The 288,358-nt window shown below is 42.0% G+C and overlaps 1 protein-coding gene, 2 long non-coding RNA genes and 1 pseudogene across 5 annotated transcripts; 3 read left to right on the forward strand and 1 right to left on the reverse strand.

Annotated features, from left to right (window-relative positions):
* Positions 1–464: 464 nt before the first annotated feature.
* Positions 465–196,043, reverse strand: DAB1 (DAB adaptor protein 1). Of its 3 annotated transcripts, XM_090146727.1 has the most exons (18): positions 195,550–196,043; positions 194,640–194,711; positions 113,797–113,909; positions 95,925–96,124; positions 54,724–54,863; positions 52,839–52,937; positions 36,628–36,759; positions 35,764–35,883; positions 35,152–35,190; positions 33,804–33,869; positions 29,461–29,520; positions 22,623–22,679; positions 20,078–20,140; positions 18,859–18,967; positions 11,717–12,265; positions 10,775–10,902; positions 9,904–10,002; positions 465–1,629 (listed from the first exon to the last, which is right to left on the reverse strand). In XM_090146727.1, the coding sequence occupies exons 4-17, from the start codon at positions 95,989–95,991 to the stop codon at positions 9,919–9,921; spliced, it is 1,713 nt and encodes a 570-aa protein (XP_090002853.1). In that variant the 5' UTR covers positions 95,992–96,124; positions 113,797–113,909; positions 194,640–194,711; positions 195,550–196,043; the 3' UTR covers positions 465–1,629; positions 9,904–9,918. The 3 variants fall into 3 exon arrangements, with proteins under 3 accessions (XP_090002853.1, XP_090002854.1, XP_090002856.1); XM_090146728.1 differs by lacking the exons at positions 22,623–22,679; positions 113,797–113,909; positions 194,640–194,711; positions 195,550–196,043 and adding an exon at positions 131,231–132,163 and having other exon boundaries at positions 466–1,629; XM_090146730.1 differs by lacking the exons at positions 33,804–33,869; positions 35,152–35,190; positions 113,797–113,909; positions 194,640–194,711; positions 195,550–196,043 and adding an exon at positions 131,231–132,163 and having other exon boundaries at positions 466–1,629.
* Positions 12,308–13,838, forward strand: LOC149916899 (uncharacterized; annotated as a pseudogene).
* LOC149916900 (uncharacterized) lies at positions 138,808–140,920 on the forward strand. Its single transcript, XR_016468981.1, has 3 exons — positions 138,808–138,867; positions 138,971–139,064; positions 139,654–140,920. It is a non-coding gene; the product is annotated as an uncharacterized LOC149916900 (long non-coding RNA).
* LOC149916901 (uncharacterized) lies at positions 182,356–187,504 on the forward strand. The gene is made up of 3 exons (XR_016468982.1): positions 182,356–182,557; positions 184,999–185,272; positions 187,471–187,504. It is a non-coding gene; the product is annotated as an uncharacterized LOC149916901 (long non-coding RNA).
* Positions 196,044–288,358: the final 92,315 nt, after the last annotated feature.

Here is a 288,358-nt window from a genome sequence, read left to right on the forward strand (position 1 = left end):
TAAAAAAAACGGAAGTTTTAAATTCTTTCATTCTGTGTGTAAACAGCTCGATGACTTCTATGCAGAGGTTCTGGAATCATAAAGGAATGCCAATGAAATGTGATTTCTCGTAAGTGGAGTTATGCTTGTGTGAAGAAGCTACACCATAAAATCATGTGTTCCCATTAATTTCACTAGTTGCTGACAAGCTGACTGCCTTCTGCAAATGCACTTGAGCTTCAGCCCATTATCGTAAGCACGTGAGAAAACGTATGTGATGTGAGAACCACAAACTGGGTTTGCCACACCTCCCAAGCACTGCAACTTGCTACCTTCTCTACTGTGTAATGGCATTAGTAAAAGAATTCTCATAACATTTATATTTACATTAAAAAAAAAAAAACAACAAAAAACAAACAAAAAAAAAAACCTGGCAATTTTCATTCAAACTCCTTAAAGCCATTTCCCCTTAAACAATTAAAGAGTTTAACAGTAAGATTTTTTTTTTCAAGTTATAAAATAAAAATCCCATTTGATTTTTTTTCTGATGTACAAAAAGTGATAAAGATGAACAATTTGATCACAGAATCAGTTCGTTATTCCAAAATCCATGCCACCGTTGTCCCATTTTTAAAGTCCGTTTCATCCAACTTCCTAAACCAGAATCATACCAGTATTATTTGGCAAATGATTTTTTTTTTTTTTCATCAAAAATGGCACACAGAGAAGAAAACACTTGTCTGCATAGCATTACAGCAGCAAGATATCGAAGAAATAAAAATATTCCTTTTCTGTACTTTGTTTAGAGTTTCCTAGGAAATACTGAATCTTCCGTCTCTTCCATCGGTGGGATTCCACGTCCTTTCTTTACCCACAACATGAGTATTCAAACAGAAAAGCAGCATTTCTTCCTCATGATGCGCTAGAACTTAAAGGTACATTTGGCAACATTGTCAGTCCGGATGGATAAACAACAGAGTTTTATTCTGTGGTTTCAAGTTAAGAATCGTTTCCGCAGGAGGCGTTTTGTTCTTGGATCTGTCACTCATACAAAACTACAGAATAAGAAATACCAAAAAAAAATGACACTGCCAGTGTTTTTCTGTTGTTGCTGTTTAAATATGCCTACACAAGGAAGAAAAAAAAAAGTCAGGATCAGCCTGATGTAAATGATGATGAAAAACATGACATAAAAAGTGCCGACTTGTGCCCAAAAGGCTGCTGAATGATAATGCCACTGCTACATACAGATTCTGCTTTCTTGCTCAAAAGGAAAGGAATGCTCATTATTTATACGTGGCATACACAAGACAAGAAATGTTGAAAAGAAGAGCGAGGTGTGAGATTTCCTAGTCTGGATACCCATGAGTTGTGGGGACAGGGCTGGACTCTTGGTGCGCCAAGCAGGGAGCTGTCACTTTGTGCTGCCGTAGGGATCTGCCATCGGTTGCCAAAAATTGTCAGGAACGCTCACAGAGCCAGTCCAGGAGGGCAATCATCTATCCTTGCCAGACAAAATCAATCGGAAAAAAGCATGAGAGCCAAAGGCCTGCCAAGTGGTTGGGTTTCATTCGAGTCTCGGAGCACCGCAAGCCCGTACCAATGCTATTTCTTAGGTCTGTTGATCTGGGCGTAGAGAGGTTCTGCTTCCTGGGGATGATAAAAATAAAATAAGCGGAGATGTCTCCAGACATTTTGAGAACATTTTCACAACATCTGCTTGAGGACAGCAATACCTCGTGAGTCAAAACCCAAAGGATGTGTTTGTTTGCTGTGCTGCTTTGAGCGATCGCGGCACCCCAGTTGGGTTGTGAAGGAAATATGACATTGTTTCAGGAAAGGCATGCTTACAATCAATTTCCTCTTCCATATTGGCTGTGCACCGATCCTCAGGAGGTATTGCTGGGCATAGACACATGGAGAAATGAAATGATTTTTGTACAACTGGGTGTTTTGAAGTTTACGGGCCAGAAATGCAGCTGGCACAAAAGGCTGTAACGTCGGGCTGAGCATCCCACCCAACAGCACTGCTATGGTACTCAGCTGTGGATTTCACACAGCTCAGGTAGGAAAACAACTGCAAGCAGAAACTGCTGCTGAAAGCTGAGCTAATGAAGCTGCGGTGGGATTGAAAATAGCAGTATTTTCAGAGAGATGTGGTGTGTGCTGCCTACGAAGAACGAGAAAAGCTGGCTCTGAACAGCTTGATTAGGGATCTGCATAGCCGTTAGTACAGTTGTTAAAGCAGAGAGGAAAGGATGTTGGCTTTTCTTAGGAATCTCTTAGATGTTGGGGAAAGCAGCTGTATTTTCAGTGCTATTTCATAGCTGACACCTGGTGCTTTCATGATGCTACGTTCATCCTGGCTGCAGAGTAAGGCAAACCAGCCATGGACCTGCAATTCATTCTCCTTCATTTCCAGAAACTAATTTATGAAAATAAGAATGACATCTAAGAAAAGAACAAGACAGGCAAAAAGGCTAATTAATGCCATACTGCATTAACTCTCCACAGCTTGCTAAATATTCAAATACCACGCCACAGAGTTGAATTTAACCAAGTTCAAATACAGCAGTACCACCAAAGGTTACTTTAGGCAAAACCCTTTGAAGGCTGGCAAACACTGGGCACTGCAAATCACAGAAACATCTGGCAGGAGGTGGTACTGATTAGTAATCACTACTGTTGAAGATGCTCCATTTCTGCAGCCTGCAGAGACACTTCTCTATTTCTTACCTACAAGAAGCCCTGAGCACACTATAAGCATTAAGAGAGAATGAGCAAAATCCCTCTGAATGATTAAACAAAGGCTGCTGAAATTATCTACAGCAAGAAGCAAATACATCTGATGACCTTGAAAAACCAAAGGTAATCAAAGGAGATGAGTGAGAGTAAATAACTGCATCTCACATCCTGTGTGCTGAACCCACCTATGCCAATTTTTATGTACTGCAGACACGAAGCTGGAAGAATGATCTATCACTGCCAGTTCTGAGAAAATCTGTACTAATTAATGTGGAAAGCTGACACACACCAGGCCACTCTTCAGGCATGTGCTGAACCTGAGGTGACTGCCAAGGGAAGCAACAAGGAAAGAGAAGAAAAGAGGAACAAAGGATTTGGGTTTTTTGAGTTCCTTAGGGAAAATGAAAGCCTTTTGAAACATCAGATGTGTTTGCTAGAGGTGTACATGTGTCCTCTAATGTCTTTAAGGTACACAGACACATGGAAAGAACAGGTGTCTCAAGGGCCACCTGACATCACTGGAAGAGGAGTTCATTGTTGGCTATTGGCATTTTCAACAGTCCATGATGGAAACTCGAATTACGAGCCCCCACCTTTTGTTCATGCCCAATATTTATCTGAACATACACTTCATGTGGCAACAGCCTTCATTTCTCAATGATTCGAGTAACTTTTTTTTTTTTTTTTTGAGTATTTTGAGTGAAAATCATGCTCTCACGTATTTTTTTAGGTCATTTTCCCATTTAGATGTCTGATTTTTCTTCTTAGTGTATGAGACTTGTTTTCTAATATTATTCTGAGGTAATTCATCTGTAATGGCAGTTCTGCCATCCTGTGAAGAACTGACAGTGACCCTCCATAGAACAAAAAGAGCAGTAAAAGCCAGAGGAGAAACAGAGTTGAGACCTGTTGACTTCCCAGTGACAGGCAGAAGGGCTTTCACAAGGATTGTTTGGGAAGGCTTTGGAAGCAGAAATACCCCATTTGCCTTCTTTTTATGCCCTCCACATAAAAGCCACAGTAAATGTAACTAAAAGGCAGGAGAAGCAAAGTGTTAGCAGAGCTGTTTCACTGATATCTCCTGCTTTCTACTTCTATTACTGCATTAGGAACAGATCCAAAGGGAAGTAAACCAGTAAAAAAAAAATAAAAGGGTCTTTTGCAGAGAAAAAAAAAGAAAAAAGATCAGATAAGATGGAAAACAAGGCTTCCAAATGAGTGTTCTCAATACTACATGATTGGCCCCAAAGCACTCCTGATGTGCATTCATCAGCCTGCAGGGATAAAACAAGAAGACAAGTGGCAGCATCTGGTTTTGCCGTTAAATTACATTTGAAGGGTTCCATCAACTTTGGGTTATGCAGTTTCTGGTAGATGTTTAAAAAGCAAATGTTTTCATTTGTGTTTGGAGGCTCCTTTCAGAGCAGCATCCACCTACACCCTCACATACTGACATGGCTCCCGTGCTTAAGAGCAGCATTTAAATTAGGAGATGCTGAATAATGAGGATATGAAATCACAGATCAGATACCTGACTGAAGTGGCAGGTTGGACAGGAGAAGCCCAAGTGCACATTGCCTCAAGTTAAAACACCCCAATATTTAGGTATCTAGAAGTACGCTGTGCAGTGCTGAGTTAAGAACTCTCTTGAATCTCACTGCAAAAACTGTTGAGGAGAAATTTTTCCTTTTGTATCATGCATTCACATATTCCAGAGATACATCATGTTTAAAATCTGCTAGTTGTTCCAATTTTAAGAAACATTTTGCACAACAAACAAGGCTGTAGTAAGCAGTGGGGATTTGTAGGATTTAAAGCCTACACTGCTGCATGAGACAATGAGGTTCCTAATGGTTTTGAATAACATTATGTACTCACTACAAGTGAAGTTGCATCCAATCTAAAGGTATTAACATCTGGCCCTCAGCAGACATGGGAGAAATCTCTGTTGGATTCAGTATCTACTTGGGCTCGTGTCAGTGAGCTGGCTCACAAAATGTAACACGGGACTTGGTTAGGAAGCAGTTCTTTTCACACAAGCAGTCCTTTCATCATTGCAAGGCACCCTGCTATGTGCAAAGCTCCAGGCAAGTTGTACTGAATTGTAGAGGTGAGGCCTGCAGAGATTTCTTTGCCCTTTGCAATAGATTCTCAGCACTGGTTTTACTCCTGGCTGACTGATCAGAAAGGGCAGGCTCAAATGATTGAGTTTCATGAAATAAGAGTGCTGGAACGCCAGCCAAAACGAGAATCTTGTGCTGGGGGATGCAAGTGAAGGGAAGCAGGTGTGCAATGCATCTTCTCAATTGCATGCTGATTTAATAAAGTAGGACATAGTACATTCGGCAAGCAATATTTAAATGTCTTTCGGTGGTAACACCAGGAACTCCTACTCACCCATTAACAGCCCGTGGCTCAATGTTGCCTATTTTTAATATAATTAGCCTCTATTAGTCGCAGAAATATAGCATCCTGCCAGTTAGGGATTGTGGCTGGAAGGTGTCTGTGTTCTTACTACAAACCTGCCCAGGAATATCTCTTAGTCTCAAGTATCTAGCTGTTAAAAAGTCTGTAATTCTAGCATCAAGAAGGATGCTACGCATTCACAAACTGGAAAAAAAAACCCAAAAACAACAAAACAAAAGTTGAGAACTACTAACAAGAGATGAACTCTGCTAAATTCTGGTTATGGAAAAATAATGAACTGTAGTATAAAAACATTCCTATCATTTTGGGGTTCCCTTCCTGAGAAAACAAGAGCCATTGAATTATACTTTCCATCTATTTTTCTATCAATTCTCCTTAATGATTTCTGAATCCAGTAGCCAATCTGAAGCAAACTGTAGTGAAGTCTCAAAGACACTAAATTACCACAAGTGTCCTGAACACCAGTTGCTGTACAGAAGATGGGGAATTTTTAATGACCTCATTACACAGAAAGCTCAGAGAACTTGTTCCCTAATTGAATTGCTGTATTGTCAATAAGCACAAAGGCCACCTAGTATGTTGTCTCTGGTTCAGAGGAAGGAAGTGGAGAAATGGAAGGTACCAGGCTACTTCAAGCGGGCTTGGAGACACTGGAAGAGCTGAGAAAGCAGTGCAAGAACTGGTCATATTAAAATAAACAGGAGGAGGGGGCAAGTGAGAGAATCATAGGAGTGAGAGGAAGGCACGTTTGTAGGATGCCTTTGCTCCTCAGTCTGGATTTCTCTGTTTCTTATCATATTCATGTTCCCTGGGAATGTGATGATGAATAAACAAGCACAAAAAGCAGGGTCTGAAATGATAGTTTCAGGATCTCTCCAGCATGAAGCAGTGCTTCCTAACCTGTGATCCATTCCAAGTGCACAACTTACTAACTTCTCTCTAAGGTTCCTAATTCTGCTTGCTGCTGTGTCTTCTTGCAGAATAACAGCTCTAGAGCCTACGGCGAGAATAGGTCACTTAAAGTCATCATGAATTTCTCTCTGTTCGGTTGCTACTGAGACAGATGAATGATGGCAACAGATCCTCCAAATACAGTCTGTGATGTCTGAGCACACCCAGATTCCCAGCGCAACAGAAAGGGGCTGGAAAGCAGTAGCAGGTTGCAGAAGCAGCTTTGTATGACCTCCTGAGGTTGTCTGAATTCTCAGCTGAAGCCAGCATTTTGTCCTTGAGTTGTTATTTCTGCCAACTGCATAGTCACAGCCTAGATAAAGACTTACAGCAGTCGATTCCGGAGCTGACTGAAATTATTAGGAACATTCATCACAAAGAATGGCACACGGTCCGAGATGGGAGATGGCAGCGGGCCACCCAAGTCCCACCAAAAGCTGATAGACAAATATTCAAATGCACTGTTGCTCTCCTGACAGTGCTGATAGCATCGTGAAGGGTGTGACATACTTTGAGGGCTTACAACTGTCTGCACACATTTCAAAGAACAACCAAACAAGCTTTTGAGGAAGATATGTTCTAGCCACAAATGTTTTGAAGGTTTCCTGAGAATCTCTCGTGAATGACTGCCAGAGTAAGTGTTGGACTGGGAAGCATATCAATAGAGCTGTATTTATTCCAGCATTTGGAGTTACTTTCATTGGGTTAATTTCATTACCAAATATCCCTTTATTCCCTTTCAGAACGTTCACCCTGTTGCTAATTTGCCTTCAGGAATCAGTTTGTATGGTCCATAAGGAGTAAGGCAGCATTTCTGACAACTGATCCCGTTATTCAGGGCATACTGACTCTTTCCACTCTCTCTTTTAACCACAGTTATCCACTACACAGTCTAAAGACAGCAGCAGGGATTAAGTGTACGTCAGCTGAAGATGGCAGTCTTACTATTTACTGTTCACTCTACTCATCCTCCACACAACTCCTGAACAAAAGGAAGACAACTAGATACAAATCTTACTACGAACAGTTCTGCAAATAGTTGATGTACTGAAAATCAGGCCTGGCTGCTCCTCATCTCCAAACATAAAGGGGCAAATATGTAACTGATGCATAAAATGTCACGTTTACCTACAAAGAACACATGGCCATTTGTAGCAGAGCTGTCTGTAAGAATGCCTACTGGTAGGATGAGGATTTTGAGAGTGTTAAGATCACAAAAGGAAGAGGTGAAATACAGAGAAACAAAGATAGTTATTGGAAGATGCTGAACTGCATCTAAATGAGAACATGGGGCATCAGAAGGAACCAAGAAACCAAATTGCTGAGGTATACTGAAAGAGCAGGGCACAAAATACTAGGCATGTGAGTACTCTATTCACATCAAGATGAAGTAAGTGAAGATACTGCATGGGCACAGCTGATTTCACAGAAATGCCAGGAAGCATATTTGAAATTTCTGAACACAGTACTATGTCTTGCTGCTGAGAGTCCATTCACCTGAGTCGTATGCTGCACTGTTCTTGGTGTGAAGAACCATGTTCTGACAGAGGGAACATCTAGCTCCATCTAGCACACAGGCAGACTGTGATCCTTTTGTACTACATGTTTTTCTCCGTTATGTTTCTCCCCAAATGAGGGGCTCAGTACACAATGCAGTAATAAGTCCCGAGCTCATAATTCTCCATGGAGATTAGATTTTCCATCACTGTGATGACAGCAGGCCTCAGAACTAGATGGGCTGGTTTTAACGAGTGGATTTCCTACAGCCTGCTGCTGGATGGCACAGTACTGAGGTACAGTGATGCCAGTGTGACTTCACTGGAGAGATGCGGTCTTCAGCTTCCTGTTCCTGCCTACAGCTTTTAGGAGTTACTGTAATATGATAATTAGTAGCATTAGTTAACAATTCCTGGAATATATTTTGGATAATTATACCTGATTTATGCCAGATTGTACGAGGACTAACAGCAACTATGGAAAAAAGGCGGAGTGACTGACAACATACAAACTTTTACTTTCCAGGTATTGGAAATATTCCAGTATTTCAGTAAGTGTAATAGAGATACACAAAAAAAGGGGTTCCTCATTTGACTTTCCTTACACAGCACTATGCAGCAACAGCCTTCAGCTACTGCTTCCAGCTACTTCCAGAACTGCTGAAAGGTAAATGAGTGTGGTTAGCTCACAAATGATGCTAATTATCTTAGCAGCAGAAAATGAGAAAGAGATTTTATCATTATTCTCCTTGTGATGAATTCCTGAATTATCCTGACGATGATGAACCATAATAAACAAAAGCACGTAGGTCTGCAGAGTGTGGGATTCAGCTAAAAGCCAAATCCTCTTTCTTGATCTAAGAAAGAAGTGCTGAAATGGGCTGAGGCTGGGACAGCTGGCTGCTCCAGGGCTGGTGGAGTCAGACAAAGGCAAATGGTGCTATGTGGCACCATCAATCCGCACAAGCAGCTCTTGTTGGTGTACAATAACCAATGGATGTTCTTGCTAAGCAGCCAGCCCAGCTTGACTCTATCCTTACGCTGTCATTTTTAGAGTCGTGGAGGCACAAGGCTTAACACTGCTTTTGCTTCAGCCCCCAAGAGCTGAGCTTTGTGTTGGTGAAGCAGAAGAAGGGGGAGATGCCTCCTCTCAGCACTACACATTATTAAGAGATAATCTTATTACTCCCAAGTGGATCAAAGCTAAGTTACTGTAAGACATTTTTTCTTAACCACATTTAAGTGTACAAAGTGACTCCTAATGAAACTATTAAGTTTGAGTTGAAACCGATTATGCAGGCTCAGGGCAGATAAGTCACTGGTAAACACAGTGTGATTTCTGTAGAAAAATAAAAAGGGTTCTACCACTGTTATGGATTTGTTCCAGGAGCTCTGTGCTGAAGCACAGAAGCAGCATCAGGTCACGTATTTGGGTAATACAAAACACGAATGGCAGACAGGGAGAAGATAATGAAACATATCCTTCAAATAGTAACACTGGAGAGTATTTGGATGGAATAACAATGCTCAGCACTCATAACACTTTGCAGTTTTACTGTCTCTTTGGTAGAACATATATATTGTATTGAAACAAATCACAGAACATCCACCAGCAGCCACATTTTCCAATGTGTTCTGTAACACAAAAGATGAAAAGATCATCTTTCCCCTCTGTCTAGGCTTCAGTGAATAATGTTTGATGAATAATTTTGAAAACATCGGTCAGCCAATGCTAATATCAGTGATCATAACTTTCAGATGTTTTTAATTTGCAATTGGAGGTAAAAATACACAAACCCATTTCAATAATTTTTACATGCAGATAATACATGTGCTGCTGATTATCACACTGATTTTGAGTGGAGGTGTTCCTGTATCATTACATAATTTTATTTAATGTTTGTTATGTCTATGGGAGAGATGCCTTATCCCATTTGATATGTTACGACTGACTGAAGGCCAGAATGGGTTTAATAAAAAACTGTTCTGCAAAATACATTATTGGTAGTGGCTCAGATTCCCTACTCCCCCTTTGAATTCGAACACAAAGTAAAATAAGTCTACATTTCTTTAAAGCATGCAGGCAGCTGAAACACACACATTCGCATAAGCTGCAACACATAGTGAATGGCAAAAGCCATGCAAACCACCGAGCATGAGGAATACGCTGTGGATAATGGAGAGGAAAAAAAGGAAGAGATGAAAAGGAAAAAGCAAACCATGCATCCATGAAAGCAATGGTAGGCACTGGTGGAAGAATAAGTGAGCACCTCAGGGTGTAGAGAAAAAAAGGACAGATACCTACCCCAACCTGCGCTATCTAGCTACCGACCTGTGGACTTATAGTATCACCAGTTGGCTCACCAAATGGATCACTGTTGGATGAGGCCTGAGACTCATCAGGCTAGAATACAAGAACATAACACCTTTTTTTCTCAACAATAGAAAGTGAAAAGTCAACATGAGGTTATTTTCATGCTGTGGGCATAACAAGTACATCCTATCTCATGAAAACCAGAAAGTGAGACCTCACCATTGATACGTTCTCAAAAGCCATAATGCTTTTCTATAGCTGATGCAGGCAGGAAAGGACCATATGCGTCATTTTGTACCTTTGGGTCCTTTTTTGTACAGACTCCTTCTTGCCTTTGGCTCACTTAGGCTCTTATCTGCCTAAGATACCTTGTGATTCAAAGTTACGTCATTTTGATAATATTTCTTGCTTTGGTTCACTGAGTCTAAGGCAAAGAAATACCAAGGGCCAGAACATTGAGGAATGCAACGAGGGAAGCAACTGGGATGCCAGAATGTGGAAGACAACATCAACCATCATTTTTTAACACACAACCTCTCGCATTTCTTTCTGCATCCTCAGCACTCATGTCATTTTACCTTGGACTCCCTTACCATCAGTATGTGAATGTTGGTACACTGGATACAGTTAATATGTATAGCTCCACATATGAACTCTGAGTTTGGTTCCTTGCATGCAATATTAGGAAACACCAACAGAAATGCCATGCTGATGTTCCCAACTATCAAAATCAAACCTGCAAATGCAGCTCCCCCTTAAATACCACCCCGTTCTACTAGAACAGTGATCTCTGACACTACCAAACAGCATTTTTCTAGCTAAAAAGTGCTTATCAGTATTTAGAAGCCTTATTGCTACTCACAGCCTCCTGCTCCTCACTTTTGCTTGGGCTTTCGAACCCCTCTTCAAAGAGGTCATCTGCAGCAGGATCGCTGGTATGAGATGCTGATGATTTCGATGGAGAACTCTGTCTGGGTGCAGGGGTTGGAGCTAAACAAAGATTAAGGTGACAGCAATAGAATATATATCTCTTCATTTGTTCACAGAGACACAGCAGCACAAAATTTGCTCATGCTCTAGAGCCCTCAACTCACATTACCCCTGAAAACCATTTTCAGCAGAGAGCTGTAAGATGTAAATTTAAACACAGAAGTCATTATCGATTCTCTAGGTCTGATTTCATTCAGTGGCTTCCAAATTAAGTTTGGCTGCATCTGGCTCATGTCTTTAGGAACCAAGGAGACACTGCTACATCACATTAGGAATGCGTGAGTCGCCTGCCCTATGGCAGATAAGCAAAACACAAGGTCTCTGACTGGCCGCTGGTAAACGCCTCCTGAATTCCTTTTCAGCAATCTGCAAAATCCCCCATCTCCATGCTATGGCCATGCTAAGCTCATTTTACAGCTGCTCAATGAATTTCCCCACATGTCCAACACATCAAGCAATTAGAATAAATACCCATCTCCTACTTTGTGCGAAGTATGCCTTGAATGGGATGCAGAAAAATCATTTGTAAGGTTGAATGTTACTGGCATTTTCCAACCAGCTGGCACGTCCCTAGCACAGAGCATATATTACTGTCTTATTAGCAATTAAATTTCAGGCTGCAGCTACTGGGGCTGTTGATTTCAATGGTCTCTGTAACACTTTTCTTTATGGCTGGAACGCATTTAATAAGCCAGACCATGCATGAAGGTTCTCAGTCCACATCTGTGTTGCAATTTACTATATGAAAAGTTAAATGCTTCGAGGAGCAGTCACATTTGAGGAAAGTTATGGCATAAATGATACGAACACTCACGTGAGTTTGTTGATGGTGTCGTGGAAGTCACAGGAGTCAAATTTAACTGAGAGATGTCAAAGTCATCACAATCATCTGCTTCCTGTGCCATCCCAACTTTGTTAAAGTAACTTGAGAAGGCCTCTGAGGTACAACTGAGGGAAGGCTGATCTGGTTTTCTTGATGGCACTGGTGGAGGCTGAGCCATCTGGAAATCTTTAAACATTTCTTTTCCCATTTTCTGTCTGGGCCTGTCTGTCTGCGGACTCGATCTGTTGGAATCGCTTGTGGGTGGAACAGTAGCTATAGGAGCAATGGTACCTTGAAACATGGCTGCTTGTAAAGGCAAAACAGTTTGTGTTGGCATGAAGGCAGTCGGTTGGAACTGACCAGCTACAGATGGCCACGGCTGCTGGGCAGGAGGAAAAATGCCGGGTTGGCCCCACGCTATCGGTTGTCCTCCCTGCATCACCTGAGCAACTGGAGGCTGAGCACCCATGGCCAACTGCTGTTGAACGAGTGGTTGCTGTCCCCAGAATGAGGGCAAAACAGCTCCCATGGCAACATAACCTTCAAAGAACAAAGAAAGCAGAAAAAATAAGAATTCCAATAATGTCAGGAGCATGCAGAAAAGGCCACACAATAAAGCAGAAATATGCGAGCTACGTTAGTGATCCCAGAGCTTCAGCTTTTCTTTGAAAAGAAAATGGAAATACATGTTTCAATTCACATTACAAACACTACTATACAAAAGCATAGGTTGGTGTATGTTGGCCATAATCTCCTCCTTTTCTGAAGAAAATGCTCTTCTCTTCCTTAGTGACTACTCACATGTGTCTGTGAAGACATCTGCATGGACCTCAGTCATGTGCCACAACCAAAATCTAAGTATAGTTTCAATTGGTGGCTGATTTTACATGGACCTTGCAAGGCAAAAAAATCCCAACTTCGTGATGCTAAGCTAATGAGTGATGAAAGAAGGAACAGTAACTCAGATGTGTATGGATGGCTATGACAGATTCTCTAGGCGTCCTCCTATCCCACACCCACTGTCACCTCATCTAAGCAGTGACCTGACGTTATCCCCAGATACTTCACCATCTGCATAACCTTTCTGAGATGTGGTGGTGTATGGGAACTGCTGAGTCACAGCCTGATTGATCACCTGAGGCGAGCAATGAGTCAGCCCTGGGAGCACAGGTGAAAGCAATTCACCTGTGCTGCAGGAAGGGGTGGAGCCTGGCTGCACCTCTCCTAGACCCATTTAAGAGCTGACTACCAGTGGGGAAGGATCTCTCTCTCTTTGGAAGATCCACTCCACTGGTCTTTCCTGAGTGAGCCCATGACAAGGGTAAGCATCCTATTTTTTCTCTTTGTCTTGCTGTGTCTAACTCTCTTGCTTATTTCATTATTATAACATCTTAATATTATTTGATTACATAATATTCCTTTATATAATTCACTGATTATACACTTGGTGAGGCAGGCAAGCTGAATATACTAAAACTTACACTATGTCCTTTCCTTGGAATTTCTGTAAATAGTTCAAGGGGGAGAACACTACCCCCCTAGATAAAATAATTCCAGGGCAGATCCCAGGATTTGCAGGATCCCCTTATTCTGAATTGGCAACTATCACTGAAAAATGGGGTCCCCTACGTGTTGTGGGAAACGTTTCCCCATATTGCCTAGCAGATTACTTTCAGGGTCTAGGCAAAGGTATATTTTTCACAAGAGAAAGACAGTCAGCTGCTTCTACAATGGCATGGCCACTGTTAAATGCTTTAAACAATGCTGAAATAAGGAATAATATTTTAGTGATTGAAAATGAACTTTTAAAAGATTGTATTGAAAAGTTAGGACAGGAACTTGGCATATTAACAGGAAAAAAACCAATTCTACATCTTCCAATAGGTCAAGTTTGTAACATTTCAATAAACAATGACCAGGCTCCTGAATCAATGGACTGTGCTGATCAGGAAAATAAACAATCTAAATCAGATCTTGAATCTCCAGTTTTGACAGATGCACTAGAATCTGTCCTGTTATAACTCAAAAAACAAACAAGGTACAGGACAGACCGGCAGGGATGCTGCCTGATCAGTGGCCCCCTGTTCAAACCCACTTGCACGTAACGGCCTGACTGTACACGGCAACAGAACTGATGGACTTAGTCCAACGATTCAGGCAGAAACCTAGAGAAAGTGTGCCAGCTTGGTTATTAAGACTATGGGATTCTGGGGCAGGAAGTGTTCTGGTGAATGGCCCGGAAATAGCCAAATAGGCCACAATGACCATCCATCCTGCTCTTAGTCAGAGATTATATGCAGGTAATCAATATAATGATGAAAACCATTCTATAATAGAATGGTTAATGGCGGCCTCCCATATGGTATGGCCCAATAAATCTGATATTCCTTTACATACAGGGATGTGGTCCTCCATGGAGGACCTTCAAAATTACATCCATGAGCTAGGTGTAAGGGAAGCGACTTAGGAAGATACCTTTGACCCAGATCTGGTCCAATTCTCAGCAGGGATGAGAGATCTAATTTTACAACAAGCTCCCTCCCATCTATATGGTACTCTGGTCTCTATATTAAATCCCCTAGTGGCCTCAGAAGCAGTTGTCCAGCAGGCTGTGCAGTTAGTGGCCGACCTAGGAGAAACAGAATGCCTGCGGAATAGGCGCAACATTCGGGCACTAGAAGAAGCCGAGGTCTTGCTGGTGACTAAAACCAAAATGCTGGCTACTTGAGCTCCTCAATCGGGACCCGTAAGGGTCTCCTGAAAACAAATGTTTAATGATTTAATTTGGGCTGGGGTCCAATTTGCTAAGATTGACGGCCAGCCCAACTATATCCTTCTCCAACTGTGGAAACAACTAAAGGACAACCAAAAATGTCAGACCTACCCTAAGAAACCAAGGGTAAGGGTTATAGAGAGAATGCCAACAATGACATGGAACTTAGAGGATGTCATTTTTACTAAGAGGGAAAAAAAAAAGCTGCCTCAGGTGTCTTGGGCTACAATGCCTGAGCCACCAGAAGCAAAAGAATTGGACATAGCTCAATTCATGGTGTGACGAGGGATGTTAGTCCCCCTAGGGCCTCCAGATGGGACTGGAGGCCCTATGTAGAATTAACGATTTACTGGTCCCGAAAAAACATTCAAAGAGTTATGGCACTAGTGGACACTGGAGCAGAAACATTAATTATTTACGGAGATCCAACCAAATTTGATGGAGACAGAATGATGATTGGTGGCTTTGGGGGACAGACTATTCCTGTCACCCAAACATGGTTGAAACTGGGGGTTGGGCGTCTCCCACCCCAGGAGTATAAGGTATCTGTTGCCCTGGTCCAGGAGTACATCTTGGGCATAGATATTCTATGAGGTCTGGCTCTCCAGACAACTGTGGGATAGTTCAGACTTTGACAGAGATGTATCAGTATCCGGGCAGTGCAGGCAAATTCCTGGGGGTGGTTTGGTCAGGAAAGACCCAAGTACTACCCAGTGCTGTCATAGATAAGGTTCAGGCGTTCCCAGTCCATACAACATCAAAGCAGCTGCAAGAGTTTCTAGGTATACTGGGTTACTGGCATTCCTTTATACCTCACCTAGTGCAGCTGCTAAGGCCACTGTACAGACTCACAAAAAAGGGGCAGCTATGGGACTGGGGGAAAACACAACAGGATGCTTTCCAACAGGCAAAACTGGCAGTTAAACAAGCCCAGGCATTGGGTATATTTGATCCTACCCTCCCAGCTGAGTTGGATGTTCACGTTACTCAAGATGGCTTTGTTTGGGGCTTGTGGCAATGCCAGAGTTCTGTTCGGACCCCCATTGGATTTTGGTCTCAGGTCTGGCACGGAGCAGAAGAAAGATATAGTATGATTGAAAAACAGTTATTGGCTGCCTACTCAGCATTACAGGCAGTAGAGCCAATAACCCAGGTGGCTGAAGTTATAGTGAAGACCACTCTGCCGATTCAGGGGTGGGTGAAAGATCTGACCCACCTTCCTAAGACAGGGGTGGCCCAAGCACAAACAGTGGCACGATGGGTCGCTTACCTCAGCCAAAGGAGCAGTCTGTCTTCATCACCCTTAAAAGAAGAGCTTCAGAAGGTCCTAGGCCCAGTGACCTATCATTGTGATGCACCAAAAGAAACACTGATCGCTCCACCAGAGAAGAGTCCCATTCAGGAGGGGAAATATCCTATCCCTGAAGATGCCTGGTATACAGATGGGTCCAGCAAGGGCAACCCGAGCAAGTGGAGAGCGATAGCATACCATCCTTTGACTGAGACAATCTGGTTTGATGAGGGGGATGGTCAGAGCAGCCAGTGGGCAGAACTGCGAGCCGTGTGGATGGTTATAACCAAGGAACCCGGTGATGGTATTCTGAATATCTGTACAGACAGTTGGGCTGTGTACTGGGGGCTCACGCTTTGGATTGCACAGTGGGCCACCCAGGAATGGACTATCCACGCCCGACCAATCTGGGGCAAAGACATGTGGTTAGACATATGGAATACGGTCAAACACAGGACTATATGTGTCTACCATGTTTCTGGTCATCAGCCCCTACAGTCACTGGGAAATGATGAAGCTGACATGCTGGCCTGAGTTCGATGGATTGAGAATTCACCATCTGAGAACATCGCCCGCTGGTTACATCAGAAGCTATGGCATGCGGGGCAAAAGACAATGTGGGCAGCTGCTGAAGCATGGGGGCTGCCCATACAACTACCTGACATTGTCCAGGCATGCCAGGATTGCGACGCTTGCTCTAAGATGAGACCGAGATCATTGCTGGAAATGACAGCCCATCTTGCTAGAGGACACAATCCTCTCCAGCGATGGCAGGTCGATTACATTGGGCCCCTTCCTCGGTCTGAGGGGGCGAGATATGCCCTGACCTGCGTTGACACTGCATGTGGGCTACTGCAGGCCTATCCAGTACTAAAAGCAAACCAGGCATATACCATCAAGGCACTGACTAAACTGATGTCTGCCTACGGGACACCTCAAGTCATCAAGAGCGACCAAGGGACTCATTTTACTGGTGCAACCATACAGCGCTGGGCAGAAGAAAACAACATCGAATGGAGATTCCACCTGCCATGTAATCCAACGGGGGCAGGCCTCATTGAACGTTATAATGGTATTCTTAAGGCTGCCCTGAAGACAGACTCCCAGTCCCTGCAGGGGTGGACGAAAAGACTGTATGAAACCTTGCGGGACCTGAATGAAAGACCCCGAGACGGCAGATCCAGTGCCCTGAGAATGCTGCAGACAACATGGGCCACCTTGTTTAGGATCCAAATTACGGGCACTGATTATCAGGTAAGACCCCAGATTGGTAATGAAAATAATCTTCTGCTCCCTGCCCCTGAGAATTTAGAACCAGGCACCCATAGAATAAAATGGCCTTGGAAGGTGCAGGTAGGACCCAAGTGGTGTGGCCTACTTGCACCTTGGGGGAGACTGTTGGAGGTGGGAGGCTCAGTAGTTCCTCCAGTACTAGGTACATGGCCTACTGATATTGTGGTCAACACTCCGATCTTCATTGCTAAAGGGACCCCCATCATGTTCCTGTGGCAGATCAGGACACCTCCTTTGGTGCCTGACATAGTTATGCAGCCACAGATATCTGGCCAGAAGGTGTGATACAGGCGGCCAGGACATGCCCCAGTACAAGTGGAAGTGTTGACCCAGGATAGAAATATGGCCTGTATTTTGCCCTGGAGAGCAGACCTTCCCCTTCTGGTACCCCTGAAACATCTGTATTACTCCCCGTGAGTCTTCAAGCTTTCAGGATCACCAGAAGGAATGAAATGCCATCAAAGCGTTCCAGTGTTACAGTCAGATCATGTGCAACACCCAGTGATGGCCTATATGGGACTGATGGAACATAATGCGGACCTGCACCTGACGACCGCATGCCTCCAGTAACTTCATCGAGCACTGGTCCATACAAGAATATCAACATTCACCAATCGTCAGTTGTCTTGAATTGTACCAACATGCGTCACGATGGAAATTGTATAAGCGTCGTGATATAAGTGGGGTCTCTGTATTAGGAAAAGCTTACCCATTAGTCAACCTGATCATTGGTTCATGCTGTGAAGGGGTGAAGTGTATAGGAACTGCTGAGTCACAGCCTGAACCTCTGATTAATCACCTGAGGTGAGCAATGAGTCAGCCCTGGGAGCACAGGTGAAAGCAATTCACCTGTGCTGCAGGAAGGGGTGGAGCCTGGCTGCACCTCTCCTAGACCCATTTAAGAGCTGACTACCAGGGGGGAAGGATCTCTTTCTCTTTGGAAGATCCACTCCACTGGTCTTTCCTGAGCGAGCCCATGACACGGGTAAGCATCCTATTTTTTCCTCTTTGTCTTACTGTGTCTAACTCTCTTGCTTATTTCATTATTATAACATCTTAATATTATTTGATTACATAATATTCCTTTATATAATTTTCATTGATTATACAGGTGGCTAATCTGATACTGCAACACAACCCATCTGTTAAGGAGTTAACCAATTAGGAAGTCACTGTTGAATGATTCAAGGCACTCCTCCTTCCTAAATGGAGTTGAGAGCTGTCTTGCAGTGCTCTGAGTATCCCAGGGAGAGATCAGCAGTCAAAACCCAATTCCTTGCATGTCTGTGCAGAATGTTACATGACTTTTGAATTTTGAGCACTTTAAGGAACACAGAAAAGTCTATGGGAAACACCAGGGTGTACATAAATAGAGTACTTTGGAAATGTAATCAAATCCTTCATGTCTCATTCTCTGTTTACCAAAGACAGCAGAAGATATTCATTGTAATTGCAATGAAACCAGGGCTAAATCAGCTACTTTTCTCTCTTGCAGCTTAGAAGGTATGTTATACAGGTGGCTTAACTGCTGCTGAACTTCCAGTGACATTTTTGGGTTTTGCTTTTAATCATGTCAATAAATTCACAATCATGTATTTTTGGCTTGTTAAAGAATCGTTTTGCCTTGCCCTGCAGCACTGTCCTCAAAATCCTTCCCACTTCCACTGGACAAAATGAATGCCCTGAGGATTGAAATGCAAGCCAGAGCTGGGAACTGGTGACCAAATTTGAGCCTAACCCATATTTCTGGTAAATTATTTCTGGTAGATTTCTTACCTGAGGGTACGGCAGCAGTGCTGAAAGGTACAGAACCAAACATGTCTGTACTAGCAGGAAGTGACTGGGATGAAGATGGGATAAAGGCATCACCTGGAGTAGCAGGAGTCTGCAATGGGACAGGAATAAAATGAAACGATACATATCAGCTGCAGCATGTACTTGCTGCTGCTCCTCTGAAGCTCACAGTTTTAGAAGGAAGGAAGTGAAAGAAAAAAGAATGGAAAGATGTAGAAGGAGAAAAGCAATAGAAATAAAGAGTATTAGAATGTGCTGGAGACAGGAGAAAAAGAAAATGAGAGAGAATTTGTACCAGAGGAAAATAAAAATGAGCTTGGTCTGGACTATATCACACACAAATATCAATATATAGACTTGTGACTCTAGCCATTAGGTGACAGCCTGTATAAGCTACAGACTTAGGCATTAATGTAGAAAAGCAGTAAAGGTAAATGAAATATCTGCAAGATATAACAGTGCTTCCAATCAACCAACAGGACCAGAGCCGTAGGTCCACATTAAAGGAGAAACACAATCTAACTGAGCAAGCTAAGGGCAGGGAGACAGGACTTTGAGTATCTAGTCACAAACATCTTCCAGAATACCTTGGAGATCTGAGCCTGGTGATTTCAGAGCACCTCCACTTTCTCAGTACATTCATACTCCCCTACAGCTTAACATAAGGTTCAAAAATACAGTAGGAAAATGACTGTGTTTTCATCTTACGATGCAAAAAAAAAACCCTGTTGAGAATGCTTTCATTCCTCTCAAAACACATTCAGCCCTCCCTCTCTTTACTCTTTAGTCTTCCTGTAATAGCAGTTCTGGGCTATGTGCTTGGTGGGATCAAGGAGTTGTGATATATCAGCTGTTACTGGATCTTGCTGCAGCACAGGAGAGAGACAGGGAGCTCAAGACAGAGAGCAGTGAAGCATGCAGCTCTGATAAACACCAGGGAAGGAGATCTGCAGTTCAGATTATATCTTATGTGACACCTAGCCCTATATCAGATAGATAAAAATTGAAGATATTTTTGCACTTCTTCAAGAACCAGTGATTCCACATTCAATTTGCTTCACTTTTATTTTCTTGGAACATAAAAACTACTTTGAAATCCTCCCTACTGCAATGGCCAATGACCTGAATTGTAAACATGCTCCATAAACGTGCTGAAAATAGGATGTAGGAAAAGATTCCATCCAGTTTCCCTGATACTTACTGGGGGAGAGGTTACATCGGGAGGAGTGGACATGTCCCCAAAAAGCTCTAGTTGGGTAACAGCCTGCAAAGATAAAAGAAAAAAACATCTCCATTTACCTTTCAAGGAAAAGAAAGAGCAAGTTAATTCACAACAACTCGTAAAGTTAACTAGTAACAGCCATCAATACAAAACCAAAAGAGCCATGTAGGCTTCAAATGTCCAGATCCATATAGAAGAAACACATGGACTCAAACTATGGGATTTTTATACTGCCCACGGACCTAACTAGATGGCAGCTGATGCTAAAAAATGATACTATGGGGAATTCTCCTCCCTAAAAAACGAATAAAGCATGGAAAAACTACTCTGAATGGGACTGGATGCATTATTGCTCTGCCCTTAACATCACTGAAAACCAAGCACAATTTACCGCCAGCTCTGTTCCCTGGCTCCTTTTCTAAATCCCCAAATCAAGGTCTTAAAACACGGCAGCAGACTGTGGAAGTGACAGAAGGATACAGAAGGGAAGGACTTTGAGAGTGCTGCCTGATTTCGCCTTGCCCGTGGGACAGGTGTGACCTGGATAAGTGGACTTGAAGGAGGATGCACAACTGGGTTATTATGAGTTTGTAACTCTACATAGAAGTCATGTTGGAAGTGTTTTCTAAGGGCATCCTTCAGTTTGATCTCAAAATAGGTCACCCATACAAGTCTCACGTAACTGGACCAGAGGGGAAAAAGCACTTTCATAATAAGGAGCACCTTGACTGGCTGCATAATCAAACCTCTGTCACATGCTTTGGAATAAAATTGCTCACTTCTACCCAATTCTTCACTCTGCCAAATGACTGGCATGAAAGTCCTCATATTTTAACTGGAAATTAGAGTAAGATATTAATTAAGGTTAATACAGCAATCTGAAGGACCCCCATTGGGGTATCACGCTCAGAGAGGCTCCACTTTCAAAGGGTCAGTTTCAGGACAGCCTGATTCCAGCACTCAACCTCTGGCCATTATTCTAAGGAACACTGATGATTAAGGTAATGGGTGTTTTCAGTACGGGGCAGAGCTACAAAACGTGGCCAGTCTTTACAATTAGAAAGAAGCTGCTCACGGCTGAACTATAAGGACAGAAATAACCACAAGGTCTGCGTGTGCTCATGTTGAGACCTCGGTGGAAGGCAGCAGAAGCAGTTGTATATGTAGGGATGTCCCCCCTGGCTGGGTGTTTTCCCCCCGATCAGCTCAGCTGGAGTCCAGGGCCACCAAACCTCAGAGCTCCATGGAAAATCTAAACCCATCTACAGTCCTTAGCAGGATGGATATACAGGAATGCCATGGTGGCAGCTCAAGGAATAATTCTCCACCACCTTTCTTCTGCCTGTGGGCTTTCCTTCTCCTTTGCACTGTACTCAATCATACCCACACATATGGGAATCCAGAATTTTTGGTCTGAATGAGATTTAGTGGCAATATTAACTTGGCTCATCAAATCTCAGCTCTCTGCAACATCCTTTCACATATACTTGATATTAACTTGAGTCTTGACCTGCAAATCTAGCCAACACTGAGCCCTTGCATTAACCACCATGCTAGCTGATCAGTCTTCACAGCTTTAGAGCATAACAAAGGGGAAAAAACACCCAAAGATCTTCTTGCCCCACACTTTTATTATAAATGCTCTTTTAAAAAATAAGACTATCGTTCAATATATAATAGTTTCAAAGGCTTGTACATTTTTGCAGTCCCATCTCTGTTTCCCCTTACAAAAGGGGTGATGCAATCAGTTTCAGCTGGAATCTATATAGCAGCTTGGATAACTTTCAGCTTTATGTCTAAAAACATACCTAGGGATGAATTATTTAATGTTTTCTCACATCATGCCATGTATTAAATAGATCACATTGCTTTAGTGATAAAACAATGCATTTTCTTCATATGAGCCTATATATCACAGTAAGTATCTGCGTGGAAATGGAAGAAGAAATAATGAAGAAAACCATGCTTTCTCCAAAACAACAATTCTGGAGTGCATGGCCAAAATCTTGCTTGCATACTGCAAAAAAAAAAAAAAACAAACAACCCAGAGTGTGGGCACACACACTAGTTACAATGCCCACAGATTGGAATGATGACAAGGGCAGCACTCTTCTGAAGTTGCTCCAAGCCTTGTGTAGGTGCTGCTGATTCAAGAGGCCAGGAGACACTATATCTCAAAAGAGGCCACTTTCTCCCCATCCCTCTAAATGGTGTGTTCAGCATCACCCCTAGATCTGCTTTTTTTTCCCTCCCTGTATCACTGCTGAGCTTTTTGTAGAGCTGTCCCCACAAACACAGTGTTATCTATCTGCAGGCGGTGGGATTCTGGCCACCACCTTTTACTTTTGTGATTTCAGTCTCACTACACAACCAAATGCACCCGTTAGACTTAAATTCTTTACATCTGATATATTAGCTAAGTTCCAGCAAAGTTAATCCCAAGCACAACATTTTCAGATGGCACTATTTCTACAGCTGATTTCATCTATATCTCCTTAAAACATTTTTAGTGTCACAACCTTACCTGAGTGACTGAACCAAGACTTTCATCAATGTCCAGCAATAAGTTTCCATTCTCCAGCTGTAAAGCATGATTTATGAAATGAAATGAATGATTTATGAAAATGACATGAATTTCTGAGCATGAAAATGATAACCTCCGTAATTATTGACTCCACTATTGAAATGAAAACCCATTCCATCTTGCAGTGAATACAGATATGAAATCACACAGTCAAAACGAGCTCAAATGCTGCAAGATGGGGGAAAAACACAATTTATCCATGCTAAATCTTCTGATGGATACAACAACACCAATGCTTGCATCCCTACTATTTCCTTTTTCAGATGTTTCTTAATTCAGCAATTAGCATACGCAATGAAGTCTGGTTCTGATGACATTAATGGAACTTTCCAATGGTTTGGGGAAAGGAAGGGCTTAAGATGCTCAGAGGAAAAAAATACAGTTGTGAATCAAAACTCTAACAGCAAATTTGTGGAAAAGCACACTTTCCTCTTGCCTAGGAGAATAACATCAGTGTAACAGCATTTATGATGCAGGTTTTCTTGCCACAGTTATTTCTTATTAGTTATACAAACCAAGTTGCATTTAAATTCTTTTTGTGTGTCTGTGTGAATGTGTGAGCCAACTGTTTGTGTGCCCACATACTCACACAGGTTCTCTACCCACTGACATATGTAAGGCAAATCACGACCTAAGTGCCTCAGAATGCCAAATCTCAGGCAACACTTATTGAAGCAATAGAGAACTTCCCTAAGAAAGAATCTTAACAATCAAAACATCAAACAGGCAACTGAGAAGCTTCACAGGAATCACCATCCTGTAAACCCATTTCAAAATAAGCTCCGAAAGCCTTAAGAAATAGCTCAGAATGTCCCCCCCCAGCATCTCATCCCAGTCCTTGTTGGCTTTGGGAATGCAGCAGGGAGGCAGAACGCTTGGAAATTCCCACTTGTGCTGCAGTGAGACCCAGCACAATGCAGGCACACCATTACCAAGTGGGGCTGCATCTCGCATCTGCAGGGGTGGGTCTAGGGGGCTTTGGGGTCCCTTCCAACCCAAAGCTGTGATGATATTAAACAACCAGGAGCCTGGTAAGACACTCCAGCCCCCGATCTTGCCTTCTGTGGGTTCCTCTGGACTTTCTCTCCTTCATTACCCAAAAACGTGTCTCCTTAACACAAGCTCAGGCAGCAGAGCAGCGTGCTGCCATCCGCGCAGAGTGAGGCGGAGGAGCGAGCATTAATCCTTGTATCTGGGCGACACGAAACCTGTAATGAAAGCTCCATCTTCCCATACAGGCGTGTGAGACATACTGTAAATCTTCTAAACATGAACTATGTAAATCTGGCTCCTTAAAGCAGCAGCAAGCTTTTTTAAAGCGCTCCAGCTCCAGTAATGAAATTCCTCGTAACACTTTTCACTGTTCAGTAAAGAAAAATACATAATCCAAGAGCTGGGGGGGAAAAAAAACAACAAAAAAAACAACAGCACAGAAGTAAAGAAGCACTAAGAGATAAGTGAACTGCAGCTTTCATAAACCTGAACCAAAAACGATCCACCTCCACTGCAGTATCCTGTCTGACTGCCAAGTGCTCTGAAAAACAGCTTTTTCTAAGCAATGTTTGGAGTTTAAAAGGGAAATCTAAGAGTGGGAAGCATATTTTTTTAGCTTCAGTTCTACAGCTGGAAGAGCCAGAATAGTCAGCCTGGTTTTACCGAAGGAATGGTCCAGCACTGACTTACAGCAGCAGGAAAAGACCTGATTAATATTGCTAAACTTTTGCAGATGAGATGATAAAAGCAGTCTCTTAAAGCATGGCTCTGAAATCCCAGAGAATGAAGCAAACATGATGCTAAAAAAAAATTAAAAAAATAATAAAAAAAAATACCCCCAGTAATTATCTTGCACTCTGATACAGATCTCAGCAAGTTAAAAAGAGTATGTAGGATACTAAATATACTGATTAACCAGCAATTAGCAATTAACCTTTGAGCTGGGTATTAGCTATTCAGATCCTCTCACAGCAGAGGGATTTGCACACATTTCCTGCCCTCCTCTTGGCCCAACAGATAACAGAGGGTTCGCCTGGCCATGCTGCTGCCCTGTGCTTTTGAGCCCCACATGCATTTCACATGGAAGGTTTAATGACGAGTCAATGGTTAATATGGATCCTGAAGATATATATGTTTTTCATTTCAGTTGAGAATGTAAACATTTTGGCTATATCAAGTATTTTTTTCTGGTGGTTCAAACCACTGTTCTAGGTCATCAAGGCTTCAGTTATTTGCACATCTTTATACACAAGGAATGCTGATATTACACGAGAGCTGCAAGCTGCTTGCTAATTAACTACAATTCATTCTAAAAAACACAATTAGAACTCTAACGAAGGAGCACAGCAGAACTGTGACCGTCATGGTTTTATGTTTTTTTGCTTTTCAGTAACCAATAATCAGTGAAACTGCAGCCAGTAGGTTGGGACCTGCTAATATCCAACAGGCACACTGTCATCCCACAGAACTGCTGTGGGATTAATGGAGCAGTGTGATAACTCAACAAAGAAGTGCTCCCGATTACAGACAACGCACTGACGAACTGTCTCACTGCTGCTCAACAGCCTCCTTCAAATTAAGGATCTCTTGATGTGATCAAAACACGCACTTAATCATTTGTTTATTTTCTCTTAACTTCATTCTGAATTCCCCGTGTAGCTCACGTATTTCCTTTTATAGGAAATGGTAGTGAAAACTCTTCAACCTTTCCCTCCATGGAAGGACTCAAGGTCAGGCTGGATGGGGCTGTGAGCAAGATGGTCTAAAAGGAGGTGTCCCTGCTTACTGCAGAGGTGTTGGAACTACATGATCTTAAAGGTTCCTTCCAACTCAAAGCATTCTATGATACTATGATCTTATAAATACAGAAAGGGGACGGACCTTGACTGGCACCTAATGCCAGCTCAACGCATCTCAGTGTATCCAATGCTGTACAAAAATCAGAACAGCCAATGTACGACTACTCCAAAGATACGTATGCATATCCACTGCTCTAAATGCCTCCCCAAATGTCACAGAAATGCAAGACTCAAGACATTACCCTAGCAAACTAATGTATTTTCAAATGTTGCCACAGTTAACTGTGCCTGATAAAAATCCATGCTCAGTGTTAAGCCTTGGACGTGGGATTGGGCTGAATGCAGTTAAGTCAGGCATTTGACTGCAGGAGTCTTTCAGCAAAGGTAAGCAGAAAGGGAAGGCTTTGCAGGCATGGATGGAAGAGGTTGGGTCTGTGCACTCTCTTTCTTCTCCTGTATGAAAATCGGATCTCAAAAGCTGATGGCAGAGGCTGAAGTCAACATCACCAGTTTGCAAAGTAAGGATACTGATGCAAACTTACGGGAAAGGCATGGTTACAAAACTTTTCTCCACACCAACTGCCACTGAAAAAAGTCACTTCTTAGAGGATCAGAGTCATCTGGAAAGCTGCTCTGAGCTGCTCTATTGCCAGACATTTTGAGATGCCATTACTCCAGGGCCAGACCTTCTGTGTGAGCTGCTGGAGATGGCATGCCCATGGCTTCCAGATGATGCCTTCCAGGCACGCTTCTTTTGACATAGGATCTGAAAAATCTGCAAATGTCAATGTGTTCCTAGCCAGAAATAAAACATAGCCCTCCCAAACACAGCTCCCCATTTTGACAGGAGGGCCAGGCAGTCCTTGTGGTCCCAAGACCTGAGTGGGCTCTGGTCCAGCCTAGCTTCATCTGCAACTAGAAGTCACGGCGAGCATCCCTCTGGGTAGGGCTGTTGGTCTTCCCATCCCTTTGCCCTAAGACAGCCAACTACTCCCTGCTCTGTGCTCATTTGGGAGTATTTCCCATGTGGATGGTACAGCTGAATGGATGCCTGCACTGTGAGGTTTCAGCTATAACGCTTTGAATCTTTATACAGCAGTTAAGACGAGTTGTTTGAAAGCCTTCATAAAATGGTAAGCAGAGAGTTTAGACATTTTGATGAGAAGGTTTTATTGTGATGTGACTGACAGTCTCAGTAAAGGGTATTTACAGTCTGGATCTGATTACTAAACACACCATGACAGGTAGAACTTGATGTGTATGTATAAAGGGGGAGACGATGGGAAATTACAACAAAAAGAGCTCATTAAACATTTCACTTTTTTAGAACAGTTAATTTCCCTTACAGAACTACAATTTCTAAGTGGAGCATGTACCACTTAACACAAGCTCTTTGGGGTAAGCTTGCTTTCTTTGTCTGCTTGATGCCTACCCCCATTGAACTGGGAATATAAGAATCTGTCTAAGGAAGGAACAAAGAGGAAATGAGAATGAGCACAAGATACAAGAGTCCTCAATACAGAGGAAGGGAGATACAGATATAGGAAGAAAACTGGGTTCTGGGAGAAACTGAGCTGCATTCTGCCTTTTATGCTCAACATTATAGAACTCATCCCAACTAAGCCTAACTATGTGAAAGTCAGTTCCTTATCATTCCTTCACATCCTTTAAATCTAGCTCCTCCAGAGCCATGAGGGAATGACAGTGAGACATATCTGGACATACTCTCACCTCCACTTGAGAGGGACACCTCACAAGACAGGAGGACATTCCTGGAGGTGCCTATTTCTCTCCTCTTCACAGAGAGCCAAAGGTGGATGGCACCAAGATGACCAGCTCCATGCCCCCACCTTGATGTGCTGAAGCTACAGATAATTTGCCTGAGAACACATCAGAGGAAAACAACCCCAAGATGGAAAATCAATCTCTATCTAGGGAACGTGGGTAATTCAGCCTGAACTTGAGCAAAACTTGCTGCATTTTTATTAAGTGTTGCATTTATTGTCAGGAGAGAGAATTCATGGTGCCTGAAACCTATTAGGAGCTACAAAAAGTTTCTCTCTTCCCTCATCCATTATAAAATTAATGAAAGCAAGACCTCCTAATAAAGGAAGTGTCCTTATAAGTTTAAACCAGGTAGATGAGCTAGATTATTTGCCCTCAGATTGAATTTTAGAGGTTTATATAGTCAGGACAGCTATAAATTGAAAAAAAATATATGGCAAGTGTCTCAATGACAGAGAGTCTCACACACGGAAGGGTGAGCAATAAATCAGATGGGCAGTGGAATATTAAATTGCTAATTTTAAGAGCGATCTCTGCTTTTCTTTCCTCTTTTTTTTTTTTTTTTAATACATATTTCTATAAAAAGGGGGAATAAAATCTCCGCTACGTGTTTCTCCCTCTTCCCTTTTTTCTTTTTTCCTCTTATAAATTAAAGTAGAAACTTGTTTGGAGGAAGAGGTTTAACCAGCTTTAATATAACCATGAAATAACAAAAAATTAAGTCTGCAACATGCTCCATAGAGATGACACATTTAATACATTTGATGATTACAGAGTCGGTTCCATACTCCTTATATCTCACAGCTATGCTCTTTACCAGGACAGACTAATACCAAAGTGTCTGCAGGCATGATTGCAAGTATACAGTACACACAGTTACACTGCAATGACCTAAATTACAGACTATACCCAGAGTAAATCTGAAACATCACTGAAGGAATAATAAAAAAGTCACATGAAACATACAGAGGAAAAACTCTAACACTGAGCTATGTGAGAAATGAGTGAAAAATCTACAGCTATTCCTGGTCCACGAATACCTTTAATTAGCTATGCAATGTGAGTTATCTTCCTACATTTTCCCAGCCAACAAGATGATGGCTCCCTCCTCCTAGTGGATTATCATGAAATATTTATGGCAAGTTTTGTTTGTTTGTGCAAACCTCAGAAGTGTCACAATTCAGACCCCCATCCAGCCCCTCCCCAGCATTTATCTTTTTTATTTGGCATCTCAGTCTCTGTGCTCAGCCCAAGCTGTGCAATTTACCACATCCTTCTGTGAAATGAGCCCCTCTCTTTTCCTCTCCTGAACACAGGCATTTCTGCCATGCTTACAGCAGACTGAAATCCTGACCTTTTCCTCCGTTTTTCACACACACATCCTCAGAAATACGCATTTTCTGTGTAACCAACACAATCTACATTTTATCAAGACATTGTTTCATTTACACAAATGTATACGAAATAACACAACCCACCCTTCAGCAAATGTATGTTTTCTTGCTAAGGCATCTGTCATTCCACTTCTCTTACCAGCTTGTTACCATTCCTTATATGTTCAGAGGATAAATGTTTCACCACTTCTAGATGCTCAGATGCAGAAAGGGAACGGTGCCATTTGGACAGAACAGTGCATTACCCTCCTTTTCGAGCAAAATCAACTGTCCATGCAAGGCACAAAGCTGAAAGAATTCAGTCTACCATCTCTATTGATAATGTTATGCCTGTTAGGTACTTCAAGCATTACAGAAATATAACAGCCGTTTGGGAGGAAACCTTTGGGAGTGCAGGGGGAGAAAACACAGCCACGTCCAGTTGGCACGTGCTATGTGACTGTAGCAGTGAGAAAGGGTGACAAGCCTTCTATAGCTCTGGGCAATGGAATAACTCTCCTGATCCAAGCAGCAAAAAATCATGCATTAACATGCAGAAGGCTCACTGTCAACTCTTAACTAGACATCACTTTTATAAACTTGCATAGGAATCAGCCAGAAAAGACAAAAAGGAGGAGATTCAAGTAATGAATGAGATGGATATAAGTGACATTACCACCCTGGTTACTTTAAAACAACCCAACAACAGCAGATCGCTGATGAAATTCACATCCTAAGGGATGTGGCAAACACTACAAGCAATAATAAAGGTCACAGAAACTAAGAACCATACCTTCTTTCCTGCATATAAATAATGAAGATACTTACACTTACAGGTTGACTTTTTGGCACATCATAAACACCTTCCTTCTTTTGGCTGGTAGGAACCTGCAACAGCAAACAGACACTATGGTCACTCTTCCAGCAGGTTTGGTGAAAAGTCAAAGTCTGCAACTGATATTTAAATACAAGGCAGTTGTTTAAGGATGGTATCCTTGACATTCAAGCAGCGATGTTGATGAAGATGGCACTGAAGAAATAGAACATCTATCTGAATTTTTAAAAGCCTAAAACTCAGTAGTGCTCAGAGATGAGATTTTCATTCTCAGTTTAGTTCAGCTGCATGAAATCCAGGTGCATTTGGATCTCTTTCCTACAAAAGTGGTTGCTTAATCATTTTACTTGGGGGTTAGAAGATGGACATGGGAGTTACGATCAGGCCAGAATGTCATCTTCCTCTGTAAAAGAGATCCAGAGCAGCAGTGCAATCAATGAGATGTTTGGCCTATGGCATTTGATATCTTCCTTCCAATTCTTTTAATAATCTAAGTCAAGTGAAGCCACAACATGTATCCCTGCAGTGATTGGGTCCCATGGGCTGCTCTAAGTGATGGTTGGTCACAAATGTGCAATTCTGTAAAGAATTACGACCTGTCAGGGTGTGAGGCTGCACAGCCACTCGCAGCCAGGGAGCTGGAGTCAACAACCTCTCTTGTGGATAGGGACGATGATGATACAATTAAATAAACTAAGTGAGTCAACAGTCATAATTTACACCGTGGGCATTTACATCCTACTCGTGTGAATTCATTTGCTCTGTAATACTGGGCTTAGCATGCCTAAGGACTGCTGTTTTACATATTTATAATTTGCGACTGTATTTCTTCTCCTTCCTAAAAGCACTAAATGCCTATTGTAAATGACACAAGCTAAAAGAACAGTAAAAAAAAACAGAGGCTCTAAATAGACACACGTGCTCCAAGTAAATCGGCGCTGCTTTTCCACTGAACAAAGGCACTCAACCTAAGGTTACATTTCAAACATTTATGAAACCTCATAGGTTAACAGCAGAAATAATCCTACAGATTTGACAGATCCTTTTGTTTTCTAAGACAATAAATACCTTGGAGCTTTGATACGAGCGTAGGTCTATTTTAGGGAAAGCTGAAGGAACTGTTTATTCACAGAGCTGCATAATTATTTCCTAGTTTCTATATCCAAAGGCCTCTCTACTGTTCTACCACCTGCATGCTCACATTTAAGTGTTGAAACTTTAACACAGTGCACATGGAAGAAGCTTTTCAAGAGCAATCAAGAAGCATAAATACAGAACCAGAATGCAATTTATTATTTCATGCACATTTTTAAGACTTCTTTTCTGTTCCTGTCCCAGGAATGACTTGTTTCCCTCAGTTTTCTGAAGGTACTGGTCTTTTCCTCTAAAGCCACGTGTCATATGAGGTATGCGAGACTGGTGAGAATGGAACAATTCAGTCTAATAGAAAAAGGGTCTCTCTTCACAGACTGGTAGGCGACTGTGCAAAACCATGAATACTGTATTTCATAAGTTACTGGAATGCTTAGTCTTCCTTGAAGAGAGGACAAATGCTGTGAGATTAACTATTCATAAACTATAATCGGTATGGAATTTTTATTTTCTCCCTGGAAAGCTTCCCCTGCAGTCATTTTCTTGTTCCTCCTCTCAGCTCTTCTTCATTTTTTCTTTGCTTGCCCATATCAGCATAGTGCTAGAAGCACCGGTGCTGCTGACAGCTCTGCCTCTAGGACAGTTTGCAAACCAGTTTGATGTACTTGCATCTTACAGGAACATGAACACCACAACTCAAAACCCTGGCCTTAGATTGTCATCTCCTTGCAGCACAGATCTTGCCCCTCCATACAGAGCAGTGCTCAACATAAACAATATGAAAATACACAGCAAAATCCCATCCCCATCTCACTATTATAAAACAGACAGGTAAAGAGATGCCATTAAGAAATCTGACACTAGAGAGAAGATAGGTGGATGCTCAGTGATCAATTCAAGCTCAGTGATTAATTCTTGATGGTTGCCTTGATGACCTTGAAGGTATTTTCCAACTTAAATGATTCTAACTAATACATTATGTAGACAGATGGGATTAAAAGAGCAAACAGATGTAGCTTTTGGGATAATGTATCAAAGAAAGGCGGTAGACAGAGAGAGAAGAAAGGAAGTTGAGACCTCCACTATATTAAACAAAACTAGAGATTATCACATTCAGTATTTATCTTCCATCTTCAGCTACTCATTGGGTAGGAATCTCTTCTACCATGGGAGAGTAGAACTTTTTGAGTACCAGCTCTTGGTTGAAAAAAACAGAGCAGAACCAGATTTTGCCAGACTGAGGTGAGGAGCCATGAGGCAACTGAGGATTGGTACCAACCAAAAAACAAAACGACAAAGAGGACCTTTTCCAATTTCCCTTTTAATATAAACCTGGATGGTTCTACATTCGTCAAGACCTTCTAAGAGAAACAATTTTTCTGGTGATCTCAGTGTAAGATGTGGAATCCCAGATTTATAGCAAGCCATGAAGTATGTGGGAACTTGGGAGCCAGTGGCTCTAGGCAAGTCTATGGCAGCTATACTTCAGCATCTGCCCGTTGTGATAGATCACAGAATAAGACCTGCTGGTATCTAATCTCAGCATTTGCTCTTTTCAAGGTATTGCTTGCAGTAAATAAAGAGCAGGACAATGCTAGACTGCATACACCTAGATTATGGTGTATTATTTATCACAGGTATTTTCAGTGCACTTCTGCGTATCTTCTGTGGGAGAAAACACTTCGCATCCCAAGACTGTCAAATGAAACCTTGAACGAGTCTCTGGTGACTTACAGGCCAGTAACCTTGAGATGAGTAACTCACAATCTGTTTCCCATCTTATATTTCCATTTTACGTGAACATCCAATGAGTGCTTCTGTTCTCTAGCTGAGTTCCTGTTCTCTACCCAGCTCCTCAGGATATACATCCTACTTCTTCCACATCCACCAGTCAGCTTTAGATCTGCAAACCCTTGGACTGACAACCCCATTTGTGCTTGCTTTCACTGATACTTCTTCACAACCTCCCTACAAGCTTTGTTTGTGCTCCGGTGAAGAACTATCCGAATTTTCTGTCTGAATGCTGTTATCAATGGAGTTTTGTTTCTAGCACAAAACTGACAACTAAAGTACTCATTTTATAAGAGTTTTTTTTCTGAGAATAGCCAACCTTTCAGCACTATGTGGTAGAAAATATTCAACCTTAGGCAAGCTCTCACTTTGGGAGCCCTGAATGCTTTGCTCTATGGATGTAATGCATACATTATTTTGCACGGCAGGGATGCCACGAAACCTACAGAAACAGGTTATGCAAACTTCACCTTAATGACCCTGTAATGGTGTCTACAAGATTGCTGTTTTCTAATTTTTCATTCTCATTTCCCTTTCCCAATTTAGTTTCTTTCTGTTCTGTTTTACAGCTATTCTACCTGTTCATTTTATTCTATTATCTTCCTACCTCTTCTCATGACTTAATAAACTCTTTTCCTCATTTTTGTTCTTTCCCTGCTCCTGTCTACCTCAAAAAAGCTTCTCCTATTAACAGATCAACCCCTAGCACAGCCAGATGAAATGTTTCATCACTTCTTGGATCTCCTTCCCCTCCATACCAAAAGATTTCCTCAAATCACAGTTTTCTTACAGCATGGAGAGATTTCTGTCTATTTCCAGACTGGTTCCTAGTATGTGATACAGAATGAATTATGTTACATTTTAATAAACGCTGCACTGATCCCTTGTGGAGAAATTGAACGACTAAAGATTATTTTATATTGATTTCAATGCAATTCTTTTGTGAAGAACACGAGCTCGAGCTCTAACATAATATATACACAATGCAAATATTTTCTCTAGTATGGAGGATATCTATTGATAAGTCTTATGTTTTGCTCAGTTGTTATCCTTGCTTAGCCAAAAAATGAAGAAAATAAAATGCCTAAGAATTAATTAGATGGTCTCGATGAAATTTCACTTCAGTTTCTTAGACCAGCTGTAAAAAGTTTCTAAGAATTAAAAGGAGAAAAGAGAACCTACCAATAATCACCTTATATGGTGTGCTCAAAGTTTAAGACCCTTCATAATTTGGCAAAACTTACAGATAAAGTCAATCAAACCTGCAGAAGCTGAACAGACAAACAAATAAATACACGGAGACTGGCAGATTATTCATGTAAGGTCATAAGAATGAAATGTCAGACACTTTTTGTGATGAATGAAAACTAATAAAAGTGAATTATATATGAAATGTGCGTCACTAAATGCTCGCAATTGTTGCAATGAAAACACAGAAGCAGTGATTTTATACCTGATAAATGTTTTCTTCTGTTTCAGGCTCACGGATTGGCTCATGTCCAGCCTCAAACACAATGTACTATTACACCAGCAGCCAGAGAGGAAAAGTCAAAGATGAAACAGAGGGAAAAAGGCAATTTGGAATTCCACATAAAAACACGGGCAGGCATTAAAGAAACAAGTTCAAAGTAAAGGCTGAATGGAACCAGACAACTGGTTTGTTGGAAAGCACAGAGTAAGGTTGTTTCATATTTCATAAACCAGCAGAGAATAGACCTAAATCTCCTCTAATGATCATTAGAGCAGCTTCCTAATTCTTTCTCACTAGGGATACAGCCTGTGGCCCAATATTAATTTTCTGAAGTCAACGTGAATTTTGTCTCTTTTACATAATAGCAATTATTTCCATAAGTATTTATTATCTATGAATAAAAAAGCTAAATCCAAACTGGGAGAATAGGCTGGAGCTCGTGCAACATACCACATGGTGAAAGGCTGCCACAACACTTTTCATCTTCAGGTTCTTGTTTTATAATGAGGAACATATAAAGTAAAACTCCTGATATTATAAAAGCCGAACCGTAATTTAGGGCATCCTAATTCTTCTCATCTTCCTTGAAACACCTTAGACAGTGCTCAATAGTCACTAATGCTTGAATTGGTTTCTTTCAGTGTGCCTCCAACTGGTATTTTTAAGTGGAAGAACACAAAATCTCCACAAAACACAAATCTCAGCACAAAAACACGAGAATGAAATTACATCTTTTTCTTCTTCACACTCAGCAGGATATTGGACATGAATATATTGACATATTTCTGATAATTATCTTTACTCCCAGGCATTTTGCTTGGATGAAACAAGACTTAAGCTACAGATTTATTATTAAATCATAACCCAAAATGCCAACAAGGGAGAGCATTATAACATTAATTCCTCTGTGTTTCTTTTTAACAAATATTCACTTTCTGAATGAAATTCTGGCTGCATAGAAGCCAACAACAAGATGACAATTTATTGCTATAAAAACAAGGTGTCATCTTCCTTATTTTCGACGGAACTCTCTTTTCTGTTAGATAGTGTGTTAAAAAAATAAGGAAATAATGACAAATCTCAGTTGGAAACTTCAAATCTGGACTCGAAAAGTACATTTTAGGAAAGATTCAATCTAATATTTCTATGCAGAAATGCTGTGCTATTACATCTTAATCCCTAAACGGGCTACTTGCTGTAAAATGTAGTCCCTCATGAGATCTATCTCAATACATTTCAAAACATTATGTGAAAGGCTTCGGCTGTGTTGGAAGATAACATATATCTAGTCATTTCTGAAACTCCCAGGTCGTGCAGCTTCAGAAATTACCTGGTATACAGGGTCTTCTACATCTTCTTCCAAAATTGTCTACAGCAAAGTAAGAGGACAGGCAGTAAAAGCAAAGAACATAAACGGCAGAGATAAAAGAACTGTATTCAGAAACTAAAGGACAGCAAAGAACTAAGCAAAATGTGCAGGTAAGTATATAGTTCTCTTTCTTTAGTATGCAAATAAAGTCAAGTTATTCTACAAAGTAACACTATTCTTGTTTCATGAGAGTTTAGCAACCTGTACCTGATTTGATTTGACTTAAATGCATGCATTCAGAAGTTTAACAAATCACCTCTAAAGTTAAAGATGTTAACAGCACGACTTGCAACACAGTGGCCTTCATTCAAGTTTTCAACTAGAAGAAACTCTTGGAAAATGAGCAGGACATTTCAAGTTGCCAAGCATGTTCATCTCACCCAAGGTGACCCCTTTCATCACTGTTTAATCCTACCTCTGAGCTCACCATAGCTCTTAGATTCACATTTTTCATTCAAACCTACCACTGTCAACAAATGCTGAGGATACCCTGTGCCTCTTTGGAGCAATTCTTGGGGATACTTCAAACTGCATTTCTTTTTTTTTGGTGGTAGTCTAAGCTTATGCATGTACCTGGTACACCGCCTGCTCACACTGCTTGTCCTTTTGCGCCTTTTTTTCCATTTCTTCCCTTTGTTTCAGTTCATAGATGAGCTGAAACAGATCTCGCAAGTCCAGAATCACAGGTTCAGCCTACGGAAATAGAAGCAGTGTGAAAGGTTTCTATAGAGGAAAAAACAAAACAAAACAAAACAAACCATCAAGAATAATTGTAAATAGTGAAATATATTATTATTTTTTCTTTTTTTCCAAAATGGTTTCATTACTTGGCCATTTAAGAATATCTAAACAGACTCCAAACACAGAAAGAATCCGAGATGGGCCTCTTGAATGGCTGGTTATGAACACGGCCTTTCAACTGAGCTCTTGGAACAGGTCCAGAGGAGGACCAGAGGGCTGGAGCACCTCTCCTATGAAGAAAGGTTGAGGGAACTGGGCTTGTTTAGATTGGAGAAGGCTCCAGGGAGACCTCATTGTGATCTTCCAGTACTTGAAGGGAGAGTATAAACAGGATGGGGAAGGATGTTTACGAGGGTAGACAGTGATAGGACAAGGGGGAATGGTTTTAAACTGAGACAGGGGAGGTTTAGGTTAGATATCAGGAAGAAGTTTTGCACTCAGAGGGTGGTGAAGCACTGGAACAGGTTGTCCAAGGAGGCTGTGGATGCCCCATCCCTGGAGGCATCCAAGGCCAGGCTGGACGTGGCTCTGGGCAGCCTGGTCTGCTGGTTGGCGACCTGCACATAGCAGGGGGTTGGAATTGGATGAGCATTGTGGTCCTTTTCAACCCAGGCCATTCTATGATTCTGTGATATGATTAGCTATGAAGCCTTCTATGAACTACGATGAAAAAAAAGACAATTATCTGATACTCACTGCCTGGGCTGTTTTTATTGCCACAAATCGATGATTTCCCTCCTTTCCACACACATATCCAAACGCTCGGTGGTCTGTGATATCCTTTGCGATGTACGATATCTCGTGAACTGCGTGGTGGTGCTGTAGTAGCTATTAAAAAAGAAGGAAACACGCAAGAAATACCCATCAAAATGTTCCATTAAATCTGTATCGTTTCCTTCCATCAGTGCTTCACCTGGATCTCAATGCACCTAAGGAATTAAAAACACGAGCATTCCCTGGTGTCAAAATCAATTAACATCTGAACTATTTATGCCTACTCCTTTTTCAAAATCTGGCCAAACGTGACTTATTTTTAATAATTTGACAAAAAAAGCATCAACTGAATATTTTTCTTTGTATCTTCAGGTGAGATATAATTCAATTAACACATATCGCTACCTAATTAGAAGGTAAACAGCCCTTTGTAGGTACAGAATCCCTGTTGGTAGGAATAGGAAGAGAGCACAGCAGCTTCCCACAGAGCAACTCTGAGGACAGACTGCAGGATGAGGGGTGAGAGATCCAATCTCTGCAAATCGACAGCAGGGTCGCTTTATCTCTATAGCACTAAGCAGCAGGTGAGGTTTCACTTAAAGCAGTAAAAGAACTCCAAAAAAGAACAGTAAGCTTGGTGGTGATGGATCAATGGCTGGACCAGATGATCTTAGTGCACTTTTCCAGCCTTAACGACTCTAAGATCCTATGAAGCGTGTTTTGGCCAGACAGCAACACCAGGTACTAGCATCCTTCACACTCTGATATAATTACCATTACCAAAGTAACGTTGAAGCAGTTCTACTCAAAATAATGTCCTTGAAAAGGTTCTCCAACCCAACCTATTAGTTTGAATTCCCACCCTCTGATGTATCGCCCTGCTCCCCACTAATCCAGGGATATTTCTGAGAGCAGGCAAAGCCGCAGAGAATTCTTTTGAGGTCCAGACTCCTGCTGGTTTGGAGAAAAGCACATTTTGAGAAGCAGCGTGGTATCCAGGCAATCTCTAAACAACCGGTTATTTTTAAGAGCTTAAAGAACAATTTAAAATTCAGAACCAGAGAGGATGCGTGCGTATGGAGGAGAAAGGGCCGTGTGCATGTGAGGTAGTGACAGGTAATGTGGCTCCCACAGAACAGGCACGGGAGTTTCAATGGGAAGGCAGCACGTAAGAGGAAGCTGACTACATATAAAACAGCAGACTGGACATATGTCACTTTCATTCCTCATTAAATGACTCCTAACTTCCTAAGATTCTTGTTCTTAGGGAAATGGAAGTTTGATGCTGGCTTTGGGCTGAACATGGCTAAGCTAAAGGTGTGCTCCAGACTTTCACAACGTGTTAAGTGTTCAAAATTAATGATGGGATCTTCCTTAGGTAATACACTGGTATTGATTTACTAGGTTCCTCTGAAAGCACGCTTGCATTCTATCTCTTGCAATGAAATGAAACGTTCCCGTCTCTCTATTCTGCATATGACAAGGGAATGTTATCTCCGTCTCCTATTAAATCTAAGTTCTTTGACATTGCTTTATTGATTGTGAGACAGCGTTTTGCACTGAAATTAAACTGTGATCAGATTCCTTCCTCGTGGAATTAAATTTGAAGACCATTCTACCATGGCAAAAGATCGCCCACAGTGTAAGACAGCAGATGGAGACGCTCCGATTTATTCGGGAACCCTCATTAACTATTGGAAAATTGTTACGCTTGTAATGGTTACCATACCTCATCTACTGCACAAATTAAGTAAAGGTGACTGCAACATCATCCTGCTTCACTGTATGGAGCAGGCAGAGTTTTCTATTTGTTTGAGGGATACTGGCTTGGAACATACACATAAAACGTAACGTTGCATACACATCTGCACCACAATGAAGGTACAAGCACTCCTTTGAAACTATGCCTTCAGAGCTTGATTCATGGACTGTGTCCTTTTTACATTTTCCAGCACTTTCTTCCAAATATTATTTTACGAGTGTCTGACTCTTTGCTCATCATTAAGCAGGAATGACACCTGCTGCAGTTGGTACAGACTCACCACTGTAAAACACCAGGTCAGGACTGCATCATTTTTGTAAAGCCCCTCCCCTCCCCCCCCAGCTCCTCTGGCTCTTTTGTCTTTAGGGTTTTACCACGACTTAATCCTGTCTCTAGTGGGTCAAGAGCCTATAAAGGAGCATTTCATAGCTCAGGGATGTTTATGACACCCCCATATGCACATGCTGCTGGAGTCCATCACAAACTATTTGATGTTTTTATGGCACCTTTGCCGAGTGCTGCCATGAGCCATTTAGCACGCCTTCAGTGAGGTGTGGGATTGGTGGAGGGCTGCACTATGGCAGAACACATTACAGAGAAGACTTAATTTGTACCACGGTTCAATACAGTCAATTAAATATTGCGCAGATTAGAAAGTAATTTAACAATTAAGCTTCAGTTGTTAAATAAATTCACTGTACACAGCTTCCAAATTATTTTAGGTCTCGTGTGACTTTAGTCACTATTGAAAACACTTACGATCTTAAAATGCAAGCACTGACAAAGCCTCGTGTCAGCTAAGTCATGTGCTGCAACAGTTGTTCTTCCCAGGCTAAACCTGATGTCTATATTACATTTTATTCATATGTTCAGATGCCATTTCTTGCTGTTAAAGAAGGAAGTCTGAAATACTTCCTAGGCACCATCCCTAATGCATCAGCCCCTTGTGCTTGGCCCGGTCCCTGCAGCCCAGGAGTATTTTCTCTCCCCTTTGCCACTCCATCTCCTGCTTCTTCTCCTCTCCCCTCACCCCTCCCTGCACATCACATGGAATTGATTTAGCTACTTCTGAGATCTGTAGCATTTCTAATTTCCCTCAGGCTGCTTGGCACCTATCATAAATTTTTTCACCCCTTATCCTCATCTTGTCCCTTTATTTCCATGCCGTAGCCTCCAGTGCCACTAAATCAATTAAGTCAATCAATTAAGTACTTGGAGGGCCTAGCAATCATGTCAAATATGTGAGTTAGATGGCATGAGAAAGTCACTGCTTTACTATCGCTATTCCTCTTTTAATGAGGTTGTCTATTTAGTGAAGCCTGGGGCACACTGTTAAGAGCCACAACAAAAAAATACCCTGTGAGCTGCAAAGCCTCCTGCACACACTGCCCCACCGAATGCAGGAAGCATGCAGCACATAATGGTGTGCCTAGAAGGACAAGTTTCACAGGGTTCTGAGCTGTAAAGCCTCAACCTTGAAATACTAAATGAGGAGCCTTAGGATTTCCAGGCTACCAATGCAAGAATGTGGACAGCCATGGTGAAGCATCCTCTGCATTTGCCCAAAGAAGCTGTGGATACCCCACCCCTGGAGGTGCTTAAGGCCAGGTTGGATGGGGCCCTGGGCAGCCTGATCTGGTGGGAGGCAACCAGCCCAGGAGCTGGATGGTCTTTAAGGTCTATTCCAACCCAAGGCATTGTGTGATTCTGTGATTCCATTCCCATCTATCCACTGCTCAGCCATCTTAATAAACAGCAGTATATTTTGAGTGTCACACCAAGCTCCCCAAGCACCAGTTACCCACCAAACTGCAAAATTCATAATAAAATAACTTCACAGATCTTAGTTTTGGTTATGCTGCTGTCTACCTCGCCCAAGCTCCAATTCACAAAATGTTTGCTCAGATGTGTTTTAAGAAAACACATCCTATACCTTTAGGAAGACAACTGAACAAACACGAAAACCTGAATCTAACAAGGAAAATTACGGTGATGCCTTAACAAGAAGCTTAGCAAGCTAAAAGTGTAACAGCACATTTACTGCGATATACTGCAACACATTAAGTGAAAACAATGAATTGTAAAACATGCGAGCACTTCTGAGATGAATTTCATCTCATTGCTCCCAGAAATGTTAGATTTGTATCGACATGCAGTATAAAAACATCTCACCAGCGCTGTGAGAGTTGCCAAAGCAACAACACAGAGGCAGAACTTGCAGGTTGTTGCCCTTGGTAGCCAAACCAAAGCAGTTAGGGTCTAGCTTCTCCCTTGTGAATTTGTCCTTAATGCTCATTTCCCAGTAGGCAATAGGCTGCTGTAAATCACAGTGCTGCTGCTGTGGTCTCTTCTATTTCCACTGGGCAGATGTTTTTCAAGGCTGTTATCCTTCTGTATTATTTTGGCCCATTTTCCAAAGATGAATCCCGAAATAATATTTGGGCAAGAACAACAATCTAAAGGGGCATCGCAGCACACGCTGCAGGAAGTTTGGAAGGCTGGAATTTGAGTGTGAACGTGACTGAACTCTTCTGCTGAAAGACCAAACGCATGCAAAGTGCTACACAGACAAACGTGAATGGTCCAGCCCTAAATCCTTTACACAAAGCCACTCATGGAGCTTGGGCTGAACAATAAGTTAGGGATTTTCTGCCTCAAAATACAAGAACAGGAGCTAGAAAGGAAAATGTGAGGTGTGTTCTCTGAGACTGAATGTGGCAATAAATAGAAAGAAGTCTGTCTAATCCCTGTGCTGCTTCTGCACAGATTGATTTTGCAGACAATAACCTAAAGAAAGGCTACTCCAAGGGCCAACTCTTAACAGCCATTTCAGAGCACAAGCTTTACAGTAAAAACACATGGCATGAAAAGCACACTTTCAGAGTATACTCAGTTCAAAGCCTGGTCTGTGTAAAGGTGTGTAAAGTTTAATTTCCTCTTAATAAAAACTCTTAAGAGCCATTATCTTCCTGCAGTCGAGGAGACTGGAGCAAAAACAGATTACGTGCCTTGCTCAAGCTCACACAGCACTGTGCAGTTGAATCAGGAAGGACAAAAGTCAGTGAGCACAACTGTATATGTCTAAAGATGAGCAAGTCTTCAAGTGAAGTACTGGGCAGAGCTCAGCCCATACAAGAGCAAGAACTTGGTGAAGGTAGCCAAGGTAACAGCCTGGTTGGTCAGCCACAGGAGGATGACATAAAAGGGTGCTTTGGTCTCCTGTGAAATCTGAACTAATCCTTAACATTTCCTTTGCCTAACAAAAAGTATCCTGCAATTGCCTGTAGGGAAACTGGGGAGTAGGAGCAGAAAATTCTTAGAGAGAGCAAATGTGGGTGCCCTTGTTTGTGCCTTTTGCAATACGCACGTGCCAGAATGCCCAGAAATTGCCTGAATGTTGTCAGAAATGTTCTCCTCACTCCACATTCACAGCATACACTAGTTAGTCAATTAAGTTAGCAGGACTTAACTTTGCCAGCGCAGCAATCTAATGGTGATGAATGGATCTACAATATTGAGCGAGCTGGATATTCCAAGAGCCTAATTTGTGAAAGAGAACACCACTGAGGTAATAAACTTCTGTCTGGCCCTCATAATTTGTAATAATGTCTGACAAAGACCAGATATGAATTTAGTTATTGTTCATTGTCTTCAAAAGCAAATGCTAAGTTGCTCATGCAGAAGATTCATTTATGAGATATACGAACTTAGGAACAAAAAACTGGAATGCATACATGGCCAAACGTGTATCTTCACATCAAAAGCTTTTCAATTTCTTAGTGTACCAGGAATAAAACTAGGTAGCTAAATCTAAAGCCCTTGTCCAATTACTATTAATCCCCAGCTACATTTAAAGCATGCACTTGCAAATATTGTTTTAGGACAAAGAAAATCCTAAAAGGCAAGAAAACATTTCTGTAGAGCTTTTGAAAAACAACTGTGCTACACTAAACCTGTGCTGTTGGACATCCCATGAGTCTTGTATTATTTTCCACAACAAAGAAGGATTTGCACAGGGATACCAGCAAACCCAATCCCTGATTCCAAAGTCAACATCTCCTTTGGGCTCGTCAGCTCAGTAATGCAGTATGCACCTTAACTGCTTGACACAATCTACAGACTGTAACACACTGCTTTACCTTCCCATTTCACTATTTCAGTGTGGTATCCAAATAACAATGCTTGTTTACAGCAATATTATTTCATTCTTTGGATGGCAGCTGGTTCCATGGCCATGATGTGTTTCCAAGGCTGTAAGACATCTGTCTAATTGCATTCTCCGTTAGCACCCACCTCATTGCCTTATGGAAAAGTTATCAAAATTGCCATAAATACACCAACTTTGCCTCTCTATTTCCAAGCCAAAGCTGGCACACAGCCTAAGCACAGCACCTCTGACCATGCCTTGTGTTCTTTCCTGCTACGCTCTGAAGTTCATAAGGTTGTTACTGATAAAATCTTGAATTTGAGGGAGAACAATATTCAGTAATAAGACAATCAGTTTGCTCCAATACTACTGAACCTCCCAGTATTTTTGCTGCATTCATCTTTACAGCCTGTGAATCCCTTCTGAGAGACCTCTACTTTTACAAAGTTCTTTTGTTCCTTCACACCAACATCCTTCACCTCCTGAAATGCTTTTGACATTTTTTCCATACAACTTCTAGTAGCTTTGGAGATATTTTTTGGCTTTAACTGCCTCAGGTCTAAAGTGATTCAGATTTAGTGAGCATTATGACTCACTCTCTTCTTGAGAGCATGTCACAAGGCCATGATTTGAAAAGCTCACTGCTGAAAACCAGCCTCAGATGTTCAAGATTTGTCACACAAACTCTATAATGGAGAGCTTATAACGATCACAAAAATCCCACTAATACTGGCAGTACTAAAATTCAAGTTGTTTTGGAAAGCCATCAAACAGCAACTTTCTTCAATCCTAAGAAACGTCCCAAACTTCTCTGGAACAGGGTAAAAAGACAAGAGGAATTTACTTTATACTTATCTATCTGCCCATCAGGTACTCATACCAATTTAGTAAGATTTCAAGAAGGATGACAGAAAGCATGTGTATGCAGAAGAATGAGAACAGGACACAAGTCTATGAACTCGTGAACTGCGTATAGTGTCGTGTTCCTGAACCAAGAGAAATGAAAGCAATAAAAGCTGAGAAGATCACAAGGCACAATGTTTTGTGTCTTTCAAACACGAAAGCGATTTCATAATCAGAAAGAAACCAAAGCATACAGACAGGAAATCCCACCCATGGTTTCAAATGGCTCAGTCCAGAACTAGACAAAGTTAACTTGGCTCCACTCTTCATTTCTTGTGACTTAAACTTCTGGTAGCCAATGTGTTTGGTTCTAGAGCTAAGATCTTGGAACTCAGAAACAGTACCATCACTCACCGACCCTGCTCGTAAGAATCATTCAGACACTTCATGCTGTTTTATACTCAATCTTCTTACAGCAAAACAGAGGATACCTTTTTCCAAGAGTTACAACTGCAGGAATAAACCAACTTCATAGAATCCCATAAATGTGCCAATCCTTCATTTTGTTCAGGTCCCCCAACAGGCACTTAACCAAGGATATAAAACATCCACAACATGAATGTGTGTATTACCGGAGCCCTGAAGATAAAAATGAAATAAAATCTAAAAGGCAAACCTCAAAGAGACTCTAAAAAAGAACAAAGAACTTTCAAGTAACTTTTGCTTGATTTGGGGTTATTTTTCCTGCAATATCCAGAAGCAGGAATTTCTGGAGGCGCACTCAGCAGTGCCAAGCCCATCGTGTTACAAGAATTCCAACTTTCAATTCAAGCACTAGAGCATTTCATTAGCCCTGGCACCATCCAAAAGAGAGTCCCAAGCTCCCACTTGCACGTTTCCATGCCCAGAGCTGTTTCTTCCCTTCTTGTTGTCCTGCAAAGAAGCTTTCTCCCAACTGAAATCTTCAAAAGCAAACTTGGATTTAACAGCCTGCACACAGCCTTGGCCCAGCACAGAACATGGCTCCACTCCCCCTGCTTTTCTCTCTATTGCCTTCTTCATTACAACTTCTGTGCACGTCTCCTGCTTCCCTTCTCCTACCCCAAACCAAACCTCCTCATGCCTTCATTCTCTGTCCTGCCCAGCACTAAGCCTTGTGCATGCACAGGTCACATTCTCACATGCTGTACACATCAAAATACTTCCAAACACTTCTCATTTTCTTGAAATTTCATGGTTCTCAACAACATTTCCTTCAAAATCTGCAAGAATGTAGCTGCTTGCTTTGCTGGGAGCATAATGATGCAGAATTAGGATGGTAACCATAATGGGTAAAAAGGAACAAAAAGCCAGGTATGTGTGTTTGGTCATTGCTGATAAATAGCAGCATCCTATATATAAAAAGAAGGAAAGCATTTACCTGTCCCCCCAACTGTCAGACTGAACGAAGCTCTTGCTGCCTTCCCTGTAAACACAATGTGATCCTGAGGGCAGAACATTATCCACTGATTTTATTGCCAATAGCGATCTATTACTATCATCTTGAAAACTCGAGCTAACTTTAAAAGTAAACCTTCCTGTAGCTTCCTATCCCATTACGCTGACAGCTAAGGCCATCTGTCTCCCGTGCATTTGACAGCAGCCCATAGGAGAGGTTAAACAACCTGCAAGTTAGTGCAGAAATTCAGGAGCATCACTGGTAGCACTGCTATTACCGGGACAAACAGAAAATTGCAGAGCAGCCTACCAGATGAAATGCACTGAATGGGAAGAAAAAATCATCAGCACACCTGGGGTATAATGCTTCCCAGCCACCTCGAAGGGGAAGGAACACAGGGTTTCAAAGGGAGATGGAACTTTCTGTTATGGCACCTGCTGGAGGTCCCCCACTGCTCTCCAGGGAAGTTTCAGTGCATCCCAGCAGCCTGCCCTATTATTATGTCAGCATTTCTCTTGCTAAATCCTCCACCGAGCAGTTTGAATTCAGCCATTATAATTCTGTGTGTACTGAAAATGGGCCTGCAATTTTTTTCTGGTGTGTAATGCATTAACCTGGCTTAAAAATACCAGTACTTGCAAGCAATCCTCCCCAAGTAAATGCACTTTGGCTGCTTTTCTACCAAAATTGCAGCTGGAAAAAAGGAATGTGGTTGTATCAGTAAGGATTCCTTGTGGCTTTTATATCTGAATTAAAGAAGGACATTGATATTACATGCAAAAAACCCAATAATATATGCAACTTCATACTTTTGAGTTTTTTGCTATGGAATAATACTTCAGTGGAAGGATGCTATTGAGCTCTACTATGAAATAGGATCCATGAGAACAAAAGGTTTTTTGTTGACTCGAAAGTTTTAGTAAAATTCACCTCAAGTTCTGTTTAAGCATGATAAAACATTAAAAACAGATGATATTGGATGTGTTTAAGTAGTAACTGCTACCACAATAGACAGATATCCACCCCCATATGCAATGCAGGCCAATTGGCTATTGGGATTATACATACAGTGAGGTTCCCCATAGCCCCATAACAGAGCATAAGTTCCATCTCCCTTTGAAACCCTGTGTTCCTTCCCCTTCGAGGTGGCTGGGAAGCATAACAGAGCAAAAGTCTCTCCCTTCCTTTAATCCACTTCTGGACACTTGGCTTAAACAACAGGAGGCCACATATAGCCAAATGAGACCACCACCAAGTCATAAAATCTAATTTTCTGCCTTTTTGAAAGCAATCAAGTGTTTATCTTTTCATAGTGAAAAATACAGCTACAACAAATTCCCACAAATTATTTCAGTTTGGATTAAATGCCTAGAATAGCTTTATTTTATCTTCAGTTAGCGTTAAAACATTACAAGGCAATTCCTATGGACATCCACTACAAGAAGGCTGAACTCAGCTGGAGGTTAGAGCATTGCAACGTTCAAACCTCACAACACTGAGATTTATCAATGTGTGAAGTCACACCAGAGTTTTGTCTTTGGGGTTCTTAATTTCACTGTGATGAAACTGTCTTATATATAAGGATTTCATGGCAAATTGTGTTTGTAGAGAATACATCTCCATGAGCTCATGGCTATTAAAAATCCCTTTGGAGCACTCTAAACTTTCTAAACTGTCCAGGGCACGGTTGGGAAGGCCAATAAGAAATGAATTACAGTAGTCAATAAAAGATGTAATTGTAGAAGTAGGTTCTTCTGACATTTACGTTTTGCTAACTGTCAAACGTTATTTATAAAATATATTATTGTTTCCCTTTTAAAGTATCACAAGACTGTAAATACGTTATAAGAAAAATATGCCAGGTTTTTAAGCTCCCTACTTTGCTATTTCCTAATTAGCTTTATTTATCACATGCAAAACAATAAACGCCACAGCTAACATTCATATTTACACGTAGAAAGGAAACTGTGAGGCAATTGGACAGGACCTCAACTAGCCAGACTTCCAAGCATACATGAAAAATTTGACTTTGGTCAACAGGATAACAGCAGGCTCAGGAGCATGGAGCTGAGTGAGTTTCTAGCACAAGAATGGTTTAAGGAGAGATCTGAAATAAAATCAGGGAGTACAGCGTGGATATCTACAAAGAATTCCCTCAAGTATGATGGGTAGAATGGGAAGAGAGTCAGGGTTGTTTATCTGAGAACTGAATAAATGACCGATGAAAGCTGGCTCTGTAGAGTGGCTCCTTGGAAGGGGATGAGGAGTAAGGAGAGCCATTGAGCCTGGAAACAAACACAGACAGGCTACGGGTTGATAAAACAGAGCAGGCAGATTCAGCCTAGGAATGCAAAGAGAACCATGACACGATCAAAAGAATAAGCTGGGGCAGCAATCTTGGCGGCCACGATGGATTTCAAAAATAAAAGTCAATTGTCAAGGATAGAGAAAAGGATAACAATTGAGACGTAAGATGAAGAGAGGCAGAACTGTGTTTTAACTGAAAGCATGACAGTAAGTGCTGTATTTCCAAGCAGTTATGAGGAATCTGAAAGATCTGGAGTTACCCTGGATGTGGCAATCGAAAACAAGGTTGTGTCAAAAAGGCTGCAGAGCTTACAGGCTGAATAATAGATGGTGCTGATGCTTTCCTCAGAACTCAGAAAGGAGGTCAGTGGGAGACCTTTGGGAATCGGGATTAAAATGCTTGTTTCAGCCCTGCTAAGCTTGAACTGATGGGTAAAAGTAGGAGGAGAGGGCTGGCAGGCAGGTCAACACTCAGCACTGGAATCACTTGGCATCACACAATAACCACATTCCTATTTGCAAAGGAAATAATATTGATTAAAACATAGCAGGAGGGAAAAAAAAATGGATCAGGACAGAGTGCAGGGAATATCAGATGAAAACTGCAGGACACAGAGTGAAATGAGAAGCACAGGATTAGATTCCAAAGACGAGAGACATGGAGGCCAGGAGGAAGGACTTAAAAACGATGCCAATGCGACCAGCCACAAAGAGGCCACAGGGATTTTGGGAAGACCAATTTTAAAGAAATGAAAGGGATGAAAGCTTATCTTCGCATGTTCTGTCCTGGATCCAGAGAGGGCTCCAGGAGGGAACCTTCACAACTTTCTGCACATCACCATGTTCCAGCAAACACAAGATGATGAGCTAATCATTACCATCTCTGCAGCTCACTGCAGAGCAAGTACGAAGCAGATAAAAAAGAATTCCTTCCTTTATTTCTATTTTTAAATATTCGGAGATGCTCAGTGAGAGAGACTTGACAGTTTGACATTTCATCTGCTCCAGCACATGTGTTTCAAGGAGTAATTAGAGATCCATAACCATACCTCGATTTCTGGTCAAAGATGCCAGAACCAACAGATTTCCAGTAAAGTCAAGAAGTACCTTTGGTACATTTTAAATGAGGTACCTTCAGCCAACAGTGAGAATTTTCATCTTGCTAAAATTTTCTTTCAGCCAACTTTAGCTGTCCTGTTAGCAATTTATCAGCATAATTAACACTGTTGTTCTCATCAAATGGAGAAGAGTACCCAATACTGGGGATATCAGACACAAAACTGTCATAGCCCCTGATCAACCTGGAAAATGCTTTACAGAAGCCTCAGCAGCCTCTGCAGCAGAAGGTCGAGAGAGCTTAAAAGGTCAGGAAGATGGGCAAGATGTAGAAATCTAACCCCGTGATTGGGTCATGTCACAGCTGTAACATAAACTCATCAGAAGAGAACTAGCTGATGCCAGCAGGAAGAAGAGTGAGAGTAGATGGCCAACACGATGTACACACACCACTTCCCCTTCTCAGCTTCATACTGAAAGCCTGAAGAAAATGGCTATGGATTAAATTCATAAAACATGAGCACCACGCTGCAATACTTCTTTGCAGCATGTAACAGAGGAATTTTATAACACAGGCTGTGGCCAAGCCCTGTATTTTCATCAAGATATGGGTCGGTGTCACTGAGCAACTAACCTCTCCAAAGTGCCTAAGAAATCATGGAAATGAAACTCACTCTTTGGGTGACAAAATAAGCGGGGTGGGTGAAACGGTTGGCATCTTAATAGACTGGGTTACAATCCATAGTTTATGCTGTTTCAGACAAATGAGGTACTGGTTCAGGTCTACCACGCTTTTTGGATGACAGAAGAATCTGGGTATTTCACCAGTAATAATAGTTTGTATAGAGATAGATATTGTGGTGTATTCAGGTAATCTGTCTATCCCTGAGCTGACACAGAATTTTACTTTAACAGAAATAATTCCTGACTTAAAGCTTAACAGTATATTTTTGCCTTTGTCATATTTCTCTTTCACAGAGTCTGGGCTTTCCATTAACATCAATGGGATTTTGCAGTTAGAGCGTGAATGCAAAAGTATACCTCGTAACATGAATTTAGAAGAAAATGGTTTCCTTACTATTTTATACAATTAAAGTATTGTTTTTAAACACATTTTGGAAACTAACCTACAGTAAACAAAGATTTATTGTAACATTAATAAACAATGAGACAATTACAGCCTCTTTAAGGAGACCATATTAGTCATGCGTGTCTAATGAAGCATTACTAAGCTATCACAGCAAGATAGCCTGATGTGTGTGATTAACAAAATAATACTCATAAATAGCTAATGAACAATGATGGGCCTTTAAAAAATTTGCATATCCTGCTATGTGGAGTTCAGGATTTTGTTGCTTTCGCAGTGCTGAAGATGCATTACACTGCCTCATCTCTACGGTGCAAACTCACAGCAAATCCTCCTTTGTAGCCTTCTTAAATAAAATCTTGCCAAATATTATTCCATTTTCAACCTAGCCTCCTTCATGGATAAATTTACTCAAAGGGCAGTATTCCTGACGGCTGGAAAAATGGTATGATTAAAATCAATATTTTTTGATGAATATTAGGCCTGGAACCTATTAGAGCTATAAAGTGCAGGAGAAGAAAATCATGCTTATGATTTTCAGGAATAGCCCGACTGCAGCCCTTCATCTGTAATGAATTATGGAGCAATTCTCCTAAGTCATCTGTATGAAGTCAGCTATGACATTGCCAATTTTTAAAAATTTGCTAGTTTTGAGCTACAAATTGATTTTTTATTGTGATAAATTAAAATCCAATAGTAGCACACAAGATAGCAAACACAGAGAAGCCTATATTTTTTCAGAATATTTTTCTCTCTTTCATATCTCATCAGACTGCCGTTGTGGAAGACATGACACCAATAGCTAATGATAACAGCTAGGAAAGGGCATCCTAGAGAGGTAGGCAGCCTTTCTAAACAAACAATAAAAGAGCACTGTGACCCAAAACAGCATTCTGGGAATCCCAAAATTGCAGAAAAACACAGGGAAGAAGCCTTGGCAGGGGGCTGGAGGGCAGTGAAAGGAGAAAGCAAATGCAAGATTACCCAGGCTGTTACATATTAAGGGCATATTTTATTCCCTGTTGCACAGATCTGAGCATCGGACTCCAAACTTTACAGACTCTTATGTGGCCATCAGATCTGTGGGTGCAAACTGTGACCTTTTTGCAGTCCCCTTTCCTTTCCTTCCCAGGGGAGCAAACACACACATCCAGTTTCACCTGCTGGAGATTCTCCCTTTCACCTCCACATTGAGAACGAGATTATCACTGCCTAATTGCACTGAACTTATTTTGTCTGAGGATGCAGCTGATGGTACGGTGACTGTGAGGAGCTGGCAATGAAGTCCACGCAAGCCAGCTTTTAAAAGCATGGAAATGAAAAGCACGACGCTCCTGCTTTCAAAAAGTCACGTTAAACCTGCCGGAGAAAGCACCCCACATCCCTTTGTCACAGTCCTATTTCAAAAGTGACAACCCAATAGTCCCGTACATCACTCCGGCAGCTCAGGGGCAGACATCTGGAAGGTGGATTTAAAGCTTTCCGTCTATGGCTCAGTGAGTGAGTGACAGAGCTGCTATGAGGATGATATAGTTATGTCAGATTTAGAGTACAGGGTGTCAGAGTTATGAAATCTTCGAAGGAGACTTGTCATGTCCCCACCTCGCCAGCTGCAGATGTGAGCGAGCAGGAATGCTGCAGGAGAGGCAATCTGGCTGAGCGACAGCTTTATTTCTAAAGGCATCCCTTTTCTCAGTGCTGCTTTTATGAAAATAAATCCAACATTTGTGAAACACTCAGAGATAAGTGCCACAGGACAGCAGGTCTGCCTCCTTCTTCTTTTTTATGTTCCCGAGACTAAAAGGAAAGTAACAGCTGCCTTATTGCCCTTTGCATGGGGTGTGGTGAGGCACCTGTCTGCATACAAGAGAAAAAGAAAACAAAACAGTGATATATCGTTTGTGGAGTGAAAACTTTGCTCCATGCACTGAATGAAGCTGGTATTCTGTGACAAAAGAAAAAAAGAAGCTATGCCATCATGTAGTTAAATACTATTGTAATGTCTACATGCTGGAGGACTCAACCACGACTGCTCTGCCAGCCCCAATTCTGACACTTCCCATCTTCTAGGCACAGGCTGTAATCTCAGCAATGTTCTCTTAAACACTGCTTTTATATGATTACTTTACACATGCAGTACACAGCACATTCCAAACGAGCTCTTCATTACTAACTACTTGTATTATGTATCAGTGAGCTCAATGACATTGATTTTCTAATAATATAAATTAACTGGCAAAGATAATTTCATCTATCATCAGTAGGGTTTTATTTCTGGCATCGTGTTAAATAGTTAATCTTTCAAAAGATTAAATCAAGAGCCTTTTAAAATTCAAGGCAGAGCTTAAACTGCTATAAAAATCTTCTTAATTAGGATTAAAACAGTTTGTGTGTTGTGCCTTTATATCTAAGTAGTATAATGTTTTGCTTAGCTTTCTTCTTTCAAAGCAGTTAAAAATAACCAAACATGTTAATTCTGTGGCAAAAACTGCACCAGACAGTGTAGTCTGCATCTTGCTTGACCCAATGCTGCCAGGAAAGTGGCTGCTTGGCAGCCTCAAAGTGCATCCCCAAAGTAAAATACACCATAGACCTTGGATCCCATACAATATACATATTTTTTCTAATGATCATGTTTAAAATACACCAATTCTCACGTTTACTGCATATCTTACAAAAGACCGATGTTGCTGCTTATCATAGAATCATAGATTTAATAGATCTCTTGCCTGGGTTACTGACACTGAAGCTACAAACAACCGTAATCTAAACTATGGGATAGCTGTAGACTGCAGCAGCAGCGGCTCTTGGATTTCTGTGTATTGTTAGCCAAGGCACAATGGTAACTCACATGGCCTGCTGGACATCAAACAGATGAAGGAAAAGGTCCCTCCAACTCAAATTATTCTGCAAAACCCAACAAGGCGTGTGCAGCTCCTGCTACCCTTCATCTTTTCCATTGGGAGAACAAGCTTCACTCAGCTGGCTTTGCCCACAACTCACCTCAGCTTCCCATGTCACACGTAGCCCAATCCAAGCCAATCTCAATCCTAAACCTTTGCCAAAAGACTCTCAGAAGTCGTTTGCCCTCTGCTGCTGAGCAGCCTAAAGCAGCACCTGGAGGAGTGGTGGGCTGGGCACACGCTGGATGAGGAAGCCCATAAGGGTGACATTACCAGCCTGCAAATGGACTGCTGGTGTTTCCAAGAAGCAATTCTGGGGTCTGGGAGAAGGAAAACAAATCTCTCCTTGCCACTTTCTGGCCTCAACGCTGCAAGTGTTGATGCACATAAGGAGCATTCATGTACTCAAGTAAATTGTTCTGCAGAAGTAGCCAGGACAAAGCTTTACAATAAACCACATCCCCATGCTACACTTTACAACTCAGTCATCTAATGGCTTGTTCTGATATATGATAACCCTTTATCAAGCTTGTCAGAAGTTTTATGTGTGCCTCCACTGGTGAGATATTACTGCCCAGCGAGGAAACGCTTTTAAAGGAACATCCATGAAGAGATTCAATTTTGTGCCACTGTGTGGCTGTTTTACTTACCCCTGTCTTTTCGTCGAAGATTTTGATTCCACCAAAGGAGACTGTTAAGAAGATTTTTTGTTTATGCTCTCCTTTCGAACGAGCCGCAGCAACAATCCCCTATTGAAACAAAAAACACTTGGGCTGGTTTCATTATTCTCCTGGTTTTGTTTTCTGACAGGTGCCCACAGCAAAGCGTATGTTGACAATTCATCACTTTTCCAAGAATACTTAAGGGCTCTCCAGGAACAGTACCCCTTTACTTTTGGTCTTTTCCCTTTTCTAAAGGCACCGCATCCCTTTTATGCTAACCAGAGATCACTGCAAACCGTGCTCCCACTTTCAATCCCTATATTAGCTAATCCTCTGTGAAATTTGTTTTCTTGAAAGTTGAAGGTCATTTCTAGTGCGCTTTTTCCAGCTGTAAGCCATTCTGTTTTCTCTTTTTATTGCTTTTTTTTTTTTTTTTTTTTAAGGTAAGAAATACAACAAAACCCATAATGAACAATCAGTGGGGAAAAAATTCCCATGACTTAAGCTCATTCATGGGTACACACTTATCTGGAGTAAGCAAACTGAGTTTCTTTACAGAAGAAGCAGCAAACTACACCTCTACTGTAAAAAAAACCAAACCTGGTATACAGGGTTAGTTTTGCTCATGATCTCTGGCTTTTCCTTTGTAAGTGAACTTGCTGATACACAACTCATACATTACACTTCCACAGCCTAACCATAAAAGAAACCCCATCTCCACCTTCTCGGGAGCCCTGCTGCCTTAATCAGTAACAGTATGTAAGATGAAACATTAAGCAAATTAAACAGCAAATAAAAATGCTCAGCAGTTCCAAAATGTTTCGAGGCCTACTAGAGGTCAGCGTTTCCCTTGCATAGACACGGATATAAAAGAGATCAACTGACTTGTCAAAAGACATCTCAAAAATGATTCCTGACCTTAGAACTCCTGCTGTTACACACTAGGTTTCTGGTACTCCCAACTTGTAATGCTGCCTTACATACCGACATGAACTTCTAATGCTCCATCATCTCAAAATACTGCTCAGAACCATTTCACCATTACACAAATGAGTCTCTGGCATCTTGGAGGTGTGGAAATAATATTCCATGGAGGAGAGAAATGCAAAGGCTTGCCCAGCAGGACAGTGCCAAATCTCCCTGATTGCTACTAGGAACTATGGAATGCTGTGAAATATCCAGTAAGCCATCAGAAAGACAGAAATACTGTGGCAGCCATGGTTAAGTCTGTAGTGCATCTTTTTGAACCACTCAATTCTTGATTTCTAAATTACTGACCACATCTCTCTTTTCAATTGTTGCAGGATAAGATGCGTGCCACCCTTTGCTGCTTATACATGAACAACCACCTACACTTGTCTGCTCCACAGGACTGGAACCTATTCTCTGTCCTCTCAGGGTCCAACCTCCTTACTTTGTAACTCCTTAACCCCGCTGTTCCATATCTGAACCTTACAGCCCACACCTTTATTCCCCTCTTCCTGCCCGCCCCAGCAGAAGGTAATGGTTAAAGGGAAGGCTGGAGTTCATTAACATTGTCATACACAACAATCTGATGTATTATTATTCCTTATATTCTTTCACCTCTCCTTTTGCATAATAAAACCACTCAATTTGCAGCTGTGTTGTTTGCAATTTGTGGACAAATTGCAGCGGTGTCAATCATGAATAACTACTGAACTTTGAGACAGTGTATTAAAATTAAACTGGGATAAGCAGTACCAGCCAGGAGTTCATGTAAAATTGACTGATTTCAATACATAATTAACCAAGAGCGTGACTCGGTGTCACGAATGGAAAATGAGCAAAAGTTCAAGCTGAAATGCTCTCCCCATGCCTCCCCTAACATTAAACATTGAAGGTTGCACTGCACCTTGAGCTTCATCATGGAGTCCTGGCATAACTTGTCTCCCCGTGCGGCTGAAACCTCATCGATCCCAATCAGCTTTGCTTTGTATCGGACACCGTCACCTTTAAACCTCTTTATTAAAGTGGCTTCACTGCGATCCTGACCTGAAAAGACATAAGGGAAACAGTGACATTTGCAGGCAAATAAATGAATAAAAACTCCCAATTAAGTAGTAAATCAGATCCAGCTCCTACCTCAACGTGCGAACATTTGAATAAAATTAGAAGAAAACGTACAAGTTCAATAAAACCTTTTGACCTTACCGCCTCACACGAATTCACAGTGGAATTGTTGCCATACAAAATCTCCTGCACAAAATTTGCACACAAATTAGGTTTACGGAAATAAGAGATAAGCCCGAATCAGACCTGACAAATCTGAACACTTCTGATCTTCCCGGGTTGTTTTAATCCCGATACACTTGAGAATTCTTCATTTTGCAGACAAAACTCTAACAGAAACGTGCTGCTATTCCCTCGCATTATAACTTATCTAACCGTATCAGCAATACTCAGGCTATTATCATTTCAATAATAAAAAAACAAACGATGTTATTTCCTTAAAGAATACGGCCGCTCTAAAACCCACACAATAAACACCAGCTCCTTGTTCTATTCTTTCTGTTGGCAGACACGATACAAAGGGCCATCACTAGCAGCGCTGGCTCTCACACGCTCAACCTGAGAAGCTAAAAAATGGCATGAGATGTTTCTTAATAAAAAAGCAATCACAGGTTAATAAAGCACAGCGCTGATAGGGTCAGCATACATAAACTACTATGTGCAGACCAGACTGAGTTCACAACCACGGCACTACAGCGACGCATGAAAGGCATTCTGACTGTAGGAATATGAGCACTTATCAAGCTTTGGATCCTCAACCCTAGCAAGTGTTTGCAGAGGGGTTTATTTTGTGTGATCAGTCTTCCTAAAGATGTTTTTGTCTGCTGTCTTTGGATTTTTGTGCTAGAATCTGAAACAAAAAGCAGCAGCGAGCTGTAAATAATTGCAAGCAAGCAAGCAGCTAAAGGCAAATACCCACAGCACAAACAAGCAAACAGAACTGGGACATCCTGAAGAACTGGACATTTTTGGCCCTCAGTGGATTCCAGCAAAATACCTGAATCATAGAATTTTCTGGGTTGAAAAGGACCACAATGATCATTTAGTTTCAACCCCCTGCTTTCTGCAAACACCAGACCAGGCTGCCCAGAGCCACATCCAGCCTGGCCTTGAATGCCTCCAGGGATTGAAGGAGGCCAAATACTTGGTCCAAACACAATGTTGTATAAATTCATACTGCCAGCAGTGAGGAGCTCCAGCCACAGAGCTCACCTTGTACTTCTAGGTATTGTAAAAGAGGAACAAGAAGCTAGAGACAGCTATCCATAGGTAAGTCTAGTTTTAGACAACTGCATTTGAGAATTTGGGCCCCAAACGTTCTTCAAACTTATTCCTAATTGGACAGTCAGATTGAAGCACAGAAAAAATAGTACTCAAAGGAACAACAACAGCAACAAAAAATTAATAAAATCTGCTTTAGCACAAATAGTTTTTGATAAGTAGGACAAAGTTAGGAGGAAAAAGCTCTTTTGTTTTGCATTTATATTAAAAAAATCTTTGCCAGCAGGTCACCTTTGCGAGCTTTACACACGCACCAAAAAGGATGAAGAAACCTGGCACAAAGCTATGGCACTGAAATTTCTACCATCTCACCATGGGAAAGGATAGATAGCATACATGACCAAGAAAGAATACTTCCAAATGAAGAGCTTCATTTGTCTCTCCTTCACCCAGCACACAGCACAGTCCATGCTGTGAACTAAGAAAGGGCGAAATGTTTGTTAAACGTGCTATTTTAAGCATGTTGAGGTCTTTGAGTGTGTTTGAGCACACAAATACCATTTCATTCAATGACAAGGATCTGCCCAGAGCAATGTCTTGATGCCTTATTTGTAATTCCTAAAAATAAGGCAGCTGAGAAGGGATGCTGTGCTAGTTCAGGGGCCACCCGACTGTCTCCTTTGATTTATTCTCACTCCTGCTCCCTCAAAAGGAAATAAACAGCAGGTTGAAACTTCATGCTCTCACATGGCATTTAAAGAATAAATAACTAAATAAAAGAAAGAAACAGAACCCCACAAATGAGGCACGAATGATAAATCTGAAGCTTGAAGTAACGTTAACAGCTCGTCTCGGGGGAACGCCCAGGCAGATGTTGGCACTGCCAGCCAGAATTGATGAAAAAACCCTTTCCTCTTTCAGCCCCCAATGTTGGGCAGGAGGGAGAACATCTGGAGGCACGACAAACTACAACGATCACAGTGGACTTTTCCCGTATGTCTCCTACACTTGCAAAGATATCCTGTTGATTCGCAGTAAATAAAATTCAAATCCACCAGCTTTCTTGCCAATAATTTTCAGCCTTACGTCTTCATTATAGCAGAAGGCAGCTGTTAGCTAATAGTAATATTGCTGGGACTCTGTGCACGTAAGCATTGCAGAGTGTTTCCTGAGTCATGATAACGAGCGTGCATTCACCCAGTTATTTGAACATTTGTACTTATTCCAACCTATGATCTATTTTTCAGAATGAAAGTAAATCTATGACATTAATAGCCCATTCAAACACAACGTATGGCTGTGTTTGCCTACGCACAAGCCTCGTGTTAATTATGACCCAGATTAAGTAGGATAGAGTGGTTTGGGGGATAAATGACTGGAAAAATCATCAACCTGAAAACGATGTCGATATTTTAAACTGTGGTGGAAACTGCAAATTACTAGAGACTACAAATTCAGCCATAAAGACCCTTAAGCATATGTCCCACGTAAAGCATAGAGATGCACATACGTGCTGCCCTCTGTTACAAACCAGCCATCTGCAACTTGTCCCTCTCCTCGCTGTATGGCCACATCTCCTCCATCCACATTCACAATGGCTTTCCAAATCCTGGTGCTGCAGTTTGCACTGGAAAGCTTTCCACCATTCCTTACTAGACAACAGAGCAAAATTAGAACATGTGTTTAATGAGAGATACTTATTTCTATAAACGTGTATTTCCTCAGGTTTCCACTTTAGGGTGCTTTTTATTTTTTTTGAGTATGCAGACCCACACACTTATGGAAGCCACAATGGGTGATAAGTTCATGTGCACCTCAGTTGCCCACCATCCCCTGTACAGGAAGGGATCTTCATCAGATGACCAGTATCATTAACCCATTCTAAAATGGGTTACACTTCATTACCTTCAAGACCAATGGTTATTGTCCAATGAGCTGCTCTCAAACTCCTTCACATATAGCTTTTCATGAACCAAACATCCCAGGCACTTGTTTGCAACCAAACACAAGCATCTTACCATCCAGAAGGAAACCAGAATCGATGCTCAGGCCCTGCACTGAGAAATGAATGCAAAAGCAAAAAGAACACTAACAACAGTGTCACACAAACTCAATTTAGAAAGGTAATGACTTTTAATTAGTAAGCATGCCACTGTTGACATAGGCAAATAAATGTTTTGTTTGCAGCGTATGGATTTGTGATCCTCAGAGGCGCTTTAAATGTAAATGTCTGGGAGATTATTGTATCTACTCCTCTATGTGCCACTGCTCCCCTTGAAGCCACACATATTCCAGCCACAGCCACTCCCTGCTAAGGAGCAAACATGGCCTTTGCTGCAGGGTTGCAGCTTTGCACTTGGATTTGTGCAGTCCTAAGAGCACCACAAATCCCCAGAGTGCTGTGATGCAATGTGGCCCTGTGTTGGCAGCTGGTTTAGGCTTCCCATTGCAGCAGGTTTAGGGAACTTTATAGATCTCAATAAATCTATCGTAAAAGTAATAAATGAGGTTTTAAATATATTCAATCATTTTCATCCAAGGCAATATGCCCTTAAGATGCCTTCACCAAGCTACAGACAGACTCGAACCCCAAACCCAAAGTACTCAACCTAAGTGCCTCAAGAACACTCAACCCCAAGATGTGACTGTAAAGTAGTTCTCAAAGCCCTCTTATGTAGTCCAAGAGGAAAATGAGGCAGAAAGTCCAGCTCTGAGCAGCCTGGGCAGAGTGCCTGAAGATGACTCACCTTCACCTCAATACAAGTCCAGGACCAGGCTGTAACAGCTCTCAGCCCCACAGAGCATTGAGCCAGCAGTGCAGTAATATGCCAACGTGTTGAGCAACCCAGGAGACTTGTAAGTAAGGGTATTTCACAGGCAGAAAAAGAAAATAAAGCAGGGCATCGCAGCCATAAGTGCACTGTTGCTTTTCCTGCACGCTCTTCTAACATACTACGTATTCTTCACAGCATCCAGCAATCTAAACCAATAGCCCTGGAAATGGCTATATCCTTTATTTAAATGTGTGAAGCCCTCAGGGTATAATCTGAATTTCTTGATTTTATGACCGTAAAATATATAATGATATTATCACCAAAGTCAATAACATGCTCCTGGCAATCAATTCGCTGAAGAACGACACACCAGTGTCTGCTATTTTTTTTTTTTTTTTTTCCTTTTCTAACTAATAAACTGTCAAAGTTGTATTCATCACACATTCAAATTATAAACCTGAAATAACACCACCTTAGATCTCACAGGGTTGCAAAACAATCACACCCATGCTTATAAACAGCCTACATCTTCACGGGGACAATTAGCATTTTTATAGCACCGGTGCAGAGGAGAACACAAAACACTGCAGTGCAGAGTGACCTCCAAGACATGGCACGGGCTGGAGAGCCGTGAATTAATTGCTTAGTGAGAGATGTTTCCCATTAGCTGTGCCCCTATTTCCACATCTATATATTTATCCGTACTTCTTTGTATTTGCACATATGCATACGCACACTGCACGCAGCTTCATTTGGTAGCAATTACCTAAGAAAATTCATGGTAATTTTAATCAACTACAGATTTCCCCAGGAAGAGGGGAAAAAAAAAAAAAGCGCATAAGTAGGTGTTAAAGAGAAAATATTCACACATAATTATATGTACCTTTCAGTATAGCAGCCACTGAGAAGCAGTTCACAAAAGAGCCATGAGCAGCTCAGACAGGCCCCTCTCCTTGATGGCACATTATTCTCAATGGTTGCACAGAACCACAGTTCCAATGCACAGCACCCAAAAAGAAACTGGGACTTGATGGTGAGATCGCAGAACCTCGGGAACACAACTGTTTCTTCACAATGGAACAGACAGCAGCAATTCTACATAGGATGTTTAAACTAAACAAATACATGCCCAAATCCTCCTCCCATCTAAAGTACCTCTTTTCTATGTAGAATCCTGTAGAAAACTCTTGGTTGCAATGCAAGCTGAACGTGATGGAGGGAAACTTGTCCTTTCACCATTCTAGAGTGATATTGTTAAAGGTCTGCAGTACCTGGAATGCAGTACTTGTTTTCCAAAAGAGCAGTGATGCACTGCTTCCCATGGTGTGGTCACCATCCCTGGAGGTGTTTCAGAACCATGGGGATGTGGCACTGAGGGAATGTGGTCAATGGGCACAGTGGGATCAGTTGGGCTTGTGGATCTTGAAGGCCTTTTCCAACCTTGAAGATTCTATGATTCTAGTTTTATGTTGCCTAGCTAACACTGAAGGGACAACTTCGGAACCCTCCTGGGAAGTATTTCATTAAGAAAGTGATGTTGCAAGGTATAAGAACATAAAGCCTCATCAAGCTAGCTTTTAAGCTTCCTTCTGTTCAGAATCCCACCTCCTCCTGTGAGCTGCCTTGTCTGGCAGTGCTGGTGGGACCCACAAACCTCCTCATTGGGCAAGGAGGGGGAAACCTCCCTGCTGCTCTGCTGGTGCTTCCACTCAGGAAAAGGTAAAATGCCCAATTTCAACAGCAAAGCAAACATCTGTCTCAAGTGCAAACACAGAGAATATTTTTGGGGAAAATGACAAACCATTTAAAGAGGTGAAATGGAAACCACTCTACAAGCTCAATGAACTCCTATTACGGTTAAATTTAAAAACATTGCCTACAATTTTAAACACAGATAAGGGCTCTCCAGGAAAACTCAATCATCGCTCAGACTATCATCTCAGCAGTATTTCCCAATTGTTCAGCACTGCTATTCACTGTAACCTCCAACTGAGAGACTTTATGGCTCCTGGCACCATTAGCCTGTGAATTACAGTACTCAAAGACACCTACACAGCCCCACTCGCAGAACCAAGTTGACTATATAAATAAATAAGATGTTTCCATAGTATTTGCCGTCTCTGATCAGAGCTTTATGAGCAGAGATGTCATTCACAAGGTGACAGCAACTGTGCCTGCCCAGTTTTTATCTTAACGTGCTGTATCTACACGAGCTAGTACAAAACAAGATGGACATTTTACCGTCTCCAAAGCAAAATGGTTGAGTGGAATAGATTAAATTATTTCTTTATAGTGCAAGGAATTACATGTGAATACGTCAAGAGAAGAATTCAATTATTTACAGAGAAGGCCTCGGAATAAAATAACGTTTGATTAAACTTTTGGACAAATCTCAATGCTAGAAAGGTTGGGGTAAGCACGCTGGAGCTGACAGTGACTGAGCACACACGCTCCATGGGCAGATGACAAAGCACTCGTTTTAGATTTAGCCAGAAGGCTCACTGATCAATTTTATTTTCTCAGATGGTCTTTGAGATGACAGCGTATGGGCACATCGTCAGACACAGAAATGACCAAAAGCTGAATGTAATTAAACTTCCTTTCAGCCTCCATGCTGTGCAAGTCTTCATAAATCTCCAAAAGCCATTTTGTAAGGTGCCTTTCCACAGGCTGCAGAAGCAACTAAAACCCCTGCTATAAACTGAAATACGACACTGCAATAAAACTTCATTTTGAGGTAGTAGCCTTGCTCAGCGAGCTCTAGGGAATGGACAAAAGTGAAGCCAGGAGAAGTTGGTGGTCCATTTTCTGCTTAAGTAATTGAGAATAAAAATTAGGATTGCAGCACAACTACAGGGGATGGGAGAAGAGAGTTTTCTGTGGCTTTTCTTTCTTAAAATGCAGAACACAGCTCACCAACTTTGTTCACAGAGTGTTTCAAGCTCAGGCAAATGTTTAAATCAAGTAGACATCAAAATGTCAAGTAAATGTAGCCCTTGGGAACACAGGGTCATCAACCAGTTCATCCCTTACCCATCTCAGTGTGGAACTGCATCTTTCTGGGACAAACAACTTTGATTAAAGGTGACTGAAAATATTTGCTCCATCTCTGCGTTGCTGTGATCGATTTTACAGTAATTTTTAATTAGTGTTAACAAGCAAACAGTTTTACAGGTGTGTAGTAAAAGCCCAGATGCTTTGAAAAGAAAGGGACACATCATGGCTGCACTTATATGGCCAACCAAAGCAGCCAGCAGACAGAAGCTGCTGCCAAACATTCCCATAAAGGAACTTCAGAGCAGCAAGGAGAGGCCATTTCAAAAGGTGCTGAGAAACCAGGTGTCATTTCCCAACCAAATCTGAACCGGTGGTGGAAGTGTAATGTGCATTGCAATTGCCTCTTCTTCCAAACTTCCCGGTGACAGCTGAAATGTGGCCAAAACCAGTTAAAAAAAAAAAAAAAAATCTTTTAAAATCAGCCTCTAAATGAACATTTTTGTGTGCAAAGAGGCAGCAAGATTTGCAGAGCTTCTGATTTCACCTGATTCTCTTTAATCCTACAGGAACCAAAAAAACCCAAGTCCCTGTTAAGGATCTACCCGTATCTGACTTTAAGAATATGATTTGCAAGAACAATTTTAATTAGACTGTAACTAATCCAGGACACAGACATGCACACTCTTACACCCCAAAGTCACATCGAGACACATAAATTCACAATTTACACTTCAAAGCATACAAATGCATTCTGTTGACAAGTCTATCCAAGAATTTCGTTTTTGTTATGTATGATGAGAGAAAATGGGTGGAGAATCAGTTCGCTTCCTACAAAGGCCAAATACTTGTGCTGCCCTAAGATAAATGTTAATTCTCCAAGACTATAAAAAGAGCAAGCTAAGAAAAGGTTACGCTCTGATTAGCCTTCCCAAATTTCTCATATGTTCAATAAGAGACCAATTTATTCAATTACTTACATTAAAGTCGCCAAAGAAAAGAGCAGGAGCCCCAAACAACTGAAGTCACTGATTTACACTTCAGCCTCTCTTGCCCACAGCGTGGTCTCGGGATGCATGAGCACTACGTGCACCCACAGAAATAGGTCAATGTAGAGGGCTGAATATCTGCAGATTGCTCTGCAGAGCCCATGCTTCTGTCCCCTGACTGACTTGGCCCAGCTTTGCAAACGATGCGTCACCAAAAGCAGAGCACTTGCTTCCCTGAGAACATCAGTCTCAGAGGCAGCACAAGGCTCTCCTCCATGGTCTGCTATGATGCTCAACCCACCCCACAGAATCATAGAATTATTTAGGTTGGAAGAGGCATAAGGTCATCAAGTCCAACCTTAAACTTAGCACTGCCAAATCCACCACTAAAACAAGAAACCACGTCTGTAAGCACCACATCTACATGTCTTTTAAACACCTCCGAGGATGATAACTCAGCTACTTTCCTGGGCAGCCTGTTCCAGTTCTTTACAGCCCTTTCATAAAAAAAACTGTTCCCTAATATCCAATCTAAACCTCCCCTGGCATGACTTGCCCTCTTGTCCTATCACCCGTTGCTTCACAGAAGAAACCAATCCCCACCTCACTATAGGCAACAACAGGTAGTTGCAGAGAATTGTAAAATCTCCCCTGGATTTCCTCTACTCTAGTCTAAAACATCCCTGTTCACTCAGCTGCTCTACCCAAGACTTGTTCTCCGGACCCCTACCAGCATCTCTGTCCTGCTTTGGGTAGGCTACAGCTCCTCAATGACTTCCTTGGAATCAGGGGCCCAAAACTGAACACAGTGTTCAAGGCATGGCCTCCTCAGTGCCAAGAAGAGAAGTCCTTCCCTACTCCTGCTAGCCACTCTGTTTCTGACACAAGCAAGAATATTGTTGACCTTCTAGGCCACCTGAGCATACTGTTGACTGATATTCAATAGTCCATCATCTACTTTCTGTCACCCAAACAACACTTAGGTTCCATCCCACCGAGCAAAGACTCCAGCAGAAAAAACACATCGTGTGCCATACAATCATAGAATCTTTTGAGTAGAAAGGGACCTTTAAATGCCATATAGTCCAACTCCCCTCAATATACAACTCAATATACAACTCAATCAGGTTGCTCAGAGCCTGGTCCAGCCTGTCCCTGAATGTCTCCAAGAATGGGGCTTTCATCACCTCTCTGGGCAACCTGTTCCATGCTGTGACATCAATGTCAACCTACAGGACTATTCTGCACTTTACTTGCTATGGCATAAGTGATACTGATGATTATGTCTGGGTTTATTGGTCATCCCAACGATATGGGTATAAAGTACAGCTCTGCACTGTGCACACCAATAACTCTGGCTGAAAAAGCTGAGTCCGAAGCCATGCCATTAGAGACAGCACATGGCCTCTGGGGGAAATTAGATACCCACATTACAAAGCCTTCTCTAGTGCAGAAAAAGGGAAAGCATAAAAATGACATGTTAAAAATGCACAGTCAGTAGATTTATAGGAAATATTCTATGATGACATTAATTCAGTAAGAAAAGCAGCTGCTATTTATTTTCCATGGGCAAACGGAAATACCAGTATTCACCACATGGCAGTCAACAAGAAAACATAATGCTATTTCCCTCTTGAAATTGTTCACTTTATGCAATCCAACGTTTCAGGGAGAAAATTATTTTCATTTTGGCTTCCCACTGCCTCTGCAACATCAGAGAATGTCTCTCCCTGTTGGAAAAACAATAGGAGGCAAAGAGAAAAGCAGCTTTATTCCTGAGACTTTGGGCTAAAAAACACCATCAATTTCAAAATTACAACAGTGGCAAAGTGCTTCTTTCAATCTGGTCCTTTCATTTTTGCCTCCTGCTGCTGTTCCTATTGTCAAAGTGGCAGCAGGAAGCAGAAATGAAAAGACTACTGTAGGCAATCACCCCATGGCAAAAAGTTAATAAGAAGTGAAACACCCCTGTGCCAGAACAGATTCCAGAGGTAAGGTACTGGGGTTTGTGCTTCTCACATGTATGGTGCCATGGAGGATCAGCACACCAGGAGAGCTCTTGTTTCTGGAGCCACACTGCTCAGGAACCAACCGTCAAGATTTGAGGTTGTTGCTCAGCAAATTAAGAACTAAAGAGTGAATTAAGAATTAAAAGTGATAAAGATGCAACAACTCCCAATAACAACAAAATCCACTTCAAGTAACAGGAAAGGAAATTATTTAACTTGGAAAACCTGCGGTCATTTTTCAAGAGCAGGTTGGGTTGTAAGGGCACAAGGTTCCTGCCAACCTTGGCCATGATGGTTGAATCCAAGAAGTCTTGGTGGGGTGCAAATGGAAACAGGCAAAAAGCCAAATTCAACTGCTTTGTGCTACCAGAATTTCTACAAAGTTACACAGTTTAACAAACGTGCTGCTCTTGAAAATCAGTATCTCAAGTATCTACACAAGGGCAGGAAACCACCATCATTCCAAAGCTGAGCAGTTTTCCTGAAGGTCTTTGCTTTCCTGCTGCCTCCTTAGTGCTCCCAAGGCTCTATCTGCTGACAGGTGACCTAAAGGATGGCCACATCTTATCCTTGCTGAGAGATGTCTGTGTGTCAAAGGCACAGTTTGACCTTTATATAGGAAGTTTAAAGGTGTTGGAATAAGCCAAGCTAGAGAGCAGGATTTGTACCTCAGTTTGTCCCCACTGAAGGCCTAAAAGAGAATATATTTGCCAAAATTATACACGTATTTCTACTACCTTTATAGTAATAAGAGTTCATTACGGGAAAGCAAAGTCATATTCCTCTGAAGGCTGTGGGAAAAGAAGCATGAACAAAGTTGATTTTGTCTACAGAAGCTCCTTCAAAGCAGAGAAAACAACTGAGAAAAGAGAAGAAGAGCTGATGATGTTGATTTTGATTGATTTGATTGATTTCTTCATTGCATGAATTATACAAAAGAGGAGAAGGTTTTCTTCAGAGAAATGGGGCCCAGATAGTTACCTTTCTCCCATTAGAAAGAAAAAGCAATAAATGCACTACCATTTATTGTGCTAGAACTGAACAACAAAAATTTATGGAGCCTGAAAACTATATTCTATGCAAAGTGAACCTAAATGGCTTCATCACCTGCATTGGTATTTTAAAATAAAGGAAGATGATTGAAAAAATAAAAATCCATATAAACTGCAAAGAAGGAGTTTTATATTAACTTAACCTGTGCAAAATTCTTGTCCTATTAACTTTAAGGACACGCAGATAAAATCAGTCTACTGAAATCAACACAAGCATTAAGAACAGCCTCGGGGAGAGAAATAGAATCTATTTATATCATTAAAATATTGCCAGACTTCTAAAACATGAGTGTTATTCATTGTGCAGTTCTGATTATCTTCAGAGGAGCATCTTCTGTCTGCTTGGTGTGAGACTCCAGTTGTTTGATCACTGACACCATAAAGCTGTTCAGGCTATTTCTAACATGGCAGCATTTTGCAAGGCCATGCTAAAAGCACAGATTGATTGATACACGAGTCCTCTTTTGGACTGCAACCCAACGCCTTCTTGAGAACTTGCCTATCAGTTATTCATTTACAAACAAAATTGACCGTGTCTAATCTCCATGAAAAATAAGAAAGTGTCAAATAATTTAATGTCTGTATGAAGCTTAGTGAATTATAAGATAAGGCATTGCTATGCCAGGTTAGTGTGCTATTAGCTAGGGGATTCTCAAGCATCTGTCATGCAAAGTAGGTCAATTTCTAGCCATATAATTCTGATTATGTCAGAATATTTATTCATGAGTTTTCTAATTCAACATACTTCAAATAAGTCATACTTACGTTTAAAAAAAAAAAAGTTACATCTGAATTACGGTTGCTAACAACTGGGTTACCACAGCTTCAAACACTCCAGTGATCCAGATTCGCAGATCATGTTTTTTCTTTGTACCATACTAGGCATTAACAGAACTGTTTCTATTTCCTCGTTTTAGTCTGGTTTCTCAAGGAAACTCTTGTTCCAGTGAGAGATTTGGAATGACACCAACCTGGGATGAAAAGCTGCAGTAACACAGAGATGGAAAAGTCCATTATGGCCATCTGTGACCATTTGGTCATATAAAGACAGGAACAAACAGCAGATCTGAGGCTTCCAGGTCTACTGCAGGAAAAAAGGTCTCTAGGAAGGAATGGCTTTAACTCTCTGCAGTTAAGAACTTGTCCCCAGCCAACTGAGAAAGATATACATGCCCTTTTGATCCTCTTTCACCTTTGAATATTAACAAACCTTCAGGTTGCCTTTAAACAGACAGATCGAAAGATAGAAAGATAGCATGTGAAACAATTATTAGATGATGGAACTCTGCAATTTATCAACCACGCAGCTATTAAATGCATGGTTTTGGCCACTGTGAATCATTAAGAAGCCGTACACTGCCCTTGAAAGTTTACTTCTCTGACACCTTTAGGAGCTATACAAAGACCTGAGCACATTACTTCCCATATTTGCTTGAGGTACCACATACACACACAGCTATGCTTTGTCAAAGACTTTTCTAATCACAGATAAAAGGAAGGCATTCATTCTTGTTAAACGCTTTCAATTACCAATGTCCTAATATTAATTTTCTAAATGTCCTTCTGCAGGGGTAATCAAACCACAATCTGTGATCCCTTTGTGAGGCTGCTTCTCATGCAACAATTTAAATGCCATATTTTGTTTCATCTTAATAGCTTTCCCTTAGACTTTTTTGGTAGTCTGCAGGCATTCAATATAATCTGATCATTGATTCTACCCACACCAATTACCTAACTGCCTATTGGACTGGCTTGAAAGAATCACAACAGTCACTAATAAGACTAATCCCAGAACTACCATTTAAGAAAAATTCTATTAAAATTTAAATGCCAGTACTTTTTTTCAGTCACTCTCCTACACGATACAACAAAAATAAAATCTATTTGACATTAAAAACATCAAAACTGAGCCAGAAATGGCAGATCAGAATAGGAATTCACATGTCGAAAAAATATTTCTACCATACAGATTTTATGGTTAAAAATTACTGATATATAAAAGAAATCCTTCATATTTTAGGAAATCTAACATTAGCATAGCACAAGGAGTTACAGCAGATGGGGTAAGATAAGAAAAACTTGATCCTTAGAACCATTTTTTTTGAGCTTGACTTCGTTTCAAGCGATCAGATTTCATCTTTTCACAAATCTCAAAAACTTGGCAACGGCCACCTGAATGGAATATCCAAGGAGAATCCAACTGCTCCACCCTTCAACCAAGGTCCAACTGCGCTGATGTGGGAAACGTGAACCCACTTGGAATTCAAAGGCAAATTCTAGAGCATGGGTGTCCAACCTTTTGGCTGCGTTGAGTGAATAGGAATCATCTTGGGCCCCATATAAAATATATGACACAGTTTAAGTGTATAAGTAACAAAACTTTCTTTTCGTTGATATTTTTCATTAAAACATAAAAAAAGAGGGCAACAAAACCAAAAAATGAGTGGGCTGGATACACGTGCTCTAGAGTACCAAAAGATCAGCACTGTAGCACATTGCAAGAATTCTACACGTGAGCCAATGAAACACGTTTCTTTTCACAAAATCCAAGAATTGATGGCTACCGATATGTTCCCAAGCTGGTAAGCAGACTAAAATACCATGATTTTCATTTTTAAAACGCAGTGCGTAAATGCACAAGTGGAGAAAAGGTCGACTTGTCAGTTTTACTTTGTGCAGTAAGATTTGTTTATTGGCTGGCAAAGCGGTGACTTAGTCAGGATTGAGCAGACTGAAGAATAGTGGAGAATAATGGCACCACAGAGCTCAAAAGAGTTAATAATAGTAGACAAAACAAGACTCATTTAATCAGCTGTGTATTTCTTTGATTATAACAAACAAAGAAATGGGATTATATGACAATTTCTAGAGCTTAGTAAACTTCAGCAGTGCCTTACAATGAAGCCTTGGCAAGAAATAAGTGAAATACAAAGATTCATCATGTTGAGGCTGTGTAAACAGTTTCCATTTATAGAAACGTATCCTAGCAACTCACAGAAATGGTTTTAAAAGGCAGTTGGACAAAAACAATTTGGAAGAAAAACAGATGTAATTACTGAACCACAGAGCCCGGTGGTCCTGAGCTGGTCGTGCAGTCGCTTCTCAACTGTGATTCAAGATGCTGAGAAAGGAAACACCAGGACAAACATATGCTTTAAAACTAACACCTGCACGAACAACTCCAAAACAGTGCATCAGAGTTGACAGAAATGATTCTGACTTTTGCCCTCCTTCCTGACGTTGAAAGTACCGTTGGCTTTCAGTAGAAAAGATCACTGGACGTGCATCCCTTGATTTCTATCAGCTTGTTGTTAGACAGAGATACGAGATGCAAAGTTGAATGTTATTCATCAGGAGTTCACTCAATTCCATTGTGAATCTTTTTTTTCCCAAATCTCATTTTTTCAGAAGAAAACAGAGAAGAGACTTGTGTAATGGTGTGCAGACCTTGATTAAATGTCTAATCCATAATTCAATAGAAAGATTCTGCTGACATCACCAGCAATGAAAAAAGGTTCATAAAATCTATCATGAATACAAAAGCAGCCCAAACTATATTTCAAGATTAGTATTCAGACGACAATTGCATATGCATTATTATCAATGAGGATAAACCACGTTTATACATAACAGGTCACCTTATTATAAAACTTGGGAAGCTGAAACACAACAGAGAGCTCTCTGCTTCTGAGCTGCAACACAGAAGACTCCTCAGAATACTCTCTATTTTATTGTGGGTGACTGTTGCCAGTGACTGTTTACATGTAGTCTACAATACATGGCCCATACAAAATAATGACCCATCGGGCTGTAAATTCACATACTGTTTGGTAATTAGCGTGGTCATCAGTTCTTGAAACTGCACTCCAAAAGTGGTTGTAAGTGGCAGCAGGTAGGGAACAGACAGATTCACAGTTTGGTGTTGAAGGACTAAGGAAAGGATTTTCAGGGGAGGAATGGTGGGGGTGTTTTTATTGGGTGGGGTTGCTTTCTAAGCCAACATATACCGTAAATCCCCCTGTGTGGATTAGATATCAGGAAGAAAGAAATCACACCAAGCGTCTATTGGGAAAGAAAATTCTTTTTTAACTAGCAAAGAGACATACAACTCCCTCAAAATTCACATTTAGCACTTCACCAGAGGATATTTTGCCACAAGAAACATTACTTAATTTTCAGCCTCGCACTGCATCCCATATATTCAAAAAGAGGTTCGAGTAATTCTTTGATTTTTCACTTCTCCAAAAGGTAAAATTTTAATGATTCTATTATGAAACTTGTCAACAGAGCATTACCAAACTAGCAGCACACACAGTGCAACATACTGCACGTTCAATCTTGTTTCTTTCAAAGGAAATGGCATCCTCTATGGCACATTCTCCAAGTTGTATAAAAGGGGACAAATCCAGAAATTTCTGCTTTATTCATACAGAAGGTGTCATGGTCTGAAATTTGTGATCTTGAGTTTCCCTAAATTCACTTTTCTATCAGTTTAAAGCATCCGATTCTCTTCAGAGCGTGTTGCACATCTCTATTAATAATCACAGTTTGTTGAACTGTAGAAGTGGCAGGGCACGCATCTCAAGCAGAACCTCCATCCCCACTTCAAGATCCCCAAGCATCAGCCAAAACCAAAGTTAAGCTTTGGAGATGCACCTTCTGAGAGGGATGCTAAGGCAATCAAGTTCTTCTGTAAAACACGTCAGCTTAAAGTCCCTTAAATTTGGTGGGATGAACCTGGACTTTGGAGTATCATTTTCTTTCCAAGAAGTTAATTCCTATTGGCCCATGTGGCCAACGTGGTCCATCCTGACCAGGATAGCAGTGACACAAGCCCTGAAACACCCTAATCCAGAGGGGGCAGCCTCTGATATACATATATACATATATACATATATATAATTCACTGACTTTGGCCAACTGCTCTCTGAACTTTGAGCACCTGACCCAAATCACAGTGTGACAAGGAGTCACCCTATGAAAAGCAGCCTCATTCTGCTCTCTCCAAACCCAGCCCTCGTTTACTCTTACATACCTTACTTGCCCACTTAATTTTGCAGAAATAAACTTTCAAGTGTCTTCCCCTTCCTGGCTTACAGTACTGATTCTGAGTGATGAGCATCGCCCACTGATAAAGAAAACAAAGATCACTTTATTACCACTCTCTCTCTTTCCTAATCCATTTATTACTTCTGAACTTTAACACCTATAGTCTCAAGCCACTTCTCAAGAAAAGGGCAAAAGACAATCATATGAAAACTAAACCACAATTCAAGTGGGAAGTAGCACACCTAACATTACGCTTGATTTATTTTAGAAAACCTTACGATCTTTTGTTCTAAATAGAGTCACTGACCTAGAAACACATACTCATCTCTGGAAATAAATCAAGATTCCTTCTACATTAATCTAATTGCAGTGGAAGTTAAGTAGTCCCCTAAGTAATTTAAGTTCCCTCATTTGAAAAAAAAAAAAAAAAAAATTAAAAAAAAATCAGACCTTCCTTATCCCTAGGAGTGTCTTCTGTAGAACAACCCAGTTATGATTAATTTATCTGCTTACGGTAGCAAAGACATTTTGCCTTGAAAAAGGGATAGGTGTGGGCAGACAGTCGGGGTGTTAGAAGGCATTCTGCAAACGAGTAAATGAAAAACTTCTAATTGTATGAAATGGTCAAGGGTTTTTTGTTTTGTTTTTTTTAATTATACTATCAGCGACATAAAACTCCCCACAAAAACTACTGATTTCTGAAACATAATAGCTAAGATATTCAGTACTTTTTCTTATAAGTAGCTATAAAGAATATAATAAAAACTTTAAAGAACTAATGATCCTGATGGTTTTCTTACCTCCTACTCCTGTGATGCTGTATAAAAGGGCAGTAGCACAATCATCATAATCATCTCATCTTTTTGGTGGCAAATTTAAAAGAAGGGTGGAACTCTTGGGCTGAATCCTTTTCCACAAAGTTCTTTGTCTAGAGTACTAACGTGGGGAACAGGTTGAGCCAATAAACCGTCCTGGAAAGGCTGGAGGATGATAGCAAGGTTGTGATGGGCTTATGAGAGCAGGGACATCTTTCTGACTGTAATTTAATCCACCTTGATTTCAAGAAGAATTTACCTGTTTATTGTTCCATAAATTTTAATAAAAGTCTATATTCCAACAGACAACCAACCTAACCCACCCAGCTTGCTTCCAACAAACAGGATAAACTCAGATTTTCCCTAATTGTGCTCTACCCCAAGAATCAAAGGAAGACGTGATGGTATAGCATATATATACAGTACAAGTGCTAAAACACCAAGAATACTCCTGAAAACCAGACAGGAGCAGTGTAATTGAGAGATATGGTCCTGAGCTTTCAGTATAGTCCAAATACACTTCAATATACTCCAAGCTAACATATCAGTGCTTGCTTAAATCAGAGCTACTGACCTAGCTTAGCAGAACTGATCCATTTCCAACAGATAAAGCCCACTGTAAACGGGATTTGCCCCACAACAATGGGTCTGGGTGACATATTGGGTCAGCTCAGGACTTGCCTTCTCTGGATGTATGGCCAGGACCAGCACACACCTTCTGGCTCTCAGCTCCTTTCATTTGGTCACCAAGAGCATTTGGGTGAATGATTTTGCAGCAGTGAAAACTACTTCTGATGAAGCGTTCCCACAGTAATCAGCACTAAAGGAAGCATAATTTATATTAGCTACTTTTTTCTTGACATGCTGCAGCTGAGGGGACAACAAATAAATAGTAATTATCTGTTCTTTTCCCAAAATATCATGTCTTGAAGTTCCAATTATTTGTTCTCATGTATATTAGAGCTCACCATTAGCGTAAATATTTCTTTCTGCCATTTCTTTCAGCCTTTGAAAGAAAAGCCTATGTAGCAGAAATCTAAGGATGCAATGGATTGAATATGAATAGCTTATCACTTTTGCAAAGTATCTTAGTTATTGTAGGTCTTATTAACGCAGACAATTTAGGCTTGATTAGGCTAAAGTTATTTTTTCTGCTCTAGTCCTGCAGTCACATTTATTTACGTCAAAAGCCCTAAGCTGCCTATACATGAAAATAAATCAAAACAGTGAAAGAAATACCTACCTCCTAAGTGAACAGATAGAACATAAAGTTAGTCCATGCTACCTAATTAGAGTAAATCCTAGCACTTGACTGAACTTTCCATATTCTTTAGATGACCTAAAGCAAACCAGTTTCTGTAAGATCTTTGATCCTGAATTTTAGAAAGGTCTAAAAATAAGAGCACTGAAAATTACACTCACTCTGCACGCAATGCAAATTAACACACTGCAAAAGCACCTTCACTAAATGCAAACAAAGGATGAGGTCCTCATATGCCTACTTCAGTATTAATTTGACTGTGACTACTGATGAATTGAGGTGCTAATTGACTCGTAAAGCTATCAGTAGTTGGCTTTAACTGATTGGCTGCCTTACAGAAATCCTATGATCACAGAATCATAGAAATAGCCTGGGTTGAAAAGGACCACAATGATCATTTAATTTCAACCCCCTGCTATGTGCAGGGTCACAACCATCAGACCAGGCTGCCCAGAGCCACATCCAGCCTGGCCTTGAATGCCTGCAGGGATGGGGCATGTTATATTACATCTGCATGTTAACATAATGATGCTCCGAGCATCATTAAAAAGAGAAACAAAGCTAAAAATATTGAGGTTCTCATTGTTTTGGGATACTGGTGTTTTTAATAGAAACACCAAGAAGGAACAGAAGGAAAGTCCAACTGATAGAAACTGCTCTGCAAAATAACGAAGTGAATTAAACTAAACTACAGCCTGATGAAAATTGGTTAGGAAAACAACACTAACGATGCTAAGAATGGAATATAAAATCCCTCTGACTAAAGCACACATTCAATAAGCACACTGCACGCATAAAACAACGCGGTGTGTTGTTATGCAATAAACATAAACCACAGTAAAAAGGAAAACACACACTTTATATTAGGCAGCATACAGAAGTTAGGCTGATTATGTACATAAAGTGTTGGTATATGCTTTGTGTGTGCACAAGGAAAAGAAGCCAACGATGACAGCAGACAAGATGATCTTCTTAGTGATCTTTTCCAACCTTAATGACTCTCTGAACTGAAGGGCAGAGGTATTGCCACGTGCTGAAAACATGGGATGACCACCATGTTGGGAGGTGGTGAGGTCACCATTCCCAGAGGTGTTCATGAGCCGTGGACATGTGGCACTGAGGGACATGGTTAATGGGCACAATGAGGGTGGGTTGATGGTATGACGTGGTGATCTTTTTCAAATCTTAATGATTCTGCGTTCAGGATTGCTGGCCCCACAATACAGGGTATGGAGAGCTTGATTCTAATACTGAAAAAATAGCTGTTGGCAATGATAGCACAACTAAAGAAAAGAACCCACCTGTTACCAGGTTATCTCTGCAGCATTCTGTGTTAATTACTGATCATCTAAATCAAATGCAAAGTGTGGATATCACATGGTTAATGCTGAGCAGAAAAGAAATATATAGGGAAAACAATCAGCAGGGGAAAAACCCACAGAACCATTAAACACGGATCCTTAAGTATCTTATTGTATAAATAGTTAATTAAGAATAATTTATAGAAATGATTATCATTACCGTATTAACACTAATTGCTCTACACAGGAAGACAGCATTGTATAAAGCGAGACTGCCTGCCTGTCATTTCAGCACAACAGGATATCAAGGGACTTTCTTTGGTCTCCCTAATCTCTTTCTAGTCTTAAGACCTCAAGACAGAAGGACACAAATTCAAATGATGGGGTTAATGTACTAAGCAGCACCTTGCTACTTTCATTGAAAGAAGTCAAATATCCATCCCTTTTCCCCGTCTTTCATAAATAGAGATCACTTACAACTCTGCACAGGAAAATGTGTCATCACGACTACTGTACGGTTAGCAAGCAGTAGGATTACATCCTCCTAAGTACATAAGAAGATGTAAAATTACAACTGCATGCACTTCAAGTCTTGAGGTTTTAGATCCAGTGAAGAATTCTTCAATGTGAGAAGCAGCAGATGATATGAAAAAAGAGGGAACAGAAGACCCAAGAACCAAACATGGAAGGGGTGGAAGAGGCCTCCTGCTCACAGTTTTGATGCTAGCACTATTTTCTCAGCAGACAGAAGTCCACACATCTGCATAGAGCCTGTCCAGGCTCAGGGCTGCCGTGAATGCTTGGCTTTAATTTAAACCCTCTCCAAATTGCCTCCCATGTTTCCCATCAGGCAGCAGCCTGCCTGGGGCACAGCTGGTAGCTCTGACCCCTGACTGCCAGTCCTGGTTCTCATTCAGCACTAGCAAAAACGCACAGCTAAAGATGGTGTCTACGACAAAAATTGTGTTTTGTAGCTGAGAATTTGCTCTATCAAATAGCATTATCGTGCTCTTTATATCTGTAGTAGTTTCCAGAGATATAAATAGGAAGCATTACTTTTGGAGCAACCTGCGCACAAGCGCGTAGGTTGCTCCAAAAGTAATGCTTCCTATTTATATCTCTGGAAAGTACTTGCTTTACTTTTTGGCACATCTGTGTTTCTAAATAGGATCTGCAGCTTATTAATAACAAATCAGTGCAGATCTACTGACTAACAAGGTTAACCAGAGAAGGTCAAAGCGTGTGTCTGCTCCGAGCACTGAATTCCACGTGATTTTTGAGGCTCCTCTCCTTCAGCTGCTCACCGTGCTGAAATCAACGCTCAGCATTTCAGAGCTGCACCCAACAATGCTGGCTGATGAAAATGACGGTGGAGGAGAAGAGAACGGTAATGAGACGCTGCAAAAAAAAAACCAAAAAAAAAACCAAAACAAAAAAAAACCAGTCCCACGTGTTGACTTCAAGGTGCAGAAGCACGGAGGTGTGCTACACAGAGAGAAGTGCAGTGACTTCTGCAGCAGCTGCAGGAGCTCCTGTCCAATGCTGGTGCCCTTCAATTTACAACAGTCTGTAACTCTCATTCACTTATCGTACTTGCTGCCTGTACTCATCTCCATTTCTGCAAAGTCCACTTGCCCAGGGCACAAAGTGCCCAGAGATGACCTTTCTTCCCCCTAATCTAACCCAAGGTCTCATGTCTTTCCCCTGCCTACCATCTTTTTGGCTATTTTTCTATAGCATAATGGCAGTTTTGTCGACGGGCAAACACAACTTCACTGTATGGTCACTGGGAAAAGATAAGAAGAAACCATCAGCTTTTATAGGGCAGAGACTAAGAACAACTTCCTGCCTTGCAGTTGGACCTTGAACACCTCCCTACCTCTCAGTAGGTCAGCTCCTAAATAATTTCTCAAGAACCTTCAACTCGCACAGTAATTAAAATTTATATGAAATTCATTTTCTGCTGTTGTTTAGATTCATTTAAGGCAATGATTTGAATGCAAGTGGTATCTGCAAACGATGTCAGCCATGATTGCATCAAAAATTTTATAGCATTTATATCTTCAGTCCTTCTGATGGTTCCAGCCATCCTCTGGAGCCATCAAACCTACAGATATTCCTGTATTCCTTGACATCAGTTTGTTGCATTTCTTTCAGGTGGAAAGTGTCTCCAAGGTGAGCATTATCTGACTGAACAACATAGAGTTCATTCAAGCTAAAGAAGGATAATGTTTTTTTCACTTTATTTTCTTAACAGCAAATATTTACCATGATTTTCCCAACCAGTGCACTGGCTCAAATGGAAAAGTAAATATACAGTTGTATGTAAAAGTAAATATAGAGTTATATATTTTGCCCTATGTATAGGAAAGTTCCCTAGGGTACCTTTAAGTAATGTCATTGTGGTTTGTCTTCTAACCTAAGACCTTCGTTATGCTCCTGAAGAGGAGAAATATATGGCTATGGCTGTTCATCAGCAGGCACCATCAATTCCACATTTCTGCTGTGAAAGTGCAGCTTACGAGGCAAAGACTTTTATTGTGTTGTTTGCTTTTTTTTTACTGCATTTTTCTTCTTCTGTCATTCATCCCTTACCCATTCTTAGCGTTGTAAGCTGGCTTCCTAAGGATACACGAATTGCTGTCTCTTAAATAATTTTAAGCACTAATTGCAATGCAATTTAACACAATATGAAAGATTCCCATAGGTTCTATGAAGAAGGAAGCCATACAGAGAGGAATGATTCAAATGAATGCATGTTCTCGCCGATGGAAAAGTTGTGAGACCTGCTTCATCTCATTATTAGATGTTAAATAAGCCACATAGGAGAAAGCAGGACTCAGCTAACACAGAACTATCATCTTCTCTTGCTGTCACCCCTGGGCAGTTGATAATCTTGATAATAGACGACAACCACCAAAAGAAGTGATTCCCAAGCTCTGCTTTGGGACTAAAAGCCCCAAGGACAGGTTTCAGGTTTCACTGGAAAGCAAAAGGAAATCCTAAAAACTCTCTGCAGAAGCATATCCTCACATTCACATATACAAAAGCAGGAGCATGGGAAAATAAAAGTACACTGAATTTCACAACAGCAAAACTAATGACAGTGAGGCTAAACACAGCTTTACTCAAGCTAGAGATGAGAAAGTCAATGAAAATCTTCTTAGTTCATTCAGAGGCACCAACAGGGGTTTTCCATAGGCACAGAGTGCAGCTCTCCAGCACTGAAACACAAAAACACACCAACAACCTGAGAATTGTGCTTCCATTGAGGACAAAATGTAGTTTTGTTGCTATCATTTGGTACAGAAGACAGCATTTCCTTCTGCAGAACTTGCTCATGCACCATCAGAAAGAACAACCTAAAGACGTTCTCATATGGGAGACTCATGCATAGGGAGGAAGCACAACTTCCTACCATTGGCTCTGATGCTATTTAGGATATAGAATCACGGAATAGCCTGGGTTGAATGATCACAATGATCATCTGGTTTCAATCCCCCTGCTATGTGCAGGGTCGCCAACCAGCAGACCAGGCTGCCCAGAGCCACATCCAGCCTGGCCTTGGATGCCTCCAGGGATGGGGCATCCACAGCCTCCTTGGGCAACCTGTTCCAGTGCCTCACCACCCTCTGAGTGAAAAACTTCCTCCTAATATCCAACCTAAACCTCCCCTGTCTCAGTTTAAAACCATTCCCCCTTGTCCTATCACTATCCACACTCGCAAACAGTCGTTCCTCCTCCTGTTTATATGCTCCCTTCAAATACTGGAAGGCCACAATGAGGTAGCAAAGCAGCACTAAAGCCTCAATTTAGGCAGAGTCCCTAATTTTACACCCTCTGGATTACGAAGATTTACACCTGTCATAAATATCAGAAACACAAATCTTGGAAATCAAATATTAAAATGAAGAATGATGCTGCATTGCATTGCTGCGTGCAGTAAATTGCTGTCATTTCTTGAGGTGGCAGCATTTCTGTAGTTGCTGATTGCTTTATTATTTTTGCATTCATTGCCCATCACTGATGCGTGCAGGTTCATTTTTGGTTTTTCAAAGCAGCTCTAAAATTAAAACTTTAAAAAAGCACTGCTCACAATAGGCAGAATACACCCACGATTTCCAGGCAGCCTGCTGTGACTCCTGCGTTTATTTTTCAGGTTGGTAAAGTACTTTGAGATTTAGGAGAGAAAGACAGAGCTCCATCAGCACAAACAGTATTTATAGATTTGTATATAGCATCTCTACTAGTTCTGTGTTCAAACGTGCCACAAATACACCCAGCAATGGAAGACTCTATGCATTAGCAGCTCCTGTTCTTCCTTGTGGATATTGGGCAGGGGTTAGACTGAAACTTCTCCAACATCTCTGCTTGTATCACAGCTTTCTGTAAAAACGTGCCTCCTCAAGCCCTTCAACATTCTTCATTAATTCACAGTTTACCGCAACAGTGAGAACAAAACAAGAAAACAATCCTGCAGGTGCCATCTTACCCACAGGGAATGGAAAAACACCAATGTCACAAGCCACAGACTCCAAATTGCAACCTTAACAGAGATCAAACTCCTCAGAGCTCAGAAGAAGAGGCAGGTGGTATTCCCAATGCATGCAATCACTTAGGTCTGATGTACTTGACCTTTTTCCAAATCTTCATTTTTCTGCAGGTGATACCTCACTGCTCCCAATTTTGTTTCTCAGCATCCAGCTCCCAATCCCAATCAGAACTTTCTATGCTGAATCCAAACCCTTCAGCCGTGCACGCATTAGAACTTCACGACTACACAAACACAAAGCAAATCGGGTTATTTTCAATTCCACAGCAACAAGAGGATGCTTGTTGTAAATAATAGGTTAATTCTGGAAACCTCCACAGAAGGTATATTATGGAAGAATTTGCAGATGGTCCATTTTTTCCAAAGCAAATCTCAGACCAGATGAAATCTCAAGTAGGAGTGGGGAGGTCTCATGGTGTCAGAATACATGTGAAGGGCGGGGAAAGAGATGGAGGGCAAGCCAGCTTTGCAGAAGGCCTCAAGGACTCAGGGATGCAACCACTGTACTTGGCCAGCAACATTTCCTGGGTACACTTGTAAAGGAGTTTTAACAAGACGGTGGAGAAAATCCAGCAATAGGAGATCCAAGGACACAGCAAATGAAAATAAATGTCGCACCTTACTGTAGCTGTTATCATTTCAGGAAAATGATCTATTTCCTCACTTGAAATGAATATATTGATGTGATTGGTGTCTGGCCAGTGTTTAAGATCTAAATTCGATAATCACGTGATGTTTTGTTTCATGATTACAAAATGCCCCCTTCCAGCAATCCACAGCAGTGAAACTTTGGCTCCTTTCCTGAGCTGCTCTAAACCACTGCCTCCCATCCTTGTGAGGCTGCTGGTGTGCTGTCATTTTCTATTCGGCATCACTGTCTCTGCTGTCTACCTGCAGTCTCTAGAAAAGCACTGCAGAAACAATTGTATTTAGACAGAAATGGAAAGAAGATTATAATGATGCCAAAGAGCAGTAATTAAAGTGAAACAAATCAAATCGCGAAGGCACTGAAAGACAATTTACTTGAAATGCTGTATTTCAGGTCATCTAATCTCAGGGAGAGAAAACAACAGCAACACAAACTGCACATTTTGATTGAGAGTTATGGTTAATTAATTAAGAAGGTAATAATAGCTGTACCAGAGTCATCTCCTGCCTGTGCATGCACAAACATTGCAGTTCCCATATTCTCCAAGCCACTTCTGGGCAGCCATTGGGCAAGGAAGAACAGATCCTTTTCAATAACATTCTATTAAATCCAATTCAAAAAGAAAAAAAAAATTGATGTGGATCCAGACCATCATGAGTTCAGGAAAGGCATCAAACACATCACATTCTTAACACTCATGAGTATTCACATATTTGGACCTCTTGTAAAGATGATGTCCTAGCCAACAAGCATTACAAGCTGGTGCATCTCATTTGGGCGCATTCAGACTCCAAGGAATGCTTGGACTTGACCTTTTTCCAAACCTTGGAAGGATGTAAGCATCAAGTGACTATTAAATATTATTAGATATTTTCAAAGCAATCACTCAGCACACAAAAAGTGCAGCATTACAAGGGCTCGATATGCTCCGATAATGTTTGTAAATACTTTAAGGAAATACCTGAAATTATGGGCCAGCTACATCTATTTTCAGCTCAGTGTGACAGTTTTCCTCAAGGGAAGCCAAGTCAAGTATGAGACTGTCAGAAGTTCCTTAAAACTCAAGCATAACACAGCTATACCTGCCACACAGCAGCAGAAAAATGGAAGAAATATAAAAAGGAAACCTCAGAAAAGTTTGCAGTCATTTTTCTCTGCCTTCTGAAAAAAAGTGAGGATTTTCTGCCAAAGTTATTATTTTTTTTTTTTAACAAGAATTATTCAAACCCAAATTTCCTTCCTATCACACAAAGGGTGATGAAGCACTGGAACAGGTTGCCCAAGGAGGTTGTGGATGCCCCATCCCTGCAGGCATTCAAGGCCAGGCTGGATGTGGCTCCAGGCAGTTTGGTGGTTGGCACAAAGCAGGGGGTTGAAACTAGATGATTTTTGAGGTCCTTTTCAACCCAGGTCATTCTATGATTCTATGATCTGCCTTGGGCAGAATTCTCAATTTCATGTGAGCGGAGTCCAAAGTGTGTTTTAAGACTCTGACACCTTCAAATCTGTGCAGGTGCAGCAGCTGCCCCTGCAGCCTTCTGGTGTCTGCTGTGATGCCATCCATGCACTTCTCCCACCTTCTCTCTTGGTTAACTCATAAAAGAAAACTGGGGAGCAACGGGCTGTGGATTCCGTGCTGCAGGTTGGATTCATTAAATCCGAATGAATGGTTGGGGTGGAACTTAAGAAATACAGAGAATATTTTTGTGTTTTCATGACATCACACCACATAATTCACCTGCAGGAGATGGAGATATTTCTACAGTCCTTTCTGCTCTTACAGGAAGTTGTATGATCTTGTTGGAGTTTGAGGGATTAAAAACAGGTCTAAAAAGTGAGATAAAGGTTTATTTTAGTGCATAGGGACACGTTATGTGGCAGTGGAGACCTTCCATTCGCACAGAGCAAGCGGGGTTCGCAGAGCATCCAATCACACAGCACCCAATCTCACAGCACTCTGATTTCTCAGGTAGCTTTCCCATTCTCCTCAGCAGCTATTTCATTCCAGCTCCATCAAAATTCTAAAGAAATTCCAGTTGACTGGCACTCCATAAGCTCTGTGCATTCATTCACTGACAAAATAACAATGTGTGTTGCATGTGTAGCATCTGCTTGCTGCTAAATGTGTACCTGCTCCTCTTGAGTCATGCCTTCCTGTGAATTTTGCCACCTCTCCCTCAAAACCAAAAGTTTACAGCCTTAAGTTGCAAAACAAAACATTCAGATTCATTAGCAGGAGCGTGAAAGGAGCATGAAACAGCCTCAACTCCTATTTTTACATGACATTAACTTTTTATTCTTTCTCCACACATGTCAGCTAGTCCTGATCAGGATGCAGAGGCCAACACAAAAAAAAACAACCAATATGTTTACCTTACAGTCCTAACAACACAACAATAAAATTCCAAACGTGCATCCTACGTTCTTATCCTGGTATTTGGTGTAGGTTTCCTGCCTATGTGTTATTTCACCACACTTCAGCCTGGAGTCCTACGAGCACTGCAGCACCTCCAGCAGGACCTAAGCAGCATGGATTCATGAGAACGTCTCCCATTGAATACACTACTTCAAAAGTCAATTTAAAACCGATTGCAGAGCATCATTTTTATTCACCACAGAGCAATCTAGCCTACAGCAGAGATCTTTATCTCTCAAGCTCTAACTCACCCGAGGTGAAGACTAAAGATTCCTGCTGCTTGCAGGCAGGTTCTTATATATTTAGAACACATCTATTTCACTATCTCGCTAAATGTTTCCAATTTGCAGGTCAGATTTTCCACTTAACTGGCAAAACAAATGGGAGCTGTCAAGAATACTGCCTGAGCAATACGTCAGCATATCCCTACTCAAACTGACCTCTTCTGTGAGAGCTGTGAGCACCCAGAGCTGGCCCTTCTCCTGCAAACATCTGGGATGGGGCACTGCAGTATCTGAAAAGTCCACATCCATGGAACAGTTTGGACAGCAGAACCCAATTCATACAGATTTTTATGGGATACCAGAGAACTGATGCTATATTGCCAAACCCAAGCAGTCTCCTGCTTCATACCTATCCTGTTCAATACAGGACTACTACAGAATAAAACTTTTGGTCTGTCTTGCAGCACATCACAGTATTTCAAGCAAATACTTTTAAACTCACTGCAATTCCTTCATGCTTTCTACCCCGTGGCTTTTATTTTTTCTGACAACTATAACTGCCATAAATAAGGCTATCTTTTGCTTTGTTTTCGCTTATAACCAACTACATCCTTCTCAGCTTTCACTCTCATATTAAGCCCATGGTGTTTGCATGTGCAATTCATGCCACTCCCATCTTAACACTGTGTTTTCATCAAACTGAAATATTTCACTCTTATTCAGCATTTCTGAATGTACATCGCAGAAAAAAAATATATTAGTGAAACAGAGAGGGCTTCACTAAAGTCAAAACAAAGTACTTTAATGCATTTTGAGCCTTATTAAAACCCACACTTCCTTTTTAAAACAAAACTTAAGTGAAATCAGCTAGAGGAATGTTTCATTCATCCTGAAGCGACATTTTGTAATTAGAACACAGCACAGAACAAAATGTTTAAAGGTATCAATTTCCTTTTCTTTGCTGCGGTTGCCCACTTCCTACTATCATGAATGAGGCTAAAACCTGCCAGCAGGCTGCTATCTCTTCAGACTGGAAATTATCAGCAAAGGAAAGCTGGGCTGCCTCGAAGCAGCTCCCACTCGGTGCTCCTTTTGAGGAGATGAGGCATGGTAGAAATGCAGCCTTGTGAATGTGCTGTGAGCAATGTGGGGCCAGCTCAGACAGGCTCCACAGCCAGCTCTTGGTTCAGAAGGCTCCTTGCTCTTGTGTTAGCAGGGCCGTCCACACACAGCGAAGACTGAATGATCATTTCCCCAATGGTCTTTGACTTCAGACCCAAATAAAGCGAACGAGATTTGGTTTCATAATCAGGCAGAGAAGCAGGAGTGATGAAAACATCCTTAATGGCCCTCACCAAGTGAGTGATCCTAAGTCTCTGAAGTAGGTTAATACCGTGATTACAGAATTTACGGAGTTCCGCCATGGCTTCCTGCTCCAATCTCCTTTCATACTTACCAGCTACATGAATAAAAATGCTTGTGGTATAAAGGTTAAGCACGCTAAAGAAGAGTCATGTGAAGCTTTAGCCACACCTCCACCTGATATACAAAACAAAGATCTGCAGTGTACAATGGCCTAATAAACCCATTGGCATGCCCTTCCCATCTATTTATGCCAGCCTTTGCACCACCCTGTGCTCGACTTCCCTTTCTAAGCTGAAAAGTGAAACTTCACCATTCAGAAGAATGCTGTCACCACAGCTATTCCAGACTCAACACTGAAATTGTCAAGGAAAAAAAGAATCCTCCCCAGAATTATGACTGAACGTTAATATTACTATTAGGCTCAAAGTGTGTAAACTAGTAAGTTAACACCCCTCATCACCAAAATTCTGGCACGTGGAAATCTCATACCTCAAAGCACACTACACACAACAGATGAAATTAAAATCCAACCCTAAAAGCTGTCAGAAAGAGCTCTGAAAGGTAATATTCTCTGAATTTGTTGCCTTGGTCACATCAGCATTTTTTTTCTTTAAACATAAAATTCTAGCTGACTAAATACTGTTATTGCAGGGTACTCAGCATGGGCCATAGGGAATTGGCTGCACTATGCAGCTACTACTGGCAATTAAAATCATTTAATTTCATGCATAAAATGTGTATTTTTTTTGGGGGGGGGGAGGGAGGGAAAAAAAAAATGCCCACTTCTATCTTTCAGGTCTGTTACTTTCCACACAGGCCACCATTTCTAAATCTTTTCAGCTTGTCAGTTCTGAATAACTTGGTTACTAAGACGGTATTTAAGGGGTTTAGAGTTTAATGCAGGCCAATAACCTTGAATATTTTAAAGAAGCAAGAAAGAAGCTTAGCCACACATTTCAGCAAGTCTAAAGAGACATAATTTGAAAGGCGTTTATAGCTACTGCTTTTCCATTTTCACATCTCAGGCTTTTAGAACCTTTGGTCTAAACCTAAAGGGGAAATGTTTCCCTTTGAACTCGGTTACTTCAAATGGAAATTTCATTACTAACCTCAGAGAATTCAGTCTCCTCCAAACAGCATCTGCTTTGAAAAAACCAACCATGTTTGGATATAATTAGTGTGGTAACAGAAATGACACAATCTTGCACGCAGAGGTTATGAGGCATCAGCCACAGATGATGTTCCAATGACTGACACCTATCTGCTGGAGAGGAGTATGAAGAAAGGATGGAACACACAGGACTGAACCCAGCAGAGGAGGAGTTCATCCGATGGGCAGTGAATTCACAAGTTTAAAGTGAAATTTCTCAAGTTATCTCCACTTTTCTGAAAGCAACAACAAACCTGCACCTTGGGTATCTCCCACTCCTCTCTCTTCAAAAATTCACTAGTGCATTCCTCTTCAATCCACTGGGAGAGAAGCATGCCTAACACATGGCATGCAATTTTAATATTTTTTAATAAAACATGAGAAGTCCTCTTTGGTAATTCTGACTGTAGCTCTGTCTTACTCTTTTGTGTTTGCCAACAGCTCTCTGTGAGAGAGCTCCTTGGAAAGAAGAAACTCCACCATCCTCGTTCCAAGCGTTCCGTCTTCTGAACTTCAGCCACACAAAAATTCATCCAGATGTTTACTCCACACTTCGTTGACCTTAAATACTAAATTACCAGAGATAAAAAGCTGTGTTTTGCTTTGCATCCATCCCCCACAGTCTGAAAGAAGTTGCAGAGGCCACTACAAAGGAGAGAAGGGCCGCACCACCGACTTCCAGCTAATACAGAAAGATGTCAAGGGCCTGATAATTCATTACAGAAGACAGAGTTTTGTCATGACACAAATGAGCTTTCTCATTTAAAACACTGAAAAATAGTTGATTTTGGAAATTAACAAGGTTTCCATGTTCCTCCATTGCAAAAATCTTACTATAAATCTGGCTGACAGTACCAAAGAACTAGCAAGATAGGTTACTTGTAAACATTTGTATCTTTGTATCTGGCTATCTTAACAGATGATCATCATGCAACAGGAAAGCACAATTTTTATAGTATAGAAAGTTTATGAAATTCTTATGGCATCTTTACAGTGATTGCTTCATTATGAAAAGGATTCAGATCTTCTCCCAAAGTCTTTTTCAAAAGATTACCTTTTGTCTTAAGATTTGGGGAGTTCAATAGAAATACATGTAGTATTTCATATAAACACACCATTATTTCACTTAATATAATTCCAGTACCCAATTGCTCTACAGACACTTAGCCCTAAATAATTAGTTCTACCATAAGATTAAAAAAAACTCCTTTTTGATCCTCACAATCTTTGCAGTATGTTGGCAGTTTATGCATTGAATACGATATTAGGAATTACTGAATTAAGGATTTTCTGTGGAGAGCTAACTAGCTGCTCAAATATATTTGCTTTTTCTTTATTTGCTGAAATGACCATGTCCCTGAAAGTGGTTATGGGATAATTTCATATCAATGACTGATGAAATAAATCTAACATCCTAAATGCTCCTGAGCACAATGAAGGTTTGCTGCTTTCAGTAGATCCCTACCACACCCCATATCCCTACCGTACCCCATATCCTCGTTGCTCCCTTAAATACCCCTACATTAAAAAAAATATGTGAAGATAGCCTTAAAGGGGCTGTCAGATTCTTAGATCTCCTCTCAATATGTTTTGGAACCCCCAATTTTTTTTGTTTCATTCAAGTGAGCAGTCCAGCAGCAGTGGGACCATCTAACACTTTTCCAGTGAGGAAGGACTTGTTGGAACTGGATTATGCAATGGAACAGGTTACCCAAGGAGGTTGTGGATGCCCCATCCCTGGAAGCATCCAAGGCCAGGCTGGATGTGGCTCTGGGTCAACCAGGTCTGGTGGTTGGCGACCCTGCATATAGCAGGGTGATTGAAACTAGATGATCTTTGAGGTCCTTTCCAACCCAGACCATTCTATGATTCTATGATCTTTGAGTTCTTTTCCAACCCAAGCCATTCTGTGGTTCTAAATAAAAGAGAAAGGAAATCAATCTGCATTCTGCTGGGCCTTGTTAAGGTATGTACATACAGGTGAGGTACAAAGCACAGAACGTTTAAACGCTTTAAGCAGAACTTGGTAACTCCTAATAAAACCACCAAATATCACTAAAACTGGTTCTTCCCTCTCTAACCCTGTGACAATGTTCAGCATCCACATCTTCACAGCTGCCGTGACCTCAATCTCTGCTCTCCTCATCACTTGTGCCTGGTCAGCTCCGATTTCTTCATAAAGTGCTGCCATAGTAATCTCTCCTGAATGCTGCTCTGACGATGCTCCTCTGAAGCCCACTGCTGATTTCCAGTCATTCAGCCTATTTAAATTTATTGTTCCCTCCTTCCAGGCAAGAGCGACTAAAAAAGCAGATTCACTTAAAATATTCAGATTTTTCCTATTCTCAAAAAGCAGAAAGGAGCTGCAAAAGCGAACGAAGAAAGAAAGGAAGAAGGAAATAGTGAGCTATGGGACTTCTCCCCAGAATCATGCCTGAGGATAAAGTTCTTCTCCCATCCCCCAGAAAAGGAGCTACTCTTAGCTACTATTAGTAAATACCTGCCTGTGAAAAGCTCTCCTGTTAGCAGGAGAAAAAACAACCAACCAAGCTTAATTCCTGAATTAGGAATTCCAAGGCCTTATTTCTCACCTGAACCAAAAGTGCCTTCCTTTTTACACCTAGCTGCGTACTTCACTGAAGCAATGCCAGCTGTATTACTGTGACCATTTTCTATTGTGACTGTATTTTTCTTATTCCAGAAAAATTTCTCTGTTCCTTTTAACATCCCTGTGATGTAACTTTTAGTAAAATCTATCAGATTGCCTTCTTAGCAACCTGTTGTTAGGCATTTTTTTTTTCTTTTTCTTAATAAGGAATATATAAGCAAAGAACATTGCTAAGATTTCAAGAATTTCGATCTTCTGGTGCTCTTATCAAGGCCTACGTGTTCAGATTGGGGTTGGAGCATCATGAAAAAGCTCAGAGCTACAGAGGAACAGAGAAGGCAGCAAATAGAGCGCATCGCCTGACCACTGTCCTTCCATTCGCTGAGCGGGGCGAAGGTCTCCAGGAAATAGCACTATGAGATCAGCTCATTAAAAATTGTATGAAAATGTATATCCTGAAGGGATGTTAAATTAGGGAGCTTTGAGCCTGTCCTTCCTTAGAATTTCAGCGCTTAACCTTATAGCCCCAGCATTTCTTTATGCAATTAAATACAGAGGTATAGGTATAGCATACCGCTTTAGTTACAGTCTAGCAAAGAGAAAGAAAATAGGGGAGACAGATAAAGAACTCTGTAGGTAGCTTTCATTTTGATCTTCTAGCATCTCTTTAGAATTGCCATCTCTTTGACATGCTCACTACAGCAGAGGCTATGTTATTCCACATCCAGTTCCACTGAGAAGTGCTGATAACACATTATTTTTAAAGAGATATTCCAGAGTCTGTGTGCTTAAAAAAAAAAAAATGATGGCAATTCATAAGCATCTTTACACCAGCAACCACAGTAATCATTAAACACACATACGTAATCAACATTAAACTTAAGCCAAGTCTACCTGTAGAGTACATCCAGTTTCCCCAGTGCATTTAGCACACTTTATGTGATTTCGTGTGTTTGTGCTCAATACATACAGGCTACACAAAGTACAAGGAAAAGGATTGAGTAAACTTCTCTGACGTTTTTGCCTTCTACCTAATTAGAATCATAGAATGGCCTGGGTTGAAAAGGACCACAATGATCACCTAGTTTCAACCCCCTTCTATGTGCAGGGTTGCCAACCACCAGACCAGGCTGCCCAGAGCCACATCCAGCCTGGATTACCAACGTGCAAGTCCACATTATTGTCACATTTGAGTATTACCCTCTTATTACTTTGATGGCAGTTTTATGCTCAAAAATTAAATTAACGACTAAACTCAGAAGACTGACATTTAAATTCATTTTCCTTCCTGAGCCATCCTTTTGGTTACACACCTATTCAAACCAACTGAAAGAAACAGAAGTAGCTGAGATCACAGGTCATGTTCAGCATTTGCTAGTAGTTCAGATGCGGTTGGACATTAAAAGCAAGCTGACTCCAAGAAAAGCTGCTTCTCCTGTTATTTGCAGAGTAGACTGGTACTATTTGGGAAGCCCCCAATGGATTCAGCAAACCACAGCTGCCTCGTACATGGCTCAAACACAATGAACCCCCATGCCCCAGAAGATTCAGTTCCCTCCAATAGAAGATCCTAGAAACACGACTGTGTTAACATTTTTGGTTCTACACACACAGATCTCTGTGCTGATGGAGCAACAGCTTGTTTTCCTCCATAATACATGTATCACAAGCAAACACGAAGCCCAGAGAGACCACACACTGCTCACATCTCCGCTTGATACACATGGAGCAAGGAAGCACTGCTTCACAACACAGCAAACAAATGGTAATTTGCCCTACTTGTCCTATTTTCAATGCTGTATTGCAGCAATGAGCGATGCTGTCTCCAAGAAATGGAAGTAAAAGGTATTCTGTTCTTCTCAGAATAATAACGGGTAGCAGATTGGCAGCACTGCCCTTCTGCACTGCACAACAGCATAAATAAAATGAATTGGGAAAAGCCAACAGTTCTGCATTAAGGTGCGTAAGCTCACTTGCAAATAAGCTATAAGCTCTATTGATTGGTGCTCCAGCCTGGGCAGTAAGAACAGGATAAACACTTTGTCTATATCACGAGTGAGAGAAAACTCCACCAATCTGCACCACCAGAAAGAGAAAACATGCCAAGGAACAAGCAGCTTGCTCAAGGATGGCCAAGGAGGAGAAATGTGGCTCCAAGGGTATCAAAAGTGGCATGCACAGGTTGTATAGACAGCCACGGGGAACAAACTACAGAACTGAAATGTGGCTGTCTCCAAATCTCAGGTTAGTTTAAAGCTAAGATGTTGGCTTTGGCTTCACTGCTGTTATTAGTAGAAGGAAAGATGCCAACGAGCCAGCATATACCTCTAACCAAGATTTTACAGACCAGCACTGTGACATTTACATTATAAATTGCAGAACTTCCCATACCATCACCTGGAAAAGGGACAGTCCTTTAGAAAAGCAGTAATGTTCAAATACACGTAACGTAACACGCTGACAGAAATACTATTCATTAGTATGTATTAAGCAAGCAAATGCTTTTGCACACAGAATGATATAAAAGCATTATCATCATCAACATACTTATCCCTGTAGAGTACTTCCATGTGAGCTGTATTAGCAAACCTCTACTAATCCAAACCTCTGGAGGCATTGTAGCTACTAATCTGGGTGAATTAAGTCATTCCTCCTCAGCTGCACTCATTACACGATGGAATTTCCTTCCCTGAACAGTTCATTCACAAAGGTCCCAACACAAACTTCTCCTGAGTCTTTTCAATGACTGCAGAGAGAGAAAAAAAAGTCTCTCTGAAAACCAACTTCTCTACCCATTTGGAAATGCCATTCCCTGCTCCTTGCCCCCTTATTTTAATTCAATGTCAGACATAATGCAATACACACAGCTGAACTGGTGTGCAGCATCACAGTGCAGTAATGCACAGCATTGGCAGAGCTGGATCTGTGGGTGATCCCATCACCAGCAGATTTGCTGCTCTACAGACAGCCTTGGAGAGCTGTAACACCCACCTACTTTTAATGACTGCGTTGCGTTAAGCTCCTAATTGCTGGTTTCAATTGAAATGCTTTGATGACTGTTAAAATATTGAAAGAAATGGTAAAGTAACGGGAGCTCTCAGGAAATGTTATTCTTACACTCAGCAGATTATTGATTCCTCTATGGAGGTACAGCAGAGTTGGAGATCTCCAACCTTAATTTAGGCAGACCTGTCGCTCAATTAAAAATAACAGTAAACATTGTAATTGCAGCAAGAGACAACATCCATCTCCCTCTAAGAACATTTCAATTAACACAACCATGGATCCCCCTTTGGTTGAACATGGTATTTAAAATAGAATTCACGAGCTCTCTAATTTATGATAGGTTATTGGATAACTTGTGTTAATTACAACTACACAATGTCAAAATTAATGATTTTCCCACCCTCTTTCAACTTGAGAATGAATTCATAACTTATAACAAGACTCAAAAGATGTGCAATTAATATTGTCAGCAACCACTTCACAAAAGAGATTTGTTAAAGGCAGGCATGTGGACTCAATTAGTGTATCAATTAATGTTGCAGTTACTTGATCTATAAATTATTGAAGAACTCATACAACTACTGCGAGGAAACAAAGCAAATCCACTCCCCGTCGATGAAATGAGCTCCTGACTGTGCTCCTCTTTCATTACTCTTCAGATCAAGTTTGAATTTTGCTGGATTCCATGAATCTTCGCTATGTAATCGGAAAAATAAATGAACCCCAAACAGTCTGACAGCTGGAACAGTGACGATGCTTTAATTGTTGTTAGGTGATTGCAACGCGGAAAAATGAAAATAGAAATAAAGAAATCAAATGAATCAAATGTCCTTGTTCATAAAGCTTATTGATGTAAAGCACAGTGTCAGCCTTGAAACAAACCTGCAAAGACTGCGTCAAGATTTCTAGGTATGGCAAAAATGTAACTTTCATGTCAACCAGAAACTTCAAATTTCATAGTGATTAGGCTAAAAAGACAAGATTCAAATGAGGTCTAAGAAACCCCAAGGAAGACTTGGGCTGCAATAGACACCTATGATCAAAACTGATAAAGACAGAACATAACCTTGTTTAAGGGCTCCTTATCCCCAGGGGCTTCTAAAGTAAGTAGGAATGTCCTGTTTGATCTTAGTATGACTACAGTTTTGCTTCTGGGGATGTAAAGGGTTTCCTTCAGATGGCTAGATAGACTTCAGTCTCTCATTAGAGTTTAAAGGATCTGTGAAATGGATGTGATTAGCCAGCAGCCTGATCTGACACACGGGAGTGGTCCTGAAGCCCCTGCACTCCCTTTTAATTAGTAGTCACACACTAAAGCAGGATGCTTATGCTCTTTGCAATGCCCTGATTTCAGTAGGATCAAACTCGCATCTTCCAGCCCCAAGAGAGCACTGCAGGGAGCATATCCCCTGTTCCTGGCAGGGCAAGCAGGGTTATTCCTTACCTGGCATTGGGAAGTGCATTGCACAAAACCCACTCACTCCTTCCCTCCTCAAGCACAGCTGTGGGACCTGTATATTCATTCAGTTCAATGTGATGGCTGTAAGGAGCTCCAGCAGAGCTGTGCTGCATCCCAGCCCCTCCAGCTTGCAAGTCTTACTGGCTGGTGAAGGCAATCCCCAGCTTGGCAGCATGCCTCCTTGGAATCTGCTGCTAGATGCCACGTGCTTCCAGTGCACTGCAGTGGAAACCTATTAAATAAGGGAATTTTGCCCACGGGGATCCTTAGCATCAAAGATTGCTACAGTGGTTGTCAAGAGGCCTGACTTATTTGCTTCTGTTTTCAGAAGACCGTGCCATTTTCAGCACTGCCTCAAGTCTTGCTACAGAGTCCATACAGAGACTGCAGTAAGAGTTGACTTTGCAAAGAAAGAAAGAAAGACATTCTTAAGCTTCCAATAGAACAATTACAGAATCTGAGCGCAACAGCAAGAAACCAAATCCCTAGAAAAGTTTCCTGGCTTGCCACAAGCAGAAATAGACAGAGTTCAAATTTGGCAGCCTGGCATACTCCCTTACAAGCCTTCCTCTTCAGCTTTCCTGTCTAATTTTCTGTGAGCAGATCGTGCAGTGTAGTCGTCAGTGTGGATTCACCATCAGTGCATCACGTTTCCCCCGAAGAAGCTTCTAAATCAATTTTAATTCCAATAGGCTTAAGGCAATTTGTTTTCAATTTGATTCATTAATCTGTACATGTTTATAAAATGGCCTTTACCCCCTGATGTACTACAATATAACCATGTTTTATGTATCTAAATGCTCTGGCTAATAAGGACTTCTTTTTTCCCCAACAGGAATGCTACAAACACGTGATGTTTATTCACCCACTCAATGAACCAGATGACATAAACAAAAAACAAACTAACTAGAATGTTATTTGTTATTCTTCTTAAAGATTCCATGATTTCTGGCAAAGATCACACACCAAAAGGAATCACCAAGGAAGTCCGAGACCAGAGCTTTCTAAATCTCCCAAGGATTTTGCATGATTTCATTTCACAGAGTAGCATGAAACCTCTTCAGGATGCCTTTTAGAATTTGACTAAGTTCTTAAAAACCGTAGTTACAACACAGCTACCAGCAGATATCAGGCATGAGTGGCACGAAGATTAGTGCTGGAGGTTGGGGTTGGCAGCAATATAATCTCCTCTAATAACATCGAGTGCACTGTAAGCTCCTAAGATGGAGTGAAGTGTAGGAAGGAGGGTTGTGCGGGTCACAGCAAAACATGGATCCCCAGCTGCTCAACACCTTGATGATACATGGAGCAAAAAGCAACACCTTCCAGTCGGTTAAATTCCTGCTGTGTGCTGAGAACACGAGCAACTATCTTTGCCAGAGCCCATCAAATTCTGGAGCATTTATTCATCAATATAAGGTAAAATAAGGACTTGGCTTTCAACAACCTATTTTTAAGATTACCCATAGTGATAATACCTTGATTGAAAAATTACAGATTGATGTTATCGTGTTAGTATTGAACTTCTTTATAGAACACTGGAGTTTTACAGCTGAGATTTTACTTATATAGCAGTTTCCGAGATGATTTCACATGTAAGTTTTTGTCCTAACTCTAGGAATTCTCTTACCAATAGAGCAGAAAACTGCCATACAAACCAGCTCTGATGATAACAGAAAGACCAGAGACTTGCAGAGAGGACTTTAAGACCTATGGCTGTAAAAAACATTGTGTCAAATGAGAAATGTTTTAAATAATCTCTTGTAAGAGAATTGCTTTGCATATGACTCCAGAAAGAGACCTTTGTAAGATCCCATAAAATCCATATCCATGCAGGAGCCACACACCCCATCTGCAGCACAGATCTTCAGCACGGGATACACCTGTGGGAGTCATTCCACAAGGAAACTCTTAGGAAACTCACTGCTCTAAGCACAGTGCTGTTACTGCAGCCAGCAGGAGAACCTCCAGATGGGCAGAAATGAAAGGTAGGAAGATCCTCCCTCCCACCTGTTGAATAGAATTAGATGTACGTCTCTTGCAGAAGCACAAAACCTGATCCACTGAAAATACATCAGAGTTGAAACTTCTGTTTATAAAGCAGAGAGTAATTTCTTGGGAGTACTCAGCTCTGTTGAATAATCAAACTCATTGATGAGACACAAGAAACCTCATGCCAGTGCTTGCTACCTGCTGCAGCTTGCAGTAATGAACTCGGGAAAGAAGCCTCCTGCTTGCCACACATCCATCATTCACACTTTCCAGAGAGCTCATTTGTTGAAATACACACAAATATACACAACCCAGCAACAAACAAATGAGCACACCAAGTTTCTTTTGACTTTTCACTGCATGTGATTGGAACAGCAAACACTGTCAGAACTGTACACCTCATCTGTCCAAAGCACTCCGTGTACAGCGAGGCTTCCAGAGGGCTGGATGTGAGCAGATATGCCCACAGCATTGAGCATGATCATTTCTGGAGATGCACTGCTGCACACTGTCCCTTCTAGCACCTCAGACACTCCTGCATGCTGCAGGGAGCTCTGATTGCTGCCACAGAATGTATTTTGTGCTTTTTTCTCAGCAGTGAAGGTAATTCTCAGATTTTCCATGTGGGGGCTAGAATGAGATTTTGTGCAGAGCATCCTGTTATTATGATCTGTGAAAATGATTTAAAAGACAGATATTGAATATTTTATTAACAAACATCGAGTTGCTGTAACAGCTGTTTGCTCTTTTCAAAACTTTCACCCTCCAGCAGAAGAAATGACATAGGAGACCCACATCAAAAAGATGTTATCTGTATCATAAAAAACACTGATATTTTCAAATTTATCAGCTTTACTTTCTCTACTTGCCTTGATGAGCTTCTCCCTCAGATCACATTCCCATCTACATCAAAGTTCCCCTATTTATGTCTTCCCAAACTACAGCTTCTTTTTATCTCAAATGAACCACTTCTTCCATGTGAGTCAAGGCCTAGAGCAATAAGGACTGTAAACCATCCACTGAAATACATCTTTAAACTGTTCCATTGCTGTGGCTTTTACAATAGTCTAATATCAAGATCTCTGATACAAAAGCTATCCCAATCACAAGGGCTTCATCAGCTTGGCAGAAACACCACAGTAAATGGTATAGCTGCCCAGAAGTCAAACAAGTTATTTATCAGATACCTAGCATGATTTTAATTTGCAATACACACAGGTTTCAATCTTTTTATCTCAAGTATGAAAACTGTTAGATTATTGAGTTGGTTTTGCTGTTTTACTACTTTTCCTTTTAGCTTTAGCAATGCACATTAAATTCAGCTTCAATCTCAACGTCACTGTAGGTTAAAAATACAAAACAGCTACAACAAACAACATAAATTGCCACTGGAATTCAAGGTCTTGGCTTCCAAGTTCAATGGTATTTAAAAAAGAAGAGCAGTAAAAACACCAACAGAAATATAAGAAATATAAGAATAAAAATCTCCACCAAAGTCTTGTAGAACTCCCATTCAGGAAGCACCAGCTCATACAAACACACATCTCATGTTTATCAGTCCAAATAACTGCCCTAATCTAGAATCTAATGTAAATTTGTAATTAAAAATCTGAAATCACCCAGCCATGCATTTATTTGTATCTTCTCCTTAATTTACTGGATCTTCCTCCTCCTCCTCGTTTCTATTTCCTTTACTGGACTGATCTCCCTATAGACAGCTACTGAGTTCTCTGTAACTTCACAGAACGTCAGCAAGACTGAAACTTCAGCAACAAAGAGCCCTTTTAAGCTCTGGTTAGTTCAAAACGAAGTAGAAACAAAGACTTTAGAAGAAAATGTAATTAACAACAAAGAAAAACAGCTATCTTTTGCTACAAGTAATTTTTTTTAGCCATGTTTCCATTTGTGAAACAATTGCAAGTAAAGTAAAAAGTAACGGAGGGTAACACAGAATTTCCTTCTTCCAATTTAAACATATTTTAATAATATAGGATTTGGTTTCTGACATTATATATCCTCAGACTAGGCAAGGCTTCCATTGGACTTAACAACTTATACTTCCATGGAGTGCATAGACAACAGAAGAACCATAGATGCATAAAAGGTGGTTGAAATAATGTAGAAGATGCATAAGGATAAAGAAAAACCAGACACTACCTTTCTTTTTGGAGTCTTTCTTTGTGCTGGTTTTAACAGCCACTTGAAGTTCTGTCTCAGTTGACATCCTATATCCTTAGTCCTCTTCACACAGATCCAGTATCTCGGTCAGGCTCATTTAGAATATGTCTCCAAGAGAATAATTGAGCCTTTCAGATACTATAACCCAAACAGTTCATCTCATTCAGTCCCTTCGAGTGCTGTTAAAGGAAACAAAAAGTAGCAGTCATTTTCTGAGTTTAAAACATTAATAATAATAATAATAATAGAAAAGGCAAAAAGGCATTGTAAGCTTACTGAGGGACAGGGTTAGTAAGCATGATGGTGATGGGTTGACGGTTGGACTTGATGACCTTAATTGTCTTTTCCAACCTCATGAAGCCTATGAAATTCTCTATCTACAGACAGAGAATGCCTGATTGCACAGTCTGCATTTGTAAATGATTAAACACGGGCATTTACAGCTGTTGGAGATGTCTCCAAGGGTGAGAGATAACACCAGAAGTGCACAAAGCCCCATCCTTCCAAGCCAGCAGCTGGAGGCCAAGGATTACATTCTGGGAAGTAGATGGCAATGTCACCAACAGCAACAAATTCTGCATCTCAATTCTTAAACGCCGCAATTACAAGGTGAAAACATCTTGCCAGATATTAAACTCACATCTGTACTCCTCAAATGCTCTTTCAATACTTCCATTCTATTACTTGAACAAAGTCAAATGAAAAACGTACACATCTGTCGTTCTGAACACACAATACATCTTGCTTATGATAATGCGCATGTTTCAGGTATGAAAGAATCTGCCTCTGTTTAGTAAAGCTGAAATTCCTTTCACTCACCTAGCACTTATTCCTTCAAATACTTATCTGTAAATACACATCCTTGAAAAGACAGTTAATTCAACTTACAGTTTACGCACTATTTAAATGCAATAGTACTATTTATACCGGGTGAAATGGTAGCATTTGGGGAAAGCTATGTTTATTGCTGGTGAGATGCAGAAATGTTTATTGCTGGTAAGATGCAGAAATGTTCTGGCTGTGAAGCCCCAGATGTGTGCTGGGGAAGCTTGGGCTGCATCAGCAAGCAACAAGCAAGGATTAAACAACTCAATGAAGACTAAAGCACTGCTCCAGCTCTTCTTGCTCAGAACAATGAGCTCTGTTGGCCTGCTCAGGGCAGATCACACTGTCCCAAAGCCATTTCTCACGATGCTCCCTCATTGAACACTTCATCTTGTCCTTCTTTTGGAGAAAACGTTCTCCATTATTAGTGCAATTACAGCCAAGTCCATCTGCGCTGTCTGAACAGGTGCCCAGTTATTAAATAAGCATTTAATAAAGAAATTAACCCAGCATATCGGCTGGTTAGCTGGCCAGAGATTAATGGCAGTTAAATACATTTGCTAATGGCACTTCTCAGTAATTTAAGGAAGTAATGCACTTAAAAATTGAAATAACTTGGACAGTTTAAATCACTTTCCACAGCAAGGGCCACGAAGCCACTCGTACTTTCAAATCCACCCTCTTTTCACATTTTAAAATGCTTCAGTAACATTACATTGCCACGCACTATGTGAAGTGATTTAATATAGCTGAAGTGTGTCGGGGGTTTTCTTTAATAAGCTCTTCAAATCTGTATGCCTGTTATAGAATATTCAGAGATAGCTTTTCCAAATCTGCTGAACTGATTTTGAAATACGAAATTCTGTATTTCTCCTCCGTGGAGTCTGAGGAAGTACAGAAGAGCAAAAAGAAGGAAGAGAAAACCAATCAACTTACAAATCTAAGCTGGAGTGCTTGCTATATACACCTTCTCAGTGTGCTTTAATAAACTAAAAACACTGTTGGTGTTGTTAGTTAAGAAAACAGCAGAAATGGAAATGCAAGTACAGGTTGACCGAGGAGAAATGGAGGAAGGCAATGAGTCCCCAGGCAGGGGGTTGTGGGACTCCTCTGCAGGAGCCAGTTCTGCACCAATCCTTGCAATCCCCCAGCAAACAGGGAGAGAACAGATGTCCCCTGCTGCCCACGTCCCCGTCCCCTCCCCCTGCACAACCCCATTTCATATTCAGCTTTCCAGCTCAGTGGCACTTACTTAAAGCATCTCTCAAGTCACAGCTGGATTGACAGTTTATTTTTCTAGAGTTTGGGTTTATGTTTTCCTAAAGGTTAGCTGGCACGAAGCACTAAGAGGAACCGCACGACAAAAGGAAAATATTTCTAATAGGTCCCTTTATAATAAAATCAGAAGAAAGAAAAAATCTAAAAGAAATACAAACTACCCACAGGGTCAAGAATTAAGCAAGTTTCAGTGTCCTAAAGGCTGTGTTTGGGTACAAAGCACCCAGAATTTCATCTCCTCTTGTCAGCTGCTATCAACAGAATAGCTGGAGCAATACTATCTGAACGGCACTGAATATTTTAAGACAACAACGTATGAGTGCTATCTCATCTGAAACCCTCCAGAAAAGCTGTATCCCCTCGAGGCTCTCCCACTGAGTAATATTTTAAAAAAATAAATGCGTGTCTATTTCTGGACAGGTTCACGTATTGATTTACTTTAAAACCTAATCAGGTCATACTCTCCCGGGCTCAGAGATCTTTGAATAAAGCAATAGACATCTTTGTAACAGGAACACATAAACATCTGTCAGATGAAGCTACAGTTCAAACTGAATTTGCTACAGCGACAATTCCTCCCAAAGTATAGGCCTTTATGTAAGCTACGTTAGTAAACTTCCATACCCTGTCCATATTTCAGTTGTTTATTACCCAGATGAGAACGGCAGTCAATCTGCTCCTCACCGCAACAGCTTTTATTGTCTCCTCCAATCTAGGTCACTGCTGTTAAATAGTACAGCCTCCCAACTGTGGCCAGCACTGCAGCATGTGTTCTAGCAATGAGATGCCACAAGCTTCGAGCAGCTCTGCCACATTTCCCTGTTCTGAAGGCGAAATTTCGTTAGCAGCATTTTTAGTAATAATAACAATAATATTAAAGAGCTCTAATCTTAAATGTAGCCACTCTTAATGATCTTCTCGTGTGCTGTTCCAGCTACTACAATGCTATGTGCATGTCTCAGCTTTTCCTAAAGAGGATTCCGCTCTTCGTTTTAGCAAAATACTGACATTTTCTATTCCCTTATTAAGTGGATACAGCAGGAACACAATCGGCGCATTTTGGAATTAACTGGCTTTTAATTCCAAGAGAAGTCTTAAGCCTGCATTCTGCATTACTCCTACGCCAATGTAAGACCTAAAGCCTCAGCGAAGAAATACTTCTGTAGATTCCCTCTGCAGTCAGGATTAGCACAGGTTGAACCTCCCATCCCTCAGCTGTGTGTGTGTAAAACCAAGATTTCTGCACTGTTCTTTGTCTTCTTGCCCACACTCCACTGAGCTATTGGAAAGCCTTTGGGGTGGGCTTCCCCCAGCCCAAAGGACAAGGGGTCACATAGCATGATCTGAATGCTTCCCTCTGGCTTCAGGGCTTTAAAACTTCAGAATTTCCCTCTCCTAAAAGCAGCTTCCATCTGCTTATGTAAAGGAAAAGCAGCCTTAGGAAGGTTTTGTAACTAAGCCCTGGCATTCCCTAGGTATTTAGGTTCTCCATGGCCCCAGAGTGGGACCCAGCAGGTCCTTCATGAGAGGTTGGCACTCCCCACACAGGGGTTTGACAGAAATCCTACTGCCATCCTCAGCCCTTAGATGCCTGCAGCTTTGAAATTCCTTTCCTTTCTTCCAAAGCATCCCTAAAATCACCTGGAAAGGAATATGAATGCACATACTTTGCAAGTGTAAAGCAACACCTGAAATATCGAAAGGGCAAAATATAAGTAACGAAATTATTTTTAAAAGACCCTTGAAAATTGAAAACAGCTGAAGTGTGAAGGATTGCTATCCAGGGACAGAACTGTTGCTCAGAGGCTGAGCACCTGAGCACAGAGCCTCACCTGGGGAGACCTGCCCATGGACAGCACACCACACCAGCTCTCTGCTGCTGCAGGAGATTTTCCATCCTTGGGTTTTCCCCCCCACTCCAACAAGATGAGTTCCTCAAATCTCCAGTTCTTCAAACCCCTGTTTTCAAAATAACCTTCTGGCAACTGTGGCCCATATCAGTTTATTAAGTTCTTTGTGGTTTACAGTGTGCCTCATTACTGTGTCTCTAGGGCATCTTCCAGGCATGCTACGCGCTCCTCAGATGGTGCGAGCAGCACCATTGGAGCTGATTTACAACAAGAACAGCATCTTGCCAAAAAATTGACCTACAGCATATTTCCAAAGTGAGATGTTTATTAGTATTCCAATGACAGCAGGAATAATTACTGAAATTCCTCCTGGAAATCACTCCTTGTAGTGGCAAATACCGCACTTCACTTCACCGCTTATTCACCAGAAGTGCTGCAAATTTCCTTCTCTTAGAAAATGCTGACTGGATGAAATAGATACTGTTCACACGAATGAACTGATTTCATAAGCATTTTGAATGGGAAATTACTAAAAGTTCCCTCGAATATAACAGTTTCTATTTTATATCACAGATAGCATTCTTGAAAATAAGTGCAAAGCAAAAGAGACTTCTGTAAGAGAGTTTGTGAGATATGCTTTCAAACTTTGGTGCTCGTGACGAACTGCACAACGTCAGCTCACCATTTCTCCAAGGAAGGATATTCAGATACTTTTATAGATGCAAAGAGAAAAGGCACCAAAGAGATTTGCACCAATTAGTTGGAAGACCAAGAGAAAAATATTGGGACTTTTTCTTTCAGCGCTTTCAAACTGAAAGTTGCCCTCAGCCTGATTTCATAGAATCATAGAATCACAAGGTTGGAAACGACCTGCAAGATCACCTAGTCCAACTGCCTTCCCATTCCTATTAGTACCACAAGCTACTAAACCACATCTCGTAGCTCCTCATCCAGGCTCCTCATTTCCAGCAGCCCAGCACCAGCTTCAGCTCTGGAACACAGCACCTACCACCCCTTCCATGGGCTTTGCTAACAGCTGTCCCCTCATTCAGACTTTCCTCTATGCACATACTCCTTTGTTGACCCCGACGCTGAGAAGATAAAGAATTTCTGATAACGCTGGATAAGTGAAAGCAAGAACCCAAGCCAGCAAGTGCTCAGACACGGCCCAGGCATAACCTGGCTGCATTCTGACCTCCACCAGCAGGAAGCTGCCTTGCCTCCATTACAGCCCATAAAGCCACACCAGCACAAAATCGATAGCATTGCATTTGATTTCTATTGGCGTAACTCCACGGGTTTTAATGGAGTTGGAGTTACACCAATTTTATGCTGGTGGATCTGCTTTAGTGTCAGAGAAGTTATGCTGGCATGACTGATGTAAACGACATCAAACCAACCAACCCCTATTGGTCTAAACCACTCTGCCATTAGCTCTAAAGCAATGTGAAAATGCAAATCTGTACATTACCAAACCAGGGTCTTTGGAGTTTATTTTTGCAAAGCAGGAAAACAGCTCTTATGTGATCCTTTCGACACCAAAGAAACAGAGTGAAGACTGAGAAGGGAAAAAGGACAAAGTACACAGTTGGGATCACAGTATTCTGTAATTAGAGCTGTTAAATGATTACTAAAGCGCAGTGGTGCAATCATCACGCCGAAGGAAGATGGGAAGTATGCAGTCAGGAACATCACCAGGGAGAAGGTAACAGCAATGTCACAGACACCACATTTTATATTTAAATGCAAATTCCTTGCAATCAGAATCCGTGCTTCTAATTGGAAGAAAAGGTTACAGAATTAAATGCCTCACATCCTGGACAGCTCAGCAGGATTTAAAGTTGCACGGTAAATTGAAGGCAGATTACTCATCTCCCGTCCTTTACAGGAATATCTTAATTCAGCCTTTTCTTTTAATTTCAAGATCACTTTCTTACTATTGCAAGGAATACCAAACTGGGACTCAACTCCTCATCCATTTTAAATAAAATATAACGCAACACCCACACAAGATCTAAGTCAAGCTGTACTTTGAACTCTAAAGCAGATCTTGAAGCAATGCTTTGCACTGGCCCTCCTAGAGGACATGAATTCACACCAACTCTTCCAGGTTCCTTTTATATTTGCTCAGTCCCGTAAGTTAACCTATACATCGTGCTCTTCAATTTCCCGAATGCTTCCTGACATGACACCAAAGTAAAGCAAACTTCCTTTCTGTCAGCAACAAAAACTCCTCTGCCAGGATCTTTCCTCGCTGCCATTTGTCAGCACTCAGCCCTTGCCCCTAACAGTTAAGTAAGAGGAAAACTAATCAAAGGACTTCACCTCACTATAAATGGACTTCTGATTTATTACACCAGGCCTACTGACCAGACTTCTACCAAAGTTCATTGACTTGCAGAGAAAAGAGGAAAAAGCAAAAAGCTTTCTGGGACAGCGAGCATGAATTTGCACATCCAGGCAAAAAATTGGTGTTACGCCGTTGTTCAACAACTGAAAGATATCAGGATTTTAAATACCCCAGTAAATGAGCCTTAGTTACAGAAATACTTTTGATAATCCCATATAAATGCTCAAGCCCTCATACCAGCAGGGTTGCTCACAAAGATTATTCCATTTGACAGTTGAGGTGGGCAACAGGTGATTCCAGACCAGTGTACTTGGGAACAGCTACTAGGTTTTAATGGAGAAGTTTCACTGTTGGAAAATATACAAAGGAACAAAAATAAAACAAAATACAAAACCCTAACCTGACGATTTCAAGTATGTGGCCTGCATGGCCACATCACGCACTGGAAGAAATCAAAGCCTAAGTGATCATTTAGAGATCCTGCCAAAGGAATTACTGAAAAGAAATATCAAGCTACTGCCAGGCTAAAATGTCAGGGAAAAAAAAAAAAAAAGGAGAAGAAAATATTAAAAAATAAGAGATGTTCTTGATACTATTCAGCTGGGAGAGTTAACTACACCTACTTGAGTGGTAATGCATCACAAAATCATGCTTATTTTCTAAACATTTTTAAAAATTACCCAAGTCGCATGCAGAGAGGAGCCATTCACCTTCCACTGTCATGCTATAGTTTACTCTCTCTTGGAAGCAATTACAGGACAAATGCCAAGCTACAGAAGGTATTTTTCCAGCAGCAGCATCTGGCTTCTTGGCAGCCTCCTCAGGCAATTCTGTTGGAAGCTTTAGAGATGCTACTGGGTCAGCCCTGGTTCTATTGCTCATGAACCGTCTGGCAGTTTCTTCTTCCTAGATGTCATAATCCTTCTGATTTACCTTGAAGGAATTAGCACACTTTTATCCATTTCAAAAACAGTCGACCTGCAAGGCATTTAAAGGCTATCTATAAAACACAGTAAAAATCACTGGTGTAAATCTGCAAACCTTCACGCCAGCAGCTTTTCAGGATCCGTTGCTTAATACATCATCAAGAAAACAAGTATGCAGTGCAAAACCCATGCATCTCCTACTGCTAAACTGAATGCATTTCTCTCAATTCAAGGAAAAAAACATAAGACACATGAAAAATAGATTAGTTAAAAAGAAAGACAAAGAAAGAAAAAAGGCAAGCTGGAGCAACAGCAGATCTATGCCTTTATCTAATATGAACTGGTCTCATACAGTGCAGGAAGACAAGATGCTGTTTTCATCCTCACTCTTTGCCTATCAACAGAATCAAGCCCATGATAAAAAAGCTTTATATCAGTTCATTGAGATCCTGTGGAATTAATACAGAGAAAGGGGATAGGTTGCTGTAGAAAGCACATTTATTGGCCACAGCATGTGTGGGATTCTCCTTTTTAAAAAGATTTCTGTGCAATTGCTTGCAAGGTATGTACTGCTCAACTGGGAGAAGAAAAAGAAAAAAGAAAAAAGACTCAGATCTGTTCATTACACTACTTCTTTTTAAGACTTTCCCACAAAGATACACTTGCCTTCTTGTGCCTTACGTTTCTTCTTTCAAGAATTTTCAGAGAGGTTAGAGTAGGAAGCTCCAACAAAATCCTTTACCAGGCTATCATCTGGGGAAAAAAAATCCTAATGCCCAAAAGTAAATGTTAGAGGTACAAGAAGTGCACTTTGTAACCTAATACAGGTCCACGATCCTTGGATTTTCAGTGTCAGGAGTACACTGAACAACGTAAGATTGATAGGAATAAGAAAGATGCACATGTCCGGGTCAAACAAAAAGCCAAACAGAGCTCTGTCATCAGCAGAGAGCAACTAAATCCAAACAGACACAAAATTCAGACTCGGCTAATGCGAATTGACTGAAGTAATTCTATTTTATGCAGGGTAAAACATATTCTGATTACAGGCAGCGGTGCTTGCAAGTTCTAAATTTAGGTATCATTAGGGCCAGGTGAAGCGTTAAGTGAACTAATCTGAATTTTATCCGTATCAAAGATTTGTATCGTCCACATATTAACTTCTCGGAATTAAACCATGTATTCACTCTCATATTTCATACATCTTTAGGATATCTGCACTCATTAATTAAAATCACTGCAGAATCACAGCACACATCAACCACAGAGCCTGGGTTTCAAAACGCAGTGCAGTGGCACACGGTAAGAAATCAATTATTTAGGCTCCAGTGCCTGAACAGAAGTTCCTGGCACACTACAAACTAAGCTGTAATCAGGGGAGAGGCAGCACAGATCCCCTTGTTTACAGGTTGTTTCTGCAGTGCAGGAAGCATCCTCAGTGACCAGCAAAGCACCTGAGCACACATGAAGCCTAACCTCTCAGTGATGCCCTGGAGCTCAGCAACAACACACACGAGATGGAAGTCACAGGCAGGCAAAGAGAGGGCTTCCTGGATGCAGTGGAAATCTACAATGTTATTTTAAACTCTCTTCGATTACACAGCCTCTACAAGCCCTATAGGGTGAGAGAGCAATCAGGAGTGCCAGCAAATGAGTGCCTTTCAGCACAGCAAAGAAAATCAATTAAAAGCAGGTGAGATTTTGGCTGACCTTGTGTACTGCTTTCCTGAAACACCTGGTACAATTAAAACAGTCTAGAGGGATAATATAATTTAATATGAAATGAAGATTGCTGCAGTGAAAAACTTTGCTGTTTTAGCAACTGAGCTTAAAGCCAAAAGGTGAAGAATATCTAATTCAATTAAAACGGGAGGGAATTCAAGAAGGTGGAAGTTAATTACTTCACCTGGAAGCTGGCCAGGACCTTTGGGTTAAGCACCTCTACTCATGTGAAAGTTTGCTTTGGTTTCTTTCTGCTTCCACAACTAAATAGCAGGCAGTAACAATGGCAGTTTTGGAAGATGTGCAATGCTTGCACCACCCACTGAGGTTAATTAACGACAATAGTGACAGCTTTACAGAAATCAGAGATGATGAAGAACTTGAAGGCCATCCTACCCACCTCCCTGCCAAGGAAGGTTTGTGCTTAAAGGTGCACTCTTCCATTCTTCACCAAGCCATTATAAATGGCACGAAGCAGTAGGACTCACATCTCTACTCTCCCAAGTCTTTCAAACATTCAGGCAGAACAGAAGGAAGATGTTAAACCAGTGAGCAGAGTCCAGCTTCACATCATTATTCTGAGTTGGCCGCTAGCAGGTTATCTGAGCAATTATTCTCCTCCCTTACTGCACACATCCCAAATACCTGTAATCCTCACTTAGCTCAGCTACAATCAGCGTTTAGACAATCTATCCCCTTCAGGTAAAATCTAACGGTAAAATCACATATCACTAAGTTTATAACCTATTACAGCCTCCATTATTCCATAATGCTTATTATTTTGTACTCACAAAGTCAGGGAGATGTAATTTTATTGCTTACAAATCATTCTTACATTAGTCTTCCGCTGTTATAAACCTCACTATGCTTTTCCAGATACGCTTTTTCCATTCTGCATATTTAAACAGTAACTCTAATTACCCCTACTTGATTGCTCTTCTCTTGCAAAGCTTTTCCACAGTATCATCTGCAGTGAATTCTTCATCCTGCTTGGATTTTAAAAAGGCCCATGATGCATCATATTCTTTAATTTAAAAAAATATATAATAATTAATCACTACACCCACAATAACAACAGTCTAGTGCCTTGTAATAAAGCCAAAGCCAAAATCAAAGTGTATCTACTGGAGCTGCAATCTCTCATGCCATATAGCAGATGCACTCATACAGTTCAATCTCCAGCACCACACTCTGCCGCCCTGAGGCATGAGATCATAAAATCCTAGAATAGCCTGGGTTAAAAAGGACAACAATGATCATCTAGTTCCTACCCCCAGCTATGTGCAGGGTCGCCAACCAGCAGACCAGGCTGCTCAGAGCCACATCCAGCCTGGCCTTGAATGCCTCCAGGGATGGGGCATCCACAGCCTCCTTGGGCAACCTGTTCCAGTGCCTCACCACCCTCTGTGTGAAAAACTTCCTCCTAATATCCAACCTAAACCTCCCCTGTCTCAGATTAAAACCATTCCCCCTTGTCCTAAAGATCATCCCTTCCTCCTCCCACCTTGCTCAGGATGCAACAAAGAGTTTCCTGCAAACAGTGGCTGCCTGTCCCATCCAGTTCTAATTTATCCCAAGCACAGATCAGTTCCTTTGCACAAAGATCAAGCGGAAAGAAAAGTTACTACGTGACTGCACCACCATTCACTCACAACTTTGCAACTCAACATTAATTTCAGCATTTCTTCACTGATGCATGTGACTACGCAATGGTAATTTACACTTTATGTGTGTGTATAATAACAGAGTAAAAAGAGGACATGTGGGTGTACCACAACCGTATTGCAGTGCCTCTTGAATTTGGCTTGTAAGCTGCATTCTTGCAGCAGTTCCTTCTGCAAGTTACTTAGCAATACATGGTAAGTACTGAGCAGAGGTGAAGATCTCTCAACAAGACTCTGGAAGGAAAGGATAGGAAAAAAAAAGAGGACATCCAACTCTGGCTGTGACTTTCTGGCCTCTTTGTATCTCGGCAATATCAAAAAGTATTAAAAACAAAACCAACAAAACAAAACAGTCCTGAGGCCTTGAACGCTCAGAGTTCCCATTATTACAAACAGCTGAATACTTCAGTAAATAAACTAAAACACAAAAACACAGTGGTCCATCTTTGAACCAAAAACTTTCATTAGGGGATTTGACATTCAGCCAAGAAAAGTTTCTGTCTTGCTTTCTCAGCTCCTCTCCACAAACCACACACAGCTGAGTTGCTCTGCACAGGCAGCACTGCCAAGCAGAACAGCACAGTGCTGGTCCCAAACTCCAAAACCCCAAATTCCAAGCCAGTTTAGTTGCGTGTAAGGAGGATAGCTCAAAATCTCATAACTTTGCCCAAGATAATGACAGAAGGCTCAAGAGGATAAGTTCAGAATACCTGCAACGCAGCCAGGAACAGGAAAGGGTATCCACCTGTGTTTTGGATAACTGTAGGTTGTTTTCCCCCATGTTATTTTCACCAGATGGATGACTTTGAAAGGATATTTGAAAGGGTTGGACTAGGCAATCTAGAGGTCCTCTCTAAGCTTTTAGATTTAGATTGGTTATAAGGGAAGAAGGTTTTTTTTACTATTGTATGGGTGATGAGGCGCTGGCACAGGTTTCCCAGAGAGCTGGTGGGTGCCCCCCTCCCTGGAGACACTCAGGGTCAGGCTGGATGGAGCCCTGAGCACCTGATGGAGCTGGAGGTGTCCCTGTTCACTGCAGGGAGTGGGACCTGATGGCCTTTAAGGGTTCCTTCCAACTCTAATGACTCTATAACTCTATAGACTCCTACAGTTGAGTGATGCTGTTAACACACGCACCTTGAGGGCCACAGCAGAGACCCACAGTTTTATGGCAGTTGCCCGTCCGTTCAGCACTAAAACACAAAGCAGTTCAGAGCTTTCAGAGCATTATTTGAAGAACAACTCTGTTTGGAGCTCAATAATTAACTCCCAGCTAATTTGTTTCTACTCTTATCCATTAAAGAACATTTGGATAAACAGATTGAAGAAGTTCATTCACAGCTTTGTATCTATACAACTATTACAAACCTTCCCCCCGCTGCCCATATAACCAAATTAAGGCAGAAATTTCGCTTACGTGTTCTTTAAAATCATCATTAAGATGTGTGATTTCATCTGGTTTTACTTATGACTCCAAAGTCATATCCTGACTGCCATTTCTACAGGGATTCAGTGCCAAATATTGCCAACTTCCAATTTTACTCTCTATTTAAAAATACCCTGGCAGTATTCAGCAAAAAGGCAAATGAAGATTAAAGCACAGCCTTTGCATTCCACCATAATATTTCAGGCTACAATTTTGAGAAAGGAAGGGCAGAAAACAGATTGTGCATACACTACAAGTTCAAAATAGATTCCTCATGTCAAACAGCATAATTTTTCTTTTTCTCCCCATTAAATAGTTATTTTAAGTTTTCTGCTGAATATATTTACATGCATAATGAAACTTCTTCAGTGCTTCCTTCTGAGTTACTATATATGCTTTAACACTGCGTGCTCTAATAGTGTACAGATAGATATAAATGCACACATAAATGTATGCACTCATGCACGCAAAATTCATGCAAAAAAGAATTAATGGGAATTTTTGACTGGATGCTACCCCCTGTAAATATGTTAAATGTGAACAGTGCTTATGGTGAGGTTCATTAACTGAAAATATTGCTTTTGTCTACACAACTTGTGTCGCCCACATAAGAATGGATGGCACGTAAATGCTAATTTGTAGAGTTGGTTCTTTTCAATTTACCATCGGGGGCTCTGTTGGGAAATTCGGTGGTCATTTTACTACAGTACTTAGGGAACAACTTGAGCTGAGAGCTCGCTCAGCACGTGGAAATAAAACTCTGCAGGTCATCTCCTCCAAAAAGAAAGAAGAAAACAAAAAATAAAAGGCTGTTGGAGGGAGAAGATGTGAAAAGAAAAAGGAGAAATGCCTTTAAAATTTTTAAGCAGGTTTCTCTGTTGTTTCACCAAAGCAGCACAGTATTCTATCTAACTTTCCACAGGGCCTCCCAATCTCCCTACCCCTCAGCGTGCAAGCTGCTTTGTTATCAAAGCTCTGTTCTATACAGCCTACTTTTTTAGCAGCAACTTAATGCCTTTAAACTCTTTTCTGTAACCTCAGTGCTCGTTTCTCAGAGCAGTCATTAAGGCTGGGCACTCCGAGGCTGATGGGTATATCTAAGCTTGCCCACTTCGAGCTAATTGCATTCAATTTAACATTCTCCAAGCACTGACAGTCCTCATTCAAGCCAAGTGTGAAAGTTTTTAAATTAGTTTTCACAGTTTGATTCACAGACAGCAAATGCAAAATGACACAGGATTTATTTCCCCCCCCCCCCCCCCCAACAACACAGTGCAACAAAATAGCCCAAAGGCTATTTTAGTTTGTTTGGTTCAACTATTAGGGAAGATTCACAGCACAGAGGATGCTCCAACAGAGACAACGGCTCCGGAGGACTTTCAAAGCTTAATACCGCCCCGTTAATGAAAGTACCAAACATTTGCACAGCCTTTCCACTTCGTCACTAGACGTTAAAATGGAAGTCCAGACCATTTCAGACAAGTCAAATTGATTACTGCTTAAAATATTATTATTTTTTTTAAATATCTAATACAATCTGGTATTGGACTTAAAATGGCCTACATAGAAATCCATGCTCAGGAAAATACAAATCGTGGTTTTGCATATAATCAGACTTTTGATCAGTCTGCACATATTTGTTGAGATAGAATTTAAAAAGCAAGCCAGAAAACTGAATTGCTTATTGCAAAAATGATTCATTAGCACACAGAATCATAGAATCATTAAAGTGGAAAAGACCTCTAAGACCATCCAGTCCAAACTCCAACAACATGGCAGAACAGGACAGGAATTCGGTTTCCTTGGCAATTGTCATTTTTCCAGCAATTACAGCTAAGTGCATGCACTGAGCTTACACAGTCAGCTTGCTCAACAGGCACAATCCCTTCAGAAGACTTTCAAATGTGCAAATGTCCATCTGAGCAACTACAGAGGTATGCATGAGCCACAGCCTTCATTACGAAGAAAAACCATACAGCCTAAAACAAGCCAAGTAATTTCAGTCTTAATTTTTGTTATCATCAGGAGATTTTATAAGGTCTGTAACTCACAACCACTCTAACCTGAATATTTTCTAATATGCTATTAACTAACAAATGCAATCTCATTTAACAACCTAACAGCTGTATGGATAGCAGTTACTCACATCACAGATGGGAACTATCCTGTAGTGTGAGTGGTATTGATACCAAAGTACTAAATACAAATTTCTTGCATGCACAGATGGACTCCAGCTTCAAACTTCAAGTTCCAGATTTGACATAACCCAGGACATGCAGGTCGCAGCTAGAAAAACAGAATAAGTCAAGAGCCCATTTCTAAATGTCAAAACGCTATTCTTTGAGGCAGACATAAATTAGGCACTATTTTAAAGAATTCAGAAAACCAATTTCAAATACCAACCTCGCTTTAAAGGCATTTTCTACTTTGTGTTTCCAAGTTAAATGCTTGCATTACAATGACCACAAACAGCATCTCATTTTGTAAAATGGACATATATAGCACCTTTCTTAAATTTGGAAACAGAACCTACAGAATCACAGAATGGCCCGGGTTGGAAGGGACCTCAAGGATCATGAAGTTCCAAACCCCCCGCCACAAGCAGGGCCACCAACCTCCACATTTAATACTAGACCAGGCTGCCCAGGGCCCCAACAACCTGGCCTTGAACACCTCCAGGGATGGACAAAGCATCCACAGCCTCTCTGGGCAGCTGTTCCAACACCTCACCACTCTCCTAGTAAAGAACTTCCCCCTGACATCCAACCTAAATCTTCCCTCGCTCAACTTAAAGCCATTTCCCCTTGTCCTGCTGTTGTCTAGCCTTTCAAAGAGTTGAAACTACATCATCTATTTAGCTGCTTTAAAAAAATCTTCCAACTCTCTTTCTTCTAGGCAATGCCAACATGGCACAAAACTCCACACAACTCAGTGAGACCCAACACAGCAGCACCATACATGCTTCTCGGGCACTGAGGCAAGGTGAGAATCTCACCATAGGATCCCCGCAAGGCGAGACACGCGATGCACAAACCAGTGTAGTTTCAGAAGATGCTCCATTTTATGAAACATTTTCTTCCAAGTGTTCTCAGAACAAACTTCCAAAACTTACACAGCTTTATCAGCTCAGATGGTAAATAAATACAGGTTGTTTCATAGCTATACTCGTCAGAAACCGCAAAAGAGATACAAACCAACTGTTACTGACAGTAATGAATACACTTTCCTGGTCATTTCATGTCAGGCCCTAACAGACATCCAAATCACTAAACAACACATTCACAAGACATCATACGCATGTGAATATTTATACTTAAGAAACTTTGAATTCTCTCCAACTGTAAATGCCACAGTATAACTGATTAGTCATGACCATGACAGTCTTTCAGAAAATTATCTTTTCTTAAACAAAGAAGATTATGAAAGAAACTAGGATTTGGTAAGAATGAATGGTCAAGGGGTTCTAGAGCCACTCACCTACAGGTTACTGATCTCACTGCTTTGTCTTGGCAATACCTTGTTCCAGCTAACAGCCATACAACGCATGAAACAAGTCTGTGATCCAGTTTGTACCCCAATTTGCCAGTGTCCTCTAACACAGCTAATGCTGTAATTGGCAATTCCAAAGCAGGGACAGAGCACTCAATGGCCCAAAGTGTAAACAAGTTCACGTAGAATCACTGCATATCACTCCACAATACTCTGCCTTTAATAAGTATTACATATAAAGGCTATGCAGTTGTTCAGTGAAGTACAGTACGTAATCTGACACACTGTAGGCACTGGGATTCCAACATAGAAAATAGAGCATAGAAATGACAGATGCATAGCTAAATTTCTTACGGTCATTTGACAATCTCAGCTAGTGTGTTTCCGCTTCTGGAAATCCATACATATTTTAATTTCAAGAAACTAATTAATGCCGATCTCTACCAAGCACGTGCTGATGAAAAACACTCCCTGTAAAAGCACTGATTCCATCTGAAAAGCTGCATGCACTCTAGACTAGCACAAAACACAGGCATTCCCCTTCCACGGCTACTGATAAAACACAAAGCTGTAAGCAGCTGCAAAGAACAGATTAATTTTTTTTTTTTCCCCCCACTACAGATATTGGCATTAGCTGGAGGAAAAGAGCATGCAGTTTCATCATGATGTTGGTTATTCTTTGGGGACCTCAGTGGACGTAATTGAATCCTGATGTTAAGGACTGAGGACCAAAACAACTGACTTGCATTTGAAAGCCATTTTGAAGAGCACTAGAGGCAGCAAGCACAATATACCATACACATCTGTATATGTTTCATTCGTTCTGGTTCTTTTTTTCCTCCTCCCATTGCTTATTTTACATTTAGATCTTTAAGCTCTTCAGATCCACCTTGTTTTCTCTGTGCACAGTAGGACAAGGACCTGACAGGGACCAACAGGGACCTTGTTTATGATATGTAGCTCTGCTGACAAAACCACAGAACTGAACAGAATGGCACTTCAGACAGTAATCCAGGATCCGTCCCTGTGTATAATTCCTTCATCATTACATTAAATCATGTTTGCCACCAACTACCTTGTACTAATGGGTGCATAAAGCTATTCTGCACCTGTCAATTGCCAAGGCATCTGTGCAAACACAATGAAATGGGAAGAAGTGAAGCAAGGAACCCCGCAGCCAAAAATAAACATGAATCAATACAAATAAAACTTAAGCACACGGCAGGTACGGTTGACTTCTTGCTAAGTATAAATGGTATCAAGGCATATTTTAGCCCAATACTACCTATGTTTAAATATACCAGTTTATATATTACTGAACAATACTCTAAACGTCTTAACGCAAACACTCAAGACGAACGAACTTGTTGAGTTAGTTTTTCTTTCTAGAAACACGGTGCTACTTCTGTCTTCTCACTGGGCTCAGTTCTGTTCGACTTTGATGACTGAGGGAATCATCAGTTTTGGCAGAAAATCTTCAGCTTTGCTTTGTGGCATTGCCAGTAGAAAGCAACAGTACAGATGCAAGAAGTGGAACTTCCATGAGATGTTACACTTGCACGAGTAGCTGTTATTGCCAGCTGCAGCAGTCAGAATATCAATTTACTCACTGCACAAATATTAGAAAGCGTGATATAAAAGGGAAGGCAGCCTTATCATTACCTGCTTGTTTTCATTTCAGAAAGCTGCCTTCCCTCACCTCCTTTAAGTATCTACTAACGTATTTTTTATTGCAGTTCATCTTGAAAATTAATCATCATAAATTTAAAAACATTCTCTTACAGATCTGTCAGTTTTGTAGAGCTACTTCATTTATTAGAGGACCACATGACGCATCAGAGCTCTGTATTTGAACATGACATATTTTCACTTTGTTTTGATACCACATTTGAAAATTGTTCCTATCAATCTCTCGCTGGAGCCAAAACTTAACTGTCTTGTTCACTGAATCATTAAATGCCAAGCCACATAGACAAATAAAAGCATTTGCAAATTGAACTTCTGCATTTGCAGATGCAAATATTTGCAGAAGTTTCCTGTCGAAGGCATCTCTGGAAAAGAACCCACAAAAACGATGCGAGGCCTTGGCCAGTATCAAAGCCAATTATTCCTAACCATTTTGGTCATCAGTTCACACCAGAAGTTCCAGTGCTTCACGAAAAGGCTGATTTTTAAGTAAAATCGTGTGTTTACAGTTCCTATTTCAGAGAAGCATTACAACCTCAATGCATTTGCCAGATTCAGCTTACACATTAAGATCCACGATTTTCTGCATCGTTTGCCAGGAGAGAGAAAAAAAACACAACAGGCCATATACTTACATTCCCCATAATGCATCATTTTCTCTCTAAATAGTGGCAGCAAACAGGCACATCCAATACTGTATTACTTTCTTCTCTCATTCATGACGATGTCACACACAGGTTCTTTGATTCTGAAAGAGAAGCATTTCCCAGGTTCTAAGGATAGAGGTACCCCAACCAATCCATCATGCTTTGTGCGCTAATGATAGACTCATGCATAAGAGGCACCAGAAGCAGCGAGAGGCAGCAGGCATGAAAAGGAGTGAATCAACTGTCAAGGGTTGTGATCTGAAGGACTGCAAGGCTGTGATTAGAATTTTCAATCAGGACTTCCACAATTCATCACGCTACAAGGCAAGGGGGGGGATGTATTTCTTCATCAGCCCTTCCTGCTGTGGGCATAGCAAGTTCCAAGGCACTAAAAAGGGGATATCTTAAAAAGCCTTATACTTACAAAAAGGTACGATTGAATCTTTGGGGAGTGAAGGATTTTCTGGCACTGCGGAGCTACTAGTTTTTGTATGCATATTGAAAACTGAAAGACGACTACTCGCAGCACAGCCTTTCAGCTGCTGGAAAAGAAAGGGCAGCTCTTCCTCCCTGTCCTCTTGCAGGCATGTTAATGTTGGACACCTGAGTAAGAAGGAGCCCTGGAAACTTTTGACTGCTTATCCTAAGGGATATGAGAAGGAATAAAATGCAACAGGAATCCTTAATCGGAACTTGCCAATGCTCTCAGAAACTTCAGAAGGAGGCAGGCAGAGCCCTTTGTGGGGAAAGCATTCTCCCAGCCTGTAGAAATCACCTGCACCACAACAAAATCCCCAAAACCTCCCCAAATGCCCTCCTGCTCCTTTCTCCCCCTCCTCCATCAGTGAAGCACAGTAATTGCATCAGCAAAACTCAGTGAGCTTTGTGAGGGGACGAAGGCCGCGGCCCTGTTCCAATGCTGCCATAAGGCCGCGGCCCAAAGCCTACATCCAGGCAAATCAAATACGTGGAAATATACAAATGAAGCATTCTCTTAAAAGGCAATTTTCATGTTAAGCCATGAATAATGAAGAGTAAAGAGAGTCCTTGTTTGCATAATTAATGTTTCGGTTACTGATATTCCTTCAGAGGGTCGCCAGCCTTTTTCTTCCAAGTCAATTAATTAATTAAAACAACTCTTTTTATGCAGGTAATTGCAACCAATTTAGTACTCAAAGGCACGTTAATATATCGGCTTTATTTATTTATTTAATATTGCAACTGTCGTGACACAACAATCATTTGCAAACACACACGCTGAACGGGTCCATTGAGCTCATGACTAGAAAGTCATCCTTTGAAATTAACAGAAAAGAAACAGATGAACTATGGGCAAACATGGCAATATAGGTCAGACCACCTCGTGTCCTTTCACCACAGCAGTCATGTTTTCCTTAACCCAGATCTCAGCTTCCCTCCATTCCTAATCCACCCAAAATTCGACCTCAAAAGCCAGTTTAGAGACACCTTCCATCACACCTCTTGTTAATGTGGGAGAACATCAGGATTAACCATTTTATCACATCATATTCTTAAGGCACCTGTATGACTTGTGCTTACAAAACTTTTTGACTTTCCCTATCTACAGCAACACCCCTTCCTGCCAACAAAGGCATTCATGAGAAGGTTGCTGGGCTGCCCTCTGACAGCAGCGCCAGACATCCCTACAAAAGTGATTCTTTGCTGCTAAAGTTTCATCCAAAATACATCTTTTATGCTGAGATCTAAAAAAGGAGAAAGAAATGGAAAATATCTGAGTATGGACACCACTGACCAGCTGATAATCAAAGATCCCCCATTGTTCTGATATTTCCACATCTGAAAACATCTGTTGTCACTTTTATTAAGCATTCTGTAACAAGGAGATGTTTTCCTGTTTCGTACATTGCCTAGCACCACTGGGGAAAACTGAAGGAAATGGAGGGGCTCAATCCACTTCTATAATTCTGGGGAATGGCTCTGCAATATAAATTATAAATGCTACTACTTGTTTTATGTACTCATCTGCATTTCATCAGCTGCTAAAACCTTGCAAATACTCCAGACACCATCAAGAATCACTTCAAGCTTTACAGACTGCAAATCTCAAATCTGATCTCTATCTCTGAGATTATAACAAAATGTGAAATAACCAAGAATTGAAAGAAAATGGAAATAGATACTGTAGAAAAAGCACATTCCAGACTTGCAAATCCTCTCTTTCGTATAATCCTTGCGCATAATCTTTCAGGGACTGTTCTGATGTTTCCCTTGGCAAGCGCACCTCACAGTAGTTTTAACCACTGCAGATCCTTTTAGCCAGGATTCAACTGGTCGCTGTAGAAGACAGTATTCAAAACGTGCAGCAGCGAGGAATGCAGCCACAAAGCAGATTATGAATAAAGCACTCAGATATTCTGTTCCACATTTCGGTAATTACTCGCAGCCAAGGTGCTAATAGAGAGCTGCTCCTTCAGTGTCTCACTTCGAAGGGATCGATGCAGTGCAAACACAGGCACTGCAGGGCTTAATGCAGGTCCTAACTGCTGCTTATAAGACAAGGTTCTTCTCGACAGCTTTCTCCTGTGCATAGAAGAGCTAGCTAAATAGTTGCTATTAATGTATATTTGTGTCTTTTTGTCAAAATCATACTTAATAAACACAAAGAACCTGTAGTGGAAAGATCCAGGAGAAGATAGAAATGAATTTCCAGATTAACAAAGCCCTGTTAAATCATGTTAGCAATTTCATCCCTGGGGATAACAATTTGACTTGCAGCAGTGGGCTAAATAACACAGTTCAACACATTAAGAACAAATCTGTATTCAGACTGAATGGACTGTCAGCTCAGAAAAAGGGCAGGAGGGAAAAGAAATGCTGCAGGAGCTCTGCTGCCTGCCCTCAGCACACTTTCTTCCTTCTTTTTCCACGAGTATCACAAGCATACATCCACCAACACATTTTGCACAAGCTCTAGAGAAAAAGAAGACACAAACAGACTGAAGAGGTGCCTTAATGAATACCATCAAAATAAACATAAGTTCATCCGGATGCAGCAACATGCCTAAATCACCCAGAAATCTGCATCACAAGGATTTTCCAGCCATGCTCATCTCTTCATACCACAGACACATCTCACCTCATACCACAGACAACTTCCTTAGCGTGCATCCAGCAGCAAGTTGGAACATTCCTGCTCTGAGCAGCAGGCTCATTGCCTTGCCTCTCCCCACCATAGCAGCTTCAGCCACGCAGTTTTCCTGGAGGTCAAGAAAAGTTTCTCTACTGTCAGCACCAAAAGCTTTACTTCAAGTAGACCTATTTTTATTTTAATGTATGCACTCAAGTCTGAGGAAAATGTGACTACATTTAATGAAGTTGTTTGAAAACCTCAAGATTTCGGTTAGAAAAAGAACATGAAACACAAGGTAGGCTTTCTAGGAAATACCTCCCTAAGCCATCTCTTGATAGGTAGGAGATCTTCCAGTTGAGCACAGATTTTCAGTGGTCTCCAGAGATTTAAAGGCTTACAAAGATCTAACATCATTCTAAGCTCCCTCTCGCTTTTTCTGATTCTGTATGCGTTCAGATGGAATACAGAATTGGGCAAAAGATGCCCTAAAAATACCATCTAATGCTGTCAAGTTCGCTACAGAATATTGCTTTGACTGCAAAAAAAGGACATTTTTCAGATTAAAATTTTGAGGTAAGTGAAAAAAAAAATTGTTATGAAAGGACAGTTAAGCCTAGGGCGAAAATAGAGAAGAAGTGTATAATTATGTGATTTCTATTATGTCAAAATTGGCCACAAAAACTTGAATGTATCTATTTCAGACATGCACATGAATATTTTTATATAATATTCCACCAATGTTTTCACTCTCATTTTTGCTCTAGAACTTATAATTTGTATTCCAAAAATCAATCACTTCTCACAGACATTCACACTACCTGCCCTATTCCAAACAGGATTTATTTGTTAGCCAAGGAGCATTCAACTTTAAACATTCTGCAATATCAGCACATAAATCACCCTGAACACAGCGAAAAACTTTGCAGCTGCATATATTAGCTAGGTAAGTGACGAAGAATTCCTAACACGCTGCATTTTAATTCCTCATATAACTTCTTTTGCAATGAAAACCCTGTAACTAAACGGATTCCAGACTGATCCTTTATGCTGCCCTTACAGGACACGTCGGACATCCCAAGCTTCACAAAGACTGCGTGCCGTGCAGACGACAAGACACGCTCCAGTGTTTTTATCTTCCTCAAGAACTATTTCAACTCTTATAGATGACCTCTGCAGCTTAACTGATGACTATTCAGTGCCTCAGTTACAAAAACAGCCATTCTCATTTCCTTTACACTCCTCCTCAAAGAAATAAATCAGCGTCTTGACTGATGGAAACACTTGGCTGCCAGTCATTGTGCTTTGTCCCCTTGCTGCTCCACGCCAGCCTGCGTGAGCTCAAGAGATGCAGAGCAGTGATTAAATTGTAACATGCAGCACAGAGAGCAATAACTAAGTGAGTGGTTATAAACAAATAACACAGCTCTTCATAAAATCAGTAAAACACATTATTTGATTTTGTGCATGGTTATGGAAGCCAGTCAAAGCAGCAGTGCTTCTCCACTAATGCAACAGCATTATTGCTTAATGGTGGAAAGCACAGGAGGGCAATATATGGCCTACAAGAAAGAGTAGAATGTGCAAGCTTAACAATACAAGTTTATCTTCCTTATGAATTACCTAGGCAGTGCTTTTATGTTATGAGATCCATTGTTTCCTGATCTGCAAATTACTTCCTGAATCTATTAATTACAGCAGGAGAAATGCATTTTTCAGTCCTACTCCCTGGAAAAAAGAAAAAAAAACACCACAACATAATAAATCAATTAAAGCAGGTGAGTCTACATCAGCAACAAGGCCAAGGTACTCCAAGTACACAATCATTGGCTCCCCATAACACCAAAGGATTTTTTGTGTGTGTGAGGGCGGGAGCACAGAGACGAAAGGATTTAAGTGTAAATTATACAATGATAGTACAATTCTGAAGTATTACCATGCGTGTGAGGGATTATTAAAGATCAGGTAGGATTTTTCTAGCCTTACTTCAGACACCTCCAGGGAAACATATTCTGCAATGCTCTGTAGGAGATAAAGAACAACCTAAGTATATTAAAAGGCTCATAGATATAATTCCATGAACTACAAGCTTCCTTCGTAACCTGGATTTCACAAAATGTACACTATTTCTGTGACACTCTGTGCACATCATCCTTAAAAATACAAATTACATCTCCGCTTATCATCTTTGTCTTTGCAGGTCTTGAATTCTCTACTGAGGGCTCAAGAAAAGTAAAGTTGTTTTTATTCATGTATCTTCAAAGAGATCAAAGTGTACATGATGCGTACACAATTTGTTCACTGTATTTTTTTTTTCCAGTTACCTCTTAAGTCTCCAACCTCAAGGTCTGGGAATAGGTTGACCACTGCTCAAACTGCTGGGTGCTTCCCAATCCCAAAGGCTCCTTCCAGTTGCTTGCAACTTCACCAGATTGTGATAGTTTAGGTTTTGGGGTGGTTTTCAGGATATGAGGGAAAAGGAATGGGTTGAACCACTTCCAAGAATTAGATTTTACCATGTTAAATGACCATTGCAAGCTTGCACTTGAAAAGCATTCGGGGTTTTGAAAGTGGAAGCAAGCTTTCACATCATGGATCTGTTTGGATGTTTTTATTCATTAATACTAAAAAAAAAACAACCCACAACTACCTAAATTGCACAATTGTGGCAGATTTTGCACTGTTTGTCGACTCCCCTTTATACTGAAACATGCACACCCGTTCCTACAGAAGTTTTACCAGCAAACGGGCTGTCCCTGCAATGACTGCTCTGACTTTAAATGACACAGTGATGCTCTCTCATTAGGCAAATTTTCCAAGGCATAAATTAGGAAATAAAGTTCATAATACATTTGCTTCCCTTCCTTGTAACCTATTTCACAGAATCATAGAATGGCCTGGGTTGAATGATCACAATGATCATCTAGTTCCAACCCCCTGCTATGTGCAGGTCACCAACCAGCAGACCAGGCTGCCCAGAGCCACATCCAGCCTGGCCTTGAATGCCTCCAGGGATGGGGCATCCACAACCTCCTTGGGCAACCTGTTCCAGTGCTTCACCACCCCCTGGGTGAAAAACTTCCACCTAGTATCTAACCTAAACCTCCCCCTTGTCCTATCACTATCTACCCTTGTAAACATCCATTCCCCATCCTGTTTATACGCTCCCTTCAAGTACTGAAAGGCCACAATGAGGTCTCCCTGGAGCTTTCTCTTCTCCAGCTAAACAAGCTCAGTTCCCTCAACCTTTATTCGTAGGAAAGAAACCATTTGACTGGGAAACTATTTCACCAGTTTTAGACTTCATCAATTTAAGCGTTAATGCTAATACGAGACATTTCAAACCTGTCACAAAAGAAAAAAAAAAAAATCAAGTGTCTAATTAGAAAGCTGTGATGGCCATTTGGGAAAGTGGAGTTCAATTTTTCCATTCACATGCTATACATAAGAAAGAACCAAAGCCAGAAGTAAACGCAGAGCTGGCAGACCTGCAGGCTTCTGTGCAGAGCGAGAGCTTTTAGTGCTTGCCTCAGTACAAGGAGAAACCAAATCCCCAGGGTGCAACATCCCCGCCTGTGAGATTTACAGCTACACAACAGCGTGAAGTGTTGAACAAGAGCAGGCGAATGTCAGTTTTCTGTGGCATAAAGACTAAGGGCAAGTGTAATTTCTCATGTTAAACATAACAGATTCCTCCGCAGAGCTGAATCCTAATGGCAGGAACTCAGAACTGTGTATTGCTTTTGAATGCTAGAAACATCGAAGTTCTTGTATTGCAAACAGGATGCAGCTCCTTGAGGAGCCATCAGACTGTTTCACAAGTTCCTAAATACACAGTTAATCACGAATAGAAACTGAAGCCATGGGCAATAACCTTATCCCTGTAACTGATACTGTAGGGTGATTCTGTCACAGTGTAGCATTGATTTTAAGGCTACAACAAATGTTACGGGGAGCTGGGAGAGTTGGTAAGATTGCTGCTGGGTGACAAAAGGAAGGAGTTTCCAAGTGTGGTAAATTAATAAAAAACCATAAAACCAGACATTGGTAATACAAATACATGGAGAAGTTCCCCTTACCTCACTGCACTGGAGATGCATTAAGAAGCATTGCTAGTTACACGTTTGCCATCTAAATGAGAACTCTACTCCCTGTTCCCTTCATTCCTCTGCAAGCTGTGTGCTTGTCTTCTGCTAAAAGCTCCTCCTAAAAGCGCTATCAGTAATTGTCAAGTATTGGAACTGTTCCTTTAGACATCAGCATCCTTACTTGCAAGTTAAGTGGCCAATGTTTTCTCCACTTTCTGCAGTTCTGTCACATTTGCAAGCTGAAGTACATCTGAATACACCATTCATTCTCTTTATCCCTGTGCTCTAATGCATCCAGCGTAGCCAACTTCTCACAGGAACATCAGCACTCTGCTAAGGGCTCCAGATGCAGATGTCGTGACATACTGTACATTAATCTGTTGTCTCATGGAGTGAAACACAAATGCTAAAGATGCACTCCAACAGAAGTCCTTCAGCCCATTTTGAGACCTGTACCACCACCTTCCTTAGCTCTAGGCTGAACTTTTGAGCACTTTATGAACCAGAGAGAGCTATTGCAAATGACCTCTGTTCCTGTTCTTTATAACTTTGATTGAAGGTACTCTTTTCCCCAAACCTCTAACATTCACATCTGGCGTTGAAAGAAATTCTCAGAGATCACAGTTCCAGCTTGTATGTTTTTTCTAGAATTGTCTGAATAAGCAGTAATCCTACAGTGATCCTCTGAATGATTATGGGGGAGAAGAAGCAGTACATATCCTAATTTCACAGCGACCAGCACAATTCCTGCAGCTTTCTTGCTGCCTGTTTCTCCTAACAAATCAAACCATGGACAACCTTGGAAAAATCCAATGTTGCTCTCTCTCATAAAAACATCCATCCACACTTGAAAATGAAATACATCTGCCATCATTCAACAGAACAGTACTCCTCTAAGAAAAATAAATCACTACAGTAATGCAATTTAATCCATCAAAAGGAGGAGGGGGAAAAAAATCACAGCAGGAGTCCATTACAGACATTATCACTGATATTCTATTTGCTCTGCTCATTGTCTACACACAAATTGTGCACACGTTTCCAGCCACAATGAAGAAAATCAGCACTGTACTAATCAAGACAATTCTTATTGTGTCACTGGACCTGCAAAACAAATGTCTGCACCTCATTTGTTGTGATGCCTACCTGTACCACTTCCACCTCTGCCAAAAAGTTCCATCTAAATTACTGATTACCAGAATCAGCCTCCTGCAGTGTTTGTAGGCCATTTCCAAGCTGCTTTTGAACAGAGGAAAATTGTGGCACCAGGGCCTGGTGTACAGAATCACAGAATGGCCCGGGTTGAAAGGGACCTCAAGGATCATGAAGTTCCAACCCACCACCACAGGCAGGGCCACCAACCTCCACATTTAATACTAGACCAGGCTGCCCAGGGCCCCAACAACCTGGCCTTGAACACCTCCAGGGATGGACGGGGCATCCACAGCCTCTCTGGGCAGCTGTTCCAGCACCTCTCCACTCTCCTAGTAAAGAACTTCCCCCTGACATCCAACCTAAATCTTCCCTCCATCAACTTCAAACCATTTTCCCTCATCCTGCAGTTATCTCCCCTTTCAAAGAATTGACTCTCCTCCTGTTTGTAGGCTCCCTTTAGGTATTGAAATGCTGCAATGAAGTCACCCCGCAGCCTTCTTTTCTCCAGGCTGAACAAATCCAGCTCCCTCAGCCTGTCTTCATAGGGGAGGTGCTCCAGCCCTCTGATCATCTTGGTGATTTCTGTACCCTCTCTCTGTCCTTCTTGTATTGGCATCTCCAGACCTGGACACAGTACTCCAGATGGAGCCTCACAAAAGTAGAAAGGGACAATCACCTCCCTCTCCCTGCTGGCCACCCCTCTTCTGATACCATTTGCTTTCTGAGCTGTAAGAGCACACTGCTGGTTCATGTTAAGTGCACAGGATTGCTAAGCTGGATTTCTGCTGTCTGGAAATAGCAAGGCAGCTGGAGGATCCTCATCAACTCAGAAGAGGGCCTTTTTCACCTAAATTTTAGTCTCAAGGAGTGGGCTCATTTAAGCTAACAAATGAGGCTGCTTCTACACTGCATGATGAGGGACCTAACCATCCTGAGGACCTCTTTGCCATCTCTCCATCTTAGCCAAGAGCCCAGCACAGCACATTATGAAATGAAGTGAGAGAACAAAGCACGAGTAATGCTACAATCATTCAGGGCAAGCACACAGAAGTAGCTTGCTGGATCAGGAGTCCTGCTGCAGGAAACAGAGCTGCACACAGAGCTCCCTATGAAAACTGCTTGCTGTTCATTGTCAGCCCCAAAACTGGGAGTGCCAAAGCCTGTGAACTGCTCCATGGCTGAGGCTGGGCAGATTTTTTTTTTTTTCCACTTTTGTTTCACAGCATAAAGAGGATTTCATGTCCTCTCCAGGATCACTCTGCACTAAAAATCCAGGAACTAGAGCCTGGCACAGCGGGATTCATTCAATAACAATTCTCACTTTTCTGAGGATCTGTATGCACCAAAATCAATTAGCATTTGCCACAAACATAACATAGCAACAGTGGACAAGCCCCCATTTGATGTAAATCAGTATAGCTCTTCTGATTTAAAAAAAAAAAAACCACAAACTTTACCAAATTTCATCAGCTGTAACTCTCACACAGCGCTTGTGAATAGCTCTATGGCTGGGGAAGTAAGGGTCATAAAATCTGAGTGCCAGCAACAGCAAGTGGTCAATTCAATTTGTTATCCTTTTTAGGACTTCTCAAACGTTTTATTTCTCTTGTTTTCAAAAGGAAGAGAATCAGGACTGAATACATGGAAGGTGTTACACAGGATCAATGGGCAAAAACTGTCCTGAAGCCACCAATTACTTCAGCAGCCAAAAAAAAAAAAAAAAACCACAACCCTTCATAAATAGATCTTTATTAAATTCGCTGCCATATTCCACTGCTTTTAAACTTGAGCACAACTGCCAGCACGCTGTGTGAAGTACCACTTCCTGTTGATTTGCTTTGTATTAATTACAGCACAATTAAAAGGGGAGCCTTCATTGCAATCAACTACCAGGTGTTTTAAAAACCATAACCAGAGCCTTCAGCATTTCTGAATGAAGTCATTCAGAATTACTGGTGCACAGTGACCAGATTTATAAGTGTTTGTGCATTTAGGGATGAAAACCCTAAAGTAGAGAACATTTCCTATGTTAAAAAAGGAGCAAAGCCCCCAATGGTAAGAACCTTGATATTGGTGGTACAGTTGGGACAGAAACACCATCAGATCATCTGTTCTTGCTGTTGGAAGGTTTCAATCTGCTAATATGCTTCAAGGCTTGAAGAAAACTGACATAAAAAACAGCAACAAAGAAATAGCTTGACTGTGCATATTATTACATAAAGGAATGAATGGGCTAATTGAAATATTAATATTCACTGCATTGACTGTTGATTAAACAGTGCAATTCCATGCATATCAACTGGGCTGCATTGAAGTTTAATTTTTTAATATATTTTTTTCACTTTTTTTTTTTTTCTCCATAATTACCCTTATGCTTGGCTTCATCACATAGCTCAGTTGGAAATTTCTGCCCCGAGTCCTCAATGGCAGCAATATCCTGAAGTGCAAGCTAATGCTGTACAGCACCCTGCCACTGTTAACCACAAAATCTAACAGATAGAAGAAGCAAAGAGTCTCCCACATCACCACCAGCCACAAGCAAACTACACAGGTTTAACTGAGCTGGTAAATGCTGTCAAATTACCAACACAGTCTGCATCTGCAGGAGCAGAGTCCTGTCAGCTGGGATAGCTCTATTCTGGCCTGATCTTGGGAACTACTCAAGGCACCTGAATACATGCAATGAAGTTTAATCAAGTTGAATCAACTCTCTTTGCTGCTTTCGCATAGTTTAACTGCATCTCAGGTAGCTGTGACCACAAATAAGACTTTTTTCATCCAGCCATCAATTACAGGTTTTCTCCTCAGCCACTTCAAGTACTACAAGATAGTGATACTAAATTAATGATAATAACAACAACAATAATCCTTTAGGTTGAGAAATGCCCACTATGATTGGAAGTAACCAATCTCTCAGCAGATTTGAAGTCAGTCGGGTAAAAGAACAATTAGAAATGTTGACTGCTCCAACTGGATGCACAGTAGAGTTCCTGATTTCCAAAATGAGCACATTTTAAGCCTCCCCAGCTCCAAATTCTAAATGCCTAGCTAGAAGTTCCAATAATCTCATGTAGACACCCCAACTCTCTGACATCTTTTCTGTAGGCACAACGAAGTGACGTGTTTAAGGAACTACTCCATGTTGTGCATTAGCAAATGAACCTTTAACCTACAGCAGTTGGCATGAGAGCAGATGTGACACCAGGTGACCTTCCTGCTTAAGCATGCTGTGAGTCTTGCAGGTAGCCAAGAAGGAAAACCAACTGCTCTAAAAGCATCAGTTGAAGAACCTCTCTTGGCTTCAGGTATCATTTACATGGGCTGAGAACATCATACTATACATCATATTATTCTGCTCTCTCTCTCACCCATGTTGACCACACACTGTTCAAGAGAAGTGTAACATCAGACAATTTGTTCTACAGCTATAAGAGAATTAAGGCCTTTCTTATTTTATAGGGAGCTAGAACAAGGAGAGTCATCTGGTGACTGTCAAAGCTATTAGCTCGCTAATCACCCACTCCTTCTAAAGGAGTGTTAAAGCTCAGCTGTCCCAAAATGAAAGCAGAGGGCAAAAACCCTCTTAACTGGAAAGCCAGAAGGCTTTAAACACTGCATTTAAAAAGAGAGGAGATGCACTTTTTAGCTGAAAACCTCCCTGAAATCTACTGAATAAGCATAAAAGAGTCCTGCAGCTGGGATACCCGCTCTGAAAGCAAAGAACAGTCTTCAGGTAACTATTGCTATGATCTTCAATTTCTGCAGGGCCACAACTTTCCTACAGCTGGATGGGTTTAAAAGCTTTTTTTTTTTTTTTTTTTTACAGCATGAATATACCTGATAAACTTCAAAAGTGTATCTTGGGACTTAGCACAGATAGACTGATGGGTCCTATTACCTGGAGAATAACACCAGAAAAGGAACTGAAACACAAGGAATTGCTTCAGCGGGCCACAACTCCAGTGCCTGGATACTAATCAGCTCCCAATTAACTTCAAAACACGCCAGCCTCAACAAACACACTCAGTACCACTTGTCAGCAGCAGCTCTGCAAAGAAGCAGCACAGCAATCACGCTGCCACTTGCCCTATCACACAGATGACAAAGATCTTTACATCGTGGCTTTTTTTTTTTTGCTACAAAAACCACTCTGGTGAGATTGTGGCTCCATCCTTAATAGTAATGGGAAGGCTTTGTAGTGGACTGGTCTTGATTGCCCTCAGCACTACACAATGATACGCTCACATACAGGTATAAATAATTCCAGCAGTCTCAGTGTTATATCTTGATGATCTGCTTTTTCACAACTGTCCTCTACGTGTAATTTTCCAGTAGCTACTCCTAAAAGCACCTCCTAAAACCACAGGGACGCTGCCTAACTGCTAAATCTGAACATTTTGCAAGACAGCAATATGCCTGCTAAAGGAAAACAAAATGGCAAGCACACATGCATGATAGGATTATTTGATTCAATACAATATAAATTAGGTCAGAGTCCTCTTTGGAGAATTCGATGTCAAGAACTAGGTGGTCCACTAAATTTCTATTCATTTGCCTTTGGGCTTGGGGAATTGCAAAGACTCTCAAGAAACTGATGTTCTTCTACTCACAAGAGTAATCACTATTTGCTGGGGGAAAAAAAAAAGCTCTCAGTGTCTCATTGCAGCTGCTTGGCAATATCTGAACTCTTGAGCAAGCTCTGTATAAAGCTGCAGCTATTAAATCTTTGTGTGTGTGTGTGTATATATATATAATATGTATATAAGGAAAAATATATGTATATATAGGGAAAAATGTGTAACAGTACTTAAGTATTACACTGCTCTATTTTTTTTATTTTTATTTTTTTTACATTGAAGAAAAGTAACAATTTATGGATCATCGTTAAACCAGCAATAATGGAGTGATGGGAGAAGCACCGTCCATGGAAAGGATAAGGGATGACAGGCTGGAAACTCTGCCCTGTGGCACCCCTCTTGGGCCAGAACACAGCACTTTTAAGACCTGCTTTCTGATTCCAAGAGCAACCTAACTAAACCTTCACACCTCCGAGGTGCTGGCATAAGTCCATGCAAGTGACTCTAAAAAAACAGGAGAAGGAATGACTGCTTACATGCATTGATAATGATAGGATGAGTGGGAATGGTTTTAAACTGAGACAGGGGAAATTTAGGTTAGATATTAGGAGGAAGTTTTTCATACAGAAGGTGGTGAGGCACTGGAACAGGTTGCCCAAGGAGGCTGTGGATGCCCCATCCCTGCAGGCATTCAAGGCCAGGCTGGATGTGGCTCTGAGCAGCCTGGTCTGCTGGTTGGCGACCCTGCACATAGCAGGAGAGTTGAAATTAGATGATCATTGTGGTCCTTTTCAGCCCAGGCCATTCTATGATTCTAATTCTATGTCGTTCTATGACTAAGAGCAAGACACAACACACAGCCCTTCAGCAGTCCTGCTGCAGATAGATATAGTGAGAGCATTCAGCTGAGTCTAAAGGACTTGATAACCAGATCCCCACAGCTGGGGATATGATGCCTACAGCTCCCACGCCTGCACAGGCACACAGCTGGTCATCCTGAGCACCAGCTTCATCCCAACACCTCCAGAAGTCACATGAAAACAAAAGCCAACAAGTCTCTCTCTTCTTCCATTCTTCAGAAGGCAAATCCCCTGCTTTTGTCTGGCTCACACTAATGGGTTTACTCACTTTTCCTAAGTTGGAACAATTTTGCTGCTTTTAAACAGAAACAGAAGATTGACTTGTGGATTAAATCCTAAATCAGGGCCATGAAATATAATTCCTCTGTGGCTAGACTGGGGCAAAACCTACTGTTACGTGCAAAGTACAGGGTTGCATTTTCTCTATGTATCAAGTCAAAGCATGCAAATGAAAATATTTAAATCTGATTAATTACTTGATTTAGAATATATGCTTTTCATTCTACTGTATCAAAATACTCATAATAAAACACTGCTGCTGGTGAAGTCAAGCACACCCTTACAAAAGCTGGCAAATTTGCAGAACAGCACTTGAGGTTTAGATTAGTAAAATCCTAATGAATATCTACTCTAATACCCATGTAATTGCATGGAATGCATTTGCAAGTGGTTCAATTAATAAAAAAAAAAAAAAAAAAAAAAAAAAAGAAGGAAAAAAAAAAGGAAGAAAGAAAGAAGGAAAAAAAATTTGGAACAAATGAAGTCCAAATGAAGTGTTGTTTTAGTGTCAGCTGGAGAGACCAAAGCAAGAAGAACAATCTTCACTCAATCTCAAGAAAGGAAGAATCGCAGCAGGGACCTCCAGCTCTTTCCCACATCACAACACACCTCAGTCTTGCACTCTGCATACCAAAGTCAGCATTTAATTACATCACTTTTGTCCCAGACACCAAAACTGTTTTCAGACTGTATCCAATGACTTCATTATCAGAAATGCCCACCTCGTCCTGCAAACCACCTGAAACATCTGCTTGGAACTACACGTGTTAGGGCTGCTGCTGCTGTACTGCACAGCTTTACAGTTGTTTTTAAGAGATGGTACTCAGCATAACTCTGCCTTATTTCTCTACCTATAAAAAGAAGGTAGCATAGGACTCATTTTATCCCACAAGTCCTGTGTGCAGACATACATGCATACAGGTAGAACTAGTGCTGTAAGAATGAGGCCACAAAGGGTTGGTGGCAAGCACTGTTGAAATATCAGCTAGCACAGGACATCTGAGACCATGTCATAATGTATTTTTATTCCTAAGTAACTGGCTGATCAAATGTACTGTGATCCTGCAACTCTGATTAATTTTGCAGGAACGCTTGGGTAGTGTTTGTAAAAACCAAGTCATTACCTTGACTAAACATTGACTTGCACAGTTAACTTTAACCATCAAGACCTTGTCTAAATATTGACTGGGAAAGTTTATTTGAACTATAAAGTCTAGAAAATCTTGGTCTTCCTTCCTATATTTGCTATCACTTTGAAAAGTAAACACAGTTGTAAAAACAGAAGTTCTCTCATCAAACCACTATTTAACCAAGTAGCTTGGCTGCTCCTAATTCAATACAAACATCTTGCAGGACTGGAAATCCAAATTATTTAAAAGCAAAGAAGCCTGTCAGGACTAAGGATGAAAAGGAAAGACAACCTTCCTGCACTGTGCTTGAAGCAAGAACCTCAGGTGGGGCCTTACAAAAGGATTAATAAGGAATCATGAAGTTCATGGCTTAAAATTGTTTCAATATATGCATACAGGGATCTTCCAGTGCATACTAAACAATGGTGCTCTGCTCTCAGCACATCAGGCAGGCTGGCCACCAGCACAGTGTGTTCATGCTGGTATCACAGCTTGGGAAGCCCTACAGCACGAACCACAAGTCAACATCCTCTACTGCTGGTGTCACTTCATCATGTGAGGCCACGGGTCAAAGGACATACATGGGGTCTTTCAGTGGCTGAACTAAAAATAATAATAAAAAAAAATCAATTTCAATCCTCCTAAGATGAAACCACTGATGTGTGCAGGCTCTGAAGTCCCAAAGGTAATCCTACAAGAAAACACGATGGTGTCCTCCATCACTGTGCTGAGATACTGTTAAAGTGCAGCAAAATCTCCTATGAGGCACAGCCCAAGAGCAGCTTCTACATCAAACCCCACAAACCATAAATCTGAACTTGTAAACCAAAGTGAATGGTGTGTTAGAAGGCATAATGAACAAAGTGAGAATGACAAAAGGGCAGGGAATGGTGTGGTTGGGATGGAAATAAAAACAATGGCTGTGAAACCAGCACTAATTCTACCTACAGCTCCATTTCAAGAGTTGGAAAGTGCCCTTTAGCTTTAATGCCTTCACTGCTTTATATGCCAGCTTGATGAAAATTAGCTGAGGAGCGAATAGAAAAGATAAAAATCTCAGACAAAAGTCAGAATATTGAACTTACTGGTGAAAACTCCCATTATTTTTGAGCAGAACGGAGAGGAACAGATTGATACCGGCGCTGTGGGGGGTGGGGGTGGAGAAGGGAAGAACAATAAACAATACCACGGTCCATAGTTTGCACAGTGCTGCATCTCGCAACGGAAACATACTGTGAGACAGCTTGCGGGACAAGCTCCATCAACGATAAGTAATTTTTATTCCGTTTGAGTGGTTGAAAACAATAAACATGATTAAGTGATTCAGACGTGCATTCAGAACGCAGACAAACGGCAAAGAGTTCCAAGGACTCCGCTTACACAACTACTTTGGGGGGAAAGACGCTAACTTCACTTGGAGCAGCACAACACAACAGAAGTTGGCACTGGAATTAAAAGCATCCCATCACCTGCGGAGTGAAGGGGGGGGGGGGACAAAACAAGCTTTATCGGGTGCTCTCCATCGCAATGCTGGGCCATTCCTTCGGTATTTAGGATGGAGAAGACCATCGCGGATAGCACCCAGAGGAGAAACGGCCGCTCAGCTCCCCGTGCGGCTGTCCCAGCCCCGCACCGTCTGCTCGCAGGTTAAAGCCGTTCGTGCTCCACTGCCCCCCCGCTGCCGGGAGCCGAGCGGGCGGTTCTGGAGAGGGTCTGGGGGGCAGCGGCCCCTCAGCTCCCGGCGCCATTTCCCCTCCGCGCCTCAGCGCGGCGTCTCCCACCCCGCCTGCGCCTTCACGGGGAGAGCAGCGACGGTGCAGCCCGACCACCGCGGCGCGGAGCCGTGCCCGCTGCCCGGGGCGAAGCCGGTAACGGAGCGACATCGGTGCTCCCAGCTGGGGGGCGGCAACGACCCTCGGAGCGGCCCCGGCCCGGCGGGGGATGGTAGCGGAGAGGGGAACCCCGCACAGCATCGCAGCGCAGCTCGTCAGCTCGTCCGGGGCTGGGGGAGCTGAAAACAGCCGCTTCTGCCCCCTGAGACTCGGGGGAAACCCTCAAGTTGCCGCGACTTGCAGAGATTTCAGCCCCTTTCCTCCTCCGGGTGGCGAAAAAAAACTTCCACCGGAGAGCCCCTGCCTTTCCCCGCCAGGGAAACGGCCCCTCCGGCTGCGCTCGCCCCCGAGGACGACCCACCCGGCATCCGTGCTGAGAGCCGCTTCCTCACCTGCCCCAGCGAGCCCTCTCCTCCGCGCGTTCCTCTGCTCCCCATCGTGAGCGCAGCAGCTGCTGTTATTCCTTAGGATACACATGGCTCATCCATGCTGGGAGAGCCGCCTTCCCGCGCCGTCTGCCCTCTCCGGCCCCGCCAGCGCGGCGCTGAGGCCAAAGGGAGGGGATAGGAAGGCGTGCGGCGGAGGAAGGCTGCTGCCGGGGGTCGGTCTCCTCCTCCTCCTCCCCCTCCCCCTCCTCTCGCAGGGCTGGGGACGGGGGGCGGCTCCTGCCCACGCGTGGAACCCGGCCGTCCCTCGGGACTCCGCGGCCGCGCTGCCCCCGGCCGTGGGGTTCGCTGTGAGGAGGGGTCCGAAAACCCCGCTGTCACCCCGTTGCTAGCGTGGTGTTTTTCTCATGGCTTCTCTCAGTCACCCGTGAAAATTTAATGAGGCATTTAGGGCTGTTACCTTCAGAGTCAATGGAGGAAGCATATTTAGCCTAACGCACTTGCTGCCGAGCCAGTAGGTCTATTGCAGGCAGATCAGAAGTCAGAGGGAGACGCTCCTTTCAACACACAATTCACGACCCATTAAACTTATTCTGTGATAACAGCTTCTTTACAAACGGAGACCATAGAAAAGGGAGGCTGTCATGCACTTCCTGAAAGGATTTACATACAGAAGAGAAGTACGTTGGTGAGGTTATTGCTATTTCACTAGCATTATCTCCAATCGAGGCATAAAAGCAGCTCAACTCCAGCTAACTCAGGTAAATTGCTGAAAGAAAAGCCTTTTGTATCTGCCAGATCGATGCGATTCACCTTGAGGGCCTGGGTGTTGAGGAGATGGCTCCAACCTCATTGGAAGGTACCAGCAAGACATCGTGCAAAGTACACTAATATTGCTCCTTGAAATGGCCATCAGGTGTTTAAGGCCAGGTTGGATGCAGCCCTGGCAGCCCGGGCTAGTATTAAATGTGAAGGCTGGTGGTCCTGCCTGCAGCAGGGGGTTGGAGCTTCGTGATCCTTTGGGGTCCCTTCCAACCTGAGCCATTCTATGATCAGCCAGTGATCAGCACGATGCTCACCAGGCAGAAAGATGCTTACAGGCTGTCGTCGCTCCAGCTGGCAGGTGAGAGGTCTGCACTGACATGGTGAACTGCTTAGCAGGGCTGAATGCCCATCCATGAGGCTCAACACACGCAGATCTGAGAGCACTCCCGTTTATTTTCCTCAATTATTCCTTCCTTAACGCATTAGGCCTTAAGCGTAACAGATAGTCATCTAACAACCTTTACAATGTAAAAAAAAAACCAAAAAGCATTTCAGAAGTCATACCACATTTACAGAAGCATGTAGTGGAGTCAAGACTTCTTCTATAGAACTGTTTTCTTCAATTCCATTCATTAAAGAAATGAAAGGCAAGCTTATCAATGGAACCCACTTATTCTAATGTGGGTTTAAATAATCTAAGTCCCTGTAGTAAAATGACTGCAGCAATGTTTTCCACTGAATTGAGTGTCATCTCAAAGAGACAAGAGGCTGAAGAAAAAAGTCAACAAACAGAAGACACTTTTCCATTAGGAAATAACAGCTTCCTCTGGATGACATTCGGCCATGCTTGTCTGTAAGCATTAAGTCAGACAAAATGTTTGTGAACTTCAATTCTCAAAAGGCACATTTTGTGTTGGGGAAACAATCATTGAGCTGCTCTCCATCCTTGCCTGTTGCACTGTAAAATGAAGTTGCATTTTTCACGCTGCTGACCTCCCTGATGTCCTGCTTTTAACAGGAAGGGTGCTGGCTGTTGGCGAACACGAGAAGGGACTTGCAGTAAGCATAAACTCCATTCCCACGTTGGAAATTTGTGGATGCAAGTCACACTTGCTAACAATATTTTTTAAATATAAAAGAACGTACTTGCTCACAGCTTGTAATATGAATGCAAATGAATTTCTAATTATACTATGCAATTTCCTGCTTTAAAAAAAATAGAAAGAAAAAAAAAAACAAAAAAAAAACCTATGAAAGTAAAACAGACCTGAAAAGTAACATGAGCTGCAATTCTTCATTGAGTTCCTCCATTCTGCAGGAGTTATGCAGTCAGCTATGTTTTGATGTACAATATTTTTAGGCCATAACTTCGCAACACAGATTCTCATATGGGAACATTTATATGGTCAGAGTTCCTCCTCTCTACTAAAAAAAACATGAGCAAGAGCAAGAAATGTGGTGTGGAGATTTCCACAACTTCTTTTGTTTTGTCTGTGAAGCTTACTTCAACACAACGTTCCCACGTTCTCCTGTCTGATGAGGTGCTGCCATACCATCAGAGGGATAAAACACCTGCTGTAGGCTGAACACATCATTTTCAGGAACCACCAAATAGCTACAGATAGGAACCACAATAAGTGGTTCTCTCAGACTGTTTTCCAACAGGAACCTCAGCAGCACTCAGTCCAATAGCACTTACTGAAAGGAAAGCAGTATCACCTTCTTAGCTCTTGATGAGATTTGAGCTAACAGGGTCACAAACTAGCAAAGGGTTCCATTACTTGTTAGTAGCTGGAGACAGAGATGAGTTCAAAGATACAACTGAGAGCACTGAGCAAATTATTCAAAAATATCTCAAAATCCCCACTACTGATTCCCACACACCTGGACTTGAAGTAATTTGGTTTATTACCCAATTTACAGTAAGGTCTGCAGTTGCTAGTAAGCTGCAGTAAGGAGTACTGCAAGAACATCTGCCTGGTGATGAGAGAGGTCACGAGAGAACTTCCTAATGCAGTTTTCTGACTCCCTAAGAAGAGAGTACTCACAACACTTCTTGCTTCCACCTCACATGTTGGTTAATCGGCACCACACAAGCTGAGAATGGAGCTGGTTTCCTTTCAGAGCAGTCTCAAATAAGGAGCATTTGGTGAAAGATAGTTTCCCCTTCTTAAAATCTGCTCCAGTTATGCAAATTTTCAGTGTTCTGCTGGGCAAGGAGAAAGTTTTCTTTTATTTAATCCACTGCGTTTTGTCCAGATGCAAGCCCGTGTGTTTATCATATGAAATATCCACGCCATAAAACTAACACCAGCCTGCATAATTGGTAAATCACTAGGCCATAAAACCTGTGAGGTTACTGTCAGCACGTGTGTGTAACAGCCATTAGTAATAATGAGAATTGGGCATTCTCTGAGACAGAGAATGGGGGGTTATTTTCATTAAACTAATTCACGTATCTTGAGCTGTGATTACAAGGGGCTGGTGAGCAATATGACAGATAAGTTTGGGGAGATGTTAGTTAAGGAGCTGTAGGTCATGCTTGCAAAGGATCAAGGAACAAAAGATATTTGTTGCACTTTACAAAGTGCGATTCTTGCAGTGAGTTTTGAAATATCTGATGAGAATCTGCCATCGTTTCTGTTGCTAATGTCTCATTAAGACACAGAACAATGTGCAGACCGTCCCTTGCCAACTGAGTTTTCAAAATGACAGCTTCCTCACAAAACCACTCTTTGCTTTTACTCATACATATCGTAGCCCACAGCAGGATCATCTTGATGGCTCTCCAGATACTCCATGTGAATAGCTCCTGACACAACAGTGCTTCCAGTTTTAATAAGTTCCTCTAAAGCAATTAGGCAGTGGCAGAAAATAATACCTGCTGCATTATCAGTAGTAATGGTAGTTACCAGTAGTTATGTAGCCCTCATACCATTGTAGTCACACAGTTGGTTCCTTAGTCATTTAGCAGAATTAGTCCTGATTTGGTATTCATCCTGTATTTTATCAAATGGAAGGAAACACAATCCTCTATTTCAGCTCTCTCATTCCATTAAAGAACTCCTGTAAGGGATATTTTCTTAAAGATACTTACTAGGCTAATGGGTCACTGAACAGAGTACACTGCTGAATACTGCTCTCGCCCTTCAAAAAGATCTATGCAGAAAAATGGCAGTGCTGCTTCACAGAAAATAAGAAGCCCTCTATCTTCTGGCAGTGAGGTTTTTCATATCGGAGAGTGGCTATGATAATTCCTGACCATGCAGTGCAATCTGGTGAAACAGATGTATGAGCCTCAAAAGTCACAGACATCTGTTAAAAGCCAGCACACGAACATACTGCAAACGAAATTTAAGTCTTGAAAGAGCCAGACACCCACACTGGCTTCTGAAGATGGAACTCTGCACGTTCCTTCTGCATCATGGGCTGGTCAGCTGGTCACTGAAGGAGTTTTTCCTATCATACTTCTCAACAAAGCTTGCATGATGGTATAGTTAGACGTGCTGAAAGTTTTCAGGGAGCTGGTTCAGATTCCAGCCCTGTCACTGACCGGTTGTGTGACCCTGGGTAAGTCAATCAGTGCTTTTTATGTGTCAATCTCTACCACACCTATATACCATATCTACCATGAGACTTTCTCCACTTTTGTTTTGGGAAGACCGCAGAGACTGAGAAGGACATAAAAGGACATACATCACCACATACATGCTAACCATTGCTAGAGATGTGACTATTTGATTTTGAGATAGAAAAATAGGAAAAAGATCTTTACATTATATCTGCCAGTTCCTGTCATTCTCCACCACATATTCAAAACCTCTTGAAAATTCCCCTTAAAAATATTTCAAGTTGAAGGAGGGAAGATTTAGGTTGGATATCAGGGGAAGTTCTTTACTAGGAGAGTGGTGAGGTGCTGGAACAGCTGCCCAGAGAGGCTGTGGATGCTGCATCCCTGGAGGTGTTCAAGGCCAGGCTGGATGAGGCCCTGGGCAGCCTGGTCTAGTATTAAATGTGGAGGTTGGTGGCCCTTCCTGTGATGATGGGTTGGAGCTTCATGATCCTTGAGGTCCCTTCCAACCCTGGCCATTCTGTGATTCACATGATTCTATGAAAACACTGCTGAAATCTCCAGAATGAAACCTCCTTCCTCAATTGCAAACCAGCAGCTCCAACACACAGTTTACAACTACCCCTCTAAAATCAGCCTTCAAGCAAAGGGCCATAAGTGGATGTCCACCTTGCCAAATCATGGAATTTGTGGCAGCTTAAGAAGCATATTATTGCCGAGATGCCCATGAAAGAGCCGGCGATTCTTCAAGTACAGAGATCGACTTCTTCACAAATCCAAACTGCTTCATATTTCAAATCCTCTTTGGCAAGGTGCATTTCCCTTCACAGCCAATTAACTGCAAACTAATTTAGAATGGGTTTGCTTTTGCAAACATTGTGTCAGATTCCAACAGAGAGCTTGTCGCTAAGAACATGATATACGCACGCATTCCGAGCTTCCATTGTTCTGTCATCCCCTCCAGACATCACTGATGATCCACACAGAGAAACCTCTGAATTTAATCTCCTTTCTAGGAAAAGTTCAGGGATGAAGAAAATTTTCAGCACCCTTTATCTACTGAAAGCCCACGTGTTCTGTATCACTTCAGAAAGAACTAACAATGGTTTTATATGTGTAAACTGACAGTAAAGGATATCTACTATGGAAAATCTGTACCTCCTATGGAAAATCTATCTACCCATGAGAAATGCAGGCGATCTGCTTTAAAAAGAACTTTGAAATTTGGCTTTATGCAGAATTAGAGAGTAAAAGGGGCAGAAGGGTGGCAGCTTTGAAGATTTGTTTGAAATTCTCTCCTACACCTTTTTCCCTTTTGTGTTGCTCTGTATCTTTAGCTGCATTGCTTAAGATTTATTTTATGCTTTATATAAAATTGAAATAAAATGGAAGGTAGGAAGTGAGCAACTTTGGTAATTTGTGATATCTTTCCCTTCCCTCCCAAGTAAATTTCTAGTAATCGTGATCCACATCTTGAAAAGATTTCTATGTTCTGCAGAGGAACGAGGAGTCAGTGCACATCACTCAGTGGCAGAGAGAATCTTGGGTGCCTACCATTTCCCTTTGCAGTTTCCCCCTCCCTGACATCCATTTGGGCAGCAAGGGAATGTGGAAAGGATCCACAACATGCTGCTGAGATCCCCATCACCGCACACACAAGCACAGCTTGTTCTCAGTGCCCCAAAAGGCCCTGTGATGAAAGTGTGCTCAAATGCTTTGTGCAGCCTATAAACAACACAAATACGTATTTCCAGGTGTCCAGGTTGGATGGGGCCCTGGGCAGCCTGATCTAGTAGTAGATAAGGAGGTTGGTTGCTCTGCCTGCAGCAGTGGGGTTGGAATTTCATGATCCTTGAGATCCCTTCCAACCCATTCTATGATTCTATAGCCTACTTGAACAACCAGTCGACACACTTAAACTCCCTGAATTTGAGCACTACTGAAACTTCTTCTATCTAAGCATACATTTATCTTCATCGTTTCTTTATTTTCAGATGTTAGCTTTACAATCAAAACCTTCAGTCTTTGAGGTTCCTAGAGATCTTGGCTGTTGTCACGTTCTGCGAATTTGACAGCAAAAGACTTGCTTGCCATTGTAAAAATCTTTTCTTTTTTGTTAGAAAGAGACAGACAAACATGATATTTAGGGCTGCGTTCCCCTCAATTTCTGCCAAAATAACAGCTATTCAAAAGACAGCAATTGTGTGCACTGAATGTCCTCAGCAAGTACGGCTGTTTTTCATTTCCTCCTATGTCACATTACATTTTCCTCTTTATATTTTCCTTCAAATATTTAGACAGAGCAGAGAGTTTTAAACGTGTCATTGACACAAATAAATGTTTAAGTAGTCGTTCTACCCTGGGTTCAGCTCTTGTCAGATCTGATAAGTTAAATATCACTGGATCTGGTCAGTAATTGGATGGTAGACCTCTGAGGAAAACTCGAGTGCTGAGGTAAGAGGCACTAGTTGTTCAATAGGTATTTTTCTTAACCTCAGACTCATCCAGAAAAATGCCCTCAGCATGGTATTATGAGTGATAGCTGAACAAGGCACCTTTAAATAAGATTTAATGTGCTGTTTCTGTTTGGTGCTAGAAAAGATTCCTAACAATTTCCTTTGAAAGCTGCTTCGCCCGTTTCCAAGTCAGCTGAACCCACTACTACATATAACTACCTTTGAAACTATGAAGTAATTCTTAATCATTTACCTTTTAAGAATAAAACACTTAGAAATCTATTGTTTAAATAGGAACCGGTACATTTATTTGCTTTTACTGCCCGCATTTCTGGCTTTTCCTTTTAGATTCTCACTACGTTCTGAGCATCCAGCTCAGCTCCTGGGTACCAAATCACAGACATCTCCTTTTGCCACCTCTGAACCAACACTGGCACTTCAAAATGCAGATGTATTCCCTCTTTCGCTAATTACAGACCACCTGGCTATGGCTCCTTTGTGCTGAGCAGCAGTGGGACTGAGTGCATAGAGCCATCCCTACACCCAGCTAACTGCAGGCTCGGGGCTGTGTTGCACCTAAGGAACTAAGGAACATGAGGTGCTTCACCAACAACCCAAGGACACAGGTGTATGGGAACTGCTGAATCACAGTCTGAACCTCTGATTGATCACCTGAGGTGAGCAATGAGTCAGCCCTGGGAGCACAGGTGAAAGCAATTCACCTGTGATGCTGGAAGGGTGAAGCCTGGCTCCACCTCTCCTAGACCCATTTAAGAGCTGACTACCAGTGGGGAAGGATCTCTTCTGGAGATTCACTCTGCTGGAATTCTCCATGCAAACCTGGGATATAGGTGAGTGTGCCTATCTTTTCTGTTTCCTGCTTTGGTGTAACAGCCATATAGCCGAGCTCTCAGCTATACCATAACATCTGTATATTCATTAATTGTACAACAGGTGTTAGTAACCAGCAGTGCTAATGCCTGCAGTTCAAACACAAGATCTCTTGTCTTCTGGTATGCCTGCAACACACCAAGGAGTTAATACAGAGGTAAAAAGTAGTCCCTGGGATGTTGGTTTGCTCTTTGTCCAACAAAAGCTGCACCCTGGGGCTCCCCATCCCCATGCACTGCATGGTACAGGTTTGCAAAAGGGCTGGGCAGCACAGCAGGGTTCATCCTAACATATTTGTCTAAGCTGATATTTTCATATGCATTTCAAAACTTGACAAATCATGTTTTTCTGATGTTTGGTATTCATATTTATTTTTTCCTCTTCAGGCTTTCCAGGTAGAAATTTAAATTGCAAGTGCCAGCTTAGCAACTCAGTGCAATAATATAAATCTTAAAATTACAATTGAAGTGAAGGGTATTTGAAGCATTTAGATTTTATAATAAATTTATAGATGTCAGCTAGATCAGGGCTTCATTTCTAAATAGGTTTTTACTGTTTAACTCAAAATATAATCCTTCACTTAAAAGAGATTATAACATTAGCTTGAGAAAAAACACAGGTTTAACAACTCACCTCAAATACACGTTATTTATTGGTATCAGAAAACTGCTTAGTAGCAGCACAGTTTATGTTCCTAAATGCCTACCTTACTTTTATTTCCTACTTTTCTTCTTTACATTCAATAGGAAATTATGACAGAGCCAAGGCAGAACCTACACCTCTCAGTTTTGGAATCTTCTTCATCCGCTGCTACAAGCATGTGACATTTGAAAAGATCATTAACAACCAGGATTTCAAAAAGAACCTATGCTTAAGGCTCAGTTTGTGACCATGCAGTATATACAAAGAAGGGGCAACAGTTTTTCAGATTTATCATTTCTCTGGCATTTCTGTAGCAAAGCAGTTTTTAAGGTGGTATCTCTCCAAATCAGAGCGACATCCAACAAATCAGAAAATACCACGGCACTTTTTATACTTGATCTGAGGGTCAAATTCCAACTTTAGATGCTAAGGAGGCACTCTTGCAACTTTTGTAAGGCTTACTTTTACATATATTGTGCATCAGAGATTTGAATCTGTGTGCCTACCTCTAGCAAAAGTGACAGAAACAGAAGCATCGATATCCAGAGCAGTTGCATCAAATCACAGTTATGGAAAGAATGAGAAGAAATGCAAGCTATTGCTAAATCAAATAGCCCATTCCTTCCTGATTCCTTCATTTCTCATGTATATCTTGCCATACAGTGGGGTTTATTTCCTCAACATAAATTTGAACAAACTCACCAGGATGTCAGCTTTCAGAGCAGATTAAAATCCGTGTTGTTTAATAAGCAAGGCTTTTGAGCTTGTAATATGTTCATTCTGGACTCTGAATACATTGCAGATGTGGTCTTTTGCAAGGAAGAGAATCTTTGCAAATTTGATTAAATGGATAATGGATTACTAAAAATCTATAGCGTTCAACTGAATAGTTTGCTGAAATAGAAGTGTTTGGGACTGAGAAATGTCAATAAATGATACAGCTCAGGAGTGGGTGGAAGCTAGACTAGATCCATCTGGTCTGTTGATGAGGAAGAAAGAGCTGTAAAACTCACAGCATGACCAGGAACACATATGCAAGGGTGCATATTGGATGAGAGAAGGGAAGCATACAGCTTCCTCAGCCTCGTGCCCTTCTGCAACTTTAGATCTGTAGTCTCGTATGCTCCAGTCCTGCGTGGTGTTGTCTGTATCTATGTGCAATATGGAATTTCCCAGGAGGGCACAACAATGACTTGGGTTGGAGAAAGTTAAGCTCATGAGAAAATATGCTGAAATTAAACTGTACCAATAAACAACGGTAGAAGTTGCTAATATTTTTATCCAAGTAGACATAAATCAGTCTTCCTGCTTTTCCTACTCTATTAACATCTTTACCTAATTCATAGGGACTTTTGCTTGGCCTTCAAGACAGAGCCTGGAAATTGAACTCTATTTGTGGAACTCTAGTTTGCTACACCTTTAGAAGATCATTTTGCATGGATTCAGGAAGCAAGTGCTTTGTATGTGTTTTGATGAACCATCAACCATTTTAGGTACCATTCAAACTCACCAACGGATTTCAAAATGAAACAAAATCTACCCCTCATCACATGCACGACAGGATATAGCAGATGTCACAGGCAAGCACAGCAGTGGTAGTTTTTACAGTTGAATTCAACAATTACTTCTTGCTCCACTCTGTGGACTCTGCCATAAAGCCCAATAAAATGAAAGACAGACCTACCCCAGGAGCCCAGAGTAAACTTTATAAACAATGACTAGTGATGCACAAGCCAGAAAGCCATCCAAGTACACATCTTCCACATTAAAAATCACTCAAGAGTTAGGATGCATATAATCTTGAACTCCATGGGTGCACTATATCTTGCAGCAGCAAGGAAGGAGGTACACTGCTTGCAGAATGAACAAAAAATTCTGGCTCTTCTGAGAAGAGCAAGGAGTCTTGTGCCCACATTGTATAGTATAAATTCAACTCCCATCAGTAATACTTCCAGGCAGGAATGGTAACCTGTTGGTACTTCCATCACTGCCCACTTGTAGTGCATCTTAAAAAACGACCACGTTTGGCGGCTCCTTCCAAAGCCCCCTCTAGATGAAAAGCCCAATGAAGATCCTTTTCTTCGGCTCGTTGCACAGGCGTTGTACATGGTTTTTCTGTGTAATTTTCTCCTGCAGTGTGTACTCAAGGTTAAAAACGCTGTCCTTTCTCCTTGGTGATATCTGTCACTGAACTATCAGAGCATACACGTTAGAGGACTTGGCAAGAAGACAGTCGAGCGATGCAGAGATGGGCCTTTGATGCCCACGATGACCTTAGAGCATTCCCTTTAAACATCATAAGCAAGGGAATGAAAGCCACTTTTCTTTTCTGTTTGGGGGAGGGGGTGTTAGGCAGCTATTTGGGTACAGTAGCCTTCACATTTATTGCAATGATTATAGCCTCTAGAAGCTTCAGCTGGGACCGGAATCCCTTTAAGATGAGAAGTGAATGACATAAAGCAAGAGAAGAGCCTTGTGTCAAAAAGGCAAAAATGAAACAGAGACAGAAAACATGGTAAGAAAACATCTTTCTCCCTGTCCCTACAATAAGGAGCTTTGGGGCTTTGAGAATAATTGAGCTTTCCCCTGGAATCACTGGGAAATGTATGCAAAGCCAAGCAGGAAGGACACAGGCCTCTGCCTATGTGGGTATGATGCCTTCAGTTCAGAACCACCCCTCCATGGTGCACTGCTTCTCTTCCAGACACTGCAGCTCTTTGGCATTGTGCACAGCCTTTGAAGGGACCTTGCAGACCAGTTAATCAGCATTCATAAAGCTAATTGCGTACACACGCAGTTCTGGAAAAATGGCACTTTGTTGGTTTCTCTGTGTTTGACACAAAGCAGGGGAAGAGGAGAAAAACACGAGTTTTGGACTGTACAAACATTAGCTGTAGGAAGCATTCAGGCCAGACATCTGGCACGACCTCCAGCTCCTCTCTTATACATGGTCTGCATTTCCAGCCAAGAATGTCCATTTTACTCTATATTCACCTAGGCTCATTCATGTTTGAATTCTCACTGTGATTTCAACATCACCACAAAGAGGAACGTTAAAGCTCTAACATGACTTAGAGCACAGTTTAACAACAATCTTTTGGGAACTATCTAATTTCAGCTAAAAGGGAGTAGGATTAAATGCAATTAAGGGCTCCCAATGATGTAATAAAGGCATCCAAAAAAATCAAGGCAAGTGGGCAGGAAGCAATCACCTTTCTGTCTAGAAACAGTAAAATAATGAAAGTCTTATTGTTCTTGGGGTCATCAAGGCCAAAATGTGCAGAATGACCTTCATTAAGTCATACCATATACTTTTGCTAGGGGACTGTTCCTACAGCATCTGCTCCTTTCAATTTGGCTTGTTTGAGTAACAAAGCTCCCAGTGATCATCTAAACCTCATTTGAAGCACCTGTGAACAATTCATTATATTAATATAACAGCAGGGGAGGAGTACAGATACTAATAAATAGGTTGTTGAGCAGCTTTTGCTGCCAAGGTTGCTTTACCCAGCAAGGAAACGTCTTCTCCACCCAGAAGCTGGGGGGCAGTTGGAGACTGGGATCTGCTGTCCCACAACCTGTCAGAGCACACATCTGGCAGTAGAGGAGGGTGTAAATTAATTTCCCCTTTCCAAACAGTTGATAAAATCGTGTTCAATACTTTGGAGAGAGTCCAGTATGATTTGAAACAATTTGTTCTCTGTTAAAACTGAACAAATGTTCTCCAGCTAAAGGTGGCTATGAAAGGCATTTGGTAACGATTTGTACCAGCTGGGCTCCTCATTACTTAGAATAGATTTGTGTAAATCAGCACATAAAATTAAGCAAGTGGTCAATGCCTCTAAGTGCATTTGGAGGTAGCTTAGCAAAAGCAAATATCTGAACTTTTTTTTGCATTTTTCTTCCCATTCTGCAGGTTCAGAAAGTAGTTGTGGTCTTGTTTTATTTTTAATAGAAGAGCAGTGAAAAGATTTTGCGGTTAACATCTATTAATCTATTTTCGGTCACATTTTGCAAATGTCAGTGAAAAGCAAAGGTCAGCTGGGGAAAATAACCAGTATACCATGGATCAGTACAATTACAGAGCAGAGAGCAACATGGGGTTATAGAAAAAGCTCACAAGGAGAATATATCTGTGGTATTGGATATGCAAAACATTGCTGATGGACCAGCGTAGCCAACGCTTTCTAACAATACAAAAATAGATAGTGGTTATGTTACTAGAAAATCTTTCTCCAAGGAAACAGGAGAATGTCATGCTTGGAATTCATTGCCTCTTTTTTCATACTTGGGCAGCTCTGACACAGCCTAAATACAGAGCTCTGTCTCGTATTGCCCTGTATCTCCATTTCTCTGATGGGTATGGGACAGCTTCCAGCCACCTCAAGGCATGCCATAAGCATGGATGAGTCAGTGCTGGTGAAGAACACAGAGGAACCCTTAAGGAGAGTGCAGTTAATTCTGAAGTGGCTTCCTCTCACAGATCTGGTGGCAAGTTTGTTAGTACTATTGTTCTGGAAGGCAAGAGAGTGGTGAGATGCTGGAACAGCTGCCCAGAGAGGTTGTGGATGCTGCATCCCTGGAGGTGTTCAAGGCCAGGTTGGATGGGGCCCTGGGCAGCCTGGTCTGGTATTAAATGTGGAGGTTGGTGGCCCTGCATGTGGCAGAAGGGTTTGAGCTTCATGCTCCTTGAGGTCCCTTCCAACCCAGGCCATTCTATGATTCATGTGATTCTATGACTCTGTGTCTCAAGACAGTAGAACTGGAATAGACATTGCACTGTTTTCATCCCTTAATGAGAAGAACAGGAAATGAAAGACATTGCATATACCAACAGCCAGGAGGGAGAAGATTTAACACAGAAGTTAATACTATCAATATAATTTTATATCAGTATAGTAGAGTAAACAAAATCAGTTTTGAAACATCGCAGCCTCGCATTTTCTAAGTCACTATAGGCACGGATTAAAAGATTAAGTTCTTTCAGCCAATTTTCTCTTTATGAGACAACCTTTTTATTCTGTAAATACATTTGTTGGTTTCTCAACATCCAATTAAACACGTGCAGAAAAGCCATAAGGATATTGGATTTATATTTTTGACTCGCAATGAATTATTTTCAATTTACAAGCCATAAGTAACCAAAATCTATTATTATCTCTTCGCTGGAATTGATCCAGCAAAAATTGGTAATTATCACACTGCTTGTGGGGTATCAAATATAAACAAACATTTGCACATGCACTATAAAATCCTGCCCAGAAACATGAAAATGAAGAATAGACAAGACTGCTTTTACAAAAATATACGTATATATATTTCATTTTATCATTTTTGTGTAAGGGCAATCATTTGAAATCCTTCTCTGAGCCAAAAAAAAAAAATAAAATAAAAATCCCAGGACAGAAGCAGGCAGAGGGATTTTCAGTAATTGTATCTTTCACATCTATCTTCTGCATAGATAGCTATGAAATACTGCGTGTGAGCAAGTATAAAAATGTACTTGAAGTACTTCTGTTAGATGGAATCTCGTCCCCTTGAAATTGCCTTTCACATGAAAGATGCCTATTGACAACCAGCGGTTTAACTAGCTAGGAATATATATAGTCAGCTACCACTCAGCCTTAAACTGTTATCTGATTTGTCCCATAAAGCAAAATATATGAGGTACATGATACAGCGTGGGGATAATGTACAATAAACATAACTTACACAGCAGGAAAATGAGTTCCCATTGGATTATCTCACAACAGAATCAGCCGTGGAAGAGTCCTCCCAGTCTGATCAAACTGTTTTCTTGTTTATATTTCTTATCCCATAAGCATAATTAAAAATAGTCTCTTTGGTGAGATAGCTCTCTAATAGCTTCTAAAGGATGTATTCTAGTGAAGTCTGCCAATTTGTTTTTTCGCCTTTGAAAATTAAATGGGTATTACTTCCTGCAGTCGTAAGGGAGCCATACTACTCTTTTCTCAGCTTTTCTACCTGAATCCTTTCAGAACGAGTGATTTGTGTGGTCTTTTTTAGGTTTCTTCTTAGGACACGAGAAACTGCGGTTCATAAAGAATGGAATCTGAATGTACTTAGAAGATTTTCAAAGACCGTTAAGTTTGAAGCTACAAAACCTGCTGAATAAGAGCTTGCTAAGTATGTTTACATTTCAGTAACAGAAATTATTAATTTCTGTCTCCATTAAAAGATCAAGTGGGAGAAAAAAAAAAAGCCTTATCTGTAGCGCTGGATTTATTACATATTTTCATAAATATTAATCATCACTTCAGATATTCTATATCCCTTTAAGTATTTGGAAAGAAAGTCTTTACCTAACTCTCATTCTCAAATATTTGCTATAAGATCAAAGGCACAGGTTCTGGGCTGATGTTCTTCACCTGTCCGCATTCTTTCTCAATGATGGCATTGAGAGATTTGGTGCTACTCTTCTTTTTTAAACCCATAACCTTCAGGCCATACAGTGTGGAAAATCATAGAAGTTTTCTTTGTTGCTTCAGGACCCAAAGAGCAAGTAGAGTTTGTCCTATCAGATACAGCAAAAAAGCAGGTCAAGAGGCCCTGTGCCCTGATGTGCCCATCAATACCATACACAGCCAGTACAGCCTTTGGCTGAAAAGGATCCTGGAATACATGTTGTGATAGCAGCAACTCTATTATTCCAGTTTGTGTTTTCTGAACGTGGAAAAAGAGTGCTATTGGGTAACCTAACGAGATGAAAACCAAAGGAGATGGGGTAGAGAAGTAGAGAAAAGCATGGTGAGAAAACTGAAATGGCAATACAGGGCTCTAGGGGTGAGGTTAGAGCAAGGCTGGACACATGGCCCACCATGGCCCATAGGGAGGCAAGAGCATGAACTCTTCCAAGGGCAGCTTTAGTACCTGTAGGTCTGTGCACAACAAAGTGTCTGTAAAAACAAGCATGACAAAGCCAACACTGGGTTAATTCTTGCTACGTTTACGAGATACACAGTTAATTGGCTCCTAAGTCCTGTGGCTCGTTAGCATTATGCAGACTTTATTCTGAAAAGTGAAAACAAAAGGCCAAAGTGGGTTCAACCAACTTAAGACCATAAATGGGTTTGTAGGAAAGCATAAATTTTAGGTAAGCGAATATAATAAAATTGCTCAAAATGCCCAAACTTCCCCTTGCAGTCATAAGTTCACTGCAAGCTCTGTATGAATTTTGCCTATTCCTGTTGCCTGTTTCTCACTAGTTTCCTTGAGTTGTGTATTCTGAATTATTTCTTAGATTATAAATACTTCATAAAAACATAGTAAAGTACACCCTCTGATTTGGGTCCTGGTAACTGCATTTTAAACATATATACTAACTTAACGATTCATTTTCAAACAGAATGCAAATTAAATAATTTTTCAACAGAAACAGCCATTTCTCGCTTCCCTTAGTGTTCATGTCTTGCAAAATTTCTTCGCTGTTTACAAAGATGTTTAAACTTAGTAAACAAGAATGCTCACTCAGAGCAAACCCTGTTGTCTTTTGTTATTCCAGATCTGTTCTTGATGGAGAGACATCATCAAGACAACTTTGTCATTTTCCAGTCAGGGCTCTTGCTACAGCCTTACACGAAGCCTTGCATGCTGTTGGAAATAATGCATCTTTCTGGTGTACCACTATCCACTACACTACTCAGGAGTCTACTTTTCCAGGCATTGACAAATGTTTTTCTTGATTTCCTTGGCCACGTGCTAAGATTTTGGAAATCATTCAGCATTGTTGGTTATGGAAACATCCTTAGTGCAGAGGGGAACTGTGCAAGGAGTGGTGGGCAGGAGCACGCATCTCCCTCATCCAGCCAGAGTGGGAAATGAAGCTAGGATGACAGTTTAGGGCTGTGGTTTCCATTAGCATCATAAAAATAACATATTCTTCCACAGGTCCTATTTGCTTCTGAGACCAGAGACTCTTCTTCCTGACAGTTAAATTATGGAGAAATATCTTCCAGGACTCATCTTTGATGTGAAGCAATCAGTTATTTGCTTTTTGGGACCCTTTTAGCCTGTGCTGCCTGAAAAAGTTTGGTGGGACACCTGCGTGTCAGCTCTATGGGGAGGGTTAATCTTTGAGATTTTCTGTGTCTTGAGCCCTTAAAAATCATTTTAACTTTAGAGCTTAAATCAGCACTGTAGGGGGCACCCAGCGTTCCTCCTAACACAGCAGCCCAAGGCTGCCCAGAGGCATTACCACTGCTGCACTGAAGCTTGCTGTGAGGTGGAAATACTACCCTGGAATTCATGACTTTGTAGCTCTAAGAAAAGACATAACCATCAGATCTTATTATTACCATCGTATGCACAACTCAGTAGGAAGCGAAAACCCAAGATAAAACTCTGGGAACCAATAAATCCTCAGAAAGTTATTTATGGAGAAAACAAAAGGCAAAACCCAAACAGGTGGAAGGAGCAGGCTTGGCTTCCCAGCTGCAGAGTACAGGCAGCCCCTGAAAACAAGAATTTACAACCTCAGCATCACATTAATGGGAAAACTCCCTCCTTCCCAGTTTGCAACTGCAGTCTGACCAGCAGGACCTACTCCATTAAAAACATCAGTTTGCCCCAAGACACTTTTTTTGCAAAGATTTTATACATCTAGGATGAAATTTCTGATCAAATCCATGAAAGAGACGAAGATAAGAGAAATCCAGGTTTGAGCCGGTGCCCTCCCTCATTCCAGTCTGAGCATTTGGTCTCTCGTTCCCCTCCCCTTTAGCTCCATAAATATTTATTCCTACAAAATAGAAGAGCTTTAAAAAGTAGAGATCAAAAGCAACTGAGCAAATCTGTGCCCATGACTGAGCTTTTCTCCATGAGGGCTGCAGGAGGGCAGCTTAGAGCTCCAGCCTCAACCCCAGCCCATCCTCAACCCCATCCCACCAGGGCTGGAGAAAGAGCTGCTTCACCTAGATGATGAAAGTTGTTACCAATGTCTGCATGCTATTCGTCTCATTTTGCATCATTACAAATAATTATTTTTATTTTTAGAGCTACGTGTTGGCACTTGATATTTACATACTGCTACAAGCCTTTGTAGGAATCACAGAATCACAGAATCTCCAAGGTTGGAAAAGATTTCCAAGATCACCTATTCCAACCGTCCACCTACAACCAATATTTCCCCACTAAACCAACGCTGAAAGAATTCACTGCCCTTCCTCTTAATGACAGTTCAGTGAAAGGAAACCCCATTAATGATCCAGTGGAGCTCATTGCACGTGGGATGGCAACACAAGTATTAGCTCGGGTTGTTGGCTGTCAGCAGAGCAATCAGGCAGAATTTCACACACAGTTACAGCCTGAGGATGAAGTTTGATGACTTGCAGAAAATACCTGGAGATTGATCTGCTACTGAAGAAATAAGGCCCGATTACAACAACTAATGGGAAAAAAAGGACAACAAAGCATTCGTTTTCAAGGCCGCGCTTGTTTTAATCTTAACTCGGACCTATGAGTGACACCATAAACATGCTAAAATATTAATACAAATATCTATGCACAGGGGAGAAATAATTGGGTGGAGGTTTTATCTCCTGCCAGAGGAAAAAGCCAATTTAAAAAAATATATGACTTACTTCCCTCAGAGGTTAGCTACGAGGAACTCATAGGTCACATAAAAGTGCAACGATAAAAAATGCAGGTGCTGTGAAACATTTATAAAGCGAAAGTACGAGGGAGTATGTAGTTCAGAATGTGAAATGACATTTTGGCATGGAACAGATCTCCCAGGGGGCTGCTCTGAAACTTCCAGAAATTCTGAAAATGACATCTTTCAAAATGAACAATCATCAAACACGACAAAGTTGTTACCTCAAAGTGCTTCGCTGATAAGTCAGCCTGGGAATATGCTAAAAATAAGCTGCCTGGTTTCACAGCTTGCAGCCCTGACCCATGCAGGCTGTGGCTGCGCCGTCTGCTGTGGGTCAGCACGGTTCCACCTGTGTTAACCTGGGTTTATTTTGGCAGAATGGAGGGATGGCAGAAGGGAATCTCATCCAAGGGAAGAGATAAAGGCCCTGTGCAGCAGCAGGCATTGACCCGAGCTGGGATGAGATGTGCCCACCTTTAGGGTCAGCCCAATGCAGCTCCCAAATGGTTGAGCTTGTATTATTGAGCCCGTTTGGTTTAGAGGGGGAATGGGAGGGCAGGAAATGAATGGTACATCACAGGCATTTAGCCATTTCCTTAATCAGTTCTGTGGAATTCAGACCAAAAAAAAAAAAAAAAAGAAAGAAAAGAAAAAACTTGAAAGGAAATTTCTTTTCTTTTTTTTTGTGCAATGCATAATTAACCCACAGAACTCTCTGTCCCACAGCCCCCAATAAAGCACAGGAGGAGTTGCTACTGTTCTTACGTTTGCTAGGGTTCTTTTCTTTCCTTAAAATGGAAATCCTGAGGTGCTAACCACAGCCTGACAGGAGTCTGGCACTTACAGGCACAGTATTTCACAGTGAGTTCCTTCTGTGTGAATTAAAGTTACTAACCATTGACAAAAACAGAAGAAGAAAAAAAAAAGAATAAATGGTCCACTGCATCCCCCCATTGATCTTCCTTTAACCCCAGCGATGCTTTTGCTTTCGTTTCCTTAACTACTACAGATGCAAGAAGTCCCTCCTGCGCCCAGATGAAAGGTTTACTGAAGCTAAAACCTCTCAGTGCAGCCTGGAGGAATGCGTTGCACAAAATCTACTGCTGCAAAAACATTTCTGGCCATTGCTTCTTCCTTGGCTGTGTGATTCTGAGAGAAGCTGAGTGACGTTGCTCAGCCCCATCAGTCCTTCCTCCAGCCTCAGTGCTGAGCTGCCTGCACAGCTGTGTGTCTGATCACTCACTCAGCCAATTCTCTTCTACTGCAGCATCTGGATGACTTTTAGCACGTTTAAGTAGTAGGGTGCTCTCCCCCTGCGTGCACTTGTGTAAATCCAGGTTAGCAGACAGGCACTCAGCATTATGGAGAACGAGCTTCCCACAGGTGTTTGTTAACCGCCTGAAGAGAGAATGGGTTATCCCATTTTATTGATACAAAGCCAATAAAAAGGTCAGCTCGGGCATTCAAAATCAGTGCCTGGCTCCTAAGCGAGCAGTCCAAACCACAAAGGTACTAGAGTCTACAAAGAAAAGGTCATAAAGATTTTAGGATGCTTATTACGAAACAAACAAAAAAACATATTCCCACTTTCCTGCTGCCACAGAAGCCTCTCTGCTGCTTGAGAATTCCCCACAGCACAAAGCCAGCTGGAGGCAGGCACACCTACAGCACTCAGCGTATGGATGGATGTTGTTTCCAAGCACTCGTATCACTGAGTCTGTAGAGGGGAAAAGCACTTCATCAGCAGCACAACAGCAGGGTCAGGGCAGGGGCTTCCTTATGAGTAAATGTTTTCTTTGGGAGGATGTTTTTCACTCAGAGGATGGTGTCACACTGGAACAGGTTGCCCAAGGAGGCTGTGGATGCCCCATCCCTGCAGGCATTCAAGGCCAGGCTGGATGTGGCTCTGGGCAGCCTGGTCTGCTGGTTGGCGACCTGCACATAGCAGGGGGTTGAAACTGGATGATCGTTGTGGTCCTTTTCAACCCAGGCCATTCTATGATACCATGATTCTATTCTATATCATAACAGCTTTGTACGAGTAAGGAAACTTAGTAGAGAGAAAAGGAATTGGTGCCTATACAGTAATTTAATTCAGAGGGGCTGAATTAAGCAGCCAAAGCAAATGGTGGGCAGTTTTTCAGCTGGTGGAACAGCGATGTGCCCGCATGGATGTCAGTGAGGCTGTGACATCCCAGCTAAGCATGGTGTTCAGAGCCAAATACATGTTTGCCTCTTTCTCTCATGACCTCAGCATTAACTCTGGTTCCAGAAATTCAACCCCTGAAGAGGGATCACAGAAAAGATAGCAGTGCAAGCTGCTCCTTTTCACCTATCAACCTGCCCTTCTGCTAATTGCGTGATTTTGCCCTAAGCAAACAATAAAATGGGACTTGGTTCATTTTCTCCGCGTTCTTCATTCCGGATGGGAAGCACTTGCAATGCACTGCATAAGACAAAGCTGCTTCCAGACCATTCTCAATCCAAGGTACCTCCATAGGATTTACAGTGGTGTAATGTGGAGCAGAAGTCGGTTGAATGCTGTCACAACAGAAACCCTGCTGGCTGGGTAACACAACAACATGTAGATGAAAGGCCCCGAGCTCCTTATCCAGCTCCGCACACAAATCACACATAACTGGGTTGACTTAACTTCGCCCTAAAATTCAATGGTGGTAATGAATTTTTACATCTTCCCTGCTATTAGTGACTCGCGTGTAATAATCCCCATAATATTATCTCAAATTCCTGTGATACTACAATATTAATGGAAATGTAAAACTCAACTGCTAAAACTTAAAACCGATTAATGAAATATCCCGTCAAACAGATTCATTTCACTTCCTAAAGCAAAGCACTTCACTTGATCTCACAGCATTAGCTATTTGAAATGCTAAAGCGTTTTTCTTTCAGTTTTAAGGGATTTTTCCCACAGGCAATGAGTTGTTTGTCACTACTCACAGTGCAGCCTCCCCCAAAAAAAGAATCCCCGCTCTGCATCCTGGCTTAGGCTCTGAGTGCCTAACAGGAATAGTTACAGATGATGCAGTGAGCTAATTGGGTTTTGGAGATGATTTGGGAAGCGATGCTCTCTCAGGTTTCCTCCTCTGTTTGGGGAAATATGATTTGCCAGTCAAAATTAGGATCTCTGCACGAGCAGACCTTCAGTCACATCTGTTTTAATGGTGTGGACGTGAGGCTGAGGAAAGGCAAATTGAGGAGAGTTCCACTAAAGCCCTGGGTGTGAGAGTTCTTGCAGCAGAATATCTAAGTTCAATGTAAATTGGTGCTGACTTTATTGCAGGGGACTTGCCATGGAGATCTGCATCCGAGCTCAACAGAAAGGCTGATCTGCAGAGGTAAAAGCACTGGCAAATCCTTAGAACTGCCAGAAAATCACACGAGGTGACAAGCAGGGCTGAGCCCTGCCCTTGGCCATGGGCAGGGCTTGGAGCCCACTGCTCACAGCACTGTGGCTGTGGTCAGGGATGCATTCTGATCCCAAGGTAAAGAGCAAAGCCACCCACACTGCTACAAAGCTCAGCTTCCAGGTACAGATGTGAGACATAAAACTGCTCACAGGGGCTCCTTGGCTTTCACCAGAAGCTTCTTTGTTTTATAAGCTCCGTTATTACAGGGCTATGAAAAGTTTTAATGATTTAAATTGCACTCTTGATTTAAGCCAGATGCTTTCCCTCCCCACTGAGCACCAGACCTATGGGCTACCAACAGAGAAACCCTCTCTGCAATCTTCTAAGGCCGATAGCACTCAATTCAGTATTTTCATTTTAACCAGAAATTCCTCTGGAAATACTCAAGATTTCCATAACCTTAAAAAAATAACCCACTTCTTAAATTCTAAATAATATTTATTTTAGCTCAGAGCAGCATGTTAAAAATCCATGCCTCTGTAATCCTATTAACTTCTAATACTACCAAGTTCAGCTATAGGGAAAAAAAAAAAAAGCACCTTCCTCTTGCCACTTATGACACATGCTGTCATCTAAATGGCTAGAATGCAATACTGTTCTTGGGATTATTACTACTCAAGAGAAAGATATTTAAGCAGGGACTCAGCAGAACCATCAGTGAGAGGCACAGAGCTAAGCCGTACGGGTAAGCACCTCTTCTAATTTCATTGTATTTATAGGTCAGCTAGTTTTATTTTGAAGCACAGGAGATTTACTGGGAAAATTCATTACTGCCACTTGCTCTGATTTTCTGTCTCAATATAATTAAGCTTTGCTAATTGTCTATCATGATTAAAATCATGCCAATAACAACCTTGTTTCCCCGTCTGGCTGTGTTCCAAGCTCTTCAGAGCTCTTGGCTGAGGGCAGTTCATCCTGCAGCAGTGGTGAAAGGTCTCTTCCCTAACACGGGAGGTGAGATGTTGGCTTGTTTGCCAATAAATTCATAGAAACGAGATTCTACCCATGGATTTTGCAGGGAAAAAAAAAAAATATATGAATAGCTGAAAATAAAAGAGGAGACCAAGAGCTGTACTTTAAGTAAAAAAGTGAGATTTGATGAGGATGTAGAATTCATTCTTGAGGGTCAGAAAAATGACCTCTACCTACAGACAAAGATATGGAGGTGTTGAAATGAATGATTACTTCAGGGCTTCATTATCCTCCCAGCGAGAGCAAGCTGATGTAAGGCAGGAAAATTCAGCCAGAAAACAGAAAGGAGAGAAAAGAGAAAAGAGGTGCGGAGGAAAAGGGGAGAGGAAAGAAAAGGAGAGAGGAAGGGAAGGGCCAGGAGCTGCAGGCAGCTCTCCTTTGAAGGACCCAGAAGAAGCCCTGGGAGCAGGGCACAGCTGGAAGGCCAACACCATCTTCTCCCTACCTTCATCTTACTGCTTACTCCTTAGGACCTTTTCTTGATAAACAGAGACAGAGGTGCTGCTTTTAGCAGCGCCCATCAGAAAATTTCTGGCAAAACAGATTCACACAGAAAAACATTGTGTGTTTTAACCTTCAATGCTCTTGTTTCCCAAAAGCTCCTTAGCTGTCCTGCTTGGGAATCAGTGCCTCCAGCACCCACTGCCTTGGGCATTTCTAGGACCAGCCTGCAGGACTCCAAGGTTCTGGGGCTTCACAGTAAGGGAAGCTGGGCTAGAAGCAATGCTGTGGGTGCCACATTCTGGTCCGATGGTTATTAGAATGCTACCTCCATGTAGAAGCCTCAACAAACTTCAGATAAGTCTTGTGTTCCCCTCTCTTTGGAGTCTGCCAGAGTCCTGCTTCTAGAAGCAAAATAAGCAAATGACTGAGTGCTTTCCTTTCAGCAGCATAACTCATGGACCCGGACTTTTCCAACCCATTCACAGTTAAGTCTATGTATTTCTGCTATGTAACTCATTCCATGCTTCATTTCCCCCAAGGGAAAAAAAAGAAAGAAAAAAAAAAGCACTGCCTTTCTCTTCTCTTCTGACTAATTTACACTGTAACCTCTTTGGGCCAGGACCTATTTCTTGTTATGTGCTGGTACACTGCCTAGCACAAAGGCAACCTAATCTCAGGCCCTTTTTTAATGCAAATGTAATAGAGAACTGGGCTGTTTGAATAGAAAGGGTAATTTTGGTTCCCCCTCACTAATGGACTTTTTCTCTGGAAGCAGATAATTGGGCTGTTTTGTCATTATTCTTTTTAAGTGAGGTTAAGATGCTATTGGTGCTAAAGTGAAATATGTATTGTGGGCTAATCAGCAGTCCACATCAAAATGTGCTGGGGCAGAGCTCACCCTGCATTTGCTGAACTCAATGGATGGGTTGTACTAACACAATTAAAGGCAGAAACTGGCTATCACCACATCTAGATTGTTACACTCGAGCATCTTGCTTTACTGGAGAACTTGCCAAGGAGGGTGTGAAGAAAAGATTAGAATCACATCTGTAACAACTGTGTAACAGTTGTGTGTAAACAGGGACTTAAAGACAGCTGCAGTTAGTGCAGCTGAAGTTACTGCCTTATCCAAAGGAAACAGCAGCAGAGGCAGCCATGCTCACACTCCTTGCCTATGTCAACATGAAGTACAAGAGACTTCAGCCCAGAAATCTGTTTCACATGGCTTTGCAGAGGGCTAGAAGGATGCACAAGACCAGCTGGTGTATCTCAGCTGCAGAGCAGCACCTTTTAAAGCAGCAGAAGTGCTCCATTGGCATCTGGATGTCCTTGCTCCAGAGCCAAGAGGGCCAGTGAAGATCCAACCTGGTAAATTCAGTCCATGAAGAGCAGATCCAATCCTCATGCTACTCGTTATGGAAAGGCTGTTGCTCCTCACAGAGGGAAGCATATTTTTCATGGTGCGAGGGTTTGGAATTTAAAGAAAATACCCCATTCTTCATCAACTCTCTAGTCAAATGCATTTCAAATGTACCAAGCTCCATCTTGGTGATATTTGTTTCAGTCCAAGAGAAAGCAAAGGCCTGCCAATCTTCCATCATTTCTTAGCATGAAGGTCAGCTTATCAGAAAATAACATCAGTGGCAGACATTTAAAATACATTTATTCCAAGGTTTCTCCCACCCTTTTCCATGAATAGTAGATTTAAAACCTCTACCAGATAGCCCAAACCAATAATGGCTTACTCTGGTCAGTCTTTTAATGCAATGCATCCGATTTGCTTCTGAGTGCAAGGCAGCATTGATATGAATCGTGAAGCCATATATGAAATACACTTTGGCTCTATTAGAAACTTCTGGTCACTGCAATATTCATGTGACCAAGAAGAGAAATTGTCCGGGATATCTTGCAGAAAGAAAAATAATGCTATGTTTCTGCAGTGCTTACATTTTCACATGAGAGAAATCTTGGACCAAGCCTAGAAAAGCCAAGCTGAGTAAGAAAATAATTAGTGTACTCTCATTCCTTTAAACGCCGGGAAAAAAACTGTTCGATATGTTTGAAATTTCAATGCCTTTCTTTTCCAACCCCTTAGACATCAACGGCTCTTTAACAGGACATAGTATGTAATTTTCTTGAGGCAATTTTCAGTGTTTTTTTTTCACCCTCGGAAAGAATGTGCTGGGTTAATCTTTCCCCACTGACATCATAAGGATGATTTCTCCACTTAAAAAGGTCTCCGGAACAAAAGGAATATAAAAAAAAAAAAAAAAAAAAAGAGTTCATTTGCAGTTTCTCTGCTGAGCAGACAAGCCATACTTTAGGATCATTCAATGACAGCCTGTGGGACAATTGTCCATGCAAATGGTTATCATATTGCAATATATGTCCCAGCAGAGTCTGAATAAATTCCTACACTGTAGTGCAGGCTGCTGAACAGAATGTGGCTGTCTCATCTGTGGCATGGGAGGGCTGGGCTGTGCTGCTCTCTCTGCCATTGCCCTCTGGCACGCTGCCCTGCAAAAAACCTCTCTGCTTGTCTCTGTTTCTCCACCTCTAGGACAGGATCAGGATATCTTCATCCAACACCCTCCTGTAGCGGGATCGATGTATAATTGTTGTTTCTCCCTTTCAAATGGCTCTCCTGGAAAGCAAAGGATTTCAGTCTTCATTTGGAGTACAAAAGGCGGCGTGTCTACGGCGTTTTTAAAGGCACTTGCACATCAAGCTCTGAGAACGTGCAAGTGAAAACACCTCTGAAACAAATTCCGTTTGTTTCTCATCCACTGTCTGTATGTACTGACACGCAGTTCATCTTGTCTTCAAGGGGTGGGGGGGGAAAGTTAGCACTTAAGCACTTATTTCTGCTGCAAAACCATTCATATAAATAAAAGAGAGACAGAGAGAGACAAAGTGCTTTGTATGGGCACTTCAAGCTGACAGAGAAATGTTTCTAGCACAACAAACTGGAGCACACTCTGGGAGGATGGCACTGCTCCTGATTTTCATCTTTTAAAGAAAATGAAGAAGGATGAATAGCTATGCCTCGCTTACTCCTGAAGCAAACCAGAAGGAATATTCCACTATCTATTTTTTATTCGTCTGTTCTTGTTAATGAAAACAAAAGACCTCAATATTTGATTACTCCCCCTCTGTCTCAAAGCTAATAGTTTCTGTCCTTTCTAGTCTGACAAAATGACTTGTTAGATTGAAGCCCTGTTGCCATGATCTGCCCTAAGCTGCACTTCGGTCCATCTTGAGCCCTTAAAAACAAAACTGACCCATGCAAAAGGCTCTGTATAATGCTTTCAGGACATTCACATTTCTGAGATTGTATTTTAGCACTTTCAGCAGCACTCACGGTGTTAACTACGATCTTTCAGCAAAGATTAATGCATCTCAACAAGAAAACGGTACGTCAGTATAGAAAAGAACAAAGGGACCAGAAACTGACTGAAACTAATAAGGACATGAAATAATAAGGAAGGATACGTTTCAGTAATGTATATACAGAGATAAGAAATTGCATTTCAGAAATTCACACGTAGCATGCAATCACAAGAAAGTCATGGGAAGAGTGACCTTATACCACTGGGATCATTCAAATTACTCTAATATCAGCGTGTGGATCATGACTGCTGGCCACAAATACAGCCTCGTTGACTTGTTAGTTGTATTTTTTTCCTTGTTGTACTGAACAGTAACTCTTATCACAACACTTTTCCTATTCCTCCCCTACAGGGGAGGTTTAGGTTAGATATTGGGAGGAAGTTTTTCATACAGAGGGTGGTGAGGCACTGGAACAGGTTGCCCAAGGAGGCTGTGGATGCCCCATCCCTGGAGGCATCCAAGGCCAGGCTGGATGTGGCTCTGGGCAGCCTGGTCTGCTGGTTGGTGACCCTGCACACAGCAGGGGGTTGGAACTAGATGATCATTGTAGTCCTTTTCAACCCAGGCCATTCTGTGATTCTATGATTTTGCTGATCTTTTAAGTAATCTGAAAAGCCAGAGGGAGAAGAAGATAAACGGTGGTGCCTTTTAGTGGCATTGTGCCAGCCTGTCTCTGGATAGATCACATGGAGTTTCCAAACGGTGGTGCAACCAAAAAAAGAAAGAAAAAAAAAAAGGAGAGAGAGAAATATATCAGGGCATGATTAGTTTGTACAGCAAGAACTGGGTAAGAGAACAAATCAAATTTAACACTAGGAAAGCAATAATGGAAAATGCCTGTCTTGCCGACAGGTCCCTCGAGATAAACAATCTGATAGCGCCGTGCCACTGAGGTAGCACACAGCAGCATGTCCACACTGAGAACGCTGTAGGAAAAAATATCAGCTGTGGTCTGTGCCTTGTTAGCATTATGGATCCCTATCTTTAACAAAGATAAGCAATTTAACGACACGCTATCGTCCAGAAACTTATTAGTCACCCTCTGAGATACTCAATTAACATTTTCACAAGTCAAGGAGTTAAAAGGAGCCCAAAACTCCGCAGTGCCTTTGAAAGAGTTTATGTTGTATAAATATCAAAATACTTATTATTCTTACAGTTCTCCCTTAACCTTCACATTTAGCAGGTAGATGTGCTCCCTCAGATCATCACTGTGTCACCGCCTTCTTGAGAGTGAAGTCCCCACAAGGACTGCAGCCAAAACACCCAATGCAGATGGATTGTTCATATAAGGAAGCCTTTTTGATAACCACAAAAGCTTTTATTCCACATGACGAAAAGCAACATTACACCGTTCAAGGAGAAGTCAGATAATACAGGTCTTCTCCTTCTCCACAAGTCTTAAGTCATGTATTTTGCTATCAGAATTCATTTCAGATTAATTATACAAGAGTAATGTGGCCCTGGCTAAAGCTCTAGTAGATATTCAAGATATCTACTTGAACATGCACTGACGTTCAACAGCTTATCAGATCACAGAACCATAGGGGTTGGAACAGATCTCCTGAGCTCCCCCAGTCCAACCCCCCTATGTGTCCAGGAAGGTTTGGATCTCTCCAGAGAAGAAGAGTCCCCCTATGGCCTTCTACTGGACTCTCTCCAGCAGTTCCCTGTCTTTCTTGAACTGGGAAGCCCAGAACTGGACACAGTTGTGGCCTCACTAGAGCAAAGCAAAGGGGACGAGAACCTCCCTCGTCTTGCTGACACCCTTTGTAATGCACCCCAGAAATCCCTATGTGAAATGAGAACCATGGAACAAAGCAGAGAAAGTTGCCTTGTTTATAGCAAACCAAATGCATTTGAATGACCACGAGAACTCAGAGCCCTGGAGGCTGGCATTACCTGCTGGTCAAGAAAGTGCATTTGGAAACTCCCTCCCAAACTAGTTTGTATCGATCTGGACAGAACCAAGGAGCTCTCCAGGAGCACTTAGTGAGTCCAGTTTGGCTGCTTCAGCCTCACAAGTCCAGCTCAGCAACCCTTGTGCTTGTGGGATGTGGGCTTCCACTCTGGTAGGTGAACTGTAGCATAAAGGCTGCCTCCACCCCATCCCCTGGCATGGGGTAATGTCCCCGTTCTTAAGACAGAGTTCAAGGGGGATGCACAGCATCTTGCCACCCACCAGCACTATGCTTAATCCCAGACTTCTACCAGCAAGGAAACTAAATGGGATGGTGGGAAATTTATTAGGCATTATAATCACGCATAACAATCTGCTGCACATCATGACTTAAACTGGAAAATATGCCTGACAGCAGAATTTCACCCTTGTTAGAGAAAATGAGGAAAGGTGATTGCGTGTGATCCTCGCCCCATGCTTCCATTGTGAGACAGAAGGAGCCACGCAGCAAGGGCGTTTCTTATTAATTACATATTATCTCTTTGAATAGACAGGGTTATAGAGATCTGTTTTCTTCTCCCTCTGTTCGTCAGCACAGTGTGACAACCACGTTTTTATTAATTGGACAACAATACCTTGGGCTATAAGGTACTTAAACCCCAAGACCCGACAGAGGAGTTTGGGTGAAAGAGTGAAGTATGTGCCTTTCAGGTAGGGATCAGGAAGAATAATAGAGTTTTAAGAGTAACTCCAGGAAGCACCTACTGTATAGAACCACATTAACACCAAAGCAAGCAGAGAGACTGAGAGCTGATGGCTGGAGAAACAGAAGGCACCTGAGAGCTGATAGAACTCATTCAAACATTGAGATGATGCTGTTACACTGAACTGCACTGAACGTGTCCAGAAGTGGCTGCATGGCTCAAATAGTTGCACTGCATTCTCGTGGGATTTCCAAAACCTACAGCACTAGAGATCAGTGCTTTAAAACCTAAAGCAACCTACAGCGTTGTGGATGGGTGCCCTTGCTTGCCTTTTGCTCAGTGGGTAATGCCTTGAGAAAGGAATTCCCCCTTTCAGACCACCTGTATGGGTTGGTGGTGGCACTCTGCATACAAAAGGGCTGTGCTTGGCTGCAAGGTTTGCCATCCTCTGCTGCACTGCTTCCCAGTTAATTAGTGCCACTATGGCACCTACACACACTACACGTGATGACTTGCCTTGTGTGGCAGTGCAAAGAAAGAGCAGGTCCTTCTGAATCCAAGGAACAGGCTCTGAAGTGTAAATAGATCATCAAATCCAGACAGATTAAAATTAGCAGACTATCAACCAAGTGACACTATTAATAAATGTCCACAACAAGCAGGGACAGGAAGGGCTCCGAAAAGAACGAATGTAATTTAATTAAACAAATGGGAACATATGAAAGAATCCACAGCAGATAGCTACATGAGAAGACAAATAAAGATTTCACCAATAACTGATGTTACATCGTTCTCTGTATATAACGAACCGTATCACAGTTCTTCTCTATTTACATAGCAAGATGCAGCTGGAAAAGCGTGGGATTTAACTGCAACCTTGTACAATATAGATACTTGTTCTTCGTGTTAATAAATGAAGATTTGTTCTCTGTGTAGCAAGTAACACTAGACCATATGAATATACAGAATATACACGTGCTCGCAGCAATCTTGCAATGCAAGGGAATACTATTATTCTGATTTTATGGATTGAGTTTTACAACCTCATTAGTCTTGAGGCGACAAAGCTTTGTTGGTAGAGCTTGGCTTGATGTTACAGAGCGTGAAAAATCACATCCCATAATCTACATGACTGAAATAGGCAAAGTTTTAGATGTAAATGCAATGAGGTTGACCCTCCCAGATGCAGCCCACCAGCCTCCATGCACAAAGGGGCTCAGCACACATCCAGCAGTGTGCACTGAGCTTCCCCCTCCACAAGCAGCACTAAGACATCTCTATTTTTAGGAAGGTAACTCACCATCATCACCCACTGCAAACTGCAATGGAAGAACAGGGCATGTGGGGATGCACCAGCTGTCCAGGTACCCCTCCTGCTGCAGGGAGGTGGGCACAATGGCTCTTCAGGGTGAAAGCAAGGACAGAAAGAAAAGCACCTCATAGGAACCTTTTAAAAACTATCACCTTGTCAATACTGAAATTTCCTTCAACATAAAAATTAGACCCTAAAACTAGCAGCCTGGAGGATGCGTATTACAACACGACATTGTCTTCTCTATTGAGATAGTCAAAATTCTCTTTAAAAGACAATGCCACCAAATGGTTTGCCATTAAAATCTATCATCATGGCGCGGTATAATGTGGCAGTTTCCTAATTGCCACTGTTTCCTATATCACTTCGCTAATCAATTCATTTGATTTCACTTCCTCTCAATCACTCTGTGCAGGAATCACTGAGTGGTGTGTGTTTCTAATGAGATTCAGCAAGGACCCTGTGTAATTGACCCCGAGCTATACAACATTTTTATCAACAAGCCAGAAGAAAATACGAAAACATTATTTGATAAAAATGTCAAATGACTGACAAAGATTAGGAGAATGGTAAATAATGAAGTGAAGAAGGTATTGATTCAAAGCAACCTGATAAGATCAACACAAGCAAACATGATGTGCTCCACAGTAGAGATATTGAATGTGTCCTAAATCCTAATTAGGATTAAGGATAAACTGGATCCTAGGAGCAAAGAACACTGTGCTTTTGCAGCCAGGAGAGCTCTTTTTTGGAAAGCAGGAGCTAAAAGCCAGAAAGAGCCTTCATGCTCCCAGAAAACGCCTCTGGTTCATTGGTGCTGCACGGACTGATGCGTGCTCTGATGTAAAACAAACACAATTTTTAATGTTTTCACTGGAAGCTCTTTCAGCTGGTCAACAAATGGTGCACTGCTGCAAATATTATTTACAGGCAGAGAGTGCACAATGCTATATATCCTAGCTGAACAACACACTCTAAACAAGGATCCATCAGGGATGATGATTACACACCAGAGCACCTCATTAAGCCTTTGACTCTCTGGTGTCCATCTAATCAAGACAATTGCTCACCACTGCCACGCTTTTCAACTATGACACAACCTGCAACTTCTGAAAACTGCAACAGCACTGCTGCCAACGGCAGAGTGAGAAATGGAAAAGGCTCCATATGTTTAAATGACTCCAAGAGGGAATGTTTAAAAACAGACTCCAATTACTGCAGTCCTGAAAGGCTGATGCTTCCCGTGATGGGGATACACACACACACCCCATATCCCTTCAGGAGTGGTAAAACATAAGTGAAGTCTGTTTGTTCCTCATAGAAATGCACATTTCTTACTATGTGTAATGAGTGACAAGTCTGTACTCAGAGGAGTCTTTAGAGAACTGAAGAAGAAATACTGTTAATCTTAGCAAGAATGAAGATGGGAATGGAACAGAATAGAATACAACAGAAGCCCTTCCTATATTTTACATTAAATTGAAAGAAAGAACACTCTTTGACCAAGACCAATGGAGATACAAGCTGGAAAACCTTAAATAAAAGGCTGAATTATTTTTTACACAACACCTAAACTGTCTGTGGAACTCCTCCCTGTGTCTGACAAGTAAGCATTGTGGAAGTAGCTTTTAAGAGGTTCATCATGTCATGGCCAAGCAACCAAGTATTCTTGTGCTTTTCATTTGCAAAGCACTTTCCAATCATTAGCTAAGGTACCTAACAACTACCAACAAGCAGAAGGCAAAAACTGGTGTGCACATGATGATCTGGAAAACCAAATCTAGCTGTTATGCTTTAAAATCCTTTCTAATTAAAGCAAAAGACAGGAAGGAATTTGATCATTATATACCATCATGCACACAACTCCTTAAAGACCAAAAACGTTTTCAGCTCGTACGTATGGGATTTATTTACCCATCTTCCTAGAATCATAGAATGGCTGGGTTGGAAGGGAACTGAAAGATCATCCAGTTCCAACCCTGCTGCTGTAGGCTGGGTCACCAACCAACTCATTCAGTAGATAGAGCACAGCTCAGAACCTCATCAAGGAAAGAACCGTGAGTGCCTTCAAGTAGTGTTTAAGTGACACCATCACCATAACGTTGCATTTCAGATGGTAATACAAGTAAGAAAAATAAGATTTGATAATCTCAGGTGAAAAACATACATTGCTGTCTTTGGATTCTGGTCTGGTGTTAAAATAGAATTTGTGTTGTATATAAACGTAATTGTGCTTAAAGATGAAAACTCAGGCTTGTGTACCAGCCTGTTTGAAGTGTTGAAGATCTACCACGTACCATCTGAAGTAATATGGAAGAATCACCCCCAGAGCAAACTCTTTGGTTGCAGTTCTATTATGAGCAGCAGTAATTTACTGATGTTGTAAATACACTGGAATCTGAGGCCCAAGTGGAGAGGACTAAGTGTTGCTTTGGTGAAAGCAGCTTTCCTCCTGAACTATCAGCAGGGAGGTCAGGGATAAAAAACTTCCTATAGAATGCTGCAAATTCTCAACTTGAATCCTTAAAATCTTCTCGAGCAAAATTCATTTCCCTGATGTGCTCATGGGTGTTCACAAGATGAAGAACAAGAGTGTCACTTTCATTCCTCCAGCATTTGATAGTGCAGCATCCACAGCCTTGATGCAGAGCACATTTTAGCTGCAGAAGTGAAAACCTCCTTCCTGAGAGCCTGGGTCCTCCAACAACTGCCTCCCATGGGCCAGCATCTCTTGCTGAGCCACTTTCTGCAGGGCCAGTGGAGGAGCTCTTCCTTGAAATGACAACGATGGCACAGTAGAACTATCTCAGAAGTTTCAGTTACGTAATAAAAGTCTGTGTGCTCCAAAATAGAATTAGGAGATTAATGCATTCTATGGGTTTCTCAATGGAGTGGAGTTTCATTGGTTTATTGCACACAATTTAGTGATAGTCGTACCTTTCACAGCACGCTAAAGCTTCTTTTTTTTTTTTTTTAATAAAAGCTACACAAAATCAATAGATTTCATGAGTTCAATTAATTCCTACAGCTGCTGTGTCAGAGTCGGAAGGAAACAAAGAAATTTTCATCTTCTAATCTTTGGGACTAAGCTACTCCACTGTTGTCTGGATACAAGCATGGCCTTTGAGCACCTTACACTGTGGCTCCCCACTAAAGCTGTTTTTCTGTAATTTGTGATTTTTAAGTATAACCCCCTGTAATTTATCACAGAACCACAGAATGGCCTGGGTTGAAAAGGACCACAATGATCATCTCGTTTCAACCCCCTTCTATGTGCAGGGTCGCCAACCAGCAGACCAGGCTGCCCAGAGCCACATCCAGCCTGGCCTTGGATGCCTGCAGGGATGGGGCATCCACAACCTCCTTGGGCAACCTGTTCCAGTGTGTGAAAAGTAATCAGTGTAAGCCAGTGCTAGGCCATGCTCCAAACTAACAGACTTAGATGTGTTGGATGGTCCTTCAATATAAAGGTACTGGGGTTTAGAGCGCCATGATGAATGAAGGCCCTTGGAGCAGCCACTCTGAGCCTTGCTGAGTTATGCAGGTATTCATGCAAGAAGACCTTCCTAATCCTGCTGCTTATCATTAAGCAATTAGAGGAGCACTATCTAATTGAAAATACATTTTTCAGATCTTTTTGTTCAAAAGCTGCTGAGCATCTGTATTCTGGTATCACCAACAAACGTAACTTCTGCAGGAGCCACTCTTTAGATGGTGTGCTTCCAGTTTAACCCCTTTTCATCCGCGTGATCAAAGCCTGCAAGATAATTCTATTTGTGATATATTTCCTTGCTCAACCTCTGTCCCAGATTTGACAACCAACTGCTTGGTAGGTCTTAGACACCCGTGCTCTGAAATGTGTGACACACAGCCTGTATCGTCCCCAGGAAGAAGGTTGGTGTTTTATTTCTGCTTCTGAACTGCCAGTTTGGGTTCTGCAAAGGGCTATAAAGCTGGTCTTGACTAATTGCTCTGTGGTAAAAGCAGTGACCTCGAGTAGATCATCGTCTTTCACTGCTGCCTGATTTTACACCCAGACAGTTATCTTGGTGTAGAAAGATGTCTTTCACAGCACAGAAAAATGCAAGCTTTTGTGCTCCCAACTCCCATGTGGAATTTTCTGCCAGAGGCAAATTTGAGCTGAATTTGAAATGTTTATTGAGTGATTCACCTTTTGCCCAGAGCAATCGCCTCATGACAGTGTCACTTCCACAAAGAAGCCATTTCTACACCAGCATACAGCACACCACGACAAAAAGCACCTACTGAAGAGCTGCAATGGCCAAAAAGAAAGTGATGTGCATCAGATCATGCTACAGTCCTGGTCAGCTGTGTATGTCCCATTGCATTATAGCCTTCTATCATATTTAGAGGTTTGAGGGACTGGCAGCTGTACAAGGGCATTCAGCTCTACTCCATCTATGACACGAGGAACAAAAGGCCGATGCTGGGATCTCCGAACATTACAGGCTGGGTTTATGTCCTGTCTTATCAGCAGCCATATCTCACAGCACTGCAAGCACTCAAAGAGGAACAGAAGCTTCTTCCATGCTCTCCTGTTGCAGTGAGGATCAGTTCGCATTTCTCAGCATGACGACTGTGGCTGCCAAACGCGATAATGAAAAATTGAAATTCAAATAACCCCTATTAGTCTGTCAAAGGTTGATGGAGCTGGTATTCTATTTTCCCATTGTGAACGACTACCATTGTTAGGAGCTGACAGGCAAATCTCTGCAGAAATATGGACTCTTTGTAAGAGGTATTTATAGTAACATATGACAATGCAGTACCATAATATGCATACTGAAGCATTGCCCAGGCTGTGCAAGAGCCCTGCGGTACAATTTCTGGGTTGTAAGGCAAAATTCTCTTAAGATAAGAACATCTGAGAGGCCTAAACAGATGAGATACGGAGAAGTGGGGAGGAACAATTTGGCTTTTGGCACCAACAGCAGAAGAGAACGTTTATCAATAGCACAAGAGAAAAACCCATCCATCTACTCTGTGTTTAGTTTGTTCTGTTCCTCCCTTTTATTTTTATTTTTTTTCCAGTGGATTAGTTGTGTGACCAATTACAGATCTATGCCTGGTTGCCAGAAAAGGGAAATGCTGCCCAAAGTGAGGACAAATATGAGCTGGGACCTGGTACCTGCCTGCAGTGCATGCAGAAGCAGGTCTAGGCTTCCCAGCTGTGTCAACAAAAGCACGTTTGCCAGCTCAAAGATGAGGACTGAATGAACTATTTCAGCAGTTTCTGAAGGGCTGGATGATGCACTGGGAAGAAGTGAACACAGACCGCAGTGGCCAACACAGCTGAGCACACACTGTCATGACTATGCCTTGTGCAGATAGCTTTGCCCTCCATGGGGGATGCCAAATCCATTCTGAAGAGGCTGAGTGGAACCCACTGCACACCATATCTGTAGGCTGCTGGTCCTCTCTGAGCCCAAAGAGCAGCTGTTCAAAGGTGAGGTCAAGGAAACAAAAAGGAAAGGAGAGGCTTTGATTTTAAAGCTAAAGCAAACAGCATCTTTGAGAGCACCTTTCTGACATACCTTCTGCCACTGTTTTGTTTGCTAAACTTTAGAGCTGCTCCAGGTAGGAGCCTCCTGCATCTCGAGTACCAAACTCCTATTTCAGCATTTGCAGTGAAATTAAAATGGAGAAATAAGTCAAGCAATCAAAAGATTTGCAGTAATAACACAGAAGCGCTTCAGCTTTAGACAATGAAAGATAATTTTGATCACATTAATCACAAAAAGAGATCACATAGGAATGTGCTATGAATGCATATGAGGATTACTGGTTAAATATGATCCGAAGCACTAAAAGGTATCTGAACAAAACAGCAACGTGACAATTGTTGCAAGACACGCAAGCAAAATCACATTTATTCAACGTTATTTCCAATTCAGAATTTTTTTCAAACATTCCTTCAACATTCTTTTACTGAAATGCTTCCAGTGACACCTCAAGCCCTGACCCTGCATTCTCGTTATTGCTGAAAAAGCTGATGCAAATCTCTCCCACTTTTTCTTCCCTTATGAAAAATATGAAAATAGAAGTAACTGTTATCCACTGTTAGCTGAAGGGTATCTGTTGATTTCCAAAGCCTTTGTATTGACCCATTTACTTTGGCTGTCACTGCTGTAGGGACAGAAGAGTCCCCTTCGCTGCACAATTTCATTCTCAACTGCAATTCCCCATATAGGAACCTAGTTTTGGGGTAGCTTCATGCATCACCTTACTGCCCATTTGTAACTGCTTTGTGACCAGCCCTCTGTACCATCAAATTGCCTAAAGGCTCAGGAATTACCAAAGATCTATTTTCTGCAGAAGAAAAACAATAAATTATCTTAGCATCAGATTTCTGCTGCCCAATCATCAGACAACGAATGGGATCAAACACTTAAAGGATAACAACTTACAGATGATTTAAAACAATTAAAATCTTCAATCAGTGTGATTTCAGCAGCAGAGCCAGCCTTAAAGGCAGGGATTTCAGCTCCGAGCCAGGATGAATAATGGGTTGACTCAGACATGTATTTATGGGGACAAAAGCATTGCACTAGGCAGAGAGACACTAAAATAATGACAAGTGAATTAAAAAACCTGCCTTACTGATGTGAGGAGATGACAGCTGATGCCTCTGTTGTCACATCAGAGGAGGGGTTTGCTATTATTTGGGCCCCAGAACCCTTTATGAAGCCGTTACACTGATGACTGACTCTGAAGGCAGTATTATAGCTGATTAGGGGTACTCAAAATATTTTGTTCCATCAAGCCGTGCATTTTTCAGCAGGAAGAAAAGACAGGGTGGGTGGGTAGGAGCTGAATTTACTGCCAGACATCACTCCCTGCAGCTATGATGATACTAAAATGTAGCTCAATACTAATTCCCTATCAGACAATACTGCTGGTTCCCTACCATAACCATCAGCCAGGCACTGAGCAGCAGCACTTTGTTCTGAACCTCTCTCAATACTTTCTTCAAACCTGACTGCCCAATCTGCAGGGCTGGTCTGAGTGCTGACCTGCTGAACCTGCACACCAGCGGTGGAGCACACTTACACATCTCTGTGTGGGATAAGAATTACTGATTTCGTTCCTTAAGTGCGTTAATTAAGAGAGTTTTGACTTGAAATCGATAGAAAAGCTCAGGAAGTTAAATACAGAACACAACAGATTATGCAGAAAATGATCCTTGAAAATTCTTGCCCTTATGCAAGAATTTATCTTCTCCAAGGTCTGAGCTCATTAAATGCCAATACTTTGGCATGCCAATACCAACTAAGTCTAGTACTCAGTTGGTGCTGTGGTTCAGAGCCCAAGAAAAAACTACACACCAGGTCTCCAGTAAGGAGCAAAGTTGTATTTACACGCATCTCAGGAGAATAACCAATGGAAAAGTGTGTCAGGCAGCAGGATTTCACGGTCCAGAAATTCAAAAATAAGATAAAACTCCACAATCGAATTACCACTCCTGCCAATAAGCTCTTACTGTGCACTTATTAAATACACACAGACATCCACACGGCCACGTCGCGCTGTAAATCACACTTGTAGACAGTTCATTTAATGAACGGTGTTGGAGCAGACAATCTGGTTTGGATTCAATTAAATATATAAAAAAATAACTCCTCTTGCTCCAAACTGCACTCAGACGTAAACTTTGCTACGATCTTAAAGGAAGGAAAAAGAACAATGAAGCATTGCCAAGTGGCATTTTTCAGTTTTAAAAAAAAACAGCGAGTGGGAACCAAAGCTTGATTTAATTTAATAATTCACATTTAAAGAACTTTGTGCTGTAAAGCTGGATGATAGCCCAGAAGAAAATATGTAGGATTTAGCCTGGAGTTTTTAGTAATTAAAATCTCACACCATTGATTTAACGTGCTTATGTTACAGTAAATGTTTTCTGCCTTGAAATGCACTTTGAGGATGTAAACATGCTCCTAAATAAGAGTATCCTATAGCTGGGTCCTGCTCACAAACACAGACATCTCGTAGCTGGGTCCTGCTCCTAAATATGGGCATCCTATAGCTGTGCCCCATAGCTGAAACAAGAAGGGCAGGGGAAGCTCAATGAGAACCCCAGAAAGGTGAGCAACTCCATCACCAACACCTTTTAACTGTGCTGGAGGTGATACCCAACAGAAACGGGGATAGTGTGAATACTGCAGTTGTAATGTGCATTTTACACACAGAGATTTAAAGGGCATGTACAATCCTGTGCTGTGGAGTTTAAGCCAGACTCCATTAGGACTGGAGAAGATGCCTGTGCCTTATCTGCTGCCCGGCATCTTCCTTGTGTTGCGCTTTGGCCTCATCCACAACTGCAAGTTTTAAATCCCATTGTCACAGCACAGTCTCACGTTATCATGCAATAAGGCTGTCCTGACCAAGCAGTACGATGGCACAGAGTGTGCTTCTGCTTGTGAGTGAAGGTCATCAGACCCTACAACCACGACACGGAAGCGTGGACAGCCCCCAGCCAGTCCCAGGAGCTATCAAGGACACAGCTTCTGGGCCTGATAAATCAAGTTAAAGAGCAGCTAAGAATGCTCAGCCAGATGGATCACTTGAATGGCTAAACAGTCTAATACATCTTTTTGAGAAAAGGTATTGGCTTGTGCAATGAAACAGATAATTGACTATTCCGTGGAAATTGTTAGGGCTTTACCTCTGGGATCGGCAGGAACCCATCTCTCTCACTACAGAGATAAGTCTGCAAGTCTTTGAGTTTTTGATTTTATTCTCTCCTGAGTGTCCCTTCCTTCTGGGAGGAAGATTCAGAACAGAAACCAAGCCCAAGCTGGTCTCCATCAATTCACAGCCTGTGTACCGCGATCATCTGCAATTGAGCACAAGTGCAGGAGCCCCATAAATCAATGCCAGCAGGCAGGGCTCATGAAACAGCCCCCTGCAGAGGACAGCCTTCCTGAGCCCAGATTTGTTGGTTAGAACTTGAGCTCTGAAGACCTCCATCAGCAATGGCAGTGAGCCTTAGCTTGTCCCCATAACAAACCCAACCGCAGTAAGCTCTCCCTTGTCCCCATAACATGAACCCAACTGCACTAAGCCTTCTCCTGTCCCCATAATATGAACCCCACTGTCATAAGCTTCCCTTGTCTCCGTTACACGAACCCAGTGTTGGCTCAGCTTTTAGTGATCAACTTTATTTTTAAATGATAAAAATGAATGAAACACGGGTAACAGAGCTGTAATTCCAGCGTGGAGCTCCACCAAAAGCAGGGGCCTTGTAATGCTTTCTTTCTGTGGTTTCTCAGCACACGAGCTCCTTGATGGAATTATCTTGCTGTCAGTCAAGTTGCTTGTTATTTGTTCTGTATGTAAATAAGGGGAATGCACTTAAAGGACTGCACTAATGTATTCAAATATTTGTAGGTAATCCACAGTAAATCTCAGGACTGGAGGATTTTGCATAAATGCTTGAATCTGCAAGAGCTAGGAGGGAATTCCAACTCCCTGACGGAGTAAATTACACAAAAAAATAGCAGAATGATTAGACCAAACACATTAAGATTCACAATAAGTTTTGCCTGTTAGCACGTAGACTGCATTCAAGGATTGCATCCTTCTTAATATCTGTATGGCAGGAAGAGAAGCCAGCTACAATTAGGGTACAACAGTAACAGCAATGCATATCACTTTGTTTTTATAAAGCACTGTGAGCCAGGTGGGATTGGGCTGCCTATTGTATTTATTTACAGTTTTCACACCAGTTTGGAATGACAGTTGATCAGCTGAGAATTGTTACCATTGACTAATCTTGTGGCCTTCTATGATGGAGTGACGGCATTGGTGGACGAAGGGAAGGCAACTGATGTCATTTACCTGGACCTGAGCAAGGCCTTTGACATGGTCCCCCATCACATCCTCATCTCCAAACTGGAGGGAGGTGGATTTGACGGGTGGACAACTAGATGGATAAGCAATTGGTTGAAAGGCCGCAGACAGAGGGTGGTGGTCAATGGCTCTATGTCCAGGTGGAGGCCGGTAACGAGCGGTGTCCCTCAAGGGTCTGTCTTGGGACCGGTGCTCTTTAACATCTTTATTAATGACATCGATGAGGGAATGGAGTGCACCCTCAGCAAGTTTGCTGATGACACCAAGCTGAGTGGTGCAGTCGATACGGTGGAGGGAATGGAGGCCATTCAGAGGGACCTTGACAGGCTGGAAAGCTGGGCTCGGGTGAACCTAATGAGGTTCAATAAGGCAAAGTGCAAGGTTTTGCACTTGGGCCGGTAGAACCCCAGGCACCTGTACAGGCTGGGGGGAGTTGTCCTTGAGAGCAGCTCGGCAGAGAAAGACCTAGGGGTCCTGATAGATGAGAAACTTAACATGAGCCAGCAGTGCGCTCTGGCAGCCCGGAAAGCAAATGGGATCCTGGGCTCCATCAGGAGAGGGGTGGTCAGCAGGGATAGGGAGGTGATTGTCCCTCTCTACTCTGCTCTTGTGAGGCCCCATCTGGAGTACTGTGTTCAGGTGTGGAGCCCTCAGTACAAAAAAGACATGGAGATTTTGGAAAGGGTCCAGAGGAGGGCCACGAAGATGATCAGGGGGCTGGAGCACCTCCCCTATGAGGACAGGCTGAGGGAGTTGGGTTTGTTCAGCCTGGAGAAGAGAAGGTTGCGGGGCGACCTCATTGCAGCCTTTCAATATCTGAAGGGAACTTACTCCCAGGAGGGGAGTAAACTCTTCATAAGGGCTGATAATAGCAGGACACGGGGAAATGGTTTTAAGTTAAAAGAGGGAAGATTTAGGTTGGATGTTAGGGGGAAGTTTTTTACTAGGAGGGTGGTTAGGTCCTGGAACAGGCTGCCCAGGGATGTTGTGGATGCCCCGTCCTTGGAGGTGTTCAAGACCAGGTTGGACGAGGCTCTGGGCAACCTGATCTAGTAAAGGTGTATGTTCGGTGGCCCTGCTAGGCAGGGGGGTTGGAACTACATGATCCTTGAGGTCCCCTCCAACCCAGGTCATTCTGTGATTCTGTGATTCTGTGATTCTGTGACACATTCTTATTCTCTACATTTGGGAAGTTAGAGAGAGGTTCTGACAGGCCCTGAGTCATTTGGATCTTCTACAAATTGCTTGTACATCTGCCTACCAGGAGGAGAACCACCTCCATCAGTAAAGGTGTTAATAATATATACACATATTATTAACTGAACTTCTTTTCATTTCTTGCCCTGGAGCCATCATTAGTGAAGACTAAACACGCATAAATCAGTCTCTCTCGAATTAGTGAACATCATCAAATGTCACCTTGTTGAAACTAATATACATAGAGATATAAATATATACACACATACATATTCTGTCGGTTTTTAAAATTGGACACGTTGAAGGACAGGCACAATTATCCCACCTCCTGCCCATTTTCAGTCAACTGGGCTGCATGCAGTCACTGATCCATAATTCTCTCTTGATGTCTTAACCGGGAGAAATCCAGGTCACTTCTAGAACTATAGACTTTGTGCACACATCTTATATAAAGATACCTTCATTTTACCCCAAAAATCCTGGGTGCTTTGAAAATCTCATGTAGAGAAGACCAAATTATGTCTCCAGATACACACATCCTCCGTTATGCCATTCACAGCAAGTCACGCACGTGTAATAGAGGAGATTAGCTGTCAATACTGCAAATAAAAACTAATTAAGAGAGAATGGTTTAATGATATGAGATCATATTTCAATGTTGCCAGTTCTTGCTATTTTATCATGAGCTTCTTGGAGTTTATTTAAAAGCCTTACTCCTGAAATAAGGTGATTACATGAGAATCTCACTTTCATTAACCACGAGTAATTTCCTAGCCTTTCAGTTGCAAAGAAAAGCTTAAAGATATTAGCTAAGTACACCTTCAAGGCTCAAGAATGAAAAACATTCCGCAGTTATTAATCTCAGCAATTTTTGAGGGCCTGCTCACATTATTGAATGCTTGGGGTTGGCTGCACCGAAACAGTAAATGCAGCAGGTAGATCCCAAATGGCAGCAGACACACCGTCCTTTCGTGGAGGGAAAGGTGGATGCTGTTTATTCATAGCTGCTAAGTTGAGCACAGCTCCAAGCACAAAGTATTAAGAAACATACTCATGTTGATTTGCATTTCTGCTAATTGCTTGCACGGAGCTGTCACCTCCAAAACTGCCAGACAGAATGGGTTCCCCTAAAGGGCACAGAGCAGACAGACGTGGTGTGGTTGAAGAGACCAGACAAAATTTACCTTCATGCCCTGCCTTGGGAAAAACCTTGGAATTCATCATTTTTCCAGGTAACCATTGCACTAAAAGCCAGTTACAGTTGACAACTAGCAGTGAGATGGTGGCAAAAGCAAGCATAGGAAGGTCTTGTTTGGTTTTTGCTACAGGGCCCTTGCTGAAACACAGTTTGAGGCTGGGCTTGTCGTCATGTCAGCACCATCGTTCAGGCCTGTCCACGTAAAGGAGATATGCTTTAAAACCTCTGTGTTCCCTCCTTTTACAGTGATGATAAAATTCAGCAAATGTTAAGTGCTGTGCAGACACAGGGCATTGATCTTTACGTCTTCCCATGCTTTGTAAGTGCTGGTGCAGAACAGCAGAAATATTTAAAAAAAAAAAACAAAAAAAAAACACAAATATAATTTAATCTTAAAAATAACGCCTTTGAAGTTAAAATTTACTGATGTAGTTTATCGGGGAAATATCTCAAGATATACCACTGAATCACTCCAAAAGTGGAACCAGAAGTGCTCCTGTCCTTGATCACATCAATCATTTTCCCCAGTTAGCACTGCAAATCTTGTTTCCATTAACAGCAAAGCTTGACGACATGCTGAGAACATGTACACACCAGCAGATATTTTTCTGTACTATTACCCTTGGACGTAAGAGACTACACCTACATACCAAACCTTGGGTAAATAAACACAGGGTATAATTTAGAATTACAAATAATAGAAGATTAGTTCACGATGTTCCCCATTCCATACTGAGAACTAGCATCTATGGTAAGGCAGGCTTTGCCTACTCTCACCTACTACAGCTCCTCTCCTCTGTAGAAATGATTAAAAATTAACAAGGGAATGGAAGACAGATTGACTTTATCAGGTACTGCCAAGATCATATTAGCATTCCACTAGCACCTGGGAGTTTGAAGTTCAAGTTCTTACATTACTGCAAGTTTAATTTTTAATCTTTCTTTAGTAATATAGGCCCAAATGAGTATTCTAGGTAGTAGTTCTTGCCTCAGCACATAGGAAATACAGTTGATCGACTTCAGAAGCAGTGATGATAGGTATCTGAAATTTGCTTCTCTTCTGCTTCTCTTCTTTTCGGGTGTAGATGGGGGACATTCCACACCTGCACATATGGAGAGCATATTCCAAAAGTTTAACACACCTGTGAAGTGATATTCCAGCTGAACCTATTGTCTCCTACATCTGGTATTCTGAATCATTGGCCAAGCAAACAGTAAATTAAATTAAGCAAAGCCAGTGTCATAAACCTAACGTGCATTTCCAAAGGTTCTCCCATGTGAAAAGTGTGCTGGCTTAGAAGGCTTTAAGATCTTGACTCTGAGAAGATTAACTGCGAATCAGTCAATGGCCCATGTGGCCATATCCATGGAACAGCCCACCAGAATGGATTAAAAATTAATACTTATGAGAAAAACAAAGATGAATCTCACAGCATTCAAGCATGTCTTAGATGAAAGGCTCATGACAATGGCAACCAGAGCGGTGAAATAAAACTAGAAGTATACAGGAACCTCAAATATATATACAGTATACAGGTCCTGGTGATGCTAGCCTCACCTGCCCAGGATCTGGCTCTGGAGGAGCAGGATATCTCATCTGTGAGAAGGAGCTTTGGAAAGGATGAGGTTGTTCTGCCTACCTGCCTTTAGAAAGAGTGAGGCTGGTCCCACATTGTGTCCAAGGGGCTCTAGATGTACCCCAGCATCCCTGACCAGCTACTCCTGGCTGAGCCCCTTGAGGAACAACCAGAGTAACAATCTCATGGTTAAGGAACAAAGCAGTAGCCCCTTGCTCTGTGAGCTTGTCCTTGGGGTTGCCCTACACAGCCTTGTAAACGCAATGACTGTTCCAATTTCAGCTGAACGGTTGCCTTTTTGTACACCTGTAACATCATTGAGCACCATGTTTTACTGATAAAGGGCTAATGAGCCAAGACAGTTGTTCATATGCTTTCTTACTCCTTCTCCAAAATGTCACCATAAATCCATATTGCTGGCTAACAGCAAGCAGATGGATATCATAGCTTGTAATTTGGCATAGGTACTCTTACTCATGTCAAAGATTAATTCTCCCCCATGATAACCAGCCTTCTCATTTGTTAGAAGCCCATTAGCATTTGCTAACAGGTTCTTCTCAGGACAAGGGTAAAAACACCTTTCTTTGTCCTATGGTTTTATGTGTTAGAGAGAGTTAGAGGGGCAAGGCAGAGTTAACTACAGAAAATGACATCTTCAAACAGGCATATATAAAACATCAAACATTTCCTAGAAACCCTTTCCTGATGGAGTAATTAACTTCATGGAAGGCATCACCTGTTGTTTTGTGAGCAGTCAAGGAAATGCTTTTTGCCAGCTTTTCTAGGATTACTATTTCCCCAAAGAGACTGGAAATTAAAAAGGACTAAAACAAAAGAAGTAATTCTTTCTGAGAAGCAGTCCTCTTGCAAAATCAAAGAGAACATGTTCGTGTTCCCAAAAATGCAGATCTCTGCAGCTTGGCAAAATAAAAGAACCGTTTTCACTGACACACTGAAGCACAGCAGTTGTGAACACAAACCATGGCAAATAAGGCGAGCTTTAGTCCAGATTCCACCTTGTCCCCACAGTCTGCAGAACACATATAGCCCACCTGGGAATCAAAGTTCCACTTCCCAACTCTCATTCCTCTGATTTCAGCATTTCATGAACTACTCCTACAAACCTCCCCTTCAGGTATTTGTTAACCTTGAGTATTGCTTGCTAATGAGCTCCTAATTGTGGCACAGCAAGTTCATCAGCCGTTGACCTTTTATGAAACAAAGAAGTACTACAGCTGATTATTTGTTAAACTCATTATCAGAGCTCTGCTATTGTTAGGTTTTACAGCTCCTCAATTTTCCAGATGGCACGTCCTGCTGCAACACACTTTAGTAAGGGCTCTTCTACCAGAGCTCACTGGGACAAAGCAGATATCAGAGGTGGGTGCTGACCAACATGCCACACACAACTGCAAGAAGCACGAAATATGGCTGCTTCCCCCTTGCTAATGACAAGCCCTGCATGTCTTCACACAGGCCCTGGGACCACAGGGTGCTGGGAAAAGTCAGAAACAAACACTGAAACAATTGCAAATGAAACTGCTTGAGCTCTTCCCTGGAAATGGTTTCCTCTAAAATGGAGCAAACTGAACCAGCAGCAACCTTCCAAAGAGGCCTTGTCTGCAGCAGAGCCAACCAGATCACCTTCCAGCTCTGACATCAGTGCACATGTAACATGGAGATACCACTGAAATCATCAATTTGCAAACAGAGAGCGTTAGGTCTCTGCAATTACTAACAAGTTTCTAGACTAGAAAACGTTGGGAAGAAGGACTGTGTTGGCAGCTCAGCCACTGACTCACTTTGGATGCTGTAACAGAGATCTGCCATGCAGTGAGGAGAAAAAATATCAAAAAGCAAAATAAAATCAGGAAGCTTCAAGGTAGAGCTGTCATATTACAAAATTACATTGTGTGCAGACTCTTTTGACTATTTCGGCTGCATATGAATGCAGGCTACTACGATAAAGACAGCATCAGTCAAAAACAAAAGAGACCTACCAACCTCTGCTACAGATACAATCACAACACGGTTTATTGACTGGAAGGCAGCACTTAGCATGCGTATCAAACATAGTTATGCATTTATCCTTAACAAAGCAATAACCCTTCACTACGTGAGAGTTGGTGATAGCAGATTAATAATTTTAGCAAATCAGAAGGAAGTTAATGTAATCCTCAATTTGCTTTGTATCTCCAAAGTCACCTACGGCATTTCGTGAGGTAGGTAGTATTATCACAGCTGGGCACCGAGGTAATCTTCTGAGCTCTTTTTCCAATAAATGTTACTGATTTACCACAAGATTGCTAAAATAGCCGCTCGTTTACTTTGAGAGACGAAAGGAAGCAGGTGAATTAACGGAGCAGGCCAAGACAAATGCAAGACAATGTTGCTTGGTCCAGCAATGAGAACCTCCTAACACACCTCCCCACTGCTGTGTGGTTTTGGAGCCAATCATCTCCTGCACCCTGGGTTTCCATGAGCGTTTTGATCCAAAGCTGTGGGACGTGGAGAAGAATGCAGAAGCTCCACACGAGCAGGCTTGTTATTGAAAACATCAGGCTTGCTTTTTGAGGCTGAAAGTGGAAGGAGAGCTAACGAGGACCTCAGCACTGAACTGTACTCATCTGTTCAGGCTGGTGCTCAAGCTCAGGAAACCACTCTAAAAGCTTAATGAGCTCAAAACACTGAGACTGGAAAAGATTCATCTTTAATTAGCATCCAGCTCCACACATTAAAAAAAATAAAAGTGGAGGCTCAATTTTAACCTTTCTTCTTTGGAGCAGAACTACTACTGCGTTTAACTAGTATCTCAGCTCACAGGAAAAGCACAGCTCTACCTATCAATTAAGCTCAGTATAAAAGCTCAAAGGCTATGTACCCACCCTGCAGAAAACACCATCACCCCCCTCTGTGCCCACAGCACCAAAGCTTCATTTAAACCAGCTGTCACAAGCTTTTCTGCACAGGACAGGTGTTAGGTTTGTCACTACCTGGAGCCCATCTGGATTCCTTTCTTGCTGAGATGATCTGTGAGCACAAGGTGCTGGAGTGTGGGGCCAGAAGGAATGCAAGCAGGGCCACCTTCCATCATCTGACGTACCTCAAACACTCCATGGGCCCATCAGTGCTTTCTTATGGGCACCAGTAAAAGCACAATGGTAACATGGCCCTTTGGAAAACATCTTTAAAATAAATCTGTAGGGATGCTGGGATCCTGTCTACATACATGGCCTTCCAGCCCCACTCAAAGAAAGCAAGCACAAAGCATGCCAGGCAAAGCCTGACTCACCGCTTGCCATCACTGGAGCAAAACTTATCAATGGGCAAGGACCTGCTATTGGAAATCACTGTCAAGTCCTATTTTATCCTTTTTTTTTTCTTTCTTTCTTAACAGGACATCCATTTTATTTTGTGTCTGACTATGGCTCCAGTCTTTTAGCCTTTACAGGATACTACAACCCAGCCACAGCTCAGTTTGAATACTTAACCAGCACTGAGGAGTCTTTCCACTCACTTTCTGCATAGAGAGGCATCATCAGTGATGACTCTTGATGTTCTTTTAAATACACGTTATTCACATGAATGTTCAGCTCAGGTTCTTTCTTTAACTGCTATAGGATACTACTGCCTGCTTTTTGAATGGATCTTTTAAGATGTATGTGCATGTCATTCATTGACAGACATTTACAGATCAGCAAAGCCTTATCAAAGCCTCCTTGATTTCCATGTCAACTGCCATAGACTTTAGCCATCAGTAAGCTTGTATATAGAAAGAATAAAACTTATTTGTATTCTCACATAAACTGCTGCAGCAATAAAATGTAAAAAGTTAGAGATCTAAATGACACTAAGAGGGGGAACTGTGAAAACCAGAATGATTGATTTCATAATGTTTTAAGGCATTATAAATAACCTTTAAGTGTCTCTTCTACCCTCATTTGCACAAGTGATTGACAGTTCATTAGACATGAAAAAACACCAGACGAAGACAATGCTGAGACAAGCGTTGGGGACTTTGGTCTCAATAAGGAAGTGGCCATGACTTTGTACAAGGAAAAGGCCTGGGCACAGAGTGACTGTGCAGCACTAATCATAAAGAAAGGATACATCAGTGCAGCTCCAGTCTCAGACCACCAGAACATTTAGTGCATATTCAGTGGGACTAGCACTAGGTTTGCACTGCACTCAAGAATAGCTATGAGAATGGCTACAGAAGTCAGACCAAGGTGCCATGCCATCCTTGGATGGGGCGAGATGTCCGTAGGTAATTCCTCCCATACCCAGCACTGCAGCCAGGGCTGCCAGCACCCTTCTTGCTGCACCCCAGCATGCATCCAGGAGCATTCAAACACATGCCATAGGCTGGGGCAGTTCTCCCCAGCATGAGACATGAAAGGTTCGGGCTCATGCACAACCTGACCTATGTGCCCCCAGTCACAGCCCGAGGTGGCAGCCACAGGGCATGGAAAGGGAGGGTGGGAGAACAGGGGAACGGATGAAGACAAGGGAAGATAATTGAAAGTACCAGCGCATTAGTTATGTTGCATATATCTAATGTAATTAGTATTAATAAGCTGTCAGTCAGAAGATGTAGTTGTTAAAAGGCAGTTCCAATCGGGGAAAATGATAATTGAACTCCTCCATGTATTTGTCTGTACTTATTTATTCTGCTGGTTGGTTTTGTTTTTGTTTTTAGTTCATTGCCACAGATCCACATTCAGCAAAGCTGAAATGGAAAGAGAAAACTGTGTTTTTATTCATTAACTAGGAAAAAAACCCAATCATGCTTCATTGCTCTGAGCAGTGCAAATCATAGGGGGAGGGCTCTGGGAGGGAAACCTTCTGCATTCAGTTCTCACCCAAACCACAAAGTTTTCAAGCTGTAATTCTAAGTGAATTCTGTTTTGCAATACACATACTCGTTCCTGCAGTATCTGGCATGCTGCTGCTATTACTTCATTCTGCAGATGCTCGGCAGGGTCCTTGTGTTTTAACGCTGCATTTCCTAAAGCTGGTCAAATCATGTGCACTGAATAATGTATTCAATACTTTCCTTTTTTTTTTTTTTTTTTAATTTTTCAATTGTCTGCAAGCAACTTACAGCATTCCCCAAAGCATCTGTAACGAGAAATTAGTTGCTAAATATTTTATACGAATAGTTATTAGTGCGTATCTCGTTCACAAGCAGTTCGCTGCCGATCCAAGTGGGACTGCTGGATTTGGACTGGAGTTGTGTTTCTGGCTGTAAATTGGCTCCATCTTGCTCCTGCAGACAGCTTTCTTACTGTGCCTCTGAGAACAGACCTCATGAAACACTTGGGGGATCTGAGGCTCCAGCCATGAGCTGTGACTGCTCTCATAGAACTGCAATACGCCAACCTTAGTGGGAGGGCCTCCTGCTCTGCATCCCAGAGCTGTGTACAAAGAGCACTTCCCTATTTTAGGGGAAGGAGAACAGAGTGAAAGGTGGCTTTGGCCATGTAGAGGACGTCTTGACATAAAACCTGATGTTAAGGCTGTCCCCATTCAACTCTTTGAAGGGGTAGATAATAGAAGGACGAGGGGGAAATGGCTTTAAGTTGAGAGAGGGAAGATTTAGGTTGGATGTCGGGGGGAAGTTCTTTACTATGAGAGTGGTGAGGTGCTGGAAAAGGCTGCACAGAGAGGTTGTGGATGCTTTGTCTATCCCTGGAGGTGTTCAAGGCCAGGTTGGATGGGGCCCTGGGCAGCCTGTTCTAGTATTAAATGTGGAGGTTGGTGGCCCTGCCTGTGGCAGGGGGTTGGAACCTCATGATCCTTGAGGTCCTTCCCAACCCAAGCCATTCTGTGATTCTATGAGTCACCCCTACCCAAACAGCCATGTGTCTGTGCCCCCAGGTTGGTTGCTGTCCCCTGCTTCCCACCTCTGCTTGTGTTCAGGGCTCCATTGAAGGTTAAATAGCAAGAAGTTCTCCACAATGTGTCACATAAACAAAAAATGTTGGTTGGATGAGTTGTTTTCTCTGGGGGGTACTTAAATCACTTGCTATATGTACAAGTCTGTTGGTCAAATCCATGTCCAGTCTTCCACCAAAGCTGGAAAGTGCTGTAAGTTCTACTCTGACTGCTGCAGCCAATTTGTTAATTCCAAATCTATAAAATCTGGGATGAAGTAACTGCAGATCTTACAGGGCTGCAACAGCCCCTTCAGCTCCCAATAGCAAAATGAAACGTTTCTGAATGGGTACCACTATGTAGAAGGGATACACAGCATTACCTGACTTGGGCTACTAAAGTGAAAAATAGACTTTACAGGTGATGAGGAAACTGAGACAGATGTCCTTTAAGGGCCCTCCACCTTTTCAGGGTTAAGCAAAATGTGGATAAGGGAGATTTTGAGGTCACTTAATACCTTATAACTACAAAGATGGATCCAGCCAAGGCACAACTTCCCCATATGGCCAGAACTCCAAGCCAAGAGGCGATGCTCATCTTCCAGATGTGTCTCTGCTCCTTGTTCCCTAGCACAGGGTCCCTCACCTGCCTCTTACCAACAAGAGCAGCCATGCCCCACACCCAGACATAGAGCATAGGGGTCCATCAGATTTCTGGACAGCTGGACCACAGCACAGTACCTATTTCAGTGCTGCTTATTCACACAAGGACAAATATAATTTTCTCCCAGCCAGGTTATCTTGTGTCAGCCGTTCAGTGTGCTCCTATATTTTTTCCTTCCCTTTCTTATTACCTTTTCTGATAGTAAAGACATTGCAGATGGGCATCAGACTGTGCAAAATGTAAATTATGATTGGGTAGAGCCGGAACACAAAGAGAAGTTATTTGGATGCATTTTGTTTTTCTTAAGGACCACAGCACATATGGCACGCTAAAAAAATGTCTCGTGTTCATTAAGGCTAAATGAGACAGGTTAGAGAATCATAGGCACCAAATGGAAAACTCTTGGAAAAAAAAAAAAAAAGGAAAAAAAAAAAGCTGGCTGGCAAATCATTCTGCTGATAATATTTTTTGGATGTTTCCCTCCTGCCCTCTTTCCCTCATGTTGTTTTTTTTTTTTTTTTTTTTTTTTAAGCTGCAAGGACATTTTTGCAAATATTTCACAAGTATCTGATGGCTGTTGCTTAGGAATTGGTCCTCCCCGCTGTGCCTTCCTCATTTGAAGGTCATAATCTTCAGTTTGTGAAATCATAATTATCTCACCAGCGAGGAACTCTGATGTCACAAATGGAGGATTATGATGACTTCAATGGAAAAAGCAGCAGCAGGAGAAAATGAACTCCTCAGCCACCAAGAGCTTGTTTTCCTCCAAGAAAAAGATACAGTGCAGGAAAATATCAGCAGAATGATCTCTAAATAGACTATTTTCTGTGCGGTATCAGTGCCACTTTCAGAATATGAGGGTAATTTCTGCCTTGTGCCAATTTAACACAGCCTTCCACTTTATTTTAACACATAGCAGGTCTTATATTTAATGTAATAGCAGAATCTTGCCACTTCTTATAGAGCTAATACAGAGACCTCAGAGTTCTCCTATAAAAATAAAATGAGCCTCCCTTTAACCCTTCGCAAAATGAAACAGCCAAGATTGACTACAAAGTCACCTGTGCCCAAGGCTTTGCTATTGCAGGGTAATTCACCACCGTAGCAAGAAATGTAACAAATAAACTCAGTCTGTCAGATGGATAAAGCGTACTCGATGGACAACTAACCTTATTTCTTCTTATTAAGCATCCTCGCCAGCCTAACACACACAATTCCCTGACTCGTGCTGGGTGACAACATCTCTCCATACAAATGGGAGAGGATGGGGTGGTGGCCATTCCCAATGCACAACCCTACTCAGGACCAATGGCTCGTCCCCTCCCCATGGTACCAACCAGAAGGCACACACATCTCGCTCCAGCTCTGATTTTGGCCAAACGACCACCCCAAATACAACTCTTGGCAATATGACCACAATGACAGCACCACCACCTTCTCATGGCACTGAAGTTCCTCCAGGACAGCCATAATGGGAGTGCCATTCAGAAATCCCAAATGCCATTACTTTGAATTAAGCTATCAATGTTTCTCATGAAGAGTTAGGAATACAAGTAGATTTCTATTGTCACTATAAAAGCTAGCGTGCGTCTCTTGGGCATCAAATAAAATACATTTCAATGTTACTGTCTGCTTGAATGAGACATTAAAGGAGCTATATTCTGAATTCCTGCCGCTTTATAAAAATATGAACTAATAGAACAGACACTGTCTGTTTTGTTGGCTGATTTTAGGCGCTACATGGCAAAATATAGGTGTGTAAAAGCAGCAGTGCATTGTGACCTACCCAAAGGCAGGGGACTGGGATGGATTTGGCTGCATGAATGAGAAGTATTTAGAGCTGGGGGCTGCAGGAACCCAAAATCCCAAATGTGCAGCAGTGTTCCTGCCACTTGGCTGTGATCCTGGGCTGTATTATCTCTGGGGTACACACTTGGGGGCAATTCCATCCTTGCAGAAGTGCTGTATGCAAAAGCGTGTGGCAACAACAGCACCTGGATGCCCTGGCTGTGGCTTTCAGCAGTGCTGGGGAGGAGGGAAATAAAAGCATAGCAGCTGCAATGCCACAGGCCCTGGACTGGGGGAAGCACTGGGAGACCAGTGCTCACATCTATGTTCCAAATGGTCAGAAAAAACACATGCTGGAGCAGTGTTTGTGCTGCCTTTCTCTGACCACTCTGTTTCTGCTCAAGGTGAGTCTGCACATGAGAACAGACCACAAGACAGAGTAAATCCACATGGAGTTGGAAGAACACATTAACCCTTCACCATGGTTATTCAAAATCTTTGCCACATCTTCATCAATTTTATAGGATTCAAAGGCATAAAAAAAAAAAAAAAAAAAAAAAAAAAAAACTATCACACTTTGTGTCAAACAAAACCTTCCTGCACTTTTTTTCCAGCTCTCATTGCAGCTGTGCCACAGCCTGTCATCACCACTGTTACTTACAGGCTCCCAGAGCACTGGGGAAGGAAAGAATAAGCTGGCAGCTGTGAACAAGCTGACAGAAATGGAATGGGGATGGCTCGCCAGTCCCAGGAGCAGCCCAACATCCCTATCTGGGTATTAGCTGCTACGAATCACACACAGAGAGAGGTGCAGTTATTACTGCAAAGGCGTGCAGCCACGCATTGCAGACACACCGAGTAAAGTTTTTAATTGCACCTTTGTCAAAAGCAGGGACTGAGAATTTCTCCTAACATTTAGACTGCTGTCAGTGCCGTGAAAGGTGAAGCAAAAAATGCCATTCCTGCCAGAAGAGTGAGGGCAGCAGCAGCTGTAACAATGACTCATGCTGAGGTCCCATCATACGTGACACTAGAGCTGGTGGCACGACTGCCGAGTTAACCTGTCTCACCTCTGTATTTAGCTGACTGAGTTTCTCCCTTAATGAAGCAGTTTGATTTATGGATAAGTCATTTGCCTTCATAATCATACAATCACAGAATGGCTTAGATTGGAGGGAACCTTAAAAAATCATCCAGCTCCAACCCCTTGCCATGGGTTCAGTTGCCAACCACCAGATCAGGCTGCCCAGGGCCCTATCCAGCCTGGCCCTGAATGCCTCCAGAGATGGGGCATCCACAACCTCTCAGGATAACCCATTCCAGTGCCTTGCCCCCCACTGAGTAAAGCATTCTTTCCTAACACCTAATCTAAATCTCCCCTCTTTTAGTTCAAAGCCATTCCACCTTGTCCTATCACTATCAGAAAGTGTAAAAAATCAGTCCCCCACCTGCCTGTAAGCTCTTTTCAAGTACTGGAATGTATTAAATGTTCATCTTTTTTTTTTCCCCCTAGATCTGTCACTTAAAATGCAGCAATTGGTGCTCAAACCTGTGCTGATGCGTCACCAAATGAGCTCAAACCACGGTGTGCACTCCCAGCCCTCTGCATTGTACCAATGCTTGACTGCCAGCCACAACCTGGGGACAGGAAGATGCCAAAGAGGAGGGCTGAGCCTGACCCCATCACACCCTGATCTATAATCCCTACTCAAAGCATCAGCATGGGGTCCAGCCATTTCTGAAACATGAGCCCAAGGAATCTGCTGAGGACTGACCGTACCATTCAGGTCAGACATGTTTGAATGCGTTGTTGAATCAGATCCACATCTCTTGGCATCTCAAAACATGAAAACACGTAAGACTGTGCCAAGAACCTGCTATAAAAATAATTGCTTTTAGTTTAAAGACCAAGTTATAAAATACCTATAGCGTTGTAACTGATCTTATTTTGTCTGCAAGCATTTTGCAGTCGATCATTGTTCTTCATTTACAATTTGAATCAAAAAAGTACTTGTTTTAATTAGTTTTATAAATTTGCTCAGCTAAATGAATACTGTAATAAACAGAAAAACTACAGAAAATGTGCATAATCTAAGCAGATTGTATTACTGGTGGAATAAATTGTAAATCTATTGCTTAATTAAAATTATTCCAAACACCAAGACACGAAACTCAGAGTTATGCTGCCATACAAAATTTACAGCTGATTTTAATAAACTATGATTGCCTCAGCTACAAAAATTTCCTGATTTGAAAGGTTTTTATCTATACATGCATTTTTTTTTCCCTTTTATATATATACTTTTAGGACTTCATTTGCATCCTGGTTTGATCAATGATTACATTAAGAGGCATTTGGGCTTCTGTTCATAGCAGCAATGACTGGGAAAGCAATGCGACTTGAAGATGAGAAATTATCAAGCAAGGCTTACAAATTGCTAGGAGCCCCAGTTGCAGAACAAACCAGACCATCCTGAAACCACGCACACTGCTGATGGCCTCTGGTGCCTCCAACCATGGTGAGGTACTGGCATGGGCTGCCCAAGGAGGTGGTGGAGTCACTGTCCCTAAAGGTGTTGAAGGGAAGGTTGGATGTGGCACTGGGGGACATGGCCTAGAGCAGTCATGGGTTGATTATAGAATCATAGAATTACAGAATGGTCTTGGTACCATAATGGCCTTTGGACCATAATGATCATTGAGTTTCAACCCCTCTGCTATGTGCAGGGTTGCCAACCAGCAGACCAGGCTGCCCAGAGCCACATCCAGCCTGGCCTTGAATGCCTCCAGGGATGGGGCATCCACAACCTCCTTGGGCAACCTGTTCCAGCATGAAACCGTCTTCTGAGTGAAATAATGACTGGACTCAATGATCTTGGTGGTTTTTCCAACCTTAATGGTTTTATGAGCCTACGATTCAGTGCATACATCTTAGGGATTTCAATTTAATTAAGAGATAAAGGCAGGAGGTTGTTTATCGTCATAGCAGATTTCTACCTACGCTGCACTGATAACACCTATGACTGCATACTGACATGTTCTAATGGAAATAAATGTGCAATCTGTATACTATGTCGTAGCAGACACTGCTATCACACATACCTGCTCGGAACTGAGCAAAGGAGAAAAAAATCTCACTCAGTGCTGGAAGAAAGGGAACAGATGGTGCAAAAATTCACATACACACGAATTCACACTTTTTTTACGACATGAGGTTACTGGCGAGATCCTTCCGTGCTTATGCTCAAAAGGATGATGGCTGGAGTTAGTTGTTCCAGCCATTAAACCCATCCCTCCAGGTGATGCTGAATGCTTCCTATGCCCGGCTCCACCCGTCCCTACACACCCAGTGAGCCATGTCACTGCATACAGACCAGTTAACCCTCAGCAGAGGCTGGTAAGCTTGTCACGGCTCACATCACCATGACTTCTAGCTCTGGCAGATGTGTTTTAGCTGCTGGCTGCACCTTGGCTGCAGCTGCATTGCTGGAGAGGGGAGCTCTGTCCCTCTGCCCATCTCCAAGCTTCCACCTTGTCCAGAGGAAGAGGATGAAGCACACCTTGGCCTCACCCAGGGTGCATGTAAATGGCAGCCCAGCATCTGCAAACGCACCGTCCCACGTGGTTTCCTGAAAATGGCTCTCTAGAAAGCATGCTCTATCAATAAAACATGTTTAATAAACCAAGTAACCAACTAAAATAAATAAACCATGCTATGAATGACAAATTCCTTTGCAGAAGAGCCAGTAAAACACTTTCTGGAGCTTGGAAAAAACTTGCTTTCAAAATATTTTGCATAAAACACTATTATTCCATACACAACTGCAAAGGTGTGTGGGATACATCAGCTAACAAACTCCCTGATGCACACACAGCTCTCCAGCTCCACATTGACACGAACCACACAACCTGACTGTCAACTTCAGCTAGCACTCAGCTTTGTAACTGCATGTTACAGCCTCTTAGAAAGCTCTTTACATTGCAGGAGTTTCCATTGCTGGCAATCAGCAGGACGTGCAGTTCACCATTCCACCTCCACATTGACTGGAAGGAAGGACTGAAGCCAGACTCATCAGAGGAGGCTTCCAGAATCAATTTGTTCTCTTTGCCCTTTTTTATTCTCTGCCTACAGCTGAGCATGCAGGAAGAGAACCCAATCCAATGCGGCGTTGACTTGTTTTTTCCTCAAGACAGAAGCTTCTTTTCTTTAAAAGAAAGAAAAAAAGAAAATCCTGTGTATTTCCACACACGTTGCAATCTGGTAAATTACCAGAATGTATTATTTATATAAAGCCTTCTGCTTTGGAGAGATCCGTAATTGTTGGCTTCCTTGCCATGCGCTACAACACAGCTTGCCTTGTTTCACAGCCAGAAGAACTGCTGCATCTTTTTGTCTCCCTCTCCCCAGCAACTCGGCTGTTCTTCTGAGACAGACTGTACGTGTCAACAGGTGGGATGGGCATTAGGAGGCAGCTTCTACAAAGGACCATCTGGGCACAGCGTGTGGGCACGGAGTGCAGGATCCGCAGCCAACGATGCTGCAACATCTGTCTGCCTGCAGCCTGAGCACCTATAGGAAAGGTTACACTGCCAGCTGGGCCAGGTATGAGCTTGGAAAAAAATAAATTATAATAAAAATAAAAATCCCCAGCCTATGGGGACAGATTTTTGGCCTCTTTATACGTTTTAAACTCAACGTTGTGCTGAATTCAAAGCTGAAGCGTCTTCCCTTTTCTCCCCAGCACAGAGATGTGCTGCCCAGCAAACCCTCTCTTGAAGGCACAGGACCCTGCTCCACGTGATGGTGGTGGATACAGTGTGCTTTGCCTGCATAAAACTTGGATTTAGACAGGCAAATACTTCTCAGCCAGATTCCCCAGCGGTACTGTTGAAGCAGGGAGCTTAAATATATTAACGTGCCATCAATCATGCACTTGCAAACCCACAGAGTAAGTCAGAGATAACAATTTCCCCTTTATTCCTTATGGATTTTACTATAAATAAACAAAATCATTCCCACCCTGCACATTCCTGTTCCAAGACTGCTGCCAACTGACATTTCTGATATTCCTTTGAGTAAAGTACTGCCAAACATTTCCATATCTTTAACAGCAGCTACCGAGGACTCCTGCAGTCCTCACCCTATTGTCACAGTGGCCAAACCCCAAAGCTTCCAAACAATTCCTTTGGCTAAAACCTGAGTTTTGTCTCTCCAGGCTTTCAAAAACCACACTTTGCTCACAGTACAGTGTGCAACTACAACAAGCAGACAAGGAAGAACATTATCTTTCCCTTCTTGAAGGAAGATGCAGTGCAATCCGGTCATCTGTCCGATGTGACACCACCTGGGGACTTCTGGACTTTTCCACTTGTTTGAGCTTAATGCATTTTTTAACATCTTTTCTTACTGTTTACTTGCTTTTTCAGGGAATGCATGGCAGGACACAACACCTGGGAAATGGGATCTTCATCTCAGCACAACCACACTGCAGAGCCAGAGCTGGAAGAGTGGCTCAACCCCACCTGACATTTCTGTGCTCTCTTTTGATCCCCAAAAGCTGAACTTTCCATCATTTTTCACAAAGCTATATGCCAGATCTCCCAGCCTTTCCCCTATTGCTCATCAAATGACCAATGACACGGAGCTGGTTGACTCTGTGGCAGTCCTACCCTGGACTGCCCTGCTTTCCAGAGCTTTCAGTTCTCCAGCTCCTGGTAAACGATGCCTGTGTGAATCACTGGATGCATAATGGGGTTATTTCAGAGCCACTTCTGAAAGTTCTTAAACTGATAAAAAGGCAAGCAAGGAAGAAAGCCCCCGGAAACCTACAACAAACCCGAGACAGAAATAGCTTCTCCTCAGTCACCTTCATTTCCTCTGCATTTTCCAGGAGAAACAAAAGCTCCAGGCAAGTGGCAGGTCTGTAAACAGAAGTGGTCGGAAAGTCAAAGCGAAGATCTAGAGAGACTGGAACAAGAAATGACACTTCAAGCACCGAGGCAGGAAGCATATCCACAACCCTGACCAAAATGCAGGCACACTCGACCTCAAAAAGATGAAAGAAAAAAGAAGCCAAAGGGCTTAGATGCCAGCTGTGAAGGAGAATTGATACCATCTTCAGCTGTAGAGGGGATGAATAAGACGTGGTGGGGGGATGAATGATGCTGGCAAACACACACCTCGCTGCTGGTGGACACAAGCAAGGTGTGGGCATCGGTGATTCATTAATGCCTGGAGGCTGATGAAGGGCAGAAGAACATCTTCACTCACATCCAGAAGGGCTTTTTCACTATCAGCTCTCACAGTCAGGGTTGGGATATGAGCCAACTGCCAGCAGACAGAGTTTGCTCCAGGTGAACCCTTCCAAAGCTGCCTGCTATCCCATATCTGTCCAGATAGGAACAGGACCAGACTCTTCACAGCTGTGATCCAGTATGGAAAATTCTATCTGGTTGTAAAAATACATTACTGTCTTCTCCCCAGCTGTTCTAAGGTCTGAATTAAACCGAATATCTCATGACTGGAACCTTTCTTTAATTCATGCTGAAGAGCCCTCACACATCTGTGGCACTGAACAAAGCAGTAAATTCACCTCTACATCTTTATGCTTTCCTGTAAGTCTTTAAATCATTCATATTCAGACATTCTGTGTGTTCTGAATTGGACAGAAATGTTTCTAGCCCATAACTTCGCCATTAATTTTTGAGGGATGAACTCGCTAAAGAGAAAGCTCTGTTCTTTAATCACAGGGAGAAGGAGCATCAGCAGCACTTTGCTGCCTCAGAGCAAGCCCTAGCAGCTCCTGGGCTGAAGTCAGACCCCAAACTGAAGTCTGAATTCACATCCCAAGTGAACCACCCATGATGCAAGGAAGGGTTAACAGTGCTCAAAATTCAGCCCCTTAAAAGCACTAAAAAAGTTGTACAAACTCACACCTGCCACGCAACCTGCCTCTGTGACTCAACGTTTCCAAACGTGCTTCCCTGTAACAAGTAATGCAATTACACTCCAAGACTTGATATAAATTTGAAAGGAAGTTTGAGAACAGGCTCTGCTGCATCATCTGAAGACACTAAGTGGGGTGAACAATAGAGCTGCACAGTAGGAAACGAAAGACTTCACTGCACTGAAACTAATTTGTGAGACATCTACCCGCGCTATCTTCATTGAGATGCAGCATGCCAGGGCTCATAGGTGAAAACCACTCCTGAATACGGCAAAAGGCATTAAACCAGCATTAAAGGGACTGGCTAAAACATGCAAAAATCCTGAGAAAGGCCTTCCTTCCTCGATAAGGACCCTTTATAGCAAAACACTGCAGCCTTTAGGACATCAGTGACATCCACTGTCCCTGCCTTCTGACATCTGCCCTTTCCTCAATGAACTCTTTTTCCTCTGTGGGTTGAACTCTGAGCGATGAGGTCCCCACAATGATTGCTTTAGAGGCTGGAAGGAGAGAAGATCCCCACAGGGGTTTGCTACACTGCGAAATCCCCCACCCAGCATATTTAGCAGTGACATAAAGCAGACCTGCATGGCAGAGCCCTCTCCCTCCCTGTGGGGTCTGTATCAGCCCCTTTAGAACCACGTATGAATTCAGATGATTTTAGGGCCAAGGGATTTTTTGTTGAAAGTACAAAAACCTGCTTCTGCAACAGCAAAACGCTGCAAGGAAAAGGGAGCACAGTACAATAGCATGTTGTCAGTCAGCAGGCTGTCTCTTTAGCTGCTCCAGTCCTGTCTACAGCATTGCTTGAGGCCAGTCTCTCAAATGCAAGCCCCAATTCCCCAGTGCTATGCATTCCTATGGGTTTCTCCCTCCTTCTGAAACTGCTCTGAGATGATTTGTCCCACAGCTCTGCATCCCCCAGCTGCTCCCAGCTCCCGCCTCCCCCCTTTGACCTTTCTAGGGCAACTGGGAAATCCCAAATTCACTAAGAGACTTTTAAAAGTAAACAGCATACATACAATTAAATCTTCCCTCAGACCTCAAAAAAAAAAAAAAAAAAAAAAAAAAAACAAAAAACCAAACACCCTCCCTGATTAACAAAGGTCATTGAATCTCAAAATTTTACTCAAAAAAAAAAAATAGTCAAAACAATGCTGCAGTCCTCCCCAACAAAATAAAGAAGGAAAAGCAAAACTGATTTTCCAGCTGAGCTGGCACAGCTGAGAGGCCCCAGTGGCATGGGGACCAACAGAAGGTGGTGTCACACTGGAACAGGTTGCCCAAGGAGGCTGTGGATGCCCCATCCCTGGAGGCATCCAAGGCCAGGCTGGATGTGGCTCTGGGCAGCCTGGTCTGCTGGTTGGCGACCCTGCACATAGCAGGGGGCTTGAAACTAAATGACCATTGTGGTCCTTTTCAACCCAGGCCATTTTATGATTTTATGAACTCTCAGTGGGCTCTTGCAGCTCCCAAAAACCTCCTTCACAGAGAGGAGCATATGGAAATACTAAAATCCTCAGTCATCTTCCCTCACGTGGCCATCGTGCTTCTCTCTGTCAGCCGGCTGCGACTGTGTTAACCTGACTGATCCATAATTCATGACCATTATCCATGCTCAATAATTGCAATGTTAATATTTTGGTAATTTCAAAGTACCTTTCCCTGGCAGAGTTCAGGCTGTACCACTGACTGATGCATTATTTAATATTTAAGTGTTTATGGACAGAACTTCTCTCTCTCCTTTTCCTTCTCAATTCATGTCTAAAAATCGTTTTCAAAGTGTTGGGGAAAGAGGAGTTTTAAGAGAAAAATCTCACTAATTTAAGGCTTAATTTAAACATGATAAAATGTGTAATGGCCAATCTATCCATCAAAGCCAATTCTACAGTACAGATGCACAGAAAGCTCTTCACTTTCTGATCACCAGGAGATAACACCATCAAATTCAGTTCTACGCTCTATGAGGATTGCAGTAGAAAAGCACTTAGTGTAATATCCAAAGACAGCTTAACAACTACTACTCATTTGGCTCAAAGACAAAACCAAACATATTAATAGCAAAAGCTTCCTTAAACAACGCGCTTCATAAAAAAGGAAGTAAAAATACCTAAATGGGACACTCCTAGGTTAAAAATAAAAATAAAAATCTACTTGTGTTCACCCAGAGGGCCTTGGCTTTTTCACAGTATAGCAAATTGGCCCGTGAATAATTTGGGGCTGTTTTCCTGTTCTGGCTGCAAAGCCCATCAGCTTCAGGATCCATTGCCATTCACCTGCTGCTCCATGCACTGGTTCCTCCTGACCACACTCATTTCCAGCTTCTCCTGAAACACTTCTTTACAGAAGTTCATGTCCTGACCTCCTATTTCCTTGTTTCCCATCAGTCTCCTAACTACCATATAGGGCTGGCCTGACAACAAAGAACTTTTCTCAGCCTTATCTCCTTCAAGCTTTGGATTTTTCTAAGGTGTACCAGACTAAGTATCATTGCCTGGCATTGAGCTGCTGGAGAAAATCCAATGTGCCTGAGCAGAACTGCCCACCTGCAGCAGCAATGGGGATGTGGCAAACACCAAGTTTACACACACACAGACAGTGCAGTGATGACAAGCAGTACAAAGGCTTATTTGATCCTAAGACAGGATGACTGCATTGCTCATGTCAGAGAGGAATCAACAGTGTAACAACAGGCCATTCTGCATGCTACGTGCAGCACATAAAACACCAAATGTGCTCTTTTTGTTTTGTGTGCTTTTCTAGCCTGGTTTCCCAGGAAAAAAAAAAAAAAAAAAAACCAAACCACAAGAGCAGTGCAATTGTTCTGTCAGTCATTGCTTCCCCAAATAACTTCTGAACCTGTTGGTTCATCTCAGGTTTGACAGATAGGGAGAGGTCTCAAAGGGATTACATTCTTACCAGATGCGTGAAAATAATAGAGACTCCAGCTCGTGCCTTCCCTAGTTCACCTCACGCTGCTCCTACCTCTGGGTACCAATTAGACCACAAGCCAGAGCAGCTCTCAGGATAAGGAAACAGCAGAGGGAAATACTTATATCATCAGACAACACACGGAGGAAAACTGGCACAGCGGCTGCTCCAACCACAAGATGTGCTCAGACAAGGGTTCCTGCCTCCTCTGCTCCATCACCCTCCAAAAACGCAGAGCGGGATCCAGCATCACCCATACAGGCAGCCTCAGCAGCTGGCTGAAGCATCTTCCATGCTTCCTTTGTTCTCAGAACAGAAGTCACTGGTGACCCTTGCAACCCCTGTGTGATGTTGGTGGCAATGCCCCATGGACCGCCCTGTTTTCCCAGGGCACAGCAACAAATGGCATTACCTCCCTCGACCTCAGAGCTGCATGCATGAGTGCATCCCCCCAGCTGCTGCAGCACAGGTATGCTCCTGTGCAGGCAGAAAAAGAAAAGAGAAAAGCACTGCCCAGCAAAAACTAAGATTTCTGTTCAGTATTAGAGGGACACATATGACTGAGAAGCTCCGGGACTCTCAACTCTAATAGCCAATGCTGCTAATTAAAACTGTTTGGAAGATCTGCAGCTAGCGTATAAATCACCCCACCACACGCTATAAATAAGAGGCAGATACTGAATTGAATAGCTCCCATTTGTCAACTGAATGAAGAGATCTGATTGTGCCTTTTTGAATAATAAATCCAAACATACCTAGCGGGGCACTGAGAGGTGCTGGAATTGTCTCTTTTATCAAACAACAATGATTATATTATAGGGTATGCATTACAGGGGATCATCCATTTCTCTTGTTTTCTCATTTCTTGCTGACATTTCCCCCCCCAGACAAAACATTTCTGTGCAAGATGCCTTCAGTTTAAGATCTCAGAGGCAAGGCAGGAAAGTACACTACTGAGTGCTGATGCGACACACACCTACTAGGATGTATCATGGAACAGAAGAACTGTTTTCTATAGGAAAACTGAGCTGTGAACACCGCTTTTCCTACCTGGTCCTTTTTCTATTGTATTTCCAAAGGGTTCTCAATGTGCATCATTTCTTAGGCAGAGGAGAGTCACCTGGTTCTCATGGGCAGCATTCATTTACACCCAGGAAGACAGGGCTCAATCTCTTAAGATCATCTCATAACATCATTAAGCAACAGAAACTCCCAAATGGCATCGACATGAGCAACAGATTTGCATGGTTAATAATTTAAAAAGAAGTAAAATTACCTCACTTCTGTGTGGAAAGCTCTTTCCAACCATGAACGCTAGATTCTGCTCACAGCCACCATGTCTTTCTCACTGTAAAAAACAAAACAAAACAAAAAAACAATACAAACAAATGGGCACCAATTAGGAAATGGCATTTATTAATGCTAAGTTCAAAGTGGCCTCAAATCTTGCACATGCACTCATAAAAAAGAAGATTTAGGATTCCCTGTCTCACGGAACGCTACAGAAGGTTAATTGAGTTCACTGTAGAGGTATCATTACCTCTATAACACACCAAAGGAAAAAAGCACTGCAGTTGGGTTATGAAGACAGATTTATTTTAAGCCCTTAAAACTATTTGTTAAATTTCTGCCCTCTGACAGGATGATGATTCCTTTTGCCTTGCCCCCAAAACCCTCCATGGCTGAACAGCGACTCTTCATGGCCCCAAATGAAGATGCTGCAGCAAGCCCTGACCCTTATCATAGAATCATAGAATGGCCTGGGTTGAAAAGGACCACAATGATCATCTAGTTTCAACCCCTCTGCTATGTGCAGGGTCTCCAACCACCAGACCAGGCTGCTCAGAGCCACATCCAAAGATCCATTCCTGAGATCTGTGCTGATGCTGAAGGGGCTGAGCACTGCAGCACCATCCAAAGGCAGCAGCAAAATGGCAGCAGCTGCCAGCTTCCCATAACCCTACAATAAACATCCTCCTCCTCCTGGTCTGCTCCTCATCTGCTCAGTCTAGCAAAGCTGCAAGCCGCGTGTGCTTATATTATCAACAATAATTGTAAATCAGGGTGAATTTTATTATTTTGGGGTTATGTTTGTCAATAAAAAGAAAGGAAAAGATGGTGCTAGACTGGAAGAATTTGATGGCTACGCATTGATTTTGGGATCACAGCCAGGCTGAATTGCTTACCTTGCTGTCTGCCCTCCCCACGCTTCCTTGATTGCTGATCTTCCTGAGTTTTAACAATGTTCAGGACGTTTTTTCTCAGGCACAAACACTCACTTGCAATAAGCTTAAGCAACACGTATCAACTTTAGGGCTAAGTAGAGAGCTCTCTGCTCCCTAAAAGAGCCTTCAGGCTGGATGCCTTCCAGACCCTGCTTCAGTCCTGCCCTGTCCTCCCTGCAGCTGTTCAGGCACAAGAAGTCTGGTGGTGCTGGCAGTGCCATCAGCTCAAAGACATGGCAGTCACTGCTCGGTGCCTGGTGGTGCTATGCAGAGCCATTCACAGCACAACACATGCACTACTGGTGCTCCCCACGCTGGAGCAAGCAGATGAGACTCAGAGCACACAGAGGATAAAACACCATTTTAACGATTTTCCTTTCTTTTCACATGACCCGAGCTTGAAATTAAGGTGCTAAAACCCAAGAGAACGAGGATTTCTGATTGGCAGGCAGTGATGTCACACCTGTGCCAATTACAGAGGTAATTCATCTGCCTGCCTCTAAAAAGAAATAATTCCCTCTCCGTTCCAGCAATAAGACACTGTAGACAGCCCATTTGCAGAGGATTACATGGCACTTCTCAGGTAGTTAGAGTCACTGAGCCTTTTGACCTTGTGCCTCCTAACTCTACTGGAGGCATAATCACATAGGAATGCACCGCTTGTCATGTGTGTCTTACTGCTTAAATAAAGCCCAGCCATCCAGCAACCCGAGCTGTGGACCTCTGGCTCATTTTCTGTGAATTATGACTAGACAACAACATGAACGTAATAAACAGCGCTATTAATTAGTTTATGATATCATTTCAGGGACAGGCTAGGCAGGTGAAGAAACTCTAAAGGAAGCGAGTGCCATGCCAGAATGAAAGCACTTCTCAGGCCATTGCCTTAAATGCAGATATTTCACGTCCCGTAGTGCTTACACAAGACAAGTAAATCTTTGCACATCTCAGTCCTGAAGTCACTAAACGAGCTGCCCTGCCAGAGCAGATCCTACCTCACTCACTGTCATAGTGTTCGGCGCATAATGAACGTCAGGCAAGGTGAAAATTGATACCAAGAGCGCTTCTAAGAGCTAAAAAGTTAACACCTAAACTGGAAATCAATATATGCTTTACGTATTGATCAGACAGGCAGAAATCTTTTCTCCTCTGCAGAGCGAATAGTGCTACAGGTTTGAGCTAAAGAACGCAAAAAAAAAGCCATCATTTTGAGATGCATAAAATGAAACTGCCATCGTGAGGCCCCATCTGGAGTACTGTGGCCAGATCTGGGGCCCCCAAAACAAAAGGACAGGCAGCTGTTGGAGAGGGTCCAGAGGAGAGCTGGTCCAGAAGGCTGAGCACCTCCCCTACAAAGACAGGCTGAGGGAGCTGGGCTTGTTCAGCCTGGAGAAAAGAAGGCTGTGGGGTGACTTAATTGCAGCCTTTCAGTATCTAAAAGAAGCCTACAAACAGGAGGGGAGTCAACTCTTTGAAAGGGTAGATAACTGCAGGACGAGGGGAAATGGTTTTAAGTTGAGGGAGGGAAGATTTAGGTTGGATGTCAGGGGGAAGTTCTTCACTATGAGAATGGTGAGGTGCTGGAACAGCTGCCCAGAGGGGCTGTGGATGTCCTGTCCATCCCTGGAGGTGTTCAAGGCCAGGTTGGATGGGGCCCTGGGCAGCCTGGTCTAGCATTAAATGGGGAGGTTGCATGTGGCAGGGGAGTTGGAGCTTCATGATTCTTCATGAGGTCCCTTCCAACCCTGTGATGCTGTGAAATATCCCAACCTGTACCATACAGAATGACTGCCCAGCCCTAGCATGAACGTGGGGGTCTATGCAGAGCAACCAGCCCAAAGCAAGCTTTTCAGGTTCACTGAGGGATGAGACAGCTGTGAAAAGCAAGTATCCTCGTCTGAGCCCTCCAGCATGCAAAAAAGCAGGAATTTCTGTGCTCCATGTCATAAACACACTTGACCCTATGTGATCAGCCCCTCCTCCAAATTATTACACACATCTCTGACATTCTCATGTAAAAAGGGTCAAGAGCATCTCAGAAAAGGTTAGAAAATCTGCACATCTCTAAACATTTGTTGGTCTGCATTCCTTTAACTTTGCATGATTAAATACAGCCTGCTTCTGTTCTTCCACTTTATCCTCCGGGGAAATTTATCATCAAAATTATTGTACAGCATTCATTACTCTAGCCTCATTTAAAACCTTGCCCTACTTATTATTTAGGCTGGAAAAAAAAAAAAAAAAAAAAAAAAAAAAGCTGCTTCGTATAGTATTTCCTATAATAGTCTCAATCATTACATTTAAAAGATTGCTGTAAGGCAGCTTAGCCTGCATTAGAGAAAAATAAAGCGAAACTCCATAGTTAAATGTTGCAGTTCTTATTCAGCTTTTGTTTCCCAAATCATAACAACACAACATTTCAATTCCTTAAAAGGCTCTCCCTGCTAATTACCAACAGCCAGGCTTCAGTCCTCTACTTTGAAAGGGACATCCTGTGTCCCTTACCTGGCTGGAAAATGGGGAGGGGGAAAGGGGTGAGGAAGCCAGAAGGATGCAGCAATTTTAAATCCATGGCACAGGGAACAGTCAGAGCAGCAGGCAAAGCAAACAGACCACGTTGTTTGGTTTTCTTTTAGTTCCTATGCAAAATTTCTCTGTGGGACAAAGACACAGGCATGGCTATTAAAAATAAGATGTAGTGCCTAAAAGGGGTGAGATAAGCCAACTTAAATCCCAGTGGCAATTTGTGAAATTATTCATGCTGGCTTGTGAAGCCTCTTAATTTGGGTTCCCTCACTGATGGGACTACCCTGACACAGATCACTGCTGATTTTTAGATAGTGTTGTATATGTGTTTGCTTCACCCTTCTGTACTTCTGCAACAGGATCATTAATCGAAGCCTGAAGCCACTGGTGCAGTTTTTCTTGAAATGCAGACCCTCGTGGGAAGGTTATCAGTGAAAGAAACAGGTCATAACTTATCCCATTAGCAGCCCCAACAAGATCTTCTCCCACGGGGACTGCAGTACTGAAGACTGTGTTTTGTTTCTGGTTTGCAAATCGAAGCAGAGACCACAATTTGGGGTAATGCCATCCATGAACGCTGAACATTTTTTGGATACATGCCACATGTCCCAGCTTGATCAGCTCATTCCGAGCTTCCTCTTTGTCTTCCCTGGACTTGACCAACCTCATTGGCTTTTTGCTGCCCACTGGATACCTTTCCCCAGAACAAAGACCTGGTACAGGGCTTGAGAACAACAAGGAACCCCTGGTTTAATCCTCTGCCATGGTGAAAATTACCCATTTATATCTATCTTTGTTTCACTTTTTGATTCATGGCTATACTTTCTCCCTTTCACCTACCTGCCTTGTATTTTCGACTGATTTTTACGAGAGGCTTTGCAAAGGACCTTTCAATATCATAAATAAGTGAGATAAACCAGTTCCTCTCTCTTCGTTTCTTATTGACAAGTTCAAAGACTTCTAAGAGATTAAGAGTGAAAGCCTGTAAGTGACCTGCTGGGTCATCATGTCTAGGCTTTTCCTATCACTTCCAACCACATCCTACAGTACCTTTCTACTGGATAAGCCTGATCTTATCACCATCTTCCAAATGTTTTCTTTTTTCTTATCATTTCAACCAGTTTACCAGGTACAAATGAAAGGCTCAGTAGTCTATAACTCAGTGGATCATTTTCTTTCTGGTGTCACAAGAAGGCATTTTTGTTCTTTCTATCCATCGAGCAGACATTCCTTATCGCCCGTAGGAAGGGGAAGAAAGAAAGAGAGGCCAGTTTTGGTGGAAGGAAGAGAAGACAACAGGACAGCAGAGCTGATGCCCATGCAGAATGTGCTGCAAACGCCAGCATGTGGAAGGCACAGACAAACCAGTGAAATAATGCAAATTCCTATTTGATGAGAAAGGTTGAGAGATGGATCTTTTAGGAGATAAACAGATATTTATCTCTAACTGTATGAATTCAGAGTTAATAATAAAAAAAATATGCAACATCCTGTTATTTGCCTTGTATGAAATACGTTTCTTTTTTCATGAGTCTGGCTAGCAGTGGCTGCTTCTGATCTGTTGTGATGAGTGCCTGTGTCTGAGAGGAAGGATTGTGCTTACTAGCCATGCAAGGCTTAAGAGTGGCAAATTACAGCACACAAGCCTTGCAGCCAGCCTGACACCCAGTGCTGTGTGCCAGTAGCTGCTCAGCACATGCAGAAGCACGCTGCCTTTCAACAAAATACGCAACATATACCTACCACTGCAAAAGGCTTTTCCACGAGAGGAAAATACCTTGTGCGTTTAAAATGGCTGCTGGGGAGAATGCACAAAAAGCTTCAGCTGTAACTCTCTGCAAAGAGCAGCTGAGATCTTCCCCAAAGGGGACACTGCTCTGGCTTGGGGCCAGAAGACATCAAACATGACTGCTACGGTCATGGGCAGTTTCTGGCAAGGCTGAGCCGTGGCCCATAACCCATGTGCTAGGCAAACACACCAGGTCAGAATGCTCACATGAGAGAAGGCAGCTTGCTACCCTCCCCAGGTCCAGAACGGCCCCAAACCTCTCCCTAAACACAACAACTATTCTGCTTTTTTTGTGTGTTCCATAAGCACACACAAACCCAGCATTCCCTCCACTCTCCCCAGCATCAATTATTTCATTTCTGCCCCTGCCTGGCACATCCCTGTCGGCCCAGTGGCGTATTTTGAAGGTTGTTGTCAAACCAGCATCCCATAGAGAAAGACATGCATCATCCACCACCTGAATGATGCAACAAGGGCCACTGGCCATGGTCCACAGGCAGAGACACCAAGGGAACTACTGGATTCTGGCAGCCATCATCACCACAGTGCTTTGCTGTAGCTGGGAGCTCATGAGCTGGAAACTGGTGGACCCAGAAGAGGGCAAAGTTGCTCCCAGCATGACGCCCTTCCTGTCAATCCAGCCTCTATCATTTATTTAAGTGTTCTTCTAATCTTCCAGGCTGCGGTTCATGCATTTATAATCTTAAATTCTTTATGAGCTGCAGGATTAACACCTCTTTCATCAAGCTGGAAGCAAAGCTGATCCCGACTAGTTTTGATCTTGCACAGGAACCCCCAAAGCTTTCAACAGTCGTTACGTTCTGAGTTGTGGTCTTCCCCAAAGAGATAGCTGCAGCTTTCCTATAGACAGCATATAACAAGGTGAAGGTGTTTGTAAACCATCCTTACTGTGCAAGAAACAGTAACAGCTCCATTTGCTTCCTAACCCCAGACTAGAGAAAATCCTGGCATGGAGAGGTTGTGGAATTATTAGCTGCTTGTCTGAGTGATCCTCAAAAATCACACCCCTCCATATAACTATTGGGATTGACATTTTCCTCACAGTAACAGCTGAGGAGAAAACACAGTTGTCCACCCCCCCGTTTATGGTGCCAAACAGAAACAGGTCAAGGCTGCAGCCTTTACCTCCCATGCTATATCTGCACTCTCTAGGAAACAACTATCCAATTTAACCACCCTCCCCTTGCCTATTGTTTGGGGAGACTCCATCCCCATCTACTTCTAAGCTCCATCCTTGCTCACGCACCCAAAACCTGTCTCACAACACCCAACACCCTCCCGTGTGCCGTAGCTTTCAACCTATGTATGAGTGCTTGTACTGTGACAAGGATAATGAAATGTGATTATCTCATCATGTCATTTACGGTGGAGAGAAAGGTTGATTTCTGACTTCCATGTAGTTGCATCTAATTCTCTGTGAAGAATTCACTGCTGCTTCTCCCTGCCAGCCTCATGTCTGTTAAAAATGAAAGATTTTCAACAGGAACAGGCAAGGGTCATCTCTCCCTATGCTTCCGTTCCACAGCCAGTGTTGTAGAACAAATACTGATGAGGATCATGATGATAATGAGGGAAATAATAATGAGCATTGATCTCAATGGAGATGCTCCTCCGTTCTACCAGGCCACTGAGATGAGAATCAGGAATCCCCTGACATAAAGGATGTGTCACACTGAAGTTTAATTAACAGCAAATCACAACCCAAATGACATATTCCCCCCCTCCTCACCCTCTCAATTTTTATAACCAACTTTTCACAACAAAACTCCAGGGGACATTTGGATACAGAAGAGAAAGGAAAATCTCCCATCCCCACGTCCGCCTCGTTGCGCTGCGAAAGGCAGTCAGCCATGATTCCTCTTTGCTTTTCTGCACCACAGAGCAGTCCACAGAGAGACATCAATACAAACGAGAGGAGAATTAGGTTCAGTGTGCTTCAAAAAGACATATTTGGTGTGTTATTTCACAGCTTCTCCTGCTAATGGCAACGGGGTGTCATCCTCAGAGAAGGCTGCCTTCAGCATGGCAGCTGAATACACCCAGTACACTTCCCAGCTCTTTCACTGCTAAAAAAGAAATGGAGGTCTTGCATCCGATGAGAACACTCTGCACTTCTCCAGCCCTGTTTCCTAATGCTTTCCCAGTATTTAAAAAAAATAAATAAATCACCCAGGTGAAACACTCAGGAGAGCTCCATTTGAGACCCAGCAGGAGGCCTTGCTGAAGGGCCAGCTCAACTTGGCATCCAATTGTGATGCTGTGGGGCTGCTCCTGCCTCGTGACCCCAAGCACAAAGCCCGACTCAGCCCCTGCTGCATGCTGCCACATTATCTTTCTCATAACCATACAGAAAAAATTGCTGAAAACACTATTTTTTTTACCACACCTGATGGGAAAGGAGAATCAAACAAGGACCACCCCTCTTTTTGCAGCAAGGAGGATTTGCAGTGGAGTCAATCACAGTGTTGTGGCATAAGGAGTGCTGCAAACTTACAAGGTTGCTCCTAGCTCTTATCAGGAGAGAGATCAGAAGAGAAATCAACGCTCAAAGGAAACTCATGTCACTGAAAATAAGGAAGAATGGTGTTCAGAGCAGAAATACCTTTAAATTGTAATTTTTTGCTATTGATGTTTTTGTAATATAAGTATTTTTTATCTTGCTTTCAAACATCAGATATTTACAAGCTTTTTCTCAATAAATATAAGCAATTTTGATTGACATACTGCTCTGTAACTGATCATATAAGATTCTGTGGAAGCAAACATGAGGTTTGGTCAAAACCTCAGGGACATCTTATTTTAAAGTAGTTCTGCATATTTATATGCAGCTTTAAAGAAAAAAAAAAAAGACCATAAAGTAGTTGATGCATTTTCTAGACTACACGGGAGGAAGTAAGGAATATCGAAGGCAATTCCATGCATTTATATCCATCACACATTAACTCATCCCTTACTGATCATGGCAAGAATCAATTGTTCCAATTAAATCAATCTCCAGAAGGATAAAGTCATAGACTTGTGCTGGTAACTGCAATCAGCCACTTAAAAAGAAGACAGCAGTAGAACAGTTTGAAAAGCAAGTACATCTTCCACTGGTAACCTATCCCATAAACACTCCCCATAGAGAAGCTCACATAAAATAAAGAGCTGAACTCGAAGCACAACTGCAGCACTCCACGAGAGATATGCAACAACTTGCAAGGTGCCACCCCACGCTGTAAGCCAGCCATCCCTCCTCTCTGTGACCTCTCTTGCTCCTTGATGAAGCAAATGTCATGAGAGAGGAGGACAAATCCAGTCCTCGTCCCTGGCTGCACCCTGTGTATGGGTAAGCAAAACTGGTGGGCAGAAGCCAGCATAGGACAGGCCAGCAGCAAGGAAGAGCTGATCCTATCTTTGAGAAAGAAACAAATATCACACGCTCAAAAAAACGAGCATGAAATAAAAGGCCAAGTCAGTACAAAATCCAAAGAAGTCAGCCTTGGAAATTACAACATAACCAGTCTCTTGATTCCTGGAAGACAGCTATCTGTAATCTAATTGAATAGCTTGAAGTGCAGTGCTATTAGAGAATCAAAGCTCCTGTGTCTCAGCTTCAATATCTGTGAAACAGAAGTAATAGTGTTTACCCACCTTACAGAGATAATGGGAGCAGTTCCGTTTGTACAGAAATGGGATCACGTAGAAAGCACTGTGGTATAAGAGAGCTAAATATTATTATTAGGTGTATGTTTTGGTACCCCAGAAACACAATTTATTCAAGCTCTTCTGTTTCTTTGACACTTGTAAAAGGCTTCCAAAGTGGTTTAAAACCCCTGCTCAAAAATAAACATCAGAATAATGAGCTTTCCTTATTTAATTCACCAAATCGGCACAATGAGCTCATGTTTAAACAAAAAAATGAAAAGGAAACTCGCTGCTGTGCCAGAACAGCAGCACAATCAATTTTAATTAGCATTGCTCATTGTGGGAAATGATAAGGTATCAGTCATAGTAATTGGTGGTGTTGACAATTAGTCAAAGTCATTAACATCTCAAGACCCGGGACAAAAAAAACCTTGCTGAATTTTAAATATCTGGAGGAGGCTTTACTTCCAAACACTTAATTTTCGCACAGTCTGATAACACAGCCTAGGTTTCTTATTTGTTATTTTCCATTGAGCACAAGCACTGTGGTAACGCAGCCAGCCCGATGTCACCATCAACACAGGCTCCCCATTGAGGGCTGCTGGGCTCCTTGCTTCCCTCATCGCTCCTTCCAACCCCATCCTACCCCAAACAGATCAGGAATCGCTCACAACCAAGGGCGATGCCTTGGGCTACGTGCTGGAGCACTTCCAGACCTCACACAGCCCCACCTGGGAATTAAGTCCTTATGTACACAGAGCCAAGGCAGATGCTAAGTCAAAACGCACAGCACACAAAATACAGGGAGCTCAGGGCTTCTGCCTGGTCTCGCTTACACCCGTGTGTCCCACCGACCTTTCTACGTGTATTTGCTGTCTGACTTAAACAGAATCTGGATTGGCAATGGGGGTCACCCATTCCATTACCAGCTGAGCAAACCAGATAGCCCGCTCATGTGGTGCAGATTTAAACTGACAAAATCTGCAGCGTTCCAGAAAAATGAAAACTTCTGTGTCAGTGGCACAAACAGTATTTGTTATTATCAGGTTATTTTGCTCACCGTCCCTCTGACTTGTAGCCCTACTTTTCAGCTGGGGACATGGAGACATTCAGTTGCCTGACAGCAGGAGTGGCCACAGCATGGCCAGCTGTGTGATGGGCCATGCCAACACTGACCGAGGCAAAATGAGCCCATTTCAGCCCACTTTGTTGGTCTGTAGGGCTGTGGACCCTCTGCCCCAGCTTCGAGATACGAAGCACTGTAAGCTCAGCCTGTCCGTTGATATCTGCTGGATGGGTATCAGTTAAAATGCTGTATCTTCTATATCCCACACCCTTACATTACTGTTCCTTTACTGAAAAGGAAGATATATATAATACTGCAATAACTACTCTTCTAGTATAAGTAGGTGTTACAGTTTAAAATAGCTGAGGTGACTTATATTACTCATTTGTCCTTTTGCTTGCTCTAACGTGTTTATTTATATGGAAATTAAAGCCAGGTAAAAATAACATCTCTTTTCTTTGCATATGCATCCATCACATGGTCACGGCTGTTCTCCTTGGCAATAACAGTCCCAAAAATACACAGTTTTTCAAGGCAGCAAAATATGAGACTGGCACAAAGGGACAACTGGAACCTACCAGGTGCTGTCACACTGCTGCTGAGCACGGGAAAGAAACTCCCCCAAACCCAGCTGAGATCCAAAGCAATGAAATACCCCTTTCCATTTCCCCCTCGACCCTGCCCCCCAGGCACAAAGCTCCACAAGCAGCCCAGCCTTGCCACCGTGGCCGAAAGATAAACACCATTTTCAAGGTCAATTTCCTATGACCAGTTGCTTCATTTCTCATCGTTTTCTGTCCAACTTCATAGATTACCACTTACAATTGATTCATTCCTTTCCTTTCTAGCGTTACTTTGCACTTCATTTAAAAAGGGGGACTGGCGTTTTCCTCTGTTCTCTACAAGGGTGATGCCACGAGACGATGGGGCTCAGCTGGGTTTCAATTGACAAAAATGCCTGCTCACTAAAGCAGCATGCTACAAAAGCTAAACCCAATCAAGAGGCATCTACCAACCACTTTCCCCTCTCTTCCCCACTGCTAGAAATATTGTTTTTAGATACGGTGCTCTTGCTCTTTTATGTTGTAGAGCTTTGATTGTAAAGAAAATGTTTTAATAGCCTCTATTAGAAAACAAAAGTTGGATTTAGGCCTTTCCAGGGTTCGAGATTCCTTTTGCAGGCCGGTAGCACGCTCACTTTAGATCAGATTAAAGCTGACAGAGATGAAACTGTGCTGGCCCACATCCTTGGGCTTGCTCCAGGGCCTCTCATCTGCATTTCATCATGATGTGAGCACATGTTCCCATCATTGGTACACTCATCTGCATCACTCTGAATGTTAATCACAGGCTAACCCAATTTCTTCAGCAAATTTATTACTTGCTATTCATTAAAGTCCATAAAACCTAACGTGAGCCTGAAATAAGCAGAACAACCTTAACAAGACATCCTCAGCCACACAGCAGTTCAGACGCAACAACGTAAGCCTGGGGATCTCCTCTGCACATGTGGGTATCAAGATCTCCCATACGCTCTCCAGGGGATGCCAGGCACAGAGAGGAGGCTGTGGGCTATAGAAGGCTGTCGTTGTCCTTCTGAAGGCTCTAAAATCAGCATCTTTTTAGGAGCTTGATTGCCAAGGCTGCTGCCAAGCACAAAAATACTAATAAATCTAAACCTCTTCTGGCAGCAGTAAGCGTGCATTGTCTTGATTGCAACTCAAGCAGTCAGATGTGGCAAGTGCCACTTTATTGCATGAGACTTTGCAGTTTACTCCTAGTGCATGGTAGGAACGTTGCTCAGCAGTGCTCACGTGCTCGAAATAAGCACATGCTTAGCTGTTTTGCTGAGCTGGAGACGGCCACATTTGTTCTTTCACATTGGAAGGAAGCAATCTAATGTATTCCAATCGATAGCTAGAGTAAACATTAACATCTACCTCCCAAATGAACTCTGTGCATCTGAAATTATCTGAGTTTCCCACACCCGTTCCTCAAAACCTCGGGAACACACACGAATACAAGCTGCCAGAATCCCAAGTGTAAACTGCTAACATTCTCCAAAGGATGTTATGATTGAAATATTCAATCAGATGATGCTACCATCAGAATAATGAAGCCTTTGGAGGATTTGCTTCATCGAGTATAAAATAATTTTTAGAGACACTTTAAAGGAAGAAACCATGTCTGTGGGAAGAAGAATGACCGACTTTTTGCCAGAAACAGGATTATTTCACAAGCCAGAAAATGGCACCTCTCGGTTGTCCAACATGAGATCTGTTTCTAGGCTGAAATTATACATCACAACATATATAAATATCATTTTTTTGCACAGCTGTGTAAATGCAAACACATCTGTCGAGAAAAAGAACTTACAGATGTTTATTATCCATTCTTCAAAAATTTCCATAACCATAAGATGAATCCAGGCTGAAATTAGACATTTACTCTCTCCTTTAATTAAATCAATTTGCATTTTATTTTCCCAACTGATTAAATAATAGAAAAGCAGGGAGGCAAGGGCGGGCTTTGTGATGAAGGCACTGGACGAAGCCCTCAGAGAGCTGAATTCAGTTCCTGGTCCTGCCATGGACCTCCTGGGCAACCTTGGGCTGAACCTCTCAGCTCTTCTTTTCCCCATCTGTCAGTGAAGAGTAATAGTGCTCTGTGCCTTGCAGTCCCCATCTCACCTATTAGACCTTGAGTTACACAGGGTGGGATGAGGTTCTGTAGCTGGTAGGGACAATACCCATGATAACAGGGGTTGGATTGGAGTGGGACCTGCTAATGCTCTGTACTGAGACATCACCTGCCACGGGACAGCATCACCATCACAAACCTGTTGCACAGAGTGTGGTACTATGCAGCACTTCTGCAAGCAAGGATGAAGTCCAACCTTGCTGCGCCTAACAAGAGGCTGAAACCTGACGTTAACAGGGCCAAGATACAACACAGGCTGCAGTTGGGATGGGGACGGGTGAAGCCTGCAGCTGAGTGATTGCAAACCCAGCAAAGAGAAACGGAAATTCATCTCAGGAAAAGAGACTGGATCTTAATGGAATGATTTTAGAGCACAATAAAACACCACGCTGTCTCCATCACCTCTATTACTCTTGCAGGGCTGGACTGCAAGCATATCCCTTCAAACTGATGGAAGGAAAAATGAATGCCCTCAGAAGGGAACAGCTCACCATGGAGCCCTCGGCCCAGCATCCAGAATAAGTTTCCTGATAGCATTCATCTTGAACCTCCTGTGCTTACAAAAGACTCCATAGAATTTGTTGGGGTTTTTTGTTTGGTTGTTTGTATTTATAGAACCAAAACATCCACGGTTTTGAAAGAATATTTCCAGCTATGCTGTTTTAAAGGATTAACAAAACGTTAAGTACTGGAGCATACATAATGGAATCAGCAAACAGGAATCAGCAAGTAATCTTCTGCTTCCATGCGGACTAATGCGCAATTGCCAGAGGCACCATGGGAACTTTTGGCTTTTGTTAAAGCTTCAGGAGGTGATCGTTGTCAAATCTGACAGAAATAAAGACCGCGATGATCATTTGTAGGCATGAAAGGTAATGGTTACTGTTTAATACAATAACACAACTTTCACCACGGCAGTGAGCTACAGCCCGTGTATTGATTTGCAGACGCAAGTGCTAACTGTTATTATTCAGCACATCATGAGGAAGGAAGAATGAGCTAAGGACAAAATGAGTCATGTTCTGCAAGATGAATTTTATGAAGCGTATATTCTTCATGGAGCCTTTATACTGATAGAGTCTTAGTTTAATTCCATAAACTGATAGCCATGATTGGACAGTTGATAGGCATCGTATTTCCCTAAGCAATTGCTTTTCCATTATGAAGCTCGCTTCAAACCAATGTAAGACAGGGGAGAGCAGAACATGAAGAAATAATATCAGAGCAAAACCCAGAAATGTGGCAATACTGTAAAATTAAATCAGGGCCCATATCTTGCAGAACAAATGCATTTGAGAGGTCACAGTGTGAGAGAGCACCAAAAGTGACACCCCACGTGAATCTACCTGTGTGCCCATTTTCAGGGTAAAAGCAATGGGATCTGGAAGCTCAACTCCTGGCATAGGTATCCTAGAGCTTAAAGAAAGGCCGTGTGCCCTATACAAAACCTCAGGAACAATGCAAACATGGTGTTAGCAATCCAGAACTTCACAAAGCTGATGCTGGAGTTGCATGGACTCAGGCCAAGAGTCCAATATCAGGTAGAAAAGGTATACACACTTAATTTAGCTTTTCCTAGTCCATCCCCTCTAATATTTAGATCCTGTGGTAAGGAATTGCTGATAAAAATTGCACCTGAGGAAGGATTTTTTCCTGTTTGGAAAGTCATCGCAGGCAACAACAGCATGTAATTCCTGAAGCCAATTTATCATCTCCATCATAAACATCCACACTCAACTTCTGCAGAACTTTGCCCATGTTAAGGTGTATAAAGGAAGACTAAGAATGTAAAATGGGTCTGTGAATATAAATGAAGAGACCTCTTCTGAATAATGTATTAGAGGAGCTAAAACATCCTCAAATGTTCTGTGGAAGATGAGAGAACTCATAGAAAGCTTCTGGGGAACAAGAAAGAGTGACAGAAACAAATGCCTGCCCAAATCACTGTGGCTGACCTGACTCATACTTCCAGATTTCTTTGAAAAAGAAATATTTGCCAAGGTTACCCCCTCTGTACTTTTATTCTTTGAAGTTTTTCACTGCAGAGGGTACTCCACTGTTTTGGCAGTGGCAGTAAACACTACTTAAGAGCACGGCTGATGGTAGAGCCCTTCTTGAAAGTTGACACAGAACCTACCAAGGGATGCTAACAAGATGCAGTCCAAATAACTCAAACGGTAAAACACAGTTCCAACAACAACAAAAAAAAACACCTTTTTTCTGTCCCAGATCCACACCTCTTTGCTCACACTAAAACTGGAAGAGCACAAACACTGAAGCCAATCACTTGGGCACCATGGAACAGTTAGCGCTGTGGGTACCAATCCTGCTGGAAATATTGCTGCCATTTGTGCAAGAGTACAATGACATAAGATGCATAATAGCAGTCAACAGTATATAAAACATGCTAAAATAAACTTGCTGTGCTGCTTTACAGCAAGAGGAATCAAGAGATCACTGCAGAATTTTTGCTGTGGATGTGTTAGGCACAGAAGTGGTCCAGCTGGGACAGGCTGGAAGTGGTGCAGCTTCCCATCACAGACCAGCAGCAGCTCACAGCCTGCACTGGGGATGGCACAGGGGGACAGGAGCAGCACATCTAGAGAGCGATGGGCAGCGATGGAAGAAGTGCCTGAAGTGAGAGGAGAAGGAGAAGGAAGATCACAGCTCCATAAATGCAGAGAAATAAACTGTGACAGGCTTTAGCCAGAGATCAGATGATCGCATCCAAAGCAGCAGAGAAGACCAGCCCACATCCTGCCCAAGCCTTTCAGGTAAGAAGCTGATTTTGGCTCCTACATTCCAAATGGAGCTGAAGGGACCCGAGGCAAGAGACAAGCTCTGTGAATCTCTTCCTTTTACACAATGACTGCGTAAGACACCGCGATCACTCACAACAGCAGTAGGAATAGCATCACAAAGCTGGAGTGCAGGTGGCCTTCTGCAGCATTCAAAAGCAATGTTAAAGATAAAAAGCAGTACAGTACTTGCTGAAATAAATACAATTACTATTAATAAAGCTTTTAGACTTCTACCGGCACCGAGCAGTCAGGCAATGGGATAGAAAACACGGGTCCATACCACAAGCAGGCTCCTTCCAGCCCTATTACACTGCAGCACATCTGTATTCCAGCGACATCGCAGGTAGGAACTTGTAGCAATATTGATAAATTATATTCTGTCCACATCACTAGGGTGCCAGTAATGTTTCAAAATGCCTGGAGGATCAGTGGGCGACTCTCATAATGTATATATAAAGAGAAATCTTGTTTTGTCTCCCTAGAGACAGTTTCTCTCCTAATGGAGTGCCGTTGGAGGGACTGTGCTTAATTCATGCATTTAACTCTTGATCTCCATCACTTCACAGTGTTTTTGTGCTAACTACAACGTATAGAGGCCATTAGGCAGTAAGACTAAGATTGACTTTTCTTCCTTCATGGATTATACAGAAGGAATGGGAACAAGCCGGGCTCATTAGCATACGTTTAAAGAGTTCATGGGGTTGGCAGTCACAGAAAGTACCCAGCAACCAGCAGAGACATTTAATTCTAAACCTTGCACATCAACATTAAAAGGAATATCTCTACTTCTGGTTCATTTAACGAAGTAACAGTAAGAAGTAGTTAAACCAGGACCTCTGGAGGTGCTGACAACAGAGCCTTCTGAGCTTAAAGAAAGCTAACGTGAATTTTAATTCTTCCTGAACCATGAGAGCATTCATTCCCCTTCAGCAGGAGGAATTAGTGATAAAAGCTGTGCCCAAAGCCTGGTGATGAGCTCCAGAGCTCCATCCCAGCACCACCATGGCCTCAACACACCATGCTGAGCAGGGACAGGTTATCAGAAAGTGAGGTTAGGTGAGAAAAGGGCAGCAGAAGGCTCTGCCTGGCCCCAATGTACACAGAACAGCACGAGGCTCTCCCAACTGTGGGTTGAGGGCTGTAGGAAGTGGAACACTGCAGAGTTGATCTAAGGAGGGAGATAAGTAATGCTATCTGCACACAGACCTCCTGAATGATAGTCTCTGCTATAACCAAAGTCCTGGGAATGCAATGGGGCTTTTCTACTGACAGCATTGTGAATTTGCATCCTGCCATTCATCCCTGTCTCCCAAATCCCTCTGAAAAAGAACCTTTTTTTTTAAGAGACCCAAATCCCCTCACAAACAGGGCAGGCTCTGGGGTGCACAAAGCAGAAGGGGCAGGGCAGCACAACCAATGCACATGTGCTACAAGCATTCTCCTTCCTTGCTTGCAGTTGTCAGCTAACAAATAGCACGTGTTGGAAGTGTCCCTGGGCAATCACAGAACACAGCATTTACAAAACGGAGCAAACCAATTGGAATCACTCTCTCCGTTTGCACGTGGCATCTGTAGGATGTTTTGGGATCAGGTTTGGGCACTGAGGCCCCATTGCTGGGCAGGATGCTGGGCTCTGAAGGATGCACAGGGAAATCACAGCACTGCAGAAATCCTGCTCGTGAGAGATGGCTTTTTGTTGCCACACTGCGTGGTGAACAACAGCCACAAAGGGGATTTATTGCTCTTGTAGTTTACTGCTGTTTGCACCAAGGCTGGTAAAGGCCATCTGAAATTAGTTCTCAATCTCGTGCCCTGGTGGCTGGCAAAGATCAGCCTCAGTCCTTTTAGCACAGTGCATCCTCCTGACCCACGCACGCTTCGGAGGCTCCATCCCCTTTATTCACAGAGAAGCTGGGATCAGAGAGCAGAACAGGGGAGGCAGAATCCCCAGACATCTTTTCAAGCTTTTTTTTTTTTTTTTAATGCAGTTACTGCTTATAATGAAATCGAGATGATTTTTTTTCTTTTTTCAATGTGCAAATTGCAACAAAAGGAGCAAGGGGACATCCCTCCTGCCTCTGCCCTAATGCTCCATTCATCCTCCCTAAGAGGTGGCTCCAGTGCTGGGAAGGGGAGCGGGGGCTTCTGAAGCACAAGGCTTTAGTTTATCAGGTAAATAGGCCTGGGAGGTGATAAGCCACTCTGAAAACCCTTCAATAATTGCAGTGATATACGCCTTGGATTCACGCTCCTTTCAGATTTTCCAGGCTTTTTGATGACAGAAAAGAAGATCTCGGTTTCAGAAATATTCAGTGTCCTCTATTGTTGGTCTCTCGCTTAAAAAATAATTAAGTTTACTCTGCTGCTAGCCTGTTATCAGGTCAGTGCAAGATGCTAAGAGATCAGTATGCCATGGTAAGAAATATTCCTGTCTATTTAACCCACTAATTCAATCTCAGTAAAGAATGAGACCCATGAAGTATCTATTTATAAAGTAAATACAGCAAGTAGAAATCAAATATTGGTCCTGTTTCAGGCCATTAGCTGAGAGGATGCTGGGAAGGTAATAGCCACAATTTTCACAGCGTTCAAGGGGAGGGGTTTGCTCCTGCTGCTCTTTTTCATTTTTTTCCACACCCGTAAGCATCAACCTGTGACTGTTATGGGCAGCAATGGAGGAGGAGCACCTCAGCTGCCATCTGAGACAAAGGCACTTTGCATGGCAGGACATCACATCCTTCACCAAGCACCCTGGAGGTAAAATTACCCAACATCATATGGTCAACACGTACAACGTTCAGGCAATTGTTGTCGATTGTCAACAACTCATTTAATTTATTTTTTTCTCTACATGTAAGTTTGAGGACTGACAATATCCACAAATACATTCACGCTCCTTGGAACCTTTCAGGTGTTTGCAATAAAATCTGTTGTCTCCTGAATTGGTGTTTCTGCAGCCGTCCTCCTGAGTGCCTCTGGGGCTTTAATTGGATTACTTCACGGGGATTATTTTCCTGTTCAATCTAAATGTGGGATGCAGCTTCTCTGATCCCACACCCTGTGGGAGGACAGTCTTGGCATGCAGAATGGACTGGCTGCAGCATGGACAACTGGCTGTTGCTCAGAAGCATCACCAAGGCACCTATGTGCCAGAATTCCGGAGCAGGATAATTTGAAATTTTCCACTTTGTAGGACTTCTTTTGAGTTAAAGCAGCCCATTAGGTAGCCCACACTCCTCTTCATCCCCTAACACTGGGAGGTGAAAAAACTCCAATCTACCTTTCCTGTTTCACAAATCCAGCTGAAGCTTTCTATAATATATACTCAAATATCCATTTGTCATCTCAATTAATGCAGAAGTTTCAAGTGCCAAACTAACAGAGCTTTACAGGGTAATTAAAAATGCATTTAATTCCACTAATATTTCAGAAAGAACGTTTTCACAAACAGCAACCTCTTTCCAAAAGAATAACTAAATCACATAGTAAGCATCAGAAGTGTCTTAAATAAAGGGAATTGCTATTGATCCCTGAGTATCCTAAATTCAGTAAAATCCTGTGACAAAATTGTTTTCTAATGAATCAGTAATTTAAATGCCATTACTTTCATATTTACCATTCTCTTTTTACTACACTGAACCCTAAATCAGGGTCCTTAATGTCTCCTCTGTCATTTGGAGATTGAATGGTTTTGTGCCAGTTTTAAAGTGTTTTGTTTGGAGTTTCTTTCTATTATACTCTCCTAGGAGCCATTGAACTGTGGCCAGAAGGAGGACTGCAGTCTGCAGTTGGATTTAGGGTTGGACATAAAGAACTTTGTCATGGAAGAGGTAGCCAAGCACAGCAACGGGCTGCTCAAAAGTGGGAATGGGCAGTACAGAGAGATGCTGGGATCCCTGCCCCCAGAGGTGTTTATAAAATGCACAGATGTGGCACTGAAGGTTATTGGTAGGACTTGGTAGGGCAGGTTGGTGCTTGAACTCGGAGATTTTGATGGTCCTTTCTGATCTATATGATTATACAACTGGCTTCCAATAACATAAACATTTTTAAACTGAAGGCCAAGGGCACTCTCACCCATTTCTTTCTCCTCCAGCCTCCCCAAGAGCCTTTTCACTGCAACCCCCAGCAGCAGCCTATGATTTGCAATGTTTGCATCATAACTTTAATGTACCAAAATTCTTCTTGTTATCCCACATAGAAGGATCTCCCCTCTATTGTCCACACAGAGAATTTAAATAGTTCAATGTGGAGTTGAATTCTTCATTTAAGTGGTTTGTGTCTTTATTGGCTAATCTCTTACATGTGCTTCATTATATCAATAACAGTAGGAAATTATTGATTTTTCCAAAGCCATTAAGTTCAATTAGCTTTACAATTCAAATGGAAAAATGGTAAATTACCTTCATTTGATGATAAAAACACTAAGGAAAAAAAAAAGATAATGCCCTAATTTGTGAAGTATGCGAGCAAAGTGGTAAAGGTAAAACAAACAAATGAATATTAGCATAACAGCTCTAATCAGCACTGCTCGGCATACGAAACTGGCATCGTTGTGCTTACTGGACTGTGCAGCAATAAGTAGTTTTGATGTTGTTTACCCACTTAATCTTGTTCATAAATTAAAGCAGAATAAATAATAAGCAATAGGAAAGAGGGTGGAAAATCATTCGGAACAAACGAAGCCTCCACTCATCCCAGTCTGAAAAGTTGTTAGATGTTGAGATATAGTGAGCACTGCCCAAAAATCTATGGGTATGCAGATATCTGTGAATTATGAACCGAAAGCCTGATGTAAAAATCCATGAAAGCATATGCTAGTGATCAACTAACGTATGATCCACCACTTTCTCTAGAGTGGATTTTACTTGTTCATTTTAACAGAATTTAACATTTTTGCTGCTGTTCACAAGTACCACACACACACAAAAATCAAAGATACAAGAACAAAGAAACACTAAAACTGTGAACGTGGTGGATGAAACGACCTTTTAAGATCTACATTTGGATTCTTAAAGTTTACTGGAGAACCATAGCAAGGTTTTATCCTTTATTTTGGTTGTTGCTCTCGGAAGAACAGAATAAAGACACAAAGACTCAAATCTTCTCGCTGCCTTTTCCCTCTCAGTAAAAATCATGATTGATTCTTTTCTCTGCTTAACTACAGCACTGAAAAGAACTTTTCAGCAAGCTTTGGGTTGCTGTCCCTAATGCAGATTCACCAAAGACCACTTCCCTCCACCCAGCTGTACTTCCACGTGCTTTGTTTGACATCCAAGGAGGAATTACAGGGCCATGATGAAATATATGCCATTTGCAAACCTACGAAGAACTATTTTGCCTAATTGACCAGAGCTTTCCACCTTCTCCCTTCAGTCCCTGCTGGAAGGTACTGGCACCTTGGAGGATTGGCACCAGGATTTGTGAAGCCTCCAAGAAAGCCCTCACAGGACACACTGCCTGTCTGCTTAATACTGTTTCAGATCCCAGACAAGTCCAGACTATTGATTTCTGCAGTGGCTGCAATCAGTCATAATGAGGAAACAAGAAATAAACCAGCCAGCCAGCCAGCAACCCACAATCAGATATTATCTGGAGCTCAGGGTTGATTTAATTTCTACTGACCCAGCCATTTGGGTTGGCTAAGGGTTTTGTGTGGGACTAAAGAGTTCACTTGGTGTTCAGCAGTAATCATAGCATTATTACTGTGTTCATCTTTGAGGCGTTCTACAAAGGGCAAATAAATAAATAATCTCTCTTATCCTCATATGCTCAAGTTGGATCGTTTTTCTTTTACTTTATGGATTGAGTTTGTTAACAGTAAGAGTGACCAGTCATCTCCCTATCAAATACCAAGCTGTTTTTTGCTCAATAACTCATTTTTAGTGTTCTCCCCCATCCTATGAATTAGTCCTCTCAATTTCATATCCAGCTGCAATGAACTTTACTGCCCAATAATATAAAACCCAGACACACTAATTTTGTAGGCAAGCAGTGCAAACTTAGAAACAAACAAGGTATTCCCAACTTCTTCCTTCCATACCAGCACCAAAGAACTTAGGTGGATGTGCTTACTCTTTCCTCTCCTCTTCCTTTATTCCTTTCAACTCTCCTTTTCCCATTTTTGTGCCTGAATACCCCTTGCGTTGTTTAATTTGAGCAGCACAATGTTTGAAATGATTTGTGAAACTGTTTTGTTTTCTTTTTTGACCTTGCACAGCTCTTATAGCACACAAAGGCCTGCTCTCTAATAGCAATATAGAAATGGGCAAAACAACAAAATAGTTTTATAGATGAAGCAACAGCCTGCATAGCTGGATCGAGACCTCACTCCAGAGAGCACAACATCATGGAGAAATACATTTCAGCCAAATATTCATACACACAGTGGTCAATGTGTTCTATTCCTGACGCAAGGTACCATTTTTCTTGGTCTTGCATGGTGATGGGCTCTTACTTCATCACCTGTTGGCAGTGCTTTCCTTCAGCTCCATCCTTTCAGGACAATAATGTGAAATGCCGACCAGGAATATCCATGGCAAATGGTAAATCATCCTTGGACAACTTTGTCTTTGCCTATCACAGTAGCCCATGATCCTGATCCATAGTATTAGTCAGACCACCCTCAAAGCCTGGGCTGAGGCAGGAATGCTGTGGTGGTGTCCATCTACCAAAACTGAAGATATACTTACTATATTCCATAGCTCCCTACCTCATTTATAAAGTCTTCCTGTGAGTTACAGAGAATGACTTTGCAGACTGCGTGTGCCCACAGGCCATCCTTTGGGAACTCTTTCTGCATGATGAGTTAAAGCTTAGCCAGGCAGAAGGCAGATGTTCTTGAAGGCAAGCATAAGGCTGTGGAATAAACTGCAGAGCTTGGGTGAGAACTCACACCCATTCACTTCAAATGCAGGATACTGTTTTCAGTTCTCCCTGACAATAAGCAGCAATCGATGCATTAAGAACTCTTCTCCTGCTTCAGGAAAACAAAAAACAAACAAACAAACTTCCACAAGAACAAAACCAACCAAACAAAAACGCTATTAAAATAAAACACTCCATTGCTCACACTTCTCTTCCTGGGGAAAGATGACAGGGTAAACACTACAATATAGATTCAAGACCTGCTGCCTAATGGGACAGCATTCAGATGCCAGTGATGAAAACGGTTTAAGACAACACAAAACAGCACAGAGCTCAATAATCACCCCAGAATGAAGTTTCTGGCCCACCGTTGCCTCTCATTAAAACCATGCAGAAATTGTCGTTTCAACATAAAATTAAGAGCAATTCAGCACTATTAACTCTATCTGTGGGGTTGTTCTTTTCTAAGCCTGACACCAGAAGGGGGAAATTCTAGTATTCCCACGGATAAACCAAGTGAGACCTGTAGAAAATCCCCAACTTGGGAATTCTGCAGAGCTGTCACACAAGCACTTCATTTGTTCCTCACTCTGAGATGCTCATCTCACAGCATCCCTGCAGATGATGTATTCTGAAGTCCTTTTTGCCAGTCATTCAGTCATTTTATTCTACTTTCCCAGTGTGGTCACACCATTGATTTCTTTCTTTACTTATACAATCATTAGTAATGGGAGAATAACAAAGCACCTATCCCAGATTTCAAACCTGCAATCAGATCTCATCTAGATTTACCATTGATTGAATCTCTAGCAAACATTTCCCATCTTCATCGCTGAAAGTATGGCTTCTGTAGATGTCAGAGAAATATTTTCCACTTAACATTTTGAAAGAAGCTGTGTATAAGAATTGATTTCCAGGTGTTAAGTTGTAAAGTTGAAACTAAGTGCATCTCTCTACCAAGCCCAAAGGTAACTCAAATGGAAATCCAAATACCCAGTAGCAGCCCAACACACGTGGTCAAAATACATTTGCCCCATCACTCTGTATGTCTCGCATTGAAACACAGAATGGCCTGGGTTGAAAAGGACCACAATGATCATCCAGTTTCAACCCCCTGCTATGTGCAGTGTCACCAACCAGCAGACCAGGCTGCCCAGAGCCACATCCAGCCTGGCCTTGAATGCCTGCAGGGATGGGGCATCCACAGCCTCCTTGGGCAACCTCCAACTTCAGCCACATTCTCAAGAACAGAACCTTATTCATTAGGAGCCAACATTCAAAGGACAGTCTGCTATTTGTCATGTAATGATTATAATTATATGCACAGTAGAAAGGAAGGATGATTTTTTTTTTTTTTTTTTTTTTTAACTAAAAACATTGAATCAGTACTTAGCCAATTTTGGAATCTTTTTCCTCATACAAAGCACTTACCCTATTTGAGCATCACCTTCACATCCATAAAACTTCACATCCATATTAAACCTACATGCTCTGCACTTGGACCTTTCCATGAATACATACATATATATATACATACATAGAGGACAAGAAGGTGTTTCATAGAAGACTGCCCAACAGATAGCAGCTGTCTGTCTGCATTGTATAGGGCATATTGCAGCACTGGGGCACAGCCCTTCTCTTACAGAAATCATTGCATCCTTTCCTGCTCAACTTACAAAAAGCATCGTCCCCATCTTCAATTTTTAGAGGTTACACTGTTAACAAAGCACAGCCATTACTTTCCCTTCTGTGACTTTTGACTAGAAAACAAAAATAGCTGAAAAATGCAAAAAAAAAAAAAAAAAAATTACTCTTTTGCTGAAAAAAAACTTGAAACTGCCTAAGAAACACTTGTTCTTTGACCATTATTTTTTTTAAGACACTACACTTGACAACTGGATGTTATCCAAGGGCTCCCATTTGGTTTCCCCCATTTTATTTTCAGTAAGCAGGGCTTTCTCCATCACCCCAGGGAAGTCTGAGTGCACTTCCAAAGGCTGGGGCACCAAGGTCTGGGCTTAGTGGAAGGATGGCTGGGTGACTTCCCCTGGCCCAGGCTGTGCAGGAGGCACGCCTTGGTAACCATAACATAACTTCATCTAGCTTTTGCCATCTGCAAACCATAGCCTGACGGCATTCTGAACGTACATAAGGTCTAATTGTATCTGTACCCAACCTGGCACGACAGTTGCACACGTTAGAAGAACAGCCAAATTTAAAATAAAACATGTATTTCATGATAGTCACCCAATGACCATCATTTGGAGAGCAGTCCCACTGCAAATACATCAGCGCTCGTGGCTTGGTTTCAGCATCATCGTGTACCAGCCTGTTTTATGCCTGTTTCATACACACAGAGAGAGGCCAGTACATCCTAAGGTCGCTCTTCCATTGAATCAACTCCAATCACAGTCAGACAAATACCATTTAAGGTTATAGATGATGTAATTTCACTGGGTTGCAGTTAAAGTGAGTCCCAACTCACGATCCCTAGAGAAATGCAATTTATCTGAGCTTACAGCTGTTGCATTCACAGGATAAGATTATGTATAATCCTTTCAGGAGCATTAGGAGATACGGTGGTTCCAGGGTGGTCAAAGCAATAGAGTCATACTGTTGTCCCAGGAAATGCTCTAACTGCAAATGGGATTTGGGGAAATGAATGTGTGTCCTGCAGGACCTCTGTGGATTTCACTGCATCTGCTTGAAAGGGTTGGCTCTTTCCAATGCTGGGAATTGGGACGGGAGCCCACTGCATGACCAAGCATTTTCATGAGAATCAATAGTAAAATGAGCAGAGGGAGAATTTAATGGAAACTCAACTTGAACTCAGTAGGACAGAATTACAACCCCGCAATGCACCTCTGTGAAATATAACAGTTTCATAAAGTTGGTGCAAACCCTGACACCTCCACAGTCCATGAGCACATTGACGATTCCCAGCAGGTATGGATTTACTGCCTATTATTCATTCCTCCTTAGTAATAATATCAATTTAGCTGTTAGTTTTTGTTTTGACTCAGTGCTTAGGAATCAGCGGGGCGATAAAGCTATTTAAATGGAAATACTATTCAAATGCACAATCACCTGATTGGAACACGAACCAGCAGCTCCTGCTCCTGAACATCTCTCATATAATAGCTGCTTTTTCCCTCATTAAATGCAGAAATCTGATTAACATTTAGATCACACGTGCTTTACTTACAGCAATTAGGAGCAGATACCAGAGTTTTGTTAAACTATGTAGGATTTTTGTGCTTTATCATGAAGGGAAGAACAAAGAAGCTCCATAACACTGCATCTGGTCCTTTCTACCGCTTCTGTTACACTCACGCTGTCAAGGACAAATGTAACTTTAAAGAGAATTCTGCAGGGACAAACTTACTGAGAAAAAACATTGGACACTTGGATGAACTCAGCTTTGTAATGTGCTACAATGGTTGATAACACTGTAATTCTGTGTATTCGCTGGCAACATCCAATTAAACAGTCCGAGGGATGACAACAGCCACAGATTAGGAAATAGCTGCGAGAAAGCTATGCAAGTGTCCTGAAAATGGAAACCTTTTTTGTTCTGATAAAAAAATAATAGTAATCTGCAATTCATAAGGTTCAATTCCAGTCAGAAAAGATCAAGTCTCAGTTGTTCCGAGAGCTTCAGAAATATAACTGAAAGGAGTAATTTATGATGTCCACTGCGCTATTTCTCCTCAAGACATGCAGTCACATATATCACAAGTTTTCACGTTGCTCAGCAAATGCTAAACACACAGCTCAGCCCTGCAGGAGAAGTACAACCAGAACTGAACAACAAAACAAGAATGCAATCCTGTCTCAAGAACCCACAAATCCCTCAGTATTTCCCACAACATTCTATTCTTCGTGACCTCAAAAAAGGTTCAAAAGATTTTAATAAAGTCTTTTCCCAAATTAAATTCCCACCCTAACAAATAGGATAGAAATGTGCTTCCCAGGTAGCAGGGCATGGAGCTGCTAGTTTCCAACAGCCCAGGCACAGCCCTGATTTCACAGAATCACAGAATGGCCAGGGTTGGAAGGGACCTCAAGAATCATGAAGCTCCAACCCTCCTACCACATGCAGGGCCACCAACCTCCATTTAATAGTAGACCAGGCTGCCCAGGGCCCCATTCAACCTGGCCTTGAACACCTCCAGGGATGGGGCATCCACAGCATCTCTGGGCAGCTGTTCCAGCACCTCACCACTCTCATAGAAAAGAACTGTGAGAGTATTTCAGCATCCTTACAGACTGGTTACAGTGTGTTGACCTCTCCAAGAAGGGATCCCTTGGGGTTCTCTGATTCTCACCGCCTGGAGACACTGAGAGCATCTTGCAGCACAGCCTCACTCCCTTGGCTGAAAGCTGACCTACAGAGCACAGCACCACTACGATCCACCATCCGTGCCACTCACAGGGTGCCCAGGTACAGTTGCATAGCAGTTGCAATTCAAGATGCACAGGATCTATGGTCCTGATACCCCAGGGCTGGATGGACTTTGATGTGCATGTCAACAGCAGAGTTATAAAGCCAGTAATTCCATTGCTAGAGGTCCCTTTACAAGAAATACAGTTCGTATCATGCTTGGCTCTTGCTGGTATGCTACACAGAATGGGCAAGAAGTCATACCCTTATCTTTTATCCTTGGACATGCCACTCTAACATCCCACTTCATTTACAAATACAAAATTCCTAAGGGATGCTCAGACAAACATGCCTGGTGAAAAAGATCTCTACACACCCATAACAAATACAGTTTAAAAACAATGCAAGCCCATTTGCTCTCTTTATCTCTAATCTTTTATACAAGCACTCAGGTCAAGGTTGAACCGACTTAAGAGAAGGTCTCCAAGTCCTCTGAAAGGGACTGTGAGCATTATCTTGTGTTTGCATTTAATTACTCAGCCAAAGCTCTCCAATCTGTACTATTATCTCTTTAGTAGAGCAGCACCCTGAAGGCTGAGCACCACAACCCATGGGGCGTTCTGATGCAAACCATCACCAGCCACAGCTCCCAAATTTGTAGCAGCGCTGCGTGACATGAAGAACACAAACAAAAGAGCTCCAAGTCCAGAAGGCTAAATATTAATTGATGGTAAACAGAGTAAGATTTAGTGGCAGTGATTAACTCTCCCAGTTGCTTTATGGTAATGTTGTTGTTGGTTAATTAACTGTGTCTTTCTCGTTTTTTTTTTTTTCCTGGTAATCTTGCAGATGTCCGGCATGGAAGAGCGGCTCCTCAGACGGCTCCCAGCTGAACAGGCTGGTGAATGTCGAACTTCCCACGCAGTCTGTATTCCTCAGACACTAATTAGCGATATTTCGGGAGCTGTGACTGATGGAAGAGGCTTTTTTCATTCTGAGAGATGTTAATAATCTAAATGAAGCCTGTTCTCGCAATCACCGTACATGATGAACTTAATGGGTAGCACTGTGGGAGTGGTTTTTTCCCCACCTCTCCAATCTCGAGTCTCTTTTTTTCCCCAAATACTCAAGATACTCCATGCTGACTGAAGTTGGACCCCACTCCCCCCAGAGCACTGCACTGCTGGGGTTGCACATGTCCTGCAACACTGGGGCCATCCTTGGAAGCCAAGGGAAAACCAGGCTCTTCCAGAATAAGTCCTCACATACAGCTGTGGGCACTTAGAGTAATTTTCCTGTAATAATAGCACATCCCATGATAAACAAATCACTTCAGAGACAGAGATGACTTTTTTTTTTTTAATTGTTACATCCAATCTATCATTTAGTCTTTCCACAGAATGGATTCAAAGCAAAAACATGGGGATTTATGAGAAGGCTCCTTAGTCAAAGTCAAGCAGCACTGGCTAAAAGACAGAAACACCGATATTGGGCTTTTCTCACTCTGCTGCTCTGTTTCACTTTGCTGCCATAGACCAAGCAATTCCACTGCTGCCTTGTTATCCTCAAAGAGAGAGAAAAGGCACGCTCTTTGCTTGAAAGAAAACCAAACCTGAAGTCAATTATTAGCAAAGAAAAAGCCTTTTGTCATTTGCATGAGTTAGAAAAATCAAAGCAACTTTGATACCCGACTTGTCTCTGTGGCCCTCTAACTCCCAGCAAAGCCATCAGCTAACCTGGCTGTGCTCTGTAGCTTTTTCTCCTCATTAGCACCGTAAGCTGAGTGCACAACCAGTGCTCTGTTAGCAGGGAAGCCCAGAGCTTGCATCACTCCCACTGCATGAAGCCTGGAGGAGCTCCCTGCTCTTCCCAAGGGACTCGTCCATCATCCCAGCCCTCAGCACAGCATCTCCCTATGGTGTCCTTGCAGGTGACATTCTGACACCACCTCTTCCAAGGAAGGAGATGGTGCCTGCCTTTGCCCCACACGCCTTCCTGGCTCCACGCTTGTCTTTGGTGTGCTGAGCCCTTAGTGCAAAATAAAGCATCAATTTCTGAACCAAGGGTCTGCTTCTCTAACTTACAGCCCTGCATACAAGGCAGAAGTTCCAGCTCTACCCCCTGATTTTGGATCCTAAATTCTTCTCTGACCTCTGTGAGAAAACACTAAGCTGAAGGAATTCTTTCTTTCTGTGACTCCACAGAGCATCCTTGCTTGTTCTTTTTCTCCTCTAAAAGCAAAAGCTTTCAGCAAAACACAGCTTCCAGGAATCCTGCATTACAGAGCAGGGTCAGAGGTCCCATTTTCAAAGCACACCTTTTACGCTGAAAATACTGCAAAATTCCCAGCAAGGGAATTCCATCAAGAGAAAATAAGGTTGGCTGGAGGTGCACTCAAGCTAGATATGTTTTCCCTTACAAAGACACATTCAAGGTTTAGATGATATACCTGCAGCTCCAGAAACGTTGCCAAAGATATTATTTGAGATCTTTGGACTTTGTTTCTTCACCTGGTAGCAGATCTCCTGCTTCTGAAGAAAACAGCCCCTTCAGATGCAGCAGGACACAAACCCATCTGTTACCTCATGCATCAAACACTATTGTCCACATCAGAGTTGCTACTGAAATGATTTTGTGACCAAGAAAAAGGAGGAATCAGCCACTATGCAGAAGTCAGGATCCCAGGCACGCACTCACCCCCCTTGGAAGAGTTTCACATGCTAATGAGGAAGCAGCATATGTGGAACCTGCCTTAAGGACATACAGACACAGACCACAAGCTCATTACTGTATTTCTTAACTGCAACATCCCATGTCTGCAGGAAGACAAAACGAGGGCTGCATATTGCAATGCACAGAGCCCTGGCCATGGGGGTGACCAAAGAACCCTATAGACACTCATGAGCACCACAATCTCCAGCTCCAGTGTGCTGTAGCTGCATGCTTTACTGTAAGCATCCATGTTTGGGAAATGGCTGGTTGGCTATTCAGTCTAGTTAAATTGGTATAAAACTGATGCTCCAAAATCAGCCTCTTCCTTTTGCATCACTGAGGACTGCAGGAAATCCAAAGAAGAAAAAAAAAAATATATATATATATATAGAAATATATCAAAACTAGAATAACTACCTCAACACAACAGCTCTTCACATAACAAGGAAGAGGAGAGACTCTACTGTACAACCCTTCACTTTGGGTAACAGCAAGCATGACCAGCAGTGGCAATATCAGCCAGGCTTGCAGCCAAACAGAGAATGGGAGGAGATACGTCTTGTTTGGGGGGTGGAAGAGCAGAAACAAGGACTTGCCAGCATGGTGCTTTTATGGGAAGTTCCACATTTTCCCTTGGGAAAGCTGTTTTATTGCCAAAAAATATTTAAGGATTGCTACCCAAAATAATTTCTGATGCAAACTACAACAACCATATGTTTGTTTCATTATTTCATTAATCAGGGTTAAAAAAAAAAAAAAAAGCACATTACAACCTCATTACTGTAAGTACGGCCAGTTGAAACTGAAATATTAAGCTGTCAGACACAATTCCCCCTGCTGCCACTGCATAGGAAGCCCCCATCAGAGATGGTGCTCAGCACAGCCTGTGCCTCGTGGGAGGCAGCTCTGCTACCACACTTGCCCTCAATGAATCACGGTGCTCTGAAATAAGTCACACGTGAGGTCAGTTTCACATTCTGACAGGGAATTTAAGTTTAGTGGTCCATATATTCCTTTTGTTTTAGCTCCTCACTGGGAGAGCTGACTAAGTGTGCAGAAAGCTGTGGGATGTTCCCAGCCAACAGCTCCAGGCTCTGCATCTCACTTTAGTTACAGAAAGCTCAAGAGTTGAATCAACTCAGTGGTAGTTCGTTTGTTTCTTTCCTTGGATTTTTATGAGCTAGATGGTACCAGGAACCACAGAAAACAGTGCACAGCTTCAGGGTAGACACAGAAACGAGCCAATGGAAACAGTGGGGTAACATCCACGGTAGTCACTAGCACAGAGGAAAACTAACATAGAGCTTTTGTAAGCATAAAAGCAAAGGTCATTTTTCAGAAGAAAAAGGGTTTGTTGGGTTTTTTTGGGGGGGGAGGGGGGAGTTTCTTTATTGTTGTTGCTTTTCTTTTGCATATGCACACAGCAGTCTCCTCCCCATACATTACCAACGGCTCATAGGAGGTAGCATAAAATGGTTCCTTAAAAACAGACACCAGCATTATGTTGCAGCCTGAAAAGTTCATCACAGCAGACTGCAAGTCCACAAGTAAGTTCCTAGACCTTACAGCAAAGGTAATGCACAACAGGCAGTGCCACATGATGATTTCTGCCATCGAGGTGACTGTATTTTTCCCCCAAAGCACACTATACAAGTATAGATGCATGCTTCTTTCTTTCTTTCTTTCTTTCTCAGGCAGAGCTTTGAATTTATTTATTTTTTTTTCTTTAGGAGTATAGCCAGAAACAGTGATGTTATCTTTGGATAGAGAAACACAGAGACCTTGCATTCTATTTCCAGCTGGATAATCTACCAGAACATCGATACTCACGGAAATGTTTAGAACAGTTTATATACTCTGTCTACTCTCTAAAAAGGAAACAGCCTTTAAAAGCTGAGTTACACACTATAATTACTCTAATTCCCTGCATCTGGCATTCAAAAGAATCCAAATTAAACACCACAGAGCACCTCAAGTGCATCCATGGAGCAATGAAGGTGGAATTAACTCCAAATTAAATGGGACGTCTTCGGGGACTATCGAACCACTATTCAAAGTGCATAGATTAAAACCTTTTTGTGTACTGCACTGATTATTCCTCTTAAGGCAAGGTAAGTGTTTGAGAGTTCCTTTCAACGCTTCATAACCCTAACTTGGGCTCAAGAAACTCATAAATTGGAAAATCCTGCAGCTAAACACTATAAATACTGGAGATGTTCTAGGCTGGATCAGCTCCAAATTCTACAGCTTGGAACTAATCATTAATGTTCTGGTGAATAAAGAGCTTTCTCCCTTCCTGTTGCCACAGAGGCAAATGCAACCAGTGCAGTGCATGCAGCCACTGCTGCTCTAACCCACCAAACACCTACAATGCATTGAGATTAGGAGCTGTCATTAAATCCCAAGTATGTGACAAAGGGGAGCTACAGAGCACGTTCTGTGGTTATTTGAGATGTGCTACGTCACACATACAAAGGATTTGGGAATCAGCTGCCGTGCTCTTCATCCTCAGTGCAATACAGTCCAAGTCTCCAACATCCCATAATTATTGGATTTAGATTTGAAAGGAAAGCAGCACATACAACATGGGTCAGTCACATCAGGTCCATATGCCATCTCTGTTTCAACGAGCAGCTTTCTCCCATTAACCCATGTTGTCAGACATCCAAAAAAAAAAAAAAAAACCAAAAAATGGAGGATTGCTGCCTACAGAAATAAGATTTACAGATCTGATCATTTGGTCCACATGCTTAAAACTGAGTGGGGTTGATTTCATTTCTAGGATCACAGAATCAGTAAGGAAAGAAATGTCCAAGATCATCTATTCCAACTATCCACCTACCACCAATATTTCCCCACTAAACCATGTCACTTAGTACAACAGCTAAACGTTTCTTGAACACCTGCAGGGATGGTGACACAACCACCCTGACCACTCTTTTGGAGAAGAATTTTTTCCTAATATTCAATCTGAACCTCTCTTGGCACAACTTGAAGCCATTCACTCTTATCATCAGCTACCTGGGAGAAGAGACCAACCTCCATCTCACCACAACCTCCTTTTAGGGAGTTGAAGAGAGCAATAATGTCTCCCCTCAGCCTCCTCTTCTCCAGACTAAACAATCCCAATTCCCTCAGCTGCTCCCTATAAGTCCTGTGCTCCAGACCCCTCACCAGCTTCGTTGCCCTTCTCTGGACGTGCTCCAAGGTTTCAATGACTTTCTCGTAGTGAGGGGAACTTCGGGAAGATGTGAACCCAACTCACAGTGTAACTATGTTATGATTCCCCCCAAAAAAACCACCTGCACAAAGGAAACAAGACAATCTGTTTGAAGGATGCACCCAAGCAACCTATGTCTTCCAGCCAGTAAGAAAGGCAAGATGCAGACAAGTTTGCAGCTGCTGCTCATCACTGATCAACCAAAGCTATTGGGTTTTTAGGATCTGAAGCAAGTAAGCCCCAAGGCAGATGTCTAGCAAAGAGCAATCCAGCAACTAGCTCAGCTGCATGCCCAGGACTCTGCCTCCTTGTCATCTGCTTGAAGAGAAGGACAGAGGAGAGAAGACCCAGGAGGGGAATTCAACCTGCTCAAAGTTGTGCCATCATATGCAGCTGGTTGACCAAAAGGCACAAAGAACATCACCTGAGAAGAGCAGAAAAGTCACATTACCTTTGCACTTGTGAATAGATTCTGAGGAAAGCAAGTTGTTTTTATGCTACATGGCAGCCCAGTTGCAGCAACCTGCAGCACATCCTAGCTCATCAGATTTGCAAATGTTATTGATTTATCCACACTGCTCTTTATAAACAGTCATCCTACTACTCGCACAGAAATAGCAACAGCTAATAGATTCTCAGAGGATAAATAGCTGAGAGAAACTATCTGGGGGATGAATTTACATTTAGTGAGTGCAGGAATCTCATTCTAGAGGTCTTGAGCGTAATTACAGCATTTCTTCTTGATACCATCTCCCTTTGCAAGACTATGGCAGCTGTGTGCAAGTAACCAAACACCATTACAACAAATTGGTTAATTTTAATGAACATGCTCAAACCAATGTCTAACAATACAGTGTACATAAGCACGAGGACAGTACATATAAATGGTTCAGGAGTTCAGAAGAAAAACTTGGCTGCCTTCTTCCATACGCCGCCTAGGCAGAGAGCAGAAGGGAGCCAAGTAAAGCTGTGTGTGTGACTGCAGAGGTAGTCCCTGGTCCTTTGTTCAGTGTCAGATTATTCCACCTGATTCAAATGCCATTCTGCTGCATGTGCTTTAACACACTGTTTGCTTTAACATACCGTAATGCGCTGATGATAGCATTTGTGATGAAGGCAACATCATCCAGCTGCCTTTCTCATCCGATTCTTTTCTGTCTTGTCAGTTTACAGTCACTGAGGTTCTTTTCCTGTATCTTTGTGTATTTCATGCTTTATCTGTCCATAGGCTTATCTTGCTTTACCATAAATTGTGCAGCCTGCTTATCTGCCTGTACTCCTAATTTATGTGATGCATTCAGAAGTACTAAAGGTCGCCTGCCTCCTCTGCTCTAAGCCTTTGTTTCCCACTTCTGTATCACTGAACATACGTATATTTTTCTACCTGCTGCAAATTCCCTTTTCCAGGTTATTAACATACGAAGCATTACAATGCCTTCTGTGGTTTCTATGCTGACAACTCAAAATTACTTCAGGTCTTCCCAGAGAAGTCCTAGTCTCTGAAATAGAGCTCAAAGACCCCTCAGCTAACAGAGGAAGAAGCTGTGAATGCTGTGTGGTCAGAAGATCTCTTCATCACACTCCTAATATATTTTAAGTTCTCTTTTCAGCTACTGACATCAGTTCCTAAGAAGGATGCATTAGATGCTGCACGCGACTGTGTAATTTTGAATGAATACTTATTACACTAATTTAAGAGAGCTTTTCATTCTACGTCTTATTTAGGCTCCTAGAGAACTTCTTGGGCTCTCCTGTTTCAAAGTCAGATATAAAGCAGAATCTTCCAGAACCTCTTTGTAAATGCATTCCTGAAGGGTCTTTGGAAACTTGTCAGAGCCTTCCTTCACCTAAAACAGCACAGCTCTGTGGTTTTCCTCAGTCCCAAGTCCTTTTGTTAATTCTCATTCTGAAGTTTTCTGGTAATGCTTTGAAATGCATTGAAATCTTTGTCATTACTGGTATGATTTTTTTTTATTTTAAATAAAAACCTTTCTTCATTTCTGCTTTTCTTTAAAAGCTGAGGAATTTACATTGATTTCTTATAGCGTTTATCTTCCATTTCCCTGGCAACAGAGAATTACATTATTTTTTTTTTAATTTAGGCACTAAGTAATCAAACCAGTCCTATCCAGCAAAGCATATATGCACATGTCTGCCGTCCATCAGTGTACTTAAACACTGCCTCGTTGCAGCCTCAGTTAGTAAATAACCTTTACAAGTTCTTGAAGCCATGACATTTTACGTTCAAGGATTTGACAAATGCCTTATTATTTACATCTATCTTTTATGCATGTTCCCTTCAGTCTCCACATCTGCTTTCCAGACAATATTTATTCTTCCTCTTTGCTTCATAATCTCCTGTATCACCATGTTTTACTCTTGGTACATGATTTCTCTATGCTTTTGAGTATTCTTACTCTCCCTGTTCACTTACACAGAGGGTATTTTATCTGCATTCAGCTGGAGTTCACCAGCTAAGAAGGAAGATGGCACAAGAGCACTGCCCTGCACACATCTAAGGGCTGACTACTCGTAACACAAAAGCCCTGTGCCAGTTTTTTTTGGCTTTTCTGGGGGTTCCATCCCCCACAGACAACCACCTGAGTTCCACCCTCTGAGAAAGCATCTCAAAATGCTACAGCTTGAACCACAGAATCATGGACAGAACCACAGCATGGCTTGGGTTGGAAGGGACTTCAAAGATCATCCAGTAACAACCCTTGTGATGTGGGCAGGATTGCCACCCAGTAGAGTAGGCACTAAAGCTGGTTGTCCAAGGTCCCATCCAACTTGGCTTTGAACACCTCAAAGGAAATGCTTGCATTAACGTAGAACCATAGAATCATAGAACCATAGGATTACTCAGGTTGGAAAAGACTTTAAAGATCATCGAGTCCAACCACAACGTAACCAAACCACCTCAACTCTAACAATCCTCTGCTAAATCACGTCCCTGAGCACCACATCCAAACGTTTTTTAAACACATTCAGATAATTAATCATTGCCTCAGATATCGTTTTCACCCCCAAACGAAGAATCTGGGATGGAACAACACACCACGTGGAGCTACTCACTTCACAAGACAAATAAACATTACTTTCTTCATCAAGGAGAATAACAACTCAATATCTCACTTCTTCATCGCTGGCAAAAACAAACTCTGGGGGCACGAGGAGAAGTCCCTCCCTAGGGTCAGCAATGTGCTGTGGGATCAGGACATCGTGTTTTCACTCACTTGAGCAAGTGGTTTATGAGCCAGGCCTCCAGCAGCTCCCATGGGACAGCCTTTAAACCAAAGCTGGGACCACCAGCCTGCAAGTGCCAGAAAGCAAACCAACAGCCACCTGCAGCACCTTCAGCACGTGAACAGGAAATATTTCAAAACCAGAGATATTGCAGAGGGGTGAAAATCATCAGCATCATTTTCCAGCGAGCAGTGCCATCTGGGCCATAACCTCCTAGCAGGAGGACAGCAGTGTTAATGTACTCCTCGTCTCATGAGATGCTGCCACAGGCTGCCCACGTGGGCTCAGGCACATAAATTACCCGATCGGCCAAGCGTTTTCATTGCCATCTACCAGCACCAAACACGCTCACTGGATGTCAATCCAACAAAGCAGCAGCCAGATGCAGAGCAGATCAGCTCTGCAGATGGATGCTGCAGCTGAACCCAGCTCAGCTACGACAGATTACACTCCAGTCACCCATCCTAAATTCCCTGATGCTTGTACACGTAAGAAGGCTGAAAATAGGGTACTAAGTGGACTACAACATTTTATTGAAGCTGTGACTAATTTTCCAACTCGTAAAGCCCAGTGGGTCTTAGTAGCCCATGCAGGCAGAGCTGTCAAAATGTTTTCATACTGCCTTAAAAAAAAAAAAAAACAACCCATAATTGCCAATTGCTTTTCCCGGGTTTGAAATTCAGCATTAAAACCACGTATTACCCAAATACAGTTTCTCAAGGAACTGGGGATTCTTATAGTCTAATGACTGTCTCCTAGAGTTCAATTTTCACTTTTCAATAATTGGTTTTTCAGTTGCATTTGCATAGAGTACATGTAAAATTCCATAGCCCATTAAGTTAATCACAACATGAAGCTAATAAGCATGGACATGCAAAGACATACCTAAGCCCAGATCAATTTTTGAAGCGGTGATTTGAAGTTGCAGCAGAATAACTACTCCTCAAGCCTGCCAATTTGATAGGTAAGAACGTGGTTTAAAGAATTGAAATCTACACTGAAATTTTACACTGCTGAGAATAGCCTGCAGTTATTCAACATACTCTTCTTCTAAAGGGAAAATAAAACACTTTGAGGATTTTAGAGACACTTAAAGCAATTTAACCTGCAGTTTCCCATTTCACTTCTCTCTCTTTTCATCCAACAGCATCTCTCCTGCATCAGACTCAGGGCATTAAGGAATGATGATAGATAGCATCTAGCTCTGCACAAGTGCTGCTCTAAACCACCATACTTACAACTACCATTCCAACCAATGTAGCTCTGAGGAACATATCTATCTCTACCTCTATCTCTCTCTCATCAGGCTCCTTCAATTCACATAAACTGGCTTTCCAACCCCCCTAGCTTTGGGGCTACCAAAAGTTGTTCAATCTAGCCCCAAACACTTCCTGCTCTTGGAAATGGAGGTTTCCATGGGAAGGTTTCCACTTTGCAGAACAGTTCTGTGATGATGGCTTCCCATCTGCCTGCCTGGAAGGCTTTGGCTTTGCTCAATCCTGCTCTTCAAAAACAGGGTTTCATTCTGGAAAACCACGCCTGGAAAAAAAAACATATTTTTCTCCTTTTGTTTTTCTCCATTCCCCCCCCCCACCACCAGTGAAAAGATTTCATCCTGATGCAGGATGGGCTTTTTATATTTTAAGCACATGACCTTCCTCCCGTGTGAAAAAGGGATTTCCATTTTCTGGCAAGGTCTGTATGCAAGGACTTGAACAGAATAGATGATGTCAGAGCTTAAGAGCTTTCTGGATGATAGTTTTGTGTCTGTAGAGCTGCTCTCTTTTGAAGCTTAAGGATTTGAAATAAATTATGGGAACGTAGCCAGAGGCGGTTCGTTCAGTGCTGGCTTTAGAGGAGTGGGGGTTTGGTAAAAATAAGAGAAATCATTGTTCTTCTCAACAGCAATATTAAAAGATGTGTATTTGAAGGCATTCCGCCTTTATTTAGATTGCTTGTAATTTTTTTTCGGGTGATTTACATTATAAATAATATATAATTCTGCGTAGCAGAAATGAAGAATTGAGGGTTTGTTTGTTTTTCCTTAGGAGAGGTGCATCCCTTCTAAAGAAGAAAGTACCAACCCACTGGCTTTTAGTGCTCTGGCTTTTCCTAGGAGGTTGAGCAGGATTTGGCACAGATTTCCTTTCAATGCCACGGCTACTCTTTATTTCTCCACGCTTATTCAGATATGAAGCCTTAATTTTGTTGTTGTTGTTGTTTTTGTTAATCATGACATCACGGGTGGAAACAGGGCAAAGCAAGCAGCCCCAGAGGGAAATAAAAATCAATCCGTGCTGCTCATTAAAAGGTAAACCGTCAATAATCTTTGTCAGGCCTTTTTATCTTGGGTTTTAGCACAGTGTGATCCCTAAGGCAGCATGTGGTATTGAGATTTAAAATGGCTCCTACTTTTCACATCTCCATCAGGAAGATTAACTCCTTCAACACGGGCTGAAATTACCCTGATTCTAATCAGCAGATAAAAACGGAGCAGGATTAAAGGGATCATTTTGTAACAGCTTTTCTGTATCTGTGCTGACAGAGAAGGAAAGACCAACTGAACTTGATTGGAAAAGTGCAAGTCAGAAATATCTCCATAGGAAGTCACCATAATGAAAACTGGGATCAAAGGCTGACTGCTTCATTGTTCAAGCATTTATATCATTTTAAAAAATAATATAATAACCATAAAGATTTTCTTACTTTTAACATAAACAACTGGCTATCTAACATAGGCAAACACCATAAAAATTTATTTATTTTACTACCTGATACCAACATTAAAGATTCTTCTGTTGTCTTTTCTGGGAGTAGAGGCTCTGCCAGAACTTTGCAGCTTTTTAATTGGGGTGAACTCCTACCATATCAATAACATGGGTTAACTACAATGACAACTCATTTCAACAGGAGGTTTGTTTACCACATATCATGAACAACTCACCTGCCAAGGAAATATCTATGTTGTTGTTCTCCACAGTGCTTCAAGGAGACTAAGCCTGGATTCCAGCCACTCAGGACTTTTTGGAATAATGATCTTGGTGCATAAAACACCTACGTAACACAGAGTCATTCGTCTGAATGCCATCGTCAATGCTTTTCACTCAAGTCTAGAAGAATCACAGCATACCTGAAGCTGGAAGGGACCCACAAGGATCAGAGTACAACCCCTGGTTCCAAACAGGACCACCCAATAATTAAACCATGTCTGAGAACATTGTCAGAGAAGTGACTAAAGCCAGAACTGTGATGCCTTCTTTCCTTCCACAAGCACGTGGGGAGAGCTTTCCTTACTGACCTGCTGTTTGTGTGATAACAACACTGGATTTTCTAGAACCCTGGCATCCTTAGCAGGTAGGTCAGCAGAAGAAAAGGCAAACAAAACCATTTAATTCTGAATTACAAAATACTTCAAGAAGATACAAGAAGCTGATGGTGTTTTATCATCTTCCTACATCCAGGTTTTCTTCGTGTGATGCTTGAACTCCAGGAGTAAAGTTGGATAAAAAAAATAAAGCCCATCATAAGCACATGAACTTTTGGTAGAAAAATTAGTTTTGCAACACACGTTTAAAGTGATCACACTAAAAAAAAAAAAAACAAAACAGTAAGACAACAAAGGAATATAACATATTCCTTATATGAAGAACTGGATATTTATCAGATATCTTCCCTATTTGAAAAAAAAAAAAAGAAAACAGTAATATTCATCTATGGAGGTGTGCAATTAGCTTAATCAACAGATTTTATTTTAGCTCATCAATCTGAATAGAGACCTCTACGTGTGCTGAATTATTCTGCTTGTTATAGGTAGATAACATCTTAGGATAACAATCTGCTCTATTTACAATACTGAATAGGTTCTGATTTTCTTCCCTACCTACCTTGTGACATGATTGTTGAAAGAGAAATGCAGAGTTTGACGATGCTTTGTTTAGGACTAGAAGGATCTAGTTTAGAAATACCTGTAACCCCAGTGGTCTCCAGGACCCCAGATACCATTGTATCAAAAGCCTGGCTTTGAGAGCACTGTGAAGCAGGCATATGGGTGCCCCAGTTCGTTTGGGAAAGGAAGAAGGCCAGCAATTAGAAGATCCACCTTTCCACAATACCTTTTGTAGACAAAAAAGCCATTCTCTTGGCCATCTCACATGAGCTCCATCATCTGAAGTCACCCAGCAAAAAGAACAGAAGTGGTTTTCAACTTTAAGCCGCTGAACCACTTGAAGCTGAGGTTAATTTTCACCTCATGCTATGTCATTATCTGAAAATATTCAATAGGAATCAACCATGGGCTGATCAAACAAGCAGACACCATCAGTCAGAAAAGGCTACCAACTGAAGCAGTCCAGAGGCATGGTGAGAAAAACAAAGAGATTACATGAAAAAAAAAAAAAAAGTGAATAAGTCAAATACAGGAAAAAAAATATATGTTTTTTTATGTAATCACCTTTTCCTTTCCATGTGGTCTCCCCACAGCTGTGCAGGCAGCATTGAGTGAGCCCTGTGATGGATCAAAGCAGAGATGTGCCATGTGGAGGGGAACATGGTGAGTCACTCCAGCAGGCACACACCTGCATCACATTCTGTAGTATTACACATCGTGTTTGGGCAGAGTCTGAATTCAGATTAGCCAATATATAAATAAATACACACTGCTATGCAATTGAAATCAAAGCCTTTTTGCTGGAATGACTTACATCAGACGAATTCTACCCCCACGTACAGCAGTGTTTATGGAAAAGATCTGAGAGGAAATATGCAAGTATGAAGTCAGTGCACTACAACCATTTGCTATAAGCTAGGAAAAAAGGAAAATTGAACAGAGCCCGATTCCCAGAATACTTGACACAGCTCAGAAGTACAAAGAAGAATTAGTTCCCTTAGTGAAGGCAGGCACTGAGAACATCTGATAAAACAGAAGTGTCGTACAGTGCAAAGTGAGAAACTGTACACTCAGATGGACAGACAGTTCCTCTCTTGCTAGCACTGTGCAATCCACTTGTTAATACAACATAGCAGCCTTGCAGTACCTAATGGGAGCCTACAAACACGAGGGGAGTCAACTCTTTGAAAGGGTAGATAACTGCAGGATGAGGGGAAATGGTTTTAAATTGAGGGAGGGAAGATTTAGGTTGGATGTCAGGGGGAAGTTCTTTACTAGGAGAGTGGAGAGATGCTGGAACAGCTGCCCAGAGAGGCTGTGGATGCCCCGTCCATCCCTGGAGGTGTTCAAGGCCAGATTGGATGGGTCCTGGGCAGCCTGGTCTAGTATTAAATGTGGAAGTCGGTGGCCCTGCGTGTGGCAGGGGGTTGGAGCTTCATGATCCTTGAGGTCCCTTCCAGTGGCCATTCTGTGATTTGGTGACAGCAGTTTTGCTTGTATTGCAGAGCCTTCTGAATGTTTGCATTTCAAACAAAAAGCTAATACAGGCAGAGATTTCCACCTCTTAATGCAATCCACCATCCATCTCCGTCTGTGCTACCATTACAGAATGCAACAACATGAGTGAGCAAATGAATATCTTAACTTTGGCATTTCAGATGAATTTTACGATGAAAATCATGCATCTCCGCCTGTGAGATTTCTGGAACACTTGCAATACTCACAGCAAGTTATTCCACAAACTATCTATCAGGCCATATGCTTGCTGACTACAAGTCTGGGCAGGAAATGTCCAGTCAGAGCCACATCTCAAAGGAGGAAGCAGCAGCAGCCAACAACATTCCCATAACTAATCTGCATTTGCAAATGCCACATTTGAGTTGGCAAATGAAGCATTGCAAGTGCAAATAGCTGTGAAGACATTTGTATGTAGCACTAAAGCTGATGGGTTGGATGCTGGTTTTGTTTCTCTTTAATTTTAGTGAAGTTACCTCGTTGGTGGTAGAACAAAGCCACCCTCTCAAGACTATATATATTATATTTAATCCTTGTTACATGGAAAAAGCCAGCTTATCCTCTAAATGCTCATTTTGATTCATAGCTACTTAACACTGAGTGCACAAAAACCAGGAATTATAATCACTTCTCCTCCAAACAATTACAAGCATAGCTTTCTAAGCAATATGTTCCTGGAAGTTTAAAGCACATATGTTTATAAACTTTAACTTGTTTTAATGTATGTACACGTTATACATATAAGCACATATAAAATATGGCTGCTCCATAAAGCAATTTTATTCTCAACCCGATTTTAGAATTCAGTTCTGTACATTTGAGGCAGTCTTCATAATTTATATATTTATGCATTTGACTGTGTACAATGGCTCTATCATATGCATGCAATTAGTAGATCACACAAGATGATATGTTTTCTAGTAGCAAATCAATACAAGTAGTCTAAGGCTGGGATAAATCAACACAAAGATGAAATATTATGATCTGGGCTTGCATTTACAGGATATAATTCCCATCTGATGAAACAGGGTTTGTGAAATGCGTCTCTGTCACTTATCATTAACACTGACCAGCCATAACCCCAAGATTATGCTAATAGAAGACAACATTCAATTAGAATACAGAGAGCTCTCTAATCAGAAGCCCACACATTCTGAGCAAAGTTTGAGATCTCTTTTCCCCCCTCCTCTATGCTTCTGCTTAGCAAAGATGGAGAAAATACATCATTTTCATAAAATTAGGCAGGAGGAAATCATTTCAGCTTTCTGGTGCTAGCAGCACACACAGGACCTACAGATTCAGGAGGATTTGGGGCTGTTTGTGCTTTTTTTTTTTCCTGTTAAAAATAAGTACCCTTTGTGTTGTTCAGCAGTCAATATTGTATTCCCAGAGGAATCTGCCAGACCGTATCGATACAGCAAGTTTCCTCTTCACCTCCAGGTTCACCTTCATCCTACCAAATAGGATCATCAATCTAATTAATCCACAGATGTATCGTAAACATGAAACGCACTTGGGCCACGCACGGTTCTCTTTGTTGAACTAAAACATCATCTAAGGAGCACTTGTTTCCAAACACCTCCCTGACGGATACTTTTTGATTACCTCTGAGATGTCTGGGGGTTCCCACATCACAGACAAGGGGTCAATGCTGACATGTGGGGCTTCTGCTTTGGGATGGAGCAGGTGCGAGCTCTGCAGCTGCACAGCAAGGCAATGCTGGGACTCATCAAAAAAAAAATCAGCATGTCCCCTCTGAGCCCAAAGAAGGATTCATCTCCGGAGGGAGATTTTTCTTTTTTAGGCACTGTTACTTCCAAAACCACTTTAGTTACCAAAATAACCCACCTATTTTTCCAAAGGACTCTGCTTCCTGCAGCTGTCTCTCGCCCCTGGAAGCAGTGGAAGTTTCTCAGCTCTTTGGGCTGAATAGTTTAATTTTTGCAAGCGCTTACCAGGGGGGCTTGAGCTGCTCTCAAAGCAGCCTCCAAAAACCTCTGAAGCTGTTCTGTATTTTAATAAATCCTCCCAAGCAATGTTTTCACCAGTGCAACAAAACCCAGTTTACATTGCAGCTGAAAGTGATGTACACACAAAAATAACGTGGATGTGGATGAACTTATTCTGACTGCACCAAAAGAAAGTATCAGTTTGTCCCATTGTTTCCTGGTACGGGTCTAAAGAGAGCAATCAGGTGCACTAATACAAAACACAATGATGTGGCTGGGATTTTAAAGTTCAATAAAAAGAAAAAACAATGACAAACTACTGTTTCCAGTACCTAATCCAACGTGTAACCAAGCTGCAGCACAAAACTTGCCTTTTTTTTTTTCTCTTAAACCATGTTTCAAAGTAAACACTTGTGACTGCTCCCTGTTTTATCCTCGCCTCCCACACTGCCATATGGCCACGGATGTCTCAGGCAGACATTATTCCAATAGCTCATCACTCACCATCTTGTGCTGAGGAAGAAAAGCTACAGACAGTTTTGACAAAAACAGCAATTGCCTAAAAATGTTCAGCATCGCAGTCTTATGTCGTCCTGGATGGTTTTATTCTGGTACCAAGGATGAACGTTAATGCTGCACGTAGGGATGGGTGAATCAGCACGTCTGCAACACAGCCCCAATGGTTTGCATTAGTTGAGGCTACAGTACAGCATGATTTAATATGAAATAGACACTTCTGATAGGAATTCAGCACGTGCCCAGCCTAACTAAAGCCAGTATCCTCTCACATTGGTACCTTCATTCCTAAATACTGCACAAGAATGAACTTCCTTCAACTCACACATGAGCTAGGATGTATATGTTGCTGATAGGGATACAGCCCGCCAGGCTCCACTCATGGCATGCAGCCTCTGGGGTCTCTGCAGCCAGGGGAACCTGCTAATGGCTGAGGGGGCTTCAGCACAGAACAACTGAGGCAGGCTTTGTGGTCATTACATCATTCCCCTTATGCACCAGGAATTATTTTTTTGGGGGGGAGGGGAGGTAAGGGAAACAAAGAAAATGGATTTCTTCCTCCAAGGCAGCAGTAGGCTGCTACAATCCATAGCACCAATGTGGTTTACCTTCCTCTGTGCCGAGGCCATGCCAACACTGTCAACTGAAGCTCAGGACTCAAGCAGATCTCCAGCCTGGCACAGCTACAACTTCTTTCACATTGCTTTTAAGGGCTCGGTAGCGTTAGAGAAGAAAAGGCTGTGAGCAAGAAAGGACAGGGAAAAGACAAGAGAGCCCTGTCTCAGCTTTCTAGATGCCACCATTTTGCTACCCAGTCATCTGTTTCATAAGTAGATGTGGAACCAGCTGTGGTTAATAGCAGACAGCAGACCTTCATCTCACAATGAAGTGGTTCTGACTGTAGAGGTGAGCGTGCATACCAAGCCATCTATGCATCTGTAATTTTTTCAAGTGCCAAATAAAGCACTTAATTAGGTATGAAGTGTGCTAATAGCACCAGGCCAGCCCTCTGCTAATCCAACCAGCTTGAACTACCTTTCACCTCTGATCTATCCTGCTTTGCTGTGACCCCCAAAACATCAGTCCTTTTGTTGTAATATACCTGAGGGCCTTGCTTTTGGCACACAAAGTCTCCCAAGAACCAGAAACACAATTTCCAGTCCTTTGGCATGCCCTATTGAACAGCTCTTCTAGGAACATCTGGCTCATCAGACAGATATCTGGCAGGCCACCACTACAATATTGATGAAGAATGCCTGGATTTCATGTGCAATGCTAGATACTTTAAAAATGTCATTATAAATATGCACACACACATACACACTATATATATATATATATATGTAAATACACACACACGTGAAATCCACACTCACCTTTGGAGGGCAGAAGGCAAAACAGCCAGGGAAATATAGATGCACCAACACAGAACCAGCTCAACCACATCATATAGAGATGGCCACCCTTCTCTGCCAGATAACAATCATTAAAAAAAGATGGCAAACAAAAACAAAACATCCTTATTTTCATAGCACTAAGGGATACATCCTAAAGAAGGCCTTCAAACCTGTAGAGAAAAGACTTAAAATAATTCAATGTATATCTACTTTTGCACCAGAAGTATATCCCTTGCTAATACCTAGGACTCAAAAATGTGTTTTGATCACGGTAGGCCCAGCCAGGCATTTGACTTCAAAGCACACTAAGCTAGAGCCTGCCCTCAGGTTAGATGCTCAGTGAAATTAAATACAGTACTTAATCAAAACTTAATGCCTGCGACTTCTCAAAAGGTCAGCCTTCTTGTGCGTGCAAGTTTTCCAAGTTAATGGCTTCAGAAGGAAAGACTGCATTCCTCTTGCAATTGTCCCTGGCACGACTTTCAATCTGAATTAAGAGGTGGTATGTTTGTGGGATGTCAGACCTGCTCAAGAATCGTAGCAACCAGAAGAACTTTCTTCTTCTCTCACCTTCCCCCCTCATATGAGATTTCACTTTGTTTGAAGTCTTTTTTTTTTTTTTGCTGTTGCTACACAGGATGAAAATTAGGTTCACCTGATTTGTTTATGAGGTCTAGAATTTTGTTCTTGGCTACTTTTAGGTCCAAAGTAACATTCTTCCCTGCAGAAGTAAACTAGGGGGATTCCCAGGGGTTGAATACCACCCAGGCTGCAGGAGTCCAAGTGATTCCTTTCTGAAATACGCAGAGGAAGACCTCCAGTAGGGGAGAGGTTGCCAAGAGAGAAAAGAAACCTCTTTGGCACACTCTTTGACTTTCATCAGGAATAGAGAAACCTTCCCAACTAGAGTTTGCTAAAATTTCCTCTAGAATGGAAAGAAAAGCAAAATGATCAAGGTAGCTGCTGGAAAAGGCCTGGTTTGGCCAAGCCCCACAGGATTGCTAGTAAGCTTGTTAGTTTCTCCATGTTAAGTACCTTTCTTTAAGCACCAATAATGTTCTTTTTAGTGCAATCCACTTGAGGAATTAAGTATGCAAAATGCTCATAAAAACATCAGGGTGGGGGGAGCAAAAGAATCAAACTGATTTTCAAAAACAAAAAACATTTGGGAGCGAGATGCATGTCTATAAGCTGCTCTGCCCTTGCATTCCTTGTATGAGGGCACAGCAATAAGGCTTCGAGTTCCCAGATGCAGCCTCACTCTGAAAATCTGCTTTATTTCCTGTACTACCAAGCGATGTGACCTACGTATCTCACCTCTTCTTCCCATCTTGGTATCATTGCAGCAGTCTGAAATACCAGCAAAGGAAAGAATTCCTGTGGGAGCTGCAGAAGCAGAACTCTACAAATTGGATGACACTAAATACATAGGTTGGTACTAAACTCGTCTTTCACTTAATGGTTGTTCTTAGACTGGAAAATAGAAGAAGCCTTATTTGATGTGTATTAGATGCCATCACGACCCGTTTATCTTTTTAAGTTCGTTATATTTTTTAAGATTACACTCCCACATAGTAGGAGCTCAAAACATAAGGTGTTTATGCAATTCTGCAGTTCTCAAACTGCTGAGGATAACGATCTAATACAACACCTGCTCAACAAAGCCAGCGGTCACAGGGTACAAGAGGCAGCTCTACAGGGTATAGGAACAGAAAGGACAGGATTCCGCTTAGCGGAAGCATGGCGTAAGCTGAGAGTTCTTGCTGCCATCAGAAAGCTTTTCTGAATTTGAAAAGCTTTGCATAAGCTCAGTTTTATTGTATGTGACTTTTTTTTAATTAGAAAATATGACAATTTATTTTTTTTTTAAACCAGAAAAAAAATATAGAAAAAACTTACTGTTTTCAATTATTTTCAGTACATTCCAAGCGTAAAAAGAAATCAATGAAGATGTCGAGAACTTACTTTATTTTATATTATTATTTTTTTAAAAAATGCAGACAGCTAATAATCTTATAATAACTTCGGCTATGCGTTTTCCAGCTTTTCTTTTTCAGTCACACACCAGCATTTTTATATGGTGCTTTTTGTACTATGAATTTTAATACAACTAGCAAAAGAATTGGGAAAGAAGCTAATTTTTCTATATGCCTCTGGCAAACAGGAAGAATTCAAGAATAAGTTAAGAGATATCTTTCTACCACCGAAAATTCATTTTCCATAACAAGACACTGTCATCTTCCTGAGGAGCCTGTAATTCCAAGATAAAGATGAAAAGATGTTGTTTTATCATAATGACAAGTATCTGCTTCCGTATTTATTTTGTGCACCAACATCACCGTACAGTTTGTATTGTCATGGTACATTGAAAAGTAGGAAAACATTTAGCTATTTCAATAGCAAGAGAATTAAGGATAAAGTACTGAGGGGAAATAGCACTGCACAATCATTTCCAAGTATCCCTAGGAAAATATTTGACCCACATAGAGCAAACAGAGAAGGGAGTGTGTTTCCTTACTACTGCTTTTTCCATTTTGCAGTGCCCAGACCATGCATTTTGAAGCTGTGAGCACCTACATTATCCTCCATCAGGCAGCTGACTACAAGAACGAAACAGGGGCAGAAGCCATAAAATGGAGATGGGGAACCCACAAAAAACAGGCCAAAAATTAGTTGCTACTCCTGAAGGTACTGATGTGGTTGGTGGGTTTAGTGCCACATGGCCAATGGTTTAGCAGCGCTGGCACTAACACAAGATAGCATTTTTGGGTGCAGCAAATGCTGCTTTGCACACCCTGGAGGGACATGTGGAATTTTGTCAGAAGACAAAACAATAGTGGGCAACTCCTCCTGGTAAATAGCTTAATCACTTCTCTGATAAAATGCAGAATGGCTGGCTTGGAAATGTCTTGCTCGCCTGTTACACTGTTATATACATGTCAGATAGCATTATGTTAGTGGCTTAACTTCCCCCTTGTTTATAAGCTACACTGAGGTTATCTTTTCACCTTCTTGTTTAAATAAATTCCAAATGTGTCAGTATCAGTGCCTCTACCACAGATTAATAGAATCAGTCAAAAGGATAGCTGACATTTTTGTTGCCATAGAAACTGGTCATGATGTTACACAGCTTGTCTAGTTCCCATTTGCCATATATCCAGCCAGCTACTGAACACAGTCCCCTTTTGTTTCACAAGGAATTACATTAAAATATTAAAATATAATTCCATCTTAGCTCAGTCCCCATTCTGTAGCAAAGAGGATTATAGAATATTAAGACACATCCTAAGGAAAGTGCAAAGTGTTGATAATATTGCTGTATGGTTTGTGTGCACTCCAGATTAAAAAGAAAAAAAAGAAACAGAAAATACAAGTGAAGTAATTTATCCCAGAGCCCTACATCCCAGTTATCCTCTACTCAAGTATCTCCATCAGCCTTCAAATAAACAGGCTTTTCCTCACTGAACCTCAAAGTGCGTGTACTTCAAATGTGACCCTACACGACAAAAATAAAAATAAAGAGACATTAGTGAAGATACTTGTTAAAATGCCATCAACATTTTCCTGCATAATGAGTAACCTTCTCAGTGCTGCTATCGGGCTCCCTCTCCTCAGAGCCATCACAGCCTGGAGAGAAAGCCACTCACATAGAATTAAGACGTGAAGTTTCAGCACTTAGTGATGCAGTGTATATGTATGTTGTGCCAGAGGGCACTGTACACTTTGAGGAACCACAAAGCAACTCAAGCAAGAACAATATCTAAGGACTCCAAACTGTCACGGCCCTCTTCTACTTCTCCAAGAGGCACTAATCCTTGTTATTTCAGAGGAGCCCATTTGCTGCTATGGGGATGAAGGTGAGAAATGGATTGCAGGCAGTTCATTTTCTCCTTTTTTAATAAACAGGGAAATCAGAGGGAGAGCTGAAGGAACTGAACTCTGAGCAAACGTGCAGCAGCTCCTGCTCTAAAGAGATTTCTTCCAAAGCAGCACAGCAGCATTTGTGCACTGCTCATCACCCAGAAGCATCCAACATCACATTCTAGTTGCTGCAGTTCACAGGTAAATTACACCACTCTTACCAAAATCCATACTGGGCACTGCAAAAATCCCATCCCTCACCCAATCCTCACAGAGGTCACTCAACACCATTGTACTGGACTTGCACTTCAGGTAGGTACATGCCTCTCACTGCTGTGGCCACGGGCTTTCCTGAGCTGTGCTCATCACTGCAACATCTGAGAACAAGCAGGTACTAAAATTGCACAGAAAACCCACCCCGTTTTACATGTTTTCAAGCACGGCCATGAGGAGCAGTTTCTGAGGGCTTCCCATTTTCACAGCCACGTGAGAAACTTGCGCAGAATTCCTATTTCACTTCCCCCATGAACTTGCAAGGAGCTGCTGACAGATGTCAGGTATTAAACAAAAATTTTGCCCCAAGCAAAACACTGGATGTGCAAGCCTACCTGTGGTGTGCCATGGCCTTTGACTCTAAAGATATCCAAGCTCAGCATCAGCCTTTTGTTCTCCCTGCAGTTCCTCACTGCACTATACCTGGACACAGCGAGACCACGTGCCTCTTGCCAACAGCTTTTGGGGTGACTATAGGGGGTCCAACAAAGCAGTGCCTGCAAGAAGCCCAGCAAACTGGGATCCTTCCAAAGCTAATCCATAAGCCAAAGTGAAACACATCACTTTGAGCTACTCCTCACAGAGAAACGGCGTCAGTTCATCCCAGCCCAGTCTGGAGTTATTCACATTTTATAACTGTTAGCCCATGATAGCTATCAAAATACTCCTCTTGCATAAATCTGATGAGAACAGAGTTGGGAGGAAGGATGGGCACTGAGGTTTGTCGAACAATGCAAGCTGCAGAAGAAGCTGCTTGTTGTCTTGAATTCCCTTGGTTTGACTATCAGGTTAATTTGGCATGCCTGGTTGCATCAGCACGTTGAGTTATGCAATGTAGCAAGCTGTCGCGCTGTACAAAGCATGACGTATCATCTCACTGATGCATGAAATTAAAAAGATGTGGTTTCCTGGGTCACCCACAGATAAACCAAACTTGGTTTTCACTCAGTCCCCTTTTAATTATATTTAAATCTTGCTAGATGAAGGAAAAATAGGAAGATTGTTCAGATACCTGCCGATGCTCTACTGATAGTAAATGATACCAGCTGGGTGTAAGCAGCATGGGCTTCTCCTTGCTGCTTTTGAACCAATTCTGAAGAAGCAGTTTTGATACTTGTTCTTTCCATCTAAGCAAGGCAAGCCAGGAGCTCAGCAGCCCTTATGGGGCACCCCAGGGTGGCAGAAGGCTGTTGGAACTGTGACAACTCCGTGCCTCCAATGATGGAGGCTCCAGAACCTTGCCCAGAGTCTGACCAACCTCACAATAAGAAGGTATGCCATTTAGTTTCCCCCTTTGCTCATGAAAGCATATTTTAGTACTCTGGGGAGAAAATAAGCATTATTAAGTGCATGGTCCAACTGTACATTCTTGTAGCAATGTCTATGGCAGGAGGTTGGGGCTCAGCCAAGCAAGCCCCACAGAGCAGCAGTATGGGTATGCTGTAAAACTCAATACATTTAGGAAAAAAGCAGCCCACTCTTGGTCATAGCACAAGAAATGGCTGCTGCAAGAGAGCATGACCTGGAAATTCAATAGCAAAGACAGAAGCAGCCACCAGAATTTAAGAAAATTAGTGGGGCTATTGGAATAAGCCTTCTCACCTCCCCTCTGGCTTTGGGAGATCTCCCACACAGCAGGGTAACCAAGCTGTACTCAGCAAATAGAAGAGATTACACGTGCCTGTCCACGTACCATATAAAGACAAAAGCTTGACTCTGCAAGCTCTGCTGCTGGCTTCATGTGTGGCAGAAGCAGCCTGCAGACTTCAGAAATAGTTTTGCAAGCGTGCAGTTGAGGGCAGTGCTGGATGTGGGGTTTTCATGCAGGACTTTTTTTTCTCCTTGAAAGAAAGTAAGATGAAAGGAGTGAGGCAAAGGGTTGGAAAGAGCAAAAATGAAGCTCTCTACATCCTTTAGTAGGCAAGTCCTGCAATATCAGACTTTGCCCAGTAGAGACTGTTGCCACAGAAGGTTCGATAAATTCATGCATTACCTTCCTGGAACATAAATTATTCCCCCTAGGAAGGTAGACAAGAACTAAAACTTATCTTTAAAAATTTATTACTGTAATCATTTTTAAAGAGTTTCCAAACCTGCTGGGTTTTTCTTCGGGACGAAGGCTATGGGAATGTCGCCCAGTGATGAAGTCACCATGGCAACAACCTGTTGCTGGCCATAAAAATCAAAATGCTGTCTGTCACTGCAGGAACATAAATCAATAACTGCCAGAGTACCACAAAAGCCCGCTCCACCAGATCACATTTGTCTGATTTGTTAATTAAAGCCATGCTGGTAGGGTCTGCACTTACAGTTGGAAACGTGGTTGCTCCCTGCAGTGACATGGGCCCCTGGAAGATCTGAGCATCACTTGGTCCCACAGAGCAGGCTGAAAGGGGATTTTAGTGGTCTGTGGTCCAGCATTTGCTGCTGCACCGTAGAAATTAGGTCTCTGCCATCCATTTTTATGAACAATAACAGTAGGCCTTTACATCTAATCACTAATATCTTGTTGTGAAAGTAACTAAAGCCACTGAGGACTGAATGGAAACACTTAGTGACATAGTCATGATGTAGACAACAAATGCAGCACACTACGTGTACCACAGCTGTTTTCCCATTCTCATGCAAACCACTGCTCAAACCAGCACAGGGATCCTTCTTAAAGCCATGTTCTCTGTGACTTACATCAGGTTGCAATACATGCACAAAACTCCCCACCAGACACACACAGAAACCTCACAGCCCTCTAAGAAACATGAAGCTTGTCCACAAGTAAATCAGAAACCAAACAGCTTGGACATCCAGGTTATATGTAAACCACTTGATGTGGTTTAGAGCAAATAGTAAGTAAACGTATACTCATAGATATTGTTTTTCACCTTCAGTAAGGGAACCATGTCAATTTAAAGACAACAAAAGACAGAACATGAAGCTTTATGTATAGTCAAAACCACATCACTGAAGGCAGCCATATGAGATGGTCTCACTCCTGAAGTCTCTCAGGGTAAAGTTTCCTCAAGGTCTTAGAGAACCCCAAAACAGTCCCCGAAAGCAAAAGACAATTTGGGAGCTTGGCATCACTCCTGGGAACGCCCTGAGTCCTCCTAGCAGGCGCTCCACTGATCATCAAGCACGTCTCACATGGAGCACCAGAGATTAATAAGTATGCACAAGTCACATCTGCAGTGCAAACATGCAGGAATCATTTGCATGAGCCATGTATTTATAGCAAGAAGTTTCTATTATTAGAAACCCAATTAGGGCCTGAGATTCACACGCACTGTTCTTATCTACTTGAATGAAAGAAGATGCAAGCATGCCAAAGCAGAATTTAGCCTCCTGTATTCATATAAATACAGGTCTCCAGCTGAATACCATTTTCAACACAAAAAGGGAAGAAAAGAAGGACCAGGTTTAATGAGTCCAGCTGAAGAAATTAGTGTGGAAAGTCCTGAACTCCATCAGCAGCAGAAAAATTATGATGTCTTTACCATAACTGATAATCAAGAAAAAAATAGATTAATGGCTTTTATAATAATACAAAGCAATAAAATATGCAGAAACCCATTAATATATCTATTATGTAAAAGGTTGTGAATCAGGAGCTTTTGTATTGTTGAAGCAAAAATGCTAAACAAGAAGTCCAGATTTCAATAAAAGACTTAAGGAACATTTAATCTGATGCAAGGGCTGTAATATGATAAAGCACACTCCTATCTTTCAAGAAATTCCTTTATAATGGAACATCCCTCATTTCAGTAAATTTAACCAAGATAAAAAAACCTCAATCAGACTGAGTGTCCACTTTAAGGAAACTTAATAAAATGTTACTTCAAACAATGCTCATTTAGCTCTCTGCTAATACAAAAAATACCACTCTGCATGTTAAAGCGCTCATTTCCCTCCCTTATTAACTCAAAATGACATTGAATTTTTGCTAATTTTAAGTACGGACCTCAAATTCAGCCACTTCACTTCTGCGGTTTCCACACTAATAAATGCATTAGGAGAGTTTAGAATGAATTACTGGACAGAGTTTGACTTCCAACTAGGAATCTTATTAAAGCATCGCTTCAGGGAAAGGATTTTAAGGCAGCATGAATTGTTGTGGCAGCTTTTAACCAGTGGTGTGGCAATCCTCCCCCCTTTGCCATCCAATTTCAGATTAGGAAGGGAGTGGGGGATTGCATAGCTTATGCAAAGCAAAGGACCCCAAACCCTTCCATGGCTCTCCCAGCACACAGGGAAAACTGCTCCAGTCACACTGCTCCACTCCCAGAGGGGTTTTTTTTTTCAGAGCTGCCCCATTATTTTACACACGAGTTTGTTTTTCACTGCTCATTCCCTCATTCCCAGTAACCACGTGCAGGAAGCAAAACTAGCCCAAAGGCAACAGCTTTGGCAGACCCTAGTTGCCCACTGCAGGTCTGTCTGAGCCATCTCACAAATCCCAGGGGTGTTTGGACTGGAAAACATTTGGGAGAGGAACTGATAGGTTCATCTTCAAACCTCATGCTTTGCATGGCCAAATCTTGTCTTAAATTGGTAACAGCTTTCATGCTAATTGGTGGCATTTCCTTCAGGACACTTCCACTGCTTATACATCAGCACGTATAAAGCTGCTTTGTTTTCATTCTCCTTCTCTCTGCCAGCAAAAGTAGAGGTGGGAATTGCTAGGGCTGCCCCTGGATTTGCTTTTATTTTCTCTACAAGCAGTTATTGAACCCATCCTTTCTGTGACACTCCCACCACCTTTGTCTATACGTTTTGGCAAGCGATCACTAAAAGAACTGTAGTAAAAGTTAAACCACACAGCTGAGGAGCATAGGAACCATTTGGTGACATCAACATCCACTTCCCTAGGGACACCAAACCACCACAGGGTGGTTGGGCAAAGCAGAAAGGAATAGCACAACTGAAAACCAGGAGAAAGTTCCATGTGCCACAATCAAGGCCACTGCAAACACACGCTCTCTTAACACACGATGAGAGTTCTAACATATACAGAACAAAATAACCTAGAGACTCTATGAAGCTGGGTCGCCCAATTTCAGCAGTTTTAACCCTCATATATATATAGGATTTTGATCTTCACCTCCCAGCTTTGTATCTCGCTGTTAAGATACCCCCAAATCAGCACCAAGCCCAGCCCAACTACAGGACAAGGAAGTTATCTGTCATTCCTGGACTTAACTCTCAATATCCAAAAAGCAACTGAACTGCTGCTGATGTAAATGCTTCTGTTGCAGAGCTGATACACACAGGCACATAATGCAAACACTAACCACAATCCCTCCAGATCAACAGAACTATACACATCACCTTGTTTTCCAGGACATTTGTATTTCTGTATAATTATACTCTACAAGAGTACATAATCAAAGAGAAACATACCTTTTTCCACTGCAGTTGCTCCCATTCTCAGCATTCAAACTGCTTAATTTAGTCAGAGAGAATAAGAAATGTCTATTGCCCAAATACTGCACAGCAACAGCTCAGTGTTTTTTTTTGCCTCACACATCCCAAATCAAGCCACCAGAAGCACCTGGGAAAGTCCTTCCTCCCTAAAAGCTGTTCCTCCCTCCCCACTTGAGCTGCCCAGGTGTGGCTGAGCACTTGCAGCTGATGCAAACCTCTGTTATCCAGGGCACTGCACCCACAGACCAAAACTGATTCCCTGTCCCCCTTCACCCCACCCCCAAAAAAGGTGGGGAAGGCTGGGGGTCATTACATGCACATGGCTCTGCTTGCTTTGCTTGCCAAGGACCCATGATTGATAGCACCTGTACCCTTACCCAAGCTATCCACTTTTAACCCTTCAACCAACAAGCAGCTCCTTGAACTGTGATTCCCTTGGCGAGCAGGGAACCAGCCTTTTGGTCCTCCTTTGTAACTAAGGGTGATCCTTTTAAGGCAACACCTGTCCTCTCAAACACTTTGATGATGGTGGAATCCCAGAGGAGCGTTGTTCTCTATGTAGCTACACAGATTGAACAAATCTTGCTTCTTGGAGAAACACTGACCCTGGTTCCTGCACAGAGTTTGGAGAAGGTGCACCCATCCAGATCCGCTCTGCTAGACCAAACCCTGTGACTGCAGAAGGCTCAGAGATGGCATTCCCCACTGTTACGTGATGGGGAAGATGAACAATGCCTGTATCCTACAGGAATTCATCCCTCAGCCCCACTGGGTGCAGGAAAGCCCAGCCCTTCTCACTGCTTTCACTGCTTTTGGGGGAGGTTAAGCATGCTAACAGACTTTGCCAAAAGTTCCCTTTGACATAAGAGATCTCAGAAGCTCAAGTGAAGGGTGCAAGATGACTTGAGACAACAACCTAGTGACATTTACTATAGTTCATAAATAGGGCTGAATAATTTCAGCAGTAATAATTTCTTCAAGGACGTCAGCCCCTTCACTCTCCATAAGCTGCCTTTTAATGAGTCATAATGTTCATAAAGTCATTGTTACTTTTTATTCTCTTGTTGTGGTGGTGTTTTTGGTTTTTTTTTCATGTCTGAAAATTCTTCCCAAGCAATTCAGCACAGCTGAGCTCTATTAATTGATGCTGTGCCCAAACAAATTGCATGTTTCTCTTCCGGTTCTCTGAAAGCTAAAGAGAAACACTGAAAAATAAAGCAGAATTGGGTTTCTCCTGTGGTTAATGAAAAATTAACTTCCTGCAGCTCCGTATCTCAGCAGCTCCATCTGGCTGCTTTCCTTCCCCCAAGGAGGACATGGGTGACCCCACAGCCTCCCACCCACCCGCTCCTGCTGTCGCTCATGCAATATGGATACACAGGGACTGCCCTGGAAACATCTTCAAGACAGATTTTTCCTATTATCTCATATAATCTCCCACATGAATCTGTGCCCAAAGTTCATCCGGGAACATCTGCACTGTGCCTGATTTCTGACTGTGTGTTTTTGAAGGCTGCCCGACCTCAGTTCTGGGGCTGCAAAGGGATTGGGATTCCACTAAACCTGGGGAGAAGCTGTTCAGTTGATAACTGCCCTCTTATCTGGAAAGGCCTATGCAACGCAGCCTGCTGATGTAAGAGAAATAAAAAAATAAAACCCAGATAGAATGTATAGGATGCAGAATAAAAATGATTACTTCCAACCATGTCTTGCTTGAAAAATGTTTTTCCCCCTAAGGAATTTCTAATGTGGATATTTAAGTTAGAAGACCTAAAATTTACATGTGAGTGCCTAAGTAGCTAATCCATTTTCCCTGGGAGCTCAACACCCATGGCTCGTGACAGTAAAATCTGCTCAGCCCTCCTATAGATCTACAGGCAGATGTGAATCCCTCAGCTCTGAAACCTGCCAGCATCCAGCAAGCTGCCACCTTTGGGGCTGTTCTTGCATCTGTGGTTTATTGAAGAGAAAACCCTTGTGTCTTTGTCATCTCTTTACAGATTTGGCATTGCGAGCTCCTTGAGGGACACAAATCATTAAAAGAAAGCTGAAGGCCCCTAAGAGTTAATTAACCTACCTATGTATTTTATGTATTCATTGAGAAAGGAACTTATGCCTGCGCAGCCGCCTATACAGATTCTAGTGGAAATGGGAGACAAGAATTACTAGTGGAGACTCAGACCCAGGTGTGCCTGCCCATCTTTCAGCCACGTAGCTCCCTAACACCTTCACCTGGGCTGGTCCTACTGGGCATCCATTGAGGAGTCTTCTTGGTCCAGACCCTCGTAAGCTTCAACTTTGTATTGTAAGAAAAGCTCCTCACCCATCGGTGAGGATTTCAGAACCCTCCTCCTTCTCATCATCTATTCAAATCACCTCTACCAGACCTGCTCTATTAAAAAGGCTTCAAGAAGAGAGGGGACCTTGATCACCATTATGTGCTCTAAGAACTCTGCTTCCTAAAGAAAAGAAGAGGAGTTTACTGGGATGGAATGGGAAACTGGAAAAGGCCCTTCCCAGGGCTCTTAACTGTGAGCCATCATTTCATTTGGACAGAGACACAAAACGCCCCAGCGTGGAGCATCACACCTTGGCACTGACTCTTCTCTCCTCTCAGAAGATCTTTACCCCCTGACAAAGCAATCCTGAGTCATCACCACAACTTCTTCCTACGTGAATATTTTTTTTGTTGAATATTTTGTAATACATTTTTTTAGAGGAGGCTACAGTTCTGCTCGGTGACTTGTTGCCTCTGGCACATATAGAGACTTTATGCCACGGTTCTAATTTGCATTCCCTAATGAATATATGATTAGCAATTGCATTTATAATTAGTAGTTTTGTCATTTAAAGTTCACCAGTTTTGCAGCCAATTATTGAATAAAAAGCTGTTTATTATTTTCAATATATTATTACTTTATTATGGCTCATTGCTTTAAAATACTTAGTTTAATCCTTTGCAGGTCCTTAAACACAAATATGGCAGCTATTAGCAACCTCTTCAGTCAGGCATAAAATTGTACCCACAGGCCTCATAAACAACGGAGTGCTTTGGAGAGATTAAATCAGTGTATACAGCTGCGAGGGAGGCCATTAGGAAATACATTCTCATTCTGGCTTACTGTTATTTTGTTTGCCACTACGCTCTTGTCAAATCTATCAACTACCTGTGTTCTCCCCTCCATAAATAAGAGATGTCACTTCACTGGGTCCATCCATCAGGAACATTTCAGTCCACGTACAATTACATTCTGCAGTCTCCTGCTAATATACTAATTTCTATCATTTGTATTTCAAGCAGGCAAAGCTGGATGTTGAAGAGCAGAGCTGTGCAAAGGCCAGAGCGATCCATCTCATCCACAGCCAGGACAAACACTGCAGCTCTTAGCAAAATCTGCATCTACCACAGCATAAGTGTGGGAACAGTCAGCCTATCTGCAGTACATCCGAATTCCTGGAGCACTGCATGGAATTCTCCTCTTTGTCCCATCCACCAGCCTTTTTTCCCCTAAATCTGTAATCCCTTGAAATCATCAGATGAACCATTTTTCTCTTATATTCCTTATTCAAGACTGCAGAGAGCTCCCTGCAGAGCACGAGGTGCTATTTGCTAAAGGACACAACAATCTCAAACAAGGAGGAACTTGCACGGGAAGTAAAAAATATGACATAATTATCATGTAAATTATAGAGGCTGTTTTAAATCCCCTACCAGCAAGACATGGAGTTATACCACATGTTTCTGAGGCAAAGGGAGAACTGTTTTTTTGCCTGGAGACAAGAGAGTAATATTAGAACAACCAAAAAAATCCACAAAAAAAAAAACAACAAAGCAAATCCATATATTTGGTGCAATAAATACTGGCACTGTTTGACTGTTTCCCATGTCAGCTTTTGGTATTGATATGCAGAGCTGCAGATCCTGTGGTGGAACATTTGCTGTGAAGAATTCAGGCAGCAAAAGCGGTAAAATGGAAGGGAAACTTCAGTGAAATATCAAAAAATGAAGGAAAAAAAAAAACAAACACCCTGTTTCAAGCCTGATCAGGCCATCTGATCCAATCTCTCTTCTCTTGCACTTCTATAAATAACAATATTGAAAATCATTTGACATGGAATTATTATTCAAATCTGCATCTGATGATGGGAAGTGGCTCTGGCTGGCATTTTTCTCCCTGTTTCCAAGTCTGGTCCCATGCAGGACCTGCAGCTCAGCACTGTGCACTGCACTCATCCGGGTGGGTGTGCTGCAATCATCTTCTATGATGTAGGTGAGGGCTTCTACACCTGTTTCACCTCTGGCCCTTCCTTCTCCTTCCTTAACCTTTTCCCAATCTGCATTGGTGCCATAGCTTACTCCAACAAGCTGACATTAGATCTAACACCTGTCTTTCCTTAATGTAATTTTCTCTGCACAAGACAACTACGTGGCATCGGCCAGGTCTCGTCTTTTTAATTATTTACCTTGTCAGCTGCAGAGGGAAATCAAAGAGAAATGGATTAAATATGTGTTATACATAATCCATACTTAAAACTAAAAATAAATTCCACATATTAAAATATCATTAACTCTTTCATCAGTATTGCCTCTCCCATCTCCTCCCATTTGCAGGAACATGAAATGCATTGACCTTGTGGCTCAGGATCACACACCAACCAGTTCCCCAAGCTCCACATCCACCCCAGTGAAGGAGACAGAGAGAAGATCCTGATGCAACATTCTTAGACTTAGAACCCCCTTAAAGTTTGGGGTCTGCCTGTGTGGGACACAGAGAAAGCCTGCAGGAATTGAAAATCTATTTCTCACCAAGTGAGGCCATAGCACTTGTGATAAGGGAAGAATGAAACACCATTCCCCAACAGTGAGTCAATTAACTGTATGCAAACTAAACGAACTTGGCATCAACAGTGTTTGGGCAGAGCCAAACTCCCCTCCCCAAACAACCAGCACTGTTTGCTATGGAACACAGCCCCCATGCAAAGCACTTGCTGGAAAACAGATCGGGGAGTGCAAGGATGTTTGAAATGTCAGCAGCTCAGCTTCTCCAGAAGAAATGCCACATTTCAAAGAAAAGGGAATTTAGAGGTATTCTGCCAGTGGCTCTGTTTATATGAACTCAGGTGCAACGAATGATGCACGCTGCAATGGACAGAAACCCTTATGTTATACTGCACTTCTGCTTATGTACTGGCAGGTCACTTTTCTATATTTTTTCCCTTTTTTGGTTTTTTTTCATCAAACAATTACTGATGTGCATATTAATTTTAGAAAGCCTTGGGAATAGGTCAGTCTTCCTTTGCACCTAAGAAATGAAATCAGTATCACTCAGTGATGTATCACTACATGCTGTGCAGCTCTCCCACAGTCACGAGAAGCACGGTGGGCTGTAGGACAGAAGGGAGGATGAAGGAAAAACACTTCCCCAGAACAGACACACACACAAAAAAGTACTGATTTATGAATGCAACACTTGGAAAGTGTTGAGCATGCAAATCAAAGCTGCCTTGGAGCAAGTTCATTTTATGGCACCCATATTCGTATGGCAGGTTAATCACGCTGATGCTGACACAGCAGCACTGGGGTAACTTTAATAAAGGTTTGGGGCTTTTTTTAAACGTATAATTCTGACTCATTTGGGTCTGAAGCTTAGATTTTAAGCATAAGTTTTAAGAGGTAAAGGAATAGTCAGAAGCAAGTGCTATACATAGAAAAAAAAACTTCCCTACACAAAATTTTCTGGATTGTTGGATAGACATGTCACTGCAGCAAGGCACTAATACATGAGAAATAGGATGTGAAATCTGTGAATAATGTAATCAGCCTTAAAGAGAAACAGGGAGAGGCACAAGTGGCAAAAAAAATAAAACAGTCTTAAAATATCCTTCTGGCATTAGTAATATAAACCAGTGAATAATGACGTGAGAATGTTTTCGTGTCTGCTCATCCATTGCTCAGTATCGCTTGTAAACTGGTAGAGTTTGGTTAGGTTCTCATCAATGTCTCCTAGGTAGAACATAAGGACAGGTTTACATCAGTAATACTTACTTTTCTTGCTTTGTTCTCCATCCACCATCCAATTATATTGCCAAGTTATATTTTGGCAAAGAGCCTATCCACTGACCACAGCCAGCAAAAAGCATGGTTAATGATGTACGTGGGTATGCACACACATATTGTTCACACAGCTGAGCTCAAAGACCCATTACAAGAGCTGCAACAACCAGCTTATCTTCCAGCCATTACTGGAAAGCGTGACCACTTAGATACACATGGACAAGTTAGCACAACCACTGAAGAATGAAAAGTAGTTTGTGACATGTTTTGGAAAGATGTAGTAAATACAACGGAATGTGTCTTATTTGAGAGGTTAAGACAGACTTCTTTCTGCTAAGGCAATGAGCATTACCATGGGATGTGGCATCAAAACACTGAAGACTGGAAACAGCTGGAGTTCATGGGAAGCTTCAGACCTGGATTTTCCACCCACTGATACCCCATCAGATATGTTCAGCAGGGGAAGATCCCCAGCTGCTGCTTTTTCTAAGTCTGCTTACTTTGGTCCTCAATACAAATACAATCTCACAATCTTTAAAATCCTAGGGAAGACACGGGACAATTGTTACTGTTGTTCTGTGTACAAGAAAACCACTGGAGGACACGAAAGCAGCTGTTGGTGTTGAGATGCAGGAGAGGCAAAACTCATTCTTTACAGTTATCAATGCACTGCTCTTGATTTCTGCAGCACAACTTAGTCCAGTTTTGGTCCTACCGAATCTTTCACAAGCCCTCAAGAGAAGAAAGAAGATACACAGATACAGCAGCTGATGTGGCCATTACTCACCAGTTCAGTCCAACACACCAACAAAATGGTAAATGTGCTTGGAAACCTCAGGTAACCATGGTTTAGCTATCCACAGCCACCAATTGCAAATGGTATCCTCAGCATAATTTTAGGACTATATCCCCATTTAGCAAGTTATTACATACAGCAGAAGCAAATAATGGGATTTAATCTGGTGCTGACACTTCTATGTCTACACTGTGTGTACACACTATATACTAAGTAGACATGTAGATACTGCAGATTGCACATGTATTTATATATAGATAGATACGTTGGGGTTTTTTCAGTCATTTGCTGAGACTAAATTTAATCTGCTCCCCTCAACCAAAAGTGCCCACCATGCACATGGCTCAAAGCCCATCACTGTTTCAGACCTTTTCTCCCCATTAGAGGCTGGGATGCTTGGTGCATGCCTGGGGCAGTTGGTGTGAATTGAATCAGCACAGAATCAGGGGGACAATGAGAGGACTTGCTCCACAGCTGTACTGCTCTGAATCAGAATCAGAGATGTAGTTGTATTACCTACACTTCAACTAGCAAATCTATGGTGAATAAATTCACTGGCTTTCACTGACTCACTCAGATAGATGCTACGTATCATTAATGCAGCTCTTGCCACCACTGATTCATGTTGAATAGAAATAAATGGTATAAATGCAAAGTGAAGAGCCTGAAAGCTGCTAGAAACATGCCCTATGGATGGTACTGTGTAACTTTGCACTGTACACAGAACTTATGCTTTAAAATGAGGAGGAAATTAAACAATTCAAGACTTTCTTGCTATTTGCTGTAAAGCCACAGATTAACCAAATAGAGCAAGATCTTGGTTGTAGCAGCTATTTTTTTGTACAGTTGCATTGTATTGCACCTAAGAGGCTTTTCCTTTGCATCAGATGTAGAGATTCTGTAGACCAATCTTTTTATGCAAGCTACAGGCCTTGCCAAGATTTCTTTTTAATAAAGCCTCTCTCTTTCAATTACCTTGATTGGATGTGTTAATGTTTTGGGACTCCATTGACAATCCTGGGAGATAACTGCAAAGGTCCAGAGGCACTGAAATATCCATGCAAATACGGAATGATGGAGGAATTGTAAATGCAATCTATAACACTCAGCACAGTGGCAAGCCCAGAGCTGTCGCTCTGCTCAGCTGCAAAAAGCAAACAACCCATATGCCAGAAGTCTAACTATCTGGTAGCTCAATCTATCATTTCTATCATGCAATTGAATGAGTAACGGAATTAAGAGTGTAAATCCTTACTGAAGAAGTACTTCCATCCTTTAGCTTTAATTAGAGATTTACCCAAACTAAAGCTTCAACTACAAGCACGCTGAAATCCAAATACATAGTCTTTTGCATTTATTCAGCTCTCTATATAATGCTGGACTTATCCAGAACAGAATTTGCACTCTAAATGCAGTGCAGGCTTTGGTAAGCATAAATTCCTCTTCTGCGCAGTATGACAGACTGGGTCCTTGATCCAACCAACCTACAGCATCACTGGCTTCTGTGAGCCCAGGTCTGGATGACAATTATTGGATCTGCTCCTTGTCTCATTCTCAGAGCAGTAAAATTGCAGGAAAAAATTACTTTCAGTGTTATTTCTCCATCACTGTTCTCTCATATCTGCTCCTGATGAAGCACACAGAACAACCCATAGACCAGCCAAGGGTTATAGGGCTAGCTGCTCATCCTCAAGCTTTGGTACAGTTTGCCAAAGCCATTGCAAGCCCAGTGATTCTTCCTTCCTTCCCTTCACAGACCAAGGTATCTTGTAGTACTTGAAGACCTAAGACTTAGAAAAGAGAGAGGTAGGACCAGTGCTGAGTGTTTCTGGGGATAATTTTTGCCTTAGCTATTGAACGGTTGAAACTTCCTTTCATTTCCTAGGCTCAGTGCTTTGGTGAATATAAATTAACACTTCCCCAGTAGAAAGAGAAACTCAGTGAACACCCATCAGTGAACGCACACCTTCAGCAGCAGACAGACACATTTCCATCTTCAGTCACATCTCCAACTCCCATTGTGTATCATGGTCATAATCTCACAGATAAAGTGATAAAATATTTACAACTAGGAGGCTGCTAAATTTAATCCCCCGTGCCCACATACATGTTTTGCAGAGAGTCCTTTCTGGCTCAAATTCTGCACGCTAAACCTTAATTACTACTGTCTGACAAAGTGAGAAATTGAGCAGGAAACACAATCTTGAGAAGCATCAAAGTGACAGAGGTGACTAACAGCCATTTTCAAAAGTAACTTTAGGCAGTATCTCAAATAAAATAGTTCATAAATCGTTTTTTCTCGAGCTGGGGCTCATGCTGCTAGTTGAGCAACGAGGGGTAGAAACCTACAAGTGATGAGGACTGGGATGTGCTGTGGCAGGAGGATGTCATTCACATCTACTGGGTGGCAACAGGCATAGGCCATGCCAGGCAATGCTATCAGGAGGCAATGCAACCCATAAGTTATCTTACTAAAGCCATCCCAGACAAACTGCTAACCTGAAGCACAGACTCCTCAACAAGCTGGTAGCTCCCTTGGGCAGCCCAAGGTTGCTGTAAGCTCTGCAGAAAGAAGGGCTGCAAATGTTAATGTTGTTAATTCTGCACATGGAACCATGTATAGACTGTATTGCTGCTGGAAGAGTTGCCTATGAAAAGCTCTCAAGGCATCCAGTGCCTAACCTGGGACACATACATGAGCTGCTGAACAGATGGATGGAGCTGCTGTCCCATTTGCAGAGATGGCAAAGGAAAAGCAGTGACCCTGTCCTGCTGCAAGGCTCACATTTCACACTGGTTTCTTTCCTTTCCTATTACACCTTGCACTTCCCGCAATTGTGCCTGTAGGGATGGTAAGTAAACTGCTCCAGGAATAATTTTTAGTAGTCAGGTAAGTCCATTTTTCTACTGCAAAGAAGTAGCTGAAGTGCTGCTGATTCTTTTTATTTATTTCAATTCACTCCAGGCAGATACAAGCCTGGAACACTGTAACCCAATAAAGATGCAGACGGACAGAATGAAAACCAAGAAATAAGGGTTGCTATTCTCTTATTTTTCTAAGTTTTACACAGCAACTGCCTAATCCTTCATCTCGTACCTCCAAAGTTCTAAATATGAAGTATCACAAAAAGCCTTGCTATTCACAGAAGTCGTGTACTTGAGCAGAAGCACACCTAGGTGGGTTATTTCTTAGACAAGACAGCTAGGATTATGTCACAGATTTGCCCTTGGGAGAAACTAAGGAAGGATCCACCACCTGTAGTCTGAAAGTCAGAATTTACCTACTACCCTCATTGCAAATGACTGTATCTTCACTGATGGCAGTGCACGATATGTAATGCTCCAGCGAAGTGAGATGAATTGAACTCTCAGTCAGTAACAAAGCCTTAACAAGGGTCATTAATCACTAAGTATCCCGAGCACACCCATTGCCAGGAGAGGGTTTTCCAACAGAAAGAAATCCAGCCCCTACTGCCAGCGGGCTGAAGGCAGGAGGAAGAAGGTTGTAATAAAGATGGCCTTCCCCTTAGGAAGGCAGCAGGGGCTGCAGACTCAGAAGCAGACCTTATAATTGAACGTTTTCACTCTGATTTAGCAGAGTGCTTCTCTTTCCTATACTTACAACTTGAGTTAGATTGCCCAAATTGCCTACGACTGTTGGCCGTCGTGTCTTTCTCTCCTAACAGCAAGTGGGGCTATACTGACCCAGAAAACACACCATAAAATAATGCAGAACTGATGTGGAAAAAGGGAATCTTGGGAAATTTTGAATGCATTTGGAAAATGAGGGATTTATTAAAATGGTTTTTGAAGGAAAAAAATCTGTTGAAATTAATTTGTGAATCAGTTTTGAAAAAAATAAGCAGTTTCTACTGTCTATTAAAAATCATTATTACTAGTTTCAAACTACTCATCATTTAGATGTACATGCAGATTATTATGAGAACAGTTTGAACTGACATCTTTTTTTTTTTTCTAAAATTTTGTTTTCCTTTGCAGTTAATGAAAAATAACAAGGGCTATGGCTTTTTGACCATCGGGCAACATTTTCAAAACCCTGCCTTTTCCCGTGGCTGTACAACTCATTTCCTATCTCAGCATGATCTCATAGTTTTCTAATTTCAAAATTCTAACCTACAACGGAGTCTACAACAGAGTGAAGGATTTAAACCAGCAACCAGACTGCAGTCAGACGTCCTTTCAGCCCCCTTGCTAGCAGTGGCAGTGCGAGCAGGAAGCTGCCTGCCCATACATCCAGCACCCCCTGAATCCCACCTCATGCCTCCCCCAGCTTCACAGCACTCAGCAGCCAATGCTCAGCTCAACACCTCCTAGATATAAGCCCAACATTCAATGGGAAACTTGTCTCAGATGGGTGTCATCAAAGCACCAAAACAATTCAGAGAGCTGGTAGAAGAGGCATCTCTCCCACAAATATATGACATAGTATTGCATACATGAACCCCAAACCATTGCATTTTTCACACAGAGGGTGGTGTCACACTGGAACAGGTTGCCCAAGGAGGCTGTGGATGCCCCATCCCTGCAGGCATTCAAGGCCAGGCTGGATGTGGCTCTGGGCAGCCTGGTCTGCTGGTTGATGACCCTGCACATAGCAGGGGGTTGGAACTGGATGATCATTGTGGTCCTTTTCAACCCAGGCCATTCTATGATTCTATGATTCTCCTAGGGACAGGATGAGAAAGAAGAAGGCTATGCACAACCAGCACAGTGTCTTGTTCTACCAGAAGCCCTCAAATATCACAGTGCAAAACACGACTCTGTGATGAATAGGACAGAACAAAGAGTGTTCACCACTGATTCAATCATCAGAAATTGATGGCACACTCCCTCAAAGAACTAATGGAAACGTATGCTTGGTTTTGAAATTAAAAGAGTTAGCTTGTTATAGGAATATTTAAATTCTAGCCCAGGCCCAGCTAAATGGCTTTAGATAATATATCATATTTTAATCTAACAAAGGCTTCAATTGATTATCCTGAAATTCAGAATTAGCTAGATGCATTTCATCTGACGCACTTGTCCTGTATTGTAAAATAATGATGTAATTTGTAATAAATTACTAACACCGAGTTTCAGCAGTGACAAATTGTTTACTTAATTCAATAAAATAGTGTCACTTTTGTAAAGTGCATAATCTTAGAGAACTCAGCTGGTTGTGAACTGCAGGTTATGAAGAAAAACATTCATGTCAGTCCGATGTACAGAAGAAATAAGATCTGAAGCAAACTAACTGCATTCCCTCAGATTACTCTTTTGTGCTTTAGTGTCACTCTCAATTTAAGTTTTTTTCATGAAATCAGCCAGCCTGGAATAGGCAGGATCATTCTCACTCACTGACTCTAATATGACATGACTAACAAAAGCAGACACGATATGTCATAGCAATGAATGACTCATAAGATTGGGAAATTCAAAAAAAATACCATTTTCCAAGATACAATTTTTGACCTTTACATTCTCCCTCAACTTCCTTGTATGCAGACCTTTAAGAAACATATCTGAGAGCAATAAAATTTGCCAAAGGGAGGAAAAGGGTCGAGGAAAGGGATGGCATTTACCCACCTTTGGGAACTTTCTGTAGGAGAGTCAGCAAGGAAAGTAAAATCTCAGCTTTCCTGTGTTTGGCCACAGCTTCTGACATTACAAATGCTTCCCCTGCTGTCAGTTGTTCTGAGATCCAGGACGAATGATTTACCCTCGTTACCTTACCTTCTCCATCTGTATAATGAGGACACAGACACTCGCCTGTGTTATATGGTTTCTGTGACAATTCATTAGCTAATGTCTGTAAAAAGTGCTTTGAAGATGTGAAGCATTGCTACTGCTATGTTTTGCACTAATTTTTATGTACTCAGCCAACTTACTGCCTGCACATCACTGAGGGCTGCAGAAGAAACCCTAACGTGTTAGAAGGAAAGAGTTATTGCAGATTGCCTTGATGAAGCCAACTTAGACAAAAATTAAGTAGAAGGGATATAATTAATTGATTCTTATGTTTTCGGACTGGGTTGGATTCCAGTGGTGCTTAAAGCACAAATCTTGCTTCCCACATGAAGCCATTCTGAAATCAGTGAGGTGCTTGGTCTGTTCACTTAAATATTATATAGAAAATAAGGACTTAAGCCCTTTTCCAGATCCCCTGTTGTAGTAATTGGCACTTTATTTCTGATTCTACAACTCATATCTGTGAAATCTGCTTTAAGAGTAACACCGAGAAAAATCTGGTAGGAATAAGAGAGAGCAAATTGAATTAGAATAATATTAGAATGCTAAGGAATGAGCAGCCTACCTATGATGTATTTTAATTTATATTCATAGAACGGAATTATATATTTTAGATGATCAAAGTATGTACTTCTTTGATTATGTGTATTTTCAAGCAACGAAACCAATTTTCATTTAAATCAGTATTTGAAAATAAACCAAAAAAAACAAAACAAAAAACCACCAAACCCTAAAAGAAACTTCAAGCTCTCTCTGTTGTACATAAGTCTTCTCTGCTTCCCCCCCTGGACCTGCTGCACAGCACACACTGCTTTTCCTTGTACAACAAGGTAGCTCGGAGAAGAAGCCGCCAGACAGCTTGGAAGTCATATCTGAAGAGATGAGAGAAGACTGTTAAAAGATAGGAAGGAAATGAGGGAAGATCTGAATGCCAGAACGAATACGGAATCTGTGTGTGTCAGTGAAAACAGAAGCGAACAGAAGATCAGGGGAAGCTGTGTTAAGCCCATCAAGAACAGCAACGCAGGAAACCAAAGCCTGAAAATAATAAGATGAAAAAGGGGCAGTGGCAGATCTGTGCTGTGTTAAGTAAAAATGGGAAAGAAGGAGGCAACAGTGCAAAGATTGTTAGAAAACCTGGAGAAACTGATGCTGAAATTTATTCTTTCATTTGGCTCTCAAGACCTGTCCTTGAGACGTTCAAGAAATGAGATCTGCTCTTGACAGAAAGGAAACACCTGAGAGAAGGAGGATAAGTGTAGAGAGCAAAGTGAGCACTGGAGCACAGCTGTGCTCAGTTACAGGGTCCAGAATGGGGAGCAACACAGAGAGATCTGAGCTCGGCCATGCTGTGGATCTGGGAGAAGGGCAGCCCTCATTGCCAGCCCTGCCTTGTGATCCATGGCTCACCTCATGTGAAGCTTTATTTTGGGTAGGAAAAGTAAGATGCCATCCGTGAAGTTCAGTATTTGAGTGAAGTCTCCCGTTAAAAGTGGGTCTAAGGGCCAGCTTGCATTCATGTCGAGGGCCCAGCTGACCAATGCCTGCTTTGCCCCTGACTTCTAAAACCTAACCCACAGGAAACAGCTTAAATGTAAATTTCTATCCATAAATGCCATGGGATGCTGGAAAGGCTTTGCAAGCCTGACTCCTGAGAGCTCCTGAAACTCCCCATCTTTGGCTACAGCAGCTACCCGTACAATGAAACTTCCAGACATGGGGAAGACCCAACCTCTGGGCAGCACCAGCCCAGCCAGCTGCCTCTTCATGGTGCTGTCATGCTTTCCTCTCCATACTAACAATACAGAAGCTCCATCAGAAGTAAAGCTGATACTGCCCAAAAGGATTTCTCCCAAAAACACACAGACTTAATAATAGAGTTAATGTCACCATAAGCCAACAGCAATGGATGGGCCCAGAGGGCAGGCATTCCTCAGCTGAACTTTCACTCAAACAGAGCCCATATGAGGTAGGAATTGCAAGGTAAAGAGCAAACATGACAGGAGACACAGCACTCACACTTTGAAGCTCCCTGCAAAAAATAAAATAATCTCTCTGTTTCTCCTCCTCTTTTCTAAGTGAAATGAGAAAAATATTTGATATTTGATTGATTCATATGAACTGAATGCACTTGAGTATCTTAGGCCCATTCCTACATACGAGTTTATCTGCAGGTAATTTTTAGGCTCATCTGTTTAAAGCGAGCAAACTCAGTAAGAAATTCTAATCGTATCCATATATATATTAAAACAGATTCTAATCTTTCCCTCAGCAATTTGATTTTTAGGAAATGATAAGGAATGCACTTGCACTAAGAGTGTTTTTCAACAAATCATCATCAATTATACATACACACTCAGTGCATCACACAAGTTTGGGCACACAATTAGGCAACCAATTACACTGACTCTGAGGTTCCTTACTTCAATGGACTCACCTGCCCCCAGGTCCACCTGATCATTTCTGGGCTTTTATTTAGTTGCACAACTGTTTCTCTCCTATTAAGCACCAACTGTTGAAAAATTTTAAGCAACTGCACTTGCATGCCTAATTAATCAGGTAATTGCCATCATTATTTGGACAACTTTTTGACAATTTAGCCTTTGCAATCCTTCAATTATAAGAAGGGAGAACTGAGAGGTAAGTGTCCCAGCCGTGCATAACCACGTAGGTGCTCATCTCATACAGTGCAGTGCATCCTCAGATCTGACAGGGCTCAGAAGGAATTAAACTGTTCAGCACCACTCAGGAAATGCTAAACATCTCTGGATCTACCCCTTAACAACTCACTTACAGTCACTACAGCTTCATCAGAGTGCAGCTCGTTGCTCAGTATGAGTGCACACATTTTGCTTTTACATCACTGTGATTATAATTCTGGATCTGGGACAGGAAAGTGCCAACCCAACACTAGCTTTTTGCATTCGTATTGCATTTGTGCCTTCTCGAATATCATAGCTGAACTGAACAAAGCTCCTCTTGTTCTGGCATGAGCAGGATGGGCAGGGATCTGTGTGTTTACGCTGATCATTCAGATCCATATGTGATTTCAGCATAGAAATCCCCTGGACAGATAATCAATGGGTGCACATAGCCAGTATTTCACTCTGTGTTGCATCTTACTGGGCCTTACACACTTCTAAGCATACACATGAGTACACACAGGGAATAGAGAGAGAGAAAAGTGAACTTAGCCCAACTTCCCCCATTCTCAAATATGTTCCAAAGATGAAAAGGCATGATGGTGTATTTTCATTCCTTCTTCACCATTTCTCTTCTGTTCCAATCTCCAGCAATGCTAAAAGCTGAAGTGTAGAATTAAGGGAAAAGAAACATCTGTCTTTGTGGTGCTTCCAGTTTAGCTCTAAGACTCAACAATGAGGTTGGAGAAGCCATCATCATTGTTTGTTGGGCTGTGATTACTCAAAAGCAAAGAAAAAAAGAATGTTGTTTTCACCCCCAGGTCGAACTCTCACGGACACTTTCCAACAGATGTTGGCTGCAAAGAAGGCAAATCCAGAGAAGAACTGAAGCAGAATTGCAAACTTCTGTATTATGCTTGCATTAGGGACAGGCTGCTACAAATATATCAGACCACTTCTGTTGTTATGGGCACTATATCAAAAGCTGCGTGCCAAAATTGATTTGTCTTGTCCTGACAAAGCCAACAATAGGATTTCTTCCAAAATGAGGTATTTACCAGCAGGGCAGAGGACACACTGCCCTTTTATTGCCTGTTTAAATGAACCTTTTTTTTTTTTTTTTTCACCAGACTCCATGTGAAAATTCCACTGAATGCAATGCAATTCGCACACGTGATGTATTGGGAAACATTTGCAAAAGATCCTAAGAAGAGCATGTCAGCCTCATATCTAGAGGGCTATTTTTCTAGCTGACTAGCAATTGGGGCTAATCTCTGCCTTACTTTGCAACAGCTAAAACTGTTTCCTACTGAAACAGCAGTTTAACAGTTTATTTCCCTGATGCATGTGATAAATAGAGCAGCTTCAACCCTTTTAAAAATATTGAAGGTTTTACAGCTGGATGTGTGACAGCCTTGATTAATCCTGTGCAGACAGCAAGAGTCAACACGCGCAGGTATCTGCATTCGGGACTTTGAAAGTTCTAAGAGTTTCTGTTGATAAAGGCAAAGAAGCTTTGTGAAATATGGCTTGTGACACGCAGCACAGGGAGAGAATTTTAATGCTAGAAATACAAAGGCTTGCATGATTGAAATCCACACTTTTTATCTGGAAGAAGAGACTGGAAGATGGAGAATGATGAGCCAGAAGGAGCTGGAGGAGGTGGGCCAACTCAGGTACGGCTCAATGGGTATCTACACAATTTTCACCTAAAAATTAACAATTCCTCAATGCAAAAAATAGTTCTCAAGTACAGTTATTCTCTAGGGCTCTCAAGAGTCTGTTAGACAATCATCAGATAAACCATACAACAAACGCATCATGACAACATGTGAAAACTCACTCTTTGGATGACAAAAATAACTCCTCGATATACGCAGGCTATACAAATGCTATTATTTTGGTGTGCATGAGAGATAGACCCAAAGAAGAAGAGCCAGTTGGAAAACACATTGAAAAAGTCAAACTCAGTTAACTGAGTTAAAGCCATACATGCCAGCCATCCTATGCTGGGCAGGGGGAAACAGAAGCATCCACTTTTGGAGCACAGCAGGGACTGACTTCTTCGGTCTGATACAAACCCTAAGGGCAGGAGGATGCTAATGACCTACTTCATATCTAGACATCTCAAAGGCATCTCACAATTACTTTTGTACCTGTGCTGTGTCTTCATGCTGAATAGCTGACACAACTACAAATGATTCTATAGCTTCAAATTTGGAAATAAAGAAAAGAGAGTTACCTGCCTCAGTGAAACCAAGGGGCAGGTTGTCATACTGTTAAGTTTAGCTTGATAATGATGACAAATGGCAGAGGAAAGCGTCCTGTTCACCCAAACAAAGATCAGCTACTATCGTTTTCAAGTTTCCATAGCAATGTGATAGTCCAGCATAAGCAGAGCTCGGGGGAGGATGGAGAAACAATACGATTCAATTATCTCCATCATTTCAAATGGCTGGCTGGGGTGGGGGGGGGAACCTCAGGAAGCCAACCCACTTTCAAAAGAAGAAAAATAATCTCTTTATCTTTGCTTTTTTAATTCTGTCAAAGATGAGCTAAATTAAGGAGTTACAACTTGCAAAGCAGGAACATATTCTCTTTTTAAATCAGGTCTGGAAATGCCGTGAGATGAACTCTGATAATGCAGTCTGCAAGCCCTGGGAGCCAAAGCTGTGCAAAATTGTTTAATATGGTCAAATCCTTTAATCCTCATATCTGCTGATGCAGAAAACAGAATATTTCTGCCATTTATTACCAGAAACATTATTTTCAAACTCCATAAATGTTGCCTGAAGATCTTATGCAGTTCAGACAGCAGAGGCATGCATTTCCTTAGCTGGACAATTTTGACTGTAATTTATTTAGGCACAAAGCAATACACACAAATGAACAACCGTTGATTTTTCTTCCTCTTTTCCTATGATTCATCAGAAGAGCAACTCTATGCTTTTTCATCTCATTCTCTAGTACCTGTAAAGTTCAGGATCTTGAATGCCCTGAAAAACTTAGGAATTGATCAGTCTTGTAATGAAAAAGGATCTCTCTCTCTCTCTTTCCCTCCTATAATGCAGGAAAATAAAATATCGTTAACTCTGCAGGGCAGTATACTGAAAATTGATCAATCCCTCTCTTTTCATACCATCCCATAACACAAGAGCAAAGGGGTCAGTCAATAATTGCCAGTACGTTCGGAAGGAAATATTTGAGAGGAAATATTTGTTCTTAGACTTCATCTGAAGGATTTCCCATCACGGAAGGCCATCAAGTCAAACGCTCCAGCCAGATTATAAAAAGGTGAGAGGATTTTTGAGCAATGACTTTTGTGCCGAGCGAGCAGGATAGAGGACACAGCACCCGAGGGAGATAAGGGAGCAATAAGGTAATGATGATATTTCATGCTTCAGAGCTTGAAACAACAGGGGCCAGGGAGGGTTCCACATGCTGGAACATGGGACATTTGGGGGCTTGCAGCCTTGTGCAGGGTTTTGAGGGGAGACTGCAGAAGTCCTGGCTCAAACTGCTGCCTTAGGACTAGTAGGCATCCATCTGCCCCCAGGGCACATGCCCTGCTACCTCTGAACCCTCTCCCAGCACAGGATATGGGCATTAAAGAGGTCGGTGGGCACATACAAGAAGCAGCCATGCTGTGGGAGCTGCTCTAGGATGGCAGTGGGTGATGCACCACGTAGCAACATGGCTCCAGGCCTGGTCTGCAGGCTGCATCCCCATGCTGCCCTCAGTGATAAAGCTGCTGGTGATAAAGCAGCTTCTAATCCATCTTTAAACAGCAAAGGAGCTTTACACCTTTGAAAAATCCTCTCTCTGCCATCGTTCCTGGAAGACACCGAGTCCCTTCATCACAGATGTTTGGGCTGATTCTTGCAGGTGATCAAACAAAGCCCTACAAAATAACTGTTTTGTTTGGTGCCAGCCGGTCTTGTATCAGAAGCAGCCTGGCCCATTAACCACACCAGTCAGCAGTGCTTGCTTCAGAGGCCAGAGCTGCAATATCAGTGCACAGGAAGGAGTACATAATTTGTCCAGATGCAGCAAGGAACCGAATGACTAATTCATGAAAGTGGGATTGATTTTGATGAATCAATGCATTACAGCATCTCGGGGAGGAGGGGGAAGCACTGGGCATTTTACAGGCTCAACAACAGGACCGCACTTTGATCTGAGAAACAAAGACAACCTTCTTCTGTATCAGAAAGCAATCTTTTTTTTTTTTTTTTTTTTTGGCCAAAAAGTAGCTTCACACTTTGAACAGAACCAACGTTTCCTGTCTGTGCATTCTGAGAGGCTCAGATGCTGCAAATTCAACTCTCATGGGTAACCTCATGCAAAACAATTAGGAGATCTGATTTTTAAGAATCTTTCAATCTTTTCTTCAGTGACTGATTTAGAAACTGTCCCCAAAAACAGTTCTAATGGGAAAAAAAAAAAAAAAGAAGTATGTACAAATCAGGAAAATGATAGCTTTCCTGACATATCTGGCCCCCAAACTGTTAGGTTTTATGACATTTGGTTTCAGAAGGAAGCATGTGAAAAGGAGAAACATGCATTTGTATTTTAATGGAAAAGTCCTTTTTTCCACAGTAAGAAAAGATAAATGAGAAATGCCCCCGTGTAAATGAGCAAGAAAATCTTTGCTTTCCCTGTACTTCTATTACAGTTAAGTGGGAAAGCAAATACATTACTAGCTCCACTTTTCAATCACACATGGTCTATCAAATTCTATAACATGCACTTTTTATCTGTTTTCTCTCTCTTTTTGCAGATCATGAGCAACGCTGAAACACTGCCCGGTTAGAGCTAATTCAAAATCCTCTCTCTGTTGGGATACAAATAAATTTCTGTATATATTAGGATATAGGAATTTTATGGGGTGACTGACTCCAACACCTATTTAACATTTGCCATCAGACAGAAACGCACATTTACAAACACCCTGGGACCAGCAAATTGCTGCCTGATTTCTATTCCCCAGGCAATGGCCTGCAAGGAAAACTGTTTATGTTTTTTCATCACACTGATACACAAAGTAGTAGTAAACAAACTCAGATACGCTGCGGTGTATTTTCCATTGGGCCAACCATATGGGAAATCATTAGCTTCGACCTTTTGGAGGAAAAGATGAAAGGAGAGGCAGATTTATCAAAAAAGGTATTTTACCCCAAGCCCAAGCTCTTCAGGCCTCTGAATAGATTTTAATGACCCAACAAGGCTTTCAAATACCTGTGGCACTTAACAAACTCTCACCTCTACTGAAGGGGAGGGCAGAAGTTTACGCAGGCTTGGCAAGCATCTTTTCCTTGTGTGAAAGACAATAAGATCAAGGAAGAAAATCAATCCCTGCTCTAAAGCATAATCATGATTCCTACTACAAAAGATAACTGAGCACCACTTGTATGTATTTCAAAACATTCCCCTTTAATACCTCTGGATTATTCAATGTGGAGATTTGAAGGAAATCAGAAGTCATAGAAGACCTGCATTTAATATGAAGAAATACTCATTTTCTTGTTCCTCTGTTCACCAGCCCCCCTCAGAAGGCTCAGGGATGCACTTGGGTCAGAAACCAAACTGCCAGAGCCCTGTTTCTGAAGAAGAGTGCTTCAGGAGAGGATAAGAATGAGTATCCTATGTGCAACTCCAGCCCTTTCAGGGTCACCCTTTATTTCTTTTTTAATAAAATAAACATTACCAAGATCAAAAAGGCTCCAAAAGATGTTGGTTACCCTGAGGAAGTATTTGAATCACTCTGGAAGTGAAACTTAAAATTAAATGCCTAGCTCAGACCTCTCCTAGCAGCACTTGCTAATGGTTTCGGTGGTGGCCCCTGTCCTCCCCTTTACCAAAAGAGGGACTACAGGGCATCCCAGAGACACAGCCTCGTTGGATATGGCTTGGCAAGCACAGCAGCTCCCCAGGAGGTAACACTTCAGACCCCACTGCTCTTCTCTCTCTGCTTTCCCCACGTGTCCCTTCCATCAGCATGCAGTCTCTGAGGACATGCTGAGTGCTGGTACCCTCCGATGATGCAGGTTCATAGCCGACCTTTACAATTATCACACATACTGCGAGCTGACAGGCAACTGTTGGCTGCAGTCACTGATATGCTAAGCAAGATGTCCAAAAGATTGAAGCATATTTTTATCTAATTAAAAGAAGTTTTAAATCCATGCATAAAGCACGTGAAATGGGAGCTGAGAAATAAGGTAGAACACTACAGAACCTGTACGTGACAGGTGGAAATCGCCATAATGAGGTACTGAAGGCTGGACTGAAATTCATCCCATATGCTTACACAGGGACAGGGAATGCTCCTGCAGCCCTGCAGAAGCTCCCCTCTGGAATAAAGGAGGACCAGGTGCTTGCATATGGCTCCTCAGCCCACATCTATCTACAGAGATTGAGTGGAGTGAAGCTCTGCCCTGAACCCAGAGGATAAATGAGAGCAGAGCGTGGAGGGGGCTTTTAATTCTCCCCAATGACAGCATTGCAGGTCAGAGTGATGACCATACCTAGTGCTGCAAGCAGGAATGGTAGGAGAGTTGGAAGAGAAGGTTGCTGAAAAGAGAAAAGCCATAGATGATGTTCAGTTTGTACCACTGAGCTCCTAAACCCAGCTCCCAGCTGTGCCCTGAACAGCTTGCTTTGTTCTCCTTCCTCCATCTCCTCTACCACTCCTTTGGCTTCCCTGTGTGCTTGTCCCAGGCAATTACAGGGAAGAAGCAAGCACTCCCAGTGCAGAAGAGCAGGAACAGGCACCAAGTGACAGACAGGATGCACAAACACAACTCATTGCTGTGAAAGCAATTCATAGCACTCCTGAAACATTTTTCTCAGAAAGAGGCATTCACATTCAGCCAATCTGTCACAATCTTCAGTTTGTCATTGTCATTTTTACCATTGTCACGTTATTTGATGCTATTAAGCAGACAAGAGCAAATCATATGAACAACTGAAATAAGGCACATGTTTATAAAATGAATTAGCTCACAAATTTGTATACAGAGATATTAAGCAAAAAGCAAAATTATGTCAAGGTTGAAAGAATTAGGAATTGAATTTTAACTAGCCCTCGTGTTTATGGCTGATTTCCCAATGAATATTTTATTTTTAATAACCTTCCTATCACATTCACTAAAAGGTCTTACCAAGGATGGATCAGTAAACAAATCTGAGGGGGAAAAAAGGCTGCTCTGAAACATGAAACACTTCCAAAGCTCCATCTCCCTTGGGAGTATTAGTCAAAAGGAACAAAGACAACTCTTAGCATGAAAAGGGAAGATGTGGTATGACTAAATAAAAGGGTGATATTTGATAGGTACAAATTGGATATGTTTCCTGCTTCGTTCCTGCTGCTTACAAATGTTGAGTCCGTATGCAGATTTGCAGGAATAAATCTCTCTTGCTCCATGGGCTTGGGATTATCTCTGAAATCCAAACATTTCCACTGGTTCTTCACAGTCAACGTGTACTGCAGGGCTGGAGACATCAATGGGCAGACCCAGCCCACAATAAGCACAATTCATACTGCCACAGGGTATGATGTTCTGGTACAGTCAGGAAGTCTCCCCACATACATTTATTTCATCAAAAGATAATCTCCATTTTCACCTTCAAAAAGGGGTAGGTAATTATAAATGCATTCTTTTTCCTCAAATATTTTAAGCAAGTAATTGTTGCCCATGGGAGAGAGTTTAATTATTTCTGATGAGCAGCCAAGACACAGAATCAGGAGAACATGACAGGAAGAGTGTGGAAAATGTGTTCCAGCACTTAATTGTGCAGCTATCTCGCCTTTTCATCCTGAAAAACCAAGCATTGATTTTTCTTCTTTTCCCCCCTCCCAATTGATTTCACACAGCCTTCAGTTTAGTAATATCAAACGTATCCAGCTGCAAAAGGATCACAGCTCCTTGGGCCAGGGCATTTCCCAGCACAGAAGGGCACGAAATGGGCAGGTCACTGCATCCCCTTGCTTTGGGCAGAGGGACCACAGCACGCCCAGCACAAAGGTGGGTGCACTCAGCAATGCAAAGCACAGCATCAGCGCCTCGTGACCTTTACTAAACAGAAATGCGAGCACCCAGCGAGGCATTGCTTTTTAAACAACTCCCCATCGCTGTTCATAAATATTTCCTTTGGTTTCCTGCTCGCTAGCATGCACATAGAAAATGGAGTGGTGTATTTTTGAAAAGGGCGCCGTTTCTCTCCTGTCCTTTATCAGAGAATATCATCAGTTGATCAGGGAGGTGATTCATGTGCAACAAAGAGTTCCCCAGAGCATCTCCTGGATACAGCAGGTTTATCGTAGGATCCTAGCTGGGATGCTCCACGTGAGGGCTGATTCTGCATTCACACACCGATGACAGCTGTACAGAAGGTTGCATGTATAAGTGTGGGACAAAAAGAGCATACATGATACTACATTATGATAAGTGAATGCGGTAGCAGGTTGGACTGGAAAAAAGATTGAGCATGTGATAGAGAAAATGCATCTCAGCACTCTCCCCTACCTACCAGTTATGCAGCTACACACTGGGAAGTGGCACATTGTGCAAATTTCCCTGTAGCAACCATAAAAATAATGCAGGAATAGCAAAAACCTTACATTCTCCAATGACTTTACATTGCCCTCTTGCAAATAAATATTCCAAAACTTTCCTTCCTACACATTTCCTGCTCTAGAACAGCGAAAATAGGAGGTCTGTAATGGTACCTATCCTATTACTGATGCTGTTTCCCTGGGGACAGTCCATGGTGCAGGTCACAGGGAGAACACTGTGGTGTCAGACAGCACATCAAGGGACAGCTGGGCCTTCAGCCATCTCAAAAGCTGCGCCCATCACCATCTCACCAGGGCTGCTGCCATCCCAAAAAGTTGTCCCCATCGCCATCTGCTCCTCATAGGCTCCCAGTACTTCTCTAGGAAAGCAGCTCAGGGAGTGGATTCAGATTAAAAGTACCGCCAGAGAAAACAGTTTTGAGAGGAAGCAGTTTATTTTAACCCTTACGTTCCCTACATGGATCATCTTCCTGCTAACAGGGACAGGGATGCAGGAGCTGCTGCAAGGGGAGTTTGGGGCCACTGGGATAGCTCCACCTGCTCTGGCATCAGCTCTTCCTGTAAATGCAGCATGAGTTCTACACTTGCCTTCTTATGGGAAATCACCCAAGGACATGGTGGAGACTAGCACAGACAAACAGCAAATAAAACCAGCAAAGGACACTTGAGACAAGTTTGGGTCAATGAGAAATCCCTCAAATTGCCTGGAAATTACTGCAAAGCTATAAGTCCTGGCTCCAAAAAGCCATTCAAACTCAGAAAAACTCCAGTCTTTGAAAGAGAGAACAGGAGCACTGCCAGGAGACTTAAGGAGCCATTTGCACATCATAAATTACACAGAGGGAACAATTCACCAGCACTTACAGACCAAAGCAGGCCTGCAGCGTCTGCCAAATACATGGAAATAATAAATCCATTCTCAAACCAAGGTCTAAGCTGCATGTGTCAGGCTAGAAACAGTAAGAAGAGTTGATAGGCGATTTTGAATAACTTATCCTTAATGAAACCATACCTAACCTTAAATACTGGCAGCTCTCTGAGTACAGTCTTCCCTGTGAAAATCCAGGGTGGATTTGTTAAGCCTTCACTCCTGTGGTCAAAAAAAAAAACAGCCAGCGGGATCCATTTGTGCTCATTTGCTTATGTTCCTATCAAAGGCTACACCTGAACAAGGAGCTGCTTGCTCGCTGCTCAGCAGCTAATTCTGCTTAATGAAGTAACTGGATAAACACACGCAGCCTGCCGATGAAAGGAGATGGAGAGCACAAAGCAGAGCTCTGGCTGTTGGTGTGAAGGTTGGATGTTCATTAGTGCCCAGCCCAGCGATGGAGAGCAAGGGGGGCTTGCTCAGCTCTCTCTCCCCAACCATCTGCAACTGAGAATGATGTACTGGGGGCTTTGATGCTCTCTCTGAACTAACAGCCGCTCAGAATTGTTATTTCATGTCATCCTTACCCATTCTCCCCCCCAAAAAATTGGTTCTCCAGCCTGACTTAATGAGGCACCTGTTTTGCAGAGAACCCTGCAGTCATACAGAGAGGTTTTGCAACCTGGTTAAAAGGACCCCCAAATATTATTGCTGGGCCGCACGTGATTTTATTATTATTTTAACACACAAGCATTTTTTCCTGGATTTTTTTTCCCTTCCATATTCCACTCAGACATCACATTGCACTGCTTACCAGTTACCCACCTGAAGAAAAAACTCTGTGAGGTGAAAAATAACAGTCAGGTGAGCTACAAACTGCATGTGCTAAGCATCCAGCTCTCTGCTTCCTCCTCTTCCCTTTGCCTGCTCTGTTGGTTATATTCTGGTTTACATCTTCCATAGCTTTACTGTGTAACAAATGCAGCCTACAACTATTTGTTTCTTGACCTTAGAGAAATGCAGAATAGAGGTGAATGACCAATGCATCCTCTCATCCGTCCACTTGCCAACATAGGATGATTATTTCACTGTGTATTTTAATACTTCCTCCCATCTCACCATTCAGTGTCCTAAGAGATGTGATTCATGCTGTCATATCCTCCGCTCTGTGATGAACTGCTGCCAAAGGCAACCCAAATTCATATTTATTTTCCATATTGGCACACTTCATTGCAAACATGTCTAATTTGTTTCCTTCTATTGCCCTCTAGGTCTATTATTTCAGCACCAGCTGTACATTCCCAATGAGCTATCCTAAGCTGTGTATATCTCCCTGTATATCTGCGTGTCTGTGTTCAAGGTGAAGGCATTTCTTTATCTTTTTGCCTGTATTCTTTAATTGTCTGCTCTTTTATTATTATTTTAAATCTTCAAATCTTCTCAAACGGAGATCATTAATTTTCAGCTTACTCCCTTCTCCCAGCTCATTAATGAAGAGGTTAAATAAAACCAGACCTAAAACCTTTCCCAGAAAACCCCATTAGATACCTCTCCCAACTGCAATACTTGGCTATCCATCATTCAGCTTCTGGTCTGCAGTCCCTCGGCCATGTTTCACATCACAAGCCTCACTAAACTAATTTGTCAAGTAGATTTCTTGAAACAGAATCTCAGATGCTTTGGAGAAATCTATATTTATGACATTAATTGTATTACCAGTTGCCAAAATGGGCGTGATTCTGTTGTAGAGCACAGTGCACTCTTAGCAGAATTATTCTTTATAAACTTGTGTTCTTCTGCACTTAGTTTCATTAGTTTCCTAACATCCGTGATTTTAGCTCCATTTATTTTTACTGATGATGGAAGTTATTTTTCAAATGGAACTGCCAGAATCACTTTGCATACTGTTTTCAAACTGATAGTCTATTAGCTTTCCACCAGGTAATCCACAATTCCTCCAATTTTATCAGCTCCACTTTACTACTATTTCCCCATTTTATTTACACAGTGACTGCTAATTAAATCCCTGCAGGTAAAATTCATTCCTTTACAGAAGACCAACATAAGTATGTCTATCTTTAAAGTCTTATTTCAAATGGGAAAAAAGGATTTCTTTTTATGTTGAAGAACAGAACAAGTAATGGGGAAACAAAGGAGGAAGAGCAGTTGGTGACGGGTGCAGCAGGCACACATTCTCCCATTTGTAGGTACATGTTCTTCCCTTTTCTTGCACTCTTCAGTTGAAAATCCCCTTTACAGGCAAATAAGAGATGCTGTCACACTTCATCAGCCCTACAGACACTCCCAATAACGTTGCATTGCAGATGCCCAGTTGGCCTGCCTGGCTTCACAAGGTCCTACTGGGTGAAGGCTCCCAGCACTGCACCAAAGGACATCAGCTCAGCTCCTAGATCTTTATTGGGCTCTCACTTTGCCCTTCCTCACCCAGTATCACTCCTGTCCTCATTTATTGCTGCTGGTCTTTCCTGTATATCTTCTGTGTGCCAGAGACAACACAATAACACCTTGTCATAGCTCTGCTTGAGCAAAACGTTGCCCCATTGAAACCAAACTGCTATCAATGCTAATTCCCTGGAACAAGAATTCTTCTTTGTTAAAGAAGTGTTAAAAAAAAAAAAAAAAGCTAGCACCTTAGCCATCTGAACAACTCTTTAAAAAGATTCTTCTCTTCATTTACTACAGGCCTGCTCTCCTTTCTGAACCTCCTTTACCTTTATAGATTCTTTCTATGGGAACGTCTTTTTCTTCTTTTTGCTGACACTAACTCCAGCTTATCTTTGTCCTTTCTCATTTAACTCAGCTTTTTATACCTCTTTCACCACTTGGGCTGGTTTAACATATACTTTCAGCCTTGGCTCTGAGAAGTCCTTCTTTAAGGCACAGCAATTGCTGACTGTTCCACATATCCCTTCCAGCCATCCCACTATACCTCCTAAAAATGTCTTAATTCTTCAAAATACAGTTTCTTGAAACCTTTGTATTGTGGCATTCTGTGAAGCTAATATATTGCTTCTTTTATCTCTGGTTTTCATTTTCATCTCTTTTGTGTGAGGGTGTTTGTGGTCGAGCAAACCCATCTCGTACAATTTCCCATTTGTAGCTACAAAGGCTCTGAACTTGATAGAGACATAGCACAGTCTGTGGTTGTTATTAACCTTAAAAGTGAGCCACCTTCTAATTCCCCTGAGTGTTGCCTGCCCCATCCACCCAACTTTAGATGGATAGATGGGATGCAACATAAAGTGCACACAGCTCTATTTTATGCACCATGAAAAGGCCTAGCAAACTAGTTAAGTGAGCTTGCAGTGAAATTAGATGTAACCACATTCAGCACGGATAAAAACAAACTGAGCAAGAACAGGAATACATGAGTAAAGCAAGAGCACAAAGGCTGGAATGACCAGGCCAAGGCATCAAGAATTTGTACTAACAATTTAGCTAGGCAGTGTGTGAAGTGAGAGAGCTTATTTATTCTTAGGAGTAATTGTTGGGAGATAAAATCATAAAGTTCTAGATATTCTCTAATGCTCAACACAAAAATGGACAATTATGTACGCTGTAGCAGCTAAATGATAAACACAGTGGGATATGGAGCCTGTGAAAAGTCAATGTTATTCTCTGAGAATACACGACAGTCATTTAAAACACATTCTCTGGCTGGTTACAGTCCTGCTAGCTGCCACGCAGGCAGCAGAGAAATAATTCCCATATTCCTTCTGTGGGCAGGTCAGGTTTCCAGTTGTGGACCTTCACCCAGATTTTGGCAGCATTCTGAACAAACTCACAATTTCAAAGGACACATTTCCAGCTCCCTCCTACATGGGAGGTTGTCAACATAACCAAGAGGACCACGTGCATACATCTAAATGTGCACAACATATTGTTTGTGGGAATCTGGCTGCTTCAGGTCTGTGAAGACTCACTCATATAAACCATTTGGTGGGGTGATCAGATACAGTGACGACTTCATTCAGATGAGCACATTAAAATATATTAATAGAAGGTTTGTATTTAATTATCCTGGGAATGGGTACTTAATGTTTATACTTTCTCTCCTTTTTTATTATTTTTATTCTGTGACTGCTCAAATATGTTTTTGGAAAGGAAATAACCTCTAAGAAGGCATCAAAACCAAGAAGCTAAAGACAGGTTAGAAAGAAGCACGGGGACAAATTGCTATTTCTTGTAGTAGTTGCCTACTGGGTAATAAATACCGCAGAATTTATGCCATTTAAAAAAAAAAAAAATCTACAGAAAACAAAATATTGCAGGTTTCAGTATCTTAATTACGGGGATTTCATATTCAATGAACTCTTGCCAAAATAAACTGCGCATATTATCTAAAAAGCAAACGTTAATTAAAACTGTATCTTGATAGCCTTCCTGGCTCACAAGACATCCTGAACCTGGGAGATTAAGCAGTGTAGTTCAGCTGCAATCAGTCCTCCTGCTAGCATTTGCAGCTCATTTTACTGATGTATGCAGGCCCAGAAGAAGTCAACACGCACGGATGGCCCTTAGCAGCACTCATCTTTTTGTCTCTAAATTTTTGACTCTACAGTACATATTTTATGAACTCTATTACAGCTGGGAATGGTTTCATGTAAAGCTCTACAATAAACAAAAAGACCGAGTTCCAAACATTAGTTAGATGCTTAACACAAAGGTATCCACTTATCACCGTGCCCAGTGCACACAATAATTAAAGCCATAAAGAAAAAAGGAAGCATTTATATTTCTGTGTTCTGTGAGCTCTGAGGAGGAATGGCTGTGAGTTACAAAACAGGCCAGCCAGCTCTTATTCCAGCTTCAGCTGGGAGCGAGCCACTTACCTTCTCTGCATCCATTCTAATGGATTATAGAAGAACATCATTCATGCAATGAGAGGAATTATCACTGAGTAGGTTCTCACCCAAGAATTTGAGGCAACAGGTTCAATACTACCTTCTGCACACAGCCCTCTAGGCTTATCTCTTCTAAAGATAGCTCCGAAGCAGACAGGATGGATAAAGTGTAAAAGCAAAGCATTACTCTAAAAGCAGAACCCCACAGTAATAAAAATTTGGGTATAGAAGCTTCTTAAGATGCATCAAAATGCAACCAGGGCTCCTGGAAATGCCTTTACAGCCTTCAGGCAGCCTGCTGTACCATCCCTTACCACAGCAGCCACCTGAGCTGAGCTACTGCAGGAAGCACAAGTAGACCTCAGCTCTCCAAGCATCTAAGTGAGTGCCTCCTGACTAATTAATGCACCTTAACGAGGCCTGAAAGGTGTTGGACCACTTGTCCTCAATCAAAGCAGAAAGGGCAATGAACCTCTTCGAAAAGTGCAGGCAAAACCATCGTAGTATTGTGGCCAAACCATCCACAGCCATAAGGCTTGAAGCAGCTTTTATATCATTTGATTCCTGTCTGATCCATACAATGTTTTCAGGTAAGTGCATACAAACATACGCAGTTTCAAACGCTTCACAGCCAACTTTGTGATGTGATTTCTGCAAGAAGATGCTCAAGTTCACATGCAATTACAGGCTTCTGGAGTTCAGCTGCAGAGGTGATGACATACATCAGCTGCAGCCCATCACACCTGGCCAGGTTCTTTGCTCTAGGGTACTCCTTTCTCCTCCTAACATGAATTAAAGCAGACTGTGAACAACAAACTGAGTATGCCTGTATTAGGGTTATTCAAAGGTCAGATTTTGTGTGTCCTGTTCCCTGCAGTTTGTGGCAAGCTTGTCACTGTTTAGATTCATAAACAGGTATCTTCAAAGCTTGCTCCACACAGATTAGCACCAAAAAACCCTCTATTAAACTGAAGTAAGTGTCTAACGATGTTTTACAGCTATTTCCCAAATGCTACTTTTACCCCTGCAGATGAAGAATCTTTAAATCTACTTCTAAAAGTCATGCCATGCAGTGAAATCTTCTCTAGGCCCATCCACCTGGGTCTGTCAACCAGCAAGTCAGGCACATGGGAATCCCGTGTGCTTTTCCAGATTGTTCAACTGAATTCTTAGGCATCTGAACGCTGGTATGGGGTGTTTGCAATGCTCAAAACATGTCACTGAGACACAAAAGAGCTTTCATTTCTACTTCACAGAAGCACCTTGGTGAAAATCATAGAGAAAGCAGCATGTCGGTGGACCCAAAGTGGGATGCTCCATAGCCTGGAAGGGTTCTAGCCTCCTGCAGCTGGTCAGCAGTCTTTCTTGAGGACTGTGTGTAAAATATCAGCCTGTAGCCCTCTGAGGGCATGTCAGCTGGAAGAGAAATACGGAGCTCTGAGCTTGGCCTCCTGATTGTGTCACGCAATGAATGGCACAACCACTACATCACAAAGCTGGCCCTATTTTACTGGACCTTGAGGTGTTCCTAAATCATACCTCTTCCTGTGGTCAAGGGATAGAATTCAGTCTTTGGGAAGCTATTCTGGTTTCGTACTTTAGGACATCAAAGTATGAGTGATGCTTTTCAATTTTCTCCACTTAAGCTTATGAAAAAGAAATATTCTGAAGAGCATTACTTCCTGAAGTGACTGGACACAAAAACCTGAAAAAACTCTTCTCTATTTTTGTTTGGGGTCAACACTAAAGGCAGACACAATACGTTTCTTTAAGGACATGTCACAGAATTATACATAAATCACCAAAACTCAGAATGGATAAAATACCACCTGAGACAAAAGGAACCTAACAGCCCATTTTTTAAGGGATGCTTCTGCATTCCAACAGAGAAGGATTTACATTCCACTGAACTCGATTTTTTTTTCCCACTAACTGTCATTTCCAACACTAATAAATGGCTGTAAGCTGCAAAACCTGATGATAAGATGTTACCTACCTGTGTTACCTTCACTGCAGTACCTCACCAATCCCATTCTGCTCCTATGGACAGAGCCACCCAAGCCAGCACTGTAATCATGATATTGAGAGCCTATTTTCAAATCTCACAGTACTGAAACTTGCTCCTAAAAGGCAGCTGAAAACCAGCCGTATCATTCCCATTATACTAAAAAGCACCAATTTCTTGTGAAGTTGCAGCAATGTTGTTGGTGGATTTAAACAACCAAAAGAAAAGCCTGCAGCATGGCAAGTGCTGACGTGGCTGAGTATACCACTCCTTATGATGCTGGTGATAGTAATTCACAGCTCAAGCCTTGCTTTTTCCCCACTGTGTCTCATAGCACACAAGCTTATACCCAAAGCTGGTGGCTGAAGCAGACAGTGTTTAATTCCTCCAAGACTCACTACTGTAAGTTTAGATAGCAATCACACAACCCATCATTTCAGATGCCTAAGAAAGTACAATTAAATACCATGGGGATTGTATCAGAAAGCAGGTTTAGCTAGTATTTCAGCTCTGGGTCATTATTTCCTATGTATATATCAAAGGAATGTGAATATGGAACAGGCTGAGAAGCAGACTGCAGATGCAAATGCCAAAATACTAGAAGACTAATAGGTTATTTTTAAGGGGAGGGAAAAGACAGAATATATAGGAGAAAGTTGTGGAAATAAATCAAAGGTGAGCAGATGCACTTGGCCAAATGGCTTTTTCCTTCGTAGTACAGCAATTTGTTTTATCCTTATGTTTCTCCAATTCAGTCAATAACACTGCATTAAAAATGCATGGGCCAATTTGATGTATACAACCTTGGTATTCTTCAGAAAAACTGGGGCACCTGGAAGGGCACAAGCACTGTATTTATGTACAGAAAAGGAGAACAGAGGTTGGGAGAGGGAAATACGTGTCAGACTACAGGTTACCCGTGTAGCAAATGTTATAAATTCCTCTTCCTTTGGAGAAACACTGTTCTTTATCAATAGAAGCTGCCACATTTGTGTATGGCACCTGCAGGGGGGCAGGAAGAGTAATAGCCCCTATGCTGATATTGTTACCACTTCTCAGTGCCACTAGCTGTATTCTCAGACTCCCATTGATGCAGGCCTGGGCTAAGCATTATCAATGGCTTCCAAGAAATCTGGCAGACAATGAATTTTCATCAGAAAACAAAGCTGACATTTTCCAATTTTCTGTCTGGACAAAGAGAAGAAAACACTTGCTTTGGAGTGAGGGCCAGCCCAGCTGGGATATCTCATCTGATGCTCAGAGGGCATCTTCCCACAGCGGGTGCTGTGCACTGAGCTATTTGGGAGCCTTTGCAGGCCAGGCATGTAGGCTACCAGCAGAGGAGAAGCAAACTGTGCCCTGCCAGGACCCTCCAGCACACCTCGGTCATGCTGAATCAGCCTGCTGGCTGTCAGGGCCACTGCATTCAGTGAAGCTTGGACACGAAGGCTGGACCACTTCGACCTCTGCTCTTCAGTATGCACAGGGCTGGGGAGGATCTCCCTTTGCCTAAATAAAAAGTGGATTATCCAAGGAGAAGGGAAGGGAAGAAAGGGAGATGGAGCGACCAAAATTTCTGCTCCCTTTTAAAACCAGATCGGCCCCAGGAGGTGTGAGCCTGCTGGGGGTGGAAGGATCTCCAAGAAAGTTGGATGGGAGAAAGATGGGCCAATGGGAAAATAAAAAAATGATTTTTATTTTACACCCTCCAGGAGTGGGCCATGCAACAGTCTTCAGGGGTTGGGGGCTCAGAAGACTAGCAGAAAGAACTTACAAAGAGTGGCTGGGGATGGAAATGCATTGCTCACACATTGTGGAGTGAATGCTGAAGTGCCAGCCTGGAGCTGAAATCATTCCCTGTAAAAGTCCAGTGTTTCCATACCATTTTTTAATTCTCTGGAAGCTATTTCTGCCATCTGGAATTGCAGCATCCATTGCAGATTCCCTCGTAGGCATCCTCTTCCCAGTCATCCTCATGAGGTGCTTCAGACCAATTAAAAAATTACCATCTTCGAATCTCTCATACTGTTTTGCAAAGCAGCCTGTAAACTATCCTAATATTTAGGGTGATAAGTAGGAAAAAATGAAAGCAGCTGAGCAGAGGCATTTCAGTAATGCCAGGACTAATTGCTCAGTTCCACAGCCATGTGGTTTAAGAAAGTCTGAAAAAAAAATGCAGTGGAAGGCTTCATGCATTCCAAGTGGGTGGACACAGCTCTGGGTATCCCAGCAGAAGAGCAGATGATTTTCTATTCTACCTCTATATCTGATTGCCTTGGTTTATGCCACTGCTCTGCAGGACATAACCCTCTGGCTACTACCCAGAACTCCTCTGCAGAGCAGCTGCATAGCTTTTCAAGAGGAAATGGCTTCAAACTAAAAGAGAACACGTTGCCCAAAGAGGTGGTGGGTGCCCCATCCCTGCAGACACCCAAGGTCAGGCTGGATGAGGCTCTGAGCACCTGATGGAGCTGTGGGTGTCCTTGTTCAGTGCAGGGGAGTGGGACCAGATGGCCTTTAAAGATCCCTTCCAACTCAAATGAACCTATGGTTCTGCATGTTCTTCTTCTCACGGTGAAATAAATCATACCTTCAAAATGTTTTTATTCTTTTAAAATACTTCAGTTTCAATGCAGCCTCGGGTGCCAGCAAGGTAAGATTTGTCAAAGTTTCTCCAGTTAAATTTGTTTGAAAATCAGCTAACATGGCATGCAAGACCTGGGCTAACATACCGCAATTTTCACACTTCTACAGCTCCAAAGATAGCAGATGTTCACATATCACCCAGAACTCAGAAGAAGACCTTTTCGTTCCTATTTGCAACCCTGCCCACAGCACAGGTGTTGGAGCTGGATGATCTTTAAGACTCCCTCCAACCTAAGCCACTCTGTGATTCTCTGAGTTATCCCCTCAATCACACACTGCTTTTCAGTTCATGTTCACCTTGTAGGATTTTCTCCTGTGTGCCTGCTAAGGTAAGCAAACACACCTTGAAAGAGCGATTTCTACTAAATCAGACTTTAGTCCAGATTCTTTTCATCATTTCTTCCCCTCCTTTAAGGTTCAGCTGCTCACTATGTTGGATCCCATGGCTTTTAATCAGTTTTATAACAGTGCAGCATGGACCCCCATTGATAATTAGCCTAAAGTTGGAAAGCAGCAAAGAAGCAGGAGGGTAACATCCACCATCTAACTACAAAGAGTGTGGGGAAGTCTCATGCTGTCTTGCTCGCTGCTGAAAACCTACAACCCTGATGTGCAGGAAACATAATTAGAAATTGGTTACTGAATTTTTTAGACAGAGTTCTGAGGTAATCTCTATATGACTTCAATTCTTGTATGTTATCCTAATAGGATATCCAGATCTCTCTCTTGGGTGCTCGGATAAGTACTAATGTGCACTAAAATCCCTTTCAAATACTGCCTGGATCCCAGCAATGCTGTTTTGAGGGTTGAGCACATAAGGCCCAACCCTGGGAAAGCTATTCTAGAGGGATGCCAGAAACAGGTGGGAAAGGAACACCTGCAGGCAGACATTCCCACCCAAAGGTGGGAGCTCCCTTCTGACCTCCCTCATTTACAGACAGGGGAAACAGCAGGGGAGAAGCATTTCTGGAAGGCCTAATCCGTAGACATAATCCATATGTAACACAATGGGAACAGAATGGAGTAACTAATTGCATTTGAAGTGCGTGTGCAGTGGTCTTTATTGACTAGAGCCCTTAAACTGGAATTTATGTTATTGCTGTCTGGAAGCCTGAGGCTTTTTTTGAGTGATATTAGTAGATGAGATAAATAGAAATTATTTTACGGCACTGATCTGGTTACTGACATGTACGTTTCTTGTTTGTAGATGTCAATATCAAAGATAAGCCCTTACAATTATTTAAATAATTACATTTTCTGATAAAATCATTAAAATTACAAAGTAAAGAACCAACACAAGAACATGTTTTCCCAACTGCTGAATCTGTTGCAAGGCTGCTTTGGAAGATACATAAAGCAAAGCTGACACTACACTTGATCTCAGCCAAAAAGCCTAATAGCAATATTACAGCCCATAATGTCTTACATCTGACAGCACGAAGATGCGAAGATGCTGCTTGTGCATATCTTAATTATTTATCACCTTGGTGAAGATGTCTGCACACACCCCCACACCACGGCCCTGGCTCACGCTGAGCTGCCAGCGGGGTTGGAAGAACCAGAAACTGCTCCATCCACGGAGAAACTTCAAAATCAGAGCATGTTTCCTTTCACAAAGATGTTTTTTTCCATCAGGCTGTCATGCCAGAGAGACTTTGAGAAGAGGGAGCCAAGAGAGGGTTAACCAAGGCAACCATCTATTGTCTACTATCTCTGAAGCTTTAGCACTGCTCAGGGTTACCTGATCTTCCCTTGAGTCAACACTTCATAAACCTTATTGTTATTTGAGAGAGTGGATAATCCTGTACATAAGAGCTACTGGCAAGCATGAGAGTTATTCAAATCTCTGAACCACAGACATCTGCTGCAGCTCTTGCATAGTTTACCATTGGTTGGTGGCTCTTTCCATGCAGCCCAGTGTTGTCCCCTGTAGTTAACCATTCAGTATATTTCCTCCATTGATTACAAAGATTAAAATGAGTGCTGTCCTGATTTCAGGCAAATTTCCCACAGTTATCGTCCAGAAATTCTGACACCTTCCTCAAAATCCAGGTGTTCCCTAAAGGAAGGGCACACAGCCCCTCAGCCCCTGCTCTCTCCTTGCTGCTTGCTTCTCAGAAATAACACAGCAGCTGAGGAAATGAGCTGCAACCCATGCAGAACAACATCCTAAAATAAATTTCTTGTGTCTTTCTACCAGAATAGATCTGAAAATATTGTCAGAAGATAAAACTATAATGAATTATCAATAGGAAACGTGGGTGTTGCTGCTTTCATCCCACCCACCTTTCAGCTGCCTACATGCAGCAATACCAGAGTCATGCAAATGCTCCATAGCAGAACACGGATGGAGAGACCCCAGGCAGCTTCTACTGATGTTCAGATTAAAACCCTACTTGCTAGAAGCTACCTGGCAAGATGTGTTCAAGTTCTAACAGACCTGATCTACCTGCTGCTGAGCACAGCGGGGCACTGCCACCAATCCCAGCAGTGCTTGGATCACGTTTCATGCAGAGTTACCCAGGAATTTTAAAGCAGACATTTTGTCAGGGAAAAGAACACAACTGTAGAATACGTACTGAAAGAAGGATTTTTATCTTGGCAGGAAGAGAGATAAAATACCCTAATAGGCTTTTTCCTTCTCTGATTTCCATTACTCTAACGATCCCTTTCTGCATGCAAGACAAAAGTAAACCAGAGTTTTCTGATAGCCAGTGCAGCACTGCATCATTAATGTAAGGTAGGTATGTTAATATAGCAGTAATTGCCTGCCCTGCTGCAGTCAAACCACCCTGCACTCAAAGTGTATCACTGTTAGAGTTTAATTTTCATTATGATGACAAAAAGAGCGCTGCATTTATGGCCACTCCCATTTGGTCCATTTGGTTTTGTGTCATATTATTGAAAGTGAATATTGGCAGAATTGGAAGGGAAATTCCAAGCAAGCCCAGAAAGCAGCCAACAGGATGCCCCTAATGTACATCAGCTTGCATGGCTGCCAAGCAGTTCTCTCCTGGGAGTGGCCATAAAAATGGCAGGTAACCAGACAGCAGTCTGCACTGGTGACTCGTCACAGCACTTCCAAACCAGTCCAGTTCAATCAAGTGAATTTCACGTCAACAGCAGCCTTTGAAAATTTTTTAAAAATCCGGAAGAATCAGAATTTCAAGGCAATGTCAACAGCCAAAAAAAGCATAACCCATATTTGCATTAAGTCTTCGTGCATCTTGTCATGTATTCACACTGAAATCTTCTCTTTCTCTTTCTTACTTTTCAAGCAACCGCTAAATAAAACCCGTCAGTAATTTATCAAAACAGCTCTCAGCCAGAATGCTGAACTCTGGGGCCACAGTAATGAATTACTGACTTGGGAAAGAAAAGTTTGAGACAGATATGATTAACTTTTCATGCTGGGAATGTGGCTGCCCCAAAAGGGCAAGGAGTGCTGGGAACTGCAGATGGCACCCTGGGGCTCAGAGCTGAACCTGGAGCATCTCACGTCCCCCGGGGCGATGTTCACACTGCATCTGCACACCGACCTGGGAGATGCCATTGGGATGGCAGGACCCATCATCTGTTCCTGATTCCTACGTGACAGAACTGAGTAACCATTCTGGGCTGCAAGAAGGGGATACGGAAGCATTAAATAAGAAATGAAAAATGACAATTAAAAGAACCAACATGAAGCCTTTCTATCTCCAAATAACCTGTTTGCTTTCGCCGAGGTTATCTGAAAGAATACTCCTCACCAGCAAGGATGGAGCCAACCAAAGCTGAAACACAATTTATTTAGTTTTTACTTTTAGGTTGCAAGGGAATAGTGCAGGGGAAGAGGGATGTTCCTGAAATCCAGCTCCGTAATGGAAACCTGGATGAAACGGCTGCTGGGTCCTTATCACCCCTCTGCAATTCAACACAAGTGCTAGCAGACCGACTGTACACGTAAGACAGTTGAAGGAGTTTATGTTAGTTTAGCCATGTGCTGCTATTCTGATAAAGTACAAAATGCCTCCCCATTAGAAGCCAACAACTGCCTTAGAAAATGTACTGTTAGGCGTGTTTTTCGGCTTGAAAAAATAAATACATTCGATACATTTTGAAATGGTGGATGAAAAAAACTCTGAATATTCAACCCCGTTTTGAATTGCAGAGTGCACACTCAACCTGAAAAATAATCTATGCTCTGCTGAAGTCACTCACGTCCAGACTTAAATTATTTTTATTCTTTGTCGGTGGTAAAATGATGCTCAGTTTTTTCTCTCCTTTGTTCGCAGCACGATTTTTTTCTTGTTTGGGGAAACTAACATCTTTCCCCAGGGAGCATGGCATCAAACAACTCATGAAACCATGAATATTTTTTGCAGCTGCTCTGAACAGGGTTCATCTGTAGTTTGACTCAGAAGCCACTTGTGCATCACTAGGGTCAGAGATCATAGGAATCGAGAGAAAGTCACATAAGAATGTTCCAACAAGGACAAAAGAGAAATATGGGAACAGTTCCCTCAGAGCTGAGAATGAACTAATGCTAAAGAAAGGGTAATTACACTCCTGAAGTAAAGCATCTTCTAAATCATGGTGGTAAAATACAGTATATTGCTACCAGACTCATGGAGCAAGCACAGAGCTATACAATAAATAAAAACAAAACTCCCTATCCTCTCTGCTCTGTTCTCCAAATTGAAGTAGCTGAAGTCTTACAGCGATGTTTTCTGTATTTCATTATAGTCTGTATTTGCTGCTTAAGCATGGAGACCTTAAGTGACTGTGGTAAGTCATTATGAGGGAGCACGGTT

Source organism: Phasianus colchicus, chromosome 9 (assembly GCF_987193195.1).
Source record: "Phasianus colchicus chromosome 9, bPhaCol1.hap1.1, whole genome shotgun sequence".
Lineage (NCBI taxonomy): Eukaryota > Metazoa > Chordata > Aves > Galliformes > Phasianidae > Phasianus > Phasianus colchicus.

Excerpts from the sequence above, each read along its gene's own strand:
- DAB1 (XM_090146727.1), bottom strand. The coding sequence starts at position 95,991 with ATGTCAACTGAGACAGAACTTCAAGTGGCTGTTAAAACCAGCACAAAG. Across the intron at positions 52,938-54,723 it reads ACTCCATGATGAAGCTCAAG|GGGATTGTTGCTGCGGCTCG; the intron begins GTGCAGTGCAAC and ends TTGTTTCAATAG. Across the intron at positions 35,884-36,627 it reads CAATAAAAACAGCCCAGGCA|GCTGAACCTGTGATTCTGGA; the intron begins GTGAGTATCAGA and ends CTATTTCCGTAG.